This window comes from Podarcis muralis, chromosome 2, assembly GCF_964188315.1.
Source record: "Podarcis muralis chromosome 2, rPodMur119.hap1.1, whole genome shotgun sequence".
Taxonomy (NCBI): domain Eukaryota; kingdom Metazoa; phylum Chordata; class Lepidosauria; order Squamata; family Lacertidae; genus Podarcis; species Podarcis muralis.
Window position 1 is genome coordinate 72,912,550 of NC_135656.1, and position 235,504 is coordinate 73,148,053.

A 235,504-nucleotide genomic window follows, 5' to 3' on the forward strand; every position below is an offset into this window, starting at 1 on the left:
ACATAAGGGATCTTCAGATAGTTGTTTCTACTCTGTGTGTTTTCTTTAGCACAAAAGCTTCAGCTGCTAAATAATTTACTATATGGGAGGGAAATGATGTTTTTTAAGACTTGCCTTCCCTGACACTCAGGAAGTCAAAGTGCTGTATCTCTGCAGTTGTGGTGATGTAGCTGTCCACCTGGCAGATTTGGCCTACCTGGGGGTGGGAAGGTTAAGATCTAGCCAGCCCAGAAGTTCTTCACCCATCTTATACAATGGAGAGACCTGAACTGTGAATTCTCCTATTTACTGCTAGGATGGTCTGTTGTTAAATGCTCTGACAACCTAACATCCGTATTTCGCATGCCACTATGTCAGATACTAACTAGAGATTCCATATCACAACTTTCTCTTTCTGCCTCCCTCTTGATGGTTTCCAAGGATGATATCCAACTAAGTCATACTCAGAGTAGGCTCATTGCAATCCATGGACTAAAGTAACTTAACTCCATAGATTTCAATGGGTCTATTCTGAGTTTAGCAAACATGCACAGTTGTGCCTCCCCCACCCTACATGGCACAGAGGGAGGCAGCTAAAGAGTTTTTTTAGGGAAGCACTGGAATGGAGTTTGAAACCCAGTTCCAGGTCAGTGGAAGCCAATTTTCACAAGCGCTTAAAGTGGCTCCATTTCTGGTTAGAAACTATCTGAAGCAGAACGTATAACAATTCTGTGTTTTTCTGTTGTTCTGGATGGGAGTTGTTACTTAGTGCCAACCTGGGCACTTGATCCTTACTCATGAGGTGATACAGTTTTAGCCTAAGGTAAGGATAAGGCAGCTTGCGCCCTGTCGGGAGACCCACACTGAGGCTGTACACTCACATCCCTATATGTGTGCCTGCCCAGTGAACCCTTTTTGCAGAACAGTTGAAGGTAATCAATTCTGTTTTCCACTACTGATGTAGGCACTGGTAGGTACTGCTAACTGGTTCCTGTTCTGCTATGTAAACTCAAAATGTGATAGGCTGAGGTGAATTTGAATATTTGGGAAGTTGTGACATTCAGTGTGATGGTCCTCTACAAAATGCTATCCATTTATTATATCTGTACATCCAATTACCCAGTGATTCCGTAGTTTCTTAACATCAACAGTTCAATCAAAAGCTCCTCAATTTTGATGTCGTTGTTGCATTATTTTACATTTTGGTTCAGTTTTTTTCTGGCAGATACTGTGAAAAGGGTTTCGACCGACGGATCAAAAGGAGAGGTGAGTACAAGAGTGCCAAACACTGAGCACGGCAGTGATGTCCCAACAAAACCTGCCGTTAAATATCTAGTCATAATTGAGTCTGGTCTAATGTGAAATGAAACTCCCACTTGAGCACTGTCTGTAACATTAATTATGTTTAATATAAACTGCTTGGTAATTACCTGAAAATTTGAAAATTGGTGTCTCTTTATTTAAAATGTTCCAGTAAGGGGCAATAGCTCAGTGGCTACATCTCATGCTTTGCATGCAGAAGGTCCCAGGTTCAGTCTCGGGCTTCTCTGGGAAGTTTTGAGAAAGACCTGAAACCCTGGGGAGCTACTGTCAGTCATTGCAGATAATACTGAGCTAAATGGACTAATTTTTTTACTCTGTGTAAGGTGGCTTTGTGTGTTGCTAAAGCAGATAAGGAGCCTGGCACATAACCTGTCACCATTGTAGAAATAGAGGGGGTCACCTCCTCCACCCTCCCACTCACTTCATCTGCCCTTATCACAACTTGCAGCCTGGTGACCATGTTAATGCCAACATTTTTAATTTCAGTTAAATAGTCCTCTTTAGCTGTGTATTATCCATTCTTAAATGGACAATGGAGGCCAAGTTCTTTTGTGTGCAAAGCATTTTCTGTCCATGAGCTATAAAGCTCCCACAAAAACCAGTTTAGAAAAAGGCCAGCAAGGACAGTGGCTGGATGTTAAAACAAGACCTAGGAATGAGGCAGATCACTGCTAAATGGTTCTTGGCTAGAGCAGACCTCTGCCCACTGTCAGAAACAGAAGGCTGCATCACCTACATTTGCACATGTGTTTTAAGGCCTTAACGGTTACATGAGACAATTGCACACTTGCAGCTGGGTAGAGATACAGACAGCAGTGAGTGAGGCTGGGCTGCCTTTTCTTGTCATGAATACCCATTTCTCACTGCATGAAGGGTGAAGTGACCCCAAGTCTTCGGGAAACACAAGTCACCCTAACGCTGGCCAGGCATGGAAGGGCCCTGATTCTTACACTTTTGTATTTGATCATAACACAGCTCCCACCCCACCCAATTCCTAATTTTACCCCTGGGGTGTATATCACTTATCATAGATGGTGTTGCAAATGTTCATCATGCAATTGGCAGGTGCATAAAAGGTCTCTCAGAAACTGGTACCCCGGTATCTTTAATGGACACCATTTATTAGGAAAACAAAGTGAAGACAACTACAAAATATGTGTTATATGATATGTCAAGAGTGTAAAGCTCTCTTGTCCAAGCTTTACAGAGGAGTCGTGGTATCACAAGGCAAACCAGGCTGGTCAGTCCATCCCACATGACATAGGCTGGGAAAGGTGATCCCACTGCACTCCTCAGGCTGCCTTGTCTACTTTGCACACTTTGCAAATATATTCCTTCCTCTGGTACCCAAGGGGAGGAAGAAGGCAAAAACCCAGAGCTTCAGCTTGAGAAAGGACTCACTGGCCTTTCTGTAGTGGGCAGGCTCTGGAGGTCATAAATGCAGCAGATGTGTCTGCGAAGGGCTCTTGGCTGCGAAAGGTCTCCAGAGAGTGCCTGCTGAGTCCGTTTGGGTTCCTTGCATAACATTACGGGGGCCGGGGCCCAGGCTGCCGACGGACTCTGCCTCTCTTGCTTTCTAAAGGATGCTGCTGCCACTTTGGGCTCCATCCTTTCTGTCTCCGCCTTTTCCTCCGCTGGAGAGCATCGCAAAGCTCATCCAAATTAGTGCCAGGGGCGCCCATGGCCCATGAGTACCCTTTGTAATGCAGCTGCAGCTCTGGCGCTGATGCAGGGATGGTGCCATACGGGCCTCCTGCTTCTTCTGTGCTCTTGCTCCGCCTGGTGGTGAAAGCCTCCATGGCCTGGTGCCCGATGATGCGCAGGCTGTAGGAGGTGAGGGTTTGGGAGAAGGAGTGCTCCATCCCTTGGCACTGGTAGAGCCCAGCATCCTCCTGGGTCAGCTGATTAATCAGCAGCCCTTGCTCTAGGATTGAAAAGCGGCCCATGCTCCCAATCTGCAAGGAACGCAGACAATATCTGCTTGTTTAGCAGTCTGGCCAGAAGAAAGGCAGCTCTTAGCAATGCCGATGATTAATAAATGTCTAAAATAAATGATTTAAACACATTATTTCTCCTTCCCCTGCACAGTAATGAAACCCTTTGTTCCCATGGCTCCCCAGGGCCCAAAGAAACGACCCCACTACCCCATCACCCTCCCCACTGCTATACCTCCTCTAGGACTGGTGCATTGCTGCGCTGCACAAGCCAACGGATAGCCGTCTGTGGGGAATGTGGAAGGCACTCAAGAAAAGTTGAGTTGTTCTGTACACCAAACACCACCTTTTCTTCAGCCATAGATGTTCCTGTGTGGAAAGGACAGAGATGGGGTTGTGTGACTAGAAGGAGGGGGAACTGTCTTACCCTTGACACAAGCTTTTTGTGGAACACGCTCTCAAATGAAAAGCCTGTAGCAAAAAGGCAAGCAGTTCTCTCTACGCCTCCAAACCTTAACATGTCAGCCCTAGCATACCTACCCCCCCCCAGTTCTGTGGTCATTACTCTTAGAAATGAGTCTTTGGAAGAGCCATGCAGGTTCTCTAGAACGCAGTCCCCCACCCTCCATCCCATTTCTGTAGCTTTCCTGAGAGAAAGTGCTGTAGATCGGTGAGCCAAGCAGATGATTTGCACATGCAGAACCCCATGTTCAGTCCCTGGCATCTCATGGTAGGGAAAGGCCCTGGCCCTGAAACCAGCAGAGGCACTGCCAACCACTATAAATCATGCAGAGTTAGACCAACAAATTGACTGTATAGTGCCGCTTCCTAGATTTTATATATTGTACTAGTTAGTGCCATTATGCCCTGTTAGGGAAAGCAATACCTGATTTACTTTCTGCAGTGTACAGTCATACCTTGGAAGTCAAACAGCCTAGTTCTTGAATGTTTTGGCTCCTGACTGTTCCAGTTTTCAAACATTATTTTGGAAGCTAAATGTCCGACGGGGCTTTCGCGGCTTCCGATTGGCTGCAGCAGCTTCCTGCAGTCAATCAGAAGTTGTGCTTTGGTTTTCAAATGTTTTGGAAGTCAAAACGGACTTCCGGAAAGGATTCTGTTCAACTTCCAAGGTATGACTGTAAATACAAATAGAGGACTCAAAATGGCTACAGTCAGACAGCACAAGAAATGATTATTTAATTTTCTCAAGCGCAGAGATAGACAAATACTTTTTAAAAAATTCAAAATAGAAGTGGAAACTCAAGACTATTTCAAATATTAAATAACACATGGGTGTTTTAAATACATAATGCCAGATACACACATACACACACACACACACACACACACACACACACACACACACACCTTATGTATTCCCAAAGTTACATACTAAAACTGTCATTTTGACGACAGTTTACAGTGACTTAAAAGTAGGTTTTCAAAGAGCACTTGCAGGGCATTTATAAGTTGTATAACACTATATTGTACCCACCTGGATAAACCAAAGTCTTTGTGAGCTCTGTGCTTGAATTAGCCCTCATTATAATGACTTGCTCAGAAACTCAACAAATATCTCGCCTCTTCCATTAGTGAGTTATGGTATATGAAAAGAGCCTTCCCACATGTATAGAGGAATAGATATTTGCAGTATCAACAACTTCTTGACTGCTGGTATTCAGCATTCCTGGGATCTTGTAAGTTATGTAGTATTCATGACTGGCGAATGCTTCCAGACTCAGAATTCTAAATACTGGTGAAGGCCATTTGCAAAACCTCATGAGACTTCTTGTTCTTTCCCTGAGCTGTGTGTGCAGTAGCATTCAACACCGGCTCCTTGGTATTGTGGGAAGTGATAAACAGGGTCATTGCCCCTTGTGTTGTGCAAAATACTATCTTTTCAGCTATGCAGACTGAGCACTAATTAGTTGCTCCCTGAACCCTGTGGGACTGTCTTAATTTATTCAGCAGTTCTTTGCATTCATTCCCCCCGCCCCCAGCAACAATCTGGGTCGGCTATAGTACACAATACTGTGCACATCTTGTACATGCAGACCTCGTGGCTACAATATCCAACCTCATGTTTCTACCTTCTCAACCCCCTGCTTTGTGCAACATATTGTCTGATGAAGAGTTCCAGAGAACCGGACAGCTTTCCACATTTTGGAGGCGTTTTGACTGGTCCTTGCAAAGGAATTGCCTGAATGTGGATTTCCGAGTTTTATCTTGTGGACAAGCACAGCTACCTTGTGCTTTGTAAAGAAAGCCCCAGTCCCCCTACCCACTATTTGTGCTGGGGACTTGAACTTAACATTTAATGTTTAAGCTCTGGTAATCATTAAATGCTTTCCTGCAAGGAAGTTGAAGACGTTTATTACCATCTCAAAAGAGTTGACTAATTGTTCACTGGCCTCTTCTCCCTCAGAAGTTAAGAGAAGGAGGTGGTGAAGTGCCTTCGTGCAGTTTAGCTGGAGGGTGTATGTGCTCTCCTGAGTTTAAACACCTGTATAAACAGTGGGGTTGTGTGTCTCCTCCACAGTTAATATCAATTGGCTTAGATCCTAAGACCCACCAGACGAGTTCAGCTTGCCAAATGGGGATTTCTCACCTTCTTACCATTGAAGCCCTGCCTGTCTCCGCCTCAGAGCTGCTCTTGATGGTCAGGAGCCCCTTGAAATGTGTTTACACCAATGGGATGGCCACAGCTGGAGAAGGAAGCAGATAACCTCCCCACTTCAATTTTCACTGGGGCTCTGATACAAACTTTGCTCTTAACTACAGCAAATACAGTCTCTGACAGTTACACATAGTTGCTCTTGGGAATCACTGATCAAGGAGGGTGTTTTTTGTTTTTGTTTTTGCGTTTTGCACTAAATCATAGAATCAAAGAATCTTAGAGTTGGAGGGGACCCAAGGGTCATCTAGTCCAACCCCCTGCAATGTAGGAATCTCAGCTAAAGCATCTATGACAGGTAGCCATCCAACCTCTGCTTAAAAACCTCCAAGAAAGGAGAGTCCACCACCTCTTGTGGGAGTCTGTTCCACTGCTGAACAGCTCTTACTGTCAGAAAGTCCTTCCTGGTGTTTAATCGAAATCTCCTTTCTTGTAACTTGAAGCCATTGGTTCATGACCTACCCGCAACAGCAGGATAAAACAAGCATGCTTCCTCTTCTATGTGACAGCCCTTAAGATATTTGAAGATGACTATCACATCTCCTCTCAGCCCCCTCTTTTCCAGACTAAACATACCCAGCTCCTTCAAGCACTCCTCCTCAGGCTTACTTTCCAGACCCTTGATCATCTTGGTTGCCCTCCTCTGCACATGTTCCAGCTTGTCAGCATCCTTCTTGAATTGTGGTACCCAGAATTGGACACAGTATTCCAGGTGTGGTCTGACCAAGGCAGAATAGAGTGGTACTATTACTTCCCTTGCTCTGGACACTATACTTCTGTTAATGCAGGCTTTGCTGCTGCATCACACTATGGATTCACATAGGAGCCAGCTCCCAGGGGCTATGGGTCTTTGGCGCCCACAATAAAATATTTGAGGGGGCCTGGCCCCCACAAAGTTGATGGGCATTCTCATTCAAATGGTATGTGTGCTCCATCATGTGAACAATTGTGTGGAGTGGGGCTTACCAGGGCCCCCACAATATTTTATTCAAGTTGGCACCCCTGTTGACTCATGTTAAGCTTGTGGTCCACCAAGAACCCAAGATCCTTTTCACATGTACTGCTAGTAAGCCAGGTGCCCCCCAGCCTATATTTGTGCATCTGGTTCTTCCAGCCTAAGTGTAGAACCTTACATTTGTCCCTACTGAAATTCATTTTGTTAGCTTGCACCCAGTTCTCCAATCTGTTAAGGTCATTTTGAATTCTGATTCTGTCTTCTGTGGCATTAGCTACCCCTCCCAATTTGGTGTCATCTGCAAATTTGATGAGCAAATACAAAAATTGTTAATACAGTAGGAAGAAGTAATCCCCACTGCAAACTTCCAATGTGTTGTGTATGTGTTTTGTTTCAGATACAGTACTAGATACCACTTTGAATTTCATTTGAAATATTTAATTTAACTACTACCCAGCTACTACTTGGGAAAAGAAAATGTAAAGGTGGTGGCATTGTATGTCTGGGTTTAGAGAAACTTAGTTCCCTTCTGAGAGTGCAAAACAGAGGGAGTTGCTTATCTGCAGTTTTTGCAGGTGGGTAATTTAGAGTGAAGCATTAGCCAAGTCCAAAGTGGGAGACACTATAATGGAAGTGTGCAATGATAAATGTGTTACTTTACACCTACAGAGGCTAAGAGTAAGGGCCTGTATTAAAGGTGTAGGATAAGGATCCCTTGCAAAGTAACATGAATCCCGTATGTTGGAGCCTGCACAAACCAGAACCAAATGTTGGGTTTACATTAACTTCTGTGTCTAAATCCAGAGCTGACAGTGTTTATGGAAACTCAGGTGAGCACCTCAATATGTCCAGCTTTTGAGCAGCTGTGGCTAAATTAATCACTAATGGCTTCTGACAGCAGCAAAACTCAATGTAAATCAACATGGCACTTTGAATGAGATGAGTGCCACTTCCCAGGTGGTCTTTCTTGGGCTCTGTGTTTAAACCACCTCCACTTAAGCATGTGTTTTGTGGGTAAATCACCCTAGCAGCACTGAGAGTGATCAGGAGGAGGCTGCATAAACTTCTGGCAAGAACTAAGGCTGAGGTACACTAAAGCCTGCTTTGGCGCAAGGGATGCTGTTAAGTTGTTTTTTACATTTTCCCCAGGACTGAAGAGTGGTGGGCTCTTGCTGCTTGGTGTGGGCTTAGCAGCTCTTTGGTGTGCCCAGTAGAGTGTCCTTTGACTCACCTTTTGCAGTGTCCTGGCACTGGCTGATCGGATTGGCCTCCAGCAAATTTTGGCACTGGGCTCGCCTGCAAGGAAGACAGTTGGTGCATATGCTTAGCCAGGTTTCAGAGATGTTCAGAAACATCTGGATTCTTTTAAGGAGACTGGTGGGCTTGGCCTAACAGGCAGTGCACGCGAGAATGGCATGTAGGGATAGTATGGCTCGGGAATGGAGTGGTGGCGGCCCCAGTTCGTCAGTCTTCACCAAATTCATCTCCAGTTGTTTTTGTGTTGCTTTGCACAGGAGGCAGTGCATCTTCACCATTCCTTCTCCATTCCAGCAAGGTGAAGTGCTGAGCACCTCGCCTTATATAGTAAGGATAGCTAACTAGTGGCCCTCCAGAAGTTGGTAGACTCTAACTCCCATCATTTCTGACTATTTCTGTGCTGGCTGGGGCTGATTGGATTTGGAGTGCCACAGGTGCTCTATTTCTGCACACACACCCCGCGCCTTTTTCCTGCAATGATCTGATGACCATTTGGCAAATAAAAGATAAATGCTAGGCTTCTACATAACTTTCCCATAGAATGGCTCAAGCTAATGGCCGGTGTTCTACTTTCCCCACAGCCAGAAGGTACCTAGGCAAGAAAGTGTCTGGGATTGGAGCCCTATGTAAAATGAAGTAAGGGACCTAAGCTTGGATGCTGGTTGGGTTAGGGAAGGTCAGGATTTACAGACAGTCCAATTTAAATGTTTGATGCTCAAGTCACATGATCTAACGAGAACTCCAGACAGGCCATCCAGTATACACAGCCATAGCACATGCTCATGTGTAGATGGTGATCCCCATCCCAACTATGCCAACTAAAGAGTACTAGGAAGTGTATGGAGGACAGAGACTGCACACTAAAGAAGGGAGAGAAGGACAAGGTGGAAACTCACCTTTTTTTGGTGAGCAAGTAGGGCCTGCAGGACCTGCCATCCCAGGTGCAGTAGGGATCTCTAGCCAAGCAGCATTCGGTGCAGGTTTTGCCATAGTGTTCACAGCGATACAGGGAGAACCGGACCAGGCCATTTGTGGTGCTCACAAACACCTCCTGCTGCTCACAGAACCAAGAATAGAAAGAGGCATCAACTTTTGTTTCCCTTTCCATTAAGTCATGAAACCTGGCAGACTCCCATGAGTATGGGGACACAAACATCTTATGGGAGCAGGAAGGAAGATTCAAAATCATAACATATTTAGTAAATATTGAGAGAAGCCTGCCCTGAAGTACGTACTCTGGAGCAGCCTTTTGTAACCTGGTGCCCTCCAGATGTTTTGTGCTATCTTCTATTGGCCATGTGTCCTGGGGCTGATGGGAACTGTAGTCCAAACACCAGGTTGCAGAAGGCTGTCCTATAGAAAAATGCTACTGGTAGATTAACAAATGCAGACTTACCCTCTTAGGAGAAAACTGCATGTCTAAGATGGCTGAAGACATCTACAAGAAAGAGAAGACAGGAGAAGTTTGAACAAGCACAGCAAACTTCTAAATTCAGTATTAGCATCCCCAAAATTCCACCCCAGCTATAGACTGGTGTGTTCATAAACTGAGCCTGCTGTCCTCCTGACATTCTTGTATGCCACTAAAAAACCTAAGAAGAGCAACCCTGCTGGATCAGGCCAGAGGCCAGTCTAATCCAGCATTCTGTCCTCACAGTGGCCAACCAGATGCTTACAGGAAACCACCAAGCGGGACTTGAGTGCAACCACGCTCTCTTCCCAATTGTGATTTGCATCAAACTGGCATTCAGAAGGTTGAGTTCAGAAAAGTAGCAGGCTAATTTGTTCTCCATTGTTTTACACTTTGCCAGCACAAAAACAGTCTTCATCCTCCAGATATGATGTGTGCTTGGGCCTTTCTTGCCCTGTGTGTGTTAGTTCCCATTTCTCCACTGCCCTGTAACACTCCAGTTGAATGCAGAGTAAATAAAATTCTAGGTTGATGCGCCAAAAGTAAGAAGCTGCTGTAGGCTCTCAAGATACAGCTAAGCCCTAGGACAGTTGATTAAGTAGCTGGGAAATGCACAAGTCCCATCAACCCCAGTCAGCATAGCTAACGGTCAGAAATTATGGGACCTGTAGCCCAACAACATCCAGAGGGCATCGTGTTGGCTACTTCTGTAGTATATGTTGCAAGAAGGGGATGCTAGATCTATGCTTTGCATTTTCAACAGCAGTCATGTATCTTATGATCATTATTTTAAAAAATGTATATTCCATCTTTCTATATGCAGGCCATAACCTTTAGTTCAAAGTCATCCATTCAAGGTCAAGTGAAGTCAATACTGAAGGGAAAAATCAACTTGCTTGGCTTCCAGGAAAAACTGCCAGGAGTTGGCTATTGCTCTATTTTGACCTTTTTCAAGCTTGATGCCTTCCAGATATTTTGAAGTACAACTCTCATCGGCCCCAGCCAGATGTTCTGAAGGTGAGCCAAAGCAGTTTTATCTCAATAAGCTGTGCTGTCTGGGACTGATGGGCAAAGGAATCCAAATATACCTTGAAGGCACCAGGATGGTAAAAGGTGCTCTACACCAAGATTCCAATTAGAAAAGGAAAGCACAACATCCTGAATGTTGATTGGTGCAAACACCATTCCCCACAATAGACAAAGTCTCTATTTTCATTCAGCAAAAGTTCATCATAAATTATGTCTGGCAACATGGCACTTTCTTGGTGGATCATAAACAAAAAGGCTTTTAAGGATCAATGAGATTTCCACAGTACCTTTGAAACACTGATCTCTTCCAAGCTAATTTCCTGAGGGTCTTGGCCTCCTATGCCAGCAATCCCCACTTTTAGTACTTTGCCATCATCTGCAGAATAAGATGTAAGGACATATCACAGGGTAACTGCACCAGTTCTTGCTGCATGGAATTGGTTAGGTCAAAGTTAGTCAAAGCAGTTTATTTGAGTCCAGTAAACTATCTCTGAAAGATGCCAGTTTTGGATACTCCAAGGTATGAAGAACAGGATGTTAGAAACGAGGCACCCATTGTCCCTGCATTACTCTCTGCATGCAGCAGAGGCTTCAGAACACCGTGAGTGCTACACAGCTTTGCATGCAGAAGGTCCCAGCTTCTAATGCTACAATTCCATGATTCTATTAATCCCTGGCATCTCCTGGCAAGGCTTGGAATGTCCTTTGCCTGAAGCCCTGGAGAGCTGCTGTCAATCAGTGTAAACAATACTGAATTAGATGCTTTGGGAATATGTGATACGTGATTAATAAATAATAATAGTTGTTCAATGCACAACACTGCTGAACACTGACGATATCCCACAACTTTCTTCCATACTCTTTTGTATGGAAGATTTTCATATGGAAGGTATTCCATAGCAATAATAATGTGTTATTTCCATACAATTTTTTGGCTGTGATAAGTCTTTCTTGGGATATCACGATCAGATTAGTTGCATGCTGGGCTCAAGATGTGGACTCATCAAGCATATTTATATAGAGCTATTATGATATTTTCTTTGTTATATTTCATCGCTTTGCTAATAATTTCTAGCATTGTTTTGATAGCTGCAATGTACCAAGCTGATGTTTTCAGTGATCCCTATCCAAAATGACAGCCTGTAGTTTTTGGAATCCTACTTTACATTTTTATATTTGTTTAAAATGTGTATCTTTCAATACTTTGTAGAGAATCAGATTTTTACTGGTAGGCAGTGCTTTTTTTCTGGGGATACTCAAGGGTACACAGTACCGGCACCTTTTCCCCTCCTATAAGAAAGCACTGCTAGGAGGAAAATTATGCTTCAATTAGCAATCAGAAGGGTCACTTCTTATTTCAGATTATACTCATGTTAATAAACAAAACCACTGACAAAAACTGCAACAAGGCTTTGTAAGAAATAGAATGGCAGTGTACAAAGAATGCCCACTCATGGGCTGGTGACAGCCAGTACTGGCGCACTGCTCTTTCCCCTTAAAGAGCAGAAAGAGATCAGCATGACATGGGTGGGGAGGGGTGAAATGGATCTTCCTCCTCATCCATAACCTGCTTCCTACATTTGCTTCTCTCCAGCTGTGTTTCTCCTAGTGGGGATCTGCAATAGGAAGCAACCCTCATGGGAAGAAAAATGGTGAGGGAAAGAGGTTCAAGGCCACAAACACAGGCAGAGGAAAGACGTGGCTTCCGCCACCACACTCCCATGCCGTGGTATCCATTAAAAAATTCCCCTCTCCAAGCCCTGCTGCTTTGTAGACATTTTGCATGGTTTGGGTTGAATCATGCCACCTCCATATCTAATTGCACCCTAAGTCTCAAGTGGACAAATAATTGTAATGTAACAGTTAGCAAAAAACTCTCACTTTCAGTTTCTTGTTAGGCCATTCTAAAACTCTTCTTTGTTCTGAAGTCAATCCATCAAATTTGATGGCTATACTTCCAACAAGTATGTTTAGGATCACAACCTTGAACCTCTTTAGCCTGGTACCTCAGATCCTTCCCTTTCAACCTCTGGAGCTCCTTTCTGATCTAATGCAGTACCTACTGAGGTGAGATTCTTTGGGACGGGCAGTTCTTTGTTAATAGCTTTCCAGAATAACTTCAGGGACCATTTCAAAATATAAAGTTGTCAGATTATCTTACAGCATTTTGACTGGGCAAACTCCTAAATTACTGTGACAACCTCTCTTCCTTCATCATGACATCATGACGTTTGGGCACTACCATCCCTCGCCTTCCTTTGCCTGCTGAGCTGGAAAGGACACATGAAGGGCCCATGGGAAAAAGACCATTGTGATGTAGTGTGTCACAAAGAGAGGCGGACATCTTTAGCTAGCACCCTCTACCTGTTCCAAGGAAGAGGACATCAACAGGTCCAGCCTCTGTCTCCACTCTGTCCACCAGTATCTGCTTGATCTGGAAGGCTACATTGGCTCTCATCAGAACAGGCTTCCAATGGAGTGGATAGACGGGGTCCCACATCAGATGGTGGGTGCGCATGAAGCCAATCACTTCATCAGGGAAATCCTTTGTTGACTGGAGGAGTGGGTCATATGTTTCGCTGGGACACTGGCAGAGGAAGAATGAGGACATAAAAAGAGGGAAAGGGTACAAGACAGTGCAGGATTCAAGTTCCACAACAAGTAGCCTTCTTGTTCTGTAGCAGCAAAATAACGAAAGCAATGGGGGTACCTTAGAGCCTACCAATATGTGGCTGTCTCCTAGTTCTTTCCAACCTCCCTATTTATGGGCTGGCAAAAAAAGTCTTCATGACAATTCATCAGCATTTTAGTACAAATTTATACTAACGTTCCTATGCCATTTGGCCTACCATACACATTTTTGCAAAGCAACTTTCCCTAACTAACAATGCATTTGTGTATGTCATTTTCACTAGTATATGAATTCTAAGCACACTTTACTCCAGTATGTGCATTGCAAAATGTGGAAAACTGCAAGTGCTGAAGGAAGGTTGTTTGGTTTTGTTTTTATTATTCCAGAAAGTGCAAGTTAGTTAGGCTCACCTTTAAATGCAAACTGAATCAGATTCTGAACTCCCCATCCCTGGCTGAAACTTTTGTGTTTTAAAGACGTACCGTTCCAGGGCGGGGGTAGGGGATCCGTCCCTTGAATTCCACCCACTGATAGTCCAAGCCTTCCTTATGTGCAAAGGGTCCATTGAAAGCAGCCCGAATGGCTGCCAAAGAGTAAACACACACAGCAGAACCACTAAAAATGCCACTGGGAAAGAAGAGGAGGGGGGAAAGTAACTGGCAAATCCTAGAATCATACTCTACTGATGCTGTGGCTATATGGTACATGCATTGTGCGCATCTGAAAAACTGTTACATTGAAAGGTTTCTGCCTTAGAAAATAGGCACTTTATTCAAGGATTTGGAGGACCTCAGGTTCCCTACCTCTGCATTAAATCATCACAGAAAGGTCTATCTTTAAAGAATTAGTTTCCCTTCAAGTGATGTTCTTTTAACACTTCCTGCATTCCAACACTGATTCAGAGAAGCACTTTGTTCTCACTAACTGTCCTCCATGTTGATCTTTGCTTTGTGGAGTGTTGTGTTTTGTAATGGAATACTGCACAAAACCCCATCCCACCTCCCCCATGTCTATGAGTGGCTTAGCACAAGGTGCACTACATTTTGCAAGTATTTGGACTTGGAGAGAGTGTCTGGTAGTGCTTTTTCATGACTCCAATTCAGAGCCAAGGGAACTCATTGCATAAGGTATCTGTGCACAAGCACGGTGTTTAAATGATGTGTTAGCCTTTGTCAATGCTGAAGTAAACCTGGTGCTTGCACAAACAACGAGTCAATTTCCTGATGTGAGTTGTTCATCTTAACACTCACCTTGACACTGTGAAGAGGCCATAAACGAGAGGGTTCTGTGCATTACGGGTGTGAAGGAGGAATACATCCTCTGGAAAGAAACATTGGGGCGGGGAACACATGAGATGAGGAGGTCTGTGGCTGGCTGCTAGAAATGTCTTGAAGACTGAACAGACGGGAGAGCTCTAATCATAACAATGTCTCCACCATTATGGCAATCGCAGTTTCAGCTCCAAAAACCCCAACACCACCTAAGCAGGTACTTCAGCAGCTGTTAAGACAGAGTCGGGGGGAACTGGTGGGCAGAACACATCAAATCCTGCTGTATTAGTTATGACCAGAATGGTGTATCCTCTGCACTAGAAAAATTAAAATTCTGTGTCAAGAGTCTTAGCCCAAGACAAGTTGAATTCTACACCCTGGATAAACTAGAAACTAGTGTGTCTTCACAAAGTATTTTGCTTAAAGGGGAATGCATGCATACCTACACACAACTATTAAATGGTAAATAATAAAGCATCAATTATTAACTGCGCTATGTCTTGTATTAAATAATAAGGGTGTGGGTTGGGTAGTGACTGTGGTGTGCTTTATTTCTGCTGTTGAGAAAAGGGTGTCGTCAACTGAGTACTTAATGTCTGGTAAAATATTGTTGTGTATTAATGAACCCTCAGTGCTCTTGCAGCAGTGGCCACATTTCTGATTTCTGATCACAGAGGACTGCACATTGGAAAAGAGTCCCTTCCCAGAAAGAAGTACAATCACAAGTATTGGTCTGCTCACCTCAGAGTGAAAAGTGCAGGTCTGGTGGAAAAGAGCTTTCAAATTAAGCATGTGTGCATTAAGAAATAATGTCCTCACCCCAATACATATGATGATGGCCATCCAGCCATTGAGAAAGTAAAATGAAGGAACTTCCTTCCCACAGATTCACCCATTCACTCAAGCAAGGTTCAAGGTGGGGCAGAGAGAAAAGCATGGAAAAACGATGCTGAACCAGTACTGCAGGATGCAAGTCACTCCCACCAATAATAGTAATCACTGATTACCAGAGGAAAGGATAAGAGAACGCAAAGCAAACTTACCCAGCTGATCAAAGTGTGTTTCGGTGCCCTGCAGACCTGGAATGGAGCAAACCAGCCGGGCTTTTAGGAATGTGCTCCAACGATTGATGAGGCTGTGCTTCCCACCAACATCATTCTGCCAGCCACAAAGAGGAGCCAGTCAGGACTATAATCTCCTCATCCACTTATGGAAAGCCTATGTCCCTGTCCCAAGCTACTGCTTTGACTGGAATCAACCCTATCATGGTCACACAACTGGTGTGTCTTAAAATTTTGGATGATCAGAATTGTCCAGCCCTTCTGGCAAAAGTGGAACACCCAAAGGGCCATTTCCCCCTACTTCCATGCAGAAGGAAATCCTATGGAGTCCCAAGTCAACACGGGATTTCAACCGCAACATGGCTGCAAACTCAGGCTGGTTCTCAATGCAAACTTTCTGATTTCAAGGTGGTTGTTTTGCCTGATGAAAAGAACGCTTATCAGATGAGTACCATGTTCCAAGACACAGGGAGAAGGAAAATTATCCACATTGGAAGCTGCAGAACAGGGATGGGAAGCCTCTGGCTCTCCAGACTACAACTTCCACCATCCCTGACCATTGACTATACTGGCTAGGGCTGATGTGAGTTGGAGTCTTCATCAAGCACAAACTCTGTATGCACAATGAAAGTATATTGCACACTAAATATCTCAAAGCAATGTGTACTATAACACAAAATAATACAAACTCAAATAATATATGTACCAGTCTCAAATCAATATTTGAGAGATATATGCAATCTTACAAATTACAAATTCGAAGTTCAAGAGTGAGTTGTGTGAGTTGAAGTCCATCAACATCTAGAAAGCCAGAGGTTCCCAACTCCCATCACAGGAGGAGGAAAAAAAGATTTTATGTACCCAGCATCTGGGTACCAGTGTCACTCTGAGAAGGATTCACATTCAGACAAAAAGGTCATCCCACCAGGGTGGGGAGGTGGCTCTCAGCATCCTTTTCTGTCCTGTTAAAAGCATGATCATATTGGCAAACACTAAATATTCAAACCAGCAAGCAATGGTTCCTATAGGCTGAGTTGATTCTTTGAATCACAGCTGGGTTGTCCAGTTGACTCCCCTCACTGACCTTGCAGACCCGTGCCACCCGGGTATAGATGCGCCTTCTCTCCCACTGTCCAGCTTCCACTGCAGTCTCCCGGAAAAAGAAGTACACCTTATCATCATCATGGTTGTAGGTGTCGGGAATAGCATAGGCACCAATAAACACAGGCTCTGCAAGGAGGGAAATTCAGTTAAAAGTCAAAGGATCACAGAATTTTAGAGTTGGAAGGGATTCCAAGGGTCACCCCTGCAATGCAGAAATCAAGGAGTCACAGCTACAATTCAGTTAAAAATTGCTGGCAGAACAATATATATACCTGTACAGTGGTACCTTGGGTTACATACACTTCAGGTTACAGACTCCGCTAACCCAGAATAGTGCTTCAGGTTAAGAACTTTGCTTCAGGGTGAGAACAGAAATTGTGCTCCGGCGGCGCAGCAGCAGCAGGAGGCCCCATTAGCTAAAGTGGTGCTTCAGGTTAAGAACAGTTTCAGGTTAAGTACAGACCTCTGGAACGGATTAAGTACTTAACCCGAGGTACCACTGTATATGTATGAATAAATGATTTTTAAAAATCAAGATAACAATAAAAGAGGACAACTACGGTTGCAAAAAAAAAAATCAAAACGACAAAAGAAAACCCACAATTATGAAATTTGTGGGCTACCTGTCCTTTTTTTGCCACCTGAGGCAGGAAGGTGTTGCTACCCTGGCTGCTGCCCTGCTGCTGAAGCCCCCCCTTTCCAGGGTAGCATGGCTATAGGAGCGGAGGCTTCTGGTGATATCTTGCCCCACATTTTTATGTCCCACACATTCCTCCACAATCCCTCTGAATGTAGAGTGGCTCAGTGAGACATTTCTACCCATCTCCTGTTCTCTGGCCAATCAGTTCTCTACACTACTCAGTCAATCTCAGTGCAGAACGATCACTATCACCAAGAGATCCCACCCATTTCTCTCCAGGCAGAAAAACTATTGAGTTAATTTGTGTGTCAATGAAAATCTGTTCATCCATTTTGGATTTTGTTGTTTAAAGATTGAGTTTAATATACAAAACAGACCTACAACCTTTCCCTCAACTTGCTTTGCTTGGAAAGAAGGACATGTCTGCTCCACCAACTGCACATAAAAAACTTTTAATATTCCTCCTCATGCATGGAAATGACCATGCAATGGGCATGGACAATAGCCCTGGCTGAAAAGCTGATGTGCCAGATTCATGCGACCAAAGGGAATTCTAACCCCCATCCTTTCTATAATGTATGGCAACTTTTTTTTATTATATGTGCCAAGAAGATTATGTTTATAACTCCCTGAGATCTCATGGTAATACATGGAAATGTTTTTTTGGAGTGAACTGTAATAATTTGATTTGATAGTTTTAGGCAATGGGGTTGAAGTGTTGTGAGTTATCCTGCCTCCTGTTATCATGATGGCAACACAGCCACATTAGTTGGTTTACGTTCCACATCCTTGCTGTATGTAGGTGAAGAGCTACATGCACAATAATGGCAGACTTGTTGGCTAACAGAGATCATATTCTGAGCAGCTGCTTCTGCCATCACCCACTTACCATTTAACCAGTAATCCTGGTTCTGTTCTGTCCGGATGTAGTTCTGGTCAACCCTGTCAAGCTGTGTACGGAAAAAAGCAGCACTGCTGCCCATGAAGTCAACAGAAGTGCCTGAATAAAACTCCCCATCTGTCAAATCAAAAAAAGAAAAAAATATATATTGGCAGAAAAGCTACATTCCAGATCTCTAAGGAAGTTTATTTCGCTTCATGCCTACACTCTGCACATTTTAAGAAAAATAATATTGGACTAACAATTTATGTATGATTGCTCTCTGACGCCTCCTCAGCGTTCAACAAATAGAAAAGTCCTCACTCAGTATGGAGATGCATTAATGGGAAAGAGGATTAATATATCAGAGACAGGGGTGTCCAAGAACGTTTTGCTGCTGTAGGCAAAATGCCCTGCTGATGCTCTGCCAACACTGCTCCCAACAGATTTGGACCTCCTCCCTGCCTTGCCACAGTGCCCGCACTGCTGCCTGCACCGCCGCCACAACTGCACCCTTGCCACAATGCTACAGTGGTGGTGAGGGTGCCATGTTAGGGCAAGGACATTGGACATTGTGGCAGCAGCAGTGGTGGCATGGGTGAAGCTGTGGCAGGGCTTCCAGTGGTGGGCGGGTGGATCTGCTGCCTGAAACCAATTTTTTTTGCCTCGACCCATGGAAGTGCTGGCCTTTACCAGAGACCATGGATCAGAGAGTGGGGAACCTTTATCCACATGAGGACCACATTCCCTTCTGGGCGACCTTCGGGGAGGGGGACACATGTCAGTGGTGGGCAGGGCAGGAGTAAAGTCGGCAGAGCAATGAATGTGCATTTTAGTCTTTTGAACAGGGCTAGTTTCTTCATAATCGCACATCCTTCTCTATCATCCATGTAGACAAGCAGGAAGCTCAGGGGCACATTCCAGCCAGACAGAAACACCCAAGGAGGATGGCAAAATAGGGCTGAGGGGTGTGACTTGGGAGGGGGTGGGGCCTGGGGAGAGTTCCAAGGGCCGGACAGAGAGGAGGGCCACATGTGCTCCCTGTGCTTGAGGTTCCCCATTTCTGCCATTGAAGAAAGGAGGCACACAGAGACAAAGATTGCAAAAGCCACTGCTGGAACTAAACCTGTTAATATATATTGCATTTGTCTTAAATGATCCTAGCATATATTGGGTTGGATCCACTTGTGCTCTGATTGATCCAGAGAAGGCCTGGATTAGTGAAAAGGGGAGGGAGGCCATTTTTGTTTATTCCCTCTACCCTCTCCCCCACCTCAAAATATGAAGAAGTTTGGGGGACCTTTTGGAACAGTGTGGTTAGTGGCCTGCAGGATAAAGGAAGATCTGGAAAAATGGATGCTTCTTCCTCCTGACTTTGGGTCCTAGAAGCCTCTGCTGAATCAAATAGCGTTCTGTCAGTCGAGGGATGCTATTGGATACAAGAAGCCATTGTCTAGGTTTCGCACCTGCTTTCTGTTCACAGTCCCTCTTACCTATGAGCAGCCCTGTGAAAGGCTCATGGGGGCTGTATGGACACTTGCCTCTTCCAGATTCTATGGAGGACGTCACCAGCTGCATAGCTGGCACCACTGGTTCCTGCAGAGGACCATGGAAAAGATTTCATAAGTATCACTGTAAACAGAGTGGTCACGCTCACAGTGGAGATTGTTTTACACTTCAAAGAAATTGGCTCAACAGTCCTGGCTGCTCTCGAGGGAACCTCCTGAACTAGAGAGTTTTAAGGTGCAGGCTGTTATTTTAACCACTGTCATCACCCCTTTCCACTCTCTTTGCTCACACCCAAACTATTTGCCACAGGAGTATCTTACTGTGGTGCACTTGTCACCTGCAAGTGATACCCATTTCAGTGTGGACTGTGTGGATGGTTCTGTAGGGGCCCAAATGGATGGGTGGCATGTGGCATGGGGTTAGACTAAATTATTTTTGGTCCTCTCCACCTCTGTGACTCAAATAGTCAGCACTACCTACCTTGCCTTTGGTGCTAGAGTTGTAAAAGTGCTTTAGGCGTGCTGTGAAGCTTTTCCACAGAGTGGCAACCTCACAGAAGTTCCAGACTGGTTGTTTTCTCAGTGCTATGGAGCTGCCCTTTACTGAACATACTTGAAAAAATGATCATACAGTTGGAATTCTAATGATGCTGGCCAGGAAAGTTATTTATTTTGCTTCTCTTTACTTTGAAGTGAATAAGAAAAGCCCATCTAGTCCAGCATCTTGTTCTCACAGTGGCCAACAGGACACTTATATGAAGTTTGAAAGAGGACTCTCCCAAATTGTGATTCCCAGCAATTGGCATTCAGAGGACTGAGTCTAGAAAAGCAGAAGGTTAACCTGTTAGATGGTCTGAAGTTCCTCTCTCTTCTTTATACTGTACTTTACACCACCAAAAAGGCCTCAGCCTCCCATGTACATTGTCCATTTATGTGCTTTGGGCTTTCTTGCCCAATGTGTTTCAGTTCCCATTTCTCCACTGCCCTTTAACACTACCTTTGACTGTTTTTTCACGGATTGTCATTTGCTCTTGATTCAGCAGTAAAGAATGAGTTTTTGCAGGGAAAGCTCCAGAGCAAAAGAAACAACAACATTCAGATACAGAGCTTTAAAGTGTGGACCAGGCCTGGAAAGCATGGAGGAAAGGTAAGTGTGGAAAAGCCTTACACATCTTAAACAATCAATTTCCTTAGGAGAGACCATCACTGTAAATTAACAGGATTAATGAGGTGATTGACTTGAAGCTCTTTGAAACCTTGAAATCAGATATAAAAATACTAAGCAATATGGTGCCCACTTATTATTTGTACTCGTATTGTGCTAATCCAAAGAATTTGGCCTTTGACCAACATAATCCAAAGTGTCAAGAATAGCCTTAAGCCTGTGTCTAGGGTATTATGCCAAAGTCTGACTGGAATTGGCGGGATTGGCCCAAGTGAACAGATTACAGGATTTCACCCACTGCTGGGATGGTTGCCATGGAGTTACTAGAGAGGGCAGAACGCTGGTGTGGAAGTTAATAATACCTGAAGAGAATAAGTGATTGTCTCCTAAATCCCTCATCACTTATTCATTCTGGGTATCTCTACAAAATGTTTTTGTACTGTCTGCAGAAAGAGCAAATGCACAAGACATCTTCTGAAAAAGGCTGGAAGAGTGGGCAGCTGTCTTTCTTCCTTACTATGGAAAGCATCAGAAAAGAGTCTCAGTGAAAGAATTCCCTGTTCCTCAGAGAAGCAGGTGATATTGCAAAACACAGGTAAAAATATAATGCTGGTTTTTTTATCTGATGCAAGAAGTCAATACGACAATCATTCCCCTGCTCTCAAATATACAATAGTATGCATAGAGGGAGAAGTTGGATGCAGAAAGCGTTACACTGCATCTAGATTCTGATACCTGTAATACTGGCCTTGTGGATGCAACTCACCTCCACTCCAGCTCTGAGATATATGAAGGCACATATGGGCTGGTAGGAGCCTGTTCCACAGGCAAACACATGAGTGCTGTTGAAATGCTGGAGAAAGCGGATGAAATTGGCACATTCCATCTAGTAAAGGAGTCAAAGATGTAAAAGATGGCAGGATTTTACTTGGACATTTTTGGTTTGACCCAGTATTCCCACCATGAAAGGAAAGGAAGTATCTGACTTACAAGCTATGCATCTAACGGTATTTGCTGGGCGATAGCTGGTTTTCAAAATCTGGTTTTCAAAACCAGCTAAACATTGCAATATATTGATATATCACGATATCTGAAATAAGGAAGGAGCTATGCAGAGGCAAACAGGACAATGTCCTGGCAACTGCTACTACTTAAGGGTCTTAAACTGAGAAATGGTGATATTATCAATCACCTCATGGTGATATTGTGAGGTTTAGCTGCTGATAACTTTGCAATGTGTTGCTGGTGAGTTATTGCGATGTTTAGCTGGTGAGTTATCGCAAGGCTGAAAACCAAATATCGCCTAGCCCTTACACAAATTGTGATTCAGCAATATATTGCCAGCTCAAATATTATGAAACAATTATCACGATGTGAACTTCAAACTGATTTTGGACGATATATTGATATGTTGCCCAGCCCTACAAGCTACTGATGCTGGATTGAGGCCATAGCCTGATTTACTCATCTACTTACCATTTGAGAAGTTGCTCCTGCCTGTGCACATCCACAAATCACTAAACGAATGTCTTTATACAGTGGTACCTCGGGTTACATATGCTTCAGGTTACAGACGCTTCAGGTTACAGACTCCGCTAACCCAGAAATAGTACCTCGGGTTAAGAACTTTGCTTCAGGATGAAAACAGAAATCATGCAGCGGCGGCGCAGCAGCAGGAGGCCCCATTAGCTACAGTGGTGCTTCAGGTTAAGAACGGACCTCCGGAACGAATTAAGTACGTAACCAGAGGTACCACTGGTTCTTAGCTACAATCCTATATCCTATACTTACATGGGAGTAAGCCTCAGTGAATTATAGACTATTAATTTGTATGAATGGCTTTAGAGCATGTAAGAATGGTTTTTTGTTTTTAGGATTTATGGTTTTTGTAGTATTATCTTATTTTTGTGTTGTATACTGCTTTGATGGCCTCAGGTTATAAAATAGTTTATAAATTTGTAAAATAATGATGGTGGTAATAAAAACATCAACATCAGTTCAGTGGGACTTACTTCTGAGTAAGCATGTATAGGATTGCATTGTAGTTAGTGATCACAGATCATTCATGAGGCACCTCAACCTAAACCATGGAGCCTAAAGTCCACCATTTTTACCTTAGGATTCTTCCCAGCCAGTCTGCAGTGCTCCATTTGATCTCTAGGAGCTGGCCAGAAAATCTGGAAGAGAAAACACAACCAAGAATGTGGATGGAATCCATTGCAGCAGTAAGTGGGATATGCACATGGGAAACGAGGTTCAATCACCTAATGAGACGTCCCTTCCACTTTTCTCCCCACACTCCCTGTATAGCACATGGACCAAATCCTGATGGCCGTTTTCTGTTTTTCTCCCTTCCCTTCCCACCCCACCCCAAAGCAACCTCCTTTGGCACTCTGACCTTCTGCGGCTCTTTGTTGGGGCTGTCAAGGTTGAGCAAAAATATGTGGTCCTTAGCGCCTGCCATCAGCCATGCCCTCTTTTCGTCCACAAGTAGTGTCTGGAGTGCCAGCTCATCCTCAGAGTCCAAGAGCAGCTGAGAGCTGTTTGATCTCAGGAGGTCTGTAAGGTGGAATTTGCAAACAGAAATATGAAGATGGTGGGCTCATCCACACTTCTACCTGTACCCTGCCTAGAAGGCACAGGTGGGTCCAAGTGGTTTCCTGCTTGTCTTGTGCTTTCTAGGCATGGGTCTGTGTGGTTTTGCCTTTGCCCTGCCACTTTCCCCCAGAAAACCCACTCTTTAGCAATAAATAATAACAAACGGTAATATGCGGAAAACCCAATTGCAGTGCCGGCTCACTCTCTCCTGAGAACGATTTTTGGAAGCCGAACGTCCGGCACTGCTTCTGCAGCTTCCGATTAATGCAAGGAGCATTAATGAAAGACAAGAGATTGGGCCACTATGGTTAAATTTTTTAAAAAGTCAGGGCTCTGAGAATGGAATGCTAGTGGGGAAATAGCCAAGAAGAGACACAGTAAAGTGTTAGAAGTTGGTTCCTTTCCTGAATATGTTTTCTTCTTACCAGCTTTGAAGGTCTGAGTCAATCATAGGGGTGGGGCTGCAGCTCTTTAAATAATAATAATAATAATAATAATAATAATAATAATAATAATAATAATAATAATTTATTATTTATACCCCGCCCATCTGGCTGGGTTTCCCCAGCCACTCTGGGCGGCTTCCAACTGAATATTAAAAACAGTACAGCATCAAACATTAAAAACTTCCCTAAAGAGGGCTGCCTTCAGATGACTCTTAAAAGTAAAATAGTTGTTTATTGCTTTGACATCTGCTGGGAGGGCGTTCCACAGGGCAGGAGCCACTACCGAGAAGGCCCTCTGCCTGGTTCCCCTGTAACCTTACTTCTCGCAATGAGGGAACCGCCAGAAGGCCCTCGGCGCTGGATCTCAGTGTCCGGGCTGAACGATGGGGGTGGAGACGCTCCTTCAGGTATACTGGACCGAGGCTGTTTAGGGCTTTAAAGGTCAGCACCAACACTTTGAATTGTGCTCGGAAACGTACTGGGAGCCAATGCAGATCTCTCAGAACTGGTGTTATGTGGTCCCAGCGGCCACTCCCAGTCACCAGTCTAGCGGCCGCATTCTGGATTAATTGCAGTTTCCGGGTCACCTTCAAAGGTAGTCCCACGTAGAGCGCGTTGCAGTAGTCCAAGCGGGAGATAACTAGAGCATGCACCACTCTGGCAAGACAGTCTGCGGGCAGGTAGGGTCTTAGCCTGCGTACCAGGTGGAGCTGGTAAACAGCTGCCCTGGACACAGAATTAACCTGTGCCTCCATGGACAGCTGTGAGTCCAAAATGACTCCCAGGCTGTGCACCTGGTCCTTCAGGGGCACAGTTACCCCATTCAGGACCAGGGAATCCCCCACACCTGCCCGCCCCCTGTCCCCCAAAAACAGTACTTCTGTCTTGTCAGGATTCAGCCTCAATCTGTTAGCCGCCATCCATCCTCCAACAGCCTCCAGGCACTCACACAGGACCTTCACCGCCTGTCAGGGGTTCAGGAGCAGAGGGACAGGAAAGGGAGGGAGTAGAGACCGAGGGAGAGGAATCAGAGGGAGAGGTCAGCGATGATAGCCATCCGAGGTCTCTAGGTGTGATGGCCTGGGATTCCGATTCGGAGGATGAAACAGAGGAATCCCAGCCTGCACAGGAGTCCCCGCCTCCAGGGCCGGCTGAACTGGGGCAAGGCCTAGATGCTGAAGAGCCTGCACCTGTGGCAGTGCATCAGGAGCTGGCCCCAGGTGAAGCCCTTCTGGCCCCAGAGAGGCTTGACGACTCAGTGGCCACAGGTGAGCCTCCTCCAGGGCCCAGTAACCCTTCGGCCTCTCCTGATCTGCAGAGGCTTAGAGCAGAGAGGCGAAGGGAACTGGTTGCCCCCAGGAGGAGTGCTCGCCTTAAGGCCAGAGGAGGCGGGGCTCCTGGGGGCCGGGACCGCCCCTGGCCTTAGAAGAGGATAAAAGCCCAGTCAGCCCGGCCCCAGGTTGCGGGAGCAACGTCGTTGTTGGCTTCGGACCTTCCTGTGTTCCTGATCCCTGCTCGGCCTCCTGTTCCTGACTATCCGGTACTCCTGTTCCCTGCTCGGCTTCCTGTTCCCGACCATCCGGTGTTCCTGTTCCCTGCACAGCCTCCTGTTCCAGCGTTCCTGTTCCCCGCCCGGCTCTCTGCCTCGGACCTCGCCCCTCTTCGTGTGGACTCTGCTACACCCAAGGTACCTTACCCCCGGGACCAGCACACTAAGTCTCTCCAGCGAATCAGAGGATTCACAGAAAGGGGCTCCCGTGGTCAGAGCTAGGGGGTTGCCAGAGGGAACACCCCAGGAAGGAGGGGCCAGAGGGGACTCAGAGAGCAGCAGCTGGAAATCGGGACCAGCTTCCCCACCGGAGAGCAGTAAGGGGGAGGAGTCCCAAGCATCGGCAGCAGGCAGCTTTCCGTCAGCGGAAGGACATGAGTCAGGGTTAGCCACGCCTGCATCAGAGAGCGAGGAAACGGTCAAAAGGAAGGTCAGGGGCAGCGCGCGCGCGCCAAGTTCAAATGTACAAGAGGGGGGCGCAATGAGCAGCCCGGAGAGGGAGCCGGGTCCCAAAGCCCGCCGAAGAGAGGGGGAGGAGTCCGAAGGGTCCGCTTCCGAGGCGTCCAGGAAGGAAGGCACCCAGGGGGGTAGTAGGACCCAGAGGAGGAAGGAGAAACGTAGAAGGTGGAGTAAGGCTAGAGTCTTAAACTGGTGTACAGGGGGCGGAGACTCAGACGAGGCTTCGCTGGTCTAGGGTCTAGACGTAGAGACGCACGCTAGGGTTTGAAAATGGGAACTAAACTTCAATAAAGACTTTGTACAGTTCTGCTGGCTAGCGTTGGTCTTCTGTGAGCTGGGACCTGCAGGCAGTCTCTGACACCGCCTTCACTGGTTCTGATTTAAAGGAGAGGTAGAGCTGGGTGTCATCTGCATACTGATGAACACCCAGCCCAAACCCCTTGATGATCTCTCCCAGCGGCTTCATATAGATATTAAAAAGCATGGGGGAGAGGACGGAACCCTGAGGCACCCCACAAGTGAGTTTGGATTTGATATCCCACTTTATCACTACCCTAAGGAGTCTCAAAGTGGCTAACATTCTCCTTTCCCTTCCTCCCCCACAATAAACACTCTGTGAGGTGAGTGAGGCTGAGAGACTTCAAAGAAGTGTGACTAGCCCAAGGTCACCAGGCAGCTGCATGTGGAGGAGCGGAGACGCGAACCTGGTTCACCAGATTGCGAGACTACCGCTCTTAACCACTACACCACACAGGCCTATATAGGCCTATATAGAGACACAACTGCCTATATGGTGGTGTGGGTGCAATATTAGTGTAGAACACTGACAGGAACAATGAGTAACCCATCAAGGGATGCAGTGTGTGAACTTTGCACTCTCTATGTGCAATTGTTGCTGGAGACAGATTGCATGTCACATGGAAATTAACTGATCCACATCACTTTTAAAAAAACAAAAATATACCAGGGTAACCAGACTAAGAGCCGAGAACCATGTCTGAGAACCTTTATTGCTAAGTATACTTTCTTTCTGGCTCTTTCATTCGTTCCGTTTTCATTTGGGCAAGGGAGCCATGAGACAGAAACTGTGTGATGCTGTAGTGTAGACCCATCGCCCTTTGGCATATGCCCCTTCCATCCCATAGAAAGGTGGAGTCTGGCTGGGAGCGGGAGGGGAGACATGGCCATCCTCTTAGCAGCAGTTCAATGGGGATGAGCAGTGGTAGTGTGAAATAGAATGAAAGTGACATCATCGTCTTATTGGGGCCGATTTTATACAAAAACTTTGGGAAGCATGTTTTTGAGTTGTGCAGAATACGTTCTCAAACAAAAGAAGGCTCCAAAACAAGGAACAAAAACAAGGAAACCTACCATGTTTTCATTCAATGCTTCTGTTTTTCTAGCTGTGATGACTGCTATTTAAACAGAGAAAGAAAAAGGACTGCCCCTCCTTGTGCTCTTGCCACTGCACTGGGCCCCACAATCCTGACACTCCCCATTGACAACACTAGGAAAGCCATCCTCTTGCTGCTGTGGTGGGCTATTGTTTTTGGCCTTATTCTCTCAAGCACATCTTTCCTTTGCACTCCCTGCCTTGAGTTTTCTCATTTCCTTTTGGCCAGCCCATCTGTTTCTTTCTCCCTCCCACCTATTCTACTCCCAGGGTGGAGGGCGCCTCCGAGGACTTTCCAAATGTAAACCCCGTCATTCCTTGTATCCTTGAACTTGGTTTGATATCTGTGAGTCACACCTCCTGCCATTGTCTTCATTGCCCCTTGGTCCTCTGCAAGCTGGGAACTTCCTTTTAGCTGAGATCAAATATTAAGCATTTTTCTAGCATGTCTGACCCTAGTACACACTTTGAAGTTCTATTTCTATCCAGCTAAAGCCTTTCAGCTGTTTACTTTTCAAAGAAACCCAGATCGATTTGTTTAATTTTTGTGACCTGTTATCACTGCTGGCAGTATATCTGAAACTCTGTGCTTTGGAAATGTTTGGCCTCATTGCAGACCACATTAATCTGATGGTCTCTTTTTGTCTAAGCTTGCCTTCTATCACCCCATCCTAAAACCACCATCTGTCAAACCACTTTCAGCTCTCTTTAAATCTATTGTTTATCTCCACTCTCTGAGTCCTAGTCAAGGAAATTAACTCTACCTAGAATTAGCAGTAATGCATCAAAGCTCCATTGCATCCATTAACTGGTACTTCCTTTGTAAATAAGATCCACCCGACTGTCCTGCATTTCTCTTATTGATCCTAGCAAATTAGAATGAATGCCCCTTGCTGTATATCCTTCCCACAAACAAATCAGAATGAATGCTCAATAAAGACAAGATACAGTCCTACCTTGGATCATGAACGCCTTGGTACTCGGACGTTTTGGCTCCCGAACGCTGCAAACCCGGAAGTGAGTGTTCCGGTTTGTGAACATTCTTTGGAACCTGAATGCCTGACAGGGCTTCTGCGGCTTCCAACTGGCTGCAGGCAGGGGCGCAGCAAGGGAGGTGCGGTAGGTGCGGTCCGCCCCGGGTGTCCCCACTAAGGGGGGGTGACAAAATGGTGGGCGGCACTCACCGTGGAGCCTGCAGTGCGCCTGAGCCACACGTCTCTCCTGGGAGTGATGTAGTGGCTTGAGCACCTGCAGGCTCTGCGCTGCCCCAAACAGTCTGCCCGTTGCCTCCCCCTCAGTTGTAGGGCGGCTGAGTGGGAGGAGGCAGGCAGACTCCTCGGAGGCCCTGCTGGGCCCCTGTGGGCGGCTGGCCCCGCCCCCAGGCACAGGGCACATGAGCTGCCCCAGGCACCCAATCGGCTTGCTCCGCTGCTGGCTGCAGGAGCTTCCTGCAGCCAATCAGAAGCCGCGCTTTGGCTTACGAACATTTTGGAAGTCAAACGGACTTCTGGAACGAATTCCATTTTACTTCCAAGGTATGACTATATAGTCTAATCTCCATGTAGTTCTTTTTGTCCAAAACATGTTATGAATATTGGATGTATCTAATTTTTTTTCTATCAGCACTATTACGTCCAAAGAAGCACTTTGCCGGGGTTGGTTGTCACTTTAAAAAAATGTACCTCTCACAGAATTTCAGTGAATATAATAGTCATGATAAGCAGAAAATAAGCTGGTGCACTTCCACCCATCACTGCACCCACAGGCCAAAAAAGTTTGCACATATAGAATTACTGCATATTACAGCTCTGTTTAGAAGTACTAGGCTTATGTCAAGGAGGGGGAAAAAGATGGCAGCCACCACACAATGTCTAGGAAATTGCTGCAAAAGAAAAAAGAAGCAAATTTTTGCTAGTCTTATCAGTCCTAAAAAGGACTTCATGAACACATTATTTCCAGAGCTGCTTCTTTTTTAAGGGTGTAAGAAGTATTGGAGCATTTCTAGAGAGTGGAAGGGCTACTCATTGTTTTGTTATTGATGTTTTAGGTGTTTCAGGAGACAGAGCCAACACTGTTGTGTGGAGCCCAGTGCAAACACTCTCTGTTCAACAAAGGCATACCACAAAAAGTCTGAGTGCTGTAGAGAAAATTGCCTTGCCCTTTGCCTTTCTGGTATACAGGTTTTGGTTAGAGAACTGCATCACGCCATTTAGAGAAGTGTGAATTTTGAGGAATAGTTGTGTTTTGGCATTTTTGTTGTTTTGGGAGTGCAAATTAGGTAGGCTCACATTAAAATGCAAATCAAACCAATTCCTCTCCCATCCCTACCACTGTCCAATGTATCTTTGTGATGTTTGAGGCCACTGCATTTCACACAAAACTATTGCATTCAATGTGCCGACCAGATTGTGGTGTTGACAGTATCATACTTACTCTCATCTACACAAGTTTGCCACTTGAAGGAAGAAGAAAAAAGAGAGAAGCAAAATCTCTGCAACACAAGCTAATTGGAAAAAAATGTCTAGATCCTCTGAACTGGTTGGCATTCATCTGTCTCGGGAAACAATAGAAAAGTGTGCCTTTGGGGGATCCTCTAGATCCCAACAGAATAAGTTAACATCTGTGCATCTATTGTGCTCACCTGGAAGGGCCCAGAGAGTTCACCTGTGAGTCATTTAAGATTAGAAAGTACAAAAGAGCAGAACAAAGAGTCTCAGATGGACTGTTCATCCTATATTAATGTGGCTTGAATGGATTGCATATATTCAGATGCCTGAGGTAGTAGAAGAGGCTTAACTTTCAGAGAGGGTCACAGGATGAGAATTTTGGATTAGTGAATGTGACAAAGGGGAAGATGTGTGTGGGAACCCTTAGGTCAGATACACAGCCTGCATCTGCCTTGTCTTTGTCCTCCAGTGTGGATTAGTTATGGCTGAGGGTGTCCATCCTAGGAACTTACTTGAAAGACTGGCAAGACAAGTCCTACCTTGATATGAGAGGCGGAGGCGGGGGACCCACTGCTTCCAGGGAGTACCGTTCTCAACTGTCAGCAAAACAACCCAAGCCACTAGGACTATGTTGGTGGTGAAGCAGCAGCACCTACAGAAAGTCAAGCTGATCATCCCCTCGCCACAGTCAATAATTCCTATGTCAGCAATAACGTCTTGCTCATAGATGCATTTTCTTGCCAGAGAGAGTCACCTGAAAGAGAAATGGAAAAGATTCCTTACTAGACTCACAGGTGCTAGGAGGTCTAGTGAATGTAGCCCAGTCATTCATTGTCCCAATTCCCCTTTTCTTCCATCGTGAACCTTTCTGGGTGGGCTGGATCTGGCCATGTTTCTGATCTAGAAATATATTGGTAGCTAGCATATGAGAAGTGTAAATACTCAGGATGTTTAGGTTAAAACTACCATTTCAGTTACTTTAAGTGTGGGTCCCTCTGCATTCTGCTTTAAAGCAGAGGCTTTTCCTTCTGTTAAACAAAATGTCAAAATATTTCAGTTTTTCCTCTTAGTGAATGACTTATTTTCCTTAGTTCAGCCTTGGCAAGCTACTATCCTGGCAACATGGATCCTGTCAGATTGTGGATAATTAAAAAAGGATGCACTTGTCTTGCCAAGACTTGAAACCTGATCTTATGCATATTTATTTGGGAGTAACGGTCTAACTCAGGGATGGGGAGCCTGCAGCTCTCTCTAGTCAATAATACCCATTGGTCTTATCCCATTGGTCCCATTCAGCATGGCTAATGCTCAGGGATGATGGGTGGTTCAGTCACTGGAGAGTCACAGGTTCCCCATTGTGGGTCTAACTGTGACAGTGACTAAATGTGACTCATACATTTGAACATGGTTTGTGTGGAGATGTATAAAATGGGAGGTGAGCATGATTTAAAGCAGAGGTGGAAAAAGGATGCTCTACTTTTCTCCTTTGATATGCCTGCCCATGAATGAATTTCTCTAAGCAGACTCCCTTCTGATCTCAGAGCCTAGCCAAAGGAAAAAGCAGTCCCCGCCCATTCTACACAAGAAATTGCCCCTTTTTATAGTTATTCAATGGATTTTATAAAAAGAAAACACATGGGCCTGCTATGTCGCATTTAGTTACCTACTAAAGTCCTGCTGAATGCAGTGGAACATACTTCACAAGGTTGTAGATTACAACTATGTTTCTATAAACTTGGGAGAGGGGTACAGGACTGGTGGCCCTATAGTTGTTGTTGGGACTCTAGCTCTTGTCCATTGGTCACACTGGCTGGGGTTGATGAGAGTTGTGGTCCAAAAACATCTGGAGGGCCACAGGTTCTGTACTACAAACACTGAAATGTTTGCCAGAGGCAGGAAGTTCATTTTGACATTTTGTTCCATAGGGCTTGTGTTTGGAGATGACCCAGAGTGAAAGTAGATTCTGGCTCTCATTCTATGGAAGAAAATAAGTTCAAATGTAAGCAGGGAGGCCACATAAGGGGCAGAGGAAACAGGAAGAACAGGTACAAACATGGTGCTTCCATGCCTTGTATACTATTGAAGGATGTTATGATCAGTCCATCAGTTAACATAAACTCTTCATATGAGTATGGAAAAGTCCAGGTCTTTAGGATAACGGAAGATCCCTGATGAAATCTGTCCTATTTTGGTGGCATTAAATTGTGAATGTTTTTCAGTGCTCAAAATCTATTTATATCAAGTGGGGGGAAATGTCCACATATGTCTCCAAACGAAAACTACGTTTCTAAAAGTAGGATTTTGAAAATTGGCCACTAAAATCTTTGCGCTTAAAACAGTGTTTCCCAAAGTGGGCATTACTGCCCCCTGGGAGGTGCTGGAATGATCCAGGGGAGCAGTAGTAGTCTCAGGTGCAATTGGGGGGCACTGAATAACGCTGAGGTGGTGGTGGAAGCATAAGGAAAGAGTAGAAGAAAATGATATTTGGGAAAACCATTTGTACATGTTTCATCTGTTGTGTAATGACACTTATTGCCAGATCGGGTGCCGGCCCCACCTCTGGGGCAGATCGGACTGAGCCAGCAGACTTCACTCTGGTCCGCCCCATGGGTTTTTACAACATCTTTCTTGTAGGATGTAGGCAGAAATATATACACATAAAAGAACACAAATTTGTCACTGCATCTTCCTGTTTGTTCACTTAAAGAAGGTAGATTTCCAGAGGGCTCTGAGGTTTTTTTTTTCTTTTTCTGGAAAGGGGTCAGTTTGGGATCCTCTGCCTTAGACAGTAAAGGAAGGTATTCAGGAGACTAAGCAAGGTAAAGGTAAATGACCCCTGGACGGTTAGGTCCTTTCAAAGGCAACTATGGGGTATGGCGCTAACCTCGCTTCAGGCCGAGGGGGGTGGCGTTTGTTCACAGACAAACAATCATATACTAATATACAAAAGTATATATCAACTGGGAGCTTAATTTGTAATCCACAAGCCAGTTTAATTTGCTGCAAATAACTGCATTTAAGATGATGTAGCACCTCCTGTAATCCTAACATGGCATCACTGCTGTTACAGAAAAGCATTGTCATCCATCCTATCATATGCAAAAATGATGCAATATTTCTAAAAATTTGAATCTGGCAGGTCAGTGCCACATGTGATTATTGTTCCGGGAAACAACAACGAAAGATCAACATTTTCTGCAGGAAATAAATGCAATGTGAAAGTAAAACATGTGAGTATTTGCCTCTTTATCTATTTATTTGCAAGGTTTTTTTTACCACATCCTCCCGTCCTTCCACCTTAGGAGCACAGGTTGGCTTACAATAATAAGTGTATAACATGCAACCTATTACTGCTCAAAATATATATTTTAAAAAGAGCAACAAAAGAACTAAATAGACAATAGGATGCTTAATACTGGCTCTGTTGTCAATCACCAGCTACACAAATAAGTCTTCAATTGTTGTTTAATCTGAACGTTCCCTAGGAGGGAATTCCTGTAGTAGGGCGAGGGTGGGGTCTCATCACAGAACATGTTCTTTTTTTGGTTCCCTGTTCTCCTCAACTCAGCCAATGGAGTGTCTACTTTAAAACACCCATGTACCTGAATGGTGGGCACCACAGTTTGGGAAACCCTGAACTACATGATTCTGTAAATAGAAGGAAGCAGAAACTTGGTGCTAGGGCTTGGAAAGGGAAGGACCCTCCTGTTAAATAAGACAAATGCACAGTACATTATTTAATATGTCAGGGGGGCTCTGATGGTGTTTCCTGCTTGGCAGGGGGTTGGACTCGATGGCCCTTGTGGTCTATTCCAACTCTATGATTCTATGATTCTAATGTAACAGTGAATGATTGAAATGCAAAAACAATGTTGTTTCTTCATTTCTAAGAACTCATCTAAGGTTTTAGCAACTGCTCAGACTTATGTCTGATTAAACATGGTTAGAAACAGGCTAGAACTTGTATTTCACAGCATTGCTGCTAGCAAGCTTCAGATCTAGCTGTTGGTTTTGCCCATGCCAATGGGATTGCCTTAGCTTAAGTGATGGGTGTGACATTGTTTTAAAGTGAAAGTATGTTAATTTGATGGTTTGTGTGAATCAAACCACCTAAATGTACGGTAATTCACATTCCCCTGAAGCAAAGGCAACCCCCAACCACTACTACACTGACTGAAAAGTTTCATTCAAAGCCAGCTTGTTTTCTACCAACTCCTGTCTCCTCTGTATTCCTGATGAGAGTAAATCACAGTCCAAACTATAAGCCATTGCCTAAATGCATATCTTAGAGGTGAACAGAAGAAGCAGTTTGTCATAGCAATGATTTATGCATTACAGTGGGAGAGCAAGTTTCTAATGGATGGAACTGATCTGTAGATGATAAATCTAAGCATAATTTAAACACTGAGCATATGGAAGTTTCTTATCTTCCCAAGATCTCTCTAGTATTACATTCCTTTTCTCTTTAACTTAACACTAACCTGTCCGCGGTGTGCAACAGGCGGCCAGGTTAACATTAAAAAAATGAAAGGCTCTCCAAAACTATGATTCTAGTTTTGTGACATGCCATGGAGAAATAGGGATTTTTAAAAAACTGGTGTAAGCCTAAGGGAAATATTTATTCATTTATCTGGAGTATTTTTACTCTACTCTCTATAAAAGTACTCCAGAACAGCTTATAAAGATTAATAAAACACTCAGGTTTACAAGCTGAAAGGCACAACACAAAAGGAAAAGAGATTGGGTGGGAGAAGGAAAAAAGAAAAACCATGCTTTAGTTTACAAGGTGACACCCACCCCCAAGAGCAGATGGACCTTCCACTGTGGGCTGCTTGCAGTTAAAAAATAGGGCTTCCAAGAAATTGCCTTGGGTCTTGACCTTTCTTTGCAGAGCATATTGTCCTCCTCATTGGTTCATATGACTGAGGTGGTCCCAATATTCTGGAGCAAAGAATTTTCCTTTAAAACAAAGGTCTTACACAATAAGGGCAATCTAGTCATCCTGCTCAGTTTTCTGACCCATGCCTCCTTCCTATAGCAGTTCTTATGATGACAGGCATTATGCACTAATGCTGAGTTTGTACATTGCCATATTAATGTGTCTGTCTGTGTACGGCTATAATATCTAGTTCAGTTTCCCATGTGGATATTCTTGAACTTGCTGAGAGTTTCCAAGCCAGTGGCAAGGTGCCTTGGAGGATCCACCTGGCAAGCCAAGGGTGTGTTAGCTACTGTATGGAGAGCTACTATCCTCACACAAGGATAAGTTAACATGGAAGCAAGTTCTGCAACACTATTGCCTCCAGGACAACAAGCAGCAAAATTACCACCTAGTGCAATCCCTGATCAAATTCACACAGTGGCCATCAACACAGAGAATAGAACAATGTATGCAGGAAAGAACAAAAAGAAAGAAAAGAACAATGTTTGTGTGGGCTTTGCTGTTTCAGCTAGATCAGGAGTTGGAAACCCATGGCTCTCCAGATGCAGCTGAACAACAACTTCCATCACCTGTAGCCATTGGCTATGCTGGCTGGGACCAATGAAGTCTGGAGGACCAGAGGTTTCTCACCACTGTACTAGTCTCATCTTTCACTTCCTGCTGCAATGAACTCCGCTTCACTACGAAGTGACTGTTCATCCTGGTTTAATGGTCCTTTGTTATTACATACCTGGCTCCTCATCTTATAGTACTTCTATATGAGATACCCCATCCCTGCTGAGGTACATCTTGCATAAGGCAAGGAGAATTCATTCTTCCTAAGCCCAGTGTTTCCTCTGTTGAATGCTGATCCAATTGGCATTATTTTAGGCTCAGTACTGTACTACAAGATACTTTTACAGGTTAGCTTTGAGGTAATTTTTCAGTCAGCAGTCTACTCAATAATCTACTAACCACCTTCATTTAGTTCCCAGCCCTGTAATCACATCACAGCATTATTCAAGTGTGACCTTGGCATAATTTCAGTATGCACCATCTAGAATCAATTTATCTAAATTGGATCATTTGGCTCAACTGCAATAGACTGACTGTGGTTAAGTGAAGGGGTTTAGGGTTTTGAAACAGCCAGAATGCTATTGTCATTTACCAACCACTAACAGTGTGTTCTCATTGGAATCTTAGTGGATTCTGGCATATGTTATGCGTATCTTTTTACTTCTTGATTGTTTTCTAAATGATTCACAAGCTTGTATGATCCCATTACAGTTTGGGCAGCCAGCACAATGAGTAACGCTTGGAATTCAAGACTGGAGTCAACGATTCCAGGATGCAACTCAGGAAGTAGTCAGTGAAGATAACAATGGGCAGCAGGCCGATATACAAAATGTAACAAGTATACTCTATGAACTTTGCAGACAAAGGACACATAATCTTTACAGGAGGAAAAAGAGCCCCAGTTGGATCAAGTATTGACTTGTCAAAGTATTAGCACTGTCAGAGGTAGAGCCAAGGACCTTTCTGATAGCTCCACCATCCTTTCAAGAGCTATTAACTGAACTGGTGTTATATTCATGTGTGACCATGAATAAAATTAATCTTTATTTATGTTATTACTGTTGCAATCCTGGAGCAGGTCAAACACTGGTGAAGGGATCATTATATGTGGCAGAAGCATCTCTCTGCTGCAGAGGAGGAAGGACTGCTATTGGGACAACACTGATGCTCTCAGAAGCCCTTGGTACACCCACCACAGAAAGCTTTGCAGGTGTAGACATCATCATCATCATCATCATCATCATCATCATCAAATTTCCATACTGCCCTTCATCCAAGGATCACAGGGCTGTTTACAGTCTAAAAACAAAAATACATACCATAATAACAAACCAAAACAATATGCCTTTTAGAGTTTAAAGGGCCATTGGATTGCTCAATTAGCCAAAGGCATGCCACTAGTTCCATTGGTGATGGGGCTGAAACAGAATATATGCCTAACACCTGGAGCAGTGCCAGTTCCAGAAAGTTTAAGGCAAGGGGATATACCGTACTCACCTCTTGATCCTTATGATGTCTTTGGAAGTTATAATTTGGCAGTTTCAGGAATAAATCAGAGTGTGAATTCAATCACTAAAAGTTAAGATAATCCATGTACTGTACTGGTAAATCCCAGAGAAATTACTCCTGCCAATCTATTTAGATAACAGCATTTTACTCTTTCACATTCAACAGCAGGAGTTTCTAGCTGGTATGCACTGCCTTTTCAGTGGGTATTAAACTATTTCTATCCACCTTTGCTTTGACCCCATGTTGAGGAAAAAAATAGTGACTGCCCCATGTTCCCTTGCACTGAGCAAGGGAGCATGCTGCTTTTGACAAGGATGTCCAACCTATTTCCCCCAAGAGATCAGCAGCTGATACTCTGTTCTGGAGCTGTTCGCCACCTACAGAACTTTATGTCACAGGGTGACATACAAATGTACTTCATAAATACATGATTTGAATGACTGAATGATAAAGAGACAATTCATTCATTCATTCATTCATTCATTCATTCATAGGCTTTCTAGTCTGCCCCACTGACACCTTATCTTTCCTTGGAATGCTTGACATAAATGCAGTCTTCCATTAGTAATACCACTTGTGAAGTGAAACCCTTGCAGCATGAATATATCCAACAGAAGTTGCAGTAGTTAATTGCCAGTGATTACAACTGAGTGGGAAAGAAGGAGGACTTGGCCAAAGGAAAAAGGATATGCAAAAAGCTGGGAACTGATACTTAAGTGAGTGACAACTGTCTCACACCTGCTCAATATCAAGGCATGAAATGAATTTTCAGGAAAAAATTATGCTCTTCAGTCACCCCACAACACTTTTCTTTGTGCTTTGTCCACATACAGGTCTGACTCAGCAAGTTTTGCCTAAAGTAGTTCTAGGAGTTAGGGACTTGACATAAGAACCTTAATAGTACTTTACGGACTCGTATGTTCCTGTGGATAGGTGATTCATGTCCAAAGGTGCGGTCTCAAACCAAGGCTCTATAGTATGTGGGTGTGGATGGGTGTGCTAGAGAAACAGCAGCTTTGGATATAAAATATATGATGCAACATCTTAGAGTTAAGGGTCATCTGATAGTCTTATATACCATTAAGGTTTTAGTTCTTTTTCTTCAATACAGTGAAAAGAGAAGGATGCAGCTGCAGCAAACGTCTGGGCTGGGTCAATAAGCAGCAGCTGTCACTTTTCTCCAAAGGAGATGGCAGAAATGAAAGGAAACAAATTCCTCTCCTTTTCTAGGCCCCTTTCCTTTACTCATCTATTTCTTCTGAAACTGATTTTTGTAGAGGCCTTTTCCCTTCTGTGCCAGGCTCCGTATGTGAATAGCATCCAGAAAACCCTTCAATCATTTAGTTTTTCATCCATTTATGGGATAAAGGAAGAACAACTGTTTGTGGCACCTACGCAGTAGCTGGCCCAACACTGCCAAAATATGGCCTCTTTAATGGAAGCCATGCTGGGTTGAGGAGAATGCAGCACAAGAGGCAAAGATTGTTTCACATCTACATTTTTATTATTATCCTTATCATTATTATGAACATTACTTCTATACTACTTTAAATTTTTTTAAAAACCTCTAAACAGTTTAAAGCATATCTTAAAATATGACCAATACGTCCCAAAATATCAGAACAAAACATTGCAAATGAAAATGAAATACAAAAATAAAAATCCACATTTAAGGCAGCATAATAAGCAGCAAAACAGAATTCTCTCTAATAAACATTAGAAAAGTAAAAATACAATAAATAACCCTACAGGTTAAAGCAGGGATAGCCAATGTTGTATCCTCCTGATGATGTTTAACTGCTACTCCCATCATCCCTGACTATTGGCCATGTTGGTTGAGGCTTCTGGGAGTTGTAGTTTAACATCTGGAGGGCACTGTGTTGGCTACCACTGTGTTAAAGCATTGTCTGTGGCTAAACAAAGTAGCTGAAGGAGATACATAGCATAACAACTACATAACACCCTATGCCCAGTAACATTTCCCAAGCAAACTCTTAGCACTCTTTCACATGCAAACCTCACTCTCAGCCATTTTACCAACCATACCATTAACACAGTTAACCCCTAGCCAACAACTAGTCACAAGACTAACAGCATTAAACATAATTTACAACTAGTTCACCCATCCACCTTAATCTCAAGCAATATAACAGCAGCATAACCACTCCCTCCTTGTCTCCCACCCAGGTAGGGTCTTACTCTCTCACACTGAGTGGTATAAAGCAACTGTATTACACACGAAAACCATATAACCCTGACTGTCACTCTGGGCAGTAGAAACACAATTCCAATTACCACCCAGCATATCAGATAGGAGTTTCTAACAGACACAATGCTTTTGGAAGGCCCCCTTGGTAAAACATTGCTTGGATGCTTGCCTGGAAAAGGCAATGGAGCACATGTGCCATTCATTTCAGTACTGTACCGACCCAGCTCAGAATGGTATGGGGAATCTTTATTTATTAATATGTGCAGAGCGCACTGACAACCCCCAAAGGGAACGTATAAAAAACAAATGTGTATGCCTAAAGATTGAATAGCGCATCAAAAGCAACATAATCCTTGAAAGACCTACATTCCTCAGTGCCCTTTACATAGGGATTCCTTCATGTGGGATGAAACTGACACCCATCACCTGTCTAACATATGGTCTGACATTTAGCTATTCATTTTGCCAGATTCATAGCAGAAGCTTATAATGTCTACTCAAAAGTAAGTCACACCAAATTTTACTCCTAGGAAACTGAGTATAGGACTGAAACCTTATAGTTGAAGCTACAGGACAATACAAAGCCAAAGGTATGCATTTCCAGCCATCTTATACTGTCTGCCACCAATGTCCCTTATGATTGGAGAATCTACACTGAAAATAGTTCAATGTAGTTTCGTTAACTGAAAGTGGAATACAGTGGTATCTCGGGTTAAGTACTTAATTCGTTTCGGAGGTCCGTTCTTAACCTGAAACTGTTCTTAGCCTGAAGCACCACTTTAGCTAATGGGGCCTCCTGCTGCTGCCAAGTGATTTCTGTTCTCATCCTGAAGCAAAGTTCTTAACCTGAAGCACTATTTCTGGGTTAGAGGAGTCTGTAACCTGAAGCGTATGTAACCTGAAGCGTATGTAACCTGAGGTACCACTGTAAAAGAAACATTCTTTGCTATAGTGTTCACTGGGATAGCCAATGTAGTGCCTTCCAGATGTTGTTGTTCTACAACTCCCATCATTCCAGACTACTGGCAGTGTTGCCTGGGGCTGATGGGAGTTGGAAGTCCAAAATATCTGCAGGGCACTGCATTGGCTGCTCCTGGTATACAGACTGATTTCTTTTTGCCTGTTATTATCTCTGGTGAAACAGGCTTTGCAGAATCTGAAAGGCCTGCAAAACCTGTGAACAGAGATAATTGTGTGGTAAGTGTGCACATGAAATACAGCAGCTCCCAAATATCAAAAACAGTATCACATTTTAAAGAAGCTGATTTCTCAGTCTTGTTGTGATAAACCTGTGATGGAAAACCAAAGAATCCTCGCTTACAATAAAAACGTGGATGTTAAGAGTAGGCTGAAAGAGAAAATAGCAACATATTGCAGAGCATGGGCTAGGGATGGAATAGTATAAGGCTTGTAGGTCAGGACTGAGGGGCATCGTGTGTGGTCATATACACAACACTTGTCTGACTCAAACAAGCGTAATCCACTCATCATTGTCATGAGCAGTCAGTTCACTGAAAGAGTAGCATAGGATTTCAATACAGAGGCTTTTCACCTCTAGGTCATCTGCTCAAATCTTGATCAGGGCAATGCATGCCAAGAGTAACTGTGGCTGCTATCTGTACAAAAGCCTCTGTGAAATAAGTGGGTGGTCTCAGTCACATTCCCGGGCACACATGTCACCATCACAGCCCTGGTCCCACCCTAGCAGCCCAAGCAGGGATGAGGATGTCTGAAGATCATATCTACCTTATAGGTGTCTGTCTGGGGCAAGAGGGGGGAATGTTAATGGGGAAAATGGGAGCAGATGCAGTAGGCAGGGAAACAGCCTTGTTCAACTGCACCTGTTTTAGGAATTCTGCAGCTGACTTTGCTAAAACTGAGCTAAGAGAATGGCAATGCTAAAAACTATGTTCAAAATGGAAAGCTCACAAAAATAAAATGAAATAAAGAAAGATTTAAAGGGCACATTAGGAGCCTATGATCCCCAGTCTTTCAGGTTGTAGCTGATCAATGTATTTCAGAACTAAGCATTCAATCCACTGTCTCTCTTAAAACCCTAGTTCTGAACTCATTAAGTCTCTCTCCCTGGTTTGAAACATGAAAGCTATACAGTATTTTCTTTTAATAAAAAAGCTCCCCCCTCTAATCTGTACTCCTCCTTGCTTCCTGCTGTAATTGGAATAGTAGGAGTGGGTGTAGGAGGGCTTGTAAGGGTCCAGGGAAAGTATTTTAATGAGGATAATAGGGAGGGGATGGGCTGAGTCTTCTCTCTTATCTGTTTCTTGTCAAAGATTTTCAGTTGGGATTGCTGTAAATTATGTCTTGGTTTTGAGGTGGCCTTTCTGAACTATTCTGCGCTCCTTCACTGTCTTAGAAGCAGTGCCCCTTTCTTTGGCGCAAGTTATCCCTGTCTGACCTTTGCCCTCCCTAGAATGAATCCGTGTGTTGGATTCAGCAAATGGGTCAACAAGTGCAGAATCTTTATCTTTATTTAATTTCTATCCTGCTTTTTCTCTAAGGAACCCTGGCAAGCTGAAAAACTTGTGCTGATGGAACAATGGAAACCTTAGTAATATAGGCACCCTTGCCGTAGGATACAGTACTTCTGTTACTGAGATGAATTACCAGCTCTCTTGACAGTTTCTTTAGCACTGTGGTTAAGTTATTATCCCATCTGAAGGCAGCAACCTCTTGTGTGCTGGTGGAAACATATTTTGGTGATTTGAGACCTTGTGCCAGCAAAGTCCTAGTACCAGGCTGTGTGTGTCCCCAAATTCTAGAATCTGAGGAATTGATAGACTATGGTGATAATAGTTTATCAACCAACAAATATGGCTGGCACTTTACAAGATGAAATGAAACATCTTTATTTAACAGTGTAAGAATCCTTTGATTATAGCAATACATTTAATTAGTTCAAGTGAAAGTCAATCTCATCCAGACAGTTTAGTAGTCTGGTAAAGACAGATAAAATGTGACAGAATACAAAGACTGGTTTTCTTGATGTCAAATGGAGCAGCCTGTGGCTGACAGGATAACTGAAGAGAAACATTCTCCCCCCCCCCCCCCCCCAGCAAATATGTAGCCTGGAAAATCAATTTAGAGTTACTGATGAAACTTGGATCAGTATAACCATAGGGGCTCCTTACCCTATATATATATACAAAGTCTTAACCTTATCATTAAATGCACTGACCCTAAAGAAAGGCATTAGTGGAGACAGCAATAAAAGCAGGCTTAGCCAGGAGTTTTCCATTATAATATGTGACAAACTGATGGAAAATTAATTTTTATTTTGGCTCCTTTTATTAGAATATCTTGGGATAAGAATAATTGAATTGCAGAGCCCTTGAGAAAGCTGGAAAGGTGAGCATGGCTTCTTAATTGTTACATTTTACACTTCTTCCAAAGAAGCTAACAGCATTGCAGCTTCACAACAACCTTGTTAGGTAGGTTACACAGAAAGATAGGAACTTGTCCACCATCTCCCAGTGAGATTCATACGTGACAGCTGATCCACATTTGCCCCAGGTAATCAGTGAGTGTTTATAGTGCTAACCTGAATAATTCATACAAGCCCCCACTCAGGGACAGAACTGGGGAACCATAATTGGCTCTCAGTTCCTTGGCACATGTCCTTGACTGTTTTGGAGATACATATCTCCCCTTCATTCTTTACAGTCAGTGCTTGGCACTACAAATACTAGTTCACATATGAAAGTATCTTGACTGCATGAACTATGAATCAGCCCTTAGCAGAAATCTGAACCTGGGTTTATCTCATCCCAAACCAAGTCTAACCTTTGTACCACACTGGCACTCCTAGGGCTTGTAGCTTTAGAAATGTTCTCTCTGTGTTTTGAGTCTTTCCCATTCTCCCACTGCTGCGGCCAACAAGGGGGGAAATGCCATTCTTGCCTTATGCATATTCTCTTAGGAGCTGCAGTTCACCAGGTAGTAACCACTGTAGCTTTCCCCCTCTCTTGCAGAGCCAAGGAGAGGGACTTGGGGATCATAGTACAGCATTTAAAAAATATGGGAAACTGAAAAAGGATGACAACTTGTGATAGTGTGCCTACAATCATAAACATACTTCTATAATTGTATAATGGGTTTAACTTCAGAATAAACATGGATAAGATTGCATTTAGGCTGCAATCCTAAATATACTTACTAGAAAGCAAGTCCCATTAGACACAATAGGATTTCCTGCTGAACACACTTGCAGAGTTTAGGGCTGCAGTGTTAACTTCCTAATTTTATGTATATTTACTCAGAAGAAGATGCACATGGGATCAGTCATGGGACTTGCTTTCTCTATACATTCAAAACCTTTTCACAAAGTTTGCTCTCTACTTCCTACCGCTTGCCAAGATGTTTCTGCCATGAAATATAAACAGTGTCGACTTGACAATGATGGAAGATTACATATTACATGCAAATTCCAGATTAGTTGGTTATATATCCAACCAATGCCATCAATTTTGACAAAAGTATTACTGCTTCATAAAACAATAAATGAGAAAATACAGAACAATCTAATGAAAAAATACAGAACTCTCCCACCACTGTTTACAAAATAGTGTGTGTGTATGTACACACACACACACACACACACACACACACACACACTTTAAAAAACATTGTACTACTCACCTGTCCAAAGCTTTCCTAGTTGAATGCATTCCAGTAAGAGCCAGCTGCGCTGACTTCCACACTACAATCCTGTCTGAAATTCAACAGGGTCTACTGCATAAGAGGGCAGCAAACAAGCACCTGAAAATTAGAGAGAGACTCCAAAGTAGGGGTGGAGTGTACATGCCATGAGGTCATTTAAAGACAGCCTCCATTCATAAAATTAAGAAGCTGCTAGTTAGCAAGCCATCTGCTCTTCCTCATTCCCAGCCTCTACTCAGTTCTTTGGAATCTACAAAAAAGCATTGAGATCTGATGACACCTTGTGGTGAATTGGTTTTCTAACTATGTAGGTTCTAAATTCAAATTCTGTTCCTGGAACTTTCATGAAACTGCAACCTGGCCATTGCTCATGGTGTTGGTGTTGTTTAGTCGTGTCCAACTCTTTGTGACCCCATGAACCAGAGCATGCCAGGCACTCCTGTCTTGTGGTAGTCAATTTAAAAAACAAACTATTATGAATAAACCAAATGCAACATGCTTTCACCCCCACCCCACCCCCCCATTATGTTAGTACTGTACAATTATCCAAAGTCTGAAACAAGATTTAACATCCCTGGTATTTTTTAATTGAACTGATGGGAAATTGAAGAGCTGAATTATGCACTTATGAAAGCCAAATACAGAAGGCAACTGATTTCCATACTTACACTTTCATTGTTTGATAGTGGATAACCTAGCTATGATTTGAAAGTAGCATGTAGTTCCTGGAAATGGCTCTCCTATCCCCTGCTTTCATTTTAACTACTTGTGGTTAGATGCAGACTGGTTGGATGCAGAGGAATGATGAGAGAAACCAGCTGGCGAACCACCAAGCAGCATTCAAAACTCCCATTGTTCTAGGTGCATTTTGCGACAGGGAATTTCATTAATGCGAGCAGTTTATGAGCTCTGGGAGTACTGCGCCTAAGATTTCAGATTAAAACTGCCACTGCTGGGACGAAAGTAGGACCTTTTTCTGCCTCCCCACTTCCAGCCACTCTCTGAGGACTGGAGACGGGACCCTCATAAGAATAATAGGGGGGTAGGCAGGGAAAGTATGGCTTTATTTTTTGCAGTCTTCAGATGAGAACTAGACCATATGAAAAATGAATATAAGATTTTAGCTGCAGTTCATTGATTTTCAGCTTTGTATTCTTGTTATAAAAAAGTGCACCTAGACATTATATTGCAGCACCCATAATCGAGGTTTAAGGTGCAACTTAGCTCCTAACTTTCATATCTCAGTTTCTAACACTGCCACCAAAGGAAGAAGGCACAGAGCCCAGGGTGATAAAGTGGTCACAGTGAGAAGAGGGAGAAGACTGGGAAGAGGAGGTGTCAGAAGCTGAGGAGGTAACAGGGCATAGTGAGCTGGGAGAGTGGCAGTCTGTGGTGGAGAGAAGTCCAGAATCAGAGGCAGAAGCTGAAGAAGGAAAATGGGAGGAGGCAGGTCAAGAAGCAGAGATAAGTCAGGCTGGTGAAGAGTCATGGAAGTCTCCTCCTCCTGCTGTGACAAGCCTCCTCGTCCTTTTTTGTGCCAGAACCAGAAGAGGCATAAAAAGAGAAGAGATTAGCCATGTGCAGACACTGCCTCCAACTGCTTGGGGGGGAAAGCCTGGAGAGAAGGGGACTTAGGCAGCTATGGGAAGGTGGGGACTGCTTCATGAGGGAAGACCTGCTGGAGATGATTTATTGAGCTCATTAGACCTTACACTCCTGTGCAGATCATGTGTTTGCTAATTAAGAGTCCAACTTGCACAGTGTGGTTTACTGCTGGCTCACTCCTGACAACTAGGACCTTCTATCAGTGCCTTGGCATTGGATAAACAGTATGATATGTTGGTATGTATGCACTGTAAGTAAACTGAAATAAATATTATTATAACCAAAAAAACATGCCTTTGCTTGACATGACCACTTTGCTGAACTGTCTCAATTTGACCATATTACTGTCGAGTTCCAATTACGCTCCTCTAAATTCAAGGGATTTATTACTAAATGATTGTGCAAAGGATTTCAGTCTATTTTGTAAAGCACCTTTATAAGCATTTTCCAAGGCCCTGATATGTGATAATTACAGAACATATTATATATGGGAGGAAAATGTTTCCAAAGCAAAACTGGTGATACAAATATAGAAGTATTTGAAAATGATACTATCCTCATTTTTTCATTTGATTGTCACTCTGGTGGTTTATCATGGCCTGAAACATCTATGCGTTTTCTTTATTATTTCTTTTGCTATATCCATGCACAGAGTATTACAATGCCTCGCAAGATGGAAAACCCGCTAGACGAAAGGGTTTTCCGTTTTTGAGTTGCTTCGCAAGACGATTTCCCCTATGGGCTTGCTTCGCAAGACGAAAACGTCTTGCAAGTCTTGCGATTTCCCCCCCCGCTCCCCCCCCTTTTTCTAAGCCGCTAATAGCCTTTTAGCAGCTAAGCCGCTAAGCCTTTAATAGCCGCTAAGCTGCTAAACCGCTAATAGTGCTAAGCCGCTAATAGGGTTGCTTCGCAAGACGAAAAAACCGCTAGACGAAGAGAATCGCGGAACGGATTCTTTTTGTCTTGCGAGGCACCACTGTATTGTTTTTCTAGTAGTAATGGACAGCTTCAGCCACAAGGGGTCAGAGTGTTCCTATATTTGAGTAGTTTTCAAGCTACATGGGATTCTTTTCTTTGATCACCATTCTCTTATTGGTACCTGCCCAACTGCATCCAGGATAGAAATACATCAGGCTACGGATGAGGAACAAAGCTCTCCATCCCTCATCTGCCAAACTCAGTTTGAAAACTTCAGCTGGTATAGAATTCAGTTGCTAGGTTGTTCACTGGGGCAATGCCATACCCTCCAATATTTCTCCAATGAAAATAGGTACTTCCTAAGGAAAAGTGGGACATTCTGAGCTCAAATCAGAAACTAGGATGGCTTATCTAAATCAGGAATGTCCCTGGAAAATAGGGAAACTTGGAGGGTTTGCCATCATCTAAGCCCCCCCCCCTTTTTTTAGCAAGAGGTCCAGAGGGCAGCAGCACAAAAATGGGTCTTTTCTGCAGTGGCTCCCTGCTTGTTAATTCTCTCCCCAGGGAGGCTCGCCTGTCTTTAATACATATATCTAGGCACCAGCAAAAACATTTCCCTTCTCTCAGGCCTTTTGCTAATTAAACAATCTATGGCCTTTTAAACTGAGTGGGGGTTATTATTATTATTAATTATATTATGTATTTTTGTGTTTTTATATTGTAAACGCCCAGTGACCTTCGGATGAAGGGTGGTACAGAAATTTTAACAAAAATAAAAAATTTGCATCATTTTTGCTCAAAAGCAATAAAAATACTGCATCAGGAACCAGTAATGCCTATATCAAGTAATGATATGTCAGTTTTAACTAGTTTTTAAAGGGTTAGAGAGGATCTGCCAAGTGAATCTCCTAAAAAATGAAATTCCAAAAGCAGGCTGATACAACCTAGAATGTCCCTAGATTTCACCGCCAGTGTTTAGGCAGCTGGATACAAGAAAGTCTTCTTGGCAGATCATAAATCAAAGAAGGAAATAAAACGACAAGGTGTTCCATGAGATACCATGGACCCAAATGATTTAGAGCTTTAAAGATTAAATATAGTCTTTTGAATTGTGCAGCAAAACAGTGGTGTTGAACCAAGTGCTTGGGGCTTGGGAGAATGATGCTGAATAGTAGTGTAGGTACTGAGATGATAATAGGGAAGCGTGGATAGTACTCTAACTATTGTGACTGCTGCTGAGAGGACACAAAAAAATGGTGAAACCTGTCAATGCTGCAGAAAGGAAGTTGGGGATTAGCAGATTCTAACAGAAATGGCCTGTGTACTGAGCCCAATACTGTCCAAATGAAGAAGAAACAATGCATGCACATGATAAACCAGGTAAATGCATATTACAGAAAACATGGCATGTAAACAATGAACAGGCAGGAAGTTCAAATGACAAATGAGTTGGGGTTGAGGTTTCTAGTACTGTAATTTTCACTTTGTGTCCTATTACAAAAGAATTTAAATGACAATGGTTTGAAAGGGGAATATAAGCTAATGGGTGAACAGGAAAAGTATTCAGTGATTTTCATTACACCATCTGTGGACTACTTTTTTCAGTGGATTTAGATAGCTAAAGCCCTACTCATCTTGCAGGGGTTGGTTTTCAAGATGAATAGGGCTTTAGCTATCTAAATCTACTGAAAAAAACTAAACCAATCCCTGTATATGGCATTTATTGACCTGACTAAGGCCTTCAACACTGTAAATTGTAATGCCCTGTGGACTGTCCTTCTGAAAATTGGCTGCCCAGATAAATTTGTTAACATCCTTTGGCTCCTCCATGATAATATGACAACAACAATCGCAGATAACAATGGCTCTCACAGCGAACTGCTCACAGTGGGATCAGGTGTCAAACAGGGATGTGCTATCGCCCCAACTCTATTTATTATTTTCATTGACATGATCATACACATTGCCGAAGGGAAACTCCCCACAGGGGTAGAAATCGTGTATCGAACAGATGGAAAGCTCTTTAACTTGAATAGGCTGAAAACAAAGAGTAAGGTTACCATAACTTTTGTCATAGAGCTTCAATATGCTGATGACAACGTTGTGTCCAATGACCTCCAAACCATCCTAAAAAGCTTTGCAGCTTGCTCAACATCCCAAAAACCAAAGTGCTGCACCAACAAGCAGAAAACAAGCCCTCTGCAGTGCCACAGATCCAACTTAATGGTGCAACACTGGAAAATGTCAATAATTTTTCCTACCTGGGCAGTTAGCCTTACACAAGAGCCAATAGTGATATTGAAATACAGCATCGCCTGAGCTCTGTGAGTGCAGCTTTCTCCCGATTGAAGTGCAGAGTGTTTGAGGACTGAGACATTCACAGAGAAACCAAAATTCTTGTTTACAAAACTATTGTACTACCAAACTTACTATATACTTGTGAAACATGGACCACTTATAAACACCATCTCCAACTCCTCAAAAGATTCCATCAACAGTGTCTCCAAAAAAAATTATATATCACCTAGGAAGACAAGCGAACTAATGTCAGTGTAATGGAAGAAGCAAAGATCAGTGTCAAAGCAATGATTCTTCAACATCAACTTCATTGGACTGGTCATGTTGTTCGGATGCCTGATTATCGTCTTCCAAAGCAACTACTCTATTCCAAACTTTAAAATGGAAAGTGTACTGTTGGTGGTCAACAAAAGAGGTTTAAAGACTCTCTCAAGACAAATCTAAAAACAAGTAGTATAAACATTGACAATTGGGAAACACTGGCCTGTGAGCACTCCAATTGGAGAACAGCCTATACCAAAGGTATCGTGGACTTTGAAGACACTCAAACTCAGGGTGCAAGGGAGAAACAAGCTAAGAGGAAAGCATGGAAACCTATGTCCCCACTGTGGAAGGACGTGTGGATCCAGAATTGGCCTCCACAGTCTCTTTCAGACTCACTGTTAAGACTGTGTTCATTGAAGACAATCTTACTCGGCTACAAGTGATCGCCAAAGAAGAAGACTCATCTTACACTAAAAGTTCTTCTCTGCAGAATTTTATCTCTGGACCAAGTGGTTTTTTGTGTGTGCAGTTTGTATGAATGTAAAGTCATAAACCTAAAACCATTTTTTGCATCCTGACAGTTTACATGACACACTTTAAAAATATTTCCTGGCAGAAGGAAATTTTAGGGGGATTTTTGGCCCAAAGGCAATTCACCTATTCACTACCTAAATCCAATGATAAACAATAGTTCCCTGACAGTGAAACAAAATTATACATGAATGGGTGTCACCTGATAGTCTAATATAGATTAGTCAAGATAATAATCTCCTCTGGGCATTAATTAGTCCAGATCCAGAGATGCTGGATTCTGCTGAAACAGTTGCTGAGGCTAAGCATGAGCAAAATAACACTTCACTAGCAAGACAACTTCCATAATTTTGAATCGTTGTAAGCTGCCCTGGGGCCTGCTAGGGAAGAATGCATGATAAATTTAATCATAATCATAATCAAAACATCTTGAAGCAGCAATCTCACACTAATTCCAATCTATCATTAGTAGTGTAATACCCCGTTGCTATGTAATTTGCAGTCATATGAAGAATCATGATTGATAAGTGCTTATGTTATGCAGGAGGAAGATCTACTATAATAAGGATTGTTTATAAAAAGAAAATATTAAAATAGTAGGGCAATGTAGTGGAAGATGTCAGTGTAGGATCCTGAAGCCTAGAGTTTGCTGCCAATTAGAGTCAACATATTTTATTTTATTCCATTTGGAAGGGGAAAACAGGTTTCCAGGTAATGGCATGGTCAGTATCTTTAATGCAGCAATAAATAAATAAATAAATGCTAACATGTAGTTTTCCTCTCTCTAGAATGGAGTAGTTCACCTTAGAAGCTCCTGAAGTATAGTTACTGTTTATTACCCATTGACAAAAGTAGAGAATTAGGCTGATTCTCCAGTTATGGCCACTCCTTGATCAGGACAACCTGTTGCTTGTGCTCTGGTGACCTCCCATCTGGATTACTGTAATGTGCTGTATGTGGGGCTGCCCTTGAACATGGTCTAGAGGCTGCAGCTAGTGCAGAATGCAGCTACTAAACTGGCAAGTGGGGCAGTTTGATTGGACTACATGCAATTGGTCCTGAAAATAAGGCATTGGCTGCCAATGAACTACTGGGCTCAATTCAAGGTGTTAGTACTAGCATGTGAAGTCCTAAATGGCTTGGGACCCAAAAGAGCTCCTTCATAATATCAACTATCTCAGACACTGCAGTCAGCAGGTGAGGGTTTGTTGGCCATGCTTAGTTGCACTGACCCATGACAGGGCATTTTCAGTGACACTTCCCCATTTGTGAATGCCCTCCCTTAGTGAGGGTCTGTCTCATTACTGACTTTCAGGAGGAATTTAAAAACATTCCTGTTTACCCAAACCTTTGGTGGCTGGAAGATACTGTTCCTGGCAACTTTGAAATCACTGGTTGAGACAATGTTTTTAACTGTCTTTAGAGTTTTTAAAACTGTTTTTAGAATGCTTTATTTTATTCTTAAATTATTGATATCTCTGCCACCCTGGTCTCCTCCAGGAGGAAGGGCAGGATACAAATTGGATAAACAAATAAGAAGAGCAGTGCTTGATCAGAATGAAGTTCTACCTAGTCTAGCATCCTCCCCCCCCCCCCAAAGAGGTTAACTATGTGTCCAGAAAACACCATCAGGATTTGAGGCCAACAGTTGTCAATGTGCTGCTGTCACCCAGCAACTGATATTCTGTGACATGCTTCCTCTGAACATTTAGCTATCATGATATACCTACTCTTCTTGAATTTTTTATTTCCCCTTTCAAGTAATATATTTTTGAGAGGGATTATGTCATATACAGGAATATCCTGGATTGTTGTGATTTCTCTCTGCTAGTAAGGCAGTTACAAGTGAAACTCAAGGGTTAGTTTCTAGGTATATATAACTCAGTGGTAGACCCACATTCTTTATCCAGAAATCCTAGGTTCATTCTTTGGTGTTTCTAGTTAAAAGGAATTCAGATAGTAGGATTAGGGAAAATGTGTACATGAGGCCTTGAGAGAGCCATGTCTGGTCAGAGTAGATAGTGCTGGATTAGAGGATCCAAATAGCTCATGTTTCATAGTTACTAATTTGCCTAGAAGAGCCAGATCATTTGAGATTAATTATTCTGTTTAGAAGCACAAGTGCCTCCCCACAAAAAAACTTGTCACCTCTCTATTGGGAACCTACAGTGCTTCTCTGGGATCTATCACCCAAGACAATTCTTTCCACTAAGATGTGTTCCTCAGTACTTAATATACATTTCTAATGATCATTGGGCTTTGTCAAGGTCACAAGCCTTATTTTGTCTTGCTAGGTATTTTTCAAGTGAATTAAGAAACTGACACTGATCCCAAGTTGTGGATCAGGGCAAGTTGTAAGCGAACTGGATAGGCTATTTTGGCTTAGGCAAGCAATAGAGTTTTAAATTTGCAAATATGTAAGCACACAAATTAGCAATTGCCTAGGGCTGACACAGTGTCTAGACTGCCTGGGCACGAGAACCAACCCTGAATGTACTTGTTCTCTTCTCCCCAGACTAGTTTGCTATCTGCTAGGTTCAATCTTCTGCTGTAAGGTCCTAAACCTTCTTTTCCTGGCAAAGCTCCTGAAGAGCCTCATGGCAAGCAGAAATCCTACAGGTGCAGCAGCATTGTTCAACAGGGTGGCAGGGATGGGTAAAGCTGAACCTGTTGAATTGCTGCTTGTTAAGCCCAGGACTCCGGTTCAAAACTTAATGGTAGTTACTGTATTCTGAACTGGATTGAGGATGTGTGTTGCGACTCCAGAGGTTTAAAGCTGCCTTTTCCTTAGTCAGGGCTCCCCTACTCTTCTTTTAACAGCTACCTGAGAGGAGGATATATTAGCCAACGAAGCTTTTCCTTGCGCAGAACTGAAGAGACACCTGCTGAATTTCCTACTGTCTGAGGCGGTTGAAAGGCAAAGGGCGACTGTGAGGTAAAAATAAAATAAAAATAAAAGTGGCAACTTGACGGGGCCCATTTCCCCTCACGTACAGCCGAGGTGCTCGGTGACGGTGAGGCGGCTGCTATAAAACAACCTCCTTTAATAAAAACAGGCGGAGGAAGCGCTCTCTCAGCGACGTAGCCACCCTGAACTGCCGCCGCCGCCGCTTCCTCGGCAGCTGCTTCCCTTTCCCGCCCTGTGGCGCTGAGGCCACTTGCCCTCATACTGGCGGCAGCGGCTTCCCGCCGACGTCGAGCTCCACCCCATCCCGCGGGGCTGAGCCCGGCGCGGCGCGCTCTCGGATTGGGGCGAGGACGCGCCTCCCAACCGCCGAGCCAGGCGCGCCCCCGAGGTTTAGCCTCAGCCCGTGACTGAGGCGGGAGCTGCCAGTTGAGTCCCGAGCGCCGGCTCCGCTCTTCCTGCTGCTGTGTGAGTTGGGGAGCGGGCGGGAAACAGAGAGAGCCTCGCAGGGAGGAGGTGGCGTTTGGAACTGAGGAGATCCCGGTCACTGGATCCCGCGGTCTGGGGGGGGGGGGGAGGCGTAAGAAGGGAGGGGGCCGAAAACCGGAGGAGATCCCCAAGGAATCTGTTTCCTGTGGCATAGGCGGCAGTGGATTGCTTCTGCTGGGGGGAGGCGGAGCGGGGGAAGGAGGATTCGCGAGAGTGGATCCCTACGATGTTAGCTGACGCCCCTTGGAAGATCTTGAGGAAGAGCCGGGGGCGGTGAGAGGGGAAACCTTTGAAGGAGGAGTGGAAGGGGCTGATCCTTGGCACAGAAGGTTTTTTTGGGAAGCCTGCCAGTCAGTGGATGATGAGGAAGATGGATGTGGAAAGCGGGGAAAGTGACACCATGGAAGATAGGAGGACATTAAAACAGCGTGTGTCTTAGTGGAGGAGATTGTCTTGCGTGGATTCCAGTGGAGGAGAGAGTGGGCTCCCTATCGAACCCTATGACTAACACCTGCTACACACACAAACAAACTAACTAACACATGCCAGCTTCTGTTTCTGAACGGGAAAAGTAATCTGGAAAGGTGGGGGTTGGGGAGATGCGAAACCGGCTAGAATACATATGTAGTAGAAGTAACCAACACTCCATGTGGATGTGGTGCTAGCTGGGTATGGTGGATTGCAATGGAAACAGAAATAGTTTGGATCCCAATAATAAGAGATCTTGGGAAGCACACCTTTTCTAACTGCTATGGACCAGTGGAGGCTTCGCATGCGTTCATCTGGTCCAGTAAATGTTAGTAATATGCCTTGTTCTAAGTGGCTCTCAAGGGAGTGGATCATACTGTAGATTGAGGGTTTTCTTTAGCAAACAAAAAGCACCAGCCCAAACAGTCCTTTAATTTCTGTTTAAAGTGGAATCTAGGGAAGAAATAAACAGCATGCAAATGAGGCTCTCAGATTTCCCCATTTTTTCTTCTCCCAATAACTGGTTTGAAACTCAATTCCTTGATGGTTAAAAGCATAGGAGAATAATGCAAAGTAACTGTAACAAGTACAATTTCAATACAGTTTAAGTGGTAACCTTCAGTGCCTCTGCATCCCAGGTACAGCTTTTGGTGCTAAATTTTTGCTTGTTGCATAGCTAAGGCACAAGAACCCCCCCCCCCAAACTGAAAGAGAGATGGCAAACCTAGCAAATCTTGGGGCGTGTGAGGAAATTAACATCCTTGCCTCACTGCCACCCTAGCATTTTCATTAATTAATTCATATTTTATTTGTTTGCATACTTGGAAGTATGCATAGGATTGCAGCCATGTGTCCTAATCTTAAGCATGTTTACTTGGAAGTAAATCCCTCTGAATTTAATCAAGATTTGCTCTCCATCATTAATACAACTGATTTTTCTTCTCTCAGCATTTTTAAACTAAATATGTTTTTCAGCTTCTTGCATCATATTCTGGACCTTTTATTTGGAAGGATGTGGGCTCAAAGTTTTTGTTTACAGTCTGAGTGTTTCACCTGGCTATAAGACAAGGATGGGAGCCTCCATTGATTTGATTTTATTTATTTATTTATTTATTTATTTATTTATTTATTTATTTATTTATTTATTTATTATTTATTTATAGCCTGCCCATCTGGCTGGGTTTCCCCAGCCACTCTGGGCGGCTTCCAACAAAGATTAAAAATACATTAAAACATCAGTCATTAAAAACTTTCCTAAACAGGGCTGCCTTCAGGTGTTTTCTAAATGTCATATAGTTGTTTATCTCTTTGACATCTGATGGGAGGGCATTCTACAGGGCGGGTGCCACTACTGAGCAGGCCCTCTGCCTGGTTCCCTGTAACCTCACAGTGAGGGAACCGCCAGAAGGCCCTTGGCGCTGGATCTCAGTGTCCGGGCAGAACGATGGGAGACACTCTTTCAGGTATACTGTGCCAAGGCCGTTTAGAGCTTTAAAGGTCAACACCAACACTTTGAATTGTGCTCGGAAATGTACTCCCATCCTCACTGATTGGGCAGTTGAGGGGGATTGATACTTGGGAAGAGGCTGGAAATCTTTAGCTGATGTAACATGATTTAAATGCTGTTCCAGCTCCCCTCTTATCCAGTAGTTTAGGGCCTTGGGAGGTGCATTGGCTTTCACAGATCACATTTGAATGGAAAATTCCTGTTTATGCTGGCTAGGAAAACCGGGTGGACAAGTGCTAATAACCTGGCTTATAACCAGTACTGCTGTTTTGATTACATTGTGGACTAGTCCCAAAGGTTCATTTGACTGTGGTTGTTTAGTCTTTATTTGCAGTTGTAGCAATCTGTTTCTGTCTTGGCAATTAGCACTATGGATGTCACAAATGGAGGATTATGGTTCATCTAGGTGGAGTTTGAGTTTTCCATGCAAGACTCTGGTAAAAATATTTGGGCTCTTGATCACGCTGCTCCATATCACAAAGATGACACATAGACATACTTGCTTCTAAATAAATCCTGTTCCAAAGGTTTTGCTTAAACCATTCCTAGTTCTTTAAGGAATTGTTGTAAAAGTGCATGCTGGCTTTATGAGCGTGCACGAGCACTGTGATCTCATCAAGCTGGTACACATGAACCAGGAAGTAGAATACAGCTGAAATAAACAGGATCAGCTGGGAGAAACCAAACAGCTCTATGAGAAGAGGGATGAATGTAATTGTGTAGCAGATTTATTTTCCAGTAGCTAACAATAGCAACTGAACTTAAATACTTGGTGATATTTTCTGCTTTTCATACAACACTGAATTCAGGAGCCTTGATTATATCAGTTCTCTAGAGTAAGTTCTCTCTCTCTCTCTCTCTCTCTTGTTTGTGTAGAATGTGTTGTATCTAGGGAATATATTATCAGTGTCTCAGGTTTTTCTAGGGAATATATTATCAGTGTCTTAGGTTTTTCACCCTGAATTAGAAATAAAAGCATGAAGGGTTAAAATCCATTTATGTGGGTTTAAACTGAGATGAACTGGCTGCTGTTATCACCATTAAAAGGGAATGCAGAACCTATTCCTAGTTAAACAGTGACAATTGTACAGAACAGGATCAGATTGGAATTAAACTGCAACTCAAATTACTGGTATGGTGTCTTTAAACTAAACTTATTTACTTGCTTATTTAAAATGGTATCCTGCCATTCTTGTCAAAGACAACCCACAGTGGCTTACATCATAGAAATTAAAATGTAAGGGTCTGATGGAGCAATCCTGGTGAAGCTAAGCAGATCTAAGGTTGGGTGGTGCCTAGAAGTGGGGGCTGCTTGTGGGATCCCTATGTAAGTAAGCCTCCTGGAATTATTGAAAGAAAGTTGTGCTATGAATGCTAGAGAATTTAGTGTGTGCTCATTTTCTTTTTGCAGGAAATACACAGTGTAAAAAAAGCCACAACTTTTAAAAAACTGATGTAGAAGTTAAAACAAAAACCTCAGTGTTACTAAGTATTTTCACATTCACTTCTTGTCAGAATTCAAAGTTTCTGAATTACCGAAACCACTGGATAGAGACAAGAAAATGAGATTGTTTTACATACATATTAGTTCTGTGCATATTTGTGGAGAAGTGAAGCCCCTGAGTGTATATATCATGTAAGATTGCAGTCTTACTTTGACGGTGTCACTTGCAGGTATTGTAATTGCACTATGAAATGGGTAGACCCAGGGGAAAAAATCACAGCTTATGTTTATAGTTGTGCTACCTTTTTATTGTTACATTTTAATGTTCAGATCTTGATCTTTCCAGAGGCATCTGGTTGGTCGTTGTAGGGAACGGGATGCTAGACTAGATAAGCGTTTGGTCTGATCCAGAGGACTCTTGTTCTAATGTGGGGCCTCATATGTGGGGTTTTTTTGTTTGTTTGCTTAGGAGGAGGAAGGAGAGGCAGGGCAGATTTCCCCTTGTTTTCCCATTTCTTTCTTTGCATGCTCCTTACTCTGCTGTATCTGAGGAGGTGTGTGTGTGGAAATGGTCTTTTCTGTGCTTATCACTTGCTTGATCTGGAACCTTGTCTATAACTTGGCTGCAGGCGTGAAACTTGACTTTATTTCACCTGTGTCAAATACCCAGTTTGGCACCCCCGAAGCGCATTTGCGTACACACACATACAGAGGCTGGGAGCCTCAGTGGCGCTCCTCTGGAGGCTTCAATTGGGGCAAAAAATAATAATGGCTAGCATCCCCCCCCCCCCCCGTAGCTATGGCTGTGCTTGACTGTATAACTAAATGTTGTTTCTGTCTGTCCACATTGTGCTATTTAGTTTCAACAGGATAAGTGTTGGCAGGTGTATTCAGATATTCACTCTTATAAAAGCAGTTCACTGAAGATAGAGGCCTGAACACAGATGGGCATTTTGAGTTGCATCTTACTCATCCCTGGTTCATGCTAATACTCCAAAGCCTGCCTGCCTTGGTACGGATCTTATTCCTTGGACTTGAGTACATGGCTCCATGTACAGTTTCACCGGGGGGGGGGGGAGTTTAAATGAAAATCATGAAATCTTATGGTGCTCGCAATGGAAATATTCATGGATTTAATATAACTTTTCTTCAAGTTGGAATTACTTTGGGTTTTGGAGCTTTGTTGGGAAAGAGGTTTAACAATGACAAGACACTTGCGGGAGATAATTGGTGGGCAGTGAAACAGTTAAATGCCTATCCACCAATTTGCCTCCTGAAAATTGTTTTCCACTTCTCCATGTTAGCATTGCAAAGGATCCACAGGTTTAGGAACCACTCTGGACACAGTGCCCCTTGTGCATATTGGGGAAGCAGTGCAGGTTTTCTGGCCATGGTGCTCTCCTACTGAACTTCAATTTAGGGAAAATAGGTCACTTCAATAAGACTTTATTTCTTCTTTTTCAGAGGCACAAATCCTGGATCAAAGATCCCTGGGAGAGACAATGAGCTATTGCTAGGCTGCCTATACTGCTGATTTTCAGGTTTGTACAAAGTGCATCTCGCTTGAGGAAATTTTGGGCTTTGATTCCAATTATATGGTTCCTGAAAAGAGATTGACAAGTGTCAGCTTTATTTCTGTGTCTTAAACAAGAAATAGATAATGTTTTTATCACAAATGTCCTGCTTTGTGGTTCAATAAGATACAGAAATGGATTTTGAGCTTAAGAATCAGCTGGTCAAATTCACTTCTTGTTAAATGCACTTAAATAGGAGTAGGCAGTTATACTGAGCAATGGTAACCATTCTGGAAATCTGGTGAACTACAAGGATGCAATTAATACTAATAATGTTGGTGCATGGAGCATTTTGAATAAATGTTAAGGCTATCAAGTATGGGAACTTTTAAGTGAGAAGAGGAAAGGACAAAGGCAATTTAAAGAGAAAAAGAGTAGTATACTGAGATGCATCATAGCAAGGGTCCATTACCCACTGGTTTAAAAGACAATGACAGGATCACCAAACAGATGCCTGCTGTGTTCCAGTAACAATTAGATAGTCTAAAGCAAATATGGAATACACTCTGGGTCTGCATCAGTTCAAAGTCTTCAACATTTTACATAATCATAGTTTTTGTATCACAGGCTTTGTGGTATAAGTACGGTAACTATACTGTCTAATAGTCTTTCCACAAAAATGATGGAGACTGGAAATGATCTTTTTTAGAAATGCAAATGCTAAGTTCATGAGGAAGCAAATAAGTTCATTGCAGGAGCTGCAAGAAAGTATCTCAAGCTGCTTGAATTTGAGTCCAAGGGAAGAGATTCGAGCAGCACATATTTTTCCAGTAAGATATTATAAATGCTAGTATAAAATTAACTGTGACATTTTTCAAGGGCAAATCAGATTTCTTTTCCAGTTGTCCTTGCTCTCTGCTGATCTCACTAGGGTGGATAGTAGCCTAATCACATTGCAGTTTACACTAAGATGTGGTTTTTATTAATTGCCAGACAGAATGAACAGTTGCTTAGGTATAATTAAGTTGTTTCTAAGTAGGCTCAATTTTAAAGGACCACATCTAAATTCAAAAATCAAACTGGTTTCATAAAGTCCGTTTTGAAAAAACAACAACTTGGGTCAATCCATGTTACTCCCACTCCTTGCAAGGCACACAACACCCCCACTTGATAATCACTACTTCTGACCTTTTTTCTGGGAATCCTCAGATTGATTTTATGCTGCCTTTTTTCAGTAACTGCATTTTACTGCAGCTGTTCATGCCATATGAACCAGCAGTGCAATACAATTTCTATTCTGGTGAGAGTGGCTTCAGTGTTGCTGAACCACTTTTGGCACCCTTTCCTCTACCTTCCTCCCGCACCTTACAGAGGATATGTAGGAAGAAAGTTTTGTCTTCCATTTTATTCCCATTGACTAAGGATCATATTAATGATGGTCACATTATTTCTTATATTTTTGGATACTCTTACTTGGTGAGCACCTGCAGAGCACCAAATGAAAATGCTGCTATCTGTGCTAATTTCTTGTATGGATAAAGGGCAAATTAGGCATAAAAGTACAGGGAGACGAGCAAAAAGAGGGTTGACTGAAAGTGAAACACAGTGGAAGGTGGAGGTTTAGAGATGCAAGGGAATATGTGGAATATTGTGAAGGAGGTGCCGAAAGCCCCTGATAGCTGTCTTCCTCTGCCTTTACCATCATCCCATGCACACACAATTCTCTTAACTCATGGCCATTCCAGTTCCATTATGGGATTTACATTCTATGAGGAGTTCCCAGTGTGCAGTTTGCCTGGGGTTGGTGGGTCCCCTTTAGGGACTGCTGAGGCTAAAGCCAATTGCAGACTGACCAAGAATGAACAGTGATGTTGGATAAGGCCAAGGCAGTTCTGACATAAAAGCTGGGATTCAGTGAAAGGGACCAAAAATGTATTTTTGAAATACTCTGTGGGTCAGAGAAACATTGTGTATGTATCTGACACCCACTGTCTGTGCATGGCCATCTGGATTGGTGCACCTATGCCAGGCTTCCTCAACTTCGGCCCTCCAGATGTTTTGAGACTACAGTTCCCAGCATCCCTGACCACTGGTCCTGCTAGCTAGGGATCATGGGAGTTGTAGGCCAAAAACATCTGGAGGGCTGAGGTTGAGGAAGCCTGACCTATGGCATCTGGATTGGTGCACATATGCATTTCAAACATCACTTAGATCCTCCTTATTGAGCTTCCCAGCTGCATGAAGTAAAGGCTTTCATTGTAGACAAGTGACTTACAACATGTTATTCTATGCAGGGTGTCCCTTGAGCAACAGTGGCAGATAATTTCAGTACAGCAGTGACCTGTAAACATGAACAATTCCATTACAACACTGCCTTGCAAATGCAAAGGTCTGCAGTGTGGATCTGAGTCATATTTTCTTTGGGAAAACTTTCCCTAAACTTATCTGTTACTCTAGGAAGTATCCATCTGCATTATGATTACCTAATTTTTGTCCTCCTCTCTTGTCCTTAGTTGATTCCTGCAGTTTGAGGCACCTGGAGTCATGGCAGACTGGCTGCTCATTGGATTGTTTGCTGCACTGGTTGCGCTTCTGCTGTTGACGCTCTTTGGCTTTGCTGTTTATTCGGGGCTCTTCACAGAAGTGATTGTGAGTGCTGGTTTGCCCCCCTTCAGCAGCATCACTGTGGCATATAAATTCCAGGTGGGGCCTTATGGTGACTCTGGAAGGCTGTTTACGGAGAGCTGCAGCATCTCTCCAAGGCTGTGCTCCATTGCTCTCTACTATGACAACCCTCACACGGTAAGTCTCAGGGAGAGCTGCTTCTTGTTTGCATCACTGTTAACACAATCATTACTTGAGGACCAGGAAAATCTATTTTCTGATATGTTAGATCTGAAGTAGATCTTCGACTTTGGGAATGTGCACTATGAGGAATAGGAATTTACTTAAGAATAATAATGTGCACACTCATGAAATGGATGAGTTGGGTAGCCTTAAGGTAAACTTGCAGTGATTTAGCTTTATGATCATACTGTATATGCTGTAACCTACATACCAGGCATGATCCTGCAAACAGATGTGATGCTTTGTATTTTTATTCATTACTGTGTATAGTGAATCATTTATATTTTTGTACTTGGGGGTTATGCTTTTGAACCAATATGTTTTGTAGTTGAAGATTGTGTTTATCTGAATATATTTATGCTTCTTTATTTTTTGGTGGGTAGGAAATATTGCACCTGTTGAATTTCTGCCTGTTGTGTTAAAAGTACAAAGCCTCTTGCAAGAAGGTGTAAAGTGAAAATACTTGGAAAAGGGTGCAGAATCTTTTTTTTTTTTAATTCTTTTTATTAAGTTTCTTTTATCATACACCAACAAAAGGATAAGAAAAAATAAATAAGCAAATACATTTAAAGAAAAAAGACAAAAAGTACAATTCATACAGTACCATAGTGAATTGACTTTTAAGAGGCACTAAAAAGAAAAATAGAAAAAGACAAAAAGAGAAACAGCAGAAAAAGAAAATACCGAAGCAGACAAAAAAACAAAATTATTAACATACAACATCTACTTCCTTCCCTACTTGTTCCGGATTTCCACTCATAAACCTGTTCCTTTACAGCTGGTATGAATTTTTTGTTTTTGCATCGGAAGTTTTATAATAAACCTGCTATAGTTGGTAGGTTCCTAATATTGCCTTCAATATAAGTCGTGAATTTATTCCATTCTTCATTTAACTTTGCATTTTTTTGATTTCTGATTTTTTGTGTCATCTTTGCCAATTCAATGAAGCCATATAGTTTTAATTGCCAGTCCCTCACCGTTGGTGGGTTTATATTTTTCCAATTTTGGGCGATTAACATTCTGGCCGCTGCTGTTGCATATTGAAATAAAGTTTTATCTTTTTCCCGTATTTCTTTTCCGACCATCCCTAGTAGAAAGGCCTCTGGTTTTTTGGGGAACGTGTATCTGAATATTTTTTTTAGTTCGTCATATATCTGGTTCCAAAATTTTTTCGTTTCTTCACATGTCCACCACATGTGTATAAAATTACCTTCTTTTGTTTTGCATCTCCAACAGTGCAGAATCTTTTGAAAGCAGCTAAGGAGAGATGGTCTGCTCAAGTATCAGAGAGGCGAACTACCATATACATATCTATATATTCCACTGTGTTTAAATGCTAATATTACCATAGACAGTAGATATTTGGTTTATTGGCTCATTATCTTGGAGTGGGTATTCCCATGGGTGGCTGAATGCTACTGTATTTCTTTCATTTCCCTAGTTCTCTAGGTGCTGAGAAGTGGTGCTGTCATAAAAGAACATATTACAGGCAGTTTTAGTAAAATACAGAGCTTGCATGTCACCATCCAGACCTTTATATAAGAGGGTTTGTTTTTTCTTGTAGGGGGTCTGTGTTCAGCTTCTCTTTTCAGACTTTCGATGTTGGCCACAATCCAGAAAATTGCACAGCTATTGTGTCAAGGAGGGCCTTGAATTTTCTTTAGAAGACTTTTGCAACTTGACTGAGTTTCAACAGCCATTTGCAATGCAGTGTATGTGGCTGCTATGGCGGGGGGAAATCAAATACCCCATTGGGGATACACAGACCTTTGCATACACCCCTAAAGAGCACTCTTTATTTTGCATATTGTCTTTACAGAGGAAAAAATGTATCTAAACCTGGATTCATCTGTTCAAACAATCTGTTGTAGTTGGGCTTTTGACAGCCTGATTAAAAAACAAAACAAAAAAAAAAACTTCCAAACCAACCACAACGTTGCCAGAAAAATAGGGTTGTGCACTTGTTTGTGGCATAAGCACTTCCTGTTATACTAGCACAGCCTGTGTAATTTTCTGATCAACAGCTTTGAAGAAGCACGTATGCCAGAGAAGCTATCAGTTGAGTTTTTCTGCTAGTGCATTGATCTAAGGACACAGGGCTGAGCAAATAGAGGAGTTGTCAGTGTAGCACATTTTCCAGGTAATAGTAATTATTAGCTGAACCAGTTTTGGTTATTCCATTGTGAGCAAGAGGTCATTCCATCTGAAGTAATTTCAGATGCTGAAATGTCTACTTCTGGCTTTTCTTACCCCTTTTCTGGTACTTGCAGATTAAAAATAATTTTTAAGCTGCCCTTCATCACAGAGCAATGCAAAAGAGGGTACCTTATAGTAGTTAAAACCAAGGAGTGTTGGTATTAAAGGGTTAAAAGGCTCTAATCAAGACGCTCTAGTCACTGAGCAGCTGAAAGTCGTTAAGCTTCCAGGAATGTGAGTTTGTATAAATAGTCAGCTCACTCGTGTGTTTGTTCCCTTCCTTCCTTTCTTTTGGGCGTGTTTGCTGATATGTGTGGTTTGTCACCAGGGTTTTTTGTTTTTGTGTAAATAAACCTTTTATTTGAGTTCCAAACCGCTTGCTCCAAGATTCCTTTATTGAAGGGATACTGACACTCCGGCCCTTCTTAAACTGCTGCGCGAAATGCTCTGCTGTAATGGGACATTGTGGCGGTGGAAGCGCACTGGACATTGGCATAGCATTAAACTAATTAAAGTTTAATGGGACAGGTTATGGATGTTTGTACGTCAAGAAGGAGATAAGGAGTGCAGTTCAGAGTGATTTATGAAAGGACTGGAGCGAAGACAGAAGCGGTTGCCGACAACAAAAGCCTTCAAAGCAGCTTGAGTCCTGCAACGTGCCTAGAAAAAGTTTTAAACAGGCACTGCGCAGTTTGTACTCGCTGGAAGACGTCTTATTCCTTGAGGAGCCATCTCAGCAGCTGGGAGACGGTCTACAGGTGTGTGAGTATCGTTCCTAAGCCCCGGGGAGGATGGCAGAGTCCCAGGAAAGTTTTACTGTCCCATTTACGCGATTCAATGGGAAAAATTGGCAAGATTGGAAGGCTAGAGTAAGGGTTTGGTTGCAAGCAAAAGAGTTGTGGAGTTGTACTGAAGCACCGCCTTTACAGGCAGCTGCAGACGCGTCTGCAGAAGACAAAGCAGCAGCGGCAGCTTCACAGAAACGCGACAGGAAAGCCCAAGGTCTACTAGTTTTGGCAGTGGGACCAGAGCAAATGCCTTATGTTTCTGAGTTAAAGAACACGCATGAGGTCTGGACGGTTCTGCAGCGGCTAAATTCCAGAAACACTGCGGGGGCCAAGATCCATGCTACAAGATGTTTGTTTGATTTACGTCTCCAACCTGGAGCGTGTGTGAAAGAACATATTGCCAAAATGGTGTCTGCCTTTAATCAACTAAGACAGCTGGGCATTCCTTTCTCTATGGAGCAGCAGTCATACATATTGTTGTCTTCTCTTGATAAAAGCTATGAGACTCTAGCTTTAACTTTGGAAGCTATGCCTTCAACCGAATTAACGCTTGAATACATTTCTTCTCGACTTGCAGATGAACAGGATAAAAGGCAAAGAGAGAGAGGTTTGTCTTCAAAGGGGAGTTATGCTGTGCCTAAGAGTGGGGATGCTGAGTTTGAGAACACAGTAAATGCTTTTGCAGCTAGACACTGTTTTCGCTGTGGTTCCTCTTCCCATTTAATCAGGAATTGTACACGTGAACCTGGTCAAGACAGCACCAAGGCCATTACCCCTAGTTACCAGACAAGGAGTTCCAGGGGACGTCGAAGAAGAGGAGGAGGTCGTGGCTACTCCCACAGCACACAGCACATGGCTTCAGCAATGGCGTTGATGCAAGGGCGTGGCCAAGGCAGCAAACTACGCTGGTTAATCGACAGTGGTGCATCTCACCACCTGGTGGCGCCATCTAGTGTCCGTTTGCAGAATTGCAGACATTTGCAAACCCCTAAAGTTGTGACAATGGCAGATTCAACTAAACGTTCCTTAAAGACCGTAGGCACAGTGTTCTTGAATTGTTTGCAAACAGAAATTGATGCCTACGTGCTAAAGGGAATGAAGGGGTGTATTTTGTCTGTGTCAGAACTTGATAGAAATGGGTTTAAAACTGTGTTTGAAAATGGGGTTTGCACTATTTCAAAGAATAACGTATCTCTTTTGCAGGTGGAAAGCAGAAATGGGTTATATTATTTTGAGACAAGTCCAGATGAAGTTGAACAGGTTCATGCTGGTTGTGTGAACTCGCCTACCCATAATTCTTGTGTTCATTTATGGCACCGCCGTTTGGGACATATTAATTTTCAGTATGTTAAAAGGCAACCTGAATTATCAGAAGGGTGCAAATTGAACAAATGTACTAAGTATTTGGATTGTACTGCATGCAAAAGTGCGAAGGTTCATAGATGCAGCTATCCCAGTTCAAATAGAAAATCTGACAAAGTATTCCAACTTGTGCATATGGACCTATGTGGCCCAATGCCTGTTGCTAGCATGGGAGGTTCAAGGTATGCACTGTGTCTCTCGGATGACAAAACCAAAGTCACATGGTTTTTTCCTCTCAAAACAAAAGCAGATACTGCAGAAACAGTTAAAAATTGGGTTCATGCAGTAGAACTTGAATTCGGTACTAGAGTACTTGCTTTTCAGACAGACAGAGGGTCAGAATTTACCGGGTCTGTGTTGCAGAATTTCTTTAAGAAAAAGGGAATTAAGCATCGTCTGTCTACACCTTATTCCCCCCAAGAAGGAGGTGTGGCCGAACGTAAAAACAGGGTTCTGCAAGAGTTGGCAAACTCCATGTTGTTTGATGCTAAACTCCCTCAAAGTTACTGGGCGGAAGCCTGGCAGGCGGCTACTCATATTCTGAACCGAGTATATAATTCAGTAATTGATACTACACCATATTTTGCTTTATATGGGAAGAAGCCCAAAGTTAATTACTTTCGGGTGTTTGGATCTCAAGCCTATGTACTTATCCCAAAAGCGTTAAGGAAAAAGGGAAGTCCAAGGGCTAGGAAACTCATCTTTTGCGGGTACGAACCACATGCCAAATCTTGGAGGTTCGTGAACCCAGATGGGGATACTACAAGAGTGGTCCTCAGTAGGAGCGCTGAATTTTGTGAGCAATCCGGATGGACTCACTTACACGCTAACCCTGAAATTTTGAGAGATGATTTAGGCATTTATGCTGAGAATGAAAGTCCAGAGGGTGGTGAGCCAAAAGGGGACGGTGCACATGGTTCAGATGCAGATTCTGACCAGGCACAAGGTTCTTCTCCTAAGGTAGAAAAGCCAGAATCTGGGAGTGTTCCAACATCGCCAGTCAGTAGGCCTAACAGACAGCAAAAGCGAAGCAGGTCGCCTGCAACACCAAGCCCAAGGGAGGTAAATAAACGGAGGTCTTTATCACTAGAGGCACGTCCAGACATAAAGTCTGAGACAGATTCTGACAGCCAACGGTCAGAGGGGGCACAAGAGGAGCAATTGCGCAGGTCAAAACGTGTCACAAAGGGCAAGCCGCCAGAGCGGTTTAAGGTGACAAGTGTATACGTAAATATGGCACAGTGTGAGCCAGATAGCTATATGGAAGTACAACAGCTTCCGAGCTCAGAAGCCGTAAAGTGGCAGGAAGCAATGGAAAAGGAGATGGCTTCAATGAAGTCTCTCGGTGTGTTTACAAGTACAGAGCTTCCGAAAGGGCAACAAGCTGTAGGTTGTCGATGGGTATATCGTTTAAAGCCCACAACTACTGAGGAGTTGCAATATAAAGCCCGACTAGTTGCAAAAGGGTTTTCGCAGCGCAAAGGTGTTCACTATTCTCAAATCTATGCCCCTACCTCAAGATCGGAGTCATTAAGAATGCTTTTAGCCTCTTCAGCTAAGAAGGGAAATAAGCTGTTTCATTTTGATGTCAATGTGGCTTACTTAAATGCAGACTTACAGGAGGAAGTCTATATGACACCACCACCAGGTTTTGAAGGAGACAAGCCAAACCAGGTCTGGCGCCTACACAAATCCATTTATGGGTTGAAACAGTCCGCCCGTAATTGGAATTCCTGCTTAAACGATGCTCTAGAGAGCATGGGGTTCAGAAAGAGCGCAGCAGATGCGTGTCTTTATCTAAAAGGCTCGGGATGTGAACAAGAAGCAGTCTTGATATTTGTTGATGATTTATTATACAGTGGAAAGGACGATAAACTTGCACAACAATTTGCCACAAAGCTTGGAGAAAGGTTTCAGATAAAATCACTAGGCAATGTATCTGTTTATCTAGGAGTTAAAATTCAGCAAGATGAAGATGGTAACTATTGGCTCAGCCAAGAAGCTAAGATCCAGCAGTTGCTGGAAAGGTTTAAAATGGACAACTGTGCTGGTGTTAAAACCCCAATGGAGTTAAGTTACACAAAGGATGCTCAAACTGAACAACAGGCAGAGTTCTGTAATCCAGGGGTTTACCAGTCAGCGATAGGCAGTCTACTCCACATTGCACAGTGGACTCGGCCCGATATAACATATGCTGTCAACATGCTGTGTAGACAAGCTGAAAAACCATCAATGCATGCTTGGCAAGGAGTAAAAAGAGTTTTAAGGTATCTCCAAACTACCAAAAGGTTTCGCTTAAAACTATCAGCAGAGGGCAGCACACAACTTGAATGTTGGGCCGACAGCAGTCGGGCAGATGCTGGACCAGATAGAAAATCAGTGTCAGGAATGGCGATAAAATTTGGAAATGCACTAATTGGTTGGAGATCAAGAAAACAATCACTTATAGCTTTAAGTTCAATTGAATCTGAGTTCAATGCATTATCAGATGTATGTAGAGAACTGGAATTTTATAAGCAACTGGTACAAGAATTGTTTGGAGAATGTTCCCTACCTATCAGAGTGTGGGAAGACAATCAACCTTGTATTAAACTAGCTAAATCAGGTCAATTCAAGACACACACAAAACACTTGGATATCCGTTATCAAAATGTATGCCAAAGTGTAAAACAAGGTTTAATTGAACTAAAGTATTGTCCAAGCAAAGAAAATCTCGCAGATGGTTTTACAAAAGCTTTGAGTCCGCAATCTCATAAATGTTTCTGTTCAGGTTTAAATTTGAATTAAGGTTGGTATAGCTCAGTGTTACGAGCGAGAGGGGGTGTTGGTATTAAAGGGTTAAAAGGCTCTAATCAAGACGCTCTAGTCACTGAGCAGCTGAAAGTCGTTAAGCTTCCAGGAATGTGAGTTTGTATAAATAGTCAGCTCACTCGTGTGTTTGTTCCCTTCCTTCCTTTCTTTTGGGCGTGTTTGCTGATATGTGTGGTTTGTCACCAGGGTTTTTTGTTTTTGTGTAAATAAACCTTTTATTTGAGTTCCAAACCGCTTGCTCCAAGATTCCTTTATTGAAGGGATACTGACACTCCGGCCCTTCTTAAACTGCTGCGCGAAATGCTCTGCTGTAATGGGACATTGTGGCGGTGGAAGCGCACTGGACATTGGCATAGCATTAAACTAATTAAAGTTTAATGGGACAAGGAGGAAGAAGAGGAACGATGTTGTAAGGGAGTAGATAATGCCAGAGTGAAGTCGGGAATAATAACATTTGAAAATCTAGCCAAGTCAATTAACCTCTCACATTTTTTAAATTTTAAAAATGGCATTTGCAGGCCTCCTTTCTCCCAAAGGGCAGCATACATGTCTGGGAACTTGAATCGAGATCTCCCAGACCCTAGCCTGAGATTTAATCTGTTACATTTACGCTGCTTCTGTTGGAATAAGTGAGATTTCTATTGTGCTAGAAATGCATCAAAGTTGGTGCCAATTATAGTTCAAGGATGAGGGCATTCTATAATTATGGCCCCCAAAAGTAAGACTTTTACTCTGTTGTTTGTGGTGTGGTGTGGTGTGGTGTGGTGTGGTGTGGTGTTGAGTTGTGTTCTTTCTTTCTTTCTTTATAATTCTAACACTCAGAAGGGGAACATGGCAGCTCTTTGACATGTTTAGAGATTCTGCATGGGGAATGAAGATGCTGTCTCCAGTGTCTAAACTGGAATACCGGTAGAACTGGATGAGACACGGTTGAGCTTAGGGTTTACCCTATTTAATTCATGAATTAAAGCTGTAACCCTGTACTTACTTGCCTGAAAGACTCACCTAACACCATAAGACTTAGGTTTGAGTAGACCTATATAGGGTCACTTTGTAAATGTATTCATGTGTTCGTCCTCTCACTTTTCATAAATAAGTATAAATATCATCGCCCTTATAAAACTACCACTAACTATTTCAGTAGTTACCTGTTTAAAATCTCTCTAGCACATCTTCAAAAACTTTATTGGAGGCCTTTGAAGGATCCCTTGAAATGTAAGGTTTCTTCATCAGTCTTAAGTGTAGCACATCTCCCTTCTTTTAAACAAATACATACAAATAAGTGTTCTCAGTATTTTGTTGCAGCTCCTGCCGCCTTTATCAGAGACCACCTCTCTGTGATATTTTCAAGTGTGATCTCAGCTGTGGATATTTTTGATTCCTTGCACAAGAGTAGAAGATGAAACGCATTTGGTAAAAGGAATCTGTAGATAGAAGAGAGTCGGGGAGGCAGCAAAGGCATGTGAATAACCTTGTTTGTATTGTAAATACAAAGGGCTTACAGAGAGAGAGAGATTAGTTCTGCCTTCTGTGAAAAGTGTGTATCTCTGGCATCTCTTTATCTTACTGGAATAATATAGTTATTCAGTGTAAGTCAAGGAATCAGGAAGCAAAAGACCATTGTGCTTAATCTTCAACCAATGTTTGATTGAAACTTGCACGGAAAGAGTTTCTAAACGCTTTTAAGACAGTACCTGATTGGGACAGCACTAGTTTCTCTTGTATGTGGTCTTTGCTCTTCTTTTCCAGACCCTGCACACTCTTCCCCCCTCCCTCCACCACTAGAGGTTATTTTGCAAATGCAGCAAGTTTGACTGGTCCACTGTTGCTAAAATGATATAAATTGAATTTCTGCCTCTGCTAACTGGGCACTACCATCAGTGTATTTTTGAAGCTGAGGTATTATCCTGAAAGCATTTATAGAGGCAGAGGAAATTTTTTTGGATTTGGGCCTTGTGATAAGGGATTATTATTTGTAATTTGTAATCTGCTCATTCTAGTTATTTGGTAAGTTTTGTGGTAGCTGTGGTCAAAAAATGAAGTTACCTGCCTTCAATATCTCAGCTGTGTTGCTGTCATCTGCCAGTGTTCATCTGTTGTTACACCAATGCAGAAGAGTCTGCATATGTAGCTTAAAGTGTCTGCAAGCCAATTTTGTTTCAAGCTCCTTTAAGCAGATAGGTATTATTATTTATTTATTATCCAACGATAGTGGGGTGGTTCACAACATAAAAATACAATAAGGTAAAGGTAAAGGGACCCCTGACCATTAAGCCCAGTCACGGACAACTATGAGGTTGCGGCACTCATGTTGCTCTATAGGCTGAGGGAGCCAGCGTTTGTCTGCAGACAGCTTCTGGGTCATATGGCCAGCATGACTAAGCTGCTTCTGGCAAACCAGAGCAGCGCAAGGAAACGCCATTTACCTTCCTGCCGAAGCGGTACCTATTTATCTACTTGCACTTTGACGTGCTTTCGAGCTGCTAGGTGGGCAGGAGCTGGGACCGAGCAACGGGAGCTCACCCCATCCTGCGGATTCGAACCGCCAACCTTATGATCAGCAAGCCCCTAGGCTCAGTGGTTTAGACCACAGCGCCACCCGCTGTGAGAACACAAAATACATAATAAAAACAAGAACAAGAAACTAATAAACCCTCCTCCCACAAGCACAATTAAAAGGACCTAGAACATTAATCAGCCAAAGGTCTATTTAAAGGAAAATGTTTTTACCTGGTGCCTAAATATGTAATGAAGGCACCAAGTGAGCCTCTAGGGAGAGCATTCCACAAGTAGGGAACATGTTACCATGTTTCCATCCTCTGGACCTCATGCCCCAATCTGATTTAAGAATTAAAGCATCTGGCAGAGCTGGAGTTATGAGTTCAAGTTCTTCATCTGATGGGGAGGGCCAGAACAAGTGTTGGAATTACCATAGCTAGTTTTTAAGCAATAGCAGGAGGGAAGTGAGGTTGCAGGCACGAAGTTGGAATGCATAATCATTTTCATAATGACCAGGACTACTCATGCCACATAAATACACACTGCAGTATAGGCAGCTCTCTGGAAACATTGTTAATTACAGTGGCTTTTTGCAGGTACACCATGTTATATAGTTTTGAGAATGCAGAAAGCAAAAAACATGTTCATTGTAGGAATGCAATCAAGAGCAAATACTGTTAACTACATGTTAGATTCATAAACCATATTTTATACAAATAAAACAAAAAATAGCTCTGAATATATATCTGGAATCTTTTGCAGAGTTGCTGATTTCCAGGGTTTCATTTTCATCATTGAGATGATAAACCATTTGTTATAGCTGTGTCTACAAAATTCCTTTCATTTTTTAAAAAACACACTCATCTTTCTGTGGTTTGGAGCATCCCTCCAAGATTTCTTAGGATTTCACATATATGATTAAGTTGCTGTACCTGTCCATTTACAAAAGTTATGTTAAATAGTTTTATCAGCATTCCTACAGGTATAGTGTTCTGCAGCTATTAGTGTTGATACTCACTCTACTACTGATGTTTTCCATCCAGTGTTCTAATTTAGCAGTGTGTGAGCTTTGCAGTCATTATGACTGCTGGTAGAGAGATTTTTCTGCTGAGTCCTAGATATCCCTGAATCAGTGTATACTGTATTGGCAGAGAAGTGGAAAACTACCAGATCAGGCTCCTATGTCTTTTCTCTCCCTTTTCTACTGCTAAATGTGAGAGAGTACCTGAATTTGAATTGGTCTTGACAGACTAATATTTCCACCATGGTGCCAAATGTTGGGTAACCTCTGCTTTTGTCAGTCTGGTTAAGGAGTACACAAATTATTTCCTGCTTATATCACTCTCACTTGATGGATGGACAGACCCCACCAGAAACAGCTCTGCTTGCTTCCATGAACCTCTCCAAATATTTGAAAAATGGCTTGCTCACAGTTTGTGAAGTGTTTACCGTATTTTCGGAGGTATTTTTCCTTTCAATATGTTTCCCTGCATGGTGAGGGATGCAATCTTTCTAAGCTAGTCATGGATGCATAAATGAAGCTATAGGGCCATAAAGTTATCCTATTATTGGAGCCTGTGAGCATTCTTTGGCATCCTCTAGCCTGGTGCTCTCACCAGCCTGGTGCTCTCTAGATCTTGACTCAAATTCCCATAATTCCTGACCATTGGTGATACTGACGGGCGCTTGCAGTATCTGAAGGGTACCAGGCTGTGGAAGGCTGACCTAGGGTATGTCTTCTCATTCTTAAACTAGTTTTAACAAAAAATGACCCTGTTTGCACATAATCCCAAGATAAAGCATGGCTTTAGTGTGTGGACATGTGGATGCCGGGAGAGAAGATGTTCCTCCATATTCCTCTTCCAGTTCTTCTGCTTTGAGCTAAGCCGTGGTTTGTCTTAGTGTGTTGTCAAGAGCAGCAGGACTGGAGTAAGGCGAAGTGGCTGTGATCTACTTCCTGGAAGTTTGCTTGCTTATGCACTTGCGCTATGCCGTGATTTGGCTTAGTATTGTGTGCGCACTGAGCCAATGTGTGTGTCTCCAGGAATCTGTGTGGAGAAGAGGGTTAAGGCCATTCAAAACATCATTCTCAGCACCCTCAACAAGCATCAATTTGCAGGATTTGGGGGGGAGGGCGGAAGCCATGACAGTTAAACTGGTATAAAACTGTACTATATAGGGATGCCCTCTTGATTTTGTTTAATCATGGGTATATTTTGAGATCTCTTGTCCTGATGGGTGGGCAAGAGTTCTTCACTTCTAGAGACTTGAGCTCCCAAGATGGTTTGCAGTCTTATGGTATAAAGAACAGCTGTGCTCAACTGTTGCTATTTCTGTAGATTTGCAAGGCAGATGGGGCAGTGTCCCCAAGGACAGGACTGCGCCAAGTCCTTTGCACTGCAGACAAAGGTCTTCCTCTTTTGCTTTCTCCTGAAAACGACAGCAAAGTGGGGATGATTCACATTAGTCATTAGATAAAATAGTCCTGTTCTAGGTTTTCCACTGGGTAACAGACTTCCAGTTTATTATTATAGCTCACCCTGTCTCCAAGTCTCAGGCTGGCTGGCAGCATTTCTGCGTCACATTCATTTTCAAAACATTATGGAGTGTGAGTTAGTTCCATGTTATATGTTGGGCAGTGACATATCCAGGGCCACCTGCTGTACTGGGATTTGGATGTCGGTCTTCCAGCTTCGATTCAAACATCAAGTACTGGCCGGCAAAGGACAGTATTTGCAATCCTTTTCCAATGTATTTTCATCACAGTCTTACAAACTGGGGCATCATTGTTCTCATTTGGCAGAGAATTTGGGATTTTGGGTAATGAAGAAGCCACCCAAATACTTTGGGTGGTTTCAACTAGTTTTTACTCAGAGTAGACTCACTGACATATGTCTGTGCCACAAGCTGGGGGAAGCGAATAAAACTGCCTGCCTCCCAGGCTGCTGCTGAAGGTCCTAAATGCTTGGCAGAGTTTATTTCCAGTAGACCTTGGCTCTTATGCAGTCACCCTGGAATGCTTTAACTGAAGCCTAGCACCACAACTCCTGCAGCCAACGGATGTGGCAAGCCAAGCTAGACTGAGTAAAGCTTGTCAGGCTCTACTTCTCCAGCCATGGAAAGTTGGAGCCAAAAGGCCTCTTGTCAGTTTCTCCTCTGGTTGCTTTGCATTGCTCCAGCAGAATAACTGATATCCTGTCTTGTTGGGAACGAAGGGAAGAAAGTTTGCCTTGCAAACTAAAAGCTTTTGACTCTGCGTGGAGAAGCCTTGGTATAAAAACCTTCTTTTTTATTTTTTTATTTTAAAAAAAGAATCCTCCCAAATCACATGATTTGTGAATTGCACAAGGAAGGAGTTGGAAAGACTGAGATGGCTTCTGTCCTGTGTATATGCGTGCACATGTGTCTAAGAGGGGTTGCTAGGAAAAAGTGATTTAATAGACTAATTTGCAAGGGAGGGGTGGAGGAAAGTTAAGAAAGAGACTCCCCACAGCCTGAGATTACCAAGTCGAAACCTATCATTAGACATCTGCGTTCCAGTGTGTCGTGGGCTTCTTTTTTCTAAACATGAGCACACACATTCCCAGTAATTGCTGAATGTGGGCGGAGCCACTGAAAGAGTCAGTGAAATAACTTTCAAATTTCTACATTAAGACAACTGCTTTGGGGCCTTGGAGGGCTGCTGCTTGGCAAGCCCCCCTTTTTGTTTAAGGTTTCCAAGCCTGTCCTGCAGGTGGATTGCTCCGGTAGAAGCAAGGAGAGCTGCAGGTTCTTCTAAGAGGAGCCTGGGCATTTCTGGCTTTGTCTAGAAAATACTGCACCCCTCTTTTGAGTCATATTGTTTTTACAGAAACAGAGGCCTAAATACAAAGACTCTTGAGCTGCAGTGCTCCAGCAGATAGCATTCAGCGTTGAATCTTGGAAGTAGGGGCTCAAATGCCAGCTTAGCCAGGGACAATGTGGGTGGGTGTAGGACAGGGGTCAGCAACCTTTTTCAGCTGTAGGTTGGTCCACTGTCCCTCAGACCTTGTGGGGGGCCGGACTATTTTTTTTGGCGGGGGGGGGGGGAATGAACGAATTTCTATGCCCCACAAATAACCCAGAGATGCATTTTAAATAAAAGCACACATTCTACTCATGTAAAAACACGCTGATTCCCGGACCGTCCGTGGGCTGGATTGAGCAGACGATTGGGCCGCATCCGGCTCCCGGGCCTTAGGTTGCCTACCCCTGGTCTAGGACAAGTTCACCTCTTTTTGCCCTCCATGTGGCGTCTGCAAAAGTGACAGTTCAACTTCAGGCATAGCGGTTTGACTTGATGTTAGGAATAGCATCTTTAGGCTGTTACCCAACTGCTGTAGGTCTGAAGTGATATTTTGGGTTGGATTGATGTATTTCCTCTACTGTGTTAGTTTCAGGGGACAGGCAGTTGCCATGATGTGAAGGTTATAGCAGATTTATATATGAGGAGACAGTCCACATTAGCAGCGAAGATCAGCTAGGCAGACCAAAGCTGATGGCCAGGGAGATGGCGTAGGCAGACTTGAGTGCGGAAGATCTGGGCTGCCCACAATAGATTGCAGAGAATGACCTAAGGGTGGTGGTGTTCTGATCTGAGAAGGCTTTATATGTAGATTTCCTAATCTACTGGAAGCCTGGGCTGAGAGTTGCTCAGTGTCTGGGAATGGGTGCATTGTGTTGCTTCTGTAGGCTGGTTTCCTAACTGGATAATTGATGCTTTTACTGATGGGTCCAACTGGTACCTCACAGTGGCACCTGTAGATTGATAATGGGGATCCTGGACTAGTAGCTAGATAGAAGGCATGGTGATGGGAAATTGAGAGTGGAGTCCTGGGGCAACAGAGGAACTAATCTTAACTGTACATAGGCTTGATTATGCTGCTTATGTGCTTGCATAGAAAAATAGCAATTGTTCTGAGTGGGACATTTTACCACTGTTTGCCTCTCATTCTCCCTACTGCTGCCACTTCATTCTCTTCTATTTCCTTCTTCTATTGCTTTGTTAAAGCTGAGAGAGAGAAATATAAATATGTGCAGCTGTTAAATGCTGGCATAGGAGGAGCATAGTGAGTACAACAGAAGGGGAGTATGCACTGCTTCAAAAGTTATTCCATGGCTGTATGAAGGTTATTTATTGAAGGGAGTGGGGGGAACGCAGATACTAGGGGCATGACATGTTGGTAGATACTATCCATGTGATTTCTCCACTATCTGTTCCTTCAGTCGACCCCCTGCTAGCAAAAAGCCAGCTGCAGTGTTTTAGAGCAGGGATTACCAACTTTTTAAAGCCTGTGGGCAAATTTGGATTCTTGAGCTAGTGCTGTGGGTACCGCCCCTCTTGTTTCCCTCCCCCCCCCTTCTCTCTCTTTCTTTCTTCCCCTGCCCCTACGAGACAGAGACAAACTGTGTGTATACATGCTTTACTTTTCCAAGGGATCTTGGATAAAAGCAGGGCTTTTTTCCCAGCCAGAAGTCAGATCCAGTACGATTAAGCTGAGCCTAGAACAGCACATTGACATTAAGGATGAGGGTCACTTTCAACTTCTTCCTTCAGCTCTGTGTTATTTTCAAGGTAGAAAAAATAACCACCCTGAGCTCAGAGGCTTTGTGGGCACCAGGAAAGACCTCAAGTGCAGACTTGTGCCCATGACAACCCCTATTTTAGAGACAGTGGCTGTATCGCAGAGCTGATGGTAAAAATATTCCGACTGGTGCATAGTTAGTGGCCTTCCTAGATCCCTAGTGCCACTAGTTTCCAGCACCTGGTAAAGCAGAAGAGATCTGAGGTAGGCAGTTTAACTCCTAAATATAGGAGACCATTTAAATGGCACCTTACGCAGAATACATTTAATGGAAGGAGTTATAAAAGGCCTATACCTTTGTAGCCTGTAACACCCCGATTTGTGGGTGGGGCGGGATGGGAATGTTTACGTGTTTGGTTGTGGCAGTAATAATAATAATAATTTATTTGTTTATATCCCGCCCATCTGGCTGGGTTTCTCCAGCCACTCTGGGCGGCTTCCAACAAAATATTAAAAATATATTAAAACATTTAAATACATTAAAGCTGCAGAGTTACTACAGCTGCACTACAAGGCAAATTAGTTGCCCAAGGTGAGAAAATATTTTTTTTTTAATGCAACCACATTTAGAACATCTAAAATTAGCAAAAATCAAACTAGCATTTGGTTCAGTGATGGACATGAGCTACTCATAGGTCTTTCCATAGGGTAATGATAGTTGCAGGAATGTGCATCAGACATTATAAAAAAGCAAGATTGGCCACATGGACCTAAATTAATAAAGTGTCTTAAAGGTAAAGGTACCCCTGACAGTTAGGTCCAGTCACAGACAACTCTGGGGTTGCGGCGCTCATCTTGCTCTATAGGCTGAGGGAGCCAGCGTTTGTCTGCAGAATAGCTTCCGGGTCATGTGGCCAGAATGACTAAGCCGCTTCTGGCGAACCAGAGCAGTGCACGGAAATGCCGTTGAGTGTCTTATAGGCACTCAAAGTCAGGCCTTTTTTCAGCTGGAACTCATCAGAACTCAGTTCTAGCACCTCTCAGGCATTCATGGTGAGGTCCGGCACCTCTTTTTCTAGAAAAAATAGCACTAAACAGAGTTATTGTAACATAGGTAACTTTATTGCACTAGAGTCCCATTTTAATATAGTTACATATTTGTTTTTAAATAGAGGTTTAAATTAGTATATACAGCCTTCAACTAAAAAGTAATATTTTTGTTTTATAGAAAGATACAATAGGTCCCCAATGAAGAGAGTGAAAACAGTTTACTTGTTTTATGCCCTGTGGCCAAAACAGATAAACTAAACACAGAACCTACAAAACACTCAAGGAGTACATATTTACAACCTGTGCAATATAAAATGGTGTTCAGCTCATATTCAAATAATTATCATCAAGAAATACTCAAATTTTCAGCTCTTTACATACAAGTCAAAACAGGTTTGTTTTGCTTCATGGTAATCATCCATGACCATTGGCCATGTTATTTAGGCCTGAGGGGAGTTGAAATCCAGCAATGTATGATTTCCAATTCCAGATCTAAGTTCTTTGAGAGAAATACCCTTTAAATGCTACCTTTAAAGCATTTGCAAGTTGGTGTTGTCAACACAGCTGTGGCTTTGCAAAGCCACTGACCTGTCAATCACCTGATGTCACTAGGACACCAGGACCTATTTTTCAAGAAAAAACCAATCCAAGCAAGGCTTGAAGTCACCATCACCAATCAAGCTGACTACACTGACTTCAGGCTCTGCTTTCTGCAGGGGTCAGCTGCTCCAATAAGCTTCCCATACAGAACTTGGTAACCAATCCCAGCTGGCTTGCTCTCACTGCCAATCAGCTTACTGGAAGTGACATCAAGCCTCCCTTGCCAGTGCACAATTGGGAGCATACTTTCAGGCTCCCAATTTTGCATTAGCAGCTGCATCTCTACCTGTCCCTCACCTGATGTCAGGTGTAGGGCAGGGGTGTGTGGTTTGAGGGAAACAGCTTTGTGGGCTGAGATGGGACCCATGCCAGAGGTTTACCACCTGAACTAGGGTATGGTCTGAAGGTGACATACAGAATCGTAGATTTGTAGAGTTGGAAAGAACCACAAGGGTCATCTAGTCCAACCCCCTGCAATGTAAGTATCTGTTGCCCATTGTGGCAAAAGGTCCGCATCTTGCTGAAGCTGAGCCCATCTGAGTATGCTGAATGTTTGGGTAAGTGCCTGCCTGAGAACCACAAGTATGTTGATTTAACTAAATTTGTTTTGCATTTTGTCCCACAGAATGAGTTTATTTAGGTTATTATTTGTTGTTTGTGGTATTTGTATAGCCAAAGCCATTACAAAATTTATTTATCATGCTAATCCTTTGCTTCCTTGGAAAGATCAGAGGTGCTTACAAGGTAAAAGGTAAAGGGCCCCTGGATGGTTAGTCCAGTCAAAGGTGACTATGGGGTGCGGCGTTCATCTCACTTTCAGGCCGAGGGAGCCAGCATTTGTCCACAGACAGCATTCCGGGTCATGTGGCCAGCATGACTAAACCGCTTCTGCCATAACGAAACACCACGACGGAAGCCAGAGCACACAGAAATGCTGTTTACCTTCCCGCTGCAGCAGTACCTATTTATCTACTTGCATTGTGTGCTTTTGAATTGCTAGGTTGGCAGAAACAGGGATGGAGAAACAATAGCTCACTACCGTTGAGTGGATTTGAACCACTGACCTTCCGATCTGCAAGCCCAAGAGGCTCAGTGGTTTAGACCACAGCACCACTCACATCCCATACTTAGAATATGGAGCTTACAAGGAGCTCCCAATGGTCTACCATAAAAAACTGATCTGCTTCGTTTATAAAATATGAAGCTGCCTTATACTGAGTTGTAGCATTCATTCATTTAGTACTGTATAAACTGGCAACATTTCTTTAATGTCTTGGGCAGACGCCTTCCCCAGCCCTGCTACCTGGAGAATCCAGGGCAATGGAGATTGGTGTCAATTGGGACTGGGAGGAAGAAAGGCCATCAGTAGAAGGGGCTGGAGCAAATGGTTGGAAGAACGAACTAATTCTGTTTTTTCTTCCATCTATCTCACAGATGAGTTCTGCAAAGGCAACAGTGAGAGTAAGGAGGAGGTTGACAGCCACCTCTGGACCTCTTGTAAGTAAGGAGGTAGTTTAGAAAGAAGATGAGTAAGAGGGAACATCATAGAAGTATGTAAAATTTACATGTTGTAGAGAAAAATGGAGATAGATTTTTTTTTATCCCATACTCAGAACTTGGAGACGTCCAATGAAGCTGAATGTTGGAAGATTCAGGACAGACAAAAGACAGTACTTCTAGACACAGCATGGGCATAGCCAGGCTTCATGTGGGTGGGGGGGGGCAGCTGCCCATCCCCAGCTATAGCCATGATACAGAGCACATAAATTATGGAATTTGCTCCCATAAGAGAAAGTGATGGTCACCAACTTGGATGTCTTAAAAGGGGAATTACACAAACTCATGGAGAATAAGGCTATCAGTGGCTATCAGCAGGCAAAACATGTGCTCTGATATTGAATAGTGTTTCTTGCCATCAGTGCTGTAGCTTCAACAATGCTATCAACTGGAATTTTATCCCTTGTACTGAATGAGAGGTAGAGCTCCCTTAATCTCTCCCCCCCCCCCCCCGGTGGTGCTGCTTAATGGATTTGTATGAAGGGACAAACTGTTGTGACTTTTAGGTGCTTTCTTCCCTTCCTCCTTGTTCATGTGCCTCTTTGGCAACTTTTCAGGGAGATTTGAAGCAATGCTATCAGGTTTGAAAGTGAATTGATTCCATTCCGATCTGACTTTTTCCAGTTTAGTGACCAGCTCAGACTTGGCTAGGCTTCTAGGAGGCATTGCCTCACCTTCTCTGCCACCAATCAGCTTCTTTCAGAGTTTTAAACAGCAACTGGAAGGGCTACTGGAAACTGCTGGCAGAGCTGCCACCCACCTTCCTCCAGCTGTCAGTTTAAAGGGAAACCTGAGTAGCTGGCAGGACAATGAGTGCCCTGCTGGCATGTTGTTTCTTCATTTATTCTACGGGCTGGCAAGAAGGCATTTCATAAAATGTAAAATGGGCTGGAAATCCTAATGATTACTAAAATAGTGTCCATAATACATACTTCAAAATCATGAGACTGAATTTAATCACTAACTCCGTGTGTCCTAAGAAAATACAGTATTTAAGCTTCTCTAAATTTGGGGTGAATTACTTTTACTGCCCTCTTTGAAATGCTAGGAGAGGTATGCTGCATGCCTGGTACTAGACAGGTATACCACATTGGCCCGAATATAAGCCACACCTTTAAAATTGGAGGGAGGGGGAAGAAAAAAAAGGAAGAAATACCCGAATATAAGCCACTCCATTCCCCGCTGCTCCTGGCTACATACGGGGGGGGGGGGGGGAGCTGTGCTGCGCTGCCGTCAACCTTGCCCCTTCTTATCTCCCTCCCTTTCTGGCCTTGGGGGAGAGGACGGGGGACTACGCATGGGGTGGCCGCCACTTTGCCATTCTCCTGGCGCTGTTTGCCCCACGCTCCTGGCTGCATACCGTAAGGTCGTGAATATAAACCACACTTTAACTTTTCACAGTCGGAATTTGGGGAAAAAGTGAGGCTTATATTCAGGCCAATATGGTATCTGTTACCTGCAGGTATTCACAACAATCCAAATGACCATAGGAACCTAGAGGAAAGCATCCTGTGTTATAACAGGGCTTCTTCATGCTGAAATGTGCCAAAAAGCAGTTAATACCTATGCAGGAAGTTGCATATATGCTTGTACCCATATCCAACATCAAGTGACTGCTGGCCAGCCTTGTGAGTGGCAGTTACAGCAGCAGATTATCCAGCCAGTTAATGCCACTTCTAGTCACCTTGCTTATTCCAGAGCTGCTGCTCCTGCCAGACCAACCTTTAATCATAATTGGTTGGGTGGTGGCAGAAGCAGTGAATCCTCAAGCTGTGCAGGGAGAGCAATGGTGGCCGGTAGTGGCACCAGCCAGCCTGTGGATCTGGATCCCGGAGGCAGGGTTTGGCAGACAGAGGAGCCAGCAAAACTGAGGTGGCAGCTGCAGCTTGTTCTGACTGTTATTCTGTGGCTTGCCTGGGCCACCCACCCACTGCTTCTCATGATGCTGTAGTTTTCAATGCTACCTGTCTGTGGCCAAGCAAATTACAGTGTGATGACATTCTTATATTATTGTATGTGCAGACATGTATTGCTCCATTTCCCTGAAAGGGATAAATGATGGATTTCAAAACCACCACAGACTTCTTAGTTCCTCCATCTGAAAAGCAAAGCAAAGCAAATGAAGAACATTATATAAAAAGCCCTGCGTATGGAATAATTTGCACAAGATAGCACTTAACATTTCTATAATTAATGTATTGTTTTCTGGTTAAAAATAAAAATATTATTAAAACAATAAGGTCAGCTGTATATTGAGCCTTTTCAGCATTATTATCCCAACACTGGGTAGTTTTATGCCCACAGTGGGGAGTCTTATCCCAGCACTGAGCAGTCTGGAGGAGAAAACACCGTCATTTGAGTGTAAGTAAATGATACAACCGAGGAGGTGGCTTGAATTTACTTCATCCCTTATAAATTAGAACAGATAAAGCAGAGGGTGTGCCAGGAAGTTAAAAAGGAACATTGTGACCCTCCGGGAATGAGGACAATATCTTGTCCCTCACAAACATCCCATTGTCCCAAGGCTCTTCCAGATGACCTATTTATTGAGCATTCATCCTGATTTGTTTGTAGGGAGATTACTGTAGATGACATTGGCTATTTAATGAGCATTTATTCTGATTTGTTTGGCAGTGGAAAGGGGAGGTTTGATCATGTAGTGTTAAAGCAAGTGCCATCCCACACTTTCCAATGTATTTTCTTGTCACTCTCCTTATTGCAAAAAGCCCCATCTTGTGGGGAAGGGGGTTTGTAATGCAACACCTCCCTATCAATTATAATTGTGCATTCTGAATTTGCTTTTATGTGATTAAGTCTCATCCCAAAATTGTTATAATCTGGTGGTGCCCTCAGTATCTTTCTCCTCTCCTTTCTAGTCTCCCAAAGCACCATTGTTTCCTGACTTCTCCCAAGTTCTACTTCAGTGTAGTTTCATATAGTAGGACACACACACACACACACACTTCTTGACTGCTCTAGAATGCAATGGCAGACCTTGGAGTCTCACATCTCAGCGGCGCCCTGTGCAATGCCAAAATTCGGCACCCCAAGGCTCTGTGCCCAATTCAACCAACTAATTGGGCTCCTCTAAACCCACCTCTGTAGAATGCACTTGGGTGCTTGTTCAAATGCAGTTTGTTACTTACCCCAAGTAAGCAGGCTTGTGGCAAATTGCAGGTCCTACTCCCAGTAAAAGACAAGAAACCAAGCTGCATGCAGCAGGATGTGATGTGCAAATTTGATCTTGTCAGCTGTGCTTGGAGAGTTGATGTGGCCCTGTGATTAGCTCTGAGTAGCTTTTAAGTTAGTTGGGCACAATTGTGCCAAAGCATGTGAGAGTTTCAGGGTAGCTCTTTTTGCACTGCATGATTTTAGTTCTGGTCCTGCCATCCTCCTCCTATTATTTATACAGCACCATCAGGGTGCTTGATGCTTTACAGCAGGGGCGGACTTGTGAGACCCAAATTCGCCCCCCCCCCTCGCCGCTTCTATCATCCCATTCCGCTGAATTCAAGACATCATAGTTCTGGCATCCTGTGGCGTCCCCTAGACTATGCACCCACTGCAGTGGAACTGGTTGTGCTGCCCTAAAGCCGCCTCTGTTTGCAAATAAAAAAGGACAGTTTCCTGACCTAAGCTGCTTACAATTGAATTTTTTTGATACGAGGGAAACAACAGAGGAAAGAGAAGGGAAGAGTACAAAGGGGGAAAATGTGTGGTTGTTTCAGTTACGTGTGCTTAGATTTGGTTCAATCAGGGAATTGAAACTAGAGACTTGAGGGTAGATGTAAAGTAAGCAAGAGAGGTGGCTATGTGCCGGTATCCATACTTGTGGCTAATTTGCTACTTTCTGTTTGCCTTGGTGGGCTGAGCTGCTTATTTTGAATTGGATTACGTATTGCTTTTTGTGCTTCTCATATAGTCGGCTGGTAGGTAACTGATCAAACAGCATTAGGGCTTTGTGGATACACTTGCATTGTTGCCAGCTGATAAATGGAACCCAAGCGTTTCTTCTGCTTCCAAGGCACACACTTAGCACTGCTGCTATATTTATCGCTTATGTAGCACTTGTAATCTGCAAGGTAGTTTAGAGACCTTGGTGCCACATTTGCAACTGGCACTTACTTGTGTAATTTGGAGTAGCTCTTTCTGACCTCCTTGTCCTTGGATATATTAATCCTCTGTCACAGGGTATGTGTTATGCATGAAGGGTAGGGCAGGATGCATGGCGTCTATGCAAAGGGCAGACACACCTCCCCTGTACTGCAAAACACAGCTGTAGACACTCTGAAATATGGGAATAGGTTCATCTGTGACCAGAGACTTAGGGCAGGGATAGCATTGCAAGGAGCGCCAGGGTGTATGCTGCCAACCATTTCTGGGCATGTGTTGTTGTTGTTGTTTAGTCATTTAGTCATGTCCGACTCTTTGTGACCCCATGGACCAGAGCACGCCAGGCATTCCTGTCTTCCACTGCCTCCTGCAGTTTGGTCAAACACATGTTCGTAGCTTCAAGAACACTGTCCAACCATCTCGTCCTCTGTCATCCCCTTCTCCTTGTGCCTTCCATCTTTCCCAACATCAGGGGCTTTCCCAGGGAGTCTACTCTTCTCATGAGGTGGCCAAAGTATTGGAGCCTCAGCTTCACAATCTGTCCTTCCAGTGAGTACTCAGGGCTGATTTCCTTAGGAATGGATAGGTTTGATCTTCTTCTGGGCATGTGTACTAGCAGATAAATCACCATAAAGCTATTGTGGTCATAGTTGCTGATGGTAGTATGCTGGCTGTTTCGGTGTATATATGGTTCACATAATATGTTTTCCATTGGAAGATGTACCTGGGAATAATCAAAGGAAAGAAGAAAGCTGCATTATACAAAGTCAGGCTATTGGTCTATCTATGCTAGTGTTTACATTACAGTGGCTCTTCAACTTTCAGACAGGGACTTCTCAGCCCTGTCCAGAGATGCTGTGAACATGGGTCTTTCTGCATGCAAAGCATGTGCTCGACCATGGCCTTTACCTCCAAGGCTGATTGTGCAGCACATGTCTTGGGTGAGCAGACCCATATCATGACATTGTTGAAGGCATTAATTGCTTACAGGCCAGATTTTTCATATTTGGTACCATAACCCATGTTTTACAACTTGAACAGCCATTTTACGACAGTGAGGCACTGGGTTGAGTAGTGTGTGTTAGCTAGGCTTGCCATACGTCAGGGAAATTACTGACATGTCCTGGTTTTCAGGTTTAAAAATGGCGGGGGGGGGGGGGTTTGCCTAATTGGGGAAACCCGGATGTATGGAAACGTGATGGAAACAGCTCAAAAAGCTTAAAATCACTTTTTGGGGTTAGGTTTCCCAATTTTGGTGGTTTCCTTAAAAAAGCTAAACTTTGCTGTGGGTGTTAGGAAATTTACTTCTTGAAATATGGCAACCCTAGTGTTAGCAGAGGCTGTAATGGTTATGACCTGCACCTACATTCCTGATGTTGACAGGGATTCACAAATAGACTCTTCTCTCACAAGACAATGAAAACATTCCTTCCTGCCCACGGGATGTGGCTTTTTGGAGAAGGAGGCTCTCCAATAGACAGGTGGTGATTGAAAAGCTGTTTGGGTGTGTCATTTTCAAGAGGAAAAGTATTTCTGTAGTTGATCTCTTCTGGAAGTACTAGTTTTAAGCTGTTGCAATATCCTATCTCAATAATGTTCTCTGAAACAGTCTTCCAGATAGAGAGAGAGAGAGCAAAAGAACGATCCATTTTGTGGCTACAGATATGTGCCATTTTTGAATAGTGATAACATTGAACCTACCATGGAGCTGCATATTAATGTGTGCTTTGTGTAACTTGATCTTCTGGGCAGCTGCCAGGGCCCATAACTGATGCCTGGGTTGTGCTCCCCATATTTTATTTTTCCTGGCCCTTAGCTCTGGGGAGTGGCTGGTGACTGAATTGCGCCATCCATTTAATTTCCACACAATGTTCTCAACATAGTATTGCTCAGGGGCCATGGGGGGAATTAAAAAGGGTAGCTAGACCCAGCTGCTCAGTGTTGCTTAGAGCACTGCCACTGTAGCTAGGTAAGCCTGCCAGCACCTATTGGCAGAGGAACAGGCCCATCAGAGTAGATGTAGTCCATTTAATTTTGATTTTCAGAATATCTTCTTTGGACAGGGTGGTTCCAGGTTTGGGGAATTGCCTTGGGCAATTTACATGTATCAGTATGCCATTGTGGCTAATTCCCTACATTGCCAAGTATCTCTCAACTTTATTTTCACTCTGTGGGCTGTTCCGCAACTTCATTTGCTCATCCAGTTTGACAGCAGCATGTGGAAATGTGCCACTGCAGGTGAAACATATATACATGGGAGCTGTATATGAATGAGCGTTTGCTCATCTCCACATATTTTGGATTGAATCCAGGATTCTTGAGGTTGTTACAGGACTGTGCTGGGCAGAGACATTCTGTTGTCTGAAGTGGAGTCCAAGTTGTGTCTTCACCCCCTTGCTAGGGTCAGGCTTTTCAGCAGTTTTGCTGCACCATTCAGACACTGTACCTGCCTTCACCTGTCTCCTTCTCACCTTGCTACATGGCAGGAAAGACCTTATTACAACACCAAAGGAAGGAGCTGCACCGAGGGAACTGAGTGGAGCGGGGTGACACCAGGTCTCAGCATCACCCAGCCCCTGTCTTCTGATTGGCCCATTTTAATGGACCTCCTGCTCATATTCAAAGAGGAAGATGGCTCCTGCACCAGGCAGCAAATGGCTGCTTCACTGGAACTGCAGAAGCCATTTAAGTATCGAGCTATTTAAAACCATATTTTAAAGCTTTATCTTGGGCCTAACTAGAACTGCAAACTCTGCAGCCCAGTCTTTTTACTTAATTGATTAGGACCCATCAATTTTTCAGTGGTAGATGCCAGATATTATTTGTTAGGCTGTGAGTTAGTGGCTTGCTTTTTAAAGGCAATTTTGCCTGTGATTTGCTACTGTAACAGGAAATGGAAAAGAAAATGTTGCAGGTGACCTTTCCTTCTAACAATGTGTGACAACCTCTGTTTAATAAATTGTGAGTTACCCTATGCTTGCTTCACTGTTTCAGATGGCTGCTTATACTGAGGTTTTGTAATAGGCAAACATTAACAATTTTCTTGGTTGAGAACACTTGGCCAAAAGAGAGGCAATGTGTGTACCCCCACCTCTGGGTCAGAACAGTTAGATCATGGGTAGGCAAACTAAGGCTCAGGGGGCGGATCCAGCCCAATCGCCTTCTAATCGGGAATCAGCGTGTTTTTACATGAGTAGAATGTGTGCTTTTATTTAAAATGCATCTCTGGGTTATTTGTGGGGCATAGGAATTTGTTCACCCCCCAAAAAAAAAATTGTCCGGCCCCCCACAAGGTCTGAGGGACAGTGGATCAGCCCCCTGCTGAAAAAGTTTGCTGACCCCTGAGTTAGAGGGTTATACAACACCCTGCAGAAGATAGTATTTTTATGTTGGGGGCACTGCTTTTAATTTCTGTTGTCACCCTAAAGCACCAGACCAGGAATACTGGGACTTCCTGTAAGATGTAAGACAGCCTTCTCTAACATGGTGTCCTCCAGATGTTTTCGATTGCAACTCTCACCAGTCCTGTCCAGCTGATGGAGGATATCTGATTGGCTATGGCTACCTGAAGGAGAAATATGATGGCAAAACCTACAAACCATCCTTTGTTACTGCTCACTGCTCAAATGTGGATCACATTGGACCTTACAGGGTGAGGTTTGTTTATTCCTAAGGTACCAGGAAGGGATGAGATTTTTCCATTCTTGATACCTGGTCCAGTGCAGACCCTTGAAACCTTGGGAAGTGGCAGACCCAGTCTAGATGTTGTTGGACTCCAACTTCCATCAGCCTCCCCCCACTGCCTCTCTGTTAGGTGCTGCTTTGATTTATTTTTTCTCTGGAATGTATTTGCTGCTGCTTTCAGAAAGTATCCAGTTGAGCAGGTGTGGTGTGTTCTATGTGTAGGATCATGATATGAAGATAATAAATAGAGTTGGGGCAATAGCACATCCCTGTTTAATGCCTGATCCCACTGTGAATGGTTCACTTTGAGAGCCATTGTTATGTGTGATTGTTGCTGTCATATTATCATGGGGGAGCCGAAGGACGTTAAAAAATTTATCTGGGCAGCCCATTTTCAAAAGGGCAGTACGATTTACAGTGTTGAGGCCTTAGGTCAATAAATGCCCTATATAGGGGTTGGTTTTGCTCTCTGCATTTTTCTTGAAACTGTCGAGCAGTGAAGATCATATCCACTGTTCCCCTAGAAGGTATTTTGTACATAGTTCTGAAGCCTGTGTCCCAGGAGATGTCATTGTTTATAGCTACTCTGGGAGCCTGCTAAGCAACTCTCCTTCTCTTTTAGGCAGCAGTGTTGGTTGCACACTCTTCAACCAGCCTATAATAATAATAATTGGTGTTGCCTGAATTATTGGTATAGTTTTGGGTAGTTAACAATGTAATGACTTTGTCACCTGTGAGGTTCAGGAATCTGTTTCTTTTTATGCCTTCCTCCTTAGTGTTACATTATAGTGAAGCTGAGACTAGAGTTGCAGCAGTTTATAATCCAGGAATTGTTCTCTGCTTTCTTCCATCCCAAGACCAGTAGGGTGACCATGACACCATAAAGACTTTCTTTTTGACTTTTGACCTTAGTCCAGCTACCCCAAAAGAGATTGAATGGCACTCCCTTGGACCTGAGGAATAGACTTTAATAGGAGCAAACCTTCAAAATAGAACAGGGCCTTCTTTGTCACTTCTGGAGCAGGCTCTTGGGTAAGCTGGGTTTCCAGGGCTACCCATGAAGCTCTGTGCCATAGAGAGAGGCACATGGGAATATGTTCTATTTTTAATAACTGTGAAAGAAAGCAAAACACAGGAATCATACGGAGGTAAAATAAGCATTGAGTACCTGGGAGAATCATCTCTAAGTAACTTTTTTATAATATGCTTGGACTTTTGCAAAGAGAACTAGCATTTTGGGAGAGATGAAATAAAATAAAAAATTAAACTTACTTATGATAAAGTTTCTGTGATCTTGATTGTTGATCTTGGTCACCACCTAGTGGAGATATGAATATGCTGTAGTGCCTAAACTAAGGGCTTCCCCACATTTTCCTGTTGCCCTGTGCTTTCCAGGCAGAGGTCTGTGCTTTAAAGGCTCCATGTCCAAGCGCTCTTTTCTTCACCCCAGAGCTTTTCCTGTGAAAACCCACTCTTTAAAAAACTGAAGTGCAACAAACAGCAACTCAAATTTTCTGTGGATTGCTGTTTGCTCCGATTCAGTGGTAAAGAGTGGATTTTGTGGGGAAAGCTCTGGAGCATGGACATGGAACTTTAAAGCATGGACCGTGCCTGGAAAGTGCAGAGGAAAGGTACTGTATTTTTCGCCCTATAGGGCGCACCTAGTTTTTTGGGGGGGAAATTAAGGGGGGGAAATTATTCCCTCCCCCAGCTGCAGAGCTCAGAAGGCTTGCGGATGGTTGCCCGAAGCCCAGGGTGCACTGTGGAGCGCACCCCTGGCTTTGGGCTGCAGGCTGCTACAGGCTGCTGTCCGCAAGCCTTGGGAGCCCGGCGGGAACTCCCGCCGGGCTCCCAACGCTTGCGTACATCTGCCCGAAGCCTGGGGTGTGCTCCGCTGCGGATAGCTTCCTGAAGCCTGGAGAGCGAGAGGGGTCGAAAGCCTGCATCGCCCCATAGGACGCACACACATTTTCCTTTCATTTTTGGAGGGGGAAAAGTGTGTCCTATAGGGCGAAAAATATGGTAAGTGTGGATAAGCCTTGAGGAATCACTTTGATCCTGTAGTGTTTGCTACTGAAGCTGAAATGTAATATTGCCTGCTAAATTCACATATGTGTTTGCCAAACAAAATAATGGCTCTTCCCTGTAGGACATTATTTTTCTGCCTTTTCTTTTAAGAAAAAAAATGTCCTCTCTCTATAGTTCAGTTTCTGCTGCTTTCTAATTTTTATTATTATTTAAATAAAAATAATAATTTTTCAAACAGGAAATATGAGCCCATACATAGAGGGGATAAGGTGCTAGTTTTCTTGCAGTTTCTCCAACTGTCTCTATGTCTCCTTTGGCTGAAATGTTCACATGTCCCTCCACTTCATTAGTTGTTCTGTGATGCTTCCCCATAACAAGTAGCCGTGGTCAGCCACAATTCCCCATCTGCAGTATGAGCGTAATAAAATTGGCCTTCCTTACTGGGTTGCTGTTGAGAGCAATGAGATGCTTATGTGAATGCTTGAGTGAAAAGTAGTAAGATTAAAAGATAGAGTAGGATAAGACTACAACATGCTTTAAAGATAGCGACAATGAATTTGTGCTTGATGCAGAAGGTGGAGCCAGTGGAGGTATTTGAAGGGGAGCGTCTCTTGGTTTGAGTGATGGGATGGGATGATACCAGCTCTCTCTCTGCATACCATTTGAATCAGGTGTGACTGTGCAAGTGCTGAACCAGTGGCTGTAAATCCTGCCAAGACAAATGCACTATTGGTGGGTGGTTTTTGTGTTTGGGAAGTGGGAGGCAGCCTATTGTGGATGGGGTTGCACTCCTGTTGAAGGTACTCCTGAATCCATCACCATCACTTGAAGTCCAAGTGGCCACAATGGCAAGAAATGCCTGTTGCTAGCTAAAGCTTCTGTGTGGTTTACTATAATGCAGTCTATGTAGGGCTACCTTTGGAGATGATTTGGAAGCTGTCGTTGATACAGAATGTTGCTCCTAGGGTAACCAAATGGTGCATCAAATTGGAGCCACATTACATCAACTCTACATTATCTGTGTTGGATGCTTGATATGTTTTCAAGTCCAGTTTGGGGTGTTGATTTTGACTTATAAAACCCTAAATGTCTTGGGTTCCAGATACTTGAAGGAGAATCTCTTCCTATATCTTCCAGCTGAGGCCTTTCAGGTGGTGTGAAAGGGAGGCCCTTCCTGTGGTCCCAATGATGTGCATTGTATATTGTGCAGGGGACTTGGAAGAGGGACCTTTCTATGGTGGCACTAACCCATTTGGTGAAACTCCTTTCCCCTGGAGTTGTGTCAATTATCCTCATTTTAAGGCTCTCTTATTCACCTGGGCTTTTGGGACATCTTAATGTTTTGTGCTGGTGTTTTGTATTGATCTGCTGCTGTATTGCAATGAATTATACATTTTTTTTTATTGATTAAAATCCACTGAAAAGGGTTATGGTATTTATCTTGTTTTGTATTTTATTGCCGTATGATTTACTTGATGATGGGTGATTATAAAAAAGTAAGTTGCAATTCAACTCTAAATCTAGTTAGCATGGCATCTAATAATGTTTAATAATTAGTTTCTGAGTTCTGTTTAATAACCAGATTATGATTTGTATGCATAGAATTCATGTTTTCTGACAGTAAGAAAATGCTTCATTGAAAGCTGTATTATGGACACATGGTGGCAGCAATGTGCTGTTCTAATTTTTTCTTCCCTCTACAGAGCACATCATTGTTTCTACCAATAGACCAATAGACTTTTCTGTCCGTTTATTTACTTCTTTTTCACAGTGGGTGGGGAGGGAAACCCCATGCTGTAGCATCAAAGTGCATATCTATGTGGCGTGGGTGTGAAGACAGGGAAGAACAAAATATTCTGCACAGTAGAAGTATGTTAAGAGAGGATAGTTGAAGCCTAGTTTGGTGTAGAAGGGTGGTTGTGAGTTGGGAGGTGCTTTAGCTGGGGAGTCACAGGTTCAAATGTCATCTTATCCATGAACTGACCTTGGATCTTAGGCAAGCCACTACCATATTTACTTGAATGTAATGCACACCATTTTTGGCCAAATTACATCACAGAAATGAGTGTGTGCATTGGATTTGACAGCGCCAGCAAATACTTTTTTGGTTTCAAGGTTTGGAAAATTGAGGTGTGCATTAGATTCAATGGTGCATTAAGGTAAAGGTAAAGGTACCCCTGCCCGTACGGGCCAGTCTTGCCAGACTCTGGGGTTGTGCGCCCATCTCACTCAAGAGGCTGAGTCTGGAGACACTTCCGGGTCACGTGGCCAGCGTGACATTGCTGCTCTGGCGAGCCAGAGCCGCACACGGAAACGCCGTTTACCTTCCCGCTAGAAAGCGGTCCCTATTTATCTACTTGCACCCGGGGGTGCTTTCGAACTGCTAGGTTGGCAGGCGCTGGGACCGAGCAACGGGAGCGCACCCCGCCGCGGGGATTCGAACCGCCGACCTTTCGATCGGCAAGTCCTAGGCGCTGAGGCGGTGCATTAGTTTCATGTAAATACGGTATTTTTAAACCTTAGTGCCCCTCTCCCCCCGTCTGCAATATGGGGAATAACATTGGTTTATCATACAGGGTTGTTGTAAAGTAAAGGTTGTGAGTTTATTATGGAGCTATTGAGCACTCAAAAATGCCATATAAATTATATGCATACTTATTGGGCTATGTATGCTGAGCCCAATACTTTTTATTTTTTGGTAGCTCAGGCTAAGATGTGTTTGCAAAGTCTAGAGATTGATCAGAGGTCCTAGTACCCACAAAGTAAAAGCTACACTTAGTATCTGTGTCTTGGGGTGCACTGGGATGAATGAGGGCTTCTTCTACTCCCTTCTAAAATACAAGGGGATTTCAGGAATTTGCTGCTACATCCTAGCTACAGTATGCCCAGGCAAGGGACAGAAAGTGAAATGGCAGCCATAGGCAAATAGAAGCAGACATGAGAAGCAGTTTATCATAAAGTGCATGTTGTCTGTGTTGTCTGTTAATTTATAGATTAGTCCAGGTTGCTTGGATGTGGTAAATGGCAGAGAGGGAGAGAGAAAGGAATGCCAGGTGCTTGATGGATGACTGCTTAAAGTGATTGCATAACACCCTCCCTGTACATTTCTAGATTGATCTGCAAATCCTTGCCTTGATCGGCTTGTGTGAACAATTGGTTCTCCTCTGTTACCCAGGCTGTCTTCACAGTTGGCCACACACTCCTTTCTAATGTGTGCGTCTCCCCTATCTTTCCCTCTTTCACATGTGAACTCATCCTGCGAACATTGTTTCTCTTTGGTGCTCCCTCAAGCCATTTGTCAACCCATTTAATACAGATAGATGAGCTCCTAGGAGCAGTATCACTCTGAAGTGACTAAGTGAATAGTTTGCCTGGGGCCTCTGGCCTCATTTCCCCAGGTGTAGTTGGTGCAGCTCAGAGGAATTCTTTAGACCTTGATAATAACAGCCAAATACAAAGACAAAGCACTGCATTTTCCTGAAGTCTGTTGAAGCAGAGGCTCTGTGCTCTAATTGGTTGCAAACTGACTTCAGACATGGTTAAGAGTTTTGGCTTTGCATTTCCATTTGTTATATTGGCTAGTTGTGGGGAAAACACCCCCAAAGTGCCCCATTTGGTCTGCAGGCATGACTCAAAGGCAAAAGAGAAATAGGGCGAGTTGTGCCTAACAAACAGTAAGGGTTGAAGACCAAAGCTCCAACACCCTCTCCCCAAAGAGCCTCCTCCATTGCAGGGGGTTGGACTAGGTGGCCATTGGGTATCCCTTCCAACTCTATGAATCTGTGATTCTAAATGTGGCCCTGGCTATTGGGCTCATGCTGCCCAAGAATGTTGACTGCAGAATGTAGCATGTAAGCAGGCGTCCAAGGCAGCCACATCTGGAAAATAGAAAGCGGTTTGCTGAAGCAGTAAGGGGGCATTTAACCTAGGACATAAAGGGGGAAGGAATGAGGCTCAGAATGGGGATTCAAGCCCCAATCTCTCCCTCTCTCTGGATTCTTGAAGCTGTGAGGAAATGGGGCTTGGGCTGGAAAACATCTTTCCTCAGACACACAACCACACCCACCACGGCTAAATGCACCATTTTCCCCAGGAATTCTCACTCCATTTGATCCACATACTGATGTCTGGGGCATTTTCATAAGAGAGCCACTTCAAGGCTGGCATTTTATGGATTGACAACATTTATTCTTTAATACAATTTATTTCCGAAGTTGACACAAGGAAAACTCTAGAAGCTTGAGAAGTCAAAGGCTCAAGGAATGCTGCAATGATACTCTGTTCTTTTCAGTTTCTGCTGTATGCACAACCCCCAATAGGGAACTGTTGGGCACCAACCACAGAGCTGTGGCTGTATAGTTCAAGCCCAAAGGATTTGTTCTTTTCATTTTATAGCCTTTTAATTGTGAGTGCTTCCTGCTCTATTCTATTTCTGTCAGTCCACAGTCCACAGGTCTAATAGTTATATAAGTTGGAGCTTATCTATATAAAACAGTAGTTGGACACCTGTGGCCTTGTTTTATGTGGCTCTCTGGGCACTATAGATATTTTTTGCTTTCTGGAGGACTCACTTTCACTTCATGCCATGTTTTTGTGAGGTGAGACTGTAGAGGTGGAAGAATGGATAGGAAGAGAAATGCCCTTTTCAGAGTGAATGTGACATCACAAAATAATAGATGACAAAATTTCAGAAAGAGAGCAAGAAAAGGGGGTAAATCAGGCTTCCTCAACCTCGGCCCTCCAGATGTTTTTGGCCTACAACTCCCATGATCCCTAGTTAGCAGGACCAGTGGTCAGGGTTGATGGGAATTGTAGTCTCAAAACATCTGGATGGCCAAGGTTGAGGAAGCCTGGGGTAGATAATGGAAGAGAAAGTGAGATGACCACACCCACTGTTGGCATGTGGCCCCCAACAGATTACCTCCAAGGAATTGTGGCTTGTTCCCACCTCTGATTTAAAGCATATTTGCCTTTTCTCAAATTTGTTGTATGACTACAGGTGAATGGAAAGTGGTGGGGATAAAACTATATAACTTCTGCTGGGTATATGTGTGGTAGAGTTTCTCTTTATAACTACTGAGTGGTGTATGTTACAGCCCCCATAAGGGACGCAAGTGATTTTAGCTCAGGTAATAAACATTCATACTTCCTGTTCATCATCTTTTTGGATATAGCAAACAGTACTTGTTTTTGTACCCAGAGTATTCTCTGAAACACTAGAATGTGGTGCCCTCCAGATATTATTGAACTCTGAGCTGCCATCAGCCCCAGATACCATGGCCAATGGTCAGGGATGATGGAAGTTGTAGTCCATTGGCTATCACTGCACTAGAGAATTTCCTCTTCTAAACCCTGCAGAGATTGCTAATGTTTTTAAAGACAAACAATTGTAGGAGAAGAGTTGGATGCTGTACTAAAGAGACAAACTCAGGCATAGTTGGAGCTTGTCCACACTTCCACCTGTCCTGTGCTTAGAAAGCATGGGTCTGGGTGGTTTTCCGCTTGTCCTGTGCTTTCTCGGCACTGGTCCAAGCAGTTTTGCCTTTGCTCCACAGTTTCCCCCTGAATAACCTGCACTTTAACACTAAATTGAAGCAAATGTCAATACAGAGAAAGCCCAATTGACGTTTACTTCAATTCAGTGGTAAATTGTGGGTTTTCCTGGGGGAAAGCAATGAGGCAAGTGGAAGTGTAGATGAGACCTTAGTTTCTGCAAATCTGCACAAAAAGCAGATATTCTAGTTTTCTTACATAAAACAGGCACATCATGCATGCTACTACAAGAGTAACTTATAGTGAATGTGTTATGTGGTAGAGGTTTGAACTGGGAGTCCTAGGTTCAGATTCCCACTCAGTGTTGAAGCTCTTGGGTGAGCTTGGGCCATTCAGCATCTCTCAGCTCACAGATTTGTTGTGAGGATAAAAAAAGCACATCCCCTAAGGCAGGCTATGACTATGAGCTACACTGTACATAAAGGTAAAAGGTAAAGGTACCCCTGCCCATATGGGCCAGTCTTGTCAGACTCTAGGGTTGTGCGCTCGTCTCACTCTAGAGGCCGGGAGCCGGCGCCGTCCGCAGACACTTTCGGGTCACGTGGCCAGTGTGACATCGCTGCTCTAGCGAGCCTGCACCAGAGCAGCACACGGAAAGCCGTTTACCTTCCCGCTATAAAGCGGTACCTATTTATCTACTTGCACTTTTAATGGTGCTTTTGAACTGCTAGGTGGGCAGGAGCTGAGACCGAAAGACGGGAGCTCACCCCGCTGCGGGGATTCGAACCGGCGACCATACGATCGGCAAGTCCTAGGCACTGTGGTTTTACCCACAGCACCACCCGCGTCCAACGCTGTACATATAGCTCTTGAATTTATAAAATTGAGGCTGTTTTCACTCAGAGGTAGGATGCAACTAAGTCATACTCTGAGCAGACTCGTTAAAATCAGCAAACTTGACTAATGTAGTTATATTCGCCCCACAATTATGAAATATAACACCACTTTCAAAGGAAGGATTTGAGAGAATCACATATACTGTCAAGGGTGGTTCAAATAGCAGCATCCACTTTGCAAACAGTCAGCCCTTTCTCAAAGATTTATAGAATTGGTTAGAAGAGAGTCATTGGAAGTTGGACCTTTGCGCTTCTTGTTTGATCAAAGTATATTGGCTTTCATTGATGGGAAGCGTAAATGTTTCCTTTTTGTGAAAAGGATATGCTAACAGTTTAAAAATGTGTACTGAGCAAGCAGCGTTTTGTACATTGACAATTTGAGAATGTTGGTAACTTGGAAATACTTTGAACCACGCTGCAGACCTCAGCAGGGACAGAACTTGATGCAAAGTCTATTTTTGTTGAGACCACATTTGGAGTGCTATGTACAGTTCTGGTCACCCGACCTCAAAAAAAGATATTGTAGAGTTGGAAAAGGTTCAGAAAAAGGCAGCCCAAATTATCAAAGGGATAAAACAACTCCACTGTGAAGAAAGGTTGCAGCGTTTGGGATTCTTTGGTTTAGAGAAAAGGTGAGTAAGAGGCAAAACAATGGAAGTTTATGAAATTATGTATGGCATGGAGAAAGTGTATAGAGAGAGGGGTTTTTTCTTTTTCTTATCATGTTAGAGCCTTTGAACATCCCATGAAGCTGAATGCTGGAAGATTCAGGACAGATAAATGAAAGTACTTCTTCGCGCTTTGCATAGTCCAGCTATGGAACTGGCTCCCCTAAGAGGCAGTGATGGCCACCAACTTGGATGGTTTTAAAAGAGGATTAGACAAATTCATGGAGGAGAGGGCTAATAGATGGCTTCTAGCCATGATAACTATTCTCTACAGCCACATTTGGAGGCAGCAGTGCTTCTGAATACCAGTTGCTAGAAACCATGGGAGGGGAGAATGCTCTTATGCTCATATTCCGCTTGCTGGTTTCCCACAGGCATCTACCTGGCAACTGTGAGAACAGTATACTGGACTAGACAGACCGTTGGTTTGATCCAGTAGGCTATTCTTATTGAGTGATAAGCATATCCATGCTTCTGTGTCTCGTACCTGCAGCTTGAATGTATTTGAAGCTAAACTACTTTGGCTTCTGTTAAGAACTTCAAGGTGAATGTTGTTATTAGTTTGGCAATCTCGGTCAGCGTGAATGGCCAACTGATGAAACAGCCAGGAACACTAACAAAAATAATCTCTGTGGTCCTTTATGACCAGAGATGCTTTCCTGACAGCTGAGAATCTCACTCTAACATTTGAAATACAATATCCATCAGATTTTGGAGTGCCCGCCGAGCTCGGTTTGGGGGCAGAGAAGGTTTGGTGCCAATTTTGCAGTTAAATGGAAAAGGAGACCAGAGCTTTTGAGCTGGAAAGTAAAACACCTTGGTGTGTAGGGTTGCTCTCTGAGAATTTGATGCAGGGTATATGCTACTTGCTGTAGGAGTGTTTCATGTCGAACAGGGTAACTTTGTAAGATTTGCTTGTGCAGTTTTCTGGTTTTGTGCAAATCTGAGGGATTAAAGGGGAGTGGGATTCCTTGTTCAGGAGTACACTGGAAATAGTTACAAGCACAGCCCAAAAAAGAGTGAAAGCATTGTGGACATAGTAGACATGGAAAGGGGAATGGCAGAAAGTGACCGTTGATCGACCCATCCCCAAACACCAAATAGTCTGTGACATGTCGAGTGAAGTGCCTTGGAGCCCAGTGGCTCCCAACTGATTGGATTATCACCATATCGGGTGAACCTGAATTTACAGAGGGAAACCGTCATGTGAACTATGCAAATTAAATCGGAATGTAAACTGCTGCAGGCACATATTAAATGTGTGTGAGTGTGTGAGTGTGTGTGTGTGTGTGTGTGTCCAAGCCCCCAAATATTTTGGGAATATATACATATTGGTTGCAGGTTAGGTTACTGCTGGGCAAATCCTCTGGTTAGACTTCAATTTACTCTGCTTTAAAGTTACTCTACTATGCCTCTAAGCCCTACATCCCTGACTACTATTCCCATGGCTCATGAGAGTTAGATTGGATTGCCTTTCTGGCATGAGTGATGTGAGGTGTGTTTCTACTAAGCAGTTTCATAAGGGTTATAGAAGGATTACAGAAGCAAATGGATGGTTTGTTTTGTCTGATTCCCTCAAGCTTGACTCCTTGGTGAATACTTTAACCACTCATTTTTCACATACATACTCTGACAAATTGCCAAAGGGGATATTTCTGTACAGATATAAGAGGCAGGTGTATCTGTTGAGTGGGTGACAGAATGCCTGGATGTCATTCTTGCTATTACCACTTCCATCTTGCATGTCTGAATAAATAGCCTTCTTTTCTAATCTATAAATGCAGGATATCAGTGTAGTTTATGGTGACATTATTTCACTTCTTAATATACTGGTCCTGAAAAATGGAACTGCAATAATACAGCACAGATCTTTAAAAGTTATGTTTATCTTTAAATTACCTTTGAATAGACCAATTTTTTCTTCTTCTTTTCAGCTTGCTAAACTATTGAGTGTTTTATTGTATCATCCTGCTATATCTTTTGGTAGACTGTATTGTTGGAACACAGTTCAGTCTGGCTCATATAATAGAGTGAAGGAGTGCATTTTATATCTAGGCCAGATTATGGTTTGTTCTGGGCATCTGGTACCTTGGAGTGTCTTTAACCAGGTGTACCCTTTCTTGAAAAGAAGCTACTGTAACAGGCAATATGTGGAGCAGCTCTAAAAGTGTTTGGATGGTTGAACAGTACAGTAATCCAGAAGATAACATTCTAATCTGTACTGGTTACTTGTTCTAGTCTCCATTTAGAGGAGTGATTCTTACCTTTTTTTAATAGTTCCAAAGTTTGTGTACTATAAGTATTGCCATCTCTTACAGGAACAACATCTGAGGTCAACTGAAGCTAGGCAGGTATCTACTATAAGAAGGGACTTATAGAATCATAGATTTGTAGTTGGGAGGGACCCCGAGGGTCATCTAGTCCAGCTTCCTGCAATGCAGGAATCGCAACTAAAGCATCCATGACAGATGGCCATCCAACCTCTGCTTAAAAGCCTCCAAGTTCACTACCTTCCATGGGAGTCTGTTCAGCTCTTATTGTCAGAAAGTTCTTCCTGAAGTTTAGTTGGAATCTTCTTTCTTGTAACTTGAAGCCTGATAGCATGATTTTGAGTGAGTTTTTCTGGATGTGCATATTGGTCTACAGGAGTGTCTCTGTATGGTACTTAAAGGATTTAAGGCACAAGCCCATACCACAAAGCTGCAGAAACTTTGCATATGCTTATTTATATAGATAACTCTAAGAAAATGAAGATGGTGGGTGGCTTTATTATTATTATTTACTCGCCCTTCACCTTAAGGTCCCAGGGTGGTTTACAACATTAAAACACGGTATTATTTTAATGCAACTTACAATCACATAAACAAGGTGGATCCTAAAAATATGTATTCATGGGGTCTGAACTGGCAGTGATGGACCAGGAACCAGACCTTGAGGTCATAGCAGACAGCTAGATAGAAGATGTTGACATGTAGCAGCCCTGAGAAAGGTAGATGCCATGCTAGGGATCATTAGGAAAGGAATTGAAGTGGCCATATCATAACACTGTTATACAAATCTATGGTGCAACCACATTTGGAATATTGTGCACAGTTTTGGTCACCTCACCTCAAAAAAGTTATTGTAGAGTTGTAAAAAGTTCAGAAAAGGGGATCAAGGGAATGGAGCAACTCCCCAGTGAAGAAAGGTTGCAGTGTTTGGCACTCTTTGGTTTAGAGAAAAGGTGAATAAGAGGTGACATGAGAGAAGCTCATGAAATTGTTCATGGCATGGAGAAAGTGGATAGTGCAAAGTTCTTTCATAACAATAGAACTTGTGAAGCTGAATGTTGGAAGATTCGGGTCAGCGAAAAGCAACTGCTTCTTCAAGCAGTGCATAGTTAAACTACAGAACACACTCTCACAGGAGGCAGTGATGGCCACCAACTTGAATAGCTTTAAAAGAGGATTAGACAAATTCATGGAGAAGAGAGCTATCGATGGCTACTAGCCATGGTGGTTATGCTCTGGCTCCACAGTCAGAGGCAGTATGCTTCTGAATACCAGTTGCTGGAAACCACCAGAAAGGACAGTGCTCTTGGACTCTAATCCCGCTTGTGGATTTCTCAGAGGCAACCATTCAGCCACTGAGAACAGGATGCTAGACTGGATGGGCTATTGGCCTGGTTCTGCAGGCTCTTCTTGTGTTCAGTGTACCCATATGTCCTGTAAAGGGGGGGGGGTAGAAGGTTTTAAAAGGAAGGGAAAGGGCAAATGACCAGCAGCTTGACCTCAAAGACCTGAGTGTGTGGGAGAGAAAGTTAAAAAAGGCAAAATGTGATATATTATCTTCTCCCTCTTGCAGGCCTCTGGTATGTAATTATTAGTTGTGCTATTCATCTACGTTTTCCCCAGAGTAGACCTATGCACATTAATAGAGCTAACTTAGTTATGGTCATTAATTTTAATGGGTCTGCTCTGAGAAAGGCTTAGTCTAATGCCATCCAAAGCCTCCCCACGTATTTTAACTGTACCTTTGCATTATCAGTCTTTTTAACTCCATACTTATTATTGATGTGGGAAAAGGGGGACCTGATTTGACTCACACGTTTCCATATTTAGTAAGGAGAATTGGTCTCTGGCAAACAGCATCTTCTTCCTCTGCCTGGCCTTTTGCTTGGCTTTAGTGCCTTTAGGAAAGCATCAAAAACATCTAAAACATGCTTTCAAGACCATGGTGATCTATACCTGTCATTGAATGAGTAAAATGAAAAGGAAAACTCATTCACAGCACGCAGCAGAAATGGCAGCGCTGGCCTGGATGACGGCCCTGAGAATGTCAGGGGTTTGTTTTTAATATTCAGCTGGCAGATTCCTTAAAAGTCTGTCTGCATATATTTTTTAAAATGTCACAGCATGGTCCTTGGCTAGCAGGTAGAGCAGTAAGACCTTTGGATTGGCAGTGGCAGCAGCTGCTGCTGCTCACTTGTTGCTTCACTCATAATAGACAGATAATTGGCAGTGGCTTTAATTGGTCTCTTTCCTACAATTGGCATTGTTGAGTAACAAATAGATCAGCCACTACCGAAGTCAATGAAGCCTTCCACCAGATAATGTCTATGTTCTGCATAGTTGTTGCTGTGAGGCACTTATTCTCTCTGTTGCTCAAATGAGAAAGATTTTTCAGATTTCAGAATCTGACTCTTAAGTTTGGTCTGATTTGTTTATCAAGACAGACTAGAGTCTACTGCCAGCCTTTTAGATTCATAGACATTCATTTAACTTCTATAGACTTTTGTCTTCCATCACTCCAAAAATAAGGTTTACACAGAAATCCTTACAATGCATATAATCCATATGCAGTGGCTACTTGTGAGAATCTACTAATCCAAAATTGTAACCTTGGGGACAAATAGCATCCATTCTACAGTAAAATTACCTATGAGCAAATGAAACATGGAAACACATGATTTTCATGACTATATTCTAAATGTGTGGTGACAATGCTCAAACCTTTTTGACATAATCCCTTCTAACCGGGAAACCTTTTTCCTAATCCTAACCCCAGGTGTACCTGGCTGTTTATGTTGTGTATTTGAAGAAAGGCACCCGGCACATGCTTATATGTGCTTTCTTATTCATTGCCACTCTGAGGTTCCAAGGGAAATACAAGGCTGAAATTAAGTTTGGAGTCATCTTTACCACATTCCTAAAGTTGATCTTTCCATCTTTATTCTGAGAATCATTTTTAAATGCAGGACTAATGAGAGCTGGACAAACTTTTTCGACTTAGTGGCTGTGGGCTGTGTGACTGTACCTCCTATGATGTTGGTGAAAAGCTATTTTTGTGTAGCAGAGGGCAACAGTAATATGGCACAATTAACCCATCTATATTGATAAATACTAGTCGTATAGTTACTGGTTGAATTTTTATTGGTTAATAGACAGTATTCAAGAACCAAACAGCAGTAAAAACAACTAATTTGCTTTTGCTTGCCTTTCACTTACAGCAAGCGTGAAGCATGTATATGGTGAAAATGCAATATGTGAAGCAGCCCTCAGACTCAATTCGATATTTCTGTTGAAGTGTTTCTCATTATGTTTTATTCTATATTGTGGTTTTTAGAAGTTCTGTATTTTGATCTTTTGTAAGTTTCTTTGATGGTAAAAAGCATTGAACAAATGTAATAAGAATAACTTTTGCTTTCTTAAAGCAGTGGTTTCCAAAATGCCAACTTTCAGAGTGACCTTTAACATTGATTTGTCTTGCCAATAAATCTCTTGGCATCTGCTAAGGCAGGGTTTCCCAAACTTGGGTGTCCAGCTGTTTTTGGACTACAGTTCCCATCATCCCCGACAATTTGTCCTGCTAGCTAGGGATGATGAGAGTTATAGTCCCAAAACAGCTGGAGACCCAAGTTTGGGAAACCTTGTCACCATCTCAGTTCACATAGGTTACCAACTATACCTCAATAGGTATAGTTGGCCTTTGCCAAATTCCTGCATAAACTGAGGGCCAAACCACACAATGTTAAATGCATAGAGTAGCATACAACAAAGTTGTTCCATTTTAGCAAGGACTTCCAACTGCACAGAGGAACTTCTCCTCCCTCTCCTCCCCCTATACACCCCCCAAATTTGTTCTGGACGGTTCACAATTTTTACAGTGCTTCCCCTCTCTACCCATCTTACAGTGAACAGACCACACTGTTCATAAGTTTAAATGCTTTACTTACCGTACAAACTCCAAAGGTCAGAGTCATTCTATGCACAGTTATTCTATGCAGCAGCAATGTGGGATACAAAATATAGTGAAATAGCTCTAAGCACATGGTCTGAGTTTGTAGCGAGCAAGCTCAGGCACATCCTATCTCACTGAGTTCACATAGTGAAAGAAAATGAACAAAGATGCTTTACTTTCTTTGTGGCAAATTGGTATTTTGGGACCCCGCTAATTGATTTATTGGTCCTCAATTAGCTATTTATGGCAGCCCGGTCCGGCGCGCTTCCCTCAGCTGCGCCACTCAGCTCCGTCGTCCGGTAGCTCTCAGTCACACCTTAGCAGAGATAAACACAGCGGTGAAAAACTGTCACGTCCTTTCCAAACACACACAGAGTCCAGGTTTGTCCATTTCAGTTCTTTATTCCGACATTCCCCAGGGATCCCCTGGGCTCACCTCAGCCATGAGGAAAAACTGCGACTTTCCCCCTCAAAGACCAGAGAGGAAGAGACAGAAACTCCTCCCAGCTTCTAAAAGCTGACGTCAGAATGTTGAGGCATCATGGGAACTTCTTAACCAGTTAAGTTCCAAACTCCACACCCCCTCTTGCTGAAACCATCCTGACAAGACCCTTTTTGAGTTCAACACCTTGCCCTTTGCCTTGTGCCACTTCCCGGCATCTTTCCCAGGCACCCGTTGAACCCCTCTGGAGACGAGGGCCCATGTCCTAACTGAGTCTAGGAATATAAGTCTGTGGTCTTAACCCCTTCATGTGGGACGCGGGTGGCGCTGTGGGTTAAACCACAGAGCCTAGGGCTTGCCGATCAGAAGGTCGGTGGTTAAAATCCCCACGACGGGGTGAGCTCCCGTTTCTTGGTCCCTGCTCCTGCCAACTTAGCAGTTCGAAAGCACATCAAAGTGCAAGTAGATAAATAAGTACCGCTCCGGTGGGAAGGTAAACGGCGTTTCCGTGCGCTGCCCTGGTTTGCCAGAAGCGGCTTAGTCATGCTGGCCACATGACCCAGAAGCTGTACGCCGGCTCCCTCGGCCAGTAAAGCGAGATGAGCACTGCAACCCCAGAGTCGGCCACAACTGGACCTAATGGTCAGGGGTCCCTTTGCCTTTACCTTTAACCCCTTCATGAATTAACTAGCCCTAAGCTTGCTAGTTATATTTGACTGCAATTTCCCCACAACCCCCTTTTCAGGCAAATATGACAATTGGATGCACAATTTAATAAACCACCCAGAGTCCCATCTTGACTTAAAGGTTCTCAAAACTGTGTTGTTTGGCTCTGGGTCAATTTGTAAAGGACTCTTCTTTGGCTGCACATAAATGTCAGTAATGGTAGGCAAGTTATCATGCTGGGAAATGTTTGCTTCTGAGAAACCCTAGGGCTCTCCAGAACATTGCTTGGGAACCACTGCCTTAAGCTGCCAGTAGGATCACTGAATGATAAGACTGGTATTATTCCATTATTTTAAACACAGTATCACGAGCCCTTTGAAGCCCTTTGTTGTCTAATGCCAGCCCTTATTTCTCTTTAAAGGTGGATCCAGAGAAATGCCGCTATCTTGTGGGTAGCATCTTGAGTGAAGGAGAAGAGAAGCCATCTGAGGAAGTGGTGCGCATGTTTCTGAAGTATGGTTTCAAGATCATCAACTTCCCAGCCCCTAGCCATGTTGTCATGGCAACTTTTCCCTACACGACTCCACTGTCCATCCATCTGGCAGTGAACCGTGTCCACACAGCCCTTGACGTATACATCAAGGTGAGTGATCCTATGTAACAAGTCTTCTGTTTTAAGCCTGCTAGGTAAAACCCTCTCCTACTTTTGCCTTATGAAGGTGATACACATTATCTTATATTATGTATTTCCAATTAATCATGCAGCCTGAATCCTTTTGCTCTCACTGGCTGTTAAGTATTATTTACCTGTGATACCGTCTTTCCTTTAGACTTTGCAAAGTCAACAGTTATCTTTCGGGATCAGTGGAGTGTATGAAGTAGTGGTGGGGAATCTTTGACCATTGGGCCTAATAAGGTCTGACAGGCCTCCCCATTTTGTCCACGAGAAACCATACCCACCTGCCGTAAACTTGACGTCATGTATGATGTCAGAAATAGGTCCAGTAAGGTCAAGGCTGAGCCAATAAGTGATCTGCATGGCTTCTCTTCTCTTCTCTTCTCTTCTCTTCTCTTCTCTTCTCTTCTCTTCTCTTCTCACAATCACTGATGATCAGCAGATGGGCAGTGCTTTCAGAGGGCTGTACATGGCACTTTGCAGCCCTGACTGTTATCTGATATTAAGGACTTCAAAGTGTTGTACAGGCACTCTGTAAGCATTAACAATCAACTGATCTTTTGTACTTGCAGGAAGCTCTGCACAATGGTTTGAAGACTCAACAATTGGAAACTTTAAAGTGCCATGTCATGGATCACCTGATATTATTCTGACATCAGGTGATTGACAAGTAGGCATCCCTACCCACCTATCAACTTTGACCCAGAGGATGTTGGGGAGCTAGGGATCCAGCCACAGACCAGATCCATTTCCCCATCCCTGGTATAAAGTTCTGCACAAGGTTTTGAAATATTCACTGTTATGATGGAAACATGTGGGGACTTTTTGCTTGTAATCTTCTTCATGTGTACCAGTGGAAGACACTTTCTTACCATCCCAAAAGGACTGGGATGATTTTTTTGCTAAATATGTTTGAAACTAAAAGTTTGTTGGCCTCATAGATATTTCCTCAGAGAATGCCAATTTTGTGTGTATGTATGAATGAATGAATGAGTGAGTGGGTGGGTGGATGCTTCTAGATCAGTGCTTCTCAAATTCATTTCTTTCAGAATAAACATTTGCTCATGCCACACCAAATTTTTAATTCATAATAGATATATTGGAAAATAAAAAACAACTCCTAGCAGTGCTTAATCTATAACATAGACCATAACTACCGTATAATATTATCTTGGGACATCCAGAAAGTATGCTATGCTGTGCTGTGCTATGCTATGCTATACCGAAATGTTTATTTGATTGTTCTTGAATCTTTCTGCCACACTTGCCATCCACTCCATCCACTCCCCTTTGAGAACCACTGTTCTAGATGGAGGGCCTCTAGTGCTGTAAACTACAAGCAGGATTGCATTAGCCATCCACACTTCAGGGGTCTGTCCTTTTGGGGGGCCTGTATGCATGGAACTATGGGCAAGACAAAGCTTTGTGAGAATTGTTGTTTCCTCTCCTTTCCCCTCATTCGTCACTTTCTCTTCTGACATTTTGAAGCAGATGCTTCTCAGTGCCATTTTAGCCCCTTATTTTGTATTTGTACCTGTGTACATGTATGCAGTTACTGAAGCAGTACAATTGAAAAAATTTAAAAAGTTGTATATTTTTTTTTTAAAAAAAGACAATGCCTGCAGCTCAGGGCAAGAGGGTTGCAGCTTATCTTCTGCATTAACATGATTATGGATTGGGCTGTAGGTCCCATGGATTTCACCTGGAAATGCCCTTTTCCAGTGTAGTTAATTTCACAATGGAACCTAATCAGATATCCTGATCCAGTCAGTGTTGCAATATGAAAAGAAAATTTATAGCCTTGATTTTTCCTTGTTAGTTGTGTCAGTCTACTGTAGTATAACTGCATTAAAAACAAATTGTGCCCGACTGCAGTCCAGGGTTAATGGATTGCAGCCTTATAGGGTTTTAGCCAGAGACACCTGCACATCTGTACTAGGAAGTAAGCACTGATGTTTTCAAAGTAATCTACTAATTAAATAACTATTTGAACTGTGTGGGTTGAGGGAACCTCATTACAGGAAGCAATTAATTAAGGCAGAGAGCTGGTAGATCAGGAGAAAAAGGACTTATGGTGCAGGATGTGAAACAGCTCTGAAACCAGAAATTCATGGCAAGCAGCTGAGGAGGAGAGGCTGTCCCAACATGTCATCTACCTCCCCCGGGAACATTTCTTCTCACTCTGCCTCCATCACACATTTTACCATCCATACCTGCAAAGAGATTGAACTGCTATTCTGTTCTTCCCCTCCTTAGCAGATCTTCTGTGGGTTTTTTATTTTATTTTTAAAAAAGGTAGAGGAAGGTAAGAAAACATGGGAGGATTGCAACTGGCTTATGAAGTTGTCTGGACTCTCCATAAAATTGCACAAAGGAGACATGGCAATTTCACAGCAACAGTCTTGGCTAGAAGAAGAGAGAGAGAGAGAGAAACACAGGAATGTGATTTTGAAGGGAATGCATTTAGGTTCCCATGTACGTTTTGTACATCACAAATGTTTCCATTCATATATCTTCTCCTATATAATAGAGCACAACTGATTCCCATCTCCTGTCAAACGAATTCCCTATCACAAACTTTTAACTCTAAAAAACACATCCCTAAAATCTTATCTGACTCTTGCTAAAACATTTGCTGCTGTTTCCTAGCACCCTGTGTGAGAGTTTTCCTTCATCAGAATTGACAGCTTTACGTGCTTTTTTGCTTGCCCTATTGCGAGCCAGCAAAGAACACTCTTTGGAAAGACTGCCATTCAGTTATCTTGTTTATTTCCCATCTCTGATAAGGAAGCTAGCTGAATGGACATACTGTAACCTGCAAGAGTGTTATTTAGTTCAGAAGGGAGAGACTGTTTAAAGACCAAAGGACAGTGCAATTCAATTCAGTTTTCATGTAGGTCATCCCCATTCTCTGGAATTTTATCTCTTCCCCAACCCTGCCCTATGTTGCTTAGAATGCAGGCGATCTTGAGGGGAAGACAAAGGAACAGTCAAACTTGGAAACCTCCATGGATTGCAATATATGATGATGTTAGGAGAAAGAGAGCTTATGTTTTTCAATGGGGGGAAATATTACTGATCATGAATTTCAGAATTCCTGTGTTCATTGTAAGCTAGGGCATTTCCACATGTTCAGCATGATGGTGATGTCAATTGGTACTTGCCTCCCTTTCTCCCTAATTTATACCAATTTGTATAAACCATTATTAACTGATAATCTTAGAATGTTAAGTCATCATTGTTGATTTAAAAAGCAGATTGCATTTTGTTCTTACTGGATTATTTTTGTTTATTTTAAATAAAAAGATAACATTTAAAACACCCACCTTTCTTAATTGGCCTGACTTGAACCCCTAGCTACACTTCCAAAATGTTTTCTCAAGGCTCTATCTGCACCTACCTCTTTAAAAGCAACACTTTTGTGTGCTGAATTGGGCATTTTAAAGAATTCATAGACAGCAATGCTTGTGTGCTAATACAGTGGTACGTCGGGTTAAGAACTTAATTCGTTCTGGAGGTCCGTTCTTAACCTGAAACCATTCTTAACCTGAGGTACCACTTTAGCTAATGGGGCCTCCTGCTGCCGCCACCCCGCCACCCTGCGATTTCTGTTCTCATCCTGAAGCAAAGTTTTTAACCTGAGGTACTATTTCTGGGTTAGCGGAGTCTGTAACCTGAAGCGTCTGTAACCTGAGGTACCACTGTACTTCCTTCTTTATAATGTGGCTGGGGATATTAGACTGCCTTCAAAGAGGACCTGCAACGGCACCAGGAAGCATCAGTGCTTTGTGCTTCCTGTTGTATCATCTTCCCCACTCCAACTTATCATTGTTTGCAATGAAATCTCATGCATCTCCTATAGCAGGTTGTTTCCCACAAATATTCCTGTAAGGAAATTGATGGATAAACTGTTGGAAATGACATAGCCTTCATTATGGGATTCCCCCTGTTGCTCTTGCCAGGTAGCTATGACACTCACATAGTTGTATTAAAAAATCCCTGCTAAACTATTGTTTCTTTCATGTTACTAAACATGTCTGGATTAAATTTGTGCCAAAATCTGGTTCTTAAAACAGAAAACATGTAGTGTCTTTAAAAAAGAAATCTCTATATAAATAAAAAAGTGGCGATTAGACATCCTGTTTTTGTGCCTACAGTCCAAGTCCCAGGAGCAATGTTGCTCCTAACTTTTGTATCCCAGTTTCTAACACTGATTATGAGATATTTACTGATGGGAAATGAAGTGGTGTGACCATCATAAAACTTTTGCACCTACAATTATTATTCAAAGTGGGATCATGCATTATAGCCCTGATATCATCATGGACACAGATAATCATTGAATGTGAAGTAAAAAATGACATCTGGAGGGGCCCTCAGTGCCTATCATGCATGCATATTTTGAGTAATATACATGCAACACCCCCAGATTTAATGTTTCTGCAATAACATCCCCCCTACCCATGGTAAATCAGGATTAAAGGGTAGAAAAAATGTGGAATGGCATTTTCATGGGGATGGTATTGCCTAAATTTGTGTCTATGGGCAGCGCCATTTCCATAATAAATGGCTGTGTGCAAATGCCCATTGTTCAGCATTTGCACACTAGTTTCCCTTGTCCCTAACTATGGGTAAATGCACAAGCCTTGTTGTAGCTTGTGCTGATAATATGGGCAGTAGAAAGTGAGTAAGGAAAGCAGTGCTATTAAGTGTGCACTTTATGTGCAAGTCTACGTTTTTAATAGCAACATCAGATTTACCAAATTTACACTTGCTTTAGGGTGCAGAGATGACATTTGGATGCTCCAGGAAAGGTCCTGGAGAGTGCATCTGTAACATAAGCAGTGAAATCATTAAAGCTAAAAAAGGAGCTACAGATAGTGCTGGGAACACCTGGTAGCTTTTTAATGAGAGCTGCCTTTCTGGTTTAAAAAATAAATACGTCCAAAATCCTTGGTGCTTATATTTTTCAAACTGAATGAAGAACAGAGATTTATCCTATGTTGAAACTTTTCTTTTTCAACCTAGTGAGATAGAAATCTTGGGCAAATGTGCATCAAATTTATGATTGCTTTGTGTGTGTGCCTCTCTTGGGAACTTGAAACTGGATATTTTTATTGCAGATTTCAGTCATGAAGTTTCTGTGAATGAGGTTATTGAGGTAATGTAACTTGGTTATGGGGCATATTAGAGGGTTAGTCAGTTATAGGTTTGGGGGTCTTTCAGTTGACCCTATTTATAAGTAAATCTCAAAGCAGACAGAAAAGATTTTCCATTTTTACAAATATGGAGTTTAAATTCAGAAATTTGAAATAATACGACGTGAGGAAGAAAGAGTTAGGTGTGTGCTTGTGGATCTGAGAGTTGTGATTCTAACCAAAACCAGAGGCAAATGAGCAGAACCCAGATTAATTACTAAGGGACTGCTATCAGAACTACCTGTTCTTTTTAGAGGCATGTTCTTCCTTACCTTTTATTGATTTCCTGAATGTAAGACTAGAGCTGGAAAAATACAAAGTCTCTAGCTGCTGAGGCTCCTAGAACCATAATCCTAAAAAAGTAAATTCTCTACAGATTCAGTTGTTTGAATGGCCTGAAGTTTGGACCTGGTTTGGTGAGCTATCCAATCAGTGTGTGCTTCAACCACTTTTCAACCATATTATAATAATAATAATAATAATAATAATAATAATAATAATAATAATAATAATATTTATTACTTATACCCAACCCATCTGGCTGGGTTTCCCCAGCCACTCTGGGTGGCTTCCAACAAGAGAGTAAAAAATACATTAAAACATCAGTCATTAAAAACTTCCCTAAACAGGGCTGCCTTCAGATGTAAAGGTATAGGGGTGTGCAACATGGCCTCCTGTCATTGCCAGAGAGCTTGAAGGAGCTGGGTTGGACAGACCTGGTATTAAATAGTGGGAGCTTAGTCATCTGTTGTAGACTAGTCAACAGATCAGAACCTTCTGTCTTCTGCACTTCTGTCTTCGGTTTCTCAACTCCAGTGTAGCCAGCCTTTCTGGCAAGAGTCTGTCCTTGAGTCAAGTATAAAGTATGAGAAAGTGCATATGCAACCCTGCCACGTGCCTTGGTCTAGATTTTTACTTTTGTCTTACTGAACTGAGGAGTGGTCAGGCATGCTGGCCTGACAAGCCCATAGGTTCTTTCCAGGGGTGTGCTACATGTTTCCAGTACCTGTGACACTTGTCTAGGCACTACTGTATATTACAGTAACTCTCCAAAATTAGACTGTGGCTTTTCAGAGTTGCTTTGATATGCTGCCTTTCTGCTGTGACATTTGAGGTAGTTTACAATTCAGTACTAAACTAAGAGAAAATAATAATAAAAAGAGCTGTTTAGAATCTCTTCAAGAGATGATAGCAAGAGCGCCTTGATCTGGGCTACTTTTGTTTTCTTTTTGGGACCTGTTTTCAGCCCAGGTAAGACCTTCTTTTACAGTTATCCAGACCTCTTTGCCTACTTGCTTGCTTCCCTTTTCATTTTTCTTGAGTCTAGGACTCTCACAAGGCCAGTGCACCCAGAATTGCTCCATTGCTAGATTTTTTAATTCCAATATCCTGGCAAAAGCAATATAGAGTCTTGTGCCACCGTAAAGGCTAACTTGCTTACTATAGCATAAGGCTTCATGAACTGAGGCCCACACCAACAGTGTGCCTATCTCCTGGCCCTGATTTGCCTGCAGATACAGCTGTGGAGCCCTGGAAATGATGCATTATCAGTACCATGCACCTTGTGCCATTTTGTGTAAGAACATCTAGGATGTTGTAGGAGGGCAATTTTTGCAGTCACCAGAGCCATATACCACAAATAAGCAAAAACTGTTCAAACTTCCGTAGGTGGGTCTCACCTCTGTTGCTTGGAGGAAGAGGGTGAAAGCCATTTTAGCAGAACTGTCTAAACCTACAGCATGGGTTTCCTTGCAAAGCCAATTCTGCCAATGTATCACGCTCCTCTCCTAAAACTCCCTCTTCTTCCCATCTCTTTGAACTGCTTTTCACAATGGCAGGTTTGACATGAATAGCACCTGGAGACCAGGCTTGTCTCTTGGCTGCCCCTTTCACTCAAGTTTGCACCTGAGCCCTCAGAAGTGTCAGGTTCTTGTTTCCCTCCCACAATATGGAGCACTGGGAACTCTGCATTTTGCTACTGTTCACATACCAGAGTAGACATTTGCCAACTTCACAGCCGGGGTTGTGGGAGGGGGAGGGGATGGATTTCCTGAGGCATTGCTCCCAAATCAGGGGTGTTCTCACATCCCCTCCTGGCTCCTGTGGCAAACAGCATCTGCTCCCCTGGCACCTGTTGGAGAGACAGGGAAAGAAAACAAGAGAGAAACTTTCACAGAAACAGGTGACCTGTGCACATTTTCTGATGGGAATATGTGTTGCCATGGAGACAGCTTCTCCAAATAGCTCCCCTCCACCTCCCCCAAGCAACTGAGGCGCAAGCAAGACATTTTTGCAGTGTCTGGTTTGAAAAGATTCTCTTAATGAGAGTCGTAGGTCAGGCGAGCTGAGCGAAGGAGACCCCCTTTCTGCTGCTTTGTCCCTGCGGGATGCACCGAGCAGGCAAACGGGCTTATGAAGAAGAAGTCTCTTCAAAGGGTCTCCGTGTTGTAAATGAAATGAAGGCTCTGGTTCCCCCCATCTTTTTTTTTTTTTGAGAGAGAGAGAGAGAGAGAGAGAGAGAGAGAGAGAGAAAGAAAGAAAGAAAGAAAGAAAGAAAGAGAGAAGGATTTGGTTCAAATGGATCACCTCTCTTCCTAGGCAAGCAACTTAACAGCCTATTTAAAAATGGAAAGAGATGGAGAAACAAGACAAAAGAGTAAGAGAGAGCTTAAGGTGGAATGGTGGAGAATGGAGATGATGACTGAGGGCAGCACAATATGAGCAGCAAGATGGCAAGGGGATGGGAAGTGTCTTTTTTAAACAGAACAACAAACCAGCAAAAGGGCTTAGTAAGAGAGAATGGAGGATAAAACAAGTTGTGAAACCTAAGCCAGTAGAGGGGCTGAAGTGGATAAAGAGCATACAAATTGCAAGCTTGGAAATTCCGGGGAAGGACTTTCAACGGTGTTCAGACTGTCAGACATTTCTAGGCTTAAACCAAGAGGCCTTTGGATTGGATATAGACTTCTTCCTTCTTAGTGGCTGCTGGTCAGATGAGGGAATGCATAGACAGTTCTTATAGATAATTTCAGTTGTGGCATTCATTTGCCAATCTATAATTCTCTTGGCCTGGAAAATCAGATGAAAGCAGATGACCAGTCTGGTGCCATCAGCTGATAAAAGGTTTCTGGAGCTGCTGCTTTCCTTTGCTCTGGGCAGTTTGTCAAAGTGGGGGGGGGGGGTCACCCAGCTCTTCCATCAGCACTACCAGACTGAGGGCTTATACACACTTACCTTTTGCCCCGTTTGGACACAGAGCTTTAAAGCAGGGTGTGTGTGTGTGTGTGTGTGTGTGTGTGTGTGTGTGTGTGTAGAACCTCAGTTAGCTATGTATTTTTATTGATTGGGGGGCAGCTGTCCCCCCCCCACCAGCTACGCCCAGGGATGGGGATTATTTGGGTTGATTGTGTGGCACCATTGAGGAAGAATCACTGCCCTATTTCAGTCCTCTTGTGCTGGTCACTGTAACTTCAGTCACCCCAAGATGCTACCAGTTTTCTGTAAAACTGTTAGTCTGGCCCAGGTATGACTTGAGGATTTCTTTTCTAGCACTGATCAACTCTTTGAGCCCAGAGATGAACAGGGTAAATAATGTCCTATGGACCCCATTGGATATTTCAGTGCCTTTTGATATTACTGATCATGAGGTGTTGATGACCTGCTTGCAGGACCTGGTGATAGTTTGCCTTTTGGCATCTCATATCTAACAAATTACTTCTTCCCCTGTGTCACTTTAAAATCTCGAAGGATGACTGACAGCAACTCCATGACACTCACTTTCTATCCTTGGAGATTCATTAAAGCCCAACTTGAACATCTTCCAAACAAATTATAAAGCAATTCTATTTTTGTTAGCTTTTAGCAACTGCATTTATTATCAGATTGGGACGGGAGGCAGGGGGAATTGGGGTTATAATAAGGTCTGTTTTTTGTGATATTTGATAGTTTACAGTTTATGTTTTTTAGACTCTGTTTTTATTTTTTTGATCATAAGCATGTTAAAACCTGCCCTAAGCCATTCATAAAGGGTAAGATATAAAATGTGTTTATTTGATTTTTATAAGAGGAAACTGGCTTACAGAGAGGTACATAGGACAAGACTCTCTTTGGCCATTCTGCAGCCAAGCAGGAATGGAACTTATGAATTACTGATGTCCAGTTTCCTTTGGTAATTTTAGCATTACTTATTTATGAGCCTGAAACCCAACAAATGACAGGAAATGTGTGGAAAAATTCTGTACTGCACTCTTTCATCTGGCTTCCCTCTCCCACCTTTTGCAACATCTATTTTGAGCCTCTCATTCTGAGCTACCTGCTCTAATTGGCTTGCCTTTTTGGATATCTTGCAGATAGCTTCTTGGTCCTGTGCTGCTTGCCCTTTCTAGCATAGGTGTCTGTATTTGTGCTTGGCAAGTCCTTCACCTGTTTACTTGAACCCCTCCAAATGTGAATGTGTAAGGCAAGTGGTACTTCAATTGCTGCAGAACTTGCCTTCACAACAGCCTCAATAAAGTAAATTGTTTAGGCTAAAGTATGGGCCAGCTGGTTGCTAGGCAATCCTTTTGTATTTGCAGCAAGCTAAGTACAGGCTGCACACACACACACACCATACATCTAAAGCACTTTTAACACGTCCCCTCCCCCTGAAAAACATAGGAAATGTAGTTTACCTCTCACAGAGCTACAGTTCCCAGAACCCTTAACAGACTACAGTTCCCAGTATAGTGAGCTTCCATTTATGAGTTAGCGTTTGGGATTTGCAGTCCTACAGGGAGGAATGAGAAGAAAGTGGCTGCTGATGCCACGATGGACTGAAGCCTGTATATTCTGCCTTACTGTGAAATGAATTTAATGTTGTGCTAAGACAATTGTTCTGCCATTGCAGGTATTTCAGCTTGCTTGACCAAACAACTCACAGCTCCTCTCTCGACAGCCCCCAAGCCATTTCTGAGGGGCATGCTGAGGGGAGGGAGGAAAGCCTGTTGCACATGTGGAAGTCCTTGTATAGGGCATCTGCTGACAGGATTCATTAGCTGAATCCCAGTTTATCACTTTCCTGTTAGTTACAGTTAAGAGGCATTTTAGGATTGTCTTCTAAGTGAAAGGTCACAGGTTTTCCATGCATAGTCTGTTATTTTTGCCTGTTTTCCAGCTTGCTGGTGGTTCTTTTGCTCAGGGTGGTGAAGCTGGTCAGGACAAAAATGTGTGGAAAATAGGTAGCCCAAGAAAAAGTCATGAGGAGAGCTCTTTTCACAATCGTATATATCCATTTTCTTAGTACCTAGAGAGTGCTAGGTACAGTACTTTGTTATTCCAATCAGCATTTCTGCAATTGCTAAAAGTGATGTGTTGCCTCTGAAGCACTGAGATTCTGATGTATGGGATGAAGATGGGAGAAAACGCGAGTGGGCGCCTTGGATCCTGTTAGTTCCAAAAGCCAGCTCTTTCTTCCTATCTGCCAAGTTCTCAGAATATCAGGTCATGGAATGCAAATGAAAGCCTCTCTAAAGATGCTCTCCCAGGGTGAGCATTTTAATGACATTGTGAGCTGCTTATTAAACTGTAACCTGCCATTTCTGGGAGCGTTCACTCATGTTCTCAGTTTAATTATCCCTCTGTGGCAGTCTCAGTGTGAGTACCTGTGTGCACGTGTGCAGAGTGTATGAATATCTTCACCAAACAAAATACACCCCCCATGTTTTCATTAGAAGGCCTTTAGGACTCTGTGGTTTCTGTCCTGTGGCACACTGGATAGCTTGAGAGGTGTTTTAATTGCTTTCTAGCTGAGAAGTCCATCTGTCTTTGCCCTTTGTAGCGGATGCCATCGTTCCAAGCCACATATTGCAGGACAGGTGTTACTAATGCAATCTCCAGAATCAAAGCTAACTCCAGTCTGGTTCATTTTTTACTGCAGGAATTTTAAAAAGCGTCCAAGAGTTAGAACTGGTGAACCATACTGTAGCGCTGTCTGTGGCAGAAAGGGAGGGGACAGGGGAAGAGAGGATAGGAACACCTCAGTCAGTTCTGCTTTTGGGGGGGTGGGGGGGCTTACCTAATTCCACTTTGAAGCAGAATTTGATGGCAGGATTGAAGTTATGCCCAAAGAGGAACTGAGTCAGACAAGGATCTGGATGTGGTGGAGATTATGGACTTCTGTTGCAACACTTGAAAGCCTTCCTTGATATTGTAAAGCTGCACTATACATATTCATAAGTGTTATGCACCAGCATGGTACAAGATGTCATGGTGTTATGTCAGTACAGGAAGCCCTGCTCATGCCCACTGGAAATGGAAACAGCAACAGCAACAGCAGCAACAACAACACCACCACCACCACCACCAACGAAGCCTTTCTTAACATAGACACTGCTAGGCATGTACAGACCCCTTTACACAAAAAGTGCCCCCTGCCTTAGTCTACATCACTGGGGAGCCATCAAGAGGGAAGTAATAGTACCACTCTGTTCTTCCTTGGTCAGACCACACTTAGAGTACTGTGCCCATTTCTGGGCACCACAATTTAAGAAGGATATTGATGAACTAGACTGTGTACAGAGAAGGGCAACCAAAATGATAACGGGTCTAGAAACCAAGCGTTATGAGGAACAGTTGAGGGAATTGGGTATGTTTAGCCTTGTAAAGAGGAGACTGAGAAGAAATAGGATAGACAACGTCAAATATCTAAAGGGATGTCACATGGAAGATGGAGAAAACAAGTTTGCTCCTGCTCCAGAGGGTAGGCCCCAAACCAATGGATTCAAGTTACAAGAAAGGAGCTTCTGACTAAAAATTAGGAATAAAGATAAGAGCTGTTTGGTGGTGGAACAGACTCCCATGAGAGGTGGTGAACTCTCTTTCCTTGGAAGTTTTTAAGCAGAGGCTGGATGCCCATCTGCCATGAATGCTTTAGTTGAGATTCCTTCATTGCAGGGCATTGGGCTAGATTACCCTTCCAACTTTACAATTCTATGATTTTATTAAATGTTGTGCTCATTCTACTTCTTTAAGCAGTGAGAAGTTCCATGGGAACAGGGCTTTTTGAGTTTAGTTTCCTTTTGAAAGGAACATGAGAACAAAACCAGCCAAACCCTGGCATACTTTTAAAACTGGAATTCACTTTTTTATTATTTAGTTTTTGCAGTCTCACTGTAAATGGGTTTTATTCTATAACTGTTATAGGATCCCTGGGGTCATCTAAGCTAGCCAGACCTCTTTGGTGCTGTCACACATCACAAAATTGGGCCAGATTAATGACACTTCCACTAAATATGAAATAATTATTTTGGATTAATGGACTAAATACTTATTTTGGATGAATTAACACAGCCTACAATGCTGTACTGTCATGGAAATTGGATTTTAATTGATTTGATTAATTAGCTGCTTCTGTGATGCTGTGTTTTTCATTTATTCTAATGATGGTGCCTATTGCTTTTTTAAATGTGTAGATTATAAAGTGCTCAGGAGTCCTAAGGGAGAAAATATGCTTGTATAACTATAATAAATAAAAAAGTTATCAAATATTGAAAAATATTCCAAAGAGAAAAAACAGGTTGGATGTGTGGGAACCATCAGGGGGAAGTGCAGAGTGACCAAGAAGCAGATGTTCTGAATCAGCTTTCCCCAACCTAGTGCCCTCGAGAAGTTTTGGGATGATGGGAGTTGTAATTCAAAACATCTGGAGTTCACCAGGCTAGAAAGGTTGTTTTAAACTATCTGCCTTATACCTGACTAGTGTATTGCCAGTTCTTGTGAAAAGGCTCTTTCACCCTTAAAGTTTTAAGGTGAGAATAAACTCTTGTGTTGAACTCACGATCATGTCACTTATGGGCAAGCCTAGGTCCTCAGTTAGGGAGCCACATGCTTCCAAAGTCTTTGTCCTTAAATATTTAGTTTTAGTTGTATCCATATAATAGGGAATGTATAAGGAAGAGGAGTAGGTGGGCTAGATAAAAAGCATTACTGGGACAGAAGTGGAAGGGGGTGAAGTTTATATACAATACTCATCGAAATGGAACAGTGAATAGTTGTCTCCCAAGTGCTGAAAGGATTAAGGAATGTTGCTTGTGACTTGTCATTAATTTGAATTTGAATGGTATTATAGTTTAAGCCAATTAATAACTTAATTTTCTATTAGTCAAATTCTTTTTTGCTGAATTGGAATGGATAAAATAAAAGAGCTTAACCAAAGCAAAATGGGGAAAGAAAATGTTCCCTGGGTATATTTGTCTGAGGGCATTCAGGACTTTATGGGCAAAAGCAACATCTTGATTGGTGTCTGGTCAACAGTGGAAAATGCCACTGAATTTCAATGAAAATATAGCAGGTCTTAAGAGAATTTAACGTGACTTATGTAGAGAATCTAATTTTGACTTCTGTGGCCTCTAGAGGTATCCACTACAATTGTTTTTATTTTCCACATGTAAATCATGTTAAAATAATTATATTGCTGTTCTCTCCTAATGGCTCCACAGTTTGTGTATCACAAATTAAAAATCAAGTGGCACATTTTGCAGATTAATAGAACTTGCAGTTTAGAGAGCTCTAGAGACCACCAGGCAGACGTTGGGAGGTCCTTATGGAATTGTTTTGCTTGTGTTCCTTTTTAAAGTATGTCTTTTGACTAGGAAGAGCTGATCTAGCCATGTTGCTTTCTTTTGGCGACTGGGCCATGGAGCAGACCACTAGGGACATTATGTACCTTGGAGAAGATATGGCATTTTCATAGCATCTCTTGGGGAACAACTCTGTCTCCCCTGCCTCAATGATTTGGGTAGGAAATGTTGATATATTACTTATAACTGGTGTGCTGTATGCACTGAAGCAGTACTAAAGTCCTGATTGTTATGCTTAAAAGCAAGAGAGAGAGAAAGATCTATTAACTGATGTGTTTATATCTGTGGATTCTCAAAGATGGGAAATGGCGGTAATTCAGTAGAGCACGTGTTTTGAACAGAAAAGGTCCTAGGTACGGCTGGGAAAAGCTCCTGTCTGAAATCCTGAAGAGCCAGAACTGAGCAAGACTGACCACTGGTATATAAAGCAGTTTTCTGTGTTCCCAGCTTCCTTTGTACTCATCTATGAATCCAAATTGTTCTTCAAAAATTATCCTCTTCACTTTCACTTAAGATTTTGATGATGTATCTTCCTTTATCTTTTTTTTTTTTTATTATATAAATTTTTATTGAGTTTTCAAGTTTTATAACGACAAAAAGAACAAAACAAAAACAAAAAGAACAAAAAAGAAAAGAAAAAAAAATAAGAAGAATACAAATAGATTCTTTCATCACCTTCTTTCTTGACTTCCCCCCACCCCACCCCATGCATCCCAATTCTCCTGTATAATTCAGCAAGTTCTTATTTCACTCCTTCAACCTGTTCTTGTTATACTTAAACTTAATTCCCTTTGCTAGGCCCAATTTAATTATCTAGTTCTCTTATATACATTAAATCCATTTTCTAAGATCGATCCAGGTTCTTATACCATAAATTCCACTTTTTCATATTAGAATCTAAATTAAGATAATAAAACCCAAAAATCATAAGATGAAGTGAGATTTCCCCCCCCTCCTCCCCGCCCTGGTATCTGTCCCTTCCCAGATCCCTGTCCTCTTGTAGCACTCTTAGCCCGAATTTCTCACATCAGAGGCTTTTAAGTCCCTTTGAGTCTCTCTCCGCCTGTTCTGTTGGTAGTCCTTCTTGTAGGTATCCAAGTCTCGAGGGATGTTTAACACAGTCTCTTCACCTTCTCTCCAATCACCTTCCAGTCGGGTTTGCTGCCAGAGTTCTAACAAAAGTTCCTCGAAATCACAGTCAACAAGGCCAGAAAAAAGGAGAAAGTCCCAGTTGTGTTTCTTTATTCCTTTGACTTTAACTCCATGATGTCCGTGGGCTTTCTCCTTTGCTTTTCTTCTCTTGTAACTTGTAATCCAAAAGAGTTCTCTGTTCCCTGGCTGCACAAGTTCGTATTCCTGCACTTTTTCCCCTCCAGACTCCTTTTCCACCAACTCCAAAGATGTTTTTTCTGGTTCAGTTGTAAAATCTTTCAAGGTCAAGTCCTCACTCCCATCCGCAGGGTTGTTTATTTTAGAGATCAAGGTCATCAGCTGCTTTTCCATAACCATCTCTTGCTCTTGTAGAGTTCCCACAAGACAAAGAGTTCTTTCTATTTCTGCTAGTAGTTTTCCTTCCGCAACCATTGTAATATCACTGGTTTCCCCTAGGGGGATTTCCATTTTTCAAAGTTCCTCACCAACAGTCCTGTACTTTATTGTTACTTGTTGTTACTTTATTTCCAATCCCTTCTAGTTAAATGTAACACCTCTGTGTCAGAGAGATATAAGGATACAGTTCTTATCTTGATCTAGCCGTTTGACAGCTCAGTTGACAGCTGTCAAACTCCCGTTCTTTTACGCTAAGTTAATACAGGACACACCAGGGTCCCGGAGGGGGGGGGGGTCCGTAAAAACTTTCCAAAAAAGAAAAAAACACCTCTTCTCTCCAGCACCGCTTTGAATTAAAAAGTAAAAGCTTATTCTCACAAATTTATGGAATCTCTTGTCAGTCCAAAAAGGCACAAAAAGATTTTTTAATCCGATCTTAGGTTTTCGTTCCTTGCTTCCAATTATCTGCATGAAAAAGGGGGGGTGCGGACTTCCCTTTAGCACTACCCCCCCGTTCGTTCCAGATTAAGGATATTAATTTCTTCTAAAGTCCGAATTTCGTTCTACTTACGGGGTATTTGTTTCCAGTCCAATTGTCGGGAAAAAAGTTGACGCTCTCCGGTAATGGCTTGCGGCTTCGCTCCGCTGAGGTAGCGGTCTACTCTCAGCACCACGCCACTCCTCGTACCTTCTCCGCAGCCTTTAAAAAGGCTCTTCGACTGTCAAGGAGGGCGTTTAAGGTGCCCACCGAGTCACCAAGTCCACAGGCATCCGCGCCTGTGGTTTCTGAGGGTCCCCGCGTCGCCGGCACGGTAAGACCCGTCCTCAGCAGAGCCGATTCCCTCCGGAGCTCGGAGGGAATCCGCCATTAGCCGATCGCGTCAACCCGGAAGTCCTGTATCTTCCTTTATCGCAGCAATGTTACCCTTGATTTATCAGAGGTCCCATGCTAATTCAACTGGACCCTAACGTTTTTCTTTCTTCAAAGTAGCATTTTATGGTAGGAATCTGCAGAGTGGGGGAAATCTCTCTTTTCGATTCATCACAAAATTAATCTTAGTTCAGTGTGCTCTTGTTAATAGCTCTAAGATTATATATCTGGTTGTTTTCATGGCCAGGCACTGATTTGCTCCCCTCCCCACCCTTTCCCACTTTTAAAAAGTCTGAATTCTTGCAAGACTGGCTTCTTTGCTGGAACAGCTGCCAGGGATTTATGAAACCTGATTGTGTTCCATAGATGACATTGATCTTATGCTTTGGACCGCATTCCAGAGATTGAACAATGGGCTTGTTTTCTTCTGTCTCAGAACGAGGATCAAGCACATAGTCTGGGGAAGCACTGCCTATGACCCATCTTGCCATTCTTACTGACGTGTACATTTCCACCGACGTTTACTGACAGCTGGTTCTCAGTGGCTTTTAACCGACAGGCTACATGTTGGGTGGCAGCCCCCAGCTGCATGTCAGTTTCCATCAGTTTGTGGATTCTCAGTAACTGGTAGTGTTGATGTTTTTTTAACAACAACAAAACCTGTCAAGATTGTCTAGGATATGGTGTGAGATGCAACAGCATTCTGTACAATTTGATATGCTATGGCAGGGAATGCTTCTTCATACAGTGGTGCCTTGCAAGATGAAAAGAATCCGTTCCGCGATTCTCTTCGTCTTGCGGTTTTTTCGTCTTGCGAAGCAAGCCCATTAGCGGTTTAGCAGATTAGCAATATTAGCGGCTTAGCGGGCTTAGCGGATCAGCTGTTAAGTGGCTTAGCGGATCAGCTGATAAGCGGCTTAGCGATCAGCTGTTAAGCGGCTTAGCGGATCAGCTGATAAGCGGCTTAGCGATCAGCTGTTAAGCGGCTTAGCGGGTCAGCTGATAAGCGGCTTAGCGGCTTGGGAAAAAGGGGGGGGGGAACCCTGCAGGAACTCACAAGACATTTTCGTCTTGCGAAGCAAGCACATAGGAAATTCGTTTTGCGAAGCACCTCCAAAACGGAAAACCCTTTCGTCTAGCGGGTTTTCCGTCTTGCGAGGCATTCGTCTTGCGGGGCACCACTGTATATTGGAATGGGGGGTTGATTAACTATCACTTACATTTTGTTAATATTTGGAACATGCTGTCCGCTAAGAACTAAAGTGAGAAGGATCTATACTAAAATATGTATCTGTTCCGATAAGATTTTTCCCCTCAGTTACTGAAGGAAGTAGGATATTGATGGTTGCCAACCACCAGATGTTTGTTGGAATTAAGTGCTTCTATATGGAATTGTAAACACCCAGCTACCTACCAGACATCATTGGCAATCGCTGTGTGATTCATTCTGACACAAGAATGCTTTTGAGGCTCTTCTAAATCTTCAGGAGTGCTTTCTACTATTGCTTGCTGGTGGGTTGACTGCAACCCAATTTCACTGATTGACATTTTTCTTTCATCATTCATACAGTTGTAGCATTTTGTTTAGACTACTGTTAATAGTCTCTTTGCAGGATTGCCCTTGAAGTTAGCTCAAAAACTTTCAGTTACTGCAGGATTCAGAAATCTGTGCTTTGACTAAAATTCATAAGTCACCTCACTATGGCTTAATGTAACTGTGCTGCCTACAGTTTACTTCTGGCTCGGTTCAAGGGTTCACTGTTAAATACTGTAATGGCTTGTTTCCTGCACATTTCAAGTACCAGTAGCATCTAATGCCATATCTTTCTCATAATTCACTGAGATCATATCTGGAGGTCTTACTCTACAACAGGTGTGGGGAACCTTTATCCCTCTAGATGTAGCTTCACTAAAACTCCCATCACCCATGGCCATTGGCCATGTTTGCTGGGGCTGATGGGAGTTGTAGTTCAGCAACATCTAGAGGGCCAAAGGTTCTCACACCTTCTCTAAAACCAACATTTACTGTGATTAAATAGGAGAGACTACAGAGCAGAATTTGTCTAATTATCTTTATTATTTGTTAAATTTCTATGCTGCTTTTCATCCAAGGATCACAGGGTGGTTTACAATATAAAAACACAAAAATGCATACCATAATAATAAACAAAAACCTCCAGTTTAGAAGGCCATAGATAGTTTAATTAGCCAAAAGCCTGGGAAAAGAGAAATATTTTTGCCTGCTGCCGAAGGATATGTAACAAAGGCACCAGGTGAGCCTACCTAGGGAGAGCATTCCACAAGCAGAGAGCCACTGCAGAATAGGCCTGTTCTCGTGTTGCCACCTTCCGGACCTCTCATGGAAGAGGCACATGAAGGAGGGCCTCAGATGATGATCACAGAGTCTGGGTTGGTTCATGTGGGGAGAGGCAGTCCTTGAGGCATTGTGGTCCTGAGCCGTTTAAGGCTTTATAGGTCAAAAGCAGCACTTTGAATTGGGCCCACAAATTAACTGGCCACCAGTGCAGTCAGTCAAGGATTGGCATTATATGCTCAAACTGCCTTGCCTTGTTGAGCAACCTGGCCACTGAATTCTACAGCAGCTGAACTTTCCAAACTGACTTCAGAGGCAGCTCTGTGTATAACGCATTGTAATAATTTAACCTAGAGGTAATAACTCCCATACACTTGCCCGCCATTGCGAGATCCATTTAGTGTCCTTTCCTTACATCAGTATTGCAGAACCTTTGGCATGTCAGGGCTTTGAAGCAATTTATAGAAAGTTTTGTCCACCTCCCAATCATGGAGGAACGTAGACAGATATATGATATTCCAAATTACTTCCCTCAGTCCTTTCTTCAGATGGTCAGTGGAAGCATCCCCAATCTTTTTGGAACTGTGGGTGGATTTTTAGTTTTGAGAAAATGGCTGGGAGGGGTGTGGGTCTCATAGCTTCTCTCCCACGTCTAGGTGAATCATTCCTCCCCAAATTCTGAACTGTCTGACTTTTTCCCATTTCTGTGTATAATTATCTGAGAAATGAGAAACATTTACCAGAGACTGTAATAATTGTTGTTCAGTTCTCTACAGTCTTTTTGCATGTTATGGCTGTTAAATGGTGAAGTCACCATGTGTTTTCTTTTTTGGGCTTAGTAATTGGTCTTGTGAATGCTGTGAGACATGTTGAGATAGCACCTCACCACTCCTGGCTGCATTTACATTTCAAAGCTTTTTTAGGAGGTGCTGAATTGTAGACTCCACACATGTTAGAGATGTAGTGGAACATTCTCAAGACTAGTCAGTGCCGAAAAAAGGAAGGGGAAGGAGAGTCAACCTGCGGTGGCTTTACTACATAATCATCATAAAGAGGTCATGTGAATTGGCCTTGGACTGTTCTTTACACCACTTCACTGACAGAAATGTGAAGATAGGCTCTAGCAAGATGAAACCATTTCAGTCCTCTTGCTGTCACATCACAAGCTGTCATCCTTATGTGTTTATTTTATTTATATCTTGTAAGCTATACAAGTTAGGAAGTGGGAGGCATTTATATATCAGAACCAGTGGGTATAAGGAGAACATTTATGCTTAGTTTTGAATCTTGCCTAGCATGAGGTGGTGGGGTGACTAGAATCCTTATGAAAAGTTCCACAAGATTAGATTCTCCCACCAAAAAAGTCAGGCACTAGTGCAAACGTGATTGTTTGAATTAGCCTAAAGGCCTCTTGAAGAACTTGTGAAATAGTGGAGCTTTGTATTTAAACTATTTATACATACAACTCTATATTTTTTATTTTTTATGGATATTCTCAAAATTCAGGGTGTCCCGTTCTTCTGTCCCCCCCCCCATTAGGCTTCATACATTTTCTTTTCTGCTGGAGATGTTTTGTGACTGTTAATAGTTATTTACCACCTGTCAAATATTCAGTGATCTTCAGAGTCTAGTAAGTGACCTATAACTTTCCATTGACCCAGAGTCTAGACACTGGGTCAAAAGGTCTTGGAGTGGATGTGTCATGTCCAATATGGCTGAACACAGTATAGCTGCCAGTGCCTCGGGGCACAAGAAGAAATGACTTTTGGACCTTCTGCCTTAGGCTCGGACTGCCTTGCTTGTCACATTGTCAACCAGACTGAGAGGCCACAGGAGGTGGCATACTCTGAATGTTGGTGCTGCAGAGGCTGGGTTAAGAAGTGGAAGCTTCCTAAGTTATCATTCATTATTTTCCTCAAAACCTGAAACAGGCCTGCATCTGCAAAACACATGTTACAGTTCCCCAGTGGTTTTACTCATGCCTGTGAGACAATGCCTCCATGAGATATGAGAGTTTCTGTATCTGTTGGCTTTGTCAGGTAAGATTTAGCTCTAGCCAAGTTACAAAAAATGATACTTAAATTTCAAGCATGTATTTTACTTTTGGCTTTAGTTGGTACATCTCCCCTAAAGTTTATGACTGCAGCTTTGATTACTGTGGTTCAATTGTACTACCAAGGATGAATCACACTGATGGGCAAAGGCAGAGAGGTATCCTCTTCATCTCAGCAAGGAAGGAGATATGACAGAAGGCATAAGGTCTCACTGACCCCCTGTATGCATAAGTACACTTTTAGTGGGGAATGGTGTAAATAGTTGAACAGTTGCCGCACGATTGTTGTCATGTTCACTACAGTCGCTTTGTATGTGGTGGCTATCAAATAGTGGTCACTATGTGTCAACTTTTTGAAAAATGGGAACTGATTTTGTGAATGCTGTGGGATGTATTACCCTCAGCCTATCATGGGGGCAAGAGAAACATTACCTCCCAGATGAGAAGGAACTCCCTGCCACTAGTGTCAATCGGAAAATTCATCTTGCTACTTCTTCACTGACTGCTGTTCTTGGTTTGTTTTTTCTGGGATCTTCTACTGTAGCTCCCTGCAAGTCAGAAAACAGGGCTGGAAGCTGGGTGCCCCTTCTCTCAAGCTACTCAACTATACTGCAACTATACTGCAAATGGGAGAGTTTCTTTTTTTCTTAGATGAGAATCTTATATTCTGGAGACACTCCTAGTGGCGTAGGATTTGAGTCTCATCATTACTTGATGAGATCTTGAAGTCCATCTATATTATCCTTTTAATAAAAGACCAAACAACTGGGTTACTTGCCCATATGTAAATAGTAGCCATTTTATTGGTTAGTTACAAATCGTTTGTATAACTGCCAATGGAATGGCCTTTTTGTATCTTAAAATAGATTGTGACTGCAGTCATTTTCTAGTTCAGTGATAACTGAGATAATTGCAAAAAATACCAGTTTTATCATTCAAGTCTGCTTTATCATAGCACTTTAACATAGCTGAAGAAATGATACATGCAAAACATTGGTTGTATAGATTTATTTCATTATTTTGTTTATTATTTATTGTGCATACTCTTGACAGTATTTGAGACCAATAACCTTTTAATTGATATAACATCGCAATTTGTGTTCCTCTGGCTGCTAGACTAGATTGATCAACAGTATCTGAATCTCCAAGATGAAGGAAAGAGAGAATGAATAGTTACTGTAACTACACACTTTATATAGCCTTTAAATTTGTGTATGTCTTTGTACAGGAATAATATCTCTCGAGCCATAACAGTGAGTTAATTTGTTAGCAAGGGTAATAACATCTGCCACCCCCAAGTTTTTAAGGCAACATGGATACCTAAAAACAAACTATGGGGATGATTAGCTTTAAGGCAGTGGACAAGACTGGCTGCTCCACTCAAGGGATTAGCAAACAGTCCAGGCATGCTTTCCCCCCATACAATTTTTGAAACAAATGTAGTCTTGAAACAAATGTAGGATGTTATTTTAAAATAGTGAAAAGTAGGTGTCTTTCTACACTGTGTGCCTTGGTGGTGGGGCTTAAGAAGTGCAGGTTGAAAAGTCATTTGTTCAGGCTATTTCAAGGAGTCCAAGATAGGACTGACCACATAGATTCTAGGTCCCCACTGACTTGGGAGTAGCTCTCCCCCCCCCATCCTCTTTACACATGCATCGAGTAGAGAGAGGGAAGAGAAGAAGTTGTGCTTTGAATCTCACCTCTCCATTTGTCCACATTTTGCACTTTGGGTCCTTTACCACATAATGTTGGCATGAGGAACAGGGGCCATGAAGGTAGGAAGCAGTGTTTGAAACTGAGATATGAAAGCTAGGAGCTAAACCTAGCTTATGGGTGCCGCAATGGCACACTTTTTTATAACAAGCATACAAAGTTGAAAATGAATGAACTGCAGCATAAATATGTTCATTTTTCACATATTCTTCCCTCCCCCCCCCGAATATTCTCAAGAGGGTCTCTTCTCCAGTCTTCAGAGAGTAGCTGGAAGTGGGGAGGCAGAAAAGGGTCCTCCTTTCCTTCCACTCTGCAGTTTTAATTGGAAATCTTAGGCTCAGTACTGCGCCCAGAGCTCAAAAACTGCTTGCGCTAATGAAATTTCTTGTTGTAAAATGCGCCTAGAACAACACTGGTGCAAAGTCCTCCTTAGTGGCATGCCGGTAGTGCCAAACTCAGTATACTTGTTTCTTATTCTGAGATTATGCAAATAATGGTTAATTTGAGAATGCACATTATATCTGTTGGTGACATTTTGTTGGCACACTTGGTGCTCTGTTCTTTGCTGTCTCTTCCCGGTCTCTCATATTGTTGCCTACCAACAAAGTCATGTTTTGGACTACAACTCTCACCAGCTCCAATCAGCATGGCTGCAGGCAGTAGCTACAGCTGAGGTTGTACATTGGGGCACTGTTCCTCTCCTGACTTCCCAACAGAATCCGACACTCACACTGACACTCACACACTCACACCAAACTCCCCACATCTTCCCCCTCTCATTTGACCCACACCACCTTACAAGCCGTTACTGACTGGAGAGCCACAAGTTCCCCACCTCCACAGCAAACCTTTTAGCAGCCCTAGAAGGGCTATATGTATTATTCACATATTGCAGAAGAGGGAGAACGAGTTGGGAGAATAGCAGTTTTCCTGAAGACCGCTTAATGAATTTGTAGCCAAACTGAAATTTGAACCAGGGGCTTCCTGGGCTACAGATCACACATTTATAGTCAATATACTAGATCTTACTCCCTAGAGAAACAGCCACCAATCTGTATGTAGGCTATGATAAAGGGCTGCTTCATAAGTTACATGCCATAAACACAGTTCACTGTCCTATTTGCAGTTTTGAGATCACTCTAGCCTAGCCAGGGCTAGCCTACTTGTGCCAGCAATGCCTTAACATCCACTCTGGTTAGGATGAATAAATTGCACTGCCAATGCTTTTATATATGTTTTTATATAAATAAAATAGTCATTGAGCCTTGTTTTTAAACTATGAGCTTTATAAGGATGACAAACCACAGAACTGGTTTCTTGCATGAGTGCTTAGTTGTATAACTGCCCACTTAATGTGATTTAATGATAGTTTGATTATCCAGATGTGAGATTTGGAATGGACTGACCTACTATGAGGCCCATATTTGACAACTAGGTCCAATGTATTTGTAATCTGTAATTACAACCAATAAGCATCATAGGGCATTCATCTCCATACCAGCTGGGTCCTGACTGCACAATTTTCAGTAAAACAAAAGCAGACTGCTTAAGGAATGGAAGGAAATGTTTTAGGTCTTCATAACTCTTAACAAATTAACCAGATGAGGACTAAACAAACTTAAGGAAACTTGGGGGTCCTGCTTTTCTGTGAAAGCTGGGGGAAAGGGGCAAAGAGCCCATTTTCTAATACGGCAAATTCAAGGTTTTGCAGCTAAACAGGATTTTGTGCTCTTTTATGAGAAATTTGTTTCCAATCCCAGCCCCCAACAAATGACCTGTACTTTCTGTATTAAGGAAAATGATGGGGAAATGCTCTGGAAACTTGGATAACAATTGCTTAATGCAGTGTCATATAACCTCCCCACAAAGAAATCAGAATGAATGCTAACTATATAGGTTGTCTGGAAATGACCTTACTCAGCCTTAGTAAGATAACAGAAGGGAATAATAATTATTTCAGCAAAAAGTTATTGCCAGCAGGCATTCCCCTCTATTTTAACAAGGCTGAACAAGTTAGCAGATTTTATTGAAATCTTTATTCCCAGAATGCTGCAATTAGCAAATGAATTTTATTTGTGTTCACTGATAAAGAAATAGTCCTGCTCCATAAGGAATTAGATTGTGGCCATGGATGCATTTTAGTATGTTCTGGCAAATGTTGGCTCTTACTGGACAAAGATGGAAATGAAATTGGGTCATTTATTGAAGGCACCTGGAACACATATCAGACATGATTGTGTGGAAAGAATGAGAGGAAATCTCTTCTCTTTTTTATTATTCACTCTGTTCCTCTTAAATGTTGATTTAACTAAGATAATTACTTCAATTAATTCCAGAATTGGAGCATGTGTAGTTTGTCTCTGCTTTCAGTTCATTTGTATATCTCCTACCTCACCTTCCAACTGCTATGTTTGCAATACTTTGGTGTCTGTTTAGCCTTATTTATTTTCCATGGGCTCTTGATTCTTTTTTGTTAGTTTATCCTGGGCTGAGGAAAACTAACTTGTATATTGGGACTTGCCAACCTGTTTGGGCCTGTGGGCATATTATGAATTCTGAGAGAATGTTGTGAGCCTCACACCTTCTGATTGCTTATCTCTCTGCTCCTGTGGGTCACTGTTCCCTACTCCTGCCAGAGTGTGTGCACACACAGAAATTATTTGCCCTTCCAATGGGTGTACGCAAAAGTCAGATCCAATAGAAACTGCTTAGAGGATTTATTTACAATTAAGCAGTATATGAATTCTGTTAAATAAAAAATAAAAATAAAGGGATCCTATTCAATTTGCATAATTGTACACCCTTCCACCCAAAACAACCACTGAATGAAAGCCTTCATTGTTAGACTTCACAGCAAGTCTCAGATCTAGTGTTTGCCATCACCACAAAAACATTAATCCAAGGCACAGATCCTAATGGTTTTTCAAGATTTTTAAGGAGAATGACAACAAAACCATCAATAAATTACAGAGCGTATATATGATTTAATGTTAGTTTTGAGGGGATCCTTTGTTCAAAATGGTTTCCATAAGGACCCATATCTCTGAACCACAGCAGTGCTAGAAAGCATTAGATCTGTAATCTTTACAAGTCAATGGAGACAGATATCTATAATTTGATGATGGTTGGGATGGAGGGAACCCTGGGGTGTGGGGTAGGGAATACAATTTCAGGGGAATCCATTTTACTGGATTAGGTGGGCATCTTCTGTTCACTCTCTCCTATGGCACCCCACTTTCTCCCCCTGCCTCCCCGTGGGTTGCTCCATTTTCCTCCTCCCACATTGAGTTGAAAGAAAGTAAAAGAGTGTGGCACTCTTTCCCTTGGCATCCTTCAGCTTTTTTCAAAAGGCGGAAAAGTTACCGGTCCTTGCTTGCCATCTCATGTTGAGAGGGGCAGTGGTTGGGGGCAAGGAAGAGGCTTTGAGACTTCACAGGCACCAGGAAAAGTCCTCAGGGGCGCCTTTATACCCACAGAGATGATGTTGGGGACCTTAGTTGAAAACAATGAAAAAAGCTATGACACGAGCTAGATGACTTTAAAAAAACCCTCACTTAAGTTCCCTACTCAAATAGAACTCCTGATAAATTGGGACATGGAATAAAAACACCGATAGCCTCTCCACTCCTGCAGCTACTAGGTAAGGACAGCCCCTAACTTTTCTTGCCTTTCCCCCAACCCTGAAGGGATGAAATGCTGACTGGATCTATTGTATTGTAAAATTGATGGATGTTTCCAGCCTGCATCCCCTGACAGAATAGTAATATCTGGCTTCCCATGCTACCTGGTGCTATTCGGTCAAAAAGACAAAACTGACAAGTGACTAACGAGCAGAGAGACACACTTGATTCTTTCCCCTTCATCTTAGACAGACAAGATCAGTACCCTTTTGCTTGCCTTTCCCTCTCTTCCTGGAAGTAGATGAATGGGATAGTATGACATCTGCATGTTGGAATCCAAGTTGGAATGAAAGGGGACAATAGACAGCACAGAATATTCATAACAAACGCTGGGTGGAGATTCCCTGGAAGGCCACTGCTGTTTGGAGGACTTTATTTCACCCCTGTCTCAGCCATTCTTTCACTTTCAATTATCTCTGGTTGTTGTGTAACAGAAGATCAGTTTCCTGTTCAGGGCCAGTGTCAGGAAGCCAGCACAGACGTATACCTGCTGGGGCCTGCTACTAAGTTCTAGAGCTTTCTGGCCCTATTCTTTTCATTGCTCTTGCTGCCTAGGCACTTGCTCTCTCCAATATGGGGACAGTGTGAGGAGCAAGAAGCTTCCACATGGCTTTTCCTTTCCCCATGCTATGGATTGAGCTATGATGCAGAGGTCAAGTGAATGGGCAGTGGTGACAATAGAAAACAGTGGGACCCAATGTCCACTAAGGGCATCTTGCCATGGGTTCCCTAAAGTCTGGGACTGACACAGATCTTGTTAGTTTGAAGCTGGGTGGTGTTAAAAGTAGGGGTGGCTAACCTGTATTACTGCAGACGTTGCTGAACTATAGTTCCCAGCAGCCCCAGCTAGCATGACCAATAGCAAGAAATGATGGGAGATGTGGTTCATCAACGTCTAGCCACTCTCAGTTAAAAGGATGCTCAGAGCAATGGAAGCGTGATCTCAGGTGGCAAGCTTTCTAGTCAGTGCCCTTTATTACTCCATGTTGCTTGTGAAAACATCCAAACCAAATCATATGTTTACACCTGAACTGATTGGAGCACAGAAGAACTGCATTTTTGGGTTGTGTACATAACATATGTAGCAGAATGTGAACTGGATATGTGGAATTGCCTTTACAGCAAATATTCATATATTTGAGCCTAGACAGTGGATGGAATGATGCCTACCTGAAGACTTGGCCATCTCTCTTTTTGAGCGAGAGTGGCAGGTCCCTGGCAAGCAGATAGATGCCTGAGGTTTCTTAGTGTTGAGACAAATGTGGGTGGCAGACGGGGATGAAGAAAGAAGCCTGCTCTCCCTGACACTGTAAAGAAGGAATGAAAGCACTAATGAGGCCGAGGGAGTGCTTGAGTCTTCCAAACCACTGAAGTTTGACTGCCTTTAGCTCTCTGTGTTTTGTGTGTATATGTGTGTGTTTTCTTCCTAAAGCTTGTGAGACTTTTCTGATCTAAGGCCCAGGAAACTGATGAGCTTCAAATTAAATTACACCAGACGGCATAGCTTTACATTTCAAAGGGCTTGAGGGAGAGTGAGAAGGGCTCTGAGTTTCTGTTTCTTTGCAGTAATTGAGGTGATTTTTTTTGACAGATTGTATTATTACAGTTGGATGCTAAATCCACAGCTGGTTTTGTGCCACTTGTTTATCTCTGTTTACTATGAGGAATTCATAATAACCATTTGCAGAAATATCAGATAATATAATTATTAGCACAATGGAGTTGAAGAAAAAGAAACTGATGCTGGTCATCTGCAACTTTAGCCATAGGTTTATTTTTATAATTTATGACCTACCTTTTACCTGAAGGTGACAGAGTGGATTACAACACAAGAACAATATAAAATAAAGGGTTCTACGTGGTTCTACCTTTGAAGGTGACACAGTAATGACAACTAATCCAGAATGAGGCAGCTAGACGGGTGACTGATGGCTGCCAAGACCATATTACACAGGTCCTGAAAGGCCTACATTGGCTCCCAGTACATTTCCAAGCACAATTCAAAGTTGGCCTCAGCCCAGTATACCTGAAGGAGCATTTCCATCCCCATCATTTAGCCCGAACACTGAGGTCCAGCTCCGAGGGCCTTCTGGCAGTTCTCTCACTGCAACAAGTGAGGTTACAGGGAACCAGGCAGAGGGCCTTCTCAGTAGTGGCACCCGCCCTGTGGAACTCCCTCCCATCAGATGTCGAGGAAATAAACAACTATCCGACTTTTAGAAGACATCTGAAGGCAGCCCTGTTTAGGGAAGTTTTTAATGTTTGATCTTTTATGATGTTTTAAATATTCTGTTGGGAGCCACCCAGAGTGGCTAGGGAAACCTAGCCAGATAGGCAGGGTATACATATTAAATTATTATTATTATTATTATTATTATTATTATTATTATTATTATTATTATTAGTTCTAAACTTGCTCAGTGGTAGAGCATCTGCTTTGCATACAGAAGGTTCCAGCTTCACTCCCTGGTGTCTCCAAGCAAGGCTGGGAAAGCAAGCTGTCTGAAACCCTGGAGAGCCTCTGCCAGACTGAGCTAGATGGACCAATAGTCTGACTTGGTATAAGGCAGCATCCTATGTTCTGCCTGTTGTCAGGTCAGATATTCACATCTGAAAGTTACAAAAACATGAAGCAGTTTCAAAAGCCACAAAGGATCCTTTGGAGATCAAAGGGGCAACACCTCTCTGTTGTTCTTAGGTGACGATTATCCACCAGCTGTGCAATCCTGTACAAGTCTACTCACAATGTTTACATTGGGATTTAACTTCCAGACAAATGCAGGTAGCAATGTAGCTTAGGGTTACTAAAGATGGGTGCCAGATTAAAAGAAATCAAGCAATGAAATAGCATGAAATAGCAGTGCTTGGAGTTGCTCAGTCATTTCCCATAAAAAGGAAGATGGGTCAGTGGCCAAAAAATAGATAGATTTTTCTTATCTAAAGCTGCTTTTATGTTCTGTTTGGTATATAGCAGATTGTGGTAGGAGATTAGAAGCATAAATCACACATCACTTTTCTTTTATATTAAATGGATGTGAGAATTTTAATATATATGTGTCTAGAATTTTGAGAAGACAGTCACTGCTTTTGTACTTGTGCCATTTTGATTACATGCAAACTTAGGTGGGGTGTCTATGAAATCCCATGAGAAGATCTTTACTGGATCAAACCCAAAACCCATATTAGTCTAGCATTCTGTTTTCACAGCGGCCAAGCATATTTCTGTGGGAAGCCTAAAAACAGAAGCAGAGTGCAACAGCACTCTCCCCACTTGTGCAGTAAATTCAATAGAATAACCATGTACGGTGTGAAGAATTGTCCTGAATTTTCCCACATTCAGCTCCCCAAGGTCTTAACTTTTCTCTATCCACTTTCTTCATTCCCTGCATAATTTTATACACTTCTGATGTCCCCCCCCCCCCAATTACTTGCCTGTTTTCCAAACTAAAAAGCCCCGAATGTAACTTGTAATCTTTCTTCATAGGGGACTTGTTCCAGTCCCATGATGATTTTGGTTGCCCTTTTCTGGACCTTCTCCCGTTCTGCAATATGCTTCTGAGGTGCAGTGACCCGAACTGTGCACAGTGTTTGAAATACAGTTGAACTTTTAACTCTGCTCAAAATAGCATCAATCTGCTAATGGTTTTGGATACAGGATTTCAAACAATTGGGTACCTTCTTCTTGCAATATATATTTATTCTTCATCCCTCCACCTTCTTTATAACCATGCCAACTGGAACTGTTTCAGAAGTTTTGTGATGTATAGATGTAGTATTCAGTTTTTCTTTCACCATGACTGGGACCTTTTAAGCAGTAGGACCCCAGCTGTGGAATACCTTCCCCGGAAAGGCAGATGTCCTATCAGTGCCAGACTATTTTGTTTCCTGCAGCCTTTTAAATCTTTTAGCTTTCAGCTCTTCATACCCTCTGTGATGTTTTAATGCTGCATTTATACTTATTTTATATTTGTTGATACAAGTGCAACTTGCAGAAATAATATATTAAATTCTTGGCAATTAATAACAATCCCCTTGATGCTAAATAATAATTAAATGAAATTGTGAGCTAAAATTTCTTGTGAGCTGGCTTGAGAACTTTGTTATATGGTGGCACTAAATATTGCAAATAAATAACAGTATTCTACTAAACTAGATAGTTTAAAAACATTTTAAAATGGATTTGCTTTCCACACCTCTGTGTTAGCTCTCACCACTGCTCTGTAACTGACCTCTTTCATGGTTTGCTCCGACATCAGTCATTTCTGTCAATATTCTAGGCCTAGGGTGTCTTTCCTAAGCTCCTACTGACAGCCATTTAACAGTATCAGATATTCTTCAATATTCTTTTGTTACCCTGATCTGCATCCCTTGCCTTTCCTTTAATGTTACCTCTGCTGATCTGATGACAGATTGCTTTGTTTAGGAAGACTGAAGCAAGCTGGTTGTTGAATAATTCTAATATCTTTGCACCTTTCCTTAGTGTCCCCTTGAAGGAGCTGAGTCATGTAGCATCCTAAGTTTTCCTTACGGCATACTTGCAAAATGTTTTTTTTGCTGATTTCCAGTTGCAGTTTGTTTGGACAGCTTGTTTCTGGTTTATCACATCAAGTGCATAAATCTCCTTTAGTGCCATGCCCTTTCTCTCATTCTCTCTAGGTTTCCCTTGTAATTTCCTTGTTCAGTTGCATCACAGTCCTGCAATTCCTTCCAGATTTTCTTTTGTATTGGATGGCAGTACATCAAAATGCTTTTTATGCCTTAGAAATGGCTAAAATGCCAGAATTCTTTTAATTCTCTCTGTTGGGCCTGATAAATTTGTTCATGTGAACCCTCGACTTTGATTATCACATAAAGCATCCACTCCCTTTTACGTTCTCAGTTCCCCACTAATTGTTCTAAAGAAACTGATCCCATTAGCTCTTCTGTCATCATTTTATAAGCAGAAATTGTCCTAGTCACACACAATATACATGCGCGCGCACACATACACAAAACTGCTAACTGTTTTATTCCTTGCCACATTGTTTTCCAAACTTTTTTCTAGGAGGTAATCACAGGGCTATACAGACTTTGGGCCCTGGCAGACTGCATAGTTGTTGGGATGTCCAACTGGAAAAAATAAGAATATAAGAAGTGTATGCTGGATCAGGCCAATGTCCATCTAGCCCAGCATCTTGTTCACACAGCGGCCACCCAGATGCCTGTGGGAAACCTGCAAGCAGGCCTGAAGCAAAGCACACCTATGGTTTGCAGCAACTGGCATTTAGAAGCACACTGCCTCTGATTGTGGAAGCAGAGCATAGCCATCATTCTAGTGGCCATTGATAGCCCCATCCTCCATGCATTAGTCCAGTCCTTTTCCAGGGAAGTGTGGGATATCAAGTCTTATCTTCCACTATGGAAAAGAGAAACTACCCACAGTACTACCTTTTCTTTTTTCAGGATAAGGAGTTCTGGGGAATATAGCACCATGCAATAGCAATGCAGCTGAGAAATTGATGAATCTCCAGTTTTGCTCACCTGTAGTCAAGAAGAATAAATTCAGACTAGAACAGGTGCAAAGGAGGGCAACTAAAATATATTTGCTCTGTTTCAGTTTAATAAAGCAAAGAAGGCTAAGAGGAAATATGATAGCCCCCTACAAATGTATCAGAAGAGAGAGGTGTTTTAAGTCTTTGAGATAAGAACTGGTGGGTACACATTGTCACTTTCAAAGAATTTGTTGACATTACCTATTCTGAGCTATGGTAATGAGGTAAAAAAGGATCTACTTTCTGCCAGAATCCCGGATACTGTGGTGTGGTTATGGTTTCAAATTAACCTGAAAAACCAAACACAGGCTGACCAGCTCTAATTCTTAGGAAAATTGAGTAGATGAAGATTTTTCATGATGTGGAGGCAATTCACCTGCTAACTGTTGCAGATCAAGCGGCTTTTAATAGCTAAGATACAGGGGCCAATATTGACAACCTCAAGTGTGGAGTATATATCTTTAACTGTACCCTGCCTCTTCCTGCATTTGTTAGACAAAGATCTTGTAGATGGATTTTGCTCATGTTTAGCATTTATACTGGCTACCATGCAGTTTGGGGAAATAATTTCCGTGGAGGATGGATTGGCTAGTGAGTTGTTTGTTTTTGCCTTCCAATGTTGCTCAAGTAGTTCATCAGAGGTAATGTTCTGCGGGCCCCTTTGTGTGGTGAAGTTGCTCTGTGACTTTGGCACACAAGTCTGCATTGCATTGGTTGATATGTAGGGTGAGTGGAAGCTTAGGGAATTTAACAAGTTGACCTTTTGTGTTCCTTTCCGTTCATTTAATACAGTGGTGTCCAAACTTTTTTCAAAGAGGGCCAGATTTGATGAAGTGAAGGGCCGTGGGGGTCGATCAAAGGGCCAACCTTTTTAGGATTGAAGTTGTTGAGGGTTTCTTAGGATTTTACCCCAGGAAATAGATTGCCACATGGGACAGATTAAACCAATTGGTGGACCAGATTAGGCCCCCGAAATGGACTTTGGACATGCCTGATTTAATACTAGGCATTTCATGCTATTTGTTATGGATAGGAGAAACCTTATAGAAGCTAATTGTTGAAACAAAATATTATATTCAAGTTCCTGAAGGAAGAAGATTGATGGAAGATTGAAAGGGGGGGTGAGTTAATGGGGGTATTTAATGCTAGCTATTTATATATTTTGTGATGAGTTAAATGCTTTGGCACAACATAGAATTCGGCTATTGACTGGGGAGAGGCAAACTGGCTTATATCATTGTCTTATACCCTACAATTTGATTTTCTGATTAATCCATGTGGTTAGAATGTGATCCTGAGCTTGTTAATAGAAAGCATAGCAGCTGCAAAGGTCAAAGGAATCATTTTCTAACCTTTTCTTACCCTGCTGCCAGTGTTTAGCTTTGAAAAGAAAAAGAAACCCTCTCTTACAATAAGCTTGTTTTCTGTCTCTGCATCTCTTCTTCCTGACAGCATAGGCTGGTAATTGGCTTGCCTTCCATTCTGGCACCACAGTGGAGAGCTCTCAGCTAGTTCACTCTTTTTCGGTTGAGGTAATGAGACCTCCTGGGATAGTGCACATGATCCCTCAGCTGTGCTGATTTGGTATTTGGGAGGAGGCTGATTGGAAAAGGGGAGCCGGATCACACACATTGTTGCTTTCCACACCTTCCACTCCTTTTGATTACTTCCCACTAGATCTTAAAATTCTGTTTATGTTCACTTGACATCACTCTCCGGATTCCATTCACAGAGAGGTGAACTCAGACGTGACTTAGGAATTAAATTATTAAGGACCATAACTGGGAAACTTGCTTAGTCACTTCGGTTCCCCTCCTCCCATATTGGAAGAGAACCATGGCTGAACCTCCCTGCACTGTCCTCTAGGTGCATGTATTACTATATATATCTCCATCCTGCCTCCACTTTTTTTTAAGTGACAATATACTGTAGATGTTGGGGGAGGCCCATAGCTTTGTGGTAGAGCATCTGGCTTGCATGCAAAATGTCCCACATTTGGTGCTTGGCATCTTTATATAGGCCTGGGAAAGACTCCTGTCTGAAACCTTGGACAACCACCGCCTGTTAGAATAGACAATATTGAGCTAGATTGACCACACTGATTTGGTATGTAAGGCATCTTCCCCTGTTCCTTTGTACTAACCATCTAAATTGTTCTTTGAAGGCTTAAACTCCATCATTTTCTTCTTCTTCCTGTTGTTGTTGTTGTTGTTATTATTAAATATTATTAAATTAATTTGTATACAACCTTTCAAGTATCACAGGGCAGTTTACAATATAAACCTTAGATTTAGATGGCATATCTTCTATGATTTCAACAATGTCACTCTTGATTTATCATGAGCTTCATTGATTTCAATGGGACTAAAATACAGTTACATTTAGCAGAGTTCTACCCAGTGTGAATAGAAGATTGTGAACAGAAGTCCCATGATTTGACTTGATATCAGTAGTTCCCAAGCTCCTACCAGACCACCTGAAAAATGCTGAGAGTCTTGGCAGATCACTTAATGATTTTTCTGCCTGTTGTAGCAATTATAATGTGCTGTGTGAGGTTCTGTATGGTTTTTCATTATACTTTTACTGACATGATATAGACTACCTGAATGAAGTTTGTGGAGCACTGATGGTCTGTTGACCACATTTTGGATACCCCTGCACTATAGAACACGCTTTCTTTTGTTCCAAATATTAATCTCTGATTTGTATTGCTTCTGAATACCAATGAATATGTTGGTCACTCTGTCCAAGTAGTGATCATCTTGCATTTCAGTGTCTAAACTAAAAGCAAAAGATGGGATCCTTCTTTCTACTGGCTGCAGCTGCTTGCATATCATTCTTCTGCTTGAGGATCAGGGATAATCCAGTTGTGTTTTGTCTTTGCTTTCTTAGAGACATTGCATCACTAGAATTTGAAACACCTACTTGGTCCCATGTTTTCTGTGATATGACAAAGAATGAGTCTTCTACCTCCCCACCCCATAATTAACACTACCATCAGCACAGGCAATTTTCAAACCAATCTTTAACACTTAAAGCCTGCTCTTACATTCTCACTCAAGGCTTTTTATAGAGGGTTTGTTCCACCTGAATGTCTAGCAATATATCTTTTATGAGAAAAATGTGGACTTGTCCTAATTCTGGACTTTCATTATATAATAAAACTGTGCAGCCTATTATATGGTAAAACTGTGCAGCTATATCCTAACCTGGTGCTGGAATCCCATCAAAGTTGGGACATTCTGTGCCTCCAGGGGAAGAGAAATTCACACTTAGGGCACCATCACAAAGAAGGACTGATCCTGTGCCACTGCTTGGTATACAACAACTGACAGCAGGACAATGAAAAGCACCACCACCATGCTGAACTCAAAGCTGGGTCGGATTCTATAACGAGAGGTGATTTAATAGTTACCAGGGTCCCAGGCCACCCAGGGCTTTATAATTTTGCAAGTTCAAAAAAATACATGTTAATGATGACATGTAGATTTACCTACCAATACGCTGGTGGCTGCATTCTGCACTGTCTTCAAGGGAAGCCCATATTCTTATGGCACCTGCTTCCTTTTTTACCACTATCTCTTATCCTGTCACTGTCTGCTTTTGAGACTTCTTAGTTCTGTTTACAAGAGGAATTTAATATCTGGAAAGTGGTAGACTCGAGAGGCATCATTACCTGTGTTCTCTTTATGTAAGAGCTTCCCCACAAGCTTCTGCTCACTTCGCTACTGTGTGTGCCTCCTCTCCCATACACACATATTTTACAGAATAAACCATCAATGCTCATGTCTGGAACAACAAATGCTCCTTTCTTAGAAGTGTCCTAGGTGATAATATTAATTGTTTCCTTATACAGAACAGGATTCATTTAACATACACCATTAGTGGAAACCCTGCGCAGTGGCTGCTGCTACTGCTTGTGCAACAGGACTGTTCTCCCACATGCCCCCCAGAATAGGCTTGGTGTGTATGCCTAGAGAACCCCAAGAACACCACAGGGGGAAGGGAGGGGGGATTGTTCTGTCTGGCAAGTTGATATGCTTGTGCAGATCAAACGTTCAACATAGTGCGACACCAAATTCTACCCATAGATTTCTAAGGAGACTTGGAATGTTTGGTGGCTAATGTTTTGGCCAGTAAATTCCAACCTGTGCTGTTGTCCCCACCCAGCTATTCAGTTGGTGGGCTGGGGGAGGTTCTTTTTTTGTCTTTCATCCTTCCAGTTGTGCCATCATTCTTTCTCCCTCACCCTTTCTGTCCCGTCTGCTTCCTTTCTTCAGAGTACAGTTCATCTGTCTCTTTCTTCTGTATGTACCATTCATCTCAGTCCCTTTCGCCAATAATTTCTTCCCCTGTCTCTCTCATACCAATGCTTCTGTCTTGCTCCCCACCCCATCTTTGGTTCTCCTTCACCACCTATGGACTTACATGCTCATGGCAAAGTTTTATTACTTGAAGTGCAATACAGTACAAGATTGGCTGAAATCTAGCCTGCACATACACTTGCTATTCCTTGAAAAGACAACTGATAATAGCCCTGTTGAGCAATAGAAAACAGCAGCTTTGACACCACCCGCCCCAAGATCTCTTATATCCATTTAACTCTCTGGGAAGAAATTTTCTTATGACTAAACGTAGGGAATGACAATGCCAGCCCTTCACATTTCATATTGTTCTCCCTTTGGAGGAGCGTTCACACCAGGCTTCATCCACAGTGAACAGATGTTTTCTGCTTGCATATGGCCAATGCTCCCACCACATGTGGGCTGTACAAGACCATGTGTTCTGGCATATTTATTCTCTTTTTTTTAAAAAAAATAATCTCTGTATATTGCATATTTTGGCAGAAGCATGCAGGTGAAAGAAATGTCACTGTTGCTAGAACAATGCTGTTTGTGCACCAAGATTTTCCTACACTTTGAAGGTGAGGGAGTGTATGAATACTTGGTGTGCTGAACTCCACTGTTATCACAATGGGGGTGAAGTCATTCTGGCTAGGAGAACATTGATCTTGGCTGTGGGGTCAGGGAGGAACCCAAAAGCTGTAGTGTAAATAAAGCTAGCTAATTATGATAGTAAGTGTTGCTGTTCAAGTGAGACGCCGTAAGCGCAAAACACCTTCAGACTTGGGATATGGCTATTTGTCTCTCCCTGCCCTTGCTCCTCATAATGTATAATTGGAGTAAAACTTGAACACATTATATAAATATTGTAAAAAATGTGGATGTTTCAGGTTGTAAAGAGGAGTCAGATGACATTAAATGGGGGCCTGTAATATCTCAAGGGAGTAGAGTTCAGAGTTTCAGCTGACCCTATTCCCAAAGGCAATAAAGGAACACGTTACTTTGAATGTGCTCTTTCAAATTTACCCTTTTCATGCATTGCAGTTTTGTGTGCGCGTGGGAGGGGAGGCTCTGCAGTCTAATGAACAAAGCCAATCCTAGTGGTTTGAATAGATTGCCAAGAGAGACCAGAAAGAAGGGAATCCTCTAGAGAATGCTTTTTTAATATGTCCGCTGGGCAGTCTTGTTGCAAATCCTTCTCTCCTTTGCTTAGGGGATCTGCAGTGTGAGAAGTCGTGTATGAGAGAGAGAATATCTGTACGTGCATGTGGGCACTATCCAAGCGGTAGACACTGTAGGCCCTTAAATTGGATTGATTGGGTAGAGGGGGGCTCGGACTATAAGGTTCACACTTGTACATTGTTGCACTTAAAGATTTTACCAAGTCTGACAGCTGTCACTTTCCAGCTCATCTAGCTGTACAGTTGGGTGTGCCTGCTTGTGTGTGTTCTGGGGTGTAAGTTCCAGGAAGTGTGAGGGAGACAGCCGAGGTGTAAATTGCATGGTGGGCTATCTTAGTTTAGGTGAAAATGAAAAACTCGCCCGCCTCTTGTGCCAAGGTTTCTTAGTTTCCAGCTGCTGGAAGACTTTAAATGCCCCCCCCCCCATTTCTCAGAGGACATCTTGTAAGCTTATTTTCCCCCTCTGTTTCCAGCAGTCGGGCTTGTTATTGATTCCCAAGATTATGCTCGCCTTGTATTTGTCCTAGCAGAAAGATTATGTCTTAAATTTAAATTGAAGCCTCTAGAAAAACATGAGGAGTAATAAAATGTGTCAAGCTGAGGGTGCAGAGTTGCAAACAAAGGTACCGCTGCGAATGGGAAGTGTTAATTGCCAAGTGATGCACTTTGTTGCTTGGACCATTTTGCCATCTTGCCTTGATGTTTAATTTGTTTTGTATTTCCTGGCTCATATGATATTTAATTACTTGGAGATATTTGTCATCCAGGTAAAAGAAATGTGCTATGGGTGTTCTTTGATGCAATATAGCATTGCACATACATCCACAAAACCTTCCATTCTGAGTATTACAGGAGCTGTTGTGCCTATTGATAAAACATAGTCCTTTATAGCAAGGGTTGCAGCAGCTGTTTTAATTACATGAAAGCTCCATATTGCTATTTTCTCTCTCGGTAAATCTTGCAAGTTAAAATACTCCAGTATTTTTATATCTGCATGCAGTGAATACCTGGGTCTTTTGCTTCAGCCAACACAGTATTTTCATTCTGCACTAATGTCCTTCTAGGTATTTCTTTAAGTGCTATCATTTGTAAATTTTGAATTCCAAAATGGATCAGTTCAGATGTTGATTAGCATATCAAGATTTGATGAAATTGTAAGTAATGATAATATGAAAATTCTATTCCTTTATTGCTCAAGAATGATTCTACAAATTACATATTAATCCTATCAAAAGGCATGCACTGTGATGCCCTGCGATCTTAGAATTAATATTGGTAGCTTCTTCTTCTAAGTAAATGGTTGAAAATATTACTTATGACATTGGTCACTGCCTGTCCAACCAGAAAGGCTATTTTTTAAATATAATTGTACTACTCTATTACTGATGGAGCTGGCAGGAGCTAGCCTGGGCAGATTGTAAAACTGTGAGACCATTGTGGCATTTGATTCCCTGATTAATCATCCTACTGACCCTTGGTGATCACAAAGGCATTGTTCACAAGTTCTTCCTCAGCATTATTGACTGCAGCTTGATATATCAGACAAAATATGGTCTCCCAGAGCATTGGTCTGATTATCATTGCAGAAATGTCCCATATCTGATGGACAGTACTAAATATCTAGAGCTATTGTGAAGTCATAGAAACCCTTTAAGGGGGGATAAACTAGAGGCATGTGAATATAGGCTTGCCATATGCTGGGGCGGGGGGGGGGGCGGAGAGCTACATGTCAGGTGTAAAAATTGTGCTAGGGGGCAATTTTGCTGATGTGGTAAAATGTCTGGGAAAACCCGCGGGTATGGCACTATTTTTGTGTTAAAAAGGTAAAGCTAAAGGACCCCTGACAGTTAAATTCAGTCACAAACGACTCTGGGGTTGCGGCACTCATCTCGCTTTACTGGCTGATGGAACCGGCATTTGTCTGCAGATAGTTTTTCCGGGTCATGTGGCCAGCATGACTAAGCTGCTTCTGGCAAAAGCAGAGCAGCGCACAGAAACACCGTTTACCTTCCCACCAGAGCGGTACCTATTTATCTACTTGCACTTTGTGCTTTCATACTGCTAGGTTGGCAGAAGCTGGGACAGAGCAACGGGAGCTCACCCCGTCACGGGGATTTGAACCACCGACCTTCCTATCAGCAAGTCCAAGAGGCTCAGTGGTTTAGACCACAGCACCACTTCCCCCAAAGAAGCTCAGCAACTTTTCATTTAAGTAGTGAAAAACCCCATGAGAACAGTCCAGCCAGGATTACAGGATTACAACAGAAAATCACAATGTTGTTGTTGTTTAGTCATTTAGTCTTGTCCGACTCTTCGTGACCCCATGGACCAGAGCACGCCAGGCACTCTTGTCTTCCACTGCCTCCCGCAGTTTGGTCAAACTCATGCTGGTAGCTTCTGGAGCAGGAACCGGCAAGCCACTCCAGTATCCCTGCCAAGAAAACTCCATGGACAAAGACAACAGGCATATAAAATCACAATATAAAAATGCAAATACATAATGAAAACAAAAACGAAAAGGATGCCCAGCAAACTTGATTAGTGTCTATTTCTTGGTCTCCATGTAAACTATAACCCAGACTCTACCAGCTTAGTGCCCTTCAGATGTTTTATACTACAATTCCCATTAGCCCCAGCAAGCAATGGAGCTGTGGTCCAAAACCTCCAGAGAGCACTAGGTTGGTAAATGTTACTATAAACCATTAAAGCAGATATCCTTTTTTCTACATTGTTGAAACCATTTCTTTCTCTAGGTTTCATTTCAGATAGAAGGTTCTCAGCAATTTCCAGTGGCTGCCATTCCACTTTCTACTGCATTTGGAATTGCATCCAAGCATCTCCATGTGAGGGATATAGCACTTTCCTCCACCTCTTCATGGTTGCTTTTATTATTCACTTCCCCACAGATGTTGTTGCTTCATTCTGTCCCTGTCAGTTTTCTTCCAGCTTCCTACATATTGCTTTAACTGATTCATTGTTCTCCTCCTCCTCCCTCTGCTGTTTCATCATCGTTGTTGTAAATATGCACAATTTCACTTTAGTGAAACAGTGTGGATCATCTTCACCACAGTGCTAAAATGGTGCTTGCCAGGGGTATGAGTGCTGGGGACAGAGGACAGGAGATATGGAAGGAAGTGCGTGTTTGTGTAATTTGAAAAAAATGGGTGAAGTTGCACTAAGTGCTTGGTCCCTGTCTCGAGCAGCCCACCTGCCACATCTGGATTCTGTTTAGAGTCACCTAGCGGCACTGGGTGACTAAGAATCATTCCAAGGCTAAATGCCTGGTGCTTGACACATCCACCACTCTTTTCCCTAAGGAATGTGTGTAGTGCAGAGGCAGGTATAAAGGCTGCTTTCAGCAGCAGTGGCAGGAGTGTGAGCACTGGCGGGGCAGGGGGAGCGCATCGCCCCGGCACCAGTGGTGAGGGGGGTACCATCGCGGCCAGCCCCCCCGGACATGCGCTGTGCCAACCCCCACTGCGCCGTGTGCCATGCCCCCAGGACGTATGCCATGCCCCCACAGGCAGCATGCCACGCCCCCGCCTTCTCTCCGCCCCCGGTGCCGGAGCATGCAGCTTCGCCACTGAGTGATATTCACTGAGAAGAGATTTTTGTTTAGTGCAAGGTATCAGCAGAGAAGCTGAAGGTTACATCCTGTATGGTTCAGTATGCCATGGTGAGCTAGCGTGGTAAAGTGCTAGTGAATCTCTCTGTATACATATATATTTGCAAGGTTTACTTCCAAGAACAGAAGAATGGTATTAAAGTAAATTAGTTCATGATGTACCAACATCTTAAAGTTTATGTAGCTAGTGTGTTTGTTAGTCTTGTGCCCAGAAACAATAAAGACTTTAAACTGAACAGAGTGGGAAATGAGTTTTCTTAACTGGGAACACTGGAAAAGGCTGACTAATAGATAGCAGGGAAACTCTGGTGTTCTGCTGGAAGACACTGCTGGAGCTGTGCATACTCTGCTGATCACACTGGTTGAAGTGTGACGGGTCCAAAAAGGTTGGCAACCACTGAACTCAAAAGTAGCAAATAAGCTTGGCTTCCCATGACAGCTGGACCTGGGATTGTGGTTTGTTTCACTCTAACAAGCCAGGATCACTAGCATGATAACATAGCATGTTATTCCTGGCTTGTTGGGAAAGAATAAACACTCTCTACTAATCTGGTTTTGGATGTAATGAGAAGCCAAGCTTAATTGTGCCTTTCTTCCATTTGCACCAGGGAGGGAGTAATCGAGCAGTATTCTACTTGTTCCTGATAAGTGGCAATAAGCCAACAATCCTGATTTATTGTGATGTGCCAACGTAAGTTTGGAGCTAGCAAAAATGGCTTCTATGGCAGAGAATCTAGGCAGAAGAATCCCCGTACCTCTCATTTTAGAAATGTCTGGAATGTCATGAATATGGAAGATAAAAAGGAGCCAGTAGTGCAGGAAACAGCAGACAGAAGGAGCCTCTGAAATTGGATTAGATGAAGCAAGGAGCCAAGGAAAGGGTGGGTTGAGAAGGAAGGGTGCTGAGATAAGTGGGGATGGGGGGAGAGCAGAGATTATGTTTCAAAATGATTTGAGGATAACTTTTATACAGATGTGTCCCCTGCTTCCTATCTTCACCCTTCTTGATGGCTAATAAAGTTTGGTTTGCAAGAGGGCCTCAGCTGATCGCATCACTATGTTTTTGGTAAGATGGGTGCAAAGAAAGGGGGGGTTGAATCTAGCATAAACCAATGCAAAGTTTCCTGCAAATGCTGGGGGCTTCCATTTGTATTCTGTAGAGGCTTGTTACAAATAATGAAAAAGGAGTAACTAGTTTTAATGAAGTGGAGTATTATCTCTGAGCAAAGGAGTTGTCATTTAATCAGCTCTTGCTTTTATGTATTTTGAATTGTGTCTAGTGATGCAGGAGTCATGACATGGAGAAAGGCTTTTTATAATGCTGGAGAAAGGCCACTTTGCTCTCTCTCTCTTTTTCAGTTCTTTAGTTCCTGGAATGGCTGGGTTGTGGGCTAAAGAAAAGAATGGGAATAATGAGGAATAGGTTGCCTTGGTGCATATGCACAGTAAAGTGTCTGCTCTGATAGCTCTGTAATGCTTGCAATTTTAGTACCTGGCTTGAATTAGTGGACAGAGTTGTTTTCCATCCTGCCTGATCAAGAATGGGAGGGGGATCCCGAGGGCTGCACAAATCCTGAATAAAACATCTTCTGGCAAGAAGGATTAATTATTCACTTCCTATGATACTGTAGGAATATGACCTATGGAAATGCCAAGGTTGAATTATGGGAAAGGTAGTATAAAAATGACATTCTTTCCACCTGCACACATCCATATTATATCAAAATACAAAATTATTGCCACCACCATTTTGTATTTACATAAGCTACATGTTATGTTAACCATGCATGTTATAGCAACCATATCTGCTCATCTGGATTTTTTGTAGGGGAGGTGGGGGATAGAGTTTAACCCTCTCGTTCCTGTGATGTTTTTCTACTGTTTGCCCCCAAAAGTGCTTTATGCAAGAAACATCACATTTAGCAGCAAGTAGCATAATTGGGGAGATGTTTGTCTGGAATACCATACAGGAATGAATGGGTACTCCTAAACTGGAAGTTGTGTTATGGCTAAAAATCAACCATATATGAAACTATAAAGAATGACTTTATTAGGATTCCAGTGGGCCAGAGTGTTAGAGCATCAATAAAAAATAAAGAAAAATAATCTTGGTGTTTTTTAAAAAAAATTCTCTAGTCCAACAATTTACAAGTTTCAGCTGAGAGCTTCCAAGGCAGGCTGCACAGAGATGAGTTACTGACCTTCTGCCCATCCCCAACAAAGGAGAAAAACAGAGCAAAACAATGGTTAAGAAAACAAAATAACTCTTCCATGAACTTACAGTGTATGAGTTACCAACTATATACTTCTTGCTATAACAATGACATGTCATATATGCCTTAGCAACACCTTCCTTGGACAGGTACAACACAAAAGGTGGGCATTTAGTACTTTCATCTGTGGTACACTTGGTATGGCCCAAAGAGTTTATAATGAAAGGAAGGGAACTGGGCACTTTCTTCTGAAACTAGGCAGGGAGAAGTGGAGACAAACCAATGACAGAGGTAACAGAGTACTTGCCATATGTAACACTAATCAATTCTTTCCCATCTGTGGGACCAATGTGTATATGTGTCATTTTATAACTGGCTGATGGAGTTAGAGAAAATCTCACAGGCTCCATTTTCAAGCAGAATAAGAATATTTCCCCAAACTGGCTTGATGCACTATTTTTACTGACTTTGTTCCAATAGTAAGTTCAAAGTATTTTATCTCCAGAAAAGGTTGAAAGCAGGTAGGCATCCTCTTACAGGAAACAAAAGAAAAATCAGCTCATCAAAACAAACAAACAAAAAACCTTTTTTGCAGGAAAGTAAAGCCCTTGGGGAATTAAACTGGTGCAGTTTTTGTGCCCCACGTGTCTTTGCATTCATATATGCACCACTCCTGTCTGTGTGCCCGTGGAGTGAGTTGAGGGACTTTATTCTAAGTGCCAAATCCTGTTTTGTTTAAAGGTTAAATAATAAAATGAAATCTCTCTATACACTTTGGCGGTCCTTAATTCCTTTTTATTACTTCCATTCAAAGAGCTGTCACTCAGCAACGGCGGGGGGGGGGGGGGAGAGAGAGGCACTGCTATTTTCCTCACACCCTCTGTTCACCTTATTTCTAGAATGAGAACCCAAAGCAATAAGACCAAATCATTTAGTTAGCGAATAGGTGGGTAGGGATGCACGGTGCCTCCATGGGACTGGCTTGTAATGAGATGGTAGATTGAAAAAAAGAAAAAAAAAGAAATGCAGCTTTATAAATAACAATACAAGCCTTGTACTGTTTGTATTTAGCAAATACAGCATAGCTATGAATGTCTGTAGCTCCCTTCCCTTAGGCTATTTGGGATCATTTAAGTGAGTCCAAAGTGAGTTTTTAAAGTATGGCAAATATAAAGAATTCAGATTGTGTGTCCTGGTACATGCTTTGCAAGGGGCAGGGGAGGTTAATGCCTGTACATTTTTCATTTACACTGCAGTCCTAGGCATGTTTATGAGAAGTAAGCCCCATTAAATTCGGTGGGGCTTACTCCCAGGTAAGTGTGTGTAAGCACAGCCTTAGTGCAGCATCTAAAGCAGATACCCTTAACAATTAAATGATTTTCAAATTGGATTTAATTTTTAAATTCAGCTTATTTCAAATAATTTTAGGCCAGCTTGCAGTATAAAAGCTATTTAAAAACCTATTATAATTTTAGAATGTTCCTCAGACATCATCACACTTCAGTCAAAGGAGACTGATTTCTTTTTGTTTGAACACAGTGGTGTGTTTTCAGATCCAGAATTGGCATGGTATTTACTGGAGTGGCTTTTAAATCACCTTGGGAAGAAGACACAGTTTCCCATAATGGGAAAAGGTGATTAGTCCTATTTCAAAGCATGGGTATCTTAAATTATTTCCTGTTCTCAAAATTATTCCATTGCACAGAAGATGTACCGTAAATAAATTGCAATTGATAGCGATTATTTGTTTAATTTTTCAGTTGATTATCTGTGGTAGAACATTTGGAAATATGTATTTATCTGCCATAGACAAGGAATATCTGTGGGTTGTATCCAGTTACACCCTTCCATGAACAGGAGCCCTCCTGTTTCCAAAAGAGTATTTGATCTAGCATAGGCTAATGGAAGAAGAGGGGATGTGATTTCCCCCTGCAGCCATCTTCACATTGTTCTGAATGGTCCCCTAGCTTTCTATAGCACATTTTCGAAGGTGATGGAACTGCAGAGTGATCATCAGCATCTTTCATTTGGGGAGGTGGCTGCTGAATCAAAAGCACTTCAACAATTGGATTCAACCCCATGGGTTTCTATGACAGCCATATTTTTAAAAATAACTAGATTAATAGCTAACTAAATTGAATGACCTCACACTTCCGGGTTTGTGGGAGAACCAGGGGCAGAGGACAGACTGAGTCCCTGACCTTTCAGGAGCTGAGCTGCAGTCCAGCCCTGGGAGCCACTCCCTCTCCATTGAGATCAGTTAACATGACAGAGTCTTTACCACTCTCCACAATTGGGTTTTGCCCTTCTTGTCCCTTATTGACTTCCTTTTCCTGGAAATGCCTTTTCTGATTGTCATTACTCTTTGAGCTGAGCCTATCTTTCAGTTGAATATTTTGCTTCACCTTCTTCATCCAAATGATCCAGGTCACCTTCCTTTTGCTAGAAGGGTCCTTGATCGTTTGCCATTACTATTATTCCAGTTTTAAATAAGTAATAATAATCTCATTATTGGCTCATAATTATTATATTTTTAAAAAATTGAAATTGCTGAAGTAACGGGACACTGCTGATTCACTGCACTAGTCTTTGAAGTATTATTATTTCATCTATTAATTGCCTTATACCCAAGAAGCCCCAAGGCAGTTTTCAACAATAAAAATGCAATGCGAACACCACATACAGGCTATACCAATCAGATTGTGTTTATATTGAGGAGACTGTAAAGAGAGAATGGGAGATATATATATGCTTATCATCAATGTCTCACCTGTTATGTTTGTAAGGTTTTGATTTTATATAACCCAGGTTCAGCTCGCATGGCCAATGATCATTAAGGATGATGACAGTTTTAGTCCAACAATATCTGGAGGGCCACAGGTTTCCGATCCTTGCCCTAACACACAGCTGGTGGAGTCACTTCCAAATGAGCTGGCTATCTGTTTGGAACCTGAAACTGCTACCCCTCTTTTGCTCACAGCAAGTGGGCAAGTTGACCGATCCAGTCCTTGTGTTTAGCAGAAGTGCATCCAAAGCTCCTTATGTAGAACAACAGACATAAAGTTTCCTTCTAGGTATGAAAGGAGCTGTGAATGGCTTCTCCCTTATTTATTAATCAGCCCTCATTTGCAGGGATATGGATGATTGGCAGCTGTCTTATACCAAGAAAGAAATTTGTCAGTTAGCCAAGTACTGTCTCCTCTAACGCATCAGCTCTCCAGGGTTTCAGGCAGAGGTCTTTCCCATCACGGCGCTGCCTGATCCCTTTTAGCTGGAGATGCCAGGGATTAAACCTGTGACCTTCTACATGCTAAATATGTGCTCTACAACTAATCTTTGATCCTTTTGCTAATGTTCATATTTTTCTTTTCCATGGGTGAGAGACGAGCAGGCTGCATGAAAATCCAGTGATTTAAAATAAAATTTAAAAAGTATCCTACCCCTAGCATTGTTTTTCAACTTGAACTACTTCTGCTGATGCTAAATGCAGAGAGGTTCTCTCCTCACTCACCCAACACCCCCTCCACCATTCTCTATTCTTAGGCTACCTTCATTTCTCCTGAATATGAGTTACTAAGTCATTGATTTAAATAGTTCCTCATTTGAAAGCCATATATTTACTGAACTAGCATTTGTATTAATTTGGTGCTTTAACAATTAAAATATATTGGTTTGCAACTAAATAGAGCCTTTATACAGCCTAATATTATTATTGTTTTGCTTATACTGTACTGTACTGTATACCAGTTAATGTAAAAATTGGCTTCTAAGTGGCTTACAAGTCTAAAAACAACTGACACAAATATTAAAATATATGCATAATTAATATGTACAATAAAACCAATTAAAATACCACAGCAATAAAAAGCAGAATGGCATCTCCTGAATCCTAGTCCTTAGGATGTCCCCGAGTCCAGTTGGAATCCACAAGTATAAATGTCATTTATTACTTACAATGTCATTTGTAATGTTTACCCTCGTAAGTTTGATATTCTTTAAGCTCCCTAGTGGAACCAATCCCAATGAGGCTTGCATTTAGTGCCAGAATTAAAAGGCACTGAATATGGACTGCAGTTGCCACGAAACAATTGCAACCACATTTTAAGGCTCCTGATTGTTCCTTTGTAGCCGTTCTTTTACTGTCTTGCATCTAATGTCATATATGACATCAGGTGTGGGGTGGGTGGCTGTGCCTTGGGGAAAATGCCTCATGGGCCAAATTATGACCCCTGCTGGGCTTAATTAGGCCCACAAGCCAGAGGTTCCCTACTGCTGTCCTAAATGCTAGTTGATAATGGAGAGAGGATAAATGATTGCAGATAAATGTAGTTTAAATGTTAGATGTAAATTATTTGGTGAGACAGTCCTCACAGAAGAAATATCATCTTACAGCTATTAAGTATGGGGCATAAATTTTGAAGACCAGGTGTGAGTTATTAGCCAGCACTGGCAGTTTACATTAACTTAGCTTTTAGGAGCCATTCACCACCCCAGAAGCATAGTTTTGTTATAGAAGATGCTGCTTCCCGATATAATATGCTGCAGTACAACCTGATGGTATAGATATTTTCTATAATATTTCATTGCATTTTATATCCCCTCAAATATATGGAAAGGGACAGTTAATACAGTGGTGCCTCGCAAGACGAAAAGAATCCGTTCCGCGAGTCTCTTCGTCTTGCGGTTTTTTCGTCTTGCGAAGCAAGCCCATTAGCGGATTAGCGCTATTAGCGGCTTAGCGGGCTTAGCGGATCAGCTGTTAAGCGGCTTAGCGGATCAGCTGATAAGCGGCTTAGCGATCAGCTGTTAAGCGGCTTAGCGGCTTAGCGGATCAGCTGTTAAGCAGCTTAGCGGCTTAGCGGATCAGCTGATAAGCGGCTTAGCGGCTTGGGAAAAGGGGGGGGGGAGGAAAAAACCCCTGCAGGAACTCGCAAGACATTTTCATCTTGCGAAGCAAGCCCATAGGAAATTCGTTTTGCGAAGCACCTCCAAAACGGAAAACCCTTTCATCTAGCGGGTTTTCCGTCTTGCGAGGCATTCGTTTTGCGGGGCACCACTGTATTAAAACAGTCAGTATTGACTATAGATGTAGTGCCCCCTCCCCACTTTGGAAGGCTAGCTGCACTGGCTGTTTTAATATTGGAAGAGCCTAGGTGCTTGTGAGTCTAGGACTAATCAACTTTTAAGACAACAGGATCCACCTAACCTGGTAGTAACAGCTCATAAAAGGAAATAGATTTTTTGTGTGTTTTTTTAAGTAACCCCATCCTGATCCAAGATTTCTGCTTAGTGGAGCCCCATACTGCTGAGACTGAATTATGGGCAACAGTCCTACTCAGGTTCAGCACTTCTGAGGCACCATGACATGAGATGAGCCAGTCCCAGAGTACAGTGGTACCCCGCAAGACGAATGCCTCGCAAGACGGAAAACCCGCAAGACGAAAGGGTTTTCTGTTTCGGAGGCGCTTCACAAGACGAATTTCCCTATGGGCTTGCTTCGCAAGACGACAGCCCATAGGGAAATCTCCGGGGACCTGTTTTAAATTGCTGGCGGTCGGGAGCAAAGACTTTCGCCCACAGCCGGCCTTCAGAAGAGGTCCTGGACCTCTTCTGAAGGCCGGCGGGGGGCAAAAGTCTTTGCTCCCCCCCGCCTGCCTTCCCGGGACAGCGGAGACTTCTCCGCTGCCCCGGGCGATCTTAAAATGCTGGCGGGCGGGAGCGAAGCGTTCGCTGCCGACCCCCAGCATTTTAAAATCTCCCCGGGACAGCAGAGAAGTCCCGCCCCGCTTGGGATGGCGGCGCAGAGCTGTCTGCCGTGCCGGGATCAGCGCAGCTCTGCGCGGCCATCGGGAGCCGGGGGCGAAGCCCGCCCCGCTACAGATGGCCGCGCAAAGCTGCCTGCAGTCTCCGGACTGCAGGCAGATCTGCGCCACCATCCCGAGCGGGGCGCTAAGTCCCGCCCCGCTCTGGATGCCAGCGCAGAGCTGTCTGCCATCCTGGGATCAGCGCAGCTCTGCGCGGCCATCGGGAGCCGGGGGCGAAGCCCGCCCCGCTACAGATGGCCGCGCAAAGCTGCCTGCAGTCCCGCGACTGCAGGCAGATCTGCGCCACCATCCCGAGCGGGGCGCTAAGTCCCGCCCCGCTCTGGATGCCAGCGCAGAGCTGTCTGCCGTCCCGGGACTGCAGGCAGATCTGTGCCGCCATCCCGAGCGGGGCGCTAAGTCCCGCCCCGCTCTGGATGCCAGCGCAGAGCTGTCTGCCGTCCCGGGACTGCAGGCAGATCTGTGCCGCCATCCCGAGCGGGGCGCTAAGTCCCGCCCCGCTCTGGATGCCGGCGCAGAGCTGTCTGCCATCCCGGGACTGCAGGCAGATGTGTGCCGCCATCCCGAGCGGGGCGCTAAGTCCCGCCCCGCTCTGGATGCCGGCGGAGAGATGTCTGCCGTCCCGGGACTGCCATCCCGAGCGGGGCTAAGTCCCGCCCCGCTCTGGATGGCGGTGCAGATCTGCCTGCCGTCCCGGGATCAGCGAAGCGTTCGCTGCTGACCCCCAGCATTTTAAAATCTCCCCGTGTCCCGGAGAGATTTTAAAATGCTGGGGGTCGGCAGCGAAGCCCTTGTTCCCCCCAGCCCCCCCCAGCCTTCAGAAGCCCTTGTTTCCCCCCCCCCCAGCCTTCAGAAGAGGTCGGGGGACAGACTGTCCCCGGACCTGGTCTGAAGGCGGTTTCCCTAGGAACGCATTAATTGATTTTCAATGCATTCCTATGGGAAACCGTGCTTCACAAGACGAAAAGCTCGCAAGAAGAAAAAACTTGCGGAACGAATTAATTTCGTCTTGCGAGGCACCACTGTACTATGAGGCAGTATTTCATGACCGCACTATTTATGAAAGGAGATGGTGTTGAATTCTTTCTGTTTGGGGCCTTAGGAATACGTCCCATGGAATATGTAGCTCCTGGCTGAATTCCTGGATGAAGAAAGCATAAACATTCCACTAATGTGTTCATTCTTTTCCTCCATCGTTTCCTCTCTTCATTCCTTACATAAGAACATACACCCCCAACTTTTTCTAACAAAAATTCAGGACACCCACCACCACCATCCTGCTGCCCCCAACCTGTTCAGGCTGCCTTGGGAGCCTCCAGGTTAACTTAGTGCAATGTGTTATATGTTGGGCTGCCTCTGACAACAGTTCGGAAACTTCAGCTAATGCAGAATTCAGCAGCCAGGCTGCTTACTGAAGCAATAATAATAATAATAATAATAATTTATTATTTGTACCGTGCCCATCTGGCTGGGTTTCCCCAGCCACTCTGGACTGCTTCCAACAAAGATTAAAAATACATTAAAATGGCACACATTAAAAACTTCCCAGAACAGGGCTGCCTTCAGATGTCTACTAAATGTCAGGTAGTTGTTTATCTCTTTGACATCTTATGGGAGGGCGTTCCACAGGGCGGGTGCCACTACCGAGAAGGCCTCTGTCTGGTTCCCTGTAGCAAGATGGTTTGAGGATATTACACCGATCCTGGCCCAACTGGCTTCCAATTAGTTTCCGCACCCAATTCAAAGTGCTGGTTTTGACTTATAAAGCCTTAAACAGTTCAGGACCACAATACCTCAGGTCCACGCCTTTCAGTATGAACTGACTTAGACCCTGCAATCATAATCTGAGGCCCTTCTTCAGGCACCTCCCATGCGAGTGGTATACAAAGTAAATTTAATAATAGTAGTAGTAGTAATAATAATAATTTGTCAGGGTAGGAATTGATCCCCATAGTTTTCTTTCACTTATAGTGCATTTCATATGTGGTGTAATGTACACTGTCATTCTTCTGGCTCTAAGAAAGGAAGGTATAGTGCCCTACTGCTTGACATTTTAATACCCATGGTGACAAGATAACATATAAACAACCACCCTCAAGCCATACTGCAGCTGTGACTACAGATAGCAGCCTTCCATTAGAAAGCTTTGCAGGGTAAATGAATTGGGCACGGAAACTCACACAAATGCATATCGGTTATGTGACAATCTCAGATACATTGTGGTTTTTAAATACTGTTCCTGGATTTTTGTAAAGCCCTATTCTGATTTCTTAATAAGAAGATCAGTACGGTCAACAAGCTTCCCTGTAAGACACCTGGGCCATCACTACCAATCCTCCTTCAGCAATGCACAGCCACAAAGTGTTGTGTCCTGCAGGGTGATGGCAAGGCCAAATAGTGCTGCATGAAATGATTGTGTGAGCCCTCGCACATATTCCAGAACCCTGGGGAATATAGTGGAGTTTCATGACTGACACTCAGAGGTTCAATGTCAGACTGGTAATGTGTAAAAGGTAGAAAGTTTGAAAACCTGTGGAAACTCAAATTCTCAATCCTCTCATTCAGATTGCATTGAACATATATAATGGACAAAGTGATATTCCTCCGCTCTTGTATGCATTTAGCCCACTTGCCGCCACCACAAAGCTGCAGTTTCTGAAATTGTTTCCTTGTTTCCAGGCTAGTTGCCATCCAGACTGCTGAACCTTTGGTGTGTTTTTTTATTTACACATATCCTCACTTAATCTTGTCTCTCACTGCAGTTCACTGGCTTTTCAACCTGTCCACCACTGAGACTGACCCTTTGAGGTCAGATAGAAAAAGACATCTCAGTAAATTCTTGAATGGAATGAGTCTTAAAAGCCACAGGCTACTCTATCTCACAGAGGCTGATGGTGGGATACTCACCAAGCCAGATTTTATAGTGAATTAAACCAGTGTGAGGACCCCAAGAGTGATGACTTATGAAACATTTATATGGTGGCATTTGCTTTTTTCTTCTTCTGTGCAGCTGAGCCCAACAAAATCATTTCCCTCAGTGCCCCTGCTTGCCTTCTGTTTCCCAACAAAACACCACGGGGGCATTGTGCTGAATGAAAAAATCCTCCCTCGATATATATTGTTTTAATAATTTTGACAGGATTCAACTTGTATTTTAATGAATTCAGGTTGAGCTGTAAATTAATTTTTAATTAGAGCAAGTCCCTTTTACTAGCAATTAAGAAGGCCTTCTCGGAGGAAGACAGAGCAGCAGCTGAGCAGGAGTTGTGGGGGAGGCATGTCGGGGAGTGAGATGGAAGAGATGAGAACCTCCCCACCATCAGCAGCCCCCAAGAGAACTAGCATTTGGCAACCTGGACACATTTGAGCTCAGTCATGGGGATTGGAAACTAAAATAAAAGGGTTCCTTGAGACTTGATATAGAGGTCTAAATGGCTATGGGATCTTGTGTTTGCTTTCTTGTCAGCCTCTTTCTCCCAGTCCAGCATGGAAGCCAGGCAAGCTGTTGGAGGCAGGACAGAGTGCTCTGCCCCTTCTCTGGCTGCCCACTGCAATCATGTGCTGGTTGGGGGGAAAGAGAAGCTCTGCCCCCCCCCACACACTGCCCAGCACAGAAGCCAAGCAGAGAGAGAGAGCTAGAGAGAGAGGCTGAGAAGGGATGGCTACACCCACTTTGGGCTTTGGCTCCACCCATTGCTAATATGCACTCTTGGACACAACTACCCTCAACATAAATATAAACCCCTGTATTAAGGGGATGGCACTTCTTGTGGAAAACAGATGAAACTCCGGGTTAGGACTGCAACCTAACTCACTAGTGTGATTTCAGTTCAGTATGAATTTTTTATCCTGTCTCATTTCCCTCATTTAGGCATCTGAGAGCACCCTGTTGACATTTTGCTCTATGTCCCAGATCATATTAATTATTCTTTCACCCAGTTGTAATGCTGTGCAATATAAATTCTTTGAATATTGCAATATTTTATTTCATAAATGCATACTTTATTCGCTGATCGCCGAAGAATTGATGCTTTTGAATTATGGTGCTGGAGAAGACTCTTGAGAGTCCCATGGACTGCAAGAAGATCAAACGCATCCATTCTTAAGGAAATCAGCCCTGAGTGCTCACTGGAAGGACAGATCGTGAAGCTGAGGCTCCAGTACTTTGGCCACCTCATGAGAAGAGAAGACTCCCTGGAGAAGACACTGATGCTGGGAAAGATGGAGGGCACAAGGAGAAGGGGACGACAGAGGATGAGATGGTTGGGTAGTGTTTTCGAGGTTACCAGCATGAGTTTGACCAAACTGCGGGAGGTAGTGGAGGACAGAGGTGCCTGGCGTGCTCTGGTCCATGGGGTCACGAAGAGTCGGACACGACTAAACGACTAAACAACAACAACAACATACTTTATTCAGAAAATAGCAGTGTGTGTCTGCTGAAACCACCACAGCTAACTTACCGTACTTTTCAGTCTATAAGACACCCACATGTATAAGACCCCCCCTCCTATTTTGGAGGACTCAGTTTTAAGAAAATGAGGGGAGATGGCCCAAAGTTGTTGAGCTTCTCCCCCCACGCTGCTGTGAGCAGGAAACACTCCCTAGATCATTTCTCGCATGCAGCGGCATTGGGGGAAGTTGCGCTCCCGCCAGCCAGCCGGTTGGCAGGAACGCAACTTCCCCCAATGCCGCTGCACACGGAAATGATCTAGGGAGTGTTTCCTGCGCGCGGCAGCATTGGGGGAAGTTGCACTCCTGCCAGACAACACATGGCTGGCTGGCTGGCGCGCTGCTTCTCCTCCCCATGCCACTACCCGTGTATTGGACGACCCCAGTTTTTTGACACAATTTTTTAGTCAAAAAACATCATCTAATACACAAGAAAATACGGTATGTTTTAAAGATTGGGATTTGCCTGGGAATAGGGCAAGATTTTTAAACAAAGGTTTAGGGGATGGATGCAAATCCCCACTTTGACAGAGGCTTGGACTGAGGAGCATAGATAAAATGTACATGTAACAAAAGAGAGATTTCCACATGAAAAAATAATGAAGGATGCATTCCATTGGTTTTTAAAATTCACAGTAAAGGTAAAGGTACCCCTGCCCGTACGGGCCAGTCTTGACAGACTCTAGGGTTGTGCGCTCATCTCACTCTAGAGGCTGGGAGCCAGCAGATTAAGGCTGTAATCGTAACCCCATTTTCCTTGGAGTAAGCCTCTTTTAACTCAGTGGGACTTTTGAGTAGACATGGTTAGGATTGCGGCATATAGGCTGCTTTTCGCCGTGAAAAACACACATAGGCAACAGACACTTTAGAAGAAGAAAAGCAAGGAGGCCCCTATTCATATACCCATATATCTTCTGTATGGCTTCATTCTTCCCTTAAGCTTCAAAGTCTGTTCCTCTGGCATGAGGGCACCCTGCTTACTATCTCACTTTGGTTATTCCCAGCAGTTTAGTCCAATAACCAGAATGGCACTGTTGGGTAGCTGAGCACTATAAATGCTCAGTTATTTCTAAAGCAGATTGAGCAAATAAACTCTTCCGCCTGCCCCAACTTCAAAGACTCTACATAACTTCTGGGAAGAGGGAATGCAATCACAAGGATTATTGTGCCCAAAGAGCTTACAGCCTTGGCAGCAGCAAAAAAGGACTTGGGACTTCGTAGACAACAGGTGGCATAAATAAGCAGAGGAGAGCTGGTTTGCCATTGGGACTTTCTTGCCCTTTATGAAATAAAATGATCTTGTGCCAAGCATTTTAGGGCACCAGCTGTGGGGCAGCAAGCCAGACTGTGTGTGCTTGTGTTTCTTGTTAGTTGCCCTTTAAACCAGATGGAGAAAGAGATCTGGGCAAAAGGCACCAGAGTAACAGGGATCATTAATTAGTTGGGGGCATGGGGAATAGGAGCTTGTGTGCAACAGTCCCTCTCCTCCACAAGTCAAGGGTGAAATAGCAAAGAGGATTTCTTTCTAACTGTTGGTCCTGAGGAACAACTTGTGTTGAGACTAGAATGTTTTCATCTTTCCTTTTGGAAACCTTTTGAACTCATCTTGTAGCTGTTTGCTTTCATCCTCCTATCCAAGAGCAGATGTGAGACACAACTGGCTTGTGCCTTTCCTATCTGATGTGTGTGCTGGGTTGTGCAGACTGTCTCCTAGAGTGTGTGCATTGGCAGAAACACAGGAGAAAGCTACAAGGCAGTAACGCAGTTGAGAAGGTCGTAACTGGTATGTGCTACTGTATCCATGCAGTGGAATTGTGATTTGATATACTGATGATCTCAGCTTTAAAAAATAATAATAATAATTTCCATGCATCAAGATTATACACTACTGACTTCATAAACAAAGTGATGTATGTGTACAGTGTTGAGGTTTCTGTGCGTTTCACAGTTCCCCATGGCATTTAGACTCAAAACACTCCAAATTCTAGCAAAAAGCGTATATTGAAGTTAGAATAAAAGAATGTTCTCAAAACTGAACATGGGATTGGGATAAAATTCAGATATTTTTGCCCAGTTTTAATGCTGATTTGCTTAATTTCTTTGTATTATACAAATAATTGCTATTGTACAAGTCCAGTCATCCCTATTTACTCCAGTTGCATTGCCCAGTCTTCAAGCCTGATGCTAGCTAGTCTATATCCATTAAACATACTTAAACTATTTTCTGTGTGTTGCTGGAGGAACACAAAGAGCAGCATCCCTGCTGACAGGTTATACCAGCTCATTGACCAAGTGTCTTGCCTAATAAACTCTGCCTCCTCTTTCCAGCCACTCCATTTATTGATTACCTGCAAAATCGACAGAGGTTGTCTCTAATTTGTTTCTAAATCAGCCACTTCTCTTACTGCACTATTGATCTACTGCATTATAGAATTGTCACTAAATTATGGCAAGTTTCCTCCATTTTCTATCTAGATGTGCTCTGTCGATGTATTTTAGTAATTGCATTTTAGTCTCTTTCTTTCTCGCAATCAGCACTGACTTACATGCCAGTGAATTAACTTCTCAGCCACCTCTGCCACTTGGTTACGTACCAACCAACCAACCAACCAACTGCCTGCTCTCCTTGATCGGTCATAAATTTCAGCCAAGCACAGGGCTCCCATTATTGCCCCATTCTTTCTCTTTCTTCCAATTTTCCTCTCTCACTTTGAAATTCATTTTTTTCAAAAACTTCTTTTTCTTTAGCTGCCTGTGCTTCCTTCCAGTCCAAAAATCTATATGCCTGTGATATCTACATTCTCTTGCCTTTTTTATTTATTATTAATAATGAAAACAAAAGCAGGACCAAATGTAACAATCACAAACATTCACCATTCCCTAGCACACAATGGTGGAATCTACACACACATAAAAATCATTCTGAAAATGCATTTTTTAAAGCGTTTTTAAACATACATTGAATTTTCCATAAGGCCCACCATCACCATCTAGTGTCACATAGCATGTTGTTGTTTAGTCGTTTAGTTGTGTCCGACTCTTCGTGACCCCATGGACCAGAGCACGCCAGGCACTTCTGTCTTCCACTGCCTCCTGCAGTTTGGTCAAACTCATGCTGGTAGCTTCGAGAACACTGTCCAACCATCTTGTCCTCTGGTCACATAGCATATTGCACTTAAAACACACTTAAAACGTTTTATTTGCAGCTGTATAGCTGAGTCCAATGTTACACACTTTTCATTCTCTAGAATAGCAGTAGCATAAATTCCAGTCCCAATCGAGTATCTGTAGTCACCAATACAGATTTATATGTATTTTCCTCAGCTGATTCTGTAGTCCTATCAATTTCCATCAAAGTTCCATTAAGAGTGGAGGTAAAAATCTGCCAATCTCTTTCCCAGAACCTCAAAAAGAAAGGGGATAGATCAAAGCTCGCCCAATGCCAGTGTCTTTTGTTGTGTTGTCTTTTTTGTTAAGCCCCATTCCCTTACTCATTCCTGCTGCTCTCTTATCTGATGGAGCGTCTCCACCCCCATCATTCTACCCGGACACTGAGGTCCAGCACCGAGGGCCTTCTGGCAGTTCCCTCACTGCAAGAAGCCAAGTTACAGGGAACCAGGCAGAGGGCCTTCTCAGTAGTGGCGCCCACCCTGTGGAACGCCCTACCATCAGATGTCAAAGAGAACAACAACTACCAGGCTTTCAGAAGACATCTGAAGGCAGCCCTGTTTCGGGAAGCTTTTAATGTTTGATGTATTATAGTATTTTAATATTGCTTTGGAAGCCGCCCAGAGTGGCTGGGGAAGCCCAGCCAGATGCGCGGGGTATAAATAATAAATAAATTTATTATTATTATTATTATTATTATTATTATTATTATTATTATTATATTTATTATTAGGCCAGTGCTGTTTTTTATCAGCTAGCTCCACATTCATTTCTCACCCAAAGTTCACCTGCTAGAACTATCCTTATTCTGGTTGCTGTTTTCAGAATATATCATCATAAGAAACAAACAAACAAAAACAACAACCCTTAATATTGGTGTCCACAACCTGTTCAACATATTGAGCCCCACATCATTTGAATTTGAATAAAAATGGGATGCCACCTTTTCAATAATACCTCTACAGCTGCTGTCTCAATAGCCTCTCCCTTTCATCTTCTTTTTATTAAATCCCACACATAGAAATCAGAGGACAGCACTGGGACTCTTCCCTTCCGTGCAATCTTTTTGTTTATGCAACACACAGTTTTTACTTTTTTATACTTCTACCTTATTGCCTTCAACGCTTTTGCTTTCACATTGACACCTCACTTACATTTTCTCTCCGGAACCTCCATAATTCATCCTACATGTTCTGATTAGGAACACAGAAAGCTGCCCTTATCCTGAGTCAGACCACTGGTCCATATAGCTTAGTATCACTGACTGGCGGTGGCTTTCTCTAGGTTCTGAGAAAGGATTCTTTCTAAACCTATGTGGAGATGCAGAAGGTTGAACTTGAGATTTAACTGCAGGCCAAACATGCATCCTATCATATGGTCATACTCTGAGGATTCCAACATACCTCTTTAAGCTTTCTGATTTTCCACCTTTCCCCTATTCAGTCTTTCAATTGCCATTTACAGGAATGATCACTTCCTTAATTGAGTATCCTTTTTTTCATCTCTAAGGTGCAGATATATCTTGGTCACTGTGACTTGGATGATATGTTTGGATCACTGTAAATCCAATAACTTGTGCAAGATCTATTGCATTCTGATTTATTATTAACATACTAATTGACGTTGTGAATCCATCAGTGGTAAACAGCCAAGCTGGATTAAGCAGCAGGAAGAGTAGTGGAACATTTGAAAGCTTTACTGCATAGCTAAACCAGTGAATCAATCACAAAAGCCAATCTCCTTTTCCTTTCTAGCTCCTAAACCTAAGCATGCTCTTTAAACTTATCAAGCCTTATTATTATTATTAAGCCATATTCTGAGGCAATAAGCTTCCTGATAATGATTTCAGACCACTCTAACATATAAGGAGCTCATCTGAAGCATTGAGCCTATGAGAGAACTTCCTAGATGAAGGAAAATGACTAGGTCATTATACCACATTCTATAATTCAAAATTTGGCTAGTTACAATGATAATGTCTCTAATTTTAAAAAACCATGCCTATTATATGAAATATTAAACCTTGATGTACTTGCACCCCCCCAAAAAAAACCCATGACAACTTAACAAGAGATGTTGCAAAATGAAGCATACAAACAAGAGAAACAGCAAATGCAGTTGGAAACAAGGCTTAGCAATACTTCAGTTGATGCTATCATTGGCTATCATTGCAAAGTCCAACCTGCCTTCAAAGATGTAAGTGGATAACATGTAAATGACCTCCTTTTTTCACACAATATTATGGTCTGAAAAGAGAATATGCCTAGGAGCTGGGACAATACCATTTTGATTCTCTTCCACATCTCCTCCTGGTGTGCTCAGATGTTTGAAGGATCTTATTTGGGTTACATAAGTTCCTTCCTGCTTTAAATTAAGCACAATCCACTATTTTCTTCAAAGTACAGCTTTGTAACTAAGGTAGGGTGTTCTATACAGACACCTACTTTCTTCATCTTGATGTTTGTAGGATTGCCAGGTGGTAATCCTGTGTTTCTAAAAGAAGTGGGAGAAGCATAGATTGCTCAACCAGGCCACCTCCTCACTTTCCTTCCTTACTTTGACATTTTAAACTTTTTCTGTCCTATAGCATAAGCAGTATATTTAATGGGATTGGTAGAGCAGTGAGGTGGGAGGTATATTGGTTGCAATCTGTTGTTCCCCATAGTCAAATTTGACTGAACTTAACCATCCAGGGGTCCTTTGCCTTTACTCTTTTACCTATTGTTCCTTTGGACATTTTAAGAATAGGTTATTGAGCGCCTTTTGTATACATCAAAACTTAGGCTGCATTCATATGCATCCTTACCTGGAAGTAAGATTCACTGAACACTGTAAACATGAATAGGGTTGCACTGTAAATCATGTGTAAATGTGCTGGTTAGTTGAAATGCTTGGGGGTGGAGATGGGGAGAAAAAATAACAATAGGTTTGAATTTTGAAAACAATATTTGGATATCAGCTGAAATACTGATCCTTTTGTTTGTAGATATTAGTGAAGCCAGGCTCTCTTTCTAAAGTCTCTCATATCCACTGTGGTACAAAATAAATGAGGGTTTTTGTGTGTTGGGTGTGTGGATTCTTGATGCCTGAGTGCTAGTTGAATGTACCCAGTGTAGATTGTAAGTCTTTGAAAATCATGCCTCTGGAATTTATTGCCAAAAATATCTATGTTTCAGTTTTCTGATATGCTGCTAGCTGTTGAGTTTGAGACCCAAGGGACAGAGCAGCAGGGACATTTCTTGTTTAGTTTGTCATTTAAAAAATCAACAGTTATGAGATGTGTCGGCTCTGCCTAAAAAAAATATAACTCAGACTTTCTATTTAATACACTTTTGGTCTGTGTTTGATATTGTTTCACCTGTTTTGGAATGGATCCTTTCTTTCCCTTCCCTATAACCTCTTGGAGGCATCTATCTCTTTGTCAGTAGTCTGCATTTTTTTTCTTTTATTTTTTTCACAGCTCTTCCTTCAACAAAGTCACAACATATGTTGACCCTTAAAGGGATGTGATGCTCCCCTTATTTTAATAAATATAATAGGTCAGAATTAGCAATAATAGTAATAGTAATAATAAATCAAGTCCCAGTGTAAATCTGCTATAAGATTGCAATTATTAATTTTTTTATTGTTAACATGTGCTAGCTACTTTGTAACTACATTCTCAAAAAGGAAAAAACCTAACATGATTATAACTAGCTGCCCTATATACTGTCAGACCTTTGGTCCATACAATTTACTGATTAGCAGCTGCTCTCCCAAGGGCTCTGATAGTAAGCTTTTCTAGCTCTGATGTGTTACCTTTTAACTAGAGATACTCAACCTCACAGACTGTACATAGAACTAACTGCATAAGCACATGCTTTACCACTGAGCCACAGGCAGGTTTCATGTGATCTATTAGATGTTGTGTGCCAAGGCCCCATGACCCACAGTTCCCTAGTGGATAATAAACACATCAACATGAATATTTAGGTTTATGGGTTCAAATAGGCCAGAACTTTATTGGTTACAGATGTGAGTGGTTTGGTTTAGGCATTGAGTGAAGCCAGGCTATATCTCGACTCCTGCCCATCGGCAGGAAGTCCATCTAAGTATAAATCACCAATAGGGGGAGCCCTATGACTTACATCAAATAGGGGGACCCCAAGGCGTCCCTGTTGGGGTCGTGGCATGGCCCTAGCCCACACCTGGGCATCCGACAGAATCCACGCCTCCAGATCCCTTTAACAGGGTACCCTTAAGGAGGAGGGGCAGGCGGAGTCTACAACCACCCCTCCATCCAAACAAAGGCTTACCCACTGCCTAACCTCACAAAGTTGTGACGATTGCTACAAGGTAGGTGAAAACCAAAAGGTTGGTGCCAATTTGCCAAGTGGAAAAAATCCCCACCCGACCCCAACAATATGGCAGCTGACATTCGTCCATAGCAAGGTCATGTTATAGCAAAGCATAAAAAGAGAGGGCAGGGGGGTTGGGAGATCTGGTGAAGGGCCCAAGAGGAGGGATCCCTGGCCGTGCCGTGGTTTAAGTTTCCTGCAGCCATGGCCCCTGCCAGTGCTGATTGGTCAGCGGGGCCACCCATGGGCAGGGCCCCACTCAGCACCAGCGACACAGCCCGGAAGGCAATGGGGTGGGCGTCAATCCCCACTGCCAGATCACTGCAGGGGCTCGGATCCTGGCTGCAACACCACCCACCCAAAAAAGCTGAGCGGGTTTTTTATGTGGTAGTTGATTCTGGATGACCCAAGATGAAGTGATATGTTAAAAATGTAGAGTTGAACTATGTTCTTTTGCCGGGGCAAACAGGTCCAGGAACCCCCAGATACCATTTTTCTGCTGCAAAGTCAGCATGGTGCCTTTGATTTGCGGAAGATATGTAACAGTCAACAACTTCAGATACATGATTGCTACCAAGTGTGTAGGTCAATCTGTAAGGAAAGAAATCTTTTCAAGTATAGCTATAGAATCTGTGCTATTTAAAATACAGAAGTATTGATTTCAAATGGCTTTTTATCACAGAGGGAGGGAGGTTTGAAAAAACAGCTAATCTTGGCTTTCATTCAGACCAGCCCTCTGATTACAGTTCAGTTCATTTCTATCTGACACTGTCCCGGTACTAATTTTCACTGGCTTATTTCTTTCTCCTGGAATTGTAGTCTGTCTCTCCACCATTAAAGCTGAATGTGTTCCACACCCCAATACTTTTTATGTGGCATGTTGGGAAAACAACAACAATGGAAATTCCCCTAATAAAGATTTGGGGATTGCCTCTGGGTACAGTTTTTCCTGGAGAGGAGAAGTGGCAGGCTCTGAAAATGGAGGTAGACAGAAGAGCTACAGGTGAAACTCGAAAAATTAGAATATCATGGAAAAGTTCATTTATTTCAGTAATTCAACTTAAAAGGTGAAACTAATATACGAGATAGACTCATGACATGCAAAGCGGAATATGTCAAGCCTTTATTTGTTATAATTGTGATGATTAGCTTTTGGCTAATGCAGGATACATGACCCTAATCCTGCCAACAACAGTGATCCTTGCATTTCAACCATATCCTTTAATTCTTTAGAAAAGAGCCCAAGAAACTGATTCCAGAGAGATGTTGATAGGAATAGGCTCAATTCTCAGGGGCTCCCATTAAACTCAGTGGGACAAAGTAACCAACCTACAGTTAGCAAGACTTTGAACAACAAAACCTGTTCCCATAGCCCAAGAAATTGGAGTCACTAAAGAGAATTTTCACCCCTTCCTAATTATTGTCCCTGTGTACACACTGTTAAAAGAACACCAGGAACAGCTTCATTTCCACCCCCCTTGTGTTTCACATCTCTCAGGTTTCTTTTTTCAAAAGTGATCTGGGTCCTAGAACACTTAACTTTCGCAACAGATTTGTGATTCTTCCATATTTGAGAGTCTAACCAACCATTATCTGAAACATGTTTCAGTGTTGCTTATTCTTGAGTCTCTCACTGTTTTTAGCCAAAGGGGACTATGGAAGTAACCTAGTATAGTCTCATATATTACAATACAGTAGGGTCTTGTTAGGTACCAGAAAAATGCTACATAAATAATGAAAATAATAAATATCAATCACATATGTGCCAATAGTCTTGTGTCCCTTAACTGGCTGGATGATTTACAGTTTGTTAAAAACCAAATGTTTTTTACTTGAATGCATTAAGCATTTCACTCTCTGTAAATGCTATGTTGTTTAGGAGCCTTCATTGAGTATGTTACTAAAAATAAAGGTATTGAGGAGGTTTGGCTTTGCAGTTGAAGGCAATTGTGAGGTCTGAGTAGTAATTGTGTACCATGGGATAATTGTGCTTGTAGAAAAAGAGGAACAAGCACATTCTGAATTAGGGAATGGCACATAGCTTTTCTTAATATAATGCTCTCGTCTTCTCCCAGAGAGGTCTCTATATTAACAAAAGATGCCTAGCAGATTATCAGAATGACACTTCCCAAGGATCTCAGTTTCCTTTAGGTGGGCAGGATTCACCTAACCTCACCCCCATCCCTATCAGCAGAAGCCCTGTTCAAGGATTTCTGCTTATGCAATGGGGCTTCCTTCACGACCTGCACTGAAATTAACTCAGAGGAGGTTGGGAGACCCCTCAGAATGTCACATGGATGAAGGGGGGGGGGTCATTTAATCTGGCAAGTGGCAATGCTTGAACTGACAGCACAATTGGAAGAGCCTGATGTTGAATTCTACTGAGTATACTTGAACAGTCCTCTTCTCGTATCTTCCCCTGTTAAATCACTTGTTCCTATTTTGTTCTTAAGTTACTTTGGAGTATTTTTTTTAAAAGGTTAATTTGCACCAGAGTGCAAATTGAGCTTCCCATCTATCAACATAAGTCAGGAGTGAGAAACCTGTAGTCCACCAGATGTTGCTGGACTACAACTCCCATCACCCCGATCATTGGTCATCCCAGTAGGAACGGATGGGATCTGTAGTCCAGCAACATATGAATCTGTAGTCCAGCAACCGTAAGTGAATACAACAAATAACATGTTAAAGCATGGGGATGGGTGTGCAATGGTCATTGGTGTGAGAATAGAGATTTTACAAGTATACCTACATGTTGCTATTTTTGTCTGCAAAATGCTGGAAATCACTAACCACTGGAAGCAGTTGATGTCTGACGTGATTGGCTATATATTGTGCTTTTTTTCATAGGCAGGATTTTGCTTAAGCTACCAGGAAGTTGGGGTGGTGGAGGAATTAATCAGATCTTGGTTTTAATAATTAGATTGAGGCAAACTTCCCTGCAGAGCTAATAAATCAGCTCCTCTTTGCTTCTATTTCCTCTTGTGAATCTGAAAATGCTGGAGAAAAAGGTACTCTTTTAGATGACTCTAAGGAAGTGTTTTCTCACACTGCACTATATTAACATTGAAGCAACATAATGGAATTGCATTGTAATGATTTTTCACCTGGGTTGCCTCAAGGTTGGTGACTCCCTAGTACTACCTAGTCATTGCTCTTCTGCGGTAAGCTACATATGGAATTGCAATTGACTTTCCACACTTCAGGGGGTATAAGTACTTTTTGTGTGTATATACATCATTGCATACTAGTTTTATTTATTTTATTTATGGGTGTGACATAGCCATGAAGCTGGAAGGAAATTATTCTGAGCGCGTCATTACATTTTTTAAAAAGCCATTCTTTAATTCATGTTAAAAACATTTGGTGAAAGTAATAGTGCAGTTGGGTCTAAACTTAAGAAGTGTTTAGAACAAACAAACAAATAACATGCTGATAAAATGCCACTGACCATAGCCTGCTCTTAATCCCATAACTATGGTTAATCAATGGGAAGCTTTATTTCTGCATGAGCTCAAGGTACGACTTCAGTTGTTGGAATATTAAATTATTTTGTTGCTGAGAAAATGGAGGCGATTTTTGTCACCTGGCAAATTTATTTCCCTTGCAGAAGCAATTGTAGGATTGGGTTGTGCAAGTGTCATGGACAGTGACTGACATCTGCATTGACAAGCAATAAAACTTTGTCAGAGCTAGTCACTTCCATATCTTAGCCTTAAGACTTCCCATTCGGTTCTTATTGGTTATGATATGGAAGAAAAAGAGAGCACTTAAACTTAGCAACAGTCTGTGTAAGTTTCAATTCCCAGAGAAGGTTTTGACTAGCTTGCAGCAATTTTTTTGTCACCCCCCCCCATTATTTTTTCAGTGCTGCTCTTCACATGTACACACACCATTCAATTTTAAAATAATGTCTGTTTTTGTTAGGAGAATAGCTGGGCAACTAGCAAATTGTATTATGGCATAAGCTTTCATGGAACTGAGTCCACATCAACAGATGATAGAGGAAAAATTTCTCATTATGCAGTAGACTGGGACTTCTAAACTCTCTTTACTGTCATCCCTGCTGAAAAACTGTCAGACAGAACTGACAGCCTTGGGTGAATATGAGCTGGTCACCTAAAAAGAAAAAGTTGACCTCACTCCTAATTTGTGGGTTAACATTCCCTGTGGTGTCCCCCTCCTCTTTATTTACCATTCATTTGACCTTCTAAACGTGTCCTCCTTTTCCATCCACTCTTCCGCTAATACAGTACAGAGCTGGGTGATGTCATATCCAACCTTCTTGGGGAGTTTGCTTCACAGGCCTTCTGGCTACAGAGCAGCCAGCATGTTACAGAGTATGCTGGCAACACTCTGATCAACAAAGGCTATTTGGGGACATGAGCAGAAGTCTGTACGCACAATGTAGATGACATTTATTTTAGAGGATAGCAACTGATCCTCCTTCCCACCCATTTGTAGCATTTTAGCAAAGAATCTCACTCCCCACTCGGCAGGCACACACTCCATGCAAACCATAATATATGTCAAGCAACACAGCTGCTGGGAGGGCAGAATGTGGGCATTCATTAAAATGGCCAGCTGTTCTTTCAGTGCAAAGTCCATTCCTTGCACAGCTCATCAGGGCCTTGCTTCTTTGATCCATCTAACGCCCACTTTTGCCATCCGCCCCCTCTCCTGCTCAGCTGGCACTTGTAGACTTCCCAAACGGGTGCAGCACATCAAGCAGTGTGGAATGTTTAAAAGCCAGGGATTCACCTAGAATCAAAGGACTGTATCTAAAGACAAGGGCAAAGGAAAAGGCAGAAGTCATCAGGCTCTGACAAACACCATTTTGGAACTTTCCTTGATGGAGCTACTTTTCCTGGATTGAATTAATTACTCAGTGAAGCTTGGGGCTTCTTCAGAAGAGTCTTACATACATGCAGAGGGGAAGGTTTTTGGCTGTGTCAGCTCCCTGCTAGGAGCAGCAGCTGGCCTCCTCTAAAACCCCGTTGCTTGGGTCAAGATTGCAAAATGCTTTCGAAATGGGCAGCAGACTAACAACTGTTTTCCAGGGAGCAACCAAAGAGAAATGTGAGTCCCTGGGCCAAATTGATCACTAGGACAAACACATTTTAAACCTGAAACTTGGAACAAAATATTAGGGTTTCTGTCTCCCATAGAATTAGAAAACTAGTTTTGAAAACACAGAGGTAAAGCACTTTAGGTCTCTGCTAGTTTGTTTTCATGTTTGTTTACATTTTTGGTGCTGTTATTGTGTTTCAAAGATTCAGGGTCACTTACCGCTTGAAAACAAAATCCCAAGTCAAAAGTAACATGCAGTATTTTCTGGGTGCCTTACTATTTTATATAGAATAGATAAATAAGACAAAATTGAGAGAATATATAAAAAAACTGTACCATGTTGAGTGTCTGAGGAGCTTATAAATAATAAATATTATTATTAAACTTCCCCCAGATATCATCCAATATTAATCTTCCATCCCCACTCCCCATCATTTCTTCAAATACACCCTGTCCTCTTGACTCAGTACCAGTGTGGAAGCGATAACTATTTCTTAACTTACTTCTGCCTCCAGGTTGTTTAGGGTAGAATCAGGCTGAAGTGAGTGGAATGAGAGGGAAAGACCCCCTTGCAAGATCAAAGACACTTTCCTTTTTCTGTGATGGCTCAAATTTTGCCCTCACTTTATTGCTGCATTTGGCATATGTAGTTGTGAGCAATAATTGTAGTTGTGGTGCAGTGATGCCATCAATGAGAGGGCAAGGCCAGGAAGACCAGGTGTGTGAGGAAATGTACTGCCTGGCCTAAAAGGGCAGTAGTGGGTGAGGAGACTGATTGGAGCAGTCTGTACTGAAGGTGCTCCTGTACTGAAATAAATGAATGGCACAAAATCTAGAACCAGTGCTCCCAGGCCCACTGATGGTACCTTCAGGAGCTGATATTGCCCCAGTGCTCTGTAGACAAGAGGATTCTGGCAGGCTTCCCACTCCATGAGGGAGTGGTCTGCTATTGTCCTGCAAGAGAGTCCTTCCCTTGCTGGGGATGCAATGTGAAAGGAACTTATAAGGCTCTCAGCCGCAAGGGCCGGAAGTGCATTCCACTGCAGTAGCTGCACAGAGCCAGCTAGTTGAGGGGAAAGAGATCTCACTGGGGGGGATGGGGGACAACTTTACCTGCCTGTCCATTGGACTACTTCCCAATAACATGCAGAGAGAGAAGTTTCTACTTTGTTCTTTCTTTTAGATGACAAAAACACCATGAGCAGTAAATGAGTAAATATTAATAGGTTAATTACCTGTGAAAACAGATGACCTGGCTTCATCTATGTATTGCTTGCCAGGCAAATTCATAAACTTGATAGGTGCCTTATACTGAGTAAATAATGGTTCGATACTAATTGGCCTCACCACCCCAGGATTTCGGGGTGTGGTCTTTTTTCTCCTATCTTTTAACTAGATCAGCCAGGACATAACTTCTGGCCATGTTGTGTAGAAATTATGTGCTCTACCATTTTGCTTTTACACCAGCTGAGCTTGGTGTATTTTATAAATGAATCAGGAGAAGATAATGTGGAAACATGATTAATAGCATGATAATTTAGGAAGGATTGAAAATTTGAACTTTTTAAAGCTATTTTACTCACTGATTATGTGTTGTATATTCTTTCTGAAATGAATCCCAGAGTATTTTATGTTGATGCTTAAGGCAGAGGTTTTAGAATTATGAACAATGGAATATGGATTTGCTTCAGAGGTATAGTTCATTGATCTGCTAAGCCACCTTTTGCAGTTTATTATCTGTTTTATCTTGGAGCATGAGGGCTCTTGCCCCCATTCACTAGATGATCAAACATTTTAAAATTTGGTCTCCCGGTGTCGGAAAATGACAGAAGAATTGGGAATTGGACAAATATGTCTCGGTATGCATGCCAATCTCCTTGGAGTGCTGAGATATCACATTTTGGGATTTGCTGATCTGGAAAGTTGTGACTTATTTATATGGTATGATAGAACAGGAATGACAGGCCTCTACACAGAATAAAAAAAATAGGCACAGAGAAACAAAAGAAGAAGAGGGGAAATGGAGACATGAATAGGCAAGGGAGGAATAATAAAATTTCCATTTTACAGTACCTTGCAATAAAGTATAGGCCTATAGGGACTAGAGCAAGGGTGGGAAATCTTTTTCGGTCTGGGGGACACATTTGCCAATGGGCACGCTTCTGGGAGCTGCATGCCAGTGGTGGGTGGGGCCAGAGGCAAAGGTGAGTGGAGCAATGGTTGTGATTCTCACCATGTACATGTGACTCTCACCATGTACAGTTGGCTCCATTCCGGCCAAGCAAAAGCCAGAGGTTTCTCTGTGCACACACACAAGTCTCCTCCAGGCAAGGATGTGCCAGGTAAAAGCACTTGTGGAGCTTGCAGAACAGAGTTTCTAGTGAAGAGTGTGGTTCATGGAGAGGGAGTGTGGGGCCCATGGAGATCCTAAGGTCCTGATAGAGAAGCCTAGAGGGCTATATCGGAACCAGGGCCTTAGATCCCCACCTCACCCCTAGACTATGGGGATAAAGAAGCAGCAATTCCAGAGGGGACCAAAATAGGGAAGTGGTTGGTGGAGGAGACAGTGAATATAGATTAGGGCCACCTGGGCACATGCAGGTCCTTCCTGGGGCCTCTGGAAAATCTGTCTGTGGATGTATGCATTTGTTGTAACACAATAGGTTTGCAATGCTGTGTGTCTTATCTCTTTTAGGAGCGGAAACTGTGTGCCCATCCCAGACTGGAAATCTACAAAGGCAACAAAATCCATTTTGTATGCCCCCTTGCCCGTCAAGGGGACTTCTACGTGCCTGAAATGAAAGAGTTGGAGAAGAAAAGCAGAGCAGCAGCAGCTGCTGCAGTAGCAGAAGCTGAAGATGCTCAAATAGATATCACAGGTATGCTACTATGAAATACTAGAGGAAATCTGCTGAGTTCAATGCTAGTAATGTGCCTCTTGTATTGGAAAACAGTCCGTTTTTTAAAGATGCAAAGATACGCTTTATACCATTGGTCCATCTAACCCAGCACTTCTATTTGGACTGGAAGCAACTTGGGGAGTCTTTTAAACCAGGGATTCCAAGAAGGAATGAACTTGAGACTTTCTATAATTCTTTTATTATTAGCTGCCCTGAGGATATTTTATACTGAAGACTGACATGCATAAATACGTATGCTCTGCCACTACTCTATGGCCTTTCCCATTTATATGAAGCTACAGTGCATTACTATAACAAGCAAGGCTATTTAATGACTATAACCAGAATGGTGGTTTAGATTTGAGTAAATTTCGCGTTCATACTATTCCTAAATCAATAATTGTCAGAAATGATATACACTAGTTCACAACTTCATTTCACACTGCTCTTGCCTTCTTAGATACTTTATCTAAGACAGAGATTCTTCATTGTTGTCTCAGTATAGATCCTTTAGCCAACAAGATAACTGCTGTTTGTTTCTAACGGAGGCTCAAAGAGCTGGTTATTTTGTAGTTTAATGCAGTTTGAACATATGGAGCGTTGATATGTGAGGACCTGTATCATGTTTGTGGCTTACCATCTTCTCTTTTAACTGTTGCCAAATTTATGAGTGAATGCTGTGTTTTGACAGCAGAAGGCTATTCCAAGACTAAAAGGCTATTCTTGGCTTTATTGGTATTCTTTTATTCATCATCATTTTCATGGGAAATGTATTTTTTGCAATTGAGCAAAAAAGAAAGAAAGAAAACCAATCACCCCTGTGAACAAATGGGGAAAATGGACCTTGTGAACACAGGTGGAAATAAAGAAGCAATGCACAAAGTGTTGGGTGGCACTAGAGCCACATGTTTAATTTACACTTAAATTTGGCTAAAAATGGTGACAGTTTAGGAAGCTATCTGATCTATACAGCATTACCTGTATGAGGTGAGCAAACCCCTGCTTAATGATAGTGGCAGGAATTATCCCTGCTCTTTCCCTTAAGGCCTGCCCACTCAGGTGAGTAGGGAAACCTTCTCAAGAGCTGCTGGGGTCCCACATCTCCCATGGGGTGACTCAAATGTGCTCTGTACACTGCCCATGGATCCTACAGGCCCAAGTGTCAAGCCTCAGAAAGCACCTATCACTCTGAAGAGTGGCTACCTACCTAAGGTACTCACTTTAACCCATTCCTTACCTGTTCACCTTCGCACACCACCTTCCTAAATGTGGCTAATTTACCTCATTAACAGGACCTCCACTCAAACTGCCCTTAAACCACCAGAGTAGGTTTGAGTACAGAGTAGGCAAAAGAAACAAAAACAAACACCTTGGTTGGCTGCCCAGTATACAGAAAGGTTAAGAATTTCTATCTGGTCCTGAGTTGACAGGAAAACACCTGCACTATTCCCAAGAAAGGGTGGCAAGAATTTTCAAAGAAGTTGGTAGGGTAGGCAAAAGGGCTTAAATACTCTTATCCTGGTGATGGCCTGCATGTTTAAGAATATATCCTGCACTACCAGAACTTCCTGTCCTTCTCTCACCCTGATCGCAAAAGCCAACTTCACCTGATGTTGTGGCCCAGGCTTTTTTGTGTCATGTGAAGGAAGAGAAAGGCCAGCTGCTTATTAGCAACTATGATGGCTTAATGTTCACACTAATCTTTATACATTAGTTCCTTCTTAGACTCGAATTACAATGTTTGCCCTCTTCAAAACAGGACAACTGGTGCTTATAGTTCCATTCAGTTACCTTTTGATGGCTTTGGGGTGGGTGTGATATGGGTGTGTGTCTGTGGAAATGCAGTTCTTTATCCCAAAGGGGTCTTATGGCCATAGATAATGGTAGAGTGTGTGTTTTGCTTGGTTCAGTGCCTAGAATCTCAAGAAAGTGTTGGGAAAAGATTCTGATCTGAAATTCTGGAGAGCTGCTGCCAATCAGTACTGAATTAGATGGCCCAATCACATCCCTCAGTATCAGACATGCTATCTCCTGCTTGCTATTTTTTTCTGCTGCTGTTTCTCTTTGACCTCTTCAGGAAGCACAGGTTATTTGCTGGGGTTATTCAAAGGAATCATTTTCTCTCTTCTCTCCTGTCTGACATGATGCTATCCATGGTTCATAAATTAAAATGTGAGCCTTCTTAATTCACACTTCCCAAAAAATTATGCAAAGCAAAATGAAACAATCCTTTGAAAAATCACATCATCCCAGATTTTGTGGTACAGTTTCCAACCAAAAAATATGTACAAATATGCACATATAAGCAAAAAATGCATAAAATGTACATAAAAATGCATATGCGAGAGGGGGAAATGCAACCTAACACATTACATTGGGAAATATAATCACATTAGGGAAAATTACATAATAAAATGTGTTCACTGTATTAGGAGAAATACAGCTAAAATGCTGATAAATGTTTGCGAGGACTTGTTTTTAAAAATTGCAAATTAATGATGAAATGTGGTGAACTGATCTTAAGACTGAAAAAATGAAAGAAACTGAAATAGACTGCTTTGTCCACCCTTGGACATGTAACACATCTAAGAAAGAACATGATTGTGCTTACGTCTGTATCTTCTCTTGGATAAGCCACATGTAACTGTTCTCATCACATAATTCTTGTTTATCTGTCTTATTTGGAATATTGAATTGCTTCAGATGACATTTTGATAGTGATTGTTATCCTATGGTGACAGGTAAAAAAGATTTATGCATATATAAAGGAAGCAATTGCAATCTTGAGAGGAGCATGACATCCGTGCTATCTGAAGCTCTCCTGATACTGTTGCTAGAGTACTGCAGACTTGCTAGCTACTGGGATCTGCCCATATGCTCACATCTTGTAGGACAAAAATATACATCGCCTGCAACTGCTATTTATAAATACTGTATGCATTACACATGGCGTATAAATTGGTTGTCATCTAAACAACCATGAAGTTCCATGGCGTGTATCACAAACATAGCAAAATGCATGCAATAGTTCAAAATAGATACGATAATAAAATATGTTCCTTTTGTAATAGTGGTAAATTATAAAAATGCCCAGGGAGCCAGATCCTGAAGACACATCAGACAGACAGCTACTAGCTGCCTACTTCTTAGGCTCCCACTGAGAAGGAGGCTGAGCTGTATTCATAAGAGAAGATGTTGAGTCCTTAATGTTTTTTGCTTGCTGTTGTTCAGTTAAGCAGCAGATACCAGTTTCACTGCCTGATGGTTTGATGGTTGGTTATTCTGCAGTTTATGCCCTTTGGCAGACACTGACATATGGGCAGCAGGTAAAAATGTTGAAGTCACTGAAGTTAAAGGGATGCCTGGCACTTGAAAATATATCGGAGGAACACCTTCATCTTGTGAGAGGTTTACCCTTTAAAGCCCATTCCTTGTATTAATTTACAAAGCCCTGAACATCGTAAGTCCAGGATACCTTCAGGTCCGTCTAAACCCTTATGTCCCAGCTTGTTCACTGAGATCATCTGCAGGTATGACGTTGGTTGTCCCCTGAGCTAGCGAGGCTCAATTTGGCATCAACATGAAATAAAACCTTTCTCTGCTGATAAAGATTCAGCAGGCACCTTCTGTTTCAACCTGCTGAAAAGTTCACTGTGTTGCCAGGTTTATGCAGACAGTTACAGAAATATATTTCCATAATAGTTAGCTGATGGTCTCTGATTTTAAATGTGTTTTTATTATGTGTGTTTATTATATAGAGATTGTAAACCACATTGATATTTTTTTAAAAAATATAACAAACAAACAAACTAGCATTTGGATACTTCCAATGTCCATATTAGGACAATATCTTTATTGGCAACCAAAATAACACAAAAAGGTGTACAAGCTCTCAAACTCTTCATCAGAGTAGATTGATAAACAGAACGATTGGGTCTTGGGAGAGAAAAAATGTTGGCTGATGTTGACACCTGTTCCCCATGTTCTTCTGCCTGTAACTTGTTTAATCCGATTTTAATACTGTATTTTCATATTGTTGTAATCTATTCTGGACCTTATGATGAAGGGTGGGTAAGAAATCCAGTAAGTAAGCCATGGAGTCTACAACTGATCAGTCAAAAAATGGAATGGGAAAAGATGTAGAAGACATTCTGTTGACGCTGTTTAGGTGCTATGCAGGTGTCAAGATGTACATAGGCTCTTTTAATTGTTTCACTTGCATGTGAAGCTACTTTCAAGGTTACCTTAGTAACCATTAATATGTCATTTAGATCTATTAACACTTCCTCTAACGTTTCTTTTCCACTAAAACCTCAGTGGAGAAGCTGGAATACAAAGACCACCTCTCTGCAAGCTCTTGGTTTAATACAAACAACATGAGGTCCAATAGAACAGATTAAACAGCATTGTAGTACCTTGTGTTATTGCTTTAGCATCTTCTGCATAATTCTGCCTTAACTAGAGTCAAGAGAACATCAACCCAGATTCCTTTCATCCCAGGAGCACTATACTGGTCTTCTAGGGATTTGCAGGAGGGTTTTAGCCTGAATTCTGTTGTGTGAAGAATGAATTCCACTTTTAGAGAATTTCTTATTAGGTAGGTGATAATTAACAATGTCTATCTGTTATACAACTGTGTTGCTTATCAACTGAAACAAATTTGCCATGAGGTAAGTTGTTTATAATTTCCAAATGGCTGACCTTACTTTCTCCTGCTGTCTAAAAAGAGTGAAGGAAGTCATGCTCAATATATATAGCACAAGACTTCAGACATGCACTCTAACAGTTTGGTTTGGTTATAAATAGAGTTTCCATCAGGCCTTAATCTGAGGCAGGACTTCAGATTAACCTTTGTTGGCATCTGTCTGTTTCAAGAGACAGTGGAGTGAGCTTCCGCAGGTGAAGCCAAACTGCTGTGTTAGCAGCACCGAAGTGACCTCCCCAGAGTGCAAGCCTGAGCAGTATGGAGGTCCTGGACTGCCCAGACAACAGGATCCCCCTCTCAGGCTCACTAATGTGGTCCAAAGGAAAACAGAGCAATACATTTGGCACCAGCTTAGCTCCTGGAGTTGCCGGAAGGAGGCATACAGGGCACCATCCAACTGTCTTAGGGACTCCACTCTGGATTTGTGTAGGGTTTACTCCTCATCCTTTTCTTCTCCTGAAGATATCCCACAAGACAGCAGAAGTTTAGGATCAGAGTTTTCCTTCTCCTAGATGGGCTACCTTCCCAGTTTGACAAGCCCCACCTGTCCCTAATTTCACTCTCCAGCATGTGCAGAAACCACCTTCTTGACTGTTCGACCCACTATTGGTCTCATCCGTTCAATCCACCAGAGCCTGTCTTCATATGCAGGGGAAGTCCCTAACTCACTTAGGGTTTGAGACCCATCAGGCACTGATCAAAACCACACACCCTTCTGTTCAATAATGGAGTAGAAATAACTGTTCGTACACCATTCACAAATTTAGAACGACTGTGCCATTTGGCATGTCTGTTTGGCTTTGTTTCGCTCCTTCTTAGTCCCAGCATTTGGAATTTGTCCCCCACACACCTGGAATGTAGGGAATGAGCTTCCGTTCTACTGAGTGTGACTTCAAGGCAGCTTGCTCAACAGCACCTATTATTTTAGAAACATGGCACTGGTATTCACACTTGTCAGTCTGACATGTTTCAGCATTATGACTTTGAATTTTAAGAAGAATAAAATATGTGTCTCTCCATCTTGTTATTTTACCCACTACTACATATTAAGGCTCCACAAGTCTTTGCAAAGAATTTTCATTCTGGTCACAAGCAGCCTGCAACCAGGACTCACTTGTAAACTGAATAGGATGGTTTTTTCCCTCTTCCCATTTTTATATATTAGGATATGTTGGTGAGTGGTTCAGAAAAGATATCTCAATTAATGCTTTTTCAAAAGCATAGTCTGAGAGATTCAACAGCAATTTAGTGTTGCTACTGCTACATATTAGGGCTCCCAACACAAATGTATTCAATTCAGATTGATTTTTATCCCCTTTGTTTGTGGCTGGCTATGTTGGCGCTGTGGGCTAAACAAGGGGCGCAGGTGGCGCTGTGGGCTAAACCACAGAGCCTAGGACTTGCCAATCAGAAGGTCGGCAGTTCGAATCCCCGCGCAACGGGGTGAGCTCCCGTTGCTCGGTCCCTGCTCCTGCCAACCTAGCAGTTCGAAAGCACGTCAAAGTACAAGTAGATAAATAGGTACCGCTCCGGCGGGAAGGTAAACGGCATTTCCGTGCGCTGCTCTGGTTCGCCAGAAGCGGCTTAGTCATGCTGGCCACATGACCCGGAAGCTGTACGCCGGCTCCCTCGGCCAGTAAAGCGAGATGAGTGCCGCAACTCCAGAGTCGGCCACAACTGGACCTAATGGTCATGAGTCCCTTTACCTTTTATGTTGGGAAGAAAGGGAGCTACCATAATCTGATTTGGTTGCTTTTAATTACACAGAATGGAAGATCATTCAGGTTGTGATCTCAAATGTATCCATATATGGATTGGGATTAACGTTTAGCTCAAAATGGGGAGAGGAGAGATTTGTGAGCACCCCCTCTGCACACAGCACAAGGTCTGTCTTTTAGCAATCAATTTGCACAAGAAAATGCAACTGTTAACAAGGGTATGTGTGTGTATATGCACACGTACACAAAGACATCCACCAATTCTTCCTCATGCTGTGATGCACATTCAGATGTTCATTCCAGTGAAAATAAGACAGCACAGAGGAACAGCATCTTCAGTGTACAACTGAATGCTTGAATCAATCCACCGCACTGATTTACTTTTCAGTATATATATGTATGCACATATATTAATGCAAGGAAACATCAGCTTCATTGCTCTGGTAATGGAAATGTATTCCCTGCACATTACAACAGCAGATTGAGGAACCATGGCTACAAACAGGTACAAGTAATGCATGAAATAGTTGACGATCAAGAGCCTTTTTGCACCTCTGAAATAGCAACTCACTGGGATCTAGATACTTACTTTAGACAAAGTGGGTTGTTTGGAAAATCCACTCAGCTTTTGAAAATCCACTCAGTCCCAAAAAAACATGTGTGGTGGGAGAATGTTTGAGAAATACAAGACCAAAAGTCTCTAGGGCATGCACAACTAGTTATGTTGTTCTTGGGTTCCATCCTATGTTGGATTGGGATAAACTAAACAAGTCATGGCTAATTCTATTGAATGCAGAGAACAGATACACAAATCAAGCAAACAGACTTTTTCTTACATCCTGTTTGTGGCTGGCTATGTGAGGACTGGTCGTCTTCTCTGGGACTGCATAGTGTTGCAGTAGAGAAATGTTGTGATGTGTTTCTTACAGGATGGAAACTGATTCAGGAATATAAAGTGATTTTATCATTCGAGTGGTTGTAAATATCAGCCAAGGTGGTACTGAATATCTTGAGCGCTGGGCATCATAACAGTTCAGTTAGACATGATAGCATGAGGTAGCTGATCACAAAATTATCCAGCCTAATCCTGAAGAATTTTGAGCTTATCTTGCAGGTCGCTATGTTCTTATTAAAAGATGATTGTTCAAATTTATGGAGGAAAAGGTTACTATTGGCTACTAACTATGATTCTACCTCCACTGCTGGAGGCACTATGCCTCTGAATGTCAGTTGCTTGGAATCACAACTGGGGAAAGTGTTGCTGCACTCAAGTCCTGTTGCATGTAGGGTTCAAACAGTATCTGGTTGACCACCATGATAACAGGTTGCTTGAATGGATAGACCTTTGGTCTGATACAGCAGGAATCTTCATAGGTTTTATGTTGTTCTCTTATGTTCCCCTCTTCAGAACACTGAACAAAATGGGGACTGTAGATTCTGAGCAGCTTGCAAGATTCTATGCCATTTTTTTCTTCATCTTTTGCTTCCCATTCTGTCTTTTCATTTAGCCTTTCTCTAAAAAGATGCTACTGCTCAGTGGGGAAAATTTGGCATCCACAACAATCTAGAAATAATAACAGTATAAGAGATTGTTCTTTCCAATCTCATTCTCCTGTGCAGTTAAAAACAAAACCTTCCATAGGGACTTTATTAGAATGTTTTCGTTACACCTTGTTTGTTTCAAAGGCCATCTTCATCCTTAATAATACTTTGCCCTAATATAACACCTTTCCTTTGAAGTTCCCTGAGCTCTTTACAAACAGCTATATTAAAAATTCCCAGGTCTGTCTGATTTAATGATTTCATTTTATGAATTTCCCTGCAGAAGCCTCTGCCATTTTCCCTGTTGACTTCTGATGCAACTGATGTCATTCAAAAGCTAGCGACCTGTAGATGTGCCAATAAATAGTTTGCATTTTTGAAGTCGAGCAGTGATCCTGTGACCTTGAAAGAAACACCACATCTGTCTTGCTATCTAATCTATCATCCTTCCTTCCTCCGAGCCCATTCCTCTGAGATGCTAAGTGCTTTCTACTTCTACTGTTGGCAGTGACTACTAATAATGCTTGACAACTTGGATGCTGGGGGGAGATTGCCGAGACCTTTGCTGAATTGGGATCTTTATCACACCATCTATATCTGCACACTGAGAACATGGCTGTTGCATCTGTGAAGACTCGTCTGGAGCATTCAGGATACATGTGTATATATACTGTACTCTGGGCATATTGGGAGAAGCTGAAGACAACTGGATACCTATGCAATTTGAAACTGATCCCTTTTGCTACTCGTTAGTCATGAAGGTCACAAGAAAGGGAGGGGTGGTTTGAAAGGAGCGAGAATGCTTCTGGGGCTTCTGTCAATCATAATTAGCTTTGTTTTGCACTTAATTGTCATGCAATGCTCAAGCACTAGCTATAGGTCCTAGGAGCATTCACTTTGTCCTTGCTCTCAGCAGGGCTGTCTCCTGGGTTTTTGTGTGACCATGAATGGAAGGTCAATATTTTTTTTAAAGTAGCCTCTTGTTAGGGAAATAATTGTGCTTCTTGGAGCAATAAGGAACTGTGTCCCTCTGAGAGTTTCTGCATACACAATTTCAGAGAGATATATATAGTATCAGAGAGGGATATACAGTTTCAGAGGTGCAGATGATCTTCACAGTTCAGCCTGCTATTGGTACTCACTTAAAGCAAAGAAGGCAGCAATCCCTACATCTCTTGAGGGCTCACTCCCAACACAACTGATCTAGGGGGACTCTTTTGTAGCAGAAAGACAGTAATGAAGTTTCCCTACACTGGCATAGCACATTTTGAACAATGCATCTCCCTCTTCCATTGTCCTCAATTCTCATGTAGCTCAGCTGGTCAGTCGACACCAACTCCTTTTTGCAAATACCTCCTGTAATCATTTCTTGTACTTTTCAGAATCTGAGCGTGACAGTGCTCTAGACTGTACAGTGACTTTGTGATGGGCCAGTACACCTAAACTGAAGCTATCCATGCTTGCTTGCTTTAGCCACATAATAGATTTTGAATTCTAACCCTTGGTTTGGGGAAGCTAGCATGCTAAACCTCTGTGTAAACATAAACACTTCTCCTATGCGCCTCGCCTCACTTTTGCATTCTCTTTCCACTGAGCATATGCTTCTCTGTCCAGCTTTGGCACCTGTTGCCAGAAAGACCTGCTTGTTGGCTCTGGCTATGTCATGACAAGTTCTCCTCGAAGGAGGCCTGCAGCTGCATCTTTTGCGGGGGATGGCCTAGGGGCTAGGCATGGAGCTGCTTTCCCACTTGTGTGTGCTGTCATTGTAGGCTGCTGGTGCTTTGGGTCCCTGCCCCCTCCGCACTGCTGTGCCTGTCCCTACCCATCGCCTGGTGGCTTTTGTGTGGGGTTTGAAAAGCTGTGATTAACTGTGCTTTGCCTGTTATTACATTGATCTATTATTTAAGGAGAGAGGAGATGAATATTTGATAGAGCTCAGAGCCTGGCTGGGGAAAGAAGGCCAGAACACTGAAGGGAAGAATTATGGATTAAGTACTCTTGCCACAGCAGGAGTCCTCTAGAGTTGGGCAAACCCTCTCCTCCGGCTCTTCTCCTTTGGGGTTGGAGACAATGTTCAGAGCTTTGTTTTGCTTCACTTTTTAACTTGTGCTTTTCCCGGGGGGGGGGGGGGGCGGCAGAGGGAAGCACAAGGCTTTCTGACCTTCTAGCTTATGGTCTGAGTCACTTAATTATTACATGACTTGCAACCCACATCTTGCAAAAGGGAGCAATAATGCGAATTTTTATTCCAGTTGTCCTATAGCACTGTAAAGTAGTTGTAAGGAACAGAAAGATGCCCCATTACAATTTATTGGGAATGTATTTTTAGCTTCAGGGAATTGAATCTCATTAATGGAAAACTTCTCTGCCACCCCAGGATAGGAACATTTTACTCTTTTTAAAAAGGAAGGGGGTGGGCTTCTTGTGGTAGGGGGAGGATTAGCAATTCTTTTTTCTTTCCTTTCTTGTGTATATAAACATTTTAAATTTTTTAGTATTTATGATATTGCATTCTTTATTTGTTCTGCAACATCAAACAGATGGCTATAGAAAGATGTAATGGTAAGTTTTCATAACCTAATCACTTTCCTTATCCCCATGTTCATCAGTGCAGAATGGTAGTCTCAAACCACTTCCAGTAAGAGACACCAATGTTATATATATTTATGTCCCGCAATGTTATATATGTTGTCTTTGTGATGAGGGTCTGATTATGGAATGCCCGCTGTTTTTAGATACAACTGGTGCTGACTCTTAGAATTTTTTTTAATCCAGCTGAAGATCGAATTGTCTGAGGAAGCCTTTGAAGGATAGTAATATTTTTGCCTATGCTCTCAGATAGGTCACAATTCCATTTTGTATGAGAGAGCCTGCTGAACAGTGAATACCTGTCTGGTGAGGTTTTTGAATGCTGCTATCCTTTGGAGCATACTGACTCTATAAGATGATGTGCATAGGCAAATGCAGTGCTGGTGAAATATGCCCTGTTGTAAGTAATTTAGAGTAACCACGTTGTGCTGCCCAAGAGACTCCCCAGACCTGTTACGCATGGCACTTGCATTTGATAGTTGAATATATTTCCATGTGATAAGTTGAATCTCCCCCCCCCCCATATATTTATTCCTCAGCTTGTAAGACTCCCAAGTGCCAGTGCTCCTTGTTTAGTGGTACAGATTAATGACTTCCAGGAACCGATCCAAGTCACTGATAGCCCCATCCATAGCCCTGTAAAGCCACAATATTTTGATTTTACCTCACTTAGTTCAGTGGAATTTTCTTTAAATGGAGGCTCTGAACGTCTGATGTGTCAATCAGCTGGTGAGTCATTTGGATTCTGTGAAAATGTGTATTTTTCAGTAGGAATCCTTCAAAAGAACTCATCATTTTCTATTGTTGCTCATTTGGCATCTTCAATATCATTTAAATACAAAGGAAAAGTGTTCATAAAAAGAATTCTTCTGGATCAGATCAAGAATTCTTGATGCTGGAAGCAGAGTTTAGTGGAGCTGCAAAATAAGAGCAACAGGGGACCAATCTGAGATCCTCAACTTCTCAAGGAGAGAACTATGAGAATGGGACAGATGGAGAAATAAGCAGCATGATGAGAATGGCATGTGTCATATGAGAGTTCTCATACCTAGATCTTACTATGGCACCTGGATCACCAGTGCAGTACCTGTGGGTTGTATGAGACCTGAGAGGAGGAGGTCCCCAACACATACAAGAATCAAATCCTACAACTCTAGAACGCACTCCATTCAAGGAATCTGAAGAATTGGGGGGTCCAAGCTACATAGTGATGGGAAGGAGACACAGTGGGGCTGTTATTGAAATCCATTGCTATGATTCTTCAGGAGAGCACATTTTGCAGTTGCATGGTGATCCATAGCAAACCAAGTGCTTGAGCCTTTGGTGACTAGACTGCCTGTCTGCTTGCCCCATGCCCTTTCTGTATGTTTGGGGCACACCTTAGCTGTGTCCAGACAGAGCAGATCCCTCCTTAAAATGGATATGTCTACCAGAATGGCCAAGTCTGCCAAGTGTGGCTGTTCAGACATGATTGAAAGTGACAGAGCAGTATAAAAATGCTTGGCTAAAAGGAAACATGAATGTCTTTACTGTCACCCTCAATGCAAAACAAAGGGATGAAGCTGCTGGGGATTTCTGAATGATGGAGTTGTCTTAAGAATGTTGGATCGGAGTGGTAGAGCCTGAAACCATAGTTAAACTTTATTATGGCTTTTAACTTTAAAGGCATGCTCTATTTTTTCTTTACACTGCACTGTCTTATGTCTGGTTTCACTACAGCTTTGTGTATCAAATTAAATGAGTTAAAAGATGCTTTTATTCTAACATCATGTATCTCTGGTTCACTTACTTAGCAATTAAATTTGGAAGCCTCAAATTTATTCTGTACAGGAATGTACATACATCACAAGCTGGTATAAAAAAAAGTCCCTGCACTTGAGAGGTCTTGTGGATGTCTGCCAGGAGGGGCTGAGCACTTTGGTTGGTATCTGTGTATTAATCTCCAATCTATTGAAGTGTTTAGATCTAGGACAATAACCCCCAATTTTCGTAGACATCATTGTAGAATTGTGAGAACAGAAAACCTGCACATGACCTTCTTAGTAAAAATACAGCAACATTAATGTTTCCTTAGTTATTCTATTGACTAAAGCTACTGTTTCTGGGATCTTCAGTCTTCATGGTAATTAAACAGCAAAACACACACCAGGGAATAAAAATATACTGAGAAAATAGTTTTTCTTCAAAAAGAATAAATTCCAATAACTGAGAGGACATCCTTTCCCAACCTGTTGCCTTTCAAGTGTTTCATACTACAACACCCATCAACCTCAGCCAGCACATGCCACCCAAGGACTCCAGGCTGAGACTCTATTTTGGGAAACATCAAAACTAGATTTGGATAGTTTGGAGCCTAGCATGAAGCTGAAGAGATTCCAGTTTTATTTTTGTGTATTTTTTGAGTAACATTACTGGCCTCACAGGTAAAGATAAAATGTCTTCCTTACCCTTCCTTATGACTTTAGTCTCCGATATATATTGCTGTGCTTTTTCTTTGTATGGTCCCTGTGCAGTTCTAAACTGGGGTTTGCTCCTATGCTGTACACCCTGAGAATTCTCTAGAACTTTAGGGTTGTATCCAATGCTGTGAATGCAGAGTTCCACTTGTGCAATGGAACTTCTTTCCCTATGCACTCTCAAAATCTCCTCCATCCCCATGCAAGATCCCCAACTATAATCAGTGTAAGTTCTTTGCAAGTTGACATAAAAATTGCAGCAAGCACTTCATTTGTAAGAATGAACCAGTTTCTCTCTCCTAAACAGGGGCACTGCCTTGGGTCCCAGATTATGGGCAGAGGTGTAGCTGGGGGGGTGGGGTAGGCACTTACCATGGGGCCTGCAGCACGCCCGAACTACATGTCTCTCTTGGAAGTGACGTGGTGGCTCGGGCACCTGCAGGCTCTAGGCCGGCCAAAATGGCAGCATGAGGCTTGCATCTGTCCGCTGCCTCCCCCCCCCATCCTATAGCTGAGGGTGAGGTGGCGGGCAGACTCCAGGGAGGCTCTGTGCAGCGCGCCCTGCCATGGCACACCCCGCCCTGTGGCCTGCTTGTCCCACCCCCATGGGTGGCTTGCCCCTCCCCCGGTACCCAAGCGGCTAGCTACACCGCTGATTATGGATGCCCAGTTGCACCCACGACGTAACGTTACGTTGTGACTTCATGACATCACGTTACATTGGTGCACTGCAGCAGTGTTTCCAAGGCCTCAATGGGGCCTGGGAGGTCACATCTGAGGCCCCATGAGACCTCCAATACAACTTCTGGTTTCTACTGGAAGTTGCATCAGAGGCTTTGCAGGGCCTTCCTCGGACATTGCATCAGAGCCCCACGGCGTGGTTACCAAGCACCCACAAAACTATAGGGCTCCCTATAGTTGGTGCCAGTGCCCTGCACTCTTGCAAGTACCAAAGGACTCTTGGAATAAAGCCACTACAGTGGTACCTCGGGTTAAGTACTTAATTCATTCCGGAGGTCCGTACTTAACCTGAAACTGTTCTTAACCTGAAGCACCACTTTAGCTAATGGGGCCTCCTGCTGCTGCTGCACCGCCGGAGCACAATTTCTGTTCTCATCCTGAAGCAAAGTTCTTAACCTGAAGCAATATTTCTGGGTTAGCAGAGTGTGACCTGAAGCGTATGTAACCTGAAGTGTATGTAACCCGAGGTACCACTGTACCTACTTCTTCCTCCCTGCACCCACCTGCTTCCTCTCTCTCATGTGCATGCGCGCGCACACACACACACACACACACACACACACACACAAAATGCACAAATGGGTGTGTTTTTGAAAAATTCAGCTCCAAATTTCCTCATTGTAGTCTGGGGGGGGGACAGCATTCTGCACTGACTGATAAAGGCAGCAAGAAATTGGACATGTTGGGGAGCAATTTTTACTATGCTGTTCTCACTGTATATTGCCAATTATCAAGTGTGTATGGCACGATCTCAATATTTCTTGTGAGAAAATGTATTTCCTTTTTTTACACCTTCCCAGAGGACAGTAACTGGCAACATTATTTTATGCTGAAGCCTTTCTCCAAGAAAAGAAAAGTCAACACAGTAGTATGTTATGTAGTGGACTGTAGTTCAAAGGTTATGGCTTTCCACTGGGACCTGTGCCTATATTCCTACTGCAATACAAATCTATGATGTAACTACACTTTGAATACTGTGTACAATTCTGATCACTGCACCTCGAAATGAATATTGTAGACCTGGGAAAGGTCCAGAAAGGGCACCTCAAAATTACCAGGGAGTAAACTCCTACTCTATTTTGCATTATTCTCAGGTGTCATCTCATAACTTACTCTCCTTTCTGAATTGTAAAAACAAAACAAAGATATATCACCTAACTCCACTTCCAAGAATATAGGGACTTCCAGATGAAGATCTTTGTCTCCCTTTGGCTTTTCCTGAAACTGACCATTCATTTTGGTGACATATGCTCGTGTTTCTTTGGAATGGGTTCTCAAAATCTTAAATTACATACTCTAATGTAATACAGTACCATACCATACCCTTCCTCCTCAATTGTTCAAGTGGCCATCTTATTTCTACGTTATCCCAAGCAATACACACTTTGCTTATCATAGAACATATAGATCCAATTCCATCCTCATAGAATATTGTTCCTGTTTCAGTACTTCAGCCTCCCAAAGAAAATGCTATCCTAAATGAATGCCTGTACTCTGTCACCAGACCAGGATACAAATACTATGAATAGTCAAAAGAAGCTTTTAATTATTTCTCTTGCTAATATTCTGACTTTTCTTAACATTTCATCATCCATGCACATTGATCTTATTTTCCGCATAACTATCTGCTAAAGATACCCAGTGTCTCTAAGTTTCTGTTTTGCAGTTAGAGACCATTGTTTTCTCTACTGGGTTCTTCTCCCTGAATTCTCCATGGCATCCAGAAATGTACTATAGTAGTGCCCACACTCTTTAAGTGAAAAGAGATATCTGAGTGCTTTTTACGTAGATAACTGCTTGCCATGGCAGACTTCCAATTAGATGTTGTTGCTAACTCTCATTCTTCATTCTATGCCATGACTGCTTCTCATGTTATGGATGCAAAATTCAATTCTGTATCAAATGTATTGACATATGCCTTCACCTTTGTTCCTACAGCCTGTCCATTTCTTCTCATGTAACTGTTGTCTCTTAATACAACCCTCAGTAGTTGATTATTAAACATTTTCAAACTTTCTGTCTTACATGTTTTTTTCTGGACACAGCTACCCTCCTGTCACCCACTCTGCCCTGGATACTGGTGTTAGTTCTCAAGCAACAAGTGAGAAATCACTGTGAATCTATAGCCACCTGTGATCTCTGCTATCTCCCTTTCATGATAGTCTTTCTTGTCTGTTTTATGCTATGATTCACCTTTCCAGCAGATGTACCAGGATAAATGTGGTTTTCTAGTGTATCATAAGAACTTAAGAGAGCTTCTGGATCAGGCCAGTGACCCATCTAGTCCAACATCCTGTTTTCACAGCAGCCAGCCTGGTGCCTATAGAAAGCCCACAGGCAGCATCTGGGTAAAACAGCAACCCTTCTGTGGGTTCTAGCAACTGGTATTTGGAAGCACACCACTTCCGACTATGGAGGTATCTTTCCTTCCACAGGTTGCGTCCCTCTTTATTCGCAATCAGGACATACTTTCCAGCTCTCCACCCAGAACGGAAAAAACAACAACAACAAATGCACACTACACACCTGCTAGCCTTGTACATTTTTTAGGACCACAAAGTTTGGAAGAATAACGTTTTTGTATGTAATGGCTCTCATAAAGGTAATTAGGTGTCATCTCAAAGACTATTTTGTTGGGTAGCATCTTCTAGTGATCTGGGCTACCAGTTAGCCAAACAACCCAGTTGTCAACTCATTCCATAGAACAGCTACCTCCTCAGCACACTTCAATTAAACATCCTTTGAACTTTGCAGAACTTCCACATGTACTGTCCTACCTATTTATCAGGCACTTTGCTCTGGATCTTAATTCCTGTGCTGATACTTCTTGTGAGATCTTCCATGAATGAAGTGTCTAGCTCTAGTTGGCTTACTAGTCAGTCAATTGTAGGAGTTCATGTAGCCCAGAAAGAAGAAAAGCAATTGACATACCTGTTCATAGGTGTCCTTCAAGTGGTCATCCACGCACCCTATTCTCCTCCTCTGTTGATGTCTCTTACTTTTGTAGCTATGCAGAAAGAACTGAAGGAGCAGAACCATTTATTTATGTATTTGCAGATCTATAAACCACTTCATGGCCCAAATTTACTGAAATGGTGTACAATAAAATGCAATAAAACAAAAAATGTACGAGGACATAATATCATTTCGACAAATATTATGGGTTTACACAAAGGACTACTTGAAGAACCCTAATTATACTAGATAAACACTCTTTTCATTGAAGTGTTTAAAGAAAAGTGTGGAGCCTGCTGTAAACCATGGTTGAATGTATTTCCCAAAGAATTGCATTAAACAAACAGCCCAGAAGCCATCTACTGACATTATATTTATGACCCATTTATGACTCTATTTGTTTGAATAAACAGGGTTTTTTAAAAGATGGTGCATCCAGTTCTCCTCTTGTACCTCCTAACTCTTCCTGCTTGGTGCCCAGCCTGCCCAATTGTATGACAGAGCTTAGTCCTTTGGTAGGTGCTCACCTGATTTGCTAACCTAAAATGTGCTTTTTTGTGAATTATGCATAAAGAGGGGAGTCAGCAATCTTTATTTACCAGTAACACCTGTTTTCCTTGCAATTCACATCATTTCCTCCCCACTGAACATTCTGGCAGAGCAGAAGCTGAGATATTATTTCCTGATGAACAACCTATTTTTAACTTAGTGAAAGTGTAATTTCTATGTCAGGGTTCCCTGATCTTGCAGGAGTAGTACTGCAATTTTATGGTATTTTCCCCTTCAGTGAATGAATGTTTATTAAGTACTTTTTTCTTTTTTGAATCTCAAGGTATTTGGCAGATGCTATCATTCTTGGCAGAGACATGCATTGTGGCTGCAGCTCAGACACTGTTTGTTCAGAATATGTTACTGTTCTATTTTGGGAACAAGAGTTATAATATGTGGAGTTTGATTTTGGCAGTACTGTGGACAGGGAAGAGGAATGACATGAAATTTGCCTCAGATGTGTGCTACACAGTTACATTGCCCTCTTCATATTCTTACCATATGGACAAATTGCATATAACTGGGGGGAAATTAGCAGATTTTGCAATAGATCAGAGAGGGCAGACTTCAAACTTTTGTCATTCATGGTCCCCATCCCCTTTTACCAGAGCTCTGAGGTTCACCCACTGGACCTAGTCACAGAATGGTTTGTTGAGGATGGAGTCTGATAGGTCAGGGGTGGAGTATAGCAGTTCATCCATCTATATTATGTTCTTACAAGTCCCCTGTCGCCAAGTAGTGCCATCCACATCTGATATCTGGCCATCACACATTACCTAATGCAATCCAATCTACAACCCTGTTGCAAACAGAAAGGAAGAACTTCAAGTTATTTAGTTAATCCAGTTGTAGACTGCAGGTCGAGATACACAAAGAGAAGCACATTTGCATCACATTAATAAGGAATAAGAGTTTGAAGGTTTTCTAAAAATGTTCACACATTTTACAATTGGGGTACACTGAAGCTGAGATTAGACCACAGGACAAATAAATGAATACGTTACAGAGTATTAAACAGTCAAGAAAGCAAGTGAAGCCATAGTCAACACATATATAACAGAATGTTGCCAACATTTGATGACAGAGTGTATAGATAATGCTTACCTGTTTTACAGATGGGAAATACTGGGACTAGGTGCTGACTTGCCCAAAGGAGGTCTGTGATGTAAGACGCAAGCACAACTAACCACAAAAGCCAGTCATGGGGCACACACATAGAGGTTTGACACAAAGCTGAATGGGAGGGGTAGAAGAGGACACAGACACACTTAGGGGAGAGCACATTATTCAAAGTTCTGTGGCATTGACATGTATCTTCACTTTTCCCAAACCTGGTGTGCTATTGAATTGGAGGATTTATTTACTCACTATTTATTAGAATTATACACCACACTTTTCTCCAAAGGGGTTTAAGGCAGCCAAGTTCAAGATCACAGCAGTGTCTCCAAAAGAGTAGTAGTACTAGAAGCCTTAATACTAGAAACAGTTCTGAGGCAGAATATAGGAACACTAGGACAATATAGTAATATATATCTAGTCCAATACAGTCGTGTCTTGGAAGTCAAACAGAGTCCGTTCCAGAAGTCAGTTTGACTTCCAAAACGTTCAGAAACCAAAGCACAGCTTCTGATTGCAGAAGCCCTGTCGGATGTTCAGCTTTCAAAAAATAGTTCACAAACTGGAACTGTCACTTCCAGGTTTGTGGCGTTCGGGAGCCAAAACGTTTGAGAACTAAGCTGTTCAAAAACCAAGGCACGACTGTATAACCAAAACAAGAGAACACATTTTTTGTTTATTCTCTTTCCCCTCTGAAATATGAATCCAACTTTCAGAGATCAGGGTTTGGGGGGTTATTTAAAAAAATAATTTCTGCAAGTGTGAGAGAACTGCAGTGAAGATGCACAACTCTTAACATATATTGAAGAGTTATGTGGGTGTTATGGTCCTGGGGGTTGTGTATAAAATCAGAACAACCCCATCCACCTGAGATCTTGAGAAGGCCTCCAGAGCCCGCATAAGACCTTCCTAGAGTCTGGTAAGCAAGGTAGAGGGCTTAAAAACGCTTTCCGTGGTGGGAAAACCCTTCCTGGAAAAAGCTTTTAAGCCCTCCGTCTTGTTTACCAGACTCTGGAATGGTTGCATGGGAGCTTTGGAGGCTGCCAGCCTCCAGGGCCCGGTAAACAAGAGTCTCCTGCACCCTTTCTATTTGTTTGTTTATTATGTGATCTGCATAATTCTACAAACAAACAATCAATCAATCAATCACATAAGTAAAATCAGCATAAGGTGTGATTTGACAGCATTCCATTTTGAGCCTCTGAGAATCCTGAAATTGCAGCAATTTTGGTGCTATTTCTTGTTTGAAAAATAGTTTTTCATCCTAGGGTGATATCATTATACCTGTAAGACCTGTAAGATTTGGCTATGTGATGATGTCACTGAGGGCATACAGTCAACAAAAAGAGAGTATTGCTCCCAGTGATGTCACTATGTCACCAAATTTGATTAGCTCTCTAGCAATCTCACTATAAAAGAACATTTTTCAGACATAAAATGGAGCTGAGGCTACAGGTGCCAGAATTGTGAACCAGTGCAAAAGAAGGGAGCTTTTAGAGGTGTTTTGAAAATCTTTTGCCCCCCGCTCCAAGCCCATTTTTCACATATGCAAATTGTTTGATAGGGGCACATTCTGCTTAGCCCGGACAAGCATCAAAACACACCCGTAGTGTATAGTGCCTGGTAGTGGTACTAGTACATGACTCAATACTGACTAAAAAAGAATGATGCCTACTGAGCCCCTAGTAATTTAATGGTCCCTTGAGGTGTCGAATCAAATTCTGACTTCCCCTGATCTTATAACATCTAAGGAAATTGTGGAACAAAGATGCATGGCTACAGACTGCAAATTAATGTACAAAAGAAATTGCAAACCAGCCAAGATTATTTAAACATACTATTGAAAGAAAGGTTCAGTGTCCACTATCAAGAAGTGGTGATGAACCCAAGTAAGATGGAGACCAGGAGGTCCAGGGCTCCAGAATAGACTAGAAACTCAGACAAGGTTGGAGGTCTAGACAAAGTACCAAGATGCTGATTTATAGTTCAGGATCATAATTATCCATCCAGAGAAAGAAACACATTGTCTCACCACTATTCTGGAGCAACCACAAGAGTTTTCTAGTCTGAGCTAGATAATATTACAGCCTTGCCCCCTGAATCTACACCACTTAAAGGGCCAGCTGGTTTTTCTGCAACTGCTGACTTCCTCTAGGGGCAGTGGATTTTAAACGGCAGGGACATTTTCAGGGGAAGCTCATTGTGGCTTCCTTGATCCTCCAAGGAGTCTATAGTCCAGTTGTTGGCATCTGCTGGCAGAGGTGCCCCCTTGGGGTACAGGGAAATCCAGGTTGGAATGGCCAGGGAATAGATCTCCCTGCAAGGCTATTTTTGACAAAGCCACTTGCAGCAGAGAACTTTGAATCTGGACTCTTCTGATATATGAGAAACCTGTGCGCCTCCTGCAAGACTGGAATTGGCCCAATCCTTTTCTGTACTTTAGTTAAAGAAGAGGAAGAAGAGTACTTATGGTTTGCAATATTTGCACTTCAGTGAGGATTGTCCTCAGTAGTTGTGAGAGAAAGAAGGGACATCGGGGAGAGGGCAGGGACCATGCCAACATAAATACCACTATGCTAATTCAAAATAGTTTCCTCCCCCTTTTGTCCAAGCTCATATAGGCGTCATTCAGACTCTTTGCCCTCACGACATCAGCGTTACAGACTGGGGGGGGGGACGCAAAGTTCTTTCCGCTGTTGCACCCTTTTCCCCGTTCCAATCGTCACTTAACAAAGCGCTGGAGGTGTAATAAAGCCGTTTTCTCTGAGCTCGTCGTTTGTAACCGCAACCGGATGAGGCAGAAAGCCTCCTCCCCCACCTCTCTAATCCGCCAAAGAGTCTCGCTTTAACAAAGTCTCACTGCTTACTTTGTCTCCGACTCTTTGTAGGTTAATGCTCCTATTTTTATATTTTGTTACTGAGGATATTCTTCCCTTCGCTTAGTGGTTACTTTCTTACTCTGCTTTCTCTCTAGCAGCTTTCTGTTATACTCTTTTTCGTTCTTACCGCCAGTGGTGAATTCCTCCTTCATTAGCCATAAATTGCTTCTCCGCTGGGTTCCTCTGCTGAAATTCCCTTTGTTTCAAGACCCTTATTTTCAGATGTTTTCAGTTACTTTCACTTATCCCCTCTGCGGTCTTTGCAGAGTTTTAAGACTACCTCCCAGCTGTTCCTCTGATGTTGGAGGTCCGCCGCTTTCCCTCGGAGCTTGAGGCTTCACAGCATGGCGTCTGGTGCTTCCCCTCACGCTGCAGCTCCAGCCCTGTTAAACGCCGGCAACATGGGCGAGCCCAGGCAGCGTCGCTAGGTGCTTTATCCCGCAGGATAATCCTCCTGTGGTTTTGGGGTCACGTAGCCCTCGTGGACCCCCGGTTAGACTCCGTGCTGTTCGAGGCTCTCCCGGAGGAGTTGCCCCGCGCTCCTTTCCGTGGCCGCGGCGTCCCGGAATTATATTATATTGAAGACTTCAATTATATTGAGGACTCGGCTTCTGACATCTGCTACTTTGGTCTGCTAAGCTGTTCCGCTCTGCTAAGTTGGCTTTTGTTATGTTCCTGCATGTATCTGGGACTTAAAGGGATACGCGCTTTAGAATATACAGGGGAAGTTTGAAACTAACTATCAGTACAAAGACTATTTCACGGAGGACCCTCACGTCTCTATCTTGAAAAGCTTTTGCTAGCTTTTGCTGGCTTTGGAATTACCATATCAACTCCCAAGAAGACAAGGTTTGTTTGTAAAGTCTGTAAAGTCTGGCGGTACCGAGGCGCTCATAACCGGTCACTTCACCCCAACGCCAACCTCAATAGCTTATTAGAATAGACTCGAGAACTTGTGCCCTACTTGTGGAAAGGCGCTAGCGAGGTTGGCCAGTGAGATTAACTTTTACCCCTGTCCTTGTCGAGACGTATTAAGCGGACAAAATGACGAATGGTGTAAAAAAGGGGGCGGCAACGCCAGCGGAAAGGAGAGCGTCGAGACAGGAAGACGGCAAAGAAATGAAAGAGATTAAAGACTATAACAGCCTGATGGCTGAAATAAGAAAAGAATTTAAAAACAATGAGCAGTATATAGAGAGGAAACTACTTGAAGTACAAGAGAATTTGGATAAGAGGTTGGAGGGGGTGGTCGGGGAATTGACGGGAAAGGTTAAAGAGCTATCGGTAAGAACTAAGGCTCTGGAGGATTCGGTGAAGAGGATGCAAAAAGATTCAAAAAATAGTAAGAAGGAGGTGGATAAGATAAGAATAGATGTTAAAGAGATAGAAAAGGTGCAGGATGAGTTGTTGGACAACATGGCTATGACCCAGATGAGGCAAAATCAAACTAATTTGAAACTGAGAGGTATACCAGAGATCTCAAACGAGGATATTAGATCTAAAGTGATAAAAGAGCTAGCAAGTTGGCTAGATAAAAAAGAAGACGAAATAAACTCGTATTTGGTAAATATCTTTCGAATAAGGTCAAGAGTGGATAAAGTCAAAAAGAAAAAACTGCCAGGAGATGTAATTGTTATGTTCAACACGATGGAAATAAGAAATGAAATTTTGAAACAAAACCACATCAAAAGGTTATACATTGGAGGAAACCCAATTATCATCTTTAAAGAAATTCCTTCGAGATTTCTTCGAAGAAGAGATCCATACAAAAAGTTAACAACACAATTGAAAAAAATTGGGATCTTGTATAGATGGGAGTTTCCGGAGGGCATTTCATTTTATTTCAAAGAAAAAAGGTTTAAGTTAAGCACCAGTTTAGAGCTTCAGAAGTTTACGAGGAGATATGAGAAGGAGCTGGGAAAGATAGACGTAGAGGAGGAAAGGGAAGATTATCAGAGAGACAAGGAAGGTGAAGAGAGTGAGGAAGAAGATAGAGAAGAGAGTATAACAGGAGAAAGGGAAGAAGTAGAGAAGGAGGACGAGGAACAGTAGGTACCACTTAGCTCAGACAAATCAGACAGACTAACAGTAATAGATGGCTTTAAAAGCGATAAGTTGGAACGTGAATGGTTTGAACAATAAAAATAAGAGGAATCAGATTGCACATGTATTAATGAAAAAGAACTGGGACTTAATCTGTCTTCAAGAGACGCACGTAATAGGCAAACATAAGAGGGTATTAAGTAATAAAAGACTGGGAATGGACTTCGTGACCTCTGATAAAGTTAAGAAAAGAGGGGTTGTAATATATATAAAAGAAAAATACGAACCGCAATTACTTTATAAGGATGAACATGGGAGAGTGGTGGTGGTACAGATGGTATTTCACGGAGAAAGAATAATTGTGGTAGGAGTATATGCACCAAACGATAAAAAATCAGGTTTTTTTTCTGAATTAGAGACTATATTGATGGAATGGATGGAGCAAAAAATGATACTGATGGGGGATTTTAATGGGGTGGTGATGCCAGACATAGATAAACTAACAAAAAGAAGTGACAAGAAGGAGGGCAAGCTGCCTCGATCCTTCTTCGACATGGTCAATAATTTGGGGTTGACGGACGCGTGGAGATATAAAAACCCTACTGTGAAACAATTTACTTTTTTTTCAAACCCGAATCAGAGTTGGGGGAGAATAGACAGCATCTGGGTCTCGAGGGAAATGTCACAGAATTTAACTAAGTCGGAAATTTGGCCACGAACTATATCAGATCATAATGCGGTTTCGATTGACTTAAAACGTAGAGATGATAAAACAAGAAGATGGAGAATGAATGAATTCCTCTTCAATGATCAAAAGATTGTAAATAAGGCTATAGAAACAATTGAGGATTATTTTAAATGGAATCTGAATGGAGAAACCACTGTAGAAACGGTATGGGACGCCGGAAAGGCGGTTATGAGGGGATTCTTGATTCAGAAAAACAGCCAATTGAGAAAAGAAAAGGAGAAAAAGAAAGAGCAGATTACAACACAGATTATGGAAAACGAAAGAAAATTGACGGTTAATCCAAGTGATGAGAGTATAAAACAGAACCTAAAATTATTACAAGCTAAATTTTCCACAATAATTAACCAAGAGATAGAATGGAAAATCAAGTGGATGAATCAGAGGAACTTTGAATCTGCAAATAAGATAGGGAAATATCTAGCGTGGCAGTTAAGAGAAAGGAAGAAACAAAATACGATTAGTAAAATAAGAGAAGGAGAAAGGATTGTGGAAGAGCCAAAGGAAATAAAAAGGGTATTTCAAAAATACTATAAGGATTTGTATAACAGAGGAAAGGAAACAGAAAAAGAAATAGACCAATATTTGCAAAAACACCATCTTAAACAAATTGCAAAGGAAGAAAAAGAGGCTCTAGATCAGAAAATTACACAGGAAGAGATAAAGAAGGCTATAAGAAAGATGAAAGCCGGGAAGGCGCCAGGACCGGATGGCCTCCCGGCCAAATATTATAAAACATTAATAAATCAGATAGCCCCAGTGTTGGGAGAGGTGATGAATAATATACTGAAAGAAGGAAGGATCCCTAAAACTTGGAAGGAAGCCTATATTATACTGATCCCCAAAAAAGATGTGGATAATTTGGATGTAAAAAATTATAGACCAATTTCATTGTTAAATAACGATTATAAGATATTTGCAGACATAATGGCGGAAAGGCTAAAAAGGGTTATGATTAATAAAATACACAAAGATCAAACAGGCTTCCTTCCAGGGAGACAACTACGGGACAATGTAAGGAATCTGATTGATATTATTGAATATTTGGACATGAATATAGATAGAAAGGCGGCACTGGTTTTTATAGACGCGGCAAAGGCATTTGATAACATCTCGTGGGATTTTCTAAAGAGGAGTTTGGAAACGATGGGAATAGGGGAAAAATTTAGAAGGGGCATTGAAGCAATATACAAAGAGCAGAAAGCAAAGTTGGTCATAAATAACACAACAACAGAGTATTTCAATATTTATAAAGGGACCAGACAAGGCTGTCCCCTGTCCCCCTTATTATTTATAATAGTGTTGGAAATACTTAATGAGAGACTGAGGGAATCAACGGAAGTGAGGGGGATTAAGGTAGGAAAGAGAGAATTTAAAATCAAAGCCTACGCAGATGACATGGTGCTGACATTAGAAGAACCAAAGGATAGTGTAGAAGAAGCCTTACAAAAAATTGAGGAATTCGGAGCCGTGGCAGGATTCAGAGTAAATAAGAGCAAAACTAAAATGTTGGTTAAGAACTTAACCAAGGAAGAAACGACAGAATTAGAAAGAAAGGTAGAAATTATGGTGGCCAGGAAAGTGAAATATTTGGGAGTGTGGATTACGGTTAAAAACATAAATTTGTATAAGGACAACTACGAAGTTACATGGAGGAAGATAAAGAAAGATGTAGAAATCTGGGGGAGGATGAAACTCTCCTTTTTAGGAAGGATAGCAGTGGTCAAAATGAACATCTTGCCGAGAATGCTGTTCCTATTCCAAACTCTCCCAGTTATTAAGGGTGTAAAACAATGTAAAGAATGGCAGAGAACCTTGGGGAAATTTATTTGGCAGGGGAAACGACCACGGATTAAAATGAAAATACTGATTGACAAACAAGAAAGAGGAGGCTTTGCCCTACCAGAATTGAGTCTGTATTATGAAGCAGCTTGTCTACTCTGGCTGAAGGACTGGATAAAGTTAGAAAATAAAGACTTATTAGATCTGGAGGGGTTTAACAACCGGTATGGGTGGCATGCATACCTCTGGTATGAGAAAGTGAAAGTCCATAGAGCTTTCTTAAGCCATATATTTAGGGGACCCATATATCAGATTTGGGAGAGAAACAAAAATCTCATTGAAAGAAAGACGCCCTGGTGGATTTCACCAATAGAAGTCGTAACGGTAAAAAAAGTCAATATGGAGGGGAAGAGTGCCACGTACGAGGACTTGGTAAGAAAAACAGAGCAAGGGCCCAAACTCAAGCCTTATGAAGAAATAAAAGATCTATTCACTGGCTGGCTACAATACCATCAGGTGAACGATCTGCTAAAAGAGGATAAAAGGAAAAGAGGGTTTGAAGATAAAAAATCTAAGTTTAACACAGAGATAGTAGAAGGTAAGAGTAAAACATTGTCTAAAATATATGATATGCTACTAGAATGGCATACCAAAGATGAGGAAGTTAAAGAGGCAATGATTAAATGGGCAATTGACTTTGGATACAATATAGAATTTGATAGGTGGCTGGAGCTGTGGAATAGAAATATCAAGTTTACGGCATGTACGGCTCTGAGGGAGAACATCTGGAAAATGCTGTACAGATGGTATCTCACCCCGGTGAAACTGGCTAAAATGTATAGACTAAAGAACAGGACATGTTGGAAATGTGGAGAGGCGGAGGGAGACCTTTACCACATGTGGTGGCGTTGCAGTAAGGTGAAGGCATTTTGGGAAGCAATATATAACGAACTTAAAAAAATACTAAAATATACCTTTCCCAAGAAGCCGGAGGCTTTCTTGTTGGGAATTATGAACAAAGAGATAAAAAATGAGGACAAAAAAATATTTCTTTATGCCACCACAGCTGCAAGAACTATGTTGGCGCAAAACTGGAAAATAGAACTTATACCCACAATAAGAGACTGGCAGGTCAAAATGATAAATTATGCTGAGCTCGATAGGTTAACAGGTAGAATACGAGACCAAGATGACCAGAAAGTCAAGAAAAGTTGGAATAAATTTTGGAAATATATTGGAATGGATATGTAGAGGAACTGGTGGTACTAGAGTAACTCTATCAGTGATTAAGTATAAGAGTAACATCTAAATACGCAATCATGGATTTTACTGGATACTTACCAAAATGGGTGAAGGGAAGTCAAAGGCTCGATAGAACCTAAAATTTTATTATTTTTTTATTATGAGTTTTAGGTTATAGTTTGTGTTTGTATACTATGGGGAAGGGAGAATAATATGTGTAAATATGTGTAAGTATGTATTAGTATGTATTTGACTGTTGTTTTTTCTTTTTTCTTTCAAACCTTGAATAAAAATTTAATATGCAAAAAAAAAAAGAAAGAAAAGAAAGTACACAGGGGAGCTCAGTTATGGTATCCACAATAATAATAATAATAAAAAAACATAAATACCACTATGTCCTACACATGAGTAACACACAAATGGGACTCAAATATAGAGGGCATTGGTCCTTTTCTCAGCTATGAGAACATAGCAGAAAGTGATGTCATAATTAAAAATGGTTAATGGCTTACACGAATATGTTGTTATCTGCTGTGTTGCCCTGGCAACTAACAACATGATTTTTTGGTTTGCTGTTAATCTGACAAATTTATCTCTTCTTTACACTTTAGTTGCATTGTTCTCAAATCTAGGAATATAGTCATTCAGAGCAATGGATTACATGGGTCTTTGAGACAAGGATTTGAAACTGGGGCATAGGTGCTGAGATTTTATGTGGGAATATGAGATATAGTTAACAGACACAACAATCTATAGGTGGACGTATGTATAAGAAATGGAATAGCTTCTGAAATCTTATGCCTCATACTGTATATCTGAAATATGAATGCAGTAACTGCACGGCAACAGCTTTTAAGCAGTTTCTGACTATTCTTAATCAGATTAATAAAATAATTCTTATTTTTATTGTTTACCTATCTGTAGAAATAGCTCAGTTGCTCCACCGGATTTGCCTTGGTCTTTTTTCTCACACCACCTGATTGCTTCAAATTGAATTCTCAGTAAAAAATGGATCTTGCTGATTCTTGGCTAATCCAGACAACCAGCTCATTAAATGCATTTTAGCCTTTGCTACTGAGGTGGAAATGCCATGGAGCTTCTCCATGCTTTGCCTTGAGACTAGCCAGTTTTGGCTCCCACCTATTTCTGTGCTGAATACTGGTTGGTTCTGGGGTCATCGCAATGTGGCATGGGAGTCACTACTAATCAGTGAAGTCAGAGGTTCTAATTCTTACTGCAGCCACACTCCAGACAGCTCTCCAAATCATAGCAATTTTCCTTGGGAAATAATCTTATTCCTTTTTTGAACTACAAGATGCTTCTGTTCAAGTGCCGAGAGAGTGAAGATTCCATTTTCTGCAACCTAGGTTTCTCCTTAAGAGATAACATCTGCATCCCATGTAACATCTGCTTATGGCCTCAGAGCACTTTCACCACATTTTTGTCCCGAGGTGGGTGAGGTTAGTTTAAACTTGTGAATGTGGTTAAAGTTGGATAGGGCAGAAAAACAGCTCTTTCTACTCAAACAGTAGTCCCCAGAATTGTTGCTATTACATTTGAATGGTCTGATGCATGCACACCTTTTCTTTCCTGTTAACAGATGCAGCCTTAAAGGATGGGTGCTCTTGGTTACCAATAGTCATTCTTTATCATAAAGAAGTATAACACTTGAGCTCTCTTTCTTTGATACCAATGTCTCCTCCACTAGCTACAATGAGTGTAGTCTTTGTAAAAGCACCAACATCTTGTAAAAAGCACCTTGTAAAAGTTTCCAACATCTGAGTATGCATGATGCAGGATACACTGTGATACCACTCCATGGCCCTGGGAAATTCCAAAATGCACAGGCACCTGTTGTGGTATACATAGCCTGAGTGTTACAGAATGTGAGCCCTTTTGTAGCTAGTCTGTCTACTTAGTCCACCAAATGAGTCTCACAAGGTCTCAGACCATTTTTGACAGTGTGTTGCTTGCTGTCAGATATTTTTCGTACTTGGATGTGCTTGTAAGACACCATAGCCCCAGGAAGGAAGCGCTGTGCCTGTGCTCTCAGCTTTCTCTCAAGGGAATGGTGAAGATGTACTACCTGCCTGTGCTAAAGTTTGTGCTTTTCTAATCACTTATTCCCTCTCCAGGCTTTGCTGTGGTTTTCATGCAAGCACTTGTCTCCTTGGGCAGCAATTACCTGTGAGAATCTCATTGGAGAGAGCGCAGCTAGCTTCATGTGACAGTTGTGCAAAGAAACACGGGAGTTGTTTTTAAAGTAAATGCAAACTCCTGCCAGGGAGGCTAATGGTCCTGTATAAGGAAAGGCAGGGGGGAGGTGGGTGCCAGGCACCTTCGCAAGCCTTATTTTATTCTGGATCTACAGTTTCTGAAGCTGAGCACTTTTGTGAGCGATATACACTCTGGATGTTGTGGACTGATCATTGGCCATGCTGTCTGGAGCTAATGGGAACTGTAGCCCACAGTATTTGAGAAGCATCATAATGACTACCCCTAGTCTGCTACCTCAGCCCTCATACTTTTCAGGGGGTAGCTTTTGCCTCCCTAGGATATCTGTAGGAATGACATGACACCTTTTGTTGAAGCCTTTTGGGCTTGCATTTAGAAAATGCTAGAAAGCAGCCTAAATATCAGCAAACCTGTATCTAAGGCATGGAGCCAGGCAATAATTTGAAGACCTGCTACTGGCACTTGGTTGTTCTGTTATTTCACCTGGTACTTCAGTTTTTCCTGAGACGTTCTTTCTGCCTGAGGCGTAGTCCTGCTATTTCATTTTCATATACTAACGCAGTTCAGCCATGGGTCCAAATTTAGACATAGACCTGTATGATTCCTCAGCCCTTTTTGGCTACTTCCTTCTTATCTGATGTGCTGTTCCAGCCTCCTCTCTCTTTTTCGGCCAGTCATTTTTCTGTATGCAAGGCAGGTAGGGATGAAAGCAGTAGCCACACTTTTTCTTTAAAAAATACCTTATGCTAGGGAGAATTACAGAGCATGCCCCTGTGTTATTCCCAAGAAGCAGGTATATGATTGAAATATCATTGTTCATGTTTCTTACTTAATAATACTTCACAAGACTGGGAGAAAAGATGAGGAGATGCTTTTACCATTGTGTGCATTAAAGCCATTTGTCCCTGAATTGGCCAGGAAGACAAGGATTATGTTCCAATGGCAGTAACTGTAAACAGACTCTTATTCAAGAGATTTGTTCCTGGGGGCCAGAGTCAATTGCTTAGGTCTCAGGACACTTACATGTGGGGTTAAGTTTCTTCGTGCACTTTGTAGAAATAGTGATGTTTCCAAGTCCATTGTTTTATTGATTCTTTTATTGACAAGTGCTTGCTAAGGGAGAACAGATTGTGCTTTATAGCTATTGATGAGCCTTCTCCAGGGAAGAGTCAGAACAACTATAAAAGGCTTCTTTCCTAGATCCCAGCAGATTTTTCTTGTTATTAATGCCAACATCCATGTGGGTGTAATGGGGGAAAGAATCATTGTCGGTGCGGAAGAAGGGACCCGGCTGTGGACGAGCACTTCTGGGAAGGACCTCCTTGCAAGCCAGCGGGAGGGCCAGGGTCCCCTAGGTGAAGCCGCATGGCCTCAGCCCGGCTACCGCCGTCGGCGCATGTCCCTCCCTGGCCCTGCGGTGCCTTCACACAAGACACCTCAGGTAGATAGTTAAGAGTTTAGGCGGCTTCAGCAGCAGGCGCCTGGCACCCCTCAGAATTCGGCACCCGGGTGCCCCGCACCCCTTGCACCCCCAGGTAAAGACGGCCCTGACTAAAGAGACTGTTGCTGACACCAGCTTCTAAGTGGCTTTTACCTCAAGCCAAATTCCTCTCCAGTGAAATATTCCCACAACCCAGTCCAGCGACAGGGGACAGTCTGTGTCTACACCCCAAAGCTCCTTTGGTTGTATTTCTGGCTGCTTGGTCCATTTAGCCAACTTTAAATACCTGCTTGTGTAACCTTCCTCTGGTAAGACCTTTACACAGGGCAGCCTCTCAGAACAATGTAGCCACTGACTCCCTACTCCTGATCTTCAGGCCTCAACATTTCCCTCAACATATTTCTGGTCTCTCTATATTGAACTGTCCAAATCACAACCGTCTCTCTATCTCTCACTGACAAAATGATTTTGTATCTCTCCTCTCACCTGTTACCAAGATCTCCTGCTACACAGACTTGCAACATCGTAACAGTACAAGGGATCTAACTTTCAAAGAATGTTTTCATTCATAAACAATCATATCTCTATCATCTCTCTCTCTCTCTCTCTCTCTCTCTCTCTCTCTCTCTCTCTCTCTCTCTCTATCTCTATCTCTGCCACCAACTTGGATAACTTTGAAAAAGACAAATTCATGGCGAGTAAGCCTATCAATGAATACTGGGCCACAATGGCTATGTTCTATCTCCATTGTTGGAGGCAATGGGCAAGATTCAACTAATGAGTCCCATCAGTGGAAGCCCTGCGCAAGGACTTCCACTTGCACAGTGAGTTTTGCCCCTCCCTATAGCATCCCTAAAAAGTGGCTCTGGAGGATTAAGAAAACCCCTGGAACAGCGCGTGGTGGGGTGGGGAGAGGAGATTGTTCCATCCGGCAAGACAAAAGACATGCCCTGACAGAAGGCTCATAAGAGTGTGGCATGAAATTCCTCCCACAATTTCTCTTGAATCCAGATCAACTTATGGTGCTTGTAGCCCTTATCTTTCAGCTCCACTACATGCCATGCTGAGAAGTTCCCCAAACTGCAATTAGAACCAATGTTATTCATAAAATAAGAATTGGAGTAATACTAGCTTAGCTTTGTTGCCTCAGAAAGAAAAAAAAGTATGTACTTATCTGTGCTATTTGTGAATATGTGCTTGCTTCCTGCAGCCTGTGTAGTAGTCACTATTCTAACTGAAGAGCACATGAGTTGTGTATGGAATAATGTGATCATGCATAACATAGAGAATGCCAGAGATTTGGGTAATTGAAAGTTTCTCATTTTCTAAAAACAAAACAATAATACTGGGAAAATTAGACCCAAAATTTTAGAAATAAATAATTGAACCTTATAGTTGATAAGAAAAAAAGCTTATCTGGTTTTACAACAAGCACTGGGTATCAACAACAAGCACTGGGTAACAACAAGAGGTTGGTGACCACATCTTCATAATTCTATGAAATACAGAAAGCTGCCTTAAAGTGAGTCAACCCTGCATTTCAGATAGGAATTTTTCTCAGTCCCGCTACCAAAAACCTTTAACTGGAGATGCCATGGATTGAACATGGGATCTTCCACAAGGAAGCATGTGCTATGGACTCTCTATCAGATGCAACTGTGCTAAAAGAGGGCTTTAGAAGACATTATATATGCATGCATCCTTCTCTGTTTTTAAAAAATGTGCTTGGACTTCCTTGTATACTTTGCCATTGTCTGGATCCACAGATTCCAGCAGGAGGAGCTAAACTATTTACAGCAGGGTTGTTGCAGTGTAGCGGCATCACAGAACAGGACTTAGCTTAAAGAGCAACACCATCACCAAGGGGGCTTACACTTCACAAACTGCAGTGAAAGGAGAGGGAAACTTTCCATCAAACATCTAATGTCCCCTTTGGAGTTATATTTAAGTTTGTTGACCACACACACAAAAAAGCCTTAGGCACACTGTGTTCCCAAAATGCAAACTTTGTTGTTCCTCATGCGTCACTCGTGACTGGGGATAGAAGTGCTGGAGGGGGCAGGTTTTAGTGCTGCCTTTGTGGAAGTGCGGGGAGCTGGACCTAATGCTAAAAAAGCATCTGAAGAATAAAGGTGCTCTTTTAAAAGCACTCAGGTTTCCAGGCCAATTACTTACTCTCTTAACAATAAAGCAGTTTTTATTTGCGAACCAGGCAACACTAAGGGAGAATCAAACAAGAATAGCTAACAAGCACCAACATCCTGCAGAAATCTATACGGTATTCTACACCAGTATGTTAAGGACTGGATAAAGGTCTGGTAGTTGAAAGTGGAAAGAGGAGGGGGAGAAGGAAAGGTTCTGGAGGACCCAGAATGTGTCTTGGAGCCATTTATATAAGGGATGGCTATTTTTGTGTGTGCGGGGAGCTGAGGGCCACATTTATCCTTCCCAACCCTTCGGGACCACATACCAGTAGCAAATATGGACAAAAGTAGGTGTGGCCACATCACACTCTCGCATGCACACTATCACATGCACACTGTCATATGTATGCAGACATACAGAGGACACACACAGGCACATAGACTCCCTTCTCATCTGATCCATACAAACCATTTGAGGGGAGGGGCTTATCACCGTTCTCCACCCATCACATGATTGATTTGTTGAGATGAGGGCCAGATGATTTGTATTTCTGTCCACTGCTCTACTGTGTCTACTTTAATTTGACTTTTTTTCCTGCCACTGCCAAAATTTGAGAAACATTTCCTTTGGATGTAGGTGACCCCCCCCAAACTGGTGTTTAGCCACCCCTGATGTATATTATGTGTGTAACTGCCTCCTGTTAAATTTAAGGAGCTCACAAAGATCACTTTCCTACAGCACATGTTTAAAACATTGTTATTAGGAAGAGACTTTGGTTCAAGCGAACCCCCTGCTCCCTTTTTTCTTGATTCTCCCTAAATCTGTCAATATCCACATAGCAATTTAAAGGCTATACCTTTTGCTATAGATGAGTTCTGTAGTGTGAGTGAGCAGGCAGTAAGATATGTATGCGCGGGATATTTTCATGTCCCTGCTGGGTAAGCTGGTAACTGTAAGTTTATGAAATGCAAGAAGACACAGCTTGCCTTGTGCAAACATGAATGCATTATTGGCTGCCACTGGAAGCTCTCGCCTCAATCCAAGAATGTTTGAAGCATGCAAAGTGGGAACTACCCATCCACCCACTCACTCTAATCCGCTACATGTGTGCCTTGGCTTGCTCCTTGCTGGAGTGCTGCTGTTGTTATGAGGGGAATTCCACAATACATTTTTTAAACAGCTGAGCATATAATCATGTTTTTATGACTTTTAATAGCAAGCTTGCCCTTGGCTACCTGTCTATCAAGTTTCAGCTGTTGTGTGATTCCATTCCTCCTCTCTTTTCTCTTCGTGTTTCAGTTTCAATATTTAGTTACATACTAAATGCTGCTGTAGGAAACCCTAGAAGGAGTCTCTGGCAAAATTGGAAATGCTAACAAAGTTCTTTCATACAATCTTTGTATTCTACTTCTAAGCCTGTTAAAGGGAAAGCCATGACATTTCAGTAAGGGGACAGGATTGCAAGAGAGGAGACACATTTTGTCCAGTAGAGGGCAATATGAATGCACTTTCCTCATGTCAACATTCTCTAAAGCTCTTTGGTTTAGCCAAAGAGAGTATGTGAAAGTATGTTTACCAATGTTTCCTAGTAAAGGTATCTTCTAATACGTTCCAGATATGTTCCAGATATTCCAACACACATTTTTTTGCATTTCAAGCAGAGAATACATTTAGAGCTCAATTTTATGTTGGGCCACGGTGTTGTACAAATGTTCTCAGGTCATTCTGTTGAGAAGGGAAATAACAGTGTGATCCAAATCATGGGCACCATGCCTACACTATTTTGCAATTGCTTTCCAATTTTGTAGCTATAGTTTCTGTACTTGTGACAAGTTACCACTAAACTTGGCTGGGATTTGCTGCCTTTTTATTGAATTGAGATCAGAAAGCTCTTACTCCTCTTTCTTTTCTTAAAAATTCATCCATACTTTCCTGTGAGACAAGCCTAAGTCAATCATCCTGAGTTACTAGTAAATTTATTTAATTAGATTCAATCATGCAGTTTTCTTTCCTAAGAGGACCTAAGCTGTCAAAAGATTATTTCCCTGGAATAATCCAGTTTGATATGGGGGAAGGGGGTCACCGACTGTACAGAGACACCCCTTGCACATGAAATCTCTGCCCAACTAGGAGGAACAGTTTGTCACTCTCTTAGGTCATCCAGGTAAGTAACTGTAGATACAGAGTCCTTAAGATAGAAGGGTTAATACTGGTTTACTATCAACACAAGATTGGAACAACAATGAATGAGAATGCTATTGAATGTTTCTTTTTCTAATGCATTAAATTATGATTTGCCTTTCTGAACAATTCTTGCTTTAATAGCTACTGGTTTGCCAATTTTGCGGTGCTGACCTGGGTGGTCTTCAAGGATCTTGACAGCCAAGAATCTAAGCCTAGAAGCCAATCTCTGTTTGCTTTGCCTTCTTGAATGCTTTGGTGGGAATGAACACCACAAGATCGCTATTTTGGACCGTAGATTTATCTTCTAAACTATGTCTCTGGCCAACCCAAGGGTCTTAAATTAGTAAGATAACATATGATACAGTCCATTATACTGTCAATCCATTATACAGTCCATTATACAGTCAAAGCATATGATACAGTCCATTATACAGTCAGTGGATCCATTTAGCTTGGTATAGGCTTTTGCTGCTTATCACACTCTTAAACCCCTCCCCATGTCCTTGTGATATACTTTTTGGTGGGATGAAATTGCATGGTTTTTTTTAAACTCCTATTGCTTGAAGAATCCAAAGTATGTTCAAATAACTGCAAGGGTGGAGATGTGTAGTGGGTGCTTCTTCATGGTTCTGAGTTTATAATCATTCCCCAGTATTAACTCTTTGTTCTTCTTTTACATAAAGGGGCCGACACCTTAAGTGAGAACAGCTCTGTCAGCTTGGAGACTACAACCAACAGCAGAGATACTTCAGTGGCTACCTCCATCTTGTCCCCCTTCACGTCTGGCCACAGCCGAGATGAGGTGGACAATCGCAGTGAGCACAGTTACAGCGAGTCAGGGGCTAGTGGCTCCTCCTTTGAGGAACTGGACTTGGAAGGCAATGGTGATGGTGATGGAATGGCAGGTCTGTCAGCTGACCTTGGTTCTGTTGAAGACCAGGACACCGCCAAGGCCAAATGGACCAAGGAGCCTATTGCCCTGGAGAAAGAAAGGGGCGAAGAATAAAGCCATTTCTTTTCTTGTGTTTCTTGGGGATTGGAAAGAGAAACTGATCATCTCTCTTGCTTCTTTTCTGTCCAGCCAAAAGATTTTGGTCACTAATCTATGTTGAGACCTGTCCTACTCTTTGTCTGCAGACAAGTATTTGGGGTGTTATAAAGGAAGAGCAGTTATATCCAGGGGAATTGTAGCTGTTTCCACTCTCCTGTAGCCAGACTTAAAGATGTGTGCTGTAACAGGAAACTGGGAGTGGGATGGTGTGAAGTAGTGCTGGGGAGCTTCAGTGTTGAACAGCACAGTGTATTTCAGTATGTGGGTGTATAAGAGTCAGTGCATAACTATGCAGAGATCACTCTTCGTGAGCCAGTAGATGCATTTGCGTGTAGACTGCCCTCTTGCATCTCTTTACTGCTTCCTGCGCTCCTTCCCATTTACCCCCTAATCAGACTGTTTCTGTGCAACTCACGCACATTCATTGGCACCACATCTATTGACACCAAAGAGCAGTAGTTACATTTGAAATTGAAAACTGTAGTGCAAACCTTTAACCCTTAAATGGATGCCTGAGTTTTCTTGATCAGTAATGCACTTGACAGCTTCCCTTTCAAAGGTTAAAGTTTCTGAGCAGGGTTATCATGATCCCAAACACTCACATGTTGCTTCTGCTCCCTTTCCTATTCTTCTTCGCTTGCCTGTGCAACCCACTTTCACTGTCTTCTCTCTCTTAGATTGCATGATCATGCACATACAACTGTAGCACCCGTTAACATTTTATGCTATGCCTCCAGGAAGTGAACTTGAGAAGTTCCTTGTCTAGTTTCAGATTTATTTATTTTTTAAAAAGTCCACATGAAAGAATAGCCATCACACTTGACATAAATGGTGTCCTCTTCCTGCATTCTCGGCAAAGAGGTACTATTGCAATAAAACAAGGCAACAATACAACAGAAATGACACAACCATGTTTTCTCCAGGGCTGATTCTCAGAGGCTGTGATGCAGTGGAAGGAATGGAATGGAATGGAATATTCTTGTGTTCAGTGCAGTGAAGTGAAGTGACAGATTTGCTGTAATATCCCAGATATAGTGGTAACCATAGTGGATTTGACATAATGTTGTGTGCCAGTGTTGGAAGTTTATATTTTAATTCTTCTCACAATTTCTGTATATTCTTCTGGAACAAATAATTTCTGCACAGAGAAACAAGTTACAGACAAGTCCACCCTTAATGCAAGATAAGAATTTCTATAGCTTTCATTGCAGTACACCCCTTAGAAGGATGAAATGAAGGTGGTCTTCATTTTACATTGGTAATAATATCTGGATGCTGGGCTGGGTCAAACCTGCCTCCATCAAAACCACGCTGAGGGCTCTGTACCAGATTTTTCACTGCTGTCACTCTAATGAAGGTCTTGTACTGAGAAATCAACTGATGAGAATCATGTCACACAGTCTGAATTCAGAGCTCTATTGTGGGTTAAGGAAGGCATCAAGGCCACAGGAGGAAAGAAATACATATGTGTGTGTATTTGGGGTATGTGTGTGAAATATTGGAAAGTTCTAATGCTCCCCACCATATTCTCCGTACTCTTGCTTACATCCTCTCTTGGAGGTCTTGGATCAATGGCTCACTCTGTTTCTTAATGGAATTGGATCCATATAGTGGGCAGAGATGTTCGACGTTCAGCCACCTTCAAGACCTTCTTTGTTTCTGAGCATTGACTCAGCCTGGTGGGAAATCAATGGGATGCAGTGTTAGAACCTTCTCCCTTGGGCTGTGTGGTCCATAAGGCTGCTAACTCCCTCCTCCAAGCAATCACCATTGATTCCTTCCTTTCTTCTTTGTGCTCTTGTTGCCGTGGTCTATAACCTTTATATTTCTCTTCTGGCTTACTATTCCTTGGTATTTAATTCTATGTTCATGTTCCCCCAATCCTGATTTACCATGATATCCAAATCAGTAATTCCACTTTAGCTACAATGTCCCTGAAATTAGTAGGGACGATGCAAGCAGACACATGTTCAATATATGGGGAGCTGGATATGTTCCATCCCCATTGTGCCTGGATTCTGTATAACATTCTCACACATGCTATCGGGTAGCTTTCCCATCCACCTAGATATTAACTTCATTCACTGGCACTGCACAGTTGATGTTAGTATGGTACATGGAATTACTTGAATGAGCATCATTCCAGCTATCCCAATTTAGCACCCAGTAGATTTTCTAGTGCCCATTGCTGAGCATGGCTTCCAAACGTGCAGCATAGAGCATCTGTTCATATATTTCTACATGTGAGTATATCTATATGCAAATGAGTGTATATGTCCACAAGTACCCTTGGGTATGTGTGATGGTTTGTGCACTTGTGAGCGCCTGGGTCTGCTCACTTTTTGCATAGACCTGTGTGCACATGTGCACATACTCGGAGACAGAACAGACACGACACCATAAATGAAATTGCAATGTATTGAATGGTGTCGTGTTTAATTTGGACCTTATACTGTGGTCTTCCCATTTTCCATATGCATAAATGCTCCTTTTTCTGAGTAATAGGGATGTAATTAGAACATAGGAAGTTGCAGGACTAGCAGGAGACATATAGACAGGACTGTATTATGGCTTTCCTCATATTTCATTTGACAGATACAAAAATACTATTCTCTCTGTTATGTAGAATAGGGGAAGCAGGTAAAATTTCTTCATCTAATAATAACTGCTGCTTGTTAGTGAATTCTGAAGTAATGGAGGCAAAGACACCAGCATCAATGACTTGCTTATTCCCCCCCCCCCATGATAGCTTGTTTGTATAAAGCTTGTTTACCTCCCATTGTGAACACACATATGGGAGGACATTACAAATCCTCTTGTGTGTGCCATGTGCATACAAATATACATGATTGTAAGTTACATCATTTCTTGTTCTTGTTTGTGTGTGTTTGTGTCATGGCATATAAATTCTGTGTTCCCACATGCATACAGCCCCTTGTTATATTATGTAGCCAAGCACAGGTGAATGTGCTTCTTATATGTTAATCATCTTTTTGCTTATATGTTTGAAGTCAACAAGGCACATGTATCATCATGTATCATGTATGGCTGTGTCATCTCACAATTCATGTGCACTTGGGAAACATGAGATAAATTTCCCTATTGTGGAAAACTTGCATTTTAGTGAGAAAATAAAGCTTAGAAATCTTAGTTTAGCTTTCTCCCTGACATGCAAGTTTTCCACATGCAGGGAGGTTTTTTTTTAAAAAAAAAAAGTTTTCCATCAATAATCTCTCATATATTCCATTCATGTGAAGAAATCTGCTCCATTCCAGCCCAGATAGCTCAGAGGCTAATGTATGAAGTTTTAATTCGACTGTGTTAGCTTGTTGACAGAGTACAAATTTTCTATAACCATCTTTGAATAGGAGCACAGGTGAGTTTAAGGTTGGAGTTTATTTGTTTGTTTGTTACTTTTCATTCTTCCTCCTCCTAAGAGTTGAGTTGGTAATAGGTAAAGAGCATGAACAGATTCACTGAGTATTTGGAGCTGTTTGAGTTTAATGTGTTAAGCCACTGTTGAATTCATTTATTTGGTTCTGCTGAGATGAGGAAGCAACCTTCACTAGGCATGTGTAGACAATGGCAGTTATCCACAAGCCATTTATTTTGGAGTAGACATACCATAATGGTAATTACAGTTGAAGGGTAAAAAATGACAGCTTTCCATCAACTGTGCTTTAAATATTCCAGTACAGATTCAAGCTAGTGAGAGGAGCACATTGATTAACCTGCCATGATCTGAACCATGAACAGGAGAAACCATCCGTACATATACTTTCACCTATACTCTCCTTTTGTCAGAATTCTCAATGAAACGGTGCTTTGTGTAAGAGTTGCCTGAGTAGTTATACATAGTTTCTCCAGACGCGAGCACATGACCCAGTGTCTCCTTCCTCTGAAGCCCACCTCTCCCCTTAACGGATTCTACAAGCTCTTAGTTGTCATCTTTGTGAACATCCAGCATTTTGCAGACAAATAATTTCAGATATGAGTCCAGAATCCTAACAAGCTCTGGTGTTGTATGCCACCATCCCTTGGGACAATCAATAGAGGGATTGTCACAGTATTTGAGAGACCTGCCCGCTAATGTTTCCCAGGCTGCTTCAGGCAATCTTTCACATGTCCACTTCTTCCCAAAGAATTGAATTGCCGAAGGCATAACTGGAGCCTGCTCTTATTAGGCAGCTGTCTGGCAATCTGCTCTAAGATGCTCTGCTTGTTCTGTGGCTGGGCTGGCCTCTCTCTCTCTCTTGGCACTTGCTGCGATTGTGAAGGGACTGGGTGATGAATAAAATTACCATCCATCTGTGATGAGAACACATCAGAGCATACCAAGGAGTACCAATGTTTCTTCTCTTCCATTCTAACCCTAGCTGACACAGTTTGCTATAATGGCAGTTTCAAATGCCTTGTAGCCAACACCTGGGATAGAATGTGATGCTACACAATTAACACACATGGGCAGTTTTGTGTTGTTGCCTGTTGGGACATTTTACAGTTGAAGACATGCAGCTTTCCTAACAATTTCATTTTGAAGGCATAAATATCCATCGGTGTCTGCATCTCACTTTCATTAGCACCATATTCTGTGTCATCACTAAGATTCTCACTGAGTTATGAAAGAACTCTGATGCCTGATCAGAAGCCCATTTAAGTTCACAAGAGTCTGTCATTAATCACAATAAAGTTGTGATACTAAGAAATAACAGCCTGGGAGCCCAGAAATCTAAAAAATGAATGCACACTGCAACAGGATTTTTAGAGAACACAAAATGCACCCTGTGGGTTCATTTTTCTTGGTTAGTGTACGTGAATCCAAAAAAACTATAGGAGTGCAGGTTTTGATTCCCTCTAATGGTTCTTCTGGACATCTTAATGTTTGAGGTTTTATTTTATTTTATTGCTTTACTTACATTTAAGCTTCCCTTCTTCCACTTAACTATCAATGTGTCACAACATTTTTCCAGTTGCAAAACCACCCTTAGCAGGAAAAGAAATGTAGAAGGCTCCCTTCACATCCCAACTGCACCCCACAGTAGTAGACTTGCATCTGAATGATGTCTAGATACATGACAATCAACCTCTTTCTCCAGCCACCTACAGGAAGGGGAGGTCTCAACTGCCATCTCCCACCCCTGCCCTCTTCTTTTCTTCATGGTTATATTCAAGTGCTAATTCATAGGTACATACAAATCATAGCATAGAGGTGTTTGGAATTCTAAGCCCAAACTTTAAAAGTTTGTAGGTTACATATGGTTGATTCTGCTTTTCAGACAACATACGTCATTGACATTCTGAAAACAACATTTATTGGAAGGGAAACATTAGGAAAATTGGCTTTGCTTGAGGAACATAAAGAAGAACATGTTTCCATGGACTAATTTGTATATGTTAACTCTTAGCTGCCCTAAATCTGATTACACCTTTCACATTTCTGTGTTTGTTCATTCTGTGCATGCAGCTCACTTACATTCCCAACTTGAATACTGATACTTGCAGGTACAGATGATGAGTTCAGCAAGCCTGCTTCACTTTGACTGGAACAGTTTTGGAGATGGTACATTTTGCTTGCATTCAAAGCTGGTTGGTCATAAGCTGCAAAGTGTCCATAGCAAAGTTAATTTGTGTTTTATATGCAGAAGTAGAGTTTATGACTTTGAATCCAATCATTTTCATACACAAAAGGCAGTGTGTGTGTGCGTGCACATATGTGTGCATACAGGAGTAGGTACTATGTTTGGAGCTGAAAGCCCCAAATTGTCATTGAGTGAGCAGCCTGCACTGAAAAGCAAAAAGAAATGACAGCTCAGTTCCGGTTTGTCATTAAGATACTGGCAAAGCTGTCGGAGAAGTTTGCTTTTTAGTTTGGTCCTGAAGTGAAAAGCACTTGTTCTGTTATGTATTTAATCACTATTTTGATATCATGTATAAGGCTTAAAGTAATCTATGTGCCAGACTGGTTTAGACATAGTTGTATGGGGTGGGTTGGGTAATCCTTGTTGAAATTAAAAATGGCAAACAAAAAGCAAGCCCCTGTCCTCCACACTCTGTGAACACTGCAAAGCAAAATCTGAACTCTGAGTGAAGTGAAACATGCCTCACTGCTAAACACCTGAGACTACATTTCAGGTACTGAAATATGTATAGTACTTACATAAGCAACACTTTGGAAATGTATACTGATCTTTTATATCGTGGATTTGCCGTGTTATAACTTTCTGGTTTTTCAAGATTTATAAAATTGAATGCTTTTCTTCTGCTGCACATAATGAAGCTGCCTTATGCTGAGTCAGGCCCTTGAGCCCAATATTGTCTGTTACTCTTGACGGGTAGTGGCTCTCTCAAGAGCTCGCCTTATGAACTGAGGTTATTCAGCCAGAGGCTCCAATAACCATAGATGAGGCCTTTTGCTCTCTACCTCTCAGCTAGATCTTCTCCTGTCCTTAATGAATATCTGTAATGCAAGGATGGGGAACTTGGTACCTTCCAGTTGTTGCAGGATTCCAACTCCCATCAGCCTCAGTCAGCATGGCTAGTAGTCAAAAATGCTCAAAGCTGTAGCCCAACAACATCTGGGGAGAGACACACATGTTCCCTGCTCTAATGGATTCTTCATTCCACATATATCTTAATTGAGCCTATAGGTAGATGAATTGCGGAGAAGGCTTCAACCCTATGTTCATGTACTTTGAAGAAGGTCCCACTGAATAGAGTTGAACTTAAAACATTCCTGAGATACGCATGGCTGACATAATCTCTTTGGATTTGGTTTAGCATAATTACAGAATTGTCTTTGTTGAGTTGGATGAGATGGGACTGATGACTCCAAGTTTAAGGGCCCGTGGCAAAGTGACAACCCTCCCCTGTGGGCGTAATGGCAATAGCAGTGCCATTTAAAATGTCCCCATATCCTCTGACCTCATGTTGCTTTTCAGCACTGTGAAAAACTAAGATTTCAGTCACTCATAATCAGGTGGGTCCCAGTCCACAGCAGATGTCAGCACCGATGGGCCCTCAGCTCAAGGGTGCTATCAGTTGATGCTGGACCTGATATTAAGTGATAATTTCCTCCCAGTGTGATTGCAAGGGTTGAGAATACAATTTGAAGCAATGCTCCAGGATGCTCCAGGAAGCCTTGCTAGCTCCTCAAGAATAAAAGAAGCCAGGAAGATGACATTGAGAGAGAGATTTATTTATTTTTAAGTCTCATTTGAAAGGACGTACGGCATATTACACTTGCCAGCAAAAAAATCCACTGTAAATCCTATGGGTAATTGAGAGGTGTATATATAGCACCATTGCACAACAATAATGGGATATATTGGGCACTTCCACACTGGCAGTGTATTGTGGACTTGGTGCTGTTCATGCATACAAGTTTTTCATAGCATTTTCATGACAGCCCTATCAAATGCCATCTCATTCTCTCTCCCCTCCCCTATTTTAATCCAGAGCTACCATTTCCACAGGGTTTTTTTATTTATCCAATTTTCTGCAGAAAATAATATGGGATGGGATTTTTAAGAGGAAGGTGTCATGTGGAATACCCAGATGTATAAGCAGCACTGAGTCCACAATAAACAGCCATTTACTCATTATCCCATTGGAAAGTGCATAACTTGAGTTGGAGGCTTAGAATTGATTGTGGATGAAAGCTCCCATGTGACTAAAGTATCTTAACATTATGTAATATGCATATGCAGCACTTTACTGCACTATTTCCTTATAGGGCTTATCAGGGGTTCTAAGGCTCTGTACAATGTAATCCCTCTAGAAACTAAAAGCAGGTAAAATAATCTCAAAACCAGGAGATATATTTTACTTTAGTGTGCTATTCAGCTTCCCTGATGCAGAATTGCTAGAAGAATAGGCTTGAAATACTGTTATGGGCAGCAAGATGTCATGTAACACAGCTGCAAAAACAGGATCCACTTCTACAGTTGTAGAACTATAAGCTACTCACACAATTTGACACCATGATCTATAAATAGAATACTAAATTGCTGGTGTCAGGATCTATAGAGGAATTAAGGGGGAATGACAGGTATTGACACAGTGGAAATGTGACTTACATAGGCCAACTAATGGAGCTGCAGTGAATTGGGAAGGTGGGGAGGGGTTCAGAGCCATTTCTCTGTTTTGTACTGACTAAGACAGGAGTGCCTGGCGTGCTCTGGTCCATGGAGTCACAAAGAGTCAGACACAACTAAATGACTAAACAACAACAACAAACTAAGTGTGCATATCTGGCTACAAGATATACGTACTGCATACAGTAAACCTAGTTCCCTTGATGCTTTTAATATAACAGTATGTGGACTAGTAATCACAGGACTGGATACACTTTTTGGAACCTGATCCCCTGAGAACCTACACTGAGACATGTAGTGATTGAGTTATAACAGATTTGGAATCTGGGACAAAAAGTGGAGTAGCCATATTTGTGGATGACGCCTATCAGAGAAACTGAAGCAACACATTTCCCAGACTCACTGCATGGCTTTTGAGGTCCCTTCCAACTCTGTAATTCTGATGAAATCCCAAGCAATTGCAAAGAGGTTCAGAAGGCAGCAGCAGCATGCAAGGGAACTCTGGTGGGGTCTGCAAAGTGGACACAAACATGCAAACTTGCTCTAAGGGTTGCTGGTTCAAATCAGTTTCTGGTTACTCCCTACCCTTTCCTGGCAACCATAATTATATGAAAAGGGGGCTTTTCATTAGGCAGAGACAAAAATTAATGCACACATTCTCCCAGGGCCACTGGTTCAAATACGTCAAGGGGAAAACATGGTACACACACCCTGATAGTGGCTGGAAAGGACTGAGACAATAGTGAAATGGGCAAGGAGTGCATGACTTGCACCCAGCAGAAGCTTCACTTAGGGTGTCTGTTCCCCTGAGCTGTCTTGTCGTGGAATATGCCAGGATTTAAGAGCCTGCTCTCTCTGTGTATGTAGGTTGGCGACTTCTTGGAGAACAGCGGGCTTCATCTGGCCATTGCTGGTGAGGCCTCCTTCATCGTCTACATGGAACAGTTTCTTGTTCTCATCAGTTGTATCTGTTGGGTGTCATCCATGGAGAACAGAGAGAGAAAGAGAGATGAACATTTCTAGTCCTCTGGAAAAGCAAGTTCCTGAAGCTGGATGCACCAGTGCATCAAGTGAAGAGGTGAGAAGGAAGAGTGAGCAGTGATGCCTGAGTGCTCCAGCCAGTGGACATATCTCAGCCTCCCTTCTCTGGGAGAGGGGCTGTCTGCAGTGACTGATCATACTCAACCCTTCCACCTATAGTGGGTTTCTGCTTGTTCTGCTCCATTCATCTGGGCTGAGCTCCTGCAAAGCAAAATTGCTCATGAGTAAACAACAGTAAGAATGGTTGGAACAGAATGTGTGGCCTTTGCCAGTGGAACTTAGCTGTATGTGGGCACAATGCATCCGCTATGTGGAGGGTGTTAAATCCCACCCCCACCCCCCAGTTGAGGCAGCAAATGGTCAAAGCCAAGAAGAATACAGGGCCTAGGAAGAGAGACCAATTGAAGCCCTGTGAGCCAGAGGTTTCCCCACCCGGTTATGCATACAGCAAGGAAGTTGAAATATACTTGGAGTCGCAAAAAAAACCTCTAGCTTTATATACATTATTTACACAATGGGTCCCATCTGATTGGCTGCTTCTGCTTCCCTCCTGGAGCCTTTTTGGGCTGCTCCTGCAGGCCAATCAGGTTGTTGCATTCTAGGATCCTACCTGCCTATTGTTCTAGGATCCTAGTTTAGTCCTACCTGCCTATTGTTCTAGGATCCAAGTTTAGTATATAACAGATGTTTCTTGATGTGCCAGGGGTCATGCCTAACTACACCACCACTCAACCAGCCTGCTCAGATTTTACAGAAGGGTCACCTGAATTCTCCCTGATTCCTGCTGCCATGCAAAATGGCCTGCTGTGAAGGGCAGTTTCACCCCTGCTATCTCCCAGCAATGTTCCATACTCTAATTTGAACCACCTCAAAAGGGTATTTGTGGCTTTAAATTCTTTACTTCCTCCTCAAAGTGTTCACCATTTTCTTAATGGGGAGAAGCAACTTTCCTTTTGGGGCTTCTGAATTGCTAAATAGAGCACAAATGAGGCATAAGGGGTGGGGGAAGTTACACAAAAGTTTTAGCCAGCCAAAGATGTTAAGAGAAGATGTTAAGAGCATGAGAGGTGAGACAGGCAGGGACATGAAAGGGCAGCTTTTGAAACCAGACAAGAAGGTATGGGGAGAGCTGGCAAGACTACAAAGTGTGGCAGAATTAATGGGGACAGGAAACTAGCAAAAAAAAGTATTGCCAACTGAAAAATATGCAGTTAGGGATGTATTCAGCAGAGGGTAGATTTAGAAAGGTTTGATCATTGGCTCTTTTCATCTGTTAAATAGATGGATTTGTTAGGGGCATTTAGGACATTGTGGTTTCTGCTCTTAAGTATGTATGATGGTTGGACAAGATGAGCTTTCGGATGCTTTCCAGATGTATAGTTTTAATGCAGCCCACAGCACCACACTTCAGTTAGCCAGGGGTGCCACATAAACACTGGCAGCCTGGCACTATTAAGGTGGGATATAAATTATAGAAAGAAACAGGAATACACTCTGGGATTTTAAGGAGAAAATCCATTCTTGATTACTGAGTCAAAATGTATGTGGACAGCTAAGACCAGTGAAAGGGTTTGGGCTCTCAAAGGTTGGGCAGTGGCAAAGGAGGATGGGTTATGGAGAAGGGATGAAGACACAAATAAGAAGGCTCCTGATTAAGGTCAGTACCACCCAGCACAGAAATAAGAACAACTGGTCAGTCATCTTGTTTGCTTCAACCAGCCTAATGGCAGGAAAGCTGCTCCCATGCTGACTTCAAGACCATTTTCAAATGTGCCCATCAAATGTGGCTAGTGAGCCCACACAAGGGCAATTCCTCCCCCCTAGGCTTCTCTATGTAGTGCAGGACTGATCTGGACCTTGTTCAAGTCATGACCGCCCCAGATTGCTCAGTGGTAGAACACATCCTTTGCACCAAACAGGTGCATCTCCAGGGAGGGCTGGCTGGGAATGATTTGTGTCTGGAGAGCTGTTGCTACCAATCAGTGTAGACCTCACTGACCTGGATGCACCAATAGCATGGTTTGGTATATGGGCAGCTTCCTGTGTTCTAACAGCTTTGTCCAATTGATTTCCTGTTGTAAAGTGGAAAGTCTGAAAGGAAATTACTAGACTTAAAAACAACCCAGCAGAAATCTAGTTCAGTTGCTCAGCTAACCAAGTCCCATCTTCTTATGGTTTTTTAAAAGGACTCATCAATTCTCCTTTTTAAAAGAAATCTTTAGGAAAGAGAGCTATATATAATGCCAGGGAATATAATGCCAGGGAAAACAGGGGATGTTCTCACATGCCAATAACCCGAGCCTCTTTGGGGATAGAGATCATGCTTCAAGATAACACCAAAATTGTTGGAAGCAAATGCAAAGTTTGAGCCCTAACATCTCAAGGTGACAGTTGCCAGGGTCTTTGTTTCCTCTCATTAGGAAATCGGTGGTGTCTTTGGGGTTGCGAGTGTGACTCTTTTCCAGGGAAAGGCAAACATTCTAGCCACATTCATTTGGGAACGTGATGGGCAACCTGTTTTGAAAAGGTCAGAAATAATCCTCAAAAATAACAATTGACATGTGATAATTCAGGACTATTTTGTGCTCTGCCTGATAAAATATTAAAATCCTCCAGCCTGGGTGGAAAATATTTCTCTCCCCATGTGTTTGTCTTTGTTCCTCGTTATTACAAAACAACAACAAAAAGGCCTGAAATATTTATGCCAGGCTGCCTCTGTACTGAGGGCAGCTACCTGACTGAGATTCCTAAAGGCACCTTGTCCTCTCACCTTGTCAGCTGGTGGAGAGCCTTGGGAAGCAGCTGCTGGTGTTGCCAAAGAACACCAAAACCGGAAGCTGGAAAAAGAAAAAGTGCTTGAAAAGGCCCATCTCTCATGCTCATTCTTGATTTACTAAAGTCACCCTAAGGTTAGGATTGGGAGGAGGGACAATTTTGTTTCAGGTTAGAGTAAAAGGTAAATCTACCTATTTTTTTCTACTTTCCAAAACAATTTGCAAACACCGCCTTCCTGTGTAATTTGCATTTCTTCAATTTTTTCAGTGCAGGTCCCCAGCCAAATAATGTACACAGAAATGCACATATTAGTGAAAATAATGCGTGGGGGGGGGGAATGCATGCTATTAGGGAAAATATAAATATTAAGGAAACTGCTTCACAACAATACCTATACTAGGAAAAATTGCATAGAAATGTGCCATATTAGGGAAAATTGGTGCTAAAATGCAAATGGGTTTCCACTAGAGATTTTTTAAATAAATTGCAAACTGATATGGAAATGTGCAGAACTGAAGACTGGAAGGGGTGATTTTTCCTTGTCATTTTCATGCGAAATGCCTTTCTTCCAGTTTTGCCAGCATGCAGTGAGATCTGGTGTGTAAGTATGTAACTTTCATTTTCAGTAATAGAGTATGTATCAAATAGCAACATGTAGGTATGTGAACACATGGCCTGATAAAAGTGTGACAGCATGCATGTAGCCAGTTGTCATCATAGCTCTGGATGGCAAATAATCATCAAACTTTTTTTTTATTTTGTCTAGTACAGCATTTAGTAGTAAGCAATGTATGGTGTAAGTGGAGTGCATTGTATCATATTTTATTAAAGTGGAGCTTAGGAGCCTAAGAATCACAGAGCACAGGAATCCACTGTGCTCAGTAATACACCCCCCCCCCCCAAATGGATATTTGGTTCACTTGCTTTAGGCCTCCAAATTCTTATCACACAGAGTGCCAGAGAAACAGTGCATAAAAGTGTCTTTGAGAAACACGGCCTGCACATGACAGAAGGGATGCCATGTGGCTTCAGCAGGGGGAAGAGAGCAGAATAAAATTCAACAGCTGTGTGACAGGCAAAGGTCTCTCACCAACAGCTGTTCAACCTCTTCCCCACTCCTGTCTCTTGCTCACTTTGGAAAGCAAAGTAAGAAAACAGACTAACTGGTCTCGGAATCCCATGAAGGGTCATCTTCAGGAAAACATAACCAAATAAAAAAGCTCTAAGCTGATGTTTGATCTCACTTGGCAGTTTTGTGATCTGCAGGAAAGGGAGTGGGGGGGGGGGGAAACTCCAGCAGCTCCACTCAGTTTACATTAACTTTTCATCTGCCCAACATCCATATCCCTCATCTGAGCACAAGATGAAAGCTGGCAGAGCCTGAATTGGTAGGTTCTGAATTCTCTACCAACATCAGATATGCAGCCATTTCTAACAGGCTCCACATGGATTTCTCTTTAAACTTGCCATTCTCTCAGATCTGTTCCCCACCCACCTATTTGATTGTGACCACAGCTGTCTCTTCTTCTCCCCTTGTTACATGCACAACCAATTTAGCATCTATGTGGTAGCATCCCAGTTCAGCCCCATCGTCGCCACTGCCACCCCATCGCTTGTTACCTCTTTGCTTTGGCCTCTGCCTTATTTTCCCTTTCATCCAATCTGAATAACTTTCTCTCGACCTTGCATTTATCAGGCACCATTCCTCCTGTGCAGTTTCCAGCCATCTTCACAGTTTCCAACTTCCTCGTCGTTTCCCTCAGACTTCCCTGCCTAATATTCCCTTCACTTGCAATCTGAGTTCCGAGACCAAAGGCTTAGATCTTCTGTCAATTCCAATCCAGCAATGCCTGTTGCAACTTTTCTGCAATCAGTCACTTCCTCTCTTATTTCTTTTAACTTAGAGCTGGTTCAAACATTAATTTCTGATGCTTGCCCCCAAAAGGAAGGCATCTTATCATGTGACTAGAGTGAGGCATGAGCCAAGAACTAATGGATTACAGCTGTAGCAATGTCCGTGATCACTGAAGTGCCAGCATTTTATTTATTTGGTCAGTTGGATTTAGAGCCCATTCTGTCTTAAGGCCCCAGGACAGGTTAATAAAGATGTTGTTAGTTATTCTACTTATCCTTTCTAGGTTGAATAAAAATGTCTTACATTGCTTCCAAAAGATACAATCTTACTGCTTTGGTGAGCTGCTGCTCTACGCCTGTCCTTGTGATCCTGGCTTGGCTCATCATTAAGAAACATTCCCAGCTGATCTTAGAAGTCATTGTGTTGGGACAAAGAGATTGACTCAGGCCATGCACTATCAAATAGTCAACATCAAACATTAAATTGATCCCTAGTGATTAAAAAGCACAAACACCTGCAAGTCTACTCCAGCGTAAGTGTCCTTGAGTTCAATGGGGCTTAATTCTAGGATCACAACCTTATATATTCCTCACTACATTCTTTTATCACTTGTGCCTTTATCCATAAGAACATGAGAACAGTCTGCTGGATCAGGCCAATGGTTCGTCGAGTCCAGCATGCTGTTCTCACAGTGACCAAACAAATGCCTGTGGGAGCAGAACATGAGCACAACAGCACTTTCCCTTTCCATGGTTTCTTGCTGCTTCCAACTGTGGAGGTAGAGCATAAGCATCATGGCTAGTAGACATTGAGCCCTCTCACCCATGAATTTTCCTAATCCTCTTTTAAAGCCATCCAAATTGGTGGCTATCACCATCTCCTGGGGGAGCAGACCAGTTTTAAGGTTTATTGTTACATTACCATGTTGCATGCCCTCTTTTCACCAATGATTGCCAAATGCTGCAAAAAAATGTGATCAGATTTAACTGTACACAAGCCCAGAAGGTCAAGATGATTAGCTCCATAGTTGCATTAGGAGGAAGTGTGACATAGACAGTTATCATGCTTGCAACCCAGGTCAGAAAAGGGGGTAGAGAAGCCCAGTTCAGATTTGACAGTGGAACGGTCTCCCTCAGGAGGTTGTGGACTCTCCTTCCTTGGAGGTTTTTAAGCAGAGGTTGGATGGACATCTGTCATGGATGCTTTAGTTGCAATGGTTTGGATTAGATGACCCTCAGTGTCGCTTCCAACTCTATAATTCTATGATTCTTTTATTTTATGATTCCTCTATTTTAGCCCTTTTGACTCATTGTTCTTTATTTGCTTTACTCTCTAGAGTTCAGGAAAGTCTTGTGCTACAAACTCAAACCAGTTCCTAGCATGTGAGTCCTTGGTATTGTCGTTCTGTGAGAGAACTAGCATTACTACATGAAAATAACATTCCTTTAGGAATCCTTATAAGCTGCGTTGAGATCCTCTCACAGGTGCTATATGTAGAATTCATACCAGCATGAATATGATCCATATCCACTGGGCCACATCTTGATTGGCAATAGGGCAGGCTTCAGTCCTTAAGTAGGCATGCAGATGCATTTGCATACATGCACGGCTTTGCAGATCTGTATGTAATGAATCCTCTGGGGAGCTTGATGTAGGGAGCACTTTCATACTAGACTGAGTGGGTGAGTACAGGAGCAGGAATCCCTAAAAGGAATGTTGACAGGCAGCCTGCATTGTGCTCAAGCAACAGCACACACACTGGGTTTTCTTTTAATTTAATTTTACAGTGGATTAGTCACCACCAGAGTCAAAGGGGCAGCAATATTGCCTATGCGTTATGCACACTGGTGGTTCACATGAGTTCATGTCCCCAGCAAACTGGCTCAGAATTAATATAGCTCATCTGTTGCAGAGGGTGGGATGAAAAGTCACTGCAGAATTAGACTAATGCAAAGCAGGGAGTGTGAATATCTTATCATTAGGCAAGCAAAATTCTCTGGATCATTGCTAAGCATACAAGACCAGAGAATGTAGCCCATTTCAGGTTGGAAGCAAAAGGCTTTTGAACTGGATCTTTTACTAAAGATGCTTCATGTAAGCAAAATATATATTATTTAGTTGTTACATTTTTGTTACATTTTGTTCTGCCCTTCCTCCAAGCAGTGTACGTGATTCTCCCCCATCATCTCATCCTTACAAGAACTCTTTGAGGTAGTCCAGTGCAGACCTGATCACTACACCAGCCCCAGGCTGGCATAGCCAACATCAGATATTTGTCTGCCTCTCTTCCTTCTGCCCCAGAAGAATGGGGTGAGCAATGGGGTTATGGATGAGATGGTAACTATGCCACTTCATCATGTCTCACTGCTGCCCTGGTGTGGTTTGGATTGCTCTGTCAGGCTGTGATCCTGGGGCTATCAAATTACTCTGTCCGGTGATTAAGAGGGAATCTATTTGTCAGACCCCTCACCTGCCCAACACTGGGAAAATCTGCAGCCCCGATCTGGCAGATGTCAAAGCTCCAACATCAGCAGGCCTTGAAAGAAGACATGTCATGGTAGTGTGTATAGTGGGTGTGTTATAAGTGAATCCATGGACGTCTCTGCTGCTCTCCACACCACCAGTGCTCACAACCTACAAAGAGATGGATGGCAGCACCTAAATTGGCATAAATCTATCCTGTTAATCCCCCAGCCCGAAACTGTTTAAAAGCAAAGCAAAGAGGGGAAATAGTAAAAAGAGCACAATAGCACTCCTCCAGACTTCTCTTCTGTCCTTAGAGAGCCAGTGTGGTGTAGTGGTTAAGAGCGGTAGTCACGTAATCTGGGGAACCAGGTTCGCGTCTCCGCTCCTCCACATGCAGCTGCTGGGTGACCTTGGGCCAGTCACACTTCTTTGAAGTCTCTCAGCTCCACTCACCTCACAGAGTGTTTGTTGTGGGGGAGGAAGGGAAAGGAGATTGTTAGCCGCTTTGAGACTCCTGAAGGGAAGTGAAAGGCGGGATATCAAATCCAAACTCTTCCTCTTCTTCTCTTCCTGCCTGCAAAAGCCCTGTGATCAGGTGATTAAACTGTTTTTGGTTCCCTCCCTATCTTGCCTTAGGATGGCAGCCTGAATTTCCAAGGCATAAAATATCACATAATTTCCACTCATATCCCACTACAAGAGTAAAAAGACACTTAGGCTGTGCATCTTCTCTCAGGAGATGTGCTATTAATGCATATCATAGGAGGCTGTGAACTTGCTGGGTCACTGAAGTGGGTAGGGAAGCCATTGTGTGGATGGCTAAAGGCATGGGTGGAGAGCTTCATGCAGTCATACTAGTCACACTTTTCTGGAGACGGCTACTATTTCCATCCTTGCCTGGTAAGAACTGTTGCCTTGCTTCCTCCTGAAGTCAGCTTAGGGGAGCACGTCCCTGGAACTATTTAAGCCAAGCTATTGATTCTGGAGTTGTGTCAACCAGTCCCTCAGTAGGAACAGCAGTTACTCAAATGAGAAAAATTCCCAACGTATTCAAGAATACATTGGATTTTATAAGTCTCTATGGGCAAGCCACATTAATAGCCCCATTCCTTCAGGGGTAGTCAGTTGCTATCATTCCAAACCACATCAGGGAGAGATCCATCCATGACATGGGGGTGATGGTTATACCCTCCAGCCACCAAATTTCTCCCAATCTACTCTGTTCCAAAAACCAGGTCAAGAGTGTGTCCTGCAATGTGCATTGGACCCATGGTGCACTGAAACAGCCCCATAATTATCACGGTGAACATGAATACATGAACGGGACCCAACAAAATGAGTCTAGCATGGTCATTGACTTTAGTAAGACTATTAGCTCCACAAAGTGCAAAAATTAATCTGGATTCAAAGGATCTGTTGGTTGTTGTTATTTGATCTTCAGTGCCCTAGGAGCTAGATCAAAATCTTTTTTTTTTTAATAATTTTTATTAATTTTCCAAACATGTAATAAAAACAAACAATAAAACAAAACAAAACATACAAACAAATAAACATATATAATTTCTTAAACTTATTTTCCTTCACCTTACTTCCCGGACTTCCCCATACCTCCCTTTTTCTGCATCCTTATATTTACCCTTTCTCAGCAACCCTCTATTTCATTAATTGACTCATTTTCGTTATAATTTCCTTAGACTTATGATTTACAGCTGCAATTCTCTGTTTCTTAACACCGTAACATCTCAGCACTCCTCAATTTTACAACAGTTTTTAAGATATATTTTAAATTTCTTCCAATCTTCTTCCACTGTCTCGCTCCCCTGGTCCCGAATTCTGCCGGTCATCTCTGCCATTCCCATATAGTCAATCACCTTCGCTTGCCATTCTTCCAGAGTGGGTAGCTGCTGCGTCTTCCAATACTTTGCCAGAAGAATTCTTGCCGCTGTAGTAGCATACATGAAAAAAGTTCTGTCCTTCCTTGGCACCAATTGGCCCACCATGCCCAGGAGAAAAGCCTCTGGTTTTTTAGGAAATGTCCATTTAAGGACCTTTTTAATTTCATTATAGATCATTTGCCAGTAGGCTTTAATCCTCGGGCAGGTCCACCAAAGGTGATAGAAGGTACCTTCAGTCTCATTACATTTCCAACATTTATTATTGGGCAGATGATAAATTTTTGCAAGTTTGACTGGGGTCATGTACCACCTATAGATCATTTTCATTATGTTTTCTCTCAAAGCATTACAAGCCGTAAACTTAACACCTGTGTTCCATAACTGTTCCCAATCATCAAACATAATGTCATGACCTATGTCTTGTGCCCATTTGATCATAGCTGATTTTACTGTTTCATCTTGTGTATTCCATTTCAGCAGCAAATTATACATTCTTGACAAGTTCTTAGTATTGGGTTCTAACAATTCTGTTTCTAATTTCGACCTCTCCATCTGAAAACCTATTTTCCTGTCCTGTTTAAATACCTCGTTTATCTGAAGGTAATGCAACCAATCTCGTACTTTAGACTTTAATTTGTCATAACTCTGTAGTTTAACTCTTTCACCATCTTGTTCTAAAATTTCACAATATTTTGGCCATTTGGACTCCATATTAAGTTTTTTTATCTCTTTAGCCTCCATTGGTGATAGCCACCTGGGAGTTTTACTTTCCAGTAGATCCTTATATCTTATCCATACATTATACAATGCTTTCCTGACAATATGGTTTTTAAAGCCTTTATGCAGTTTTACCTTGTCATACCATATATATGCATGCCAACCAAATCTATTGTCATACCCTTCCAGATCCAAAATGTCTGTGTTCTCAAGAAGCAGCCATTGTTTCAACCAGCAAAACGCTGCCGATTCATAATAAAGTCTCAGGTCCGGCAGGGCAAACCCCCCTCTGTCTTTTGCATCAGTTAATATCTTAAAGTTTATTCTGGGCTTTTTGCCCTGCCAGACAAATTTTGATATGTCTTTTTGCCACCTCTTGAAACAGTCCATCTTGTCCAAGATCTGGAGTGTCTGGAATAAAAACAACATTCTAGGCAATACATTCATCTTAATGACAGCAATTCGGCCTAACAAGGAAAGTCTCAACCTTGACCATATTTCTAGATCTTTCTTCACCTCTGTCCAACATTTGTCATAATTGTCTTTAAATAAATTCACATTTTTAGAGGTCAAGTTCACACCCAGGTACTTCACCTTTTTTGTTATTACTAAACCTGTTTCACTCTGAAACTTCTCTTTTTCTGCCATTGTTAGATTTTTCTCCAACACTTTAGTTTTTTGCTTGTTCAGTTTAAATCCTGCTACTTGACCAAATATCTCGATTAGTTCTAATACTCTTTTAGTACTAGTATCTGGCTGTTGCAAAGTCAGTACTAAGTCATCTGCAAATGCCCTTAGTTTGTAATTTCTGGCTCCGACCTGAACTCCTTTAACCAATTGGTCCCCTCTAATCATGTTTAACAAAACCTCCAGGACTGTTATAAAAAGTAAAGGGGATATTGGGCATCCCTGTCGTGTACCTTTTTCTATAGGTATTTCTTCCGTAACCACATTGTTCACAATCAACTTTGCTTTTTGCTTAGAGTATATAGCACCTATACCATTTTCAAAACCTTGGCCTACCCCCATCCCTTGAAGATTCTTCTTCATAAAGGTCCAACAAATATTATCAAAGGCTTTCTCCACATCCACAAAGATTAACACCGCCTTTCTATTAATGTTCACTTCCAACAACTCCAAAATGTCTATAATGTTCCTCACATTGTCCGACATATGTCTCCCTGGGAGAAAGCCTGTTTGGTCCTTGTGAATCTCCTCTACCAACACTCTCTTCAATCTTTTTGCTAAAATGTCTGCAAAGATTTTGTAATCCACATTAAGTAGTGATATAGGGCGGTAGTTTTTAACCTGGTTCTTTTCAGTCTCTGTTTTCGGTATAAGTGAAATAAAAGCTTCTTTCCACGATTCGGGTGCCTTTTTCCCTTCCAAAATTTCATTGCAGACCTCCTTCAATGGTTGTATTATCCATTCCTTCAGTGCCTTGTAATATCTGGCAGTCAAACCATCTGGTCCTGGAGATTTTCCCAATTGCATATTCTGAATGGCATCCTCTATTTCTTGTCCTGTTATTTTCTCATTCAGAATCATTTTACTTTGATCTGAGATCTTTGGTAATCCATACTTCTTAATAAATTCTTCTATTTCCTGCTCGTTGACTGGCCCTTGTGCATATAGTTTCCTAAAGAAACTTTGAAAGCAATTGCTTATCTCATTTGATTTCTGGATAATTTTTCCCTCCATTTCCAAACTTGTCACAGTGTTCAGTTTTTGTCTCTTTTTCAGTTGCCATGCCAGAAGTTTCCCACATTTGTCTGCCGATTCAAATGTCCTTTGTCTCATTTGCTTTATTTTCCATTCTATCTCTTGATTCATCAATTCCATATATTGCGTCTGGTAGTACTTTATTTCTCTCAAAATCTCATGAGACTTTGGTTTAGACCTCAGTTTCTTTTCACCTTCTTTTATCTTTTCCAAAAGTTTTTCTTTCCTCTCATTCTGCTTTTTCCTCTTTATGGAATTTTGTTGTATTAGGAAACCTCGCATCATGGCCTTGCTAGCGTCCCAAATTATTCTTTTCTCCACATCAGTTCTCAAGTTTATCTCAAAATAGTCTTTCAGTGTTTTTTGGGCCTTCTTATAGATCTCTTCATCTCTAAATAGGGTGTCATTCATCCTCCATCTGAAGGTTCCAGTTGTTGTTAGTTTCATCTCCATCTTCACAGCATTATGGTCGGAGCAAGTCTTTGGGCAGATTTCTACTTTTTTTATCTTTGGCGCCATGCTACTAGTTACCCAAATTTGGTCGATCCTTGTCCATGTCATTTTGGCTTCAGAGAAAAAGGTTCCCTCTCTCTCCAGAGGGTTCCTTACTCTCCAAATATCAATCAAGTCCAGTGTTTCAGTCATTTCGAAAAAAGTCTTTGGTAGTCTTCCATCCTTAGAAATTATTTGTCTCTGTGCCTTATCCATATTTGTAGAGACAACGCCATTCATGTCTCCCATCATTATAATTTTAAAATCCAGGTAGTCCATTAAAGTCTCATGCAACTTCTTGAAAAATTCCGCCTTCCCTTCATTTGGTGCATATATTCCCAATATCATAATTTTTTCTCCTTGAACTTGTACTTCTATTGCCAGGTATCTTCCTTGTTCATCTTTAAATATCATTTTAGGAGCCAATTTTTCTTTTGCATAAATCACGACGCCTCTTTTTTTAACCTTATCTGATGAGATAAATTCTTGTCCAAGTCTCTTGTTTACAAGTAATTTCCTGTGTATCCTGGTCACATGCGTTTCTTGTAAGCATATTAAATCTAATTGCTCTCTCTTCAAAATATGGAAAACTTGGCGTCTTTTTCTGGGAAGGTTCAGGCCATTACAATTCCAGCTGAGAAGTTGCAGAGACATTTTACTACTATGTGCCTATTCCTCCAACTGCTCCAAGTTTTTGTTCCTCCTCCGATGGTGGTAAAAGTCCAAATGAGAGATTTGCAATATCTGTCGATTCTTTATCTGCTGTTGTTTCTACTACTCCTTTCTGCAGATCCTCCTGGTATCTTTCCAAAAACTGTTCTTTATCTTGGACTATTTTTATTTTGATCTTCCTTCCTGCGTAGTTAAAGGATAATCCTTGTGGGAACTCCCACCTGAAGAGTATGTTGTTCTTCTTCAGCAGGTAAACCAAGTCTTTATAAAAGGCCCTCACCTCCAAAATGTATTTAGGGATGTCTTTGAAGATCTGGACTTGACAATTCTGAATTTCAAGAGCCTTCTGGTAATGTAGATTTAGTATTTTGTCTCTTTCTTCTTTGGATCTCAATGTAATCAGGCAATCCCTGGGCTTCTTACCTTGCATTCTGCCCAGCCGGAAGGCCGTTGTTATTTCAAGTTCTTCCTCTTGTAACTCGTCCTGCCAAAATTCCAAAATGTTCTCTGTCAGGAATTCCGCAAGATTGTCTTTCTCGCTCTCTGGAACCAGTCTTAATTTCAAATTTTTCTCCTTTCTCTGAAGTTCCCATAAAGATAAAGTTGCATCATGTTCATTCACCTTTTTTTGCAATTGGTGCAAGCTCCTTCTTTGTCTCATCTGCAGTATCTTTTGCACTTTGAGCAATCTTTCTTGTTTCAGAATTTTCTTGAATCAATTTATTTATAGATTCTGTATTAGAAGCTACACTTGCCGTGTTCAAGTCCAGTCTTGTTGTCAAATCATTCAATTTTTTTGAATTCTCCGCTGACTGCTTTGTCAATGCTTCCAAAGACTGGTTTATTTTGAGCAATGCCTGTGTCATTGATTCCATAGATGCGGTTGCCACTTTTTCCTGTCCAGCTGGTGTTGTGCCTTGCATCGAACCCCTTTTCTTTTGAGCTTGCTGAGTTTGTTTTGCTTTTGATCTAGTTGTTATCTCTTCTGGTTGGCCACTCATATCCTCAAGGTCAGTTCTCACAGGAAAGGCTTGCAAGTGGAGAATTCCACTCTTTTCCTCTCACTATAGCAGATTCTCTTTAAATCCTCTAGAGGGAGCATTTAATTGTATCCAATTAGAAAAGCCAGAAAAACATGAGGCAGAGAACAAAGAGTCCAGAAACAAAGAGTCCAAAAGTCCACAGTTAAAGTTCTTATTACAGTTTCAATATCCTCAGATGTTCAACAAAATAACTCCATTAAAGTCTCATAACTTTGTTTCAGTCAAAACCCCAACTTTGTATCCAGTTTAAATTGACAGTTCACTTTCCCGGTGCCTTACTTCGGCAGCCCGTCCCAGGGTTTTGACAGTGGAAGATCTTTTTCCTCACTTTACTTCAAGCAGGTTTACAATGTCCAATTTTCCTTCCCCCCTTCTCCTGCTTACTGGGGGGAAGTTTAAGTCAGATGTCAGGTTTTGACAGCTTAAAAGTTAGCCTTCATTTAAGTGCAGCTTTGCTCTTTCGTTGCTTTAATTGCCATGCAGTCCGGGGAGGCAGACTTCCTTACTTTATGCCTTTCCCGTTTTCAGCCAAATTTCCAAAATTCAATTTAAGTATCCCGTTCCCGTCTGTCAGTCTTACTCACGGGTTTTATGGTCAAATTCCAGTTTCAGGAAGGAATCGGCGCTCTCCGTTCAATGGCGACGCGGCTTCACTCCGCGGGCTGGGTTGCGACTCTCAGCACCGCGCTCACACCCGATGCCGCTCCGGAGCCTTTAAAAAGGCTCTTTTGCAGTACCGGGGGGCGCAAAAGGTGCCCGCCGAGTCTCCTTGTTCACAGGCTTCTGCGCCTGTGATTTTAGGGGTCCCCCGCTCGCCGTAGCGGGTCAGACCCGAACTCGCGGAGCAGTCCTGCCTCGGAGCTCGAGGCAAGGACCGCCATTAAACGCTGGCGCCGACCGGAAGTCCTCGGAGCTAGATCAAAATCATGCCAATTTAGCTGCTCTAGGGACACAACTTAAGACAATGCTTGTTGGGAAATGGCCATTTACATTTGACAAACAGAGCTCAGAAGGAGGCTTAATTAGGATTGTCAATTTACATTCTCCCTGCAGCAAACTGGTTTCCCCCATCACATTTTATTAAAATTAAGTCAGAAAATAACTGCAATGTTTTTCTATATATTAATATTGATTTAAGTCTTCCCATGCTCATGCTTTTGTAGCCAAAACTGCACCACTGATGACCAAGGGTAAAGCACCCGCAGACTCAGGGTAACCTCAAGGTTTACACAAATACAATAGATCTGAAGTTGGGAGGATGAAGGAACCTCACGGTAGCCTCGTAATAATGGCATGACATGCAGAAAGATTAGTGGAGGGGGAAACTGACTATTGGGTGGGAGGAGGGAATAGAATGTAGTGGCTGGAACAGAGCAGAGAAACATAGTTCACATATATAAAGGATAGGAAGAGCCATCTAATTGTCTGGATAAGTCACTTCCTGGTTCATGCTGAGAAGCCATTTTTAAATGTCCCCAGGGATGGAAGAAAGGCTACAAACAGACATATGTTAAACAATGTAATAGAGCTGGAGTTGAGCACAAAGTGTGTCTACCCCACCTAAAAAAGAACAATAATGGAAGCTGAGAAACCGCAATACAGCCCAGTGAGAGCTGGGGATGCTTAGTGAGCACAGAAATACACAGCTGTCTTGAAAATAATAATAAGGTTTATTTGAGCCTAGAATTGGGTGTGTATGTACCAAGCCATGTTGCCCAATGACATCTTATTCTTCCAAACAAGATGCTGTTATGGCACATGTGGTGGACATTTATCCATTTCTCAACTCTGCCTTGGGTTCCAATTGCATTGCTCAGTACTGCTCAGTGCCTTGTAAAAGGTTTTCATCTGATCTCATCTAAATCTGTTGGCTGTAGGGAGAGAAGTAAAAAGAGATGCTTTATAGATGAACAGAAAATTCCCTGGGGGGATTTGTCTTTCAGTCTGAAATGTGCTCAGGGGATTGGGCGGAATATTGGCTGTTTCCATGCAGTCACCAAGGGAGTGGTAGAAAGTGAAATGTAAAAGTGTGTAGTAGGGAAAAAGGAAATAAATTCCTTCCTTTGCAGTCACAGCTCTCTTACGATGAAAATGCATCTCCCCAGATTTCTTTGTGTTGCCAATGGCACGAGCTTGATTGATGAAATGCTTGTGAAATGGTTACATATGTGTTTCTGTGTTGCAGTGTATACAAGGAAGTTGTGCATCATTTTGCTTGTCTCAGTGTTTATTGCAGGTACGAAGAAACATTCTGTGGATAGGATGGATAGGTATACATGTGTTTAGGACAGGGGTGGCTTACAGGTCTGATCCCCCGCCCAAGTGATTATTCTAAATTTTAGAAGATGTATGAGGCACGAAGTACAGTGGTACCTCAGGTTATATACGCTTCAGGTTACATACGCTTCAGGTTGCACACTCCACTAAGCCAGAATAATGCTTCAGGTTAAGAACTTTGCTTCAGGATGAGAACAGAAATTGTGCTCCGGCAGCGCAGTGGCAGCAGGAGGCCCCCATTAGCTAAAGTGGTGTTTCAGGTTAAGAACAGTTTCAGGTTAAGAACGGACCTCCGGAACGAATTAAGTACTTTACCTGAGGTACCACTGTATACTGTTACCAGTCTTCTGAAGATGTCTGAAAGACAGGTGACTGATCAGAAGGTGTTGTATTTTGCAGAAAGAGACTCATTTAGCAACTACACATTGATGGGATCTGAGTTGGCTATGGCTCTCCAAAAAAGTGGTCTTGGACTCATGATGGATAGATCAATAGTAATCATGAATGGTTGTGGAAAATGTAAATTCAATGCTGGAGACTTCTAGGAAGCGATTTAAAATAAAGATGCCAGTATTGCAATGCCTTCATATAAATCAATGCCACAGCCACATTCAGGATGCTGTGAAGAATCCTTAGTTCTATCTCAGAAAGGGAACGTTGGGTACATAGGAAACTGTCTTATATCAATTCAGACCATTGGTTCACCTAGAGCAGTACTGTCTACTTTCTCTGACACTCTTCATGGTTTTTGACAGGGGTATTTCCCAGCCCTACCAGGAGATGCTAGGAGCTGAAATCAGATCCTTTGCCTACTGTGCTCCAGTCCTTTCTTGTCAAAAGGACATCACAGAGCTGAGAAAGGTACAGAAAAGGGCATTATTTGGAGGCTAGAGTGATTTTCCTTCAAGGAAAGGCTGGAATATTTGGACAGGGGAGCTGTCTCAGAGGAGGTGCAAAAACAGTTCTATCAAATTGCAGATGATGTGGAGAAGGTGGAGAGATATACATTTATCTCCCTTTCATAATACAGTGGTACCTCAGGATAAGAAGTGAAACCGTGCTCCGGTGGCGCGGCAACAATAGGAGGCCCCATTAGCTAAAGTGGTGCTTCAGGTTAAGAAAAGTTTCAGGTTAAGAACAGACCTCCAGAACGAATTAAGTTCTTAACCCGAGGTACCACTGTACTACAAATTCAGATCATCCAGTGAAAATGATTGGCAATAGATTCATGCAGATAAAAGGAAGTGCTGCTCCAATCAGTGGATAATGAATTCGTAGATTTTTCTGCCACAAGGTATGGTAATGTTTACCACTGGCTTAAATGGCTTTTGAAGGGGAGGAAAAGCCTATCATTGGCTATTAGACATGGTGGCTATATAGAATCTCTAAATATGTAGGTACTGTGCCAGAGGTGGGGAAACCCATGACCCTCCAGATGCTGCTGGACTCCAACTCCCATCAGCCCCAGCCAGTATGACCAGTGTTCAGGAATGATAGGAGTTGTAGTCCAACAGCACCCGGCTGGTCACAGGTTCCCCACATCTGCAGTATGCTACCAAATACCAGTTAATGAGAAGCAACAGCCTTTTGTGGGATTCCTGGAAGAATTTAAATGGAAAGTCAAATGTGCTTCAATTAATTCTAAATGTTCATAAAATTTCACATTTTTGCACTAAAATGATTTACATCCCTACATGCAATACCCACTGGGCAATGTAGTGTGTTGGCAGGGTAAATTTATTCTTCAAGCATATTGTTCAGGTGAATCTTCCTTTCATTGCCACTTGATCACACTACACCCAGTTTACATTAGAGGATTTCACAATCACTATCATCTTCCACAACCAACATCATAGAACTCACAATTAGAAAACCAGGATTCAAAGCAATGTCAGGTTAGTAGAATGCTCAGTAGGAAAATTCACTATATAGTAGTAAAACCTATGTATTTATTTATGAGTTTCTACTGCCTTTCATTGAAGATTCTAGAATGGTTTACAAAATTAAGGCTGAAATACA

At 42.4% G+C, this 235,504-nt stretch overlaps 2 protein-coding genes across 13 annotated transcripts; one reads left to right on the forward strand and one right to left on the reverse strand.

Annotated features, from left to right (window-relative positions):
• Positions 1–2,402: 2,402 nt before the first annotated feature.
• LOC114591557 (semaphorin-3D-like) lies at positions 2,403–52,168 on the reverse strand. Of its 9 annotated transcripts, XM_077924766.1 has the most exons (19): positions 43,587–43,839; positions 36,406–36,511; positions 30,255–30,469; positions 23,222–23,382; positions 22,938–23,000; positions 21,590–21,709; positions 19,644–19,746; positions 18,160–18,288; positions 16,611–16,756; positions 15,509–15,623; positions 14,445–14,589; positions 13,677–13,821; positions 12,927–13,149; positions 10,850–10,938; positions 9,519–9,560; positions 9,019–9,176; positions 8,097–8,161; positions 3,472–3,605; positions 2,403–3,257 (listed from the first exon to the last, which is right to left on the reverse strand). In XM_077924766.1, exons 3-19 carry the CDS (start codon positions 30,388–30,390, stop codon positions 2,829–2,831), a joined length of 2,403 nt encoding a protein of 800 aa, XP_077780892.1. In that variant the 5' UTR covers positions 30,391–30,469; positions 36,406–36,511; positions 43,587–43,839; the 3' UTR covers positions 2,403–2,828. The 9 variants fall into 9 exon arrangements, with proteins under 9 accessions (XP_077780892.1, XP_077780893.1, XP_077780894.1 ...); XM_077924767.1 differs by lacking the exons at positions 36,406–36,511; positions 43,587–43,839 and adding an exon at positions 52,048–52,168; XM_077924768.1 differs by lacking the exons at positions 36,406–36,511; positions 43,587–43,839 and adding an exon at positions 48,561–48,641.
• Positions 52,169–52,424: 256 nt separating this feature from the next.
• Positions 52,425–211,363, forward strand: TEX264 (testis expressed 264, ER-phagy receptor). 4 transcript variants are annotated; one of them, XM_077924774.1, is made up of 7 exons: positions 52,425–52,596; positions 57,501–57,577; positions 60,064–60,352; positions 78,681–78,743; positions 103,434–103,655; positions 172,115–172,298; positions 208,070–211,363. In XM_077924774.1, exons 3-7 carry the CDS (start codon positions 60,095–60,097, stop codon positions 208,390–208,392), a joined length of 1,050 nt encoding a protein of 349 aa, XP_077780900.1. In that variant the 5' UTR covers positions 52,425–52,596; positions 57,501–57,577; positions 60,064–60,094; the 3' UTR covers positions 208,393–211,363. The 4 variants fall into 4 exon arrangements, with proteins under 4 accessions (XP_077780900.1, XP_077780903.1, XP_077780902.1 ...); XM_077924776.1 differs by lacking the exon at positions 52,425–52,596 and adding an exon at positions 52,872–52,890; XM_077924775.1 differs by lacking the exon at positions 52,425–52,596 and adding an exon at positions 55,250–55,428.
• The last annotated feature ends 24,141 nt before the right edge of the window (positions 211,364–235,504 follow it).

Excerpts from the sequence above, each read along its gene's own strand:
- LOC114591557 (XM_077924767.1), bottom strand. The coding sequence starts at position 30,390 with ATGATCAGCTTGACTTTCTGTAGGTGCTGCTGCTTCACCACCAACATA. Across the intron at positions 21,710-22,937 it reads TGGCTGGGAAGAATCCTAAG|ATGGAATGTGCCAATTTCAT; the intron begins GTAAAAATGGTG and ends CTCCTTTACTAG. Across the intron at positions 10,939-12,926 it reads TGTCCTCTTCCTTGGAACAG|ATGATGGCAAAGTACTAAAA; the intron begins GTAGAGGGTGCT and ends CTTATTCTGCAG.
- TEX264 (XM_077924774.1), top strand. The coding sequence starts at position 60,095 with ATGGCAGACTGGCTGCTCATTGGATTGTTTGCTGCACTGGTTGCGCTT. Across the intron at positions 103,656-172,114 it reads CCCTTGACGTATACATCAAG|GAGCGGAAACTGTGTGCCCA; the intron begins GTGAGTGATCCT and ends TATCTCTTTTAG. Across the intron at positions 172,299-208,069 it reads TGCTCAAATAGATATCACAG|GGGCCGACACCTTAAGTGAG; the intron begins GTATGCTACTAT and ends TTTTACATAAAG.